Source organism: Strix aluco, chromosome W (assembly GCF_031877795.1).
Source record: "Strix aluco isolate bStrAlu1 chromosome W, bStrAlu1.hap1, whole genome shotgun sequence".
In the NCBI taxonomy this organism is placed as follows: domain Eukaryota; kingdom Metazoa; phylum Chordata; class Aves; order Strigiformes; family Strigidae; genus Strix; species Strix aluco.
In genome coordinates, this window is record NC_133970.1 from 13057563 (window position 1) to 13345920 (window position 288358).

The 288358-nt window shown below is 43.5% G+C and overlaps 2 protein-coding genes, 1 long non-coding RNA gene and 1 pseudogene across 3 annotated transcripts; 3 read left to right on the top strand and 1 right to left on the bottom strand.

Annotated features, from left to right (window-relative positions):
• The first annotated feature begins 32459 nt into the window (after positions 1 to 32459).
• On the top strand, positions 32460 to 37144 carry LOC141917727 (uncharacterized). Its single transcript, XM_074811137.1, has 2 exons — positions 32460 to 35126; positions 35668 to 37144. The coding sequence occupies exon 1, from the start codon at positions 33022 to 33024 to the stop codon at positions 34831 to 34833; it is 1812 nt and encodes a 603-aa protein (XP_074667238.1). The 5' UTR covers positions 32460 to 33021; the 3' UTR covers positions 34834 to 35126; positions 35668 to 37144.
• A 2330-nt stretch (positions 37145 to 39474) lies between these two features.
• On the top strand, positions 39475 to 164332 carry LOC141917651 (uncharacterized). The gene is made up of 2 exons (XR_012621389.1): positions 39475 to 39791; positions 162688 to 164332. It is a non-coding gene; the product is annotated as an uncharacterized LOC141917651 (long non-coding RNA).
• On the top strand, positions 40448 to 61809 carry LOC141917830 (protein hinderin-like; annotated as a pseudogene).
• A 38572-nt stretch (positions 164333 to 202904) lies between the features above and the next one.
• LOC141917662 (syncytin-2-like) lies at positions 202905 to 207788 on the bottom strand. Its single transcript, XM_074811036.1, has 2 exons — positions 207251 to 207788; positions 202905 to 204451 (listed from the first exon to the last, which is right to left on the bottom strand). The coding sequence occupies exons 1-2, from the start codon at positions 207290 to 207292 to the stop codon at positions 203141 to 203143; spliced, it is 1353 nt and encodes a 450-aa protein (XP_074667137.1). The 5' UTR covers positions 207293 to 207788; the 3' UTR covers positions 202905 to 203140.
• Positions 207789 to 288358: the final 80570 nt, after the last annotated feature.

Consider the following 288358-nt stretch of genomic DNA (forward strand, 5'->3'; position numbering starts at 1 on the left):
AGGCAGTGGTTCGGCAGCCACTCTCCCAGGTCACAGCAGATGGTCCACATAGCCTTTTGAATGTTTCAATCACACGTTGCATAGTAAAACAGAGACAAATATAAGTCTATGCTGTGATTCCCACCCTGCAGGGAGCTTTCTGCTAAGCTATTGGTTTTGCTCGGCTGTGCCACTGGGAGTGGTGGTGGGCTCCCTGCACTTGCCAGCCCCCTGCCCAGTGTTGGTTCACATGTCACATTCCCAGGCTGTGTTATTCTTAAGTACTGTAAATCTCTCACTGTTATTCTCCCACTTGATATAGTGAATTGTGACATTTTGAAAGGAAACACATAACAGTATATTAAAGAAATCATGGATGTTATAAGTAGATTTCTCAAATTGATGTGAGTCAGAGCCAATCAAAATTTCAATTGTTTATTTAGCAAGCGGCAATAAGCAAAACAGCGCTGGGCGGCCGGGGAGTCCTTGCTCCACCAACGGCGCGCGCTCACTTCCCGAGGGTCCGTCTTTTTTATATCCTCCGCCTTCCGGTATCGGGTCTCTCTGAGGGGCGTACTCTGCGTCTGCGCACTTTGCAGCTAGGGGGTCGCTCCATCCGGGTCTTCCTCGCGTCACCAACTCCTTGTATTTCCTGCTTTCCTGAGAGTGGCTCACAAAGCTTTTGTTTATATCTTACAGAATATAGACACTACCCCCTTTTTTCTTCTTCTTCTCCCCTTTATCTTTCTCCCCTTTGTCCTTCTTCCCTTTCTCCCTCTTTTCAGTCTTTTGCATAGTAGGAGTCCTTGCTTCAGCATTTCAACTTAGATAAGCACTTGCAGTCAGTTAGTCGTTACACAGTGTAATAGTTAAGATTAAGCTTAGACCTACATAGTTTATGGAATAACATGTCACGAGCTCCCAGTATCTTTAATGGAATTTGATGAACAAACAGTTTACTGTCTATCACAATCCCCCCTTTTTCTTTTTATCATTTTGTTCATCAAATCGTTGTAATTCTTGTTGATTTAACAGGAGAGTTTTTTTTCAATTTAAAGTCATTATTTAATTGGTCGTTTTTGGTTTTAATGAGTATTGGACGGGTGACAGATATCAGATATGTTACCCATTGCATCATTCTCCAAGTTATGACATATAATATTATTGACAAAGTCAAACTGATTAAGATTAATATCAAGAGAACCACAATGGGGTGACACAACTTGTTCAAGATGCCTGTAGCAGTAGGTGACCATCCAAAAAGGGTGTCCCACCAGTTATGTTCTGCATTCTTTTTTTGTTCTTTCCAAGACTCGGTGTATTTCTTCCACATTGTGCTGAACAGTTATTAGAGTTTTCTGTCCGTTTTCTTTAACTTTCTCTAAAATTCTAACTAAGTCTTTGTGTTGAAGTAACTGTCTAACCAAAGTGAGATTCATTCCAATGGGTGTAGGTTGTAGATTATGTATTAATGTATAATTGGATTGCAGGAGTTGGTAAGACATGACCGGGGTTAAATAGGAAAAGTCACATCCGATTATCTTTGTGAAATTGTAAACACAGAGATTTGAATAATTTTTTTGTCTCTACTATGACCTTGTTTACAGTTAAGAATTCACAAACCATCCTTAAACATACACAACTTTTGTCAATATATAAGTATTGTTTTAGGATTTTCATTGGGATGGACCTCAAAGTGACAAATATTTTGTTTGGTATCTAAACAAATATCTTGTGTCTCAATTGCATTGTCTTCACAAATGAATCCTTGGTGTTCTCGTACAATGTAAGATTCTAGATTGACAGTTTGCCATTTTTCGTTTACTTTTCGGGCCCATACTCTATGCTCAGAAGGATAGAGTATGGTCCCGTTGTGATTCAGCCCTAATGTAATGACAGGATAAATTTGGTATATGGCGGTATTGTAAATAGTGAGTATAAAGGTAGTAGTTGTGTTTGTGATGGGGTCATAGGTAAAGTTTACCAGGTTCCACCAGGATTGGAGTTTCTTTTCAAAATTAGTAGCACTGTCCCAAATTATTCTCCGAATTTCAGTAGGAAGAATACCTTCTTCACCTTCTCTTATAATTGAGGTAGCTATCGACTGCATCCATATTTGAGTCTAGATGCAGCTGAGAGTTAAAGAGAGGTTATTTTGGAGTACACTGAGTGTATCTGTAATCAATTCATGATCTTTTATATTTACCTTTTCCCTTTTTGGTAATATATTTGACAACAGTCACTGGTTAGTTCCCAAAGTCAATAAGGAAGATCGCAAAGGTTGTTGTATATTAGTTAAATCACTAATTGAGGTAGTCAATTTGTTCATTATCACCTCCGAATCAATACTATTTAAAACTCCCAATCCTGTTCCCAAAGCACCGGTTAAGTCTCTCTGCATTCTTTTTGTGTGAGGAGTTTGTTTTTGCAGCCAGGTTGTTCATCCCTCGTAAGAAGTCTTTAGGAAAGGTGAACAGGTTGTCTGAATATTTGAAACATTATTTTGCATCAGCAATTCAACTTGAGAGACCACGCCGGGTTAAACAGCATTTGTTGTTGACCTGTATTTCTAATTGCATATGGTCTAATTTCAAAAATTCTTGGGTTAAGCACGACTGTTGGTTGTGTTGGAATAGTATGAGTAGTCTGAGTAGTCTCTTTGGGAGTGTGGGTTGTGGTTGTTGTAGTTTCCTCCTGTATGTTCAATGGAAATCAGAAAGATATAGTTTGATCTCCTGACCTGGTTCCTCTCAAACAAACTATGGACACTGGTTGGGTTGCAGTAAATGCATACCAACAGGCCTCTGATTCACAATGGGTTTGAGTTATTTTAGATTCTGTTTTGTCTTTGATAATGATTTGAGTAAAAGGGGGTTGACGGACGGTTTGAATTAAAGGGTGTCGACTTATTATCACATTTACATTGAATACTCTGCAGCCTATCTGTATCTCATCTCCTTTTTTAGCTGTCCAGGTATGGGATGAATTCTCCCATTTATATGTTTGGAGTGTTAGGTTATTGCTTAGCATGGTAGTTGTTAATTTTGTTCCATACAAATCTGTATCCATACTTCCTGTATGTCCATAATAAGCATCTGTTCAAGGCCATATCATTTGGTTAGTTAGGGTATGTTCAAAAGGTTGGTGGGATTGGTTAGTCGTTCTAGCTCATTCTGGTAGTGTATTCATTGTAGTTAATACACTTAGCCAGACTATCCAATAGCTCCAATAGAAGGTTGGCGGGATTCTATAGATTTGTATATTTTTTTTTTATTTTTTTTTTTTTTTTAGTCTCTTTTGTATCAGGGCGTCTGGCACTCTCGTCTGGTCCTTCTCCCTCAGAGGCCCTTTTTTCTTCAGAGTAGGGCAGTAGAGTTTTCCCCACTTTGGTACGTCTCTGCCTCCTCTGCCTACTCTGTTGCTTAGAGCAGCAGGGTGTTCCATCTTCTCGGCAGCAGCCGTATTCTTCAGGGGTACGTTTGTCTCTACTCTGGGACACATAGGTCTCCCAGTTTTTATCTTTGACCTCGGGTTCACGACAGGGGACCCAGGGGATGTGCTTTCTACAGATCACCCTTAGGATCTGAGGGTGTTATTCAGTAGGTCAATTAGAGTGAGTGCACTCTCTTTCGGGATTTATCCCTTTAGTAAATATTTCCCATCAAGTTTTAGAATCTTCAATTATTTTCCTGTTTTTACTCCAATTTTTAGGGCCTGATTAGTTAATCTCCATTCTTGTTAATAACACTGATTAAAACTAGACCGGAGATTTATTCCATGTGCATTATGAATCCCCCAGCCTTCTTTACATATATTACACTTTATGTATATAAAAGGAAAACAAATACAAGTTTCAATTGGACAAAATATTAGCGTCTCACTCATCGAGTCCTTCGTAGGTTCTTATCTCACAATGTGTAGAGAGTTCTTTCAGGTTTTCCGAAGGGTGACTTGTAGATCCCCAGGAGGGCTGGTCATTTTCCAGGTCGGATCCTGTATAGGTCCCTTTACTCGGCTTGCGTGTGTCCACCCCTTCTCAGCAGTCCGAACAGCAGTTTCTGTAGTGATAAGAGCAACATAGGGTCCTTCCCAACGGGGGGTCAAAGAAGATTCTTTCCATGATTTGGTTAGTACTTTATCTCCTGGTTGGATTTGATGCATGGTCACATCCAATGGAGGCCTTTGTACTACCATCCCCCAGGCCTGTAGTTGTTTTCTCCTTGTCATTAGCTGTATTAGATAGGATTTTATCTTTAATTCTTCAAGTTGGGGGTGATCTGGTGGTATTTCTAAATCATAGGGCATCCCATATAACATTTCGAAGGGAGAAATACTTACATCAGTTCGGGGTTGAGTTTTGATATTTAACAATGCTAAAGGAAGATACTTTATCCATGACATTTTAGTTTCTAACATCAATTTGGTAAGTTGGTTTGTTTTTTTTTTTTTTTTTTTATTCATACGTTCAACTTTTCCTGAGCTCTGCAGGTGCCACGGGGTATGGTATTGCCACTGTGTACCCAGGGCAGTCAAAGTCTCTTTGGTTACTCTGGATACAAAATGTGGACTCCTATCTGAGTCTATTGTTTCTATTGTTCCATACCGAGGTATAATTTCTTCAAGTAATATCCTTGTTACTGTGTGAGCTGTGGCTCAGGCTGTGGGAAAGGTTTCTACAAATTGGGTTAAATGATCTATAATTACTAATAGGTATTTATACCTCCCCACCTTTGGTAATTCGGCAAAGTCTATTTGTATTTTTGCAAAAGGTCTATGAGTCAATTCTCGCCCCCCATATACTCATTCTCTTATTTGATGTTTATTTACTTTTTGACAAACGAGACATTCTCCTATCACTCGTTTGGCTATATCATATATCCCAATGCACATGTATTTAGTTGTAAATTGATCCACTAATGCCTGAGTTCCCCAATGAGTGTTTTTATGGAATTGCTGTATTATCTTGCTAGTTATGGGTTTTGGGAGAACTTCTCGGCCATCCGGGAGTTCTCATTTTCCATTAGCTTTCTGTTTAATCCCCATTTGATTTAATTTTGTTTCTTCTTGAATAGTAAAGTTTAAAGTTTCATAGGATTTTCCATGGAAAAAGCACCACTTAAACCCTGGTCTTTCACATACACATTCTATGCCGTCTACCCTGAAATCGTCCCAGCAAGCATAACAGGGGAGGTAATTATCTCCACAATTAACACACCGCTTTCTGGTCTCTATCGGATCATCCAAGTGCAGTGCTAATAGCGCTGCTCTCTTTACCTCTTGATCAGTAAGGTTATTCCCCCGTACTAAAGGATTGAGCCCCCTCTAGTGTCCCTTTAAGTGTACTACCGCAATTTCGCTGGGCCCTCGTATAGCTTGCAAAATTTGTGATATTAACTCCTGATGTACTAGGTCCTTCCCCCGAGAATTGATTAAGCCTCACTCTTCCCATATTTTTCAAAGGTATGTACTACTCCAAAGGTATATCTAGAATCGGTATATATAGTTCCCACTTTTTCTTTTAGTAATTGTAAAGCCTTTAATACTGCATATCATTCGTATGCCTGTGCATATTCACTTTCTTCCAAACTAAAGGGTTCCTTTGAATTGACATAAATGTTTAAGGCTTGACAGACCCACTCTTCAAAGGACCCAAAAAAAAAAAACCCAGGCCAATAGAGATGGTCGCCCCTGATTTGTTTCCCTCCCCGAACCTCCATATAATAATAAATCATTTCTACTTTGTCCTTACCCCGCCTAAAGGGGTAATCTTCCCAATGGTTTAACATCAAGCCTAAAGGGCTATCTGGTGGTATTTGGGGGTACCTCACCTTGGGTCCCACACCACCCATGGGATCAGAAGGCTTGCTCTTCTTCTGTCCCATCTTCCGGAGCGCCTTCACACACTCACACAATTCGCTTCCCCCTTTTCGTGACCCAGTCCCTCGCGGGATATGGGAACTGCACTACCGAGGGGTCCGCACTCGCTTCGCCCTGCTGGGCGTCTCACACACCACGCTCCGGGAAACCCAAGCCCAACCGAACGGTAACCGGCCTATACTCACGCAACCCTGCGTCTTCGTCCGGGGCTTCGTGCACAAAGATTACGGGGTTACCGGTATTTTTTTGCTTGTTGCCGAGTTTTGGAGTTCGTCGGTAGAGGGTGTGATGTGATAGCACTCAGCCGGGGCCGCTGAACTCAGCAGGGCGCGCCTCCCCGTATGGGGCTTCCCACCAGATTGCCTCTATCCGAGTCACGGCACCAATTTTGTTATAAGTAGATTTCTCAAATTGATGTGAGTCAGAGCCAATCAAAATTTCAATTGTTTATTTAGCAAGCGGCAATAAGCAAAACAGCGCTGGGCGGCCGGGGAGTCCTTGCTCCACCAACGGCGCGCGCTCACTTCCCGAGGGTCCGTCTTTTTTATATCCTCCGCCTTCCGGTATCGGGTCTCTCTGAGGGGCGTACTCTGCGTCTGCGCACTTTGCAGCTAGGGGGTCGCTCCATCCGGGTCTTCCTCGCGTCACCAACTCCTTGTATTTCCTGCTTTCCTGAGAGTGGCTCACAAAGCTTTTGTTTATATCTTACAGAATATAGACACTACCCCCTTTTTTCTTCTTCTTCTCCCCTTTGTCTTTCTCCCCTTTGTCCTTCTTCCCTTTGTCCCTCTTTTCAGTCTTTTGCACAATAGGAGTCCTTGCTTCAGCATTTCAACTTAGATAAGCACTTGCAGTCAGTTAGTCGTTACACAGTGTAATAGTTAAGATTAAGCTTAGGCCTACATAGTTTATGGAATAACATGTCACGAGCTCCCAGTATCTTTAATGGAATTTGATGAACAAACAGTTTACTGTCTATCACAATGGATCTCCTCATTCATGTTTAAAACAAATTTATTGCAATGTATGAAACCCTGAATAGCATGAATTTATTATAATGATTTAAGGTTCCTGGCACTTCAGTTAAAAATGTCTCAATAAATATTTTTCCCTTGAAAACACAGAAAATTAATATAGTTTACCATTTCCAAAGTTATATAAATCCAAGAGGCTTAAATCAGCAGTATGATGGATAAGATTACTGTTGCTCAGCCAGAGCCTGGTATTGCAGCTCAGAAGGATGGAAAAAGTAGTAAAAAAATGGATGATGGATGGCTTTTTTTTTTGGTCACCTTTTTTTTCCTTTCCACCAACCTAGGCTATGTCTGTTCTGTGAAAGTCAGACTAATGTGAAATGGATGAAAGCAGCTATGGCCTTTGGACACAGGTATGTAATGGTTTAGACCCTGCCGGGGTCTGAGACCACGCGGCCGCTGCCCCTCCCCCACAAAGGGAGTGAAATACTGTGGTGGTGCAATTCTTACACACACCCCCCTGCCCCTCTTTGTTGGGCTGCTTGGTGCTAGGTACGATTCCACCCACATCCCCCCAGCTATACACTAATCTGTGGAGATAAGGACTGACAATGTTAACGAGCCTGGCTCCTGCCCCTCCCGATTGCTCGGAAATGGTTAAAATGGCCCATCAACTCCTAAGGGCCTGGCACACCTGTGCCTGGGATGTGGTCAAATGGGAACAAGAACAGAGTCGCACATTAATCAAATTCTTTTGTAACTGCTGGAAGGCACCAGAAGGTATTTGACAAAAGTCAATTATCTTGGACCCTATAAATGGCGACCACCAGGGAGACCCTTTGAGCTCTCCTGGATCGCAGCGGGCCTGTGACCAGCACCTCCCCTGAGCTGGGATGCCTCTCAGGTACCAAACCCTTAAGGTGTCATCTGCTCCAGATGGAAGGCCAGGGCAAAGTCCACCCGCTCGAGTCTCAATTATCGCCCGTTGAGGAATGCCAAGGCATTGTGAGTATTTGCTCTAAACTCGAGAGGGAAATTTTCTTTGAGCTAGCTTCTCTTTACTGGGGTGTGGGGGGGTGTGTGTGTGGGTACGTACCCTTGTTTCTGTGTGTGTATGTCCGTTTTGTGTATGTGCATATATATATATATAAATTAAGGTACTGTTAAGTAAGTTAGTGTGAATCTTGTCATTTTAGAATCTGTGAATAAGTCGCTTTTCTTTCTTTCAGTATTTCTGAATTATTTTGTAATAATAAATTGCTGTTAGTTATTAATAAACCTAGATTTCTTACTAAATATTACCGTGTCAATACTTTCATCCGTGACAAATTGGCGTAGTCGGCAGGATGACAAGCAAAATCACCGAATACTTACAAAAACACGGTATCCAACCAAATCCCACCTTCCCAGAGGATTGGGCTTATAATAATTGGCACAACTGGGAAGAGGTAGAAAAACAGTTAACTATTGCTAGAGGTGCAACTAAATTTGGAAAAAATAAAGGTATGATTTGTAAAATGTTGGGAGTGTGCCTGGAAGCTGCCTGTCATGAACGAGAGAAGGTTAATCATAAAATACAAAATTTACAAGATGAGATTACAGGGCACAAATCCACCAATCTGCTGTTATCGATTAAAATAGAGCAGCTGCAACAGCAACTTAAGGAATCCCAAATGAAACAACAAAAACTGGGGGAACGTGTTGAAATGATGCTAATGCAGTCTCTGAAGCCCCCTGATATCGTTCAAATCAGAAAATTAATTGTGTCCCCTGAAGACTGGGATGGTAACATTTGGAGCGATACATATAATGACGACTCAGAGGAAAATAATTATTTGCAGTTGCCTGAGTCTCCCCCTCTTGCAGTCAGACCAATTATTAAAACAGAAGAAACAACAGGACCTCGGGGTGGTGTGAGAAGTCGCATCAGCAAAACAACCCCTTTTGATCCAATTCAAATAGCCCATTTACAAGATCGTTACTGCTGTAAGCCTGGAGAAACTGAAACTGAATACCTATGGAGAGTGTCTCTAAACAGGGGAGATAGAATTTTACTAGATGGCAATGAAGCCAGTGGATATTGGGGTCCCGGTGTCTTTTTGGATGCTGGTCCCAACCCCCCGAATGACCCCCACTCACTAACAAGCCGAGTGGCATATTGGGCTGGTGGCATTGATGCCTTAGAGAGAGGAGAACCTCTGTTAATACCTATCAAATCTCTAAATGACCTCTCTGCAGCTTTTACAAAAGCTGCCTGTATTCAAGCCATGCATCAGCGTAAGCCTACTGATGTTCCTCTTTCGGCAACTGTAGCTCCTGCTATACTTAAAGTACTGATAAAAGGAGCCCCTGCCATGCTCAAACCTTTTCTCATTGCAAAACGGGATGAGATCCAGAGAGACTTAAATTATAATGAATTGGTAAATCTAACACAAACTGTTGGAAATAGTGGGGAAGAAGAATTAGAACCAAGAGTATTACCCACTTGGGCAACTTTAGTGCATGAAACTATAAATCATGCCCGAGAAATGGGATGGGATGAAATTCCCAATAAAACAAAAAATATAGGTCGCACTGTTAGGCAAATTAAACAATTGCATCAAAATAATTCTCAGGAACAAAACCCCTCTGACCGACAATCTAGGGGTCAGGAGTGGAGAAAAGAACTGTGGAAGCAAGCATTGTCACTAGGAATTCCTAGAGCCGAGATTCAGAGACAGCCTACCGGCGTCATTCTGAGTCTAATTCAGGCATTTCAAAAAGGTATCCCTTCAAATTCTCCAACCCCTCCCCTCCCCCAGTTGCCAGCTCCCAGAGAAAAAAAAGATAACCCTTTCCTCCCTCAAGAGGATCAGTTGCAAAGCACAGGATCAAAAAACTGATAAGGTCCGGAGGGCAACTGGGCCTGCCAGTCTGGCAAGTAGAAGCTTATCAGTGAATAAATGAGAACGGCCCTTACATTTTAATTCCAGTTGGTCCTCAAAATCAATTAATAAAATTTTTGATTGATACTGGTGCACAAATTTCAATAATTACACAGCGAGATGCCAATAAGCTAGGCATACGACCTGGCCGGCGAAAGGTTAAAATTACCGGAGTTACAGGAACTAGCACTGTGTGCCAGACAGCAAAAGTTAATTTACTGCTCCCTGGCGAAAAACGTGTAACATCTCTTCGCTTTGCAATCAAGGAGCATTATGAAAATATCCTGGGTTTTGATGCACTGAACAGCCGGACCTGGCGTTTGCCAGACGGCAGTCTGTGGTCTTTTGGTTCAATTGCCAACCCCAGCCATAATAAAAATCAACAAACTGCCACAGTGCGTGTACTCCGTGCAGCTCCAGCACTTCCCGAATCAAAAATTACTAATGTCCCACAGTATCCAATTTCTGCTACAGCACGAACTGGAATTTCTGAAGTAATTGCGGACTTAGAAAAACGACAGATTATTTCCCGAACTCACTCCCCATAAAATTCTCCTGTCTGGCCAGTCTTCAAACCAGATGGGAGGTGGCGTTTAACAGTCGATTATCGGCGTTTAAATGCCAGTACAGCCCCATTGACAGCGGCAGTCCCCAACATTGCAGCTTTAACTGCTACACTGCAAGTCCCTGCACATCCTTGGATGGCAGTGCTAGATGTAAAAGACATGTTTTTCATGGTCCCTTTAAGGGAAAAAGATAGAGAAAAATTCACATTTACATGGGAAGGTATCCAATATACCTTTAACAGACTCCCACAGGGATATAAACACTCACCCACAATTGCTCATGCTGCACTTGCTGAACTTTTACAGACAGTTTCACTCCCTGCAGAGGTAAAACTATATCAGTATATAGATGATATTCTAATTGGAGGACCCTCTCCTGACAAGGTGGGAGAAGTGGCAGCAACAGTTTGGCAAACATTGCATGAAGCAAAAATTGAAATTCCACCTGAAAAATGTCAGGGACCAAGTAAAGAAGTGAAATTCCTGAGCACTTGGTGGATTGCTGGAAGTGCAGCAATCCCACCAGATACTCTAAATAAAATAGAACAATCAGAAATGCCCCAATCTAGAAAAGAATTACAGCAGCTAATGGGAACTTTAGGATATTGGAGAAAACATGTACCTGGATTCTCCATCATTGCCCGCCCACTTTATTCACTTTTGCGAAAAGGAAAATCGTGGAGATGGGATTCAGAACATGAAGAAGCAATTAAAACTCTAATACTGGAATTAAAAACATATCAATCCCTAGGACCTGTCCATCCTCGTGACCCTATTATAGCAGAATGGGGTTTTGCAGAACATGGTACTTATTGTAACTTATTTCAAATCAGCCCTGATGGGCCAAAGAGACCTTTACTGTTTAGCTCAACTGCATTTAAAGAGACTGAACAAAGATATTCAGAGTGGGAAAAGGGTCTTTTGTCTCTAGTCCGTGCAATTAAACAAGTTGAGAAAATACGTCAAGAACAAGCTGTTCAGACCAGAGGTCCCTTTAATTTATTAGACACAATCCTAAAAGGGACTGCTCCCCCAGAGGGAATTGCACAAAAACCTACAATTAGGAAGTGGTATGCCTATCTAGTGGGTGTGGCAGATGAAATGCAATTAAGTGAAGGACACACAAAAGTTTCTAAATTGCAAATGCCTATTAATACTGACCCCCTAGCATTACAACAACCATTCAAACCTTCACCAATTTTAGATGCACCCCCCCTTCACTGAAGATTCACCAACCGAGGGTGTCTGGTTTTCTGATGCCTCGGCAAAAAGAGTGGATGGTAAATGGCAATATAAAGCTGTTGCATTAGAAATTAAAACAGGGAAACAAGTTATTGAAGAGGGTGAAGGCAGTGCTCAAGTAGGAGAGTTAAGAGCAGTTGTTTTGGCAGCACAAAATGAAGCAAAAGCCATTTATGTAGACTCTTATGCTGTCTGGGCAGGTGCCACACAGTGACTTTGTCAATGGGAATCCCTAAACTGGGAGATAAATAAATCACCAATCTGGAGAACTGAAGACTGGCAATTACTATTAACCATAGCCAGAAAAACACCATTCCAAATAGGATGGGTAAAAGCTCATGCTAGTGACAATAAACCAGCTACAAATTGGAAACAAAGGGTGGATGAATTGACAAAAATTAGGAAAATAGACATTGAAGATTCCTCAAACCCCACATGGTATCGACTAGGAGAATGGTTACATCAAAACTTAGGCCACACAGGTCGAGAAGCACTTTACTTTTCAGCCCAAAGCCGGGGATGGCCCCTCAGTAGGAAAACATGTGAAACCATCCTCACTGAGTGCCCCCAGTGTAAATTAAAATTGCAGATGGACCATCCTGCCAAAGCACCACCTTTACACATTAAAGAGGGAAAACTTTGTGGTCTACTTGGCAAATTGATTACATTGGTCCTTTAAAATCCTCTGCTGGGTACAAATATATTTTAACAGGTGTAGAAATAATATCTGGACTCCTTACAGCTACCAAGTGCCAAAAGGCTAATGCACAGAATACTATCCGAGGCCTTTCCTCATGGTTCTCAATTTTACCTGTCCCTGATTCTATCCAGAGTGACAATGGCTCACACTGTACTAGTAAAGAAATACAGGAATGGGCAAAGCAAAAAGAAATAAAGTGGGTATTTCACACACCTTATTACCCACAATCTAATGGTATAGTTGAACGAGCCAATGGACTGCTGAAAAAATATCTTAAACCACATGAAGGACAATGGGACAGACGTCTTTCTGAAATTTTACAGCAGTTAAATAATCGGTATGGTCCCTGTGGAAGTCCAATTACTCAAGCCTTCTTAACACTTTCTTCAGAAACAAACCTAAACAATGAGCACACCTGGTCCTCAATGAAAGCAGGACAGCCCGTGATGGCAAAAATACCATCTGTAGGAACAATACCAGTAACCCTGGTCAAGCCACGAGGATTTCTAGCATGGGATGCTATTGATAATAATGGAATAAAACATAAAATCAGTACTAGATGGATTTATCCAGCATCCTAAGGGGTAACCTGTTCAGCCTCCCCCCCCCCCCCCCTCCAAGACCGTTCTCTTTTCTTTCCTTTTCAGAAATAACTGACTCCACCAATGACACCGTGGAAGCAGACACCATACCCAGCAAGTCCACCAGTAGCACTGTGGGAACAACCCTTATCTTCAATATGAGACTCTCTGCAGCATTATGCCTACCCTTTCTCTCACCATCATACCTCGATTGCTACAACAACGGTGTCTATACGCCTCTTCTTCTCTCTTCCTCTCATGAGACTAAAGGCACTTACAATGACTCACACATCAAATCCTTGGGAACTTGCATTACTGAGATACACTGGAAGCATCAAAACACTACAAGAAAAGGCAGGTCTAATTGGTCAACTTTCCTCACTACACAGAAGGTGATAGGATTATTGCATTTGTCCTCACCATACGCAATGCCTCAGTGTACAGCATACACCCAATCCTTGCATTAGGACTAAATCACAATGGAAACATACTCTGTCCCTCAGAACATAAAGTATGGGCCCACCAGAAGGAGGGGAAATGGCAAACAATTGATGTAAATGCATGTACTGTGCGAGAACAACGAGGCTTCATTTGTGAAGGAAATACTCTTGAGGCTCAAGACATTTGTCTTGACACTGAACAAAACATTTGTCACTTTGAGATCCACCCAAATGAAACCCCTGAAAGCGTAGTCATATATGTTGGAAAAGGATGTGTTTGCATGCGAACATGATGTGATTCCTTATTAATAAATGGTACTGTCCATACGACTCCTCCAACATCCTGACTTAATCGACCTCCTGCAACAAGCACAGAAAACTGGACAAAAGACTCTTATCACGGTCCAACATGATATAGAAGAAATACATCAAGTGTTAACAAGAGTCAAAAGGGATGGAGAATATCAGTGGTGGGAAAGCTTATCTGGATGGTCACCCACCGCAACAAGACTGTTTAATTCCATGTTCCACCTGGTCATGATTTTCTTAATTCTAATTTTAATATGTTTACTGCTCATAATTGTATTGTGTATTAAGGTTTGGAGGATGGTTAAACAGATTACTCAGTTACAAAAGTATACCTGTGTGTACACTATCCCAAAACTTTTTTTTGAAGCTAATCAAACACAAAATTTCCTTCAATTGTAATTGGATTATGGCATCCTCTGTTTATAGGCATAGAGGCAAGAGGCAACCACACTGCCACTCTATGGACAAGATAAATTGACTTTAGTCACGGGGTGGATTGTGGTGGTGCAATTCTTACCCCCCCCCCCCCCCCCGCCCCTCTTTGTTGGGCTGCTTGGTGCTAGGTACGATTCCACCCACATCCCCCCAGCTATACACCAATCTGTGGAGATAAGGACTGACAATGTTAACGAGCCTGGCTCCTGCCCCTCCCGATTGCTCGGAAATGGTTAAAATGGCCCATCAACTCCTAAGGGCCTGGCACACCTGTGCCTGGGATGTGGTCAAATGGGAACAAGAACAGAGTCGCACATTAATCAAATTCTTTTGTAACTGCTGGAAGGCACCAGAAGGTATTTGACAAAAGTCAATTATCTTGGACCCTATAAATGGCGACCACCAGGGAGACCCTTTGAGCTCTCCTGGATCGCAGCGGGCCTGTGACCAGCACCTCCCCTGAGCTGGGATGCCTCTCAGGTACCAAACCCTTAAGGTGTCATCTGCTCCAGATGGAAGGCCAGGGCAAAGTCCACCCGCTCGAGTCTCAATTATCGCCCGTTGAGGAATGCCAAGGCATTGTGAGTATTTGCTCTAAACTCGAGAGGGAAATTTTCTTTGAGCTAGCTTCTCTTTACTGGGGTGTGGGGGGGTGTGTGTGTGGGTACGTACCCTTGTTTCTGTGTGTGTATGTCCGTTCTGTGTTCATTCTACTGAATCCAAACACCTTTGTTTCTGTATGTTTGTCTGTTCTGTTTTGTGCATGCATGTATATATATAGGTACCGTTAAGTAAGTTAGTGTGAATCTTGTCATTTTAGAATCTGAATAAGTCGCTTTTCTTTCTTTTAGCATTTCTGAATTATTTTGTAATAATAAATTGCTGTTAGTTATTAATAAACCTAGATTTCTTACTAAATATTACCGTGTCAATACTTTCATCCGCGACAAATACAAAGCCCTGGGCTGAGATAAGGACAGGTTTAATACAACAGTGCAATAGCAACACAACAAACAACAACAATAGCAATAAGAATAACAGTAACAACAATGAACAGAGCAAAATATCTACCAATACAGCAGTGAGAGAAAACCCGGCTGCGCCAATCCCACGCGATCACCGATTCTTCCCGCGCTCTGGCGCCAGGATGTGATGTCCGCATGGTATCTGAATAACCCAGCTAGAGCTCCCCCCCACTGCTGGGGAAACTTAACCCTATCCTGGTTAAACCAGGACATTATCCACCCCTTTATTCTATACCATGTGCGTCACATCCAGCTGCCATTTAGCAATTAGCATTAACAAAGGAAGATTGACAAAAGCACGGTATAACTCACGGTGTGTTTTCACCCACAATCAAGTCCCCTTGTGGTACGCATCGGACCTCTCCATCCTTTTGCATCACCCACCAGGTGCACCCAGGTCCTTGAGCAAAAACAATCCCGTGGATGGGTTTGCCTTTGCCCGGCGCAGGACTAACCCAGACCATTTTTCCCAGCAGATCCCTCATGCGCACCGCAGGGACTCTATCCCCGTCCACAACACGTGGAAGTTTTGACTGAGCCGGGCCAGCTCGATTGGCAGATCCTCTTGTGTTGACTAACCAAGTGGCCTTTGTCAGATGTGTGTCCTAGTGTTTGAAGGTTCCACCCCCCATTGCTCTCAATGTAGTTTTTAACAGTCCATTGTAGCGCTCGATCTTCCCAGAGGCTGGTGCGTGGTAGGGGATGTGGTAGACCCACTCGATGCCGTGTTCTTCTGCCCAGGCATCTATGAGGTTATTTCGGAAGTGAGTCCCATTCTCTGACTCAATCCTCTCTGGGGTGCCGTGTCCCCACAGGACTCGGTCTTCAAGGCCCAGGATGGTGTTCCGGGCGGTGGCGTGGGACACTGGATAAGTTTCGAGCCACCCAGTGGTTGCTTCCACCATTGTGAGCACGTGGCGCTTGCCTCGGCGGGTCTGTGGCAGTGTGATGTAGTCGATCTGCCAGGCCTCTCCATACTTATATTTCATCCATCGTTCTCCATTCCGCTGGGGCTTCACCCGTTTGGCTTGTTTGATTGCAGCACACGTCTCACATTCGTGGATGATCTCTGCGATGGTGTCAATGGTGAGGTCCACCCCTCGATCTCGAGCCCACCTGTATGTTGCATGTCTGCCTTGGTGGCCCGAGGTCTCATGGGCCCACCGGGCTAATAACAGTTCACCTTTACGCTGCCACTCCAAGTCCACCTGAGCCACTTCGATCTTAGCAGCCTGGTCTGCCTGCTGGTTATGTTGATGTTCATCAGTGGCCCAACTCTTGGGTATATGGGCGTCCACATGGTGCACCTTCACAATGAGGTTCTCCACCCGGGCTGCAATGTCCTGCCATACTTCAGCGGCCCAGATGGGTCTGCCCTTGCGTTGCCACTTGTTCTGTTTCCATTGCTGCAACCACATCCACAGGGCACTTGCCATCACCCACGAGTCAGTGTAGATATAGAGCCTCGGCCACTTTTCTCGCTCAGCAATCTCCAAAGCCAATTGGATGGCTTTCACCTCTGCGAACTGGCTCGATTCACCTTGTCCCTCAACAGCTTCAGTGGTTTCTCGTGTGGGATGCCACACCGCAGCCTTCCATCGTCGATGTTTTCCCACAATGCGACAAGACCCATCAGTGAACAGGGCATATTGTTTTTCTTCCTCTCGCAGCTCGTTATATGGTGGGGCCTCCTCAGCACGTTTCACCTCTTGTTCTGGTGACATCCCAGCATCTTTGCTCCCTGGCCAGTTCATGATCATTTCCACTAATCCTGGGGGGGTCGCGGTTCCCTATTCGAGCCCGTTGTGTTATCAACGCAACCCATTTACTCCACGTGGCATCTGTTGCATGATGTGTGGAGGGAGCCTTTCCTTTGAACATCCATCCCAACACCGGCAGTCGAGGTGCCAGGAGGAGCTGTGTCTCAGTGCCGACCACTTCTGAGGCAGCTCGAATTCCTTCATACGCTGCCAGTATCTCCTTCTCAGTCAGGGTATAGTTAGCTTCAGAGCCTTTGTATCCCCGGCTCCAGAAGCCTAGAGGTCGGCCTCGGGATTCCCCATCTGCTCTCTGCCAAAGGCTCCAGGAAGGGCCATTCTCCCCGGCTGCGGTGTAGAGCACGTTCTTAATCTCCTGCCCTGTCCGGACTGGCCCGAGAGCCACTGCCTGGGTAATCTCCTGCTTAATTTGTTCAAAGGCTTGTTGTTGCTCTGGGCCCCATTTAAAATCGTTCTTCTTGCGGGTTACGTGGTAGAGAGGGCTCACAATCAGGCTGTAGTTTGGGATGTGCATCCTCCAGAACCCCACAGTGCTCAGGAAAGACTGAGTCTCCTTTTTAGTGGTTGGTGGGGCCATGGCTGTTATCTTGTTTATCACCTCCATTGGGATGTGGCGACGCCCATCTTGCCATTTTATTCCTAGGAACTGAATCTCCCTTCCAGGCCCCTTAACTTTCTGTCACTTGATGGCAAAACCAGCCTTCAGGAGGATTTCAATTACCTTCTTTCCTTTCTCAAAGACTTCCTCAGCTGTGTCCCCCCATACAATGATATCATCAATGAACTGCAGGTGTTCTGGAGCCCCACCTTTCTCCAGTGCAGTATGGACCAGTCTATGGCAAATGGTGGAGCTGTGTTTCCACCCCTGGGGCAATTGATTCCAGGTGTACTGGATACCCCCTCCAAGTGAACACAAACTGTGGCCTGCACTCTGGTGCTATTGGAATGGAGAAAAACATGTTAGCGATGTCAATCGTGGCGTACCACTTGGCTGCCTTCGACTCCAGCTCATACTGGAGCTCTAGCATGTCCGGCACTGCAGCACTCATCGCTGGTGTAACTTCATTCAGGCCACGGTAGTCCACAGTTAGTCTCCATTCGCCATTAGGTTTTCTCACTGGCCATATAGGGCTGTTGAAAGGTGAATGAGTCTTGCTGATCACCTTCTGGCTTTCTAGTCGACGGATCAGCTGATGGATGGGGACCAGGGAATCTCGGTTAGTACGGTACTGCCGCCGGTGCACCGTCTTGGTAGCAATTGGCACTCGCTGCTCTTCAACCTTAAGCGACCCCACCACCGAGGGGTCCTCTGAGAGGCCGGGTAAGGTGGACAATTGTTCAACCTCCTCCAGGGCAGCTATACCAAAGGCCCAGCGGTACCCTTTTGGGTCTTTAAAGTACCCTCTCCTGAGGTAGTCTATACCTAGGATGCACGGGGCATCTGGGCCAGTCACAATGGGGTGCTTATGCCAGTCCTTCCCAGTTAAGCTCACTTCAGCTTCTAATAGGGTCAGCTGTTGGGACCCCCCTGTCACTCCGGAGATGCAGATGGATTCGACCCCACTGTAGCTTGATGGCATCAGGGTGCACTGTGCGCCAGTGTCTACCAAGGCCTTATATTCTTGTGGTTCTGATGTGCCAGGCCATCGGATCCACACCTTCCAGTAAATCCGATTATCCCTTTCCTCCACCTGGCTGGAGGCAGGGCCCCTCTAATCCTGCTCACCATCACTCACTTGATCTAAGAGTGACTCCTGCAGGAATGACTTCCTGGTCCCCTCAAGAGGGTCAAGCATACTGTTGGCCATTCTATTCTGTCTGGGGGATTTCCGACTGGACACTGGAGCTGCATCTCTCTTGGAAGACTCCCCTTTCATGGTGGTCCTCCCTTTCAGCTGCTGTACTCGTGCAGCTAGGGCGGAAGTGGGCTGTCCATGCCACCTTCTCATGTTTTCCCCATGGTCGCGGAGGAAGAACCACAGGGTGCCCCGTGGTGTGTGTCTTCCGCTGCCCTTCTCTTGGGTGGGGAAGCGCCTGCTTCTAATAGCTGAGACATCGGCCCGTGCAGGTGGAACATAGGACATGTCCTGTTCTACTTTCTGGAGCCTCTGAGACAGTTCCTCTATGGCTGAAACTAAAGCATGTTGGGAGGAAGGGAGACTTCCCTCATATTGCCGGAGCTGGATAGTCACTTCGTCCACTGTCTGAGTCTGGGTGTCTCGCCACCAGGACGCTACTGCTAATGCTTTGGAATGTCCCTCTGGTCCACTTTGCAGGAACTTCCACCACATCAACTGTGTGCAAGGGGCCTGATCTGGATCCATTGGTGACTGCTCATCATTCAGATCACCATAGATCATGTCAAACACAGCCATTTCCCTGAGGTTTTGAATGCCCTTCTCCATGTCGGTCCACTTGCCTAACCGACATAGAGCGTCATCCTTGTAGGGGTACCTCTCCCTCACACCGAGCAGGAGTCGCTTCCAAAGGCTGAGGGTTTGAGCCTGTTTCCCTATTGCCTTGTCAATACCAGCCTGCTTGGCTAAAGGTCCCAGCTGCTTGGCCTCTCTCCCCTCCAATTCCAAACCAGCAGCTCCATTATCCCAGCACCGGAGCAGCCAGGTGCAAATTTGCTCGCCTGCAATGCGTCCAAAATCCTTCCGCATATCTCACAACTCACTGAGGGATAGAGATCGGATGGTTACCTCCGGCTCTTCCTCCTGCTCTCGTGATGGGCCTGGTTCATTATCACCCTGTGCATTGCGAGGGGATTTTTTGGTATATTTGGTTTTCCGTATCGGGGCAATTGATATTGGTACTGCTTGTCCCTCTGGCCCAGCTGCTGTGCTGGTGGAGGCGACTGGTACTGGCACTGCCTGTCCCCCTGGCCCAGCTGCTGTACCAGCAGGTTCACTTTCAGACCCTGCAGCCCTTTCTCCCCCTTGAGGGCAGTGATCAGTGTTAAGGGCAATGCGGTAAGCATGGGCAAGCCCCCAGCACATCGCAGCAAGTTGCATCTCCCGGGGTTTGTCAGATTGGCAGCACACCTTTTCCAAACACTCCACCAGTTTATCAGGACTCTGCACTTGTTCGGGAGTGAAATCCCAGAACGTTGGGGGTGACCACTCACTCAGGTACTTGCCCATCTTCTCCCACATACCTAGCCATTTATAGCTATCTGCCCTCGGGGCAGGTTTCCGGGTGGTGCTATTGTTGGAGAAGTACCGCATGGCCCAAAACAAGATCTGGCAGGCATTTAGAAAGCATTGTACCGCGAACACAGTGGCCAGGAGGCTCCAGGGATAGCTGAAACTCTCAAAAACCGAGAGGATTTCTTCCCCTGGCTCACCCACAGAGGGGGTGAGACCCTTAACAAAAGCCCAGGCAGCAAACAGGTACCGGTTCACCCCCACAAGCAGCGAAATGAGCCCATTATAAGCAGACAGTAACCAGTATAGCAAAATAAAACCCTTGACACATTTTCCACCGACAATAAATGCCAGTACTAGGAGCACGGAGTGGACATGAGGATTAATCTAGCCCCACCACGCAAGCAAATTGCCCAGCATTGCAAACATTTCTTATCAAACAATGCAAGTAAAAACAGAAAAAAATTACACCTAACAGATTGCTCTAACACACCTTCTCCTTCTGTCCTTATTCCAGTCTTCTCCAGCCTCACGTTGGAGCGCCAAAGTTGTAATGGTTTAGCCCCTGCTGGGGTCTGAGACCACGCGGCCTCTGCCCCTCCCCCACAAAGGGAGTGAAATACAAAGCCCCGGTCTGAGATAAGGACAGGTTTAATACAGCAGTGCAATAGCAACACAACAAACAACAACAATAACAATAAGAATAACAGTAATAACAATGAACAGAGCAAAATATCTACCAATAGAGCAGTGAGAGAAAACCCGGCTGCACCAACCCCATGCGATCACCGATTCTTCCTGCGCTTTGGCGCCTGGACGTGATGTCAGCATGGCGTATGAATAACCCGGCTAGAGCTTCCCCCCCCACTGCTGGGGAAACTTAACCCTATCCTGGCTAAACCAGGACAAGGTATCGTTAAAACAGAGTGGCTACTCTGCCACCAAACTCAACAAATGCTGCTCTGATATTTCCCCAAAGTGCCTTTAACACGCACAGCCTTGTTGCTTTCGGTAGCAGCATTTTAATTTGACTGCAAACCCAGGAACCAAGATGTCTCCAGTTTGGCTCCCTCCAACTCTGCTGTGGTCCAGAGCAAACCTGAGGCTTTCTCCTCTGCAGCACTGGGGAGCATGCGAGACGGCCATGGTTTCAGTCAAGGTTTTATTTAAAACCCTCACTGTAAGGCTGCTGTGTAATTATTCAGATGGGCCAGCATGACACCTTCCCTCTTCTCAGGGGTCGCCAACTCAGGAAAAACAGAATGCAATGGCTGCTTGTGTTTGGTAGGGTATGTGTAAAAAAATTATTTAGTGGGTGTGGTGGTTTGACCTTGGCTAAATGCCAGGTACCCACCAAGTCGCTCTATCACTTCCCCCCCCTTCCCCTTTTTTCTCCACAGGGCAAAAAGGGGAAAGAAAATAACCAACCCTTGTGGGTAAAACAAAAGCAGTTTTAATATAAGCAAAGCGAAGCAAAGGTCCGCGTGTGGAAGCAAAAAAAAAAAAAGAAAACAGATTTATTCTCTACTTCCCATTAACAGGCCATGTCGGGCCTTCTCAGGAAGCAGGGCTCCAATACGCGTAGTGGTTGCCTTGGAGGACCAAGGGTGACCCCACCCCCTTCCTCCTTTCTCCCAGCTTTATACTGAGCAGACGTCATATGGTATGGAATATCCCTTTGGTCAGTTCAGGTCAGCTGTCCTGGTTGTGTCCCCTCCCAAGATCTTACCCACCCCGTCCCACTGTGGGGGGGGAAAATGTCGGAAAGAGCCTTGGTGCTGTGTAAGCACTACTCAGCAGTAGCCACAACAGCAGTATGCTATCAACACCCTGCCAGCTCCCAACATAAAACACAGCACCATGAGGGCTGCTACAGGGGAAAACCAATTCTGGCTCAGCCAGACCCGGTACAGTCTCCACCCCTTATTCCATACCATTTACGTCATGCCCAGGTCCCACATAACACTCATTTATTCATTCCGTAAGCTTTCTTCACTCCTCCAGATGTTCAGTGACTTGGCTCCCATCTGTCAAGATGGGTGTTCAGGACAGGAGCAGTATGTTTGACTGTTGGACTCCAGCACCGGCTAGGTTTGGGTCATCATCGCACGTATCTGGTTCACTCTTCGTCGTTCCTACTTCCTCCATCACTTCCTGCAACATACAACTCAGCCCACAGATTATTTCCCCCCCAAGGTTAAATCTCCTTGAGGCACACACTGAGTAGCCCCATCCTCCCGCATTACCCACCAAGTACATCCAGGTCCCTGAGCAAAAACAATCCCATGAGTGGGCTTGCCTTTTCCCAAGGGAGGAGCAATCCACACTGCCTTCCCCAGCCATTTCCCTGTGTGTACTACAGGGACCTTATCTCCTCCCACAGTATGAAGGGGTTTGGTTTGGGCAGGACCAGGACGGTTAACAGATCCTCTGGTGTTAATTAGCCAAGTGGCTTCTGCTAAATTTATATCCCAGTGCTTCCATCCCCCATTGTCCAATGCTCTCAACATAGTCTTCAACAGGCCATTGTATCTTTCAATCTTTCCAGACGCTTGTGGGTAATAAGGGATGTGATACACCCACTCAATGCCGTGTTTCTTTGCCCAGGAGTTTATGAGATTATTTTAAAAATGGGTCCCATTGTCTGATTCGATTCTTTCAGGAGTACCATGTCACCATAAAATTTGCCTTTCAAGACCTAAGATGGTATTTCGGGCAGTGGCATGATTTACAGGGTACGTTTCAAGCCAACCAGTAGTTGCTTCCACCATGGTGAGTATGTAGCGTTTGCCTTGGCGTGTTCGTGGAATGGTCCGCTATAGTCAATTTGCCAGGCCTCACCATATCGAAAACTCAGCCATCGCCCTCTGTTCCAGGGACACTTTACCCGTGTGGCTCGCTTGATTGCAGCACATGTTTCACATTCACGAGTGACCTGTGAGATGGCCTCCATGGTCAGGTCCACCCCTCGATCACGAGCCCATCTGTATGTTGCATCTCTCCCGAGATGCCCGGATGTTTCATGGGCCCATCGAGCTACAAATAGCTCACCCTTGCGCTCCCAGTCCAGGTCCAGCCGAGCTACTTCAATTTTGGCAGCCTTGTCTACTTGCTCATTGTTTTGATGTTCTTCGGTGGCATGGCTTTTGGGCACGTGGGCATCTACATGACGTACCTTTAGAGCCACGTTTTCCACTCGGGCAGCGATGTCCTGCCACAGTGCAGCAGCCCAGATGGGTTTACCTCTGCGCTGCGAATTGGTCTTCTTCCACTCCTGTAGCCACCCCCACAGGGCATTAGCCACCATCCAGGAGTCAGTGTAGAGATACAGTACTGGCCACTTTTCTCCTTCAGCAATCTTTAGGGCTAGTTGGATCGCTTTTACTTCTGCAAACTGACTTGACTCGCCCTCTCCTTCAGTGGCCTCAATGACTTGTCTTGTGGGACTCCACACTGCAGCTTTCCACTTCCGATGGTTTCCTACCACACGACAGGATCCATCAGTAAACAGAGCATACCGCCTTTCATCTTCTGGTAACTCGTTATATGGTGGTGCTTCTTGGGCACGAGCCACCTCCTCAGGCAGTGCTCCAAAATCTCTACTTTGTGGCCAGTCCATGATCTCTTCCAGGATTCCTGGACGGTTGGGTTTTCCCAGTGGAGCTCGTTGCGTGATTAACGCTGTTACCGAAAAACTCGGAATAAAACTTATCAACACCACTTTGATGTAGATAAGCAGACACTTCTTTATTGACGGCCGGGTGCGCGGGTGAATCCTTTCACCAACGACGCACACCATGCACCAAAATCATACATCTTATATAGAACTCATTCATACATATTCATTATGTATTCATGCATAAACATAACAATTCCTGGAAATCATTATCATACTCTCCTCCTATTTCCGATTCTGCGCAGTAGAGTCCAGAAACACCTGGAAATGGGTCTGGGGTGTAATGTGAGTCGGTGGTTAATGAGTCGGTGGTCGCGATCTCCCCCTGTCGGAATTACCTATTGCTTGAGGACACTGTTTCTTGGCTTAAACTTATATGTTGCTTCAGCCGATTTCCCCATTTTCCCATTAATTTGGATTCTGACATCTCTCTGCATTCTTTCAGGTTATTAAATACCTTATAAGTAAATGATATATATATAAATCATCTTGAATCTTAAGCCTGTTATCTAGTTCTAAATGTTCCTACTAGGTGATGCTGACCAATTCTTTCGCCCTTGGTACAGGGCTGTACAAGGGAGTTCGTAGTAGCCTTGGTTCCTGTATAGAGTGCAAATGCAGCATATGATTTTTACTAAATATCTTCTATATTCCTATTAAAACTAAACAAATTAATACTAATCTATATTAAATCAATAACATATCAAATCAGTAACAATGCTACCCATTTACTCCAGGTAGCACTGGTTGCATGGTGTGTAGAAGGGATGTTTCCTTTGAAAATCCAATGTAATACCGTTTTGCTGATTAGGGATATTAATTAAACTCAGACACCAGAGTGAAAAGAGCAGGCGTATTTTACTAGAAATAACTAAATAATATAACAGAATAATACAGAAAACATACAGTAAGAAAAGACAGAATAGTGCACTTAAACAAATAGGAAAATACAGGGTAATGCATCAAATCATTACTACATGAGAGAGAGAATAGTGATTAAGAAAGATCCATCACCACTTGCACACGTTACCATCATCCAGACCCGCAGTCGCTGGGGAGCCCCGGTTACAGCGAGGATTTGGAGAGCCTTTCCCTGCAAGTGGGAAATCCTACGCGGTGCGTCCACCCGTAGGTGAGGCTTCCAAAGTCGCTGTGAGCGGGCCCAGCCTTACATACCTGAAATCAGTAAGCCAGAATAGCTGGCACCTTTTGTTTTAAGTGGAAATATCTGGAGTCAGTCTCACGTTAGATTTTCCCAGAGCCTGGCCAGGGCTCAGGGAAAAAACTAAGAGAGTTTTCCCAGCTTATCTAGGTGATTTATGAGCAAGGTCACACACCAGGTCACAGGGCCAGACAACTGTCTCTGGCCCTGTTATTGTGGCCTTGTTATCTTGTTTACACACACAAAGAAGGATACATGTTTTATGATGTTTAAGTTACATTTTCTATATATATTTCACTAATGACTACATACGGAGTTAGCCATTTCGGTTCAAAACCTATTGTTCAGGTTTCAATATTCCCACCTGTTACATCTGGACAGGTGGTTTGTTATAATTTTAGTACAATACCTCTTGATACAATGCTTGTCAATTATAAAACATACAGGATTCATCTATAGGTCAACTCTGTCTTGGGCTTATTGTCCAAGCCTTAGCACTTCAGACTGGTTATTGAATGCTATGAGTGAATTAAGTGTTCACATACTTAGAATGACTTCTGAATTAAGGAAACTATGAATTTATGGATCTTGCTGCAGCTTGTGGATTAGTTTGTCTGCTGGGACCATCTGGGCATCTCTCATCTCACGTATGTCAGGGCCTCTCCTGTCAGTGACACCGGAGTCTCTCTAATTTAGTTTCCCAATGCCTGAAATGACCCCTTCAAGCCTCAAAATATATGAAGTCTGACAGCTTTGGCTTCTGTTAGATGGGAATGACTGGCAAATATGCCTCTGCTCTAACAGCTTACAGTTCACAGACAAATAGTTGGTGGATATGTCCAGCAGCTTCACAGTCCCTCAGAGATGTGGTAGCAAACACACTTCACCAGCAGAACCTAACGCATGCTGCAGAGGGAGGAAAAGTGGCTTCCCCAGAGCTGGAAATCAAAGCCAGTTCCCCCACATCCTCGTCCTCTTCCTGCAGTTGGGATGCAGTAGCATCCCCTGTGAACAACTTCTGGAGCTGTCAGGCACCAACAGTGACAAGACCAAGTTAGGTTTCTTGATCTTTTTTAGCTGAGTTCTGCTTCCAAACACCCTCCCCAAGGGCCATAGTGAAATCTCTGCTACAACCATGCCCAAGGTGCTCAAGGTAGCCTGTTGTCTCACAGATACATGGAGCCACAATATAGTAAAATGTCTATTGTCATTGTGAGCAGATAAGACTTCAGGAGATACAGGGAGCAGCTATGGATTGGTAGAGGCATTTTCCAGAGGAGAGCCACCCAGTCAGAGCAGACTTCTCTGATTCTGCCAGTTTAAATCACCTCATTCAATATTCTGTGTTGTCTTATGCAGCATGCAGCTATGTAAATTTATAAATCACACAGTAATTAGCACACAATTTCATAAATTTAGTGACAGTGAAAAAGGAAGTTTCTAACTAACCAGGCTGTGCTCTTGAAGTGCTAAGGCTTGGACAACAGGCCCAAGCCTGAGCTGACCTATAGATGAATCCTGTATATTTTATAACTGATAACCATTGTGCTAGTAGGTATTGTACTAAGTTATAACAACCCACTTATGCTGGTGTAAAAAGTGCTAAAGCATTGAAATACTGCAGCCTGAACAACAGGCCCCAAGCTGAAGCTGCTAACTTAACATGTAGTCATTAATAAAATATGTAAACTCGCTAGTGAAAGACAAAATATAATCAGTAGAGGGGAGAGAATGTATCCAACTTTCCTTTCACAGCCTTGTTCAAGGCCGAGAACCCAAGTATTTGGCCTTGTTAGAAACTCCCTTGGTTCCCCCCCTGAGCCCTGGCCAAGCTTTGGGTGGAATCCAACAGGAGAATGAAACCAGAAATTTTCCGCTCAAAACAAAGGTGCCAGCTATTCTGGCTTGTCGATCTCTGGTATATAAGGCTGGGCCCGTTTGCAGCGACTTTGGATGCCTCACCTATGGGTGGACGCACCGCGTAGGATTTCCCACTTGCCGGGACAGGCTCTGCAAATCCTCGCTGTAACCGGGGCTGCCCAGCGCCTGCGGGTCTGGATGATGATGATAATATGTGCAAGTGGTGATGTATTTCTCTTAATTACTATTCTCTCTCTCTCTCGTGTAGTAATGATTTGATGCATTACCCTGTATTTCCTTGTTTGTTGGTTTAAGTGCACTATTCTGCCTTTTCTTACTGCATGTTTTCTGATATATTACTTGGTTATCACTAGTAAAGTACGCCTACTCTTTTCACTCTGGTGTCCAAGTTTAATTGGTATCCTTAATCAGCAAAACACCTCTCTCCCCCTCAGATTCAAACACTGCCTGGAGATTGTATTTCAGAAAATCTCTGCTGCAAATTTTAGAGTTTAACCCCGGGCTCATGTGCACTTTCAGGGGATATATTTTAGATATCTCAGACTCAATCTCTCTCAAGCATAGCTAAGCCCTTTCCTTCCTTAACACAAAACCTCCACAACTCATTGAATTATTGGAAATTTTGTTTTTCTTGTTTCAACCTTATTCAGATTCTTGCTATATCCAGTCTCACATTCTTCGGTCAACTAAGTCCATAACACCATCCTTTGATAACAATTAAATTCAGTCCACACCTGCGTTATACCCGGGTTCCACCCTATTACCCTCCTTGTGCTTTGGCCTCCCTGTCTAGCTACTCTAAAGGGGAGCACCTGAAGTTAGGTCATTTCCTTCTTTCCCTCGTTTACCAAAGTATCCTTTGGATAGTAGCTCCCCAAATGCAGGAACATTATCTGGAAAAAGAGTGAGGAATCATAAGCCTCTTCTGGGAACTGGTGCTTGAAGACATTTCTCACTCTAGGATATAAGCACACAGTTGTCCTTCATCAACTTACTATATTTTAACTGTGATAGACAGTAAACTGTTTGTTCATCAAATTCCATTAAAGATACTGGGAGCTCGTGACATGTTATTCCATAAACTATGTAGGCCTAAGCTTAATCTTAACTATTACATTGTGTAACGACTAACTGACTGCAAGTGCTTATCTAAGTTGAAATGCTGAAGCAAGGACTCCTATTGTGCAAAAGACTGAAAAGAGGGAGAAAGGGAAGAAGGACAAAGGGGAGAAAGACAAAGGGGAGAAGAAAAAAGGGGTAGTGTCTATACTCTGTAAGATATAAACAAAAGCTTTGTGAGCCACTCTCAGGAAAGCAGGAAATACGAGGAGTTGGTGACGTGAGGAAGACCCGGATGGAGCGACCCCCTAGCTGCAAAGTGCGCAGACGCAGGGTACACCTCTCAGAGAGACCCGATACCGGAAGGCGGAGGATATAAAAAAGACGGACCCTCAGGAAGTGAGTGCGCGCCATTGGTGGAGCAGGGACTCCCCGGCCGCCCAGCACTGTTTTGCTTATTGCCGCTTGCTGAAATAAATAGTTGAAATTTAATTTGTCCTAACTTTCATCATTTTGGCAAGATAGTCTATAACAAAATTGGTGCCGTGACTCGGATAGAGGCAATCTGGTGGGAAGCCCCATACGGGGAGGCGCGCCCCGCTGAGTTCTATCACATCACACCCTCTACCGACGAACTCCAAAACTCGGCAACAAGCAAAAAAATACCGGTAACCCCGTAATCTTTGTGCACGAAGCCCCAGACGAAGACGCAGGGTTGCGTGAGTATAGGCCGGTTATCCATTCGGTTGGGGTTGGGTTTCCCGGAGCGTGGTGTGTGAGACGCCCAGCAGGGCGAAGCGAGTGCGGACCCCTCGGTAGTGCAGTTCCCATATCCCGCGAGGGACTGGGTCACGAAAAGGGGGAAGCGAATTGTGTGAGTGTGTGAAGGCGCTCCGGAAGATGGGACAGAAGAAGAGCAAGCCTTCTGATCCCATGGGTGGTGTGGGACCCAAGGTGAGGTACCCCCAAATACCACCAGATAGCCCTTTAGGCTTGATGTTAAACCATTGGGAAGATTACCCCTCTAGGCGTGGTAAGGACAAAGCAAAAATGATTTATTATTGTATGGAAGTTTGGGGAGGGAAACAAATCAGAGGCAACCATCTCTATTGGCCTGTTTTTCGGTCCTTTGAAGAATGGGTCTGCCAAGCCCTAAACATTTATGTCAACTCAAGGGAACCCTTTAATTTGGAGGAGAGTGAATATGCACAGGTATGGATAGCATCAGATACCCGAATAAATCTATATCCTCTAAAAGAAAAAGTTAAGAAAAAGAAGGTACGTGATGAGGATGAACCTCCCACCTCTCCTCCTCCTTACATACCTCCACCCCCACCTCCGGCGCCTTCACCTCCTCCGACTGCGCCGGAGGACCCAGAGAATTCACACTCCCCACCTGAATCCCCGAAAGAACCAAGACGAATAACCCGTAGTCAAACTAGAATGGGGTGGGGTGACAGCAGCTTGTACCCCCTAAGGGAGGTTGCGATGGGAGGACCCCAGCCTGTCATGGGATATGTGACTGTCCCTCTTAATTCAGGGGACATCAGAGAATTTAAAAAAGAGATGGGGAGTCTATTGGAGGATCCTCTGGGTGTGGCAGAGCGGGTGGATCAGTTTTTAGGACCAAACATCTATACCTGGGATGAAATACAAGCCATAATGGCTATACTATTCACTGTCGAAGAAAGGGATATGATCAGGAGAGCAGGAATGAGAATTTGGGACCAACAGCATCAGCAAGGTCCGGCAGCAGACGTAAAATGGCCTCTAAATCGACCTAATTGGAATAATCAAAATGAAATTGATAGAGGTCATATGCAAGACCTGAGGACGATTGTAATCCAGGGTATAAGAGAATCAGTCCCTAGAGGACAAAATATAAACAAAGCCTTTAGTGAACATCAGAAAAAGGATGAACCCCCTTACCGAGTGGTTAGAGAGACTGAGAAAAAATCTTCAGCTTTACTCAGGACTGGACCCTAATACCCCAGTGGGACAGGCATTGTTAAAGACACAATTTGTGGCAAAAGCATGGACAGATATTAGAAAGAAGCTAGAAAAAATAGAAGATTGGCAGGATCGGGGATTGGATGAATTACTGAGGGAAGCACAGAAAGTCTATGTCCGAAGGGAGGACGAGACTCAAAAAAGACATACCAGAATGATGGTAGCTGCGATAAGGGAAGGACAGAGAGCGAACGGTGCTGGGAGAAAACAGGAAGGTCAAAGAACAGGCTATAGATCAAAGGAACTGGAGAGGGAGAGAGAGAAAGGGAGTATTGTCTGCTTTTATTGTGGAAGAAAAGGTCACACAAAGAAGAGCTGCAGAAGGAGAATGATGGATGAGAGAATGTTTAAAGATTGGATAGCATCAGATGGATAGCATCAGATACCCGAATAAATCTATATCCTCTAAAAGAAAAAGTTAAGAAAAAGAAGGTACGTGATGAGGATGAACCTCCCACCTCTCCTCCTCCTTACATACCTCCACCCCCACCTCCGGCGCCTTCACCTCCTCCGACTGCGCCGGAGGACCCAGAGAATTCACACTCCCCACCTGAATCCCCGAAAGAACCAAGACGAATAACCCGTAGTCAAACTAGAATGGGGTGGGGTGACAGCAGCTTGTACCCCCTAAGGGAGGTGTCAGGGGCTCTATTTGCTGGGGACCCGAGAACGAACTGAGCCCTTGATAAAGTTAAAAGTAGGTCCTCGGCAACAGGAGGTAGAATTTTTAGTAGATTCAGGAGCGGAGAGATCTACCGTTCAATCATTGCCCCAAGGATGTAAGATTTCATCAGAAAAAGTACAAGTAGTTGGGGCGAAAGGTGAACCATTCGGAGTACCGGTAATTAAAGATGTACTCCTTGAAACAGATTCTAAAGTGGGGATGGGATCCTTGTTGTTAGTACCTGAGGCAGATTATAACCTACTGGGGAGAGATCTAATGATTGAATTAGGAATTAGTTTGGAAGTAACAGAACACAAACTTGAAATCAAACTATGCCCCCTACGGGTTGAAGATGAGACTAAAATCAACCCTGAAGTATGGTACACTCCAGATACGGTGGGAAAATTGAATGTTGAACCTTTTATGGTAACCATCCGGGATCCTGAAGTACCGGTGAGGATTAAGCAATATCCCATACCTCTGGAGGGAAGGCAAGGATTGAAACCAGAAATTCAGAGATTAATAAAGCAGGGATTATTGGAGCCCTGCATGTCCCCTTTTAATACTCCCATTTTACCCGTCAAGAAGGTAGATGGGGCGTATAGATTAGTCCATGACCTAAGGGAAATTAACAAAAGGACTGTAACTAGATTCCCTGTAGTAGCTAACCCACACACTCTCTTAAGTCAATTAGGCCCGAACGACCGGTGGTATAGTGTAATAGACTTGAAGGACGCTTTCTGGGCATGCCCCCTAAAAGAGGAATACAGAAACTATCTTGCTTTTGAGTGGGAGGACCCAGATACCCACAGGAAAACTCAACTCCGGTGGACGGTCCTACCCCAAGGTTTCACCGAATCCCCAAACCTGTTTGGGCAAGCTTTAGAACAAATTTTACAGGATTACCAGATAGGAGATACCCTTACCCTAGTTCAGTATGTAGATGATCTTTTAATAGCAGGGGAGGATGAGGAAAGGGTTCGGGAAGAAAGTATCAAATTGTTAAATTTCCTGAGCTTAAAGGGACTGAAGGTGTCAAAATCCAAATTGCAATTTGTCGAAAAGGAAGTTAAATACCTAGGGCATCGATTAAGTCAAGGAACTAAGAAATTGGATCCGGAAAGAGTTAAAGGGATACTTTCCCTACCAAGTCCAAAAACCAAGAAACAAGTCCGGCAGCTATTAGGGCTATTTGGATATTGTAGGCAGTGGATTGAAGGGTACAGTGGAAAGGTAAAGTTTTTATACACCAAAATAACTAAAAATGGATTATTAAAATGGACTCAGGAAGATAATCAATGGTTAAAAGAACTAAAAAATGAATTAGTAAATGCTCCTGTTCTGAGCTTGCCCAACCTAAAAAGACCATTTTTCTTATTTGTCAACATAGAGGAAGGAACTGCATTTGGAGTATTAGCCCAGGAATGGGCAGGAAAAAAGAAACCAGTAGCATACATTTCAAAATTACTGGACCCTGTAAGTCGGGGATGGCCTACGTGCCTACAAGTTGTGGTGGCAGCTGCTTTGTTAATTGAGGAAGCGCATAAAATAACTTTTGGTAGTGAGTTAAAGGTACTATCACCCCATAATATTAGAGGTGTGTTACAGCAAAAAGCAGAAAAATGGATAACCGATGCTAGACTGGTAAAATATGAGGCAATCCTCATTACATCTCCCCACCTGACCCTTGAAACAACATCGTTACAAAATCCAGCCCAATTTTTGTATGGAGAACCTAGTCAAAATCTTTTTCATGATTGCCTCCGTAACATCGAGGAGCAGACTAAGATAAGACCAGATTTGGAAGAAGAGGAATTAGGGAAAGGAGAAAAATTATTTGTAGATGGATCCTCTCGAGTGGTAGAAGGAAAAAGAAAATCAGGGTATGCCATAATTGATGGAAAAACTTTTAAGGTGATAGAATCAGGACCCTTGAATCCCAGCTGGTCAGCACAGGCATGTGAATTATATGCAGTATTAAAGGCTTTACAATTACTAAATGGAAAAGTGGGAACTATATATGTGGGGACTCAGAAGGAGTCCCTGCAAGAAAATGGACGTGTGAGCAATCCTGTGTATGAGCGAGGATGTGACGAGGGACTGACCCTGGAAGAATGAGGAAGAACCCAGGAAGGTAAACAGCTTCAGGGTGAGGGCCTGGGCCGAGAAGAAGTTTGTACAATGTCGATGTGGCAGTTTTCATCCAACCAGAAGAGAGCCTAAGGAGCATGTGCAAAGCTACCTGTCAAATCAGAAAGAATTGTACCATGTGATTGTATCTCGTGATTCTCACCTTCAGGATAAAAGGCTTGTCCACCATATTAAAGAGGCATTGCATTGCTTAATCACTGTGTGATGGTTTGCATGCGTTTAACTCCCGCATCAATCTTCTGCATCTGGCGCCCGAACAGGGACCAAAATCAAATTAGCACAAGTCCAAAGGGGACTTGGTGAAGTATTATCGTGGGAAAGCCGGTCGAAATTCAGCCAGACGCTGCCCCGGTGTCTGAAGGTGAGAATCAGCGCGCTGTACCCTTAAGGAGCCGCGAGAGGCGGCTAACGATCCGCGAGAGGCGGTGGCCGGGGAGGAATGGGGTCTACGCTTACTAGAGACGAGCAAGCAGTAGTAAAACTCCTCCAACTTATCCTCTCTGTGAGAGGGATAAAATATGAGAAGTCCGCGTTAGAAGGCTTGTTAAAGTGGAGCCGAGAGAAGGGACTTATCCCCAGTGCAGGGTGTGTATTTGAAGCCGCTACCTGGGAAGCCATAGGGAAACAGCTATGGGACTCGGTCAGTGATGGAGGAAAGTCGGCAAGAGAAGTTAACAATTACACTGTGCTATGGAAATTAATCCGAGAGGCGTTACAGGAGATGAGTAGTGAGCGTACGGCTGCGGCGTATGTCGTTGCAGCGCTCGGACCGGCCCCTAATCTTAATATATCAGCCACGGCGCCGCTGCCGCCGCTACCGCCCTGCCCCGACCATGGCCGGAAGGACGGACCGGCCCCTTCCCCCCCCTCAGCCCCCTCGCCCCGGGGCGATGAGGGAGGGGGGGACTCGACGCCGCTTGCAGCGCCCGCCGCGCTGGGTGAGCCGAAAAATCCGTTTGATTTAACGATTGTGCCGCCGGGGCCGCGGCGAGCGGCGGGATCTAAATTCAAAACTGCGTCATCAGGGGCGGGAAGCACCGGAAGGGTGTCTGATGCCAACCGGAAAGCGACTGAGGAGAAACCGAAAGAGACCAAAGACGCCAGTAGTGGGCGGGACCCAGGCGAGGGCGGGGGTACAGAGGATTTGTGCCCGCCCCTCCCACCCTCACAGAACAACCCCTCGGGAGAAGAGAGCCCCGCCTCACAAGCCGGCTCTGCAGACATTAAAACTTTACTCCTGCACATTGTAGACAAGCTTGTTAACTTAACTTTATCACAGGCAGAGAAGAGGGAGCAGAAATCATATACCTTTTCGTCAAATACGAGACCGCAGCCATCTGCTCCTCCTGATCCATCGCTCGAGTATGCAGTTCCTGTGCCTGCTACTGTGCCCTCATCATCTCACCCTGCAGCTTCGTATCTTTTTTCTTCACAGGCGCAGAGTGCCTCTGCAGCTACACGCCGATGGAAAGGAGTTCTTAAAGATGCTATAATAGAAGGGTCTTTTATCCCAGAAACCGTACAAGCATTTCCAGTTTCCTTTAATACTGTTACTGGCGCCAATGAGTGGGATCCCTTAGATTGGAAATTGCTTGAAAAGGCTAGGGCTTCAGTAATCCAAAATGGTCTTCATCACCAATTGACCAAACAAATCATTCACTATATATTCTCATCATCGCTGTTAATTCCAAAAGATATTGATCAAATAGCGGCAGTTATTTTAACTCCATCTCAGAAAATGTTATTTGAAAGCGCATGGTCGAAGTTAGCTAATGAAGAACAGGTTCGTCCGCGCCCACAGGGTGATCCCCTTCATCTTGTCCAAGCACAAATGCTATTGGGTACAGGGCCCTTCACCGCAGTAGATCTACAGGTCAATCTCTCTAATGAAGTGCTACGGCTATCACAGTCAATAGCCTGTCAGGCCCTACTGTCTGTACCTGACACAGAAGGCAAGAAACAGGACAAGTTTGTAACAGTAAAACAGGGACTAAATGAACCTTTTTCAAAATATGTAGACCGTCTTTATCACTCCCTAGAACAACAATCTGACATGACCTTAGAGATGAAAGAAAAGATGTTCAAGTTAATGGCCTTTGAAAACGCTAACCCATCTACCCAGCACCTGCTAGCGACCCTCCCACATGGAGCATCTGTAGCTGATATGATTGAGTTAACCAACCGAGGAATGCAACAGTCTAATATTGCAGCCTATGCCGGTGCAGTGCATGAAGTGGTTGCACCATGGTGAACGCTATAAAACAAGGGGGAATTTTCTGGACGCACCACATAATCAACTAGCAATGACTTTATATATTCTTAATGGTGTTTTGATCTCTGTAGTGTTTGTGATTTTATGTTGTGTGAGTGATAAGTGTAAGAGGCCTCTTTGTATGATTGTTCTGCATGTGTGAGACGCAGCCCAGCTGCAGCCGTAGACACTCAGGAACCAGCCGCAGGTGCTGTGGACGCTCCTATACCAACAGTTTGTGATTTCTTCAATTGATCAATTAAGCAAAATGAAGGATGAAATGCTATAAGAATGTATGTATTCAGCTTTCTTTGTTTAGCAATATTAAGAATTAAGAACTCAAGTGTTTAACCTTATTAGAAACTCCCTTGGTTTTCCCCCTTGAGTGCTGGCCAGACTCTGGGTGGAACCCAACAGGAGGATGAAATCAGATGTTTCCGCTCAAAGAAAATTGCCAGTTATTTTGGCCTACTGATTTAGATATATGAGGCTGGACCTGTTTGCAGCGATGTTGGATGCCTCACCTACGGATGGACGCATCGCGTAGGATTTCCGGTTTGCTAGGAAGGGCACTCTAAATTCTCGCTGCATCCAGGGTTCCCCAGCAATTGCGGATCTGAATGTTAGTACCCCATTAAGTAAGTGTGCTATTCCGTATTTTCTTTACTGTTTATTTTTGTGGTATTTCATCATATCTCGTAGTTGTGGGTACTGCAATTACCTTACTCTGGTAACTGTAACTGCTGTTTTGTTTCTACCATTCTGTGAAACCTTTTTAAGTATGCTGTGTTTTGGAGTTTGCCTAACCCTTAATTGATGAAGTCTCGAAATAAGTCTTGCAGATGCAGCTTTACACAGCCTCTGAGCAATAGCTAAGAAGAACAGGCCTTGGAAGATAGATAAGAAACTGCTGAGTTGTGCCAAGGTAGTGGGCAAAAACAGCGGACAGCTGCAACACTGAACTACGAAAAAGCACTAAGCTGTGAGAAGTTACCATCGCGGTAGAGCGGAATGCGCCAGAAAATATGGAAGATTAGTTCAACTGACCCGTGAAACTTATGATGGACCAGCCTATACCTCTCAAAAATTTGGGTCTTCCTTTTATTTTTTTTTGTTGTTTGTCAACTCTGGGGTATACATCACATCACAGGTATACCACATTCCCCTACGGGGCAAACCATAGTGGAGAGAGCACACCAAAACTTTAAAGGTGCTTTTGCAAAAATAAAAAGGGGGAGAGAGCTTGGCTGTTGCAGAATGACGTGCAAAAGCGGTGTATGTGTTAAGTTACTTATGGCTCACAGGTGATAGGGAGGAACCACCAGTAGTAATACATAAGTATGGGTCTGAAATCCAGTATAAACCAGTGTGGAGATAGTGCTTTTGCTCAGTACAAAGATATTGCTAAGGGAGAGTAGAAAGGACCTGTGGAACTAACAATGACGGGTCGAGGCTATGCCTGCGTTATTACCGATACCGGCACTAGATGGGATCCATCTTGCTGGGTGCGATCTTGGAAAAGAGATCAAGGTTGTGATTCTAAGCCTTGTGATGGTTCCGACAGTGATTAATGCTCATCCAGCAAAAGTAGTGTTTCCCTGACCAGACATATGGGTAACTATAGCTAAAGAGACAGGTCAAGAATCCTTCTGCCTTTCGATGGCTACTCCGTCGGACCCATTCAGAACATGCTTATTGAGATTCCCTCACTTTGACCCACAAGAATTCATTAGGTTTGTGTCAGACGATAGTTGGGAAAAATGAAATTTTCACAGGCCAATGACATTGCTCAAATTACCCAGGCAGGCACCAACACCACAACCTTTTGGCAAGGTCAACTTATTACGAGCAAAGAATTGCTAAAAGGAGTAATCATTGTAATTATTGTGATTATTGTGCTTGCTATTATTTTGCCATGTTTAATTTCTTGTGTTAGACAATCGCTGCAAAAAAGCTTACAAGGGGTTTGGATTGCTCAAAAACAAAAAGAGGGATATGTGGGGACTCAGAAGGAGTCCCTGCAAGAAAATGGACGTGTGAGCAATCCTGTGTATGAGCGAGGATGTGACGAGGGACTGACCCTGGAAGAATGAGGAAGAACCCAGGAAGGTAAACAGCTTCAGGGTGAGGGCCTGGGCCGAGAAGAAGTTTGTACAATGTCGATGTGGCAGTTTTCATCCAACCAGAAGAGAGCCTAAGGAGCATGTGCAAAGCTACCTGTCAAATCAGAAAGAATTGTACCATGTGATTGTATCTCGTGATTCTCACCTTCAGGATAAAAGGCTTGTCCACCATATTAAAGAGGCATTGCATTGCTTAATCACTGTGTGATGGTTTGCATGCGTTTAACTCCCGCATCAATCTTCTGCATCTATACACCGATTCTAGATATGCCTTCGGAGTAGTACATACCTTTGGGAACATATGGGAAGAGAGAGGCCTAATCAATTCTCGGGGGAAGGACCTAGTACATCAGGAGTTAATATCACAAATTTTACAAGCTATACGAGGGCCCAGCGAAATTGCGGTAGTACACTTAAAGGGACACTAGAGGGGGCTCAATCCTTTAGTACGGGGGAATAACCTTACTGATCAAGAGGTAAAGAGAGCAGCGCTATTAGCACTGCACTTGGATGATCCGATAGAGACCAGAAAGCGGTGTGTTAATTGTGGAGATAATTACCTCCCCTGTTATGCTTGCTGGGACGATTTCGGGGTAGACGGCATAGAATGTGTATGTGAAAGACCAGGGTTTAAGTGGTGCTTTTTCCATGGAAAATCCTATGAAATTTTAAGTTTTACTGTTCAAGAACAAGCAAAATTAAATCAAATGGGGATTAAACAGAAAGCTAATGAAAAATGGGAACTCCCGGATGGCCGAGAAGTTCTCCCAAAACCCATAGCTACCAAGATAATACAGCAATTCCATAAAAACACTCATTGGGGAACTCAGGCATTAGTGGATCAATTTGCAACTAAATACATGTGCATTGGGATATATGATATAGCCAAACGAGTGATAGGAGAATGTCTCGTTTGTCAAAAAGTAAATAAACATCAAATAAGAGAATGAGTATATGGGGGGCGAGAATTGACTCATAGACCTTTTGCAAGAATACAAATAGACTTTACTGAATTACCAAAGGTGGAGAGGTATAAATACTTATTAGTAATTATAGATCATTTAACCCAATTTGTAGAAGCCTTTCCCACAGCTCGAGCCACAGCTCACACAGTAACAAGGATATTACTTGAAGAAATTATACCTCGGTATGGAGCAATAGAAGCAATAGACTCAGATAGGGGTCCACACTTTGTATCCAGAGTAGCCAAAGAGACTTTGGCTGCGCTGGGTACACAGTGGCAGTACCACACTCCGTGGCACCTGCAGAGCTCAGGGAAAGTTGAACGTATGAACAGAGAAATAAAAAAACAACTTACCAAATTAATGTTAGAAACCAAAATGTCATGGGTAAATTGTCTCCCTTTAGCATTGTTAAATATCAAAACTCAGCCCCGAACCGATGTAAGTATTTCTCCCTTTGAAATGCTATATGGGATGCCCTATGATTTAGAAATGCCACCGGATCACCCCCAACTTGAAGAATTAAAGATAAAATCCTACCTGATACAGCTAATGGCAAGGAGAAAACAACTGCAGGCCTGGGGGATGGTAGTACAAAGGCCTCCATTGGATGTGACCATGCATCAAATCCAACCAGGAGATAAAGTACTAACCAAATCATGGAAAGAATCTTCTTTGACCCCCGTTGGGAAGGACCCTATGTTGCTCTTATCACTACAGAAACTGCTGTTCGGACTGCTGAGAAGGGGTGGACACACGCAAGCCGAGTAAAGGGACCTATACAGGATCCGACCTGGAAAATGACCAGCCCTCCTGGGGATCTACAAGTCACCCTTCGGAAAACCTGAAAGAACTCTCTACACATTGTGAGATAAGAACCTATGAAGGACTCGATGAGTGAGACCCTGATATTTTGTCCAATTGAAACTTGTATTTGTTTTCCCTTTATATGCATAAAGTGTAATGTATGTAAAGAAGGCTGGGGGATTCATAATGCACATGGAATAAATCTCCGGTCTAGTTGTGATCAGTGTTATCAACGAGAATGGAGATTAACTAATCAGGCCCTAAAAATTGGAGTAAAAACGGGAAAAATAATTGAAGATTCTAAAACTTGGTGGAAAATATTTACTAAAGGGATAAATCCCGAAAGAGAGTGCACTCACTCTAATTGACCTACTGAATAACACCCTCAGATCCTAAGGGTGATCTGTAGAAAGCACATCCCCTGGGTCCCCTGTCGTGGACCCGAGGTCAAAGCTAAAAAAACTGGGAGACCTGTGTGTCCCGGAGTAGAGACAAACGTACCCCTGAAGAATACGGCTGCTGCCGAGAAGATGGAACACCCTGCTGCTCTAAGCAACAGAGTAGGCAGAGGAGGCAGAGACGTACCAAAGTGGGGAAAACTTTACTGCCCTACTTGTGATAGACAGTAAACTGTTTGTTCATCAAATTCCATTAAAGATACTGGGAGCTCGTGACATGTTATTCCATAAACTATGTAGGCCTAAGCTTAATCTTAACTATTACATTGTGTAGCGACTAACTGACTGCAAGTGCTTATCTAAGTTGAAATGCTGAAGCAAGGACTCCTATTGTGCAAAAGACTGAAAAGAGGGAGAAAGGGAAGAAGGACAAAGGGGAGAAAGACAAAGGGGAGAAGAAAAAAGGGGTAGTGTCTATACTCTGTAAGATATAAACAAAAGCTTTGTGAGCCACTCTCAGGAAAGCAGGAAATACGAGGAGTTGGTGACGTGAGGAAGACCCGGATGGAGCGACCCCCTAGCTGCAAAGTGCGCAGACGCAGGGTACACCTCTCAGAGAGACCCGATACCGGAAGGCGGAGGATATAAAAAAGACGGACCCTCGGGAAGTGAGTGCGCGCCGTTGGTGGAGCAAGGACTCCCCGGCCGCCCAGCACTGTTTTGCTTATTGCCGCTTGCTGAAATAAATAGTTGAAATTTAATTTGTCCTAACTCGCATCATTTTGGCAAGATAGTCTATAACATTAACAACTCGTCCCTACCTTCTGTCTCAGTTCCACTCAACCTATACCTTCTGTCATCCTTTGGTACAGTTCTCTGCCTCACATCTTTGTCCTTTCTTGCCTTTACTTCTGTCCTTTCTTCCTTACTCTTTAATTCCACCTTTTTGTCCCAAAGCATGGTGATGACTCTCCCCTTCTGTTCTCTTGTATTCCGAGACCTCTGTCCCACTTCGTGCTTCAAAAGAGGTCTTGCTCCTTCTCACAGCAAAGCCCATGTCCTGGAGAGGAAGAGAAGGCTTAAAATGAATTCCTCATCTATTTAGCAAACTGGAGATTCAGAATATATATGACGTGATGATGTGGAAAGTGGAACATATTGTCAATGGCAGAACTGACATCTGAGCTGGACAAAACAAACCAGGAGATAAGTCAAATAAACAGAAGTTTGGAAGATTAAACACCACCCCCCCACCCCCCCCCCCCACCCCCCCAATAATTTATTAGATTAAGACCTCACATACATATATAAATATATGCTCAAGATGGGATTCAAGAACGAGACTGAAGAGGCTAGAAGTGGAAAGGGTGTGATTGCTACAGGTCCATGGAGTGAAAGGTGCACAAAAGCAATGACTACACAATCACTCAGCAAGTGCATGTGTACGAGCCATTCGGGAAGAACACAAAGTGAAGGCATGGGTGGGAGCCTTAGCAGAAGTCATGTTACTCCACAAAGCCTCATGTAAAACACAGCGCGATGTGTAGCCGAAGCATATTAACTGGGAACACTCTGGACAAACAATCTATGGCTGGACTAACTCCCCAGAGGCAGATGCTTAATATAAGAGCTTAAACTTAAAAGGACACTCTCAAGTGATTGCTTTTGCTAGTTTAATTTTTGCATTTCCTCTACTGTTTTAGCAGATGGAAATCAATTCTCCTCCCAGTCCCAACTACTGATTTTGTCCTTTCGTATTTGACAATAATTGTTTTCTTTTTCTAAGGCTATAAATGTTTTAATAACTTCAACGTTGTATTGCCTCCTGGAAAAATATCTTTGCTTGCACTGACTGCTAAACACTATTCCTAATGTACTGCTTATAACTAGAGCAAGAGCCAGCATTATAAAAAATGATATTTCACAGGGTCTACCAAATTAATAGCTTTTGTTTCTTCATCCACATCTCACAGACAGTTAAAACATGTCACCCATCAGACATTTCAACCATCTTAATTCTAGAAATCTTTGCTTCATAAAGGTATGCCTCCCATGGAGCTCTGACTGATGGGCAGCACCTTGAGCGTAGAGCCCACAACCCTGATAATGTCATTTTAAAAAGAGCTACTACCAAAATACAGATTCAAGTCAAAAGTTACCCTCAGAATTCTAACTGTGTCACAAACTGTTGTAAACAAGAAACTGTTCATAAAGAGGATGTCTCAAACCACTTGAGTGGGATGCCCTTTGTGGGGGAAGCGGAGCAAGCTCTGTGGAGGTGGGGCGGTGGGCCGTTTATCTCCCCCTCCCTCCTGTTGTCGCCCAGAGACAGAACTTGCCTAACTGCACAGGTACAAGCCAGAGAAAATGAGAACCTTCTGGAACAACCTATTGCACACGCATAAGAAAGACTATATAAAGGCAACGCACGATGTGAGTCTTTGTCAACCCACCACCTACGGACCAAGCTGGCTACTCTGAGACAACACAGGATCCAAGTGTGGTGATTTCCCCTTTTCCTATCTCTTCCTCCTCTCTTTTCTCATTCCTCTCTTTGTTCTCTCTCTCTCTCTTTCTTACATATATTAATGTATATAAGTTTTGTATGAATTGAACCGCATCTGTTGATCATTGACAGGTTATTAGGAAAATAGTCTCATTGTCAAAGTGCCTTCATTGGTTTCCCAGAGGGTTATCAGTCGATTGGTGCCAAATTGTCTCCATTCACTCACTAAAGTGGTCAGTTAATGAAGTCACCAGCACAATTGTTCCTCTGAGTCATTGTGGTGACTCATCCCGCCCTGTGGCTCTTCCACCAGCACACAGGCTCTCAGGGAATTCAAAAGATTCACCCCCCCCTTGTAACCCACCGTGTGGGATGAGACAAACTGTTAATGGACAAAATGGATCACAAGGAATCCCAAAGAAGTTCAATACTGGCACTCACAAAGAACCAAAGAACAGAATGCTTCTGCACAGTGTTCTCTACTGGGTACACAAAGGCACCTTTCAAGAGATATGCATGTAATTTTTGCTGTTTCAAAAGGTCAGTTAGCACTTATTAGAAAAGGCAATTAAAGTTTCAGTCAAACTGGAAAAGAGAAGCAATTGGACTGAAATCAGAAAGTGTTTCTTTGCAAATGCCAAACCTTAACAAACAGAAACCCAACAAAACTAAAAGACACCAAAAAACAACCCAAAACCGTAAGATCTATGTGATGGTCATTTCTTTATAGTTTTCCAGTTTTCCTGCTGCTTCTTGTACATTTTTCTCTTCCTTCCCTTCCCTTTCTCTGGCCTCTTAAAGAAACAGATAATTAAGGTAGCAGAATGAGAAAACCTGCTACAGTTGGGTCAGGGCACTGAATACATCTTTGGGGCTTTAAGCATAAACCTGGGCCTTTTCAGGCTCAGGGAGTAGAACAAGAGGGACATTCAACAGCAGATGGATATATTAGAAAGAACTATAATACTTCACTGACAGCAGGACAGACCAAGCAGGGCCTTTCCACAGTAGTCATTTTCTGGTCCAGCAATGCTGCTTCCCTCATTTAAATTCCTCCAAGCAGCTTTTAAAATTTAGATGGGATGCAAGAAAAGGATATTCTCTAATTTGTGATTAAGACTAGGCCTGAATGAAGCAGCTCAGAGTAACCTGAAGTTCATCTTCCCCTTCATTCACCTCTGTTTCATTGCTATAAGAGCAAGGTGCTGCCAGGGGTGTGTGCTAGATATCCTGCACTGATGTTCTCATCAGAGACGCACCACAGGCCTCATTGCAGAGCCTTGCTAGCTCGTAAAGTGCTTGTACCTTTACAGTATGACAGGTTTTAAACAGACTTGTTTAATTAGAAAATAATCTACTTTGGACATGGTGGTTGTTGAATGTTAGGTAGTTCTTGCAAACTGCTTTAGAGCTAAAAATCGATAATGAAATATACTTCCGATATGAGGCTGGCAAAACTATGACTTCAATCTATTAGAAAATCATACAATCATAGAATGGTTTGGGTTGGAAGGGACCTTAAAGATCATCTAGTTCCAACTCCCCTGCCATGGGCAGGGATACCTTCCACCAGATCAGGTTCCTCAAAGCCCCATCCAACCTGGCCTTGAACACTTCCAAGGAGGGGACACTGTCGTGGTACAATTCTCACCCCTCCCCACCCCTCCTTGTTGGGCTGCTAGGTGCTAGGTGTGATTCCACCCACATCCCCTGAGCTATACACCAATCTGTGGAGATAAGGACTGCTAACGTTAAGGCGCCCCCTTAACGAGCCTGGCTCCTGCCCCTCCTGATTGCTCGGAAACGGTTATAACAGCCCATCATCTCCTAAGGGCCTGGCACACCTGTGCCTGGGATGGGGTCAAATGGGAACAAGAACAGAGTTGCACATTCATCAAGTTCTTGTGCAACTGCTGGAAGGCACCAGAAGGTATCTTACAAAAGTCAATTATCTTGGACCCTATAAATGGCGACCACAAGGGACACCCTTTGAGCTCTCCTGGATTGCAGCGGGCCTGTGACCAGCATCTCCCCTGAGCTGGGATGCCTCTCAGGTATCAAAACCCTTAAGGTGTCATCTGTTGCCAGAGGTGATGGAAGGCCAGGGTGAAGTCCACCCCCTCGAGTCTCAGTTATCACCTGTTGAGGAATGCCAAGGCATTGTGAGTATTTACTCTAAACTCGAGAAGAGGGAAATTTTTCTTTGATCTAGCTTCTCTTTCACCTGTTATTTCTCTGCTTATTGGTGTGTGGGTACGTACTTCATTCTACTGGATCCAAATACTTTTGTCTCTGTGTGTGTGTTTGTACGTTTTGTGTATGCGCATGTATATATGTATAAATTAAGGTACCGTTAAGTAAGTTAGTGTGAATCTTGTCATTTTAGAATCTGTGAATAAGTCGCTTTTCTTTCTTTCAACATTTCTGCATTATTTTGTAATGATCAATTGCTGTTAGTTATTAATAAATCTAGATTTCCTGCTAAATCATTACCGTGTTAATACTTTCATCCGCGACAGACAGCCACAACTTCTCTGGGCAACCTCTTCCAGTGTCTCACCACCCTCACAGGAAAGAATTTCTTCCTCATATCTAAAATGAAACTACCCTCTTTCAGTTTAAAACTGTTACCCCTCATCCTATCGCTACACTCCCTGATAAAGAGTCCCTCGCCATTGTTCCTGTAGGCCCCCTTTAAGTACTGGAAGGCTGATATAAGGTCTCCCCAGAGCCTTCTCTTCTCCAGGCTGAACAACCCCAACTCTCTCAGCCTGTCCTCATAAGGGAGGTGCTCCAGCCTCCTGATCATCTTTGTGGCCTTCCTCTGGACCCGCTTGAACAGGTCCATGTCCTTCTTATGTTGGGGCCTCCAGAGCTGGACACAGTACTCCAGGTGGGGTCTCATGAGAGTGGAGTAGGGGGGGAGAATCACCTCCATCGACCTGAAGGCAGGTTGCTGCAAGTATACTTGAAATTACAAGACCTCCTGACCTTATTATTGTATAGAAATCAGTAACGTTATTTTTATTTTTGTATTTTACTGCAATGTATATAACTTCATTTATATTCTTTTCCTAGCTACCCCTTGTAGTCTTACCCATTTGTAAAATATCTTGAAACCTGTAACTCCTTGCCTAGTGGAGATAAACCAGGTCTTGGACAGTCTGGTAAACTCCCTGAATACATCCCTGATAACAGGAACCTAAGAATGCAAGATAAGTGACTGGTAGCCAGTTTAAACTAACCACCTTGAAACAAACAGGAGCTGAAGGACGGATGAAGTAACTCCATGACCATATGTGGACACGGGAAGCCCAAAGTTCAACTAGCGGACAGTGTGAGGAAGACTATGTGGACCACCACGGGAGGGAGGACACCCTCACTCTGTTTTTACTACGCATGCTCAGACTATGTAAATGAATTCTGAGAACCCATTAGCATAAGACTGCCTTTTCCAGGAAATCTGATGAATATGTATGCTTTTTGTGTATATTAGAGAGTTTTGTTAGTAGTTGGAGCACTCATGGTGGAGTGATCCCCAGTGCTGCCTAGTGCTGCAATAAAGAATACCTACTTAACAGTTATATTGGATTCTGACTGTTGAGTTAACCTCTTTGTTTCAGACCTGCTGTCCACATTTCTCTTGATGCAGCCCAAGATATGGTTGGCTTTCTGGGCTGCAAGCGCACATTGCTGACTCATAGTCAGTTTTCCATCCACTACTACTCCCAAGTCTTTCTCTGCAGGGATGCTCTCAATCCACTCATTGCCCAGCCTGTATTTGTGCTTGGGATTCCCCTGACCCATATGCAGGACCTTGCACTTGGCCTTGTTGAACTTCATGAGGTTTGCACAGGCCCACCTCTCAAGCCTGTCAAGGTCCTTCTGAATGCATCTGGATGGACATGCATCCCTTCCCTCCAGCATCTCGACTGTACCACACAGCCTGGTGTCATCGGCAAACTTGCTGAGGGTGCACTCAATCCCACTGTCCATATCGCCAACAAAGATGTTAAACAGCCCTGGTCCCAATACTGACCCCCGAGGAACGCCACTTGTCACTGCTCTCCACTTGGACATCGAGCCGTTGACTGCAACTCTTTGAGTGCAACCATCCAGCCAATTCCTTATCCACCAAGTGGTCCATCCATCAAATCCATGTCTCTCCAATTTAGAGACAAGGATGTCGTGCAGGACTGTGTCAAAATGTTGTAGATGATTAAAAAAAAAAAATCTAGTTTAGAATGATTACTTGGCACATGAAAAGTTTAGAAAAAAAGGTAATGATTTCTGATTAGTCTATCCCAACAACATTCTTGCACCATGATTACTAAATCCAAAATGAAACTGGATGCTAATTAGCTATGTTTTAGAAGAGAGAAGACAAGCAGTTGTCACTCAAATAAGTTTAAAATGGTACTTTAACACAAAAAAAATCAGCAATAAAAATGTCCTAAAAATTCTACAGATGGGCTGTGGACCAATGAGGTGTGTCAAATGAAGAAAATCTCCTCGAGGAGCTAGCTCTCCTCTAGCTCATCTGCTCTGCTTCTGGAGCTGTGAGGGGTCCGGTACCAAGATGATGACCTGTGGCTCGCACAATGAGGAGTGTGCATTTTATTCCTGTTGTAAGATTCTCTGCAGAGGTGTCCCGGGGCAGATATTGGGCTCATAGCTTCAACCATGTCAAGAAGACAGGCTTCATACCTACAGAAACACACCAAGAAAGTGGAGGTGCATTAAGCATCACAGCATAATACTGGAATTGAATCCAGTCTTATGGGACCCACCAGCACAGAATGAATTTTGCTGTATAGGTTCCTATGAGGAATACCAACACAGAGGTAGTGAAAAAGAGGTGAGAAAAGCATGGCTGCTGAGGTTATTTTAAGCTGTTTTTTTACTGATTTGATATGTTATTGATTTAATATAGATTAGTATTAATTTGTTTAGTTTTAATAGGAATATAGAAGATATTTAGTAAAATCATATGCTGCATTTGCACTCTATACAGGAACCAAGGCTACTACGAACTCCCTTGTACAGCCCTGTACCAAGGGCGAAAGAATTGGTCAGCATCACCTAGTAGGAACATTTAGAACTATAGATAACAGACTTAAGATTCAAGATGATTTATATATATATCATTTACTTATAAGGTATTTAATAACCTGAAAGAATGCAGAGAGATGTCAGAATCCAAATTAATGGGAAAATGGGGAAATCGGCTGAAGCAACATATAAGTTTAAGCCAAGAAACAGTGTCCTCAAGCAATAGGTAATTCCGACAGGGGGAGATCGCGACCACCGACTCATTAACCACCGACTCACATTACACCCCAGACCCATTTCCAGGTGTTTCTGGACTCTACTGCGCAGAATCGGAAATAGGAGGAGAGTATGATAATGATTTCCAGGAATTGTTATGTTTATGCATGAATACATAATGAATATGTATGAATGAGTTCTATATAAGATGTATGATTTTGGTGCATGGTGTGCGTCGTTGGTGAAAGGATTCACCCGCGCACCCGGCCGTCAATAAAGAAGTGTCTGCTTATCTACATCAAAGTGGTGTTGATAAGTTTTATTCCGAGTTTTTCGGTAACAGTTTCATCAGCTTTTCCATTTGAGGTGTGTAATGTCTTAGTCACGCTCCGGACACTGAGGACAGACCTCAGAGACATGACAGTTGAATACACCAAATGGGTACAAGGCAGACACACATAGATAATGGTCAAGTGATTTATACACATGGTGCACTTATTTGAATAGACCTCTACATTTGATTTAGTTTCCCAGGGATTTGAAAACATCAGGAGACTTTATTATTATTGCCACAAACTACACATGCTTCCTGTAAATCTTTGTGCACTATATGGTCTGTCTGGTGGAAGTGCTGAAGGAATATAATCTAAGCAAGGCAATACAAAATCAACACCTGAGGCACCAAGAGAAAAGGCAAAAGTGCTAAACATTACTCAGGCTGTCCTTTAAGTGTGAGTACAGATGTGGGGGAAGGTTGCAAGCCAGTGTTAGCTGGTAACGCACACTACATAATGGCAGTTACTTCAGACAGAGACTTCCTATTAATATTCACAGAGGACAAGACCTGGTCTAAATACCAACACAGGGCTGATCATTACAATATATTTTCTCCTGTCCAATTTTAAATGTCTTAATACTGTTTCTACTGCTTCCCCAGGGAAGCTGTTCTTCAGTCAAGAGATATCACTCAAGAGTTTTACCCAAAAGTCCCCTTTGTTCCATCCTGTTGTTAGCACCAACCTGCCTGATGTTCCCAATGCTGAAATAATTCACACATTCAATATGGTCCTTCTCTTGTAAGCAGAAAGAGTTCATCCATAGCGTGAGGAAACATCTCAAGCTGTTTTCTGCTTTGAGTCCTGGTGGAAAAACCTCTGTTTTTCCATTCAGGACAGTGGGAGCCTAGGAAGACTAAGCAACTAAGTCAGACAACTGGGATAGGTTCCTCAACTCAGATGGGATGAAAAATTCTTAAGCACAAATATTCACAACAGTTTATTGATCTGAAAGATTAGCAGCAGCCAATGTATCTCCCAGAGGCAGACTACCACTTGTACTGTTCAATAGCATCATGCAGCAGCAGCAACAGCAGGTAAAGCAACATCCTTCCCTAATCTAGCAATGCCATGCAAAATATCCTTCATTAGTTCCAGTGGTGAGTGATATGTCCCAATCATCATCAGAAAACTAACCACGACAAGGTAACTCATAGTTATGTCTGAGTACTGAAATACTTCCTCAGCTCAAAGGAGTTAATTATGGTACTGATGGGTTAATACTAATGTTAATGACAACCATTAGAGTTATGCTTTTTATTAGAGTTATTGCTTGGAAAAGTCAGCTCTTTCATTTCCTTCAATTTTTATTGTTTCTTCCAATCTGATGGTTGTCATCATTTCTACACAGTCTGACTTGACGTTACTGCCTCACAATGCTGTCTCCTGTATTTGACTTCCTATAGATTGTTTTATTTTCCTTCAGATGTACTAGCTTGCATTTCACCCAATCAGAAAATTTTGCAAATTTTTTTTTTCACATTTTAAGCTTGTATATGTGTCTTTCTATTATCTGTCTGTTCAAATCACCCCTAATCACAAAAAATGAGCAACTCAAAACAAAAAAATACAGCTTTAGGTTTTTTTTAATTGCACTGTGGAAGTGGCTAACCCTACTCAAATGTGATGCCTTGCAGTTACCCTAACCAAGAATTTCAGAAGGACATAGGGGGTTTGGGTAGCCAAGCAAGACCATTTTAGAGAGGTCTGTTGCTTGTATTAGCATTGAGAAAGTACCCTCTAAAAACTGAGGCTCCTTAAAGATATTGACTTGCGGAAACACGACTCCACAACCTATAAGGTTATAAAGTAGGTATGTTTATTCAGCGCTGAGACGCACGGGGGATTGCTCCACCACAAACGTGCACACCTCTCGTGGCACCTTGTCTTGGCTTTATGCTACAAAGCATCACATATTCATAATACGCCTATACATATGCATGACCTATCCCCGCTTCGTATTATAATGAGCCTGAAAGTCTTTTTCATATGTTCCACCCCAGTCTCCTCCTAGTCACGCCTGCACAGTGTGTCCAGGTGGTCGTGGGCTGGGGTCGCAGAGATGAAGTAGCTCCTCTTCCTCACTGTTGAACTTTTTACCTCCGTTCCTTGCGCAGTCTCTGTAGCCTCCTGGACTCAGGCCAGACCATAGGGTTGGTTTTGACCAGTTTTTAGGGTTGTCTTCCTATTCCATCAGGAAGCGTTCCCTCACAGCTTCTATTAGTCAAGGCTTCTATATTGTTCTGCTCTCTGGCCCATCAACTATGATCTATTATCCTATTCAATCTTAGTTATCTTTTAACTAATGGGCCTCTAGCCCCTAGCCTGATCTCTAAGTCTTCCATCTTTATCTCTAAACTAAGTTATACCTTCATTTCTTAAGTGCCTAATTTCTATATCCTATTTTAATTTCCTAGTTCCCCATCTCAATATCTCCAATGTAAGCCGCAGTGATAGTGAGAACTAGCGCATACCTATATTAGACTTTTCACATAGAGAAAGTTTTGGACTAGACTCTGTATAGATATACACAGATGATTTGAACCCCAAAGAAACCCAGTTAAAACATACACTGGTTTCATTAGCCACACCTAAAACTTCTTTTTAGATTAATCTAGTCTAGCATACAAATGCTTATCTCCTCTGACTGTAGTGCTATCATAAAATTTCAATTTCTCCAGCAGCCACATTCAATTGCAGATTAGGTATGGGGAAACCAAACCAGCCAGTGTATTTCTAGGAAATGTGCAGGCCCTAGATTTCAGCAGTACCTTCGAGTTAATTTCTTCTGCAAGTTTATCTAAGTTTTACAGCATTTCTGCTATCAGGAAGGCTAAATGATTTGGCACTTACAAGCACAGCAAATAGCAAAGATTATGTAAAAGACCAGGTGTTGTAAATTAGTGTATTTGACACTACATTTATATATGCAATAAAGTGAACGAACTCTGCTAACAGAGCACTATCTGATAAAGACAATGCTCCTTGCAGGTATTTAGTGTTTAATCCCATGATAATGGTTTGACCTGATTTGTCTAGGCAACACCAGACAGCATCTGGCTGGAGGCAACAGAGTAGACCTAGAATGGTTTGAAGCTTGCAAAGACAATTTTCTCACCATTTATTTCTATCTGAATATTTAAAGAGACACAGTCAGAATGCTCAAATACTGAAATGCAACTTTCCCTAAACCCAGCATATGTATTCCTTGCACAATCTGAATAATACATAAGTAAAATCAGGCTTCATTATTATTAATATGACACTTAATGGCTTCAGTGAAGTCAAAGCTGCAGGATCAGGCACGCAAGAGTCAGAACATTTCAAACAGGAAAACTGATCTGGCAAACTTGGCTTGTGAATACTGAATGCTTTTTAAATGCAAATTAACAACCAAGATTGTCCTCATATTGTTCATGCTTCCCAAGGAGAAAAAATCCCAAACATTCCGCATAAGTACCAGCACTGTACATTAAGCTACATACATGTATAGATGTTCAACCAAGCAACCAAATGTCCCATCAGTGCTTGATGCTTACACACATTTCCTTTGATGGGTTTTGCCCTCTCAACAGAAGGAAAATGAGGTGGGCAACTGTCCCTTTAAGGATGGTGATAATTCAGTCTGGTTTTACATTTTTGGTACATTTGCCAGTGTGCTGGAAAGTCAATGAACACCTCCACAACAGACTGGAAAACAATCTCTTTTCTAAGCCTGGTTTTGACACTCCCCCCATGTATATTTTTTCATCTAACTTTCATGAGCTTAAAAGTCTGCATGTTTCATCACAGGAGAAGAAAATTTGTAAAGTCTACTCTACAAGTTTGGATTAGAAGTCTAACTATTTGGAAAGCTAAAGTTTGGTGAAAGTAATCTTATTGTTACCCGAAAAGCAGATTTGTGCCCGGCGTTCAATAAACCAGTCTTAATACGCTCAGGAGAGATATTGTATTTATTCAGGCCTGGGTGCTTGGTGGACTTTTCCACAAATCAAGTACAACAACAGCAGGTTTTCATGCTCCTTTTATACACAAAAATCGTACTTTTCCATAACATGCCTATTAGATACTGATTAGCTAGTGATTAACATGTAATTATAATATGGCTTACATAATGCTTCTAATACAACTCATGTTCAGGGGAAGGGTCTTAACCTGGGCAGGGGTCTTTTTGACCTGTGGGTGTGGTTTTTAGTATTATAATGAAGGTAGTTCACTTTCAGGACACTCAGAAGTTAGTTTCATTGCCAAGTTAAGTAAGCGAATAGTCACTTTGCCAAGTTGTCAAATAAATCATCCTCAAAACAATCCCAGACATTGTCTTTATGGTCCAGGACATTCTACCTATTTTCTAGGGTTTGGAGATCGAAGCTTGTTCTTCTTGCTTGACCGAGCGATTTTTCCCATATGGTAACTATAGCTACCAGCATAATCATTAACCATGGCTACTAGAAAATGTGAAGTATACTATATCATCATAAAGTCTCCAAAAATTCCATCAGAGAGGGAACACAAAGAATTAGTGTACAAAGCATGAGGAAGGCAGGGCCACACACAAGAGGACAGAAATGGGAGGAGAGAGAACAAACCAAGGTAAATTTTGAAGCTCTTCTTTCAATAATGAAATTTGACCTTTGCTTTTAATGTAGAAGGTAAAACTCAAAATATGGCTCAGAGAGCAGCATGGAGATGCCCAAACTATTCGAGAGGTAGGTACCACCAGGATCAAGCCAGTATAGCTCGGTCAATGCAGAACTGTGACCCGAGTGGCTAAATCTATCCTGATCAGACATTGCACAGTGTTGTGACAGTATTCCCTTAATCTCCTCTGTACAATTAACACATGGTGCTGGAAATGTGACTCCTCAGCCACTAAAGTGCTATTGGAAATTTTATTAGAAACTTTCAGCATTGGCTCCTAATTAAATAAGTATCTAGTAGAGTTTGTAAACTCTTAATGTAAAAGAGTTTTGTAGGTAACAGGAAACATCATAAAGCATTATGATTCAGAACAGCTCATTAAATGTTCACATTTTAATGAGGAAAACAGTACAAAAATAAACTCAGGTTGGCACAGAGCCAAATCCTTCCTTCCACAGTATTTGTTTCACTACCCGAGCAGCAGGAATACCACTCTGAACATCTACAGGTGCATATTACTTTGTACTGTGTTTCCAAATTGAGTGGAAAGGAAGGTTCTCACATTTTTATGACAAACATGCAAATGTGGCTGTTGCTCTGGGAACCATAAAACCACTTATTCCCAGGATGGTTGCTGAGAAATCACATGAAACCACTTGGTATTCTGTCTAATAAAACCTGCTGGGTAATCAGAGTTCAGACAGTACCCACAATGTACAGTACCTAAAATATGGTCACATTATGCAAAAGTGATGCACAGAACTCATTACTGTGCAGAATATTAGTGAGAATGGTGCTCTTGAAGGTAACCACAGAGCATCCTTGCATCAATTGGCTGAACAGTGATGTTTCTTCATTTATTTAGACATTTGGGATATGTCATTGAATTTTTAATGTTTGTCTATTTCCCATTGCTGGTAAAATATTTTTCTTACATGCTGTTCACTTTTTAAACTACACTACTGTATTTTCATATTGTGCAACTTACCTTGGTTGTATTCCATCTCGTCCCATAGTCTTGTGTGTGTCTATGTGGTGTAGCAGGTCACTGACTCTCTCCGGAATTGCGAGGGGGTCGTTCTCCCAGTCTCTATCATCTGGCTGAGGGGGCTGGATTTCCTCAATACAACTAGTCTTGTTATTAAAACTGAGGCAAAGAAGGCATTAAGTACCTCAGCCTTCCCCTCATCACTTGTTACCAAGTTTCCTTCAGCATCTAGCAGAGGATGGAGACTCTCCCTGGTCTTTCTTTTGCTATTGACATACTTATAGAAACATTTCTTGTTATCTTTGATTGCTGAAGCCAGATTAATTTCCAGGTGGGCTTTGGACCTCCTGATTTCTGCCCTGCATAGCCTCACAGCCTCTTTGTAATCACTGTGAGTGGCTAGCCCCTTCCTCCAAAGGCTGTAAACTCTCCTTTTCTCCTTGAGTTGCAGCCAAAGCTCCCTGTTCAGCCAGGGTGGTCTTCTCTGCCGCCTGCTCCTCTTAGAGCACCTGGGGACTGCCTGCTCCTGAACCATTTACACTTCCTTCTTAAGGAGCGCCCAGCCTTTCTGGACCCCTATACCCTTCAGGACCATCTCCCAAGGGATCCTGTCAAGCAGGTGCCTAAACAAGACAAAATCAGCTCTTTGGAAGTCCAGGATGTCAGTCCTGCTTAGCCCTTTCCTGGCCTCCCTAAGAATAGAGAACTCTATTATTTCATGATCGCTGTGCCCTAGTTGTCCTCCAACCGCCACATCATCCACCAGTCCATCTCTGTTCACAAGGAGGAGATCTAGCAGGGCACCTTCTCTGGTTGGTTCTCTTACCAGCTGTGTTAGGAAGTTGTCCCCTACACATTCCAGGAATCTTTGGGACTGGTCCCGCTCTGCTGTGTTATGCCCTCGTTAGCATATTGAGGGGTGTTAACTTTAATATACATTTCGTGGATAATGAAACAAAGGTCATTCACCCATGAGTGGGTTCTACTTGGTCTGTCTGTCCAGACTGCAGTGTCTCAGAGTGAAGGCGATTGCCTCACAAGGTCACTGCTGCCCTGGAGTAGTGGAAGGCCTTTCAATTTATGCTTGCTCACCCTCTTTTAACTTATTATTCTCCTTCACAGGAGCTGGTAGTGATGGATGTCCATTCAGATAACCTAATGGCCTATGGTAACTATAGAAGAGCCTTTATATCAATATTCTACAGCTGAGATCCATCAGGATGGACTGTCAAACTGCTCTACATCACATCTAAGACCATTTTATGCAAATAATAGCTGTGACACCATTGCTATACTTTATGGTGTCAAGCAAGACTGTAAAAGATCATTTCTCTGCGTCAAGAGGAAGTTGATCTTTGTAGCTTGATATATCAGAGGTAATTTCCCGCTGTCAGCTGTTGCTACCTTCAGCAGTACTAAACCTACTGCAAAATGACCTCAGCTCTTATGGAATCTCAGCCATAGATGGAAGGTCTGCTGGTGTATATGTGAGAGGGGCTATTTTTGGCTATACTGTAGGAGAGCCTGAAGGTAATGAGTTGTGCATAGTAAATCTTGTTTACTCCATAATTTCCACTGCATTTCAAGTTGAGGCCCTAAATTAGGGTTAGCATCAGACTTGCTCTTTCGCTATGTCCTAATTTTGTTTTAAAAGCACATAACTAAGGACTTTAATATGTTTTAGATTCAGTGCTTGTAAGTTGTACTAAAATCCCTAAGGGAGCCAAAATAACGTATTAAAACCTTGCAAATGTTTTTGACTGCTGCATTCTATTATTTTCTATTCCAGTGGTAGCATACAGCCTCTGCTGCTGATGGGCGGAGGAACGTAAACGTCCAGGGCCCATTAGACTTAACTTGTTTACTGCATTGATATCTATATGTTAAATGACAAGAGAGTTCAAGTTATTGAATAATTTAAAATTCAGCTCTAATTGGTGTCATATGACCTGGAAAAGGCCATGGAGCATGTTGTGGAATTCTTATAAATAATTCATAAATTAGGTCATTCATTTGCCTGGATGTCTTGTTAAATTCAGAAGTTTGTAAGTAATAACTGATGATATAACACCTCTAAGTATTTACTTCATATGCTGGAAGGTAATCTACCTTGATCTTCTAGTAAAATCTGCCAGAATATGAGTTAATTGTACTAGGGAGAATGGGATGGGCTTTGGCAACACGTACTGCACAGATGTTGCATTACGCATTCTCTATCAGCTAGACAACTGTTCCGTGTATGCCCATGTTAAAAATGCAGCTCATCACTCTTCTGCCCTTATTTCACAGGAACTCCAAATGCACTGGGAAATGGTAGTGACCTGCTCTGCTCACAAACTGTATAGTTTTTGAAATATTTATCTAGGTCTTGAACTACTGATTCTTCAGTAAAATAAAGAGCAGGAGTAAAAAATTGAAGTCAGAAGATTGTGATTTTTAGTTTTTATGATGTTGACAGCACATTGAATGTTAATAGTTAGACCTGGTGCTATCAAGATTAGTATAGTGGCATTTTTCTATAGTGCAAACAGGTCCAATATAGTTGGGGTTTTTTTTGAAACCAAACATGTTTGCTTAATTTTAGTGGTTAGGTATTGCATTGCCATATGTAGGTACTGTTTGGGCTTAATGGGCATTCTGTTCACAGTGACTTCCAAGACTCAATGTACAGACACCTCACTTCAGTTTTCTTGGAGCGCTGTATTATTAATAACTGCCTTATCAGCCAGCATAAAACCAGTTTGCTGATCTGAAATGGAGGCATTTGTGAGAGATTATCTACAATATTTGTGTAGCTGGAGAAGAAGGGTGGCATGTTTATAAATGCAAAATATATACTTAGAGCTGAGTGTCAGCAAATGCTCACATGCCACTTTGAATGCAGGTTTTTTGTGCACCTAGCATCCCAGTTCAAATCCTCTTAACAAAGAGGAAAAAAAAAACCCCGAAGGTAACACAAATATAGGAGGTGTTCATTTGCCGTCAGCTAGCAGCTATAGATTCACTTTTTTGTGATGTGATCCTATTAGGTTTTTTTTGCTACAGTTGTTCAGTATACTGAGTTCAGTAGATTTTTACAGGAAAAATACAGGCTTGTGACTCATTCATATATTGTTTCTTTGATTTGAGACCACTTGTTTTATTCAGTGGAATATGGCAATCATAGCTATACATAATTACTACAGAAAATGGTGCTTTATTTCTTGCTTACATTCTCAGTTATCTACTATATTTACCTTAGGTACTGATAGAGACAGTTGCTGATCTGGGCACTTTGTAATGACTGATGTTAGGTTACTTATGGTAGAGATTTTAATAAAGGATTATATGATTTAAAGAAAAAAAAAGATAGACTTCAGTAGATTCTACTTATTTACTTTAAAATCTTTACCTTTTACATTCTCCTTGATAATTTTTTACAGACTCTTGGAAAGAATAGTTTCTTAATCACAAGTAATGCACTTCAAATAGTCCTATCATTTGAAATAATTGTTCTTAAAATGGCATTCCTGTTGCCCCGATATCCTACCCACGCTTACTTATAATATATTCTCCTCATTCTAGGGACAAGAGCAAGTGCTTATATGGTTGATAGACCTGCAAACCTAAACCCAAGCTTTATTCAGATGAGACCTGTACATCAACAATGCATTGTGGTAACTGAGTTCCAGGTTTAGGATTTATACCTTGGTGAGTGTGTCAGCTAGGTCATTAACATGTGCACTTGATGCTCTTTAAGGTGTCCCTGTGTATGGTAGCCTCTCATTTGTCCATTCAGAAATTTTCACTTCATCTTTAAATACCTTGAAATCTCTGTATTTCTCCTCTGGTTGCTGCTTCTGTTTGTTGTTCTCAGCTTCCTCCAGGGTCCATGCTCAGATCAGCACAATGGACTAGTTCTGAAACTGCATGTTCCTCCCTCTGTTTCTACCCTGCCAAAAGAAACCCCAGAGCTGAAAATCCAGGTTAGTGAAATGTTCTCAAGATACAACTGAGAAAAATTTTAGTTCATTGTCTCTTTTTCTGTATTCAAATACATTCAGCTACAAACTACAAAGCCAGGTGCTATGGGTTAAACTCTGACCCTGTTAGGATCTATAGGAATTTTGCTGTTCACCATAACAGTACTGTATTTTGCCCAGTGTATGCAAGGACCCTCATCATGCAAGACTTATTGAGGCAATGATTTTGGGCTGTTTCTTAAACAGGTTTTGTACATGCAGAGCTACCAGTGAAATCTGTCAAGACCTCGCCTGTGTTTTAAGATCTGATCTGTTACTAGTTCATCCCTTGCAGTACAAAGCCCTGTGTGCTGGAGTCAGTCTGTAAATGTGTCCCCTCTGCTAGCACTGCAAATTAACACTGCAGAGCACACAAGTTGCATTTAAGAAGAATTTGCAGAGATCATAATGCTGCATGCATAAAACTGGTGCACTATTTGTAGGAAGTTTTAAGGACTGGATGTTTGTTTAAACTCTGGTCTGAATCCCTGAGCAAAAATTACTGGGATTGCAGTAAAAATTTCATAGAGCTCCCCACATGTCTTCCTGTTTAAATCCTTCTAAAGATTATTTGAACTATTTTTTAATATCTCCTTGTTTCCATGCAAGAGTTTCACATCTGATCAAGTCTTATTAACTCCATATGTTGCAAGGAGCAGTCTGAGTTTGTTTGTTTAAACCTCAGCTAAAGGAAGTTGCTAAAAAAGTTGTTGACTAGCTTCGGACTCCGACACTTAATTTTTCTTTGGGGTTAGACCCTGCAAAGTATTGAGTAGCTGTCAAAGGCATGTGAAATTGGAACTCAGTCTTCTGCCTAACATGACCTCCTCCTTCTAAAGGAATTAAAAAACCCCACTTGCGTTCAATGATATTAATGAGAATTTCCCCCCCTGCAAACATATTGTAACTGTGAAATAACATTAAAGTTTCTCTGTCTTGTTATGAAGTCTTTAAATGTTAGTGCCATTTCTGAGACAATCAGGGCAGATTTAATGGCAGCCAAGGTCAACAAATGCTAACTGGTACCTCTCTTTTAGGGCCTCTTAATAGAGTCTCAGCCATTAAGTTAATTTGCGATATGGACCTTTATTCTTAAACATGCTCCTGATGATTATTTTGTACCATCTTAATTCATTGTAGTGGTTTGGCCCCTGCCGGGGTCTGAGACCACGCGGCCGCTGCCCCTCCCCCACAAAGGGAGTGAAATACAAAGCCCCAAGACTGAAATAAGGAAAGGTTTAATACAACAGTGCAATAGCAACACAACAAACAGCAACAATAACAATAACAGTAATAGTGATAGCAATGAACAGAGCAAAATAGCTACCAAATACAGCAGTTTGAAGCACGATGTACAAAACCACGAGTGCACCGAGCTCCCGCCAGGAAAATGTGACCTGCCAGGATGTGACCTCCGCATGGTATCTGAATAACCCGGCTAGAGCTCCCCCCCACTGCTGGGGAAACTTAACCCTATCCTGGTTAAACCAGGACATTCATGTGCTTAGATTTCTTAACATTCTCTTGTCTCTTCAGTCAATAAAACAAACTGCTAAAATAAAGAAATTCTCAGTCGTTCCATCTTTAGAGTCTTCTTTTTTTGTTCCTTTTTCCTTCTGTTTATGAGCTGCAGAAGGGTAGGTGTATGCTTTCTGTAGACCACCCTAAGCTGCCAGCTCTGATAGGATCCTCTAAGAGTACCTTCAGGTCTGACACTTTCTGCTGTCCTAGGGGGCTGGGAAACTGGCCACCTTGAAAGCCTTTTTCTGTTGGTGCTCTAAAGGCTTTATTAGCAGAAGCAGGTGATGTGGGAAATGAGAGACAGAGTATAACCACAGGATTCTCTTACTTACCCTTTTCTGTAATATTTCTTCCTGTTGCTGGTCATCTCTTTATGTATTGTCTAATTTAGATTAAAAGGGCTTTGTAGCCTTTATTTGTCTAGAAAATATTGCGGACAAGGATGGCACGCCACAAATAATAAACAACAAAACTCTGTCTTTTTGGCAGCATGTTGCATTTCTGCTCAGTTGTCCTACCAGCCCCTCTGACTTTAAAATATTTTCATGTCCTGCACTTTTCACCCAGTCCAAGCACCAGACTTTCCTCAGACATTTAGCACTGACATTAATGCAAATGTATCCAACTCGTTGGGCCCTTTGGGGCAAGACATGACATTCTCAGCTTTCAATCACATGTCAGAGAGGATACATTTGTTTCCAGAAAACTAAAAATAATAAAATATCAGTATTCAGGTGCTAATCCATGTTAATTTACATTCTGTGAAGTTTACAAGAACCTTGTAATTGGTTGTCTTGAAGGGCAGCAGAGTATATTTGGTATTTTGTATATTTATAAAAAAGAATTTAAATTATACATATAAACACTGCATAGATTTGGATTATATCTCTCTTCTAATCATTGCTGGATGCTTGCTTGCATTCCTAAATGCTAGTGTTTTGGGGCTTGCTGACTGTCTTCCACTCTATGTGGATGATACCTATCTATTGTAAGCATTGCTAGAGTGCAAATACTTTTCTTTCCATCAGTGGATACCAAATTTCCCTGCTAAACCACTTTCACTGCAGTTACCATTAAGAAACCTGGCTTCTGTAATTAAAAAAATTAGATCTTTGTGAAAGGTCCCAAAGACTGGAGGAGTTCAAATTCAGTATGTTATTGAAATTAATGAACAGGTCTAGCAAAAGAAATGCGAGTGCCTGGTTCACTGCTGTACTGATGTGCATAAAACCACAAATACTTTACTGCCTAGATGAACCATAGTGCAAAGATACTCCAGGATGTAAGTAGGATTTTGTCATCTATTACATAATATCCATGAGTATAACAAAACCACTAGAATTTGCTTGCACTGGGTTGACAAATGTGAATTACAGTTGCTTGCTTTCTTAAGAGTTTTATCAAAGTATAATCACTTGCCCAGCTTAATTGAAAAATCACTTATGTTTAGAGCTGAATTTCAACATGTTTTGCATTTAAACCATTTTTTTACAGAAAGTAGTTGGCTTTTATCTGTGTTTCTGTAAAGATATTTCAAAAACTCTCATCAAATTTCCAGTGGTAAGTTATATCCCATTCAGTGCAAGGTGAAATGTTTTACATCAAATCTCCTGCTGTGTAATGGCCAATCAAGGGGTATTTATAGTGGCTGAATGGATCTTTTGGCTCAGTATTCAAAATTAAACATTTCCAAACATTAACATTTGACGGGTTTTGATTTTATGTAACCCTAGATGCTCACAACTATTTGATATTCTGAAGCGACTCATTTTATGCTGAGGATCCTGCAGGCAGTAGTTTTACATTTATTACACTTGTGTAGATGGAATGAAATGTAGATTTGATAGCAGATTCATGTCTGTCTTCTGATAAACATTTTCTCAAGTTTGGCTGTATGTCCATCATCATGATACAGCAAGTTTCTTTCTGAGTGAGCAAAGATAAATTTTGGTAATTCACAGGAAATGTTTTCTCTTATTGCATGTATCCAGTAAGAAGAGCTCATGCCAACAACCATCTCTGGAGCTAGATGGTTCCTACTTATGTCACCAAATGGGATAAAAGAACTTATCGACACCAATGTGATGTAGATAAGCAGACACTCCTTTATTAATGGCCGGGTGCGTAGGGGAGTCATCTCACCAACAACACACACCTAACTCGTGTAGCGTGCTGATTATATAGGATATAATGATGCATAGTAAACAGATTCTCATACATAGTTATATCAATTCTCATAATTCATTTTCTTAATCCCACCCATTTCCAGTCATGCACATTTTATCTTTAAATTGAGTCGAAGGGCTGCTTTTACTACCACCACGGAGTACTGACCTAAAAGAAAGACACCTCAATATCCTTATCTCAAGGACTTTGGCTCACGTTACAATTTTAACATGCTTCAAGGTCCCTTCACAATGTATCCTTTAGAACATCCTGGTTGACAGGGCAATAAATCGTCCTTACCGAACAGCCTAACAATAGTACCTGGTCATGAATCTTATTCTTTGAATAGAAATCTGTTTAATGATTGTTACCAGCCTACGCGGCCTTAGCCTGGGACTTTACGAAGGACTTTGCAGCAGCATGACTGGTTGTATAGTTACTCTAAACTAAATACAATATTTCTATGGCTACTTAAAACATTACACTACTAATTTTTTTTCTAACTATTATAAAACCAATACTCCTGTAAAATTTCATTTAATTGATTAGGCCTAATCATTCCTTATTTCAATCAAAATCGTAAAAAAATCATTAAAATCAGCTCAAATTAATAACAAATCCGTAACACTTAGGTATTGGAGGACCACAAAATTTTTATATGAACAGTAGGACATCAAAGGCTGGAAGCCCAGCTCATGTTGCATTGTCTCAGTCATGTAGGAATAATCACAATTACGGGACTGAAATCCATTACAACCATCAGGAGTGTCTGAAGGAATGTCCGGTGGAAAATGGCTTGCACAGAAAGTGTAACTATATGATTTCTGCAGACAGGCACAGGAGCCCTCACTGTGTAAAACCAGCTCAGAAGATGGACCAGAAAGCAAATGAATTTCAGAGCACACGCCCTGAGCAAATGAGTCACAGTTGTACCTGCAGGCATATAGGGAGCTCAGGAAATATGCAAGAGAGCCACCATGTCAGCCAGGTACTTAGAAGACACTGAGCCAGTTCACAAAACCTGTGATTATTCTAGGCATTCCTGAGTTTCTGAGCTGAATGACAACGTGGACTCAGGGTCTAAAGAAACAAAGCAGGCTAAAAAGGTTATACGAAGAAAGAAGGCAGAAGCTGCTTCTGCAGAAAATGCAGCTGGAAATTGAAAAGGAACGACTCCGGTATTTGTTGGCTAAGCAAGAAGCAAAACTGCTCCTAAAACAACAGCAACTGCACCAATCCCATATGGATTATAAGAGGTGATTTTGAGACTTAGAGTGTAAAAAAAGTTTCTAAAACTTCTAATGAAGACATAGGCAATAGTTAAAGTGGGAGAATGGAACTGATAAAATAAGATAGGCAATACCTGTGGTACAAATTCTCTCTAACAGTGGTTTAGAGGAAACTTTTTAGTATATTAGCATATACTGTTGGGAAACAGCATGACAGCTGTGGAAAGCAGCAGAGGAAAACAGTATGTGGTAGAAAGAAAGGCATGAGAAAAACAGAGTGCTAAAAGACTAGGTAGGAAAAGAGGAGTAGTAGAAAAAAATGAGAGGTTGATCTTAGTGCAGGCACTTGAAGGAATACAGACATTTGGTGAGAGAGCAGCATGACCATGGGTGACATAGATGTGGCATTCCCCCTTCTTTCCTTGGAGAGGTCAGTTTTGAAGTATTGCACCTTCCTAGGTAGGGACTGGAAAACATGTATTTTACAGAAAAGATGGAGATAATTTTCACAGAATCATCTAGGTTGGAAAAGACCTTGAAGATCACCTAGTCTAACCGTTAACCTAGCACTGACAGATCCCAACTACACCATATCCCTAAGCGCTATGTCGACCCTACTCTTAAACACCTCCAGGGATGGGGACTCCACCACCTCCCTGGGCAGCCCATTCCAATGCCTAACAACCCATTCTGTAAATAAATATAAGTATATATATATATATATGGAAGGGATCCCTGTGTAGGAAGGACATTTTCTTTCCAGTGATATTTGTGGAAAGGAGAATGCCAAGACTGAGGAATACACTATGTTTAAAAACTAGAAGAAGGGAAAGGCAATAAACATAGAAATATGGGATGTGGTTTGGAAGGCCCATGAGCTTGTGGCAGAAGGTGAGGTAACACCTTCCTGACAATGTAAATAGAGACTCTGGGAAACAGGGAGAAACTGGTTTATTGGTATCACGTTACTAGAGCAGAGATGAATAGTAAAAGTGAGTGGGTTGAAGCAAGTTGAATTAGTCAGTGTAACTCAGTTGAGTGCTAGCATTTCACCATTACGCAGTGAAAGCATTGGGGAAAATCTATCAGTCTTTTAGAAGAAGCAATAGGAGGGTTTCACAAGCATGCTTATTTCAATACTGTTTTAATATGGCAACTGCTGACAGCATCCCATGAGAGTCTGCATTACATGACCCACTTCCTACATTCACGTATTATTACCACCATGGAGGAATATATCACTTTCTCTTCTTGATCCCAGCCCCCCGGTTACTTTTCAAACTCTAAAAAAGAATACTGTAATTTAGGTGGTCTTCTGTTTGTCATCTTGGATTGCATTTTATATTGAAAATAATGTGTTTATATGGCTTTAAAAATGCCTTTCATATCAGAGGCAATCACAATTGTGTGTGTGTTGAAAATGACTGAGGTCACAAAGGATTATGACTTCAGGTGAGAATTAAGTAGAAACAGATAGATTCTTAATCATCAAATACCTTAATTCTATGCATGCATTCCTCTAATGAAAAACAAGTAGACTATGAAGGACATACAGACTGAGTGTTTTGGTGGTTTTGTTCCAAATAGATATTTTTCAGACTTCTTTGAGGCATCATAAGCCTAGAAATAAATGGACCTTAAATATATCTATAATGAAGTGCTTGTTAATGCCAATATGCCTATCTTAGCCATTTTTTTTCTGGAAAAAAAATAATTTATGGTTTACAGAGCTCGTTACCTAAAAGAGATCTATGAAAGAAAACCATATATGATCAATCTGAAGACTCAAAGTATTTTTGTGATCTCTTTTCAGAGGTGTAGGTGAAAGCACATTTGCCATATTCTCTCTAAGAAAAGCAACTAGAATATATCGTGCTTGCCCTTAAAAATATTCACAGAATCACAGAATCACAGAATCATCTAAGTTGGAAAAGACCTTGAAGATCATCTAGTCCAACCATTAACCTAACACTGACAGTTCCCAACTACACCATATCCCTAAGTGCTATGTCGACCCTACTCTTAAACACCTCCAGGGATGGGGACTCCACCACCTCCCTGGGCAGCCCATTCCAACACCTAACAACCCATTCTGTAAAGAAATACTTCCTAATATCTAGTCTAAACCTTCCCTGGCGCAACTTGAGGCCATTACCTCTTGTCCTATCACTTATTACTTGGTTAAAGAGGCTCATCCCCAGCTCTCTGTAACCTCCTTTCAGGTAGCTATAGAGGGCGATGAGGTCTCCCCTCAGCCTCCTCTTCTCCAGACTAAACAACCCCAGTTCCCTCAGCCGCTCCTCGTACGACATGTGCTCCAGACCCTTCACCAGCTTCGTTGCCCTTCTTTGGACACGTTCGAGTCATTCAATGTCCTTTTTGTAGTGAGGGGCCCAAAACTGAACACAGTCATCGAGGTGCAGCCTCACCAGTGCCAAGTACAGGGGCAAGATCACTTCCCCGTCCCTGCTGGCCACGCTATTTCTGACACAAGCCAGGATGCCATTGGCCTTCTTGGCCACCTGGGCACACTGCTGGCTCATGTTCAGCCGGCTGTCAATCAACACCCCCAGGTCCCTCTCTGACTGGCAGCTCTCCAGCCACTCCTCCCCAAGCCTGTAGCGCTGCTGGGGGTTGTTGTGGCCCAAGTGCAGCACCCGGCATTTGGCCTTATTGAAACTCATACAGTTGGCCTTAGCCCATTGCTTCAGCCTGTCCAGGTCTCTCTGCAGAGCCTCCCTACCCTCAAGCAGATCAACACTCCCACCCAACTTGGTGTCATCTGCAAATTTACTGAGGGGGCACTTGATCCCCTGTCCCAATCCAATGTCAGGGGAGGTTTCGATATGATCCCAAGAGTGAGATTAAGACACAAACAAGGTCAAATGCCGTATACCCAAAACAGGTTTTTATTACTAAAAAAAGTGAAGAGGGGTAGTGATAGGACAGAATGGAAGGAAAAGACAGAAATAAAGCAAGGATGCAGGATAGGACTGCAAGAATAGTCACCACCATGAATCCAGCAGCATCCCGTTGGTCCTCAGTCTTCAGTTCTTCCGTGGTGGGTGCGCACAGATCTAGCTTCGATGGTAGATGCACACAGAGCAAAGTTTCTGTTGCCTTTTTAAGTTCATCATATCCGCTGATTAGCATATCTGCCCAACTTTAGTTTTTTTTTTCCTCTGGTCCCACAGGTTTTGTTGCATCTGGCTTCTGGGCAGAAACATTTGCCTCTTATCAGTTTGCTAGCAATGCATGCATGGGGCCTGGCGTACACAATAGGGCCACAAATGGCTACATGATGGGGCCAGGTCAATACAGTTGTGCCCCTTTGAGGCTTATCTAAGGAGTCCCACAATGCAACCACAAAGAAGTGGGGGGGGTGCATCCTTCAATACACTCCCGCTTCCCTGGGTGACATTCCCCAGACCAATTCACAGGCCACAGCAGCTTGTCTTGGAGGTTTGCACAGACACAAGTAAGCTTTGAGACAGTCATTTGACATTTCAGTCTCTCACACCACCCCGTGGCTCAAAGATTGCTTCAGGACCCATGGTGGTTTTAAGAAAGGAGAGCTGTTTAGAAAAGGCCAGAAAAGAGTATTTTATAATTCATAATCAATTATATAAAATATGAATCCATCCAATGAAATAGTAATCAATTGTAGAAAATATGAAACAATATATAGCAAGAAGAAGCAGCATTAACATGACAAAATCACATAGCAAAATAAAACAGGGAGAAAACATCTGTCCATACAATTTTCACAACTGAAGGTTTTGGCTGGTACACCACATGGACATATTTAATATTATCCAGATAAGACGGCTATAAATTGCATATTGGTCACAACGTGTTGAATTAATTGAATAAAGCAGAGAATAATACATGGCAAAAACAGTAATAAGGCCAAACCATGCAACAAATAAAACAATATTAACACTAACAATGGTTAACAAAATTCTCACCAAGCATATAATAAAGGTAACAATAACAGTATCAATTAACAATATTTTAACCTAACATGTTTAACCAAAATGTGTCCCAGGCTGGGCCTAAGGACATGCTCCCAGCCCTTTCAGATTGGGGGGAGAAGGTGGTTGTCCACGAAAACAAGTACAACTATGAAACGGGTTACATGGACACTTACAAGACCAACACATACATATCACAAGGGAAAGCATAACAAGAGCTACCAGAGTAACCGCCACAGAATTAAGTATCAAAAGGTTATACATTCTGGTTGTTGTTGTCAGTTGTGGAGCTGAAGATGGTGGTCTGGCTCGCTGGAGCTGGGGTCTGCCTATGCAGCAGGAAAATATATTTCCACGCCCCCAGCCCAGAGCGCATGTGTAGTTTAGACCTGGGTACTTTCGTTTCCCCTTCATGGGTAGCTCGCCGCTATGCTTATTCCCAATAAGGCAGTGAGTGGGCTGTTATACCACCCCGTGACTGGAATGGTGGCCATTGTAAGTGAGAAAGAACACATGCATTTATACAACCTGTATGATAGATGGTGCCTTTTTACGTATGGGACAAATCTGTTTAATGCCATCAGGCGATGCGGTAGAGACAAATTGCATGTTTGATACAACGCTTTGAATCAATTGTATAAAACATGGAATCAAACAAGGTACAAACACCACCATAGCCAAGCCACATAACACATAAAACAAGATAGGCTTAACCCATGGAGCACCTGGAGGCCATGAGAAATGATATAATTCTCAACCTTTCCAGGTCTGAACAGGGACATGGGCTAGTTTCCTAATCCCAGAAGTTATTTGTTTGACCACCTGACCATTGTCATCAATTTTTAAACAACAGTTTGAATAATTTAATTTACCACAAACACCCCCTTCTTCAGCTAACAGGTAATCGAGAACCATATGATGTTGGAATATCGCAGTTCACATTTGCATGGCCTGGTCTGCTAATAGATCTATGGCACGAGTGGTTCCATTGGTGATAATTTCTAAAACAGCTTGTAATCGAATAATGCGATTCAAATTATAAATAGGTTCTCAAGCACCACTAATCACTTCATTGGGGGTCCAGGTGACAGGCCCATAATGTTAGATGATCCATTGAGGGGTCCATTTATCTTTTCCCCAATTTTGGGCACTACCACCTGTCAGGGTGGTGTCAATAGATCGCTTATTTCAAATTAGGTCATCATATACTTTAATTCCTAACCCATCGCCCTGGGTTTCTGGTAATAAGAAAAACAATGGTCTAATATACCCTATGTAACATATTCGTGTCCAATTTATAGGCAGCCTCCGGTAGGCATGTTGTCCACAAATCCAGTAATGACCTTTTAAAGCCCAGATCCCATTGGCAAAAGGACCTTCCCATGATTCAGTGTCTATTGGTTGTTCAAATATAAATGGTTTTCAGGTCCTAGAGGTCCTCCCACCACAGTCATTTCCCCTTCAAAGTCACAATAACTACATTCCCAGGCTCCTGCATTGGGTCGCCATTTACAGTTCACCCCCAATCGCCCTTACCCATTTGGTTGGTTGCAGACCAAAATTTGTCAAAATAAGTTTGGGTTCCATTTTGGAGTTGCCATGCCCATTGATACACCCACACTATAAGGTTTTTATCTGTACTATTGGCTTGTAGACAATTTCCAAACAGCACATCAAAGAACCGGTCTCGCATTACTGCTTTACAACCTTCCCCTGTAGGTTCTTGGTATGAACATTTTACCCAACTATTGTTAGTGAGTTTTACATGTCTTTGATTCCATCTCCCTTGGTATTTAGAACAATCATAGGGTCTGAAATAGGGGTTATAACAATCAAAGCCTGGGGATAAAGACCATTTACAAACACTCCCCCCAACTCATACTCCTCTCTCTTTTGTCCAGTAAAGGCAATAAATACCTTTTCCAGGAAAATGGAGTCTCCAGGGTTCAGCATCCTCAGTCCAGAATCTCGTCCCGTTATGGACTATACTCAAATTGCTGACCCACCATTCTTGTTTAGCACTTAGAGAGCCAAAGCCTCCCCAGGAACTGAGGGAGGGGAGAACGGTCACCCAAAGCAGTTCCTGCAATGATAGAAAATACATCCTAAAAAAATTAATAAGACAATGAACATCAGTACTATACAAAAATTAAAATACACATAAGGATCCCCCGTCTTGGCTCAGGATATTGTTCTCCATGGGGTTTTACCTGCAAGAAGAAAGAAAAGCGTTCTTGGTTCATTTTGAGAACCGGAAGTGGGTTATAGTTAGAAAGATGGAATAATTCACCTTTTATTAATTTTGCACTCCTTTCCATGGGTATCTTTAGATCTAATAGCCGAAATCTGAGCTCCGTTATCTACTAAAAATGTAATTGGGACTTGTTTTGGTCCCACAACCCCTGTGATCTATAAATCACCCTGGCCTTTTTCGGTGAGCTATCTAATGTAAATCCAGCCTTCGCCCCCCCACTCACCATCAGAGGGCGAAGTACCTTCCCACAGAGTCTCAGTAAGCATTTTTCCCTGATGATTCAATCCCTGAGGGTGCACTGGAAGTAACATTCATCTGCAGACAAGCTGCCTTCTGCACACTCTCCAGCAATTGATTAACAGTCCCCATAATTGCAAGGGGATCCCCCCTTTCCAAAAGGTTCAGTCCTCTGGCCCAATACGCGGCCTTCTGAGTTAATGACCATGGGGCCTGGTGATTACTGGTAGTTAGAAGCACACCCAGACCCCAATATCCTTCCGCTTCCTTCTCTGACAACAAAATTCCTTTACCCCCTGACAGAGACACCCTCCACACATACTCTGTCTCAGATTCCTTCAGAGTTCTTGCAAAGTCTTTTCCCAACTTTGCTAATTCAGTTGCTGTAAATGGGACTTCTTTGGTGACAACCTGAGGATGGTTGCTATCATCCTCATACACATACTCAGGTTTAACCAGCAGGTACGTATGGGGGGGGGGATTTCTACAGTTTCTTTTGCCTTCTGCCGTATCTCCATCTCTGAAAGCTTCACCTCTACCTCTGCCTGTGTATCTGCCTCCCTCAAAAGTTGATTCCTCAATTCCTCCTTTAATATTACATTTTGGTTCCTTTCCTCCTCCAGCAACTGTTTATTTTCTTTCAACTGTTCCTTCAGGGTCTTTATTACCATTTGCAGGGAGTCAATTACAGTATCAGCCTGACAAAGCCTCTGCTTTCTATCTTCCACCGCCACTGCCAGACTCGCTCCCAATACTACACAAATAATAGTTTTTCCTTTCCCCGATCCAAGCTTAGCTTCCTTCTGCAACACCCTTATACTCTCCATTACACTCTGCGGTTGAAACCAGTGTGTTTTCACCCAATCTTGTCCCTGGAGTGAGGGGTGAGATTGGTGGACCTCCAAAAAGTCATATAAGTTATCTATCCCTTCGATCGGCAAGGGGACATAATCACAAGCATTGGTTGCCTTCTGAGCGGCCATTCTTTTTTCCTTCTCTTTTTCCTAACACAAAGGGGTTATCATCCTGAGAGGGCCACACATTAATATCCAAATTTCCCCTTTTCTCTCTCAGGAGGCCACACCTTAAATAACGCAAAAAAAGAAATAATATTACTATCCACTCTTCCCCCTATTCACTCTTAGGAGGTCACACCTTAATTAGATGCTTTCTGTTCCCCAAGAACCCTGTTCATGTATAAAACAGGGAAGTGGTCCTCTCAGGGAGGCAGCACGTAAGTTCCAAACACAATACGAACCCGCCCCCTTATGTTTCTGAGAGGTCCCACTTAATACAGCGAGGCAATACAGAACTCTCTTCTCTAGGTATCCTGTCCGTGACGCCAATTTAATGTCCCGATCCAATGTCAGGGGAGGTTTTGATATGATCCCAAGAGTGAGATTAAGACACAAACAAGGTCAAATGCCGTATACCCAAAACAAGTTTTTATTACTAAAAAAGTGAAGATGGGTAGCGATAGGACAGAATGGAAGGAAAAGACAGAAATAAAGCAAGGATGCAGGATAGGACCGCAAGAATAGTCACCACCATGGATCCAGCGGCGTCCCGTTTGTCCTCAGTCTTCAGTGGTGGGTGCACACAGATCTAGCTTTGATGGTAGATGCACACAGAGCAAAGTTTCTGTTGCCTTTCTAAGTTCATCGTATCTGCTGGTTAGCATATCTGCAAGCTTTGAGACAGACATATGACATTTCAGTCTCTCACAGTTGCCATGCCAGCTGGTTCCAAATTTGGCAGCAAAACACATAGAAGATTTTCTTACTGTATGCCATTGTACTGGGTCTGGCTGAGCCGGAATTGGTTTTGCCCTGTAGCAGCCCTCATGGTACTGTGTTTTATGTTGGGAGCTGGCAGGGTGTTGATAGCACACTGGTGGTGTGGCTACTGCTGAGTAGTGCTTACACAGCACCAAGGCTCTTTCCGACATTTCCCTCCCGCACAGTGGGACGGGGTGGGCAAGATCTTGGGAGGGGACACAACCAGGACAGCTGACCCGAACTGACCAAAGGGATATTCCAGACCATATGACGTCTGTTCAGTATAAATCTTGGAGAAAGGGGGTGGGGTCACCCTTGGTCCTCCGAGGCAACCACTACGCATATTGGAGCCCTGCTTCCTGAGAAGGCCCGACATCGCCTGTTAATGGGAAGTAGAGAATAAATCTGTTTTCTTTTTTTGCTTACGCGTGCGGACCTTTGCTTCGCTTTGCTTACATTAAAACTGCTTTTGTTTTACCCACAAGGGTTGGGGTTTTTTTCCTATCTTATTTTCTTTCCCCTCTTTGCCCTGTTGAGAAAAAAGGGGAAGGGGGGATAGTGATAGAGCAACTTGGTGGGTACCTGGCATTTAGCCAAGGTCAAACCACCACAGCCATCTTCAGTTTCACAAAGGTTATCAGATGAACGGTCCCTAAATAATTTACTCTAAGGCTGAAAAAGACTATAGAAGACAAGTCCATTTGTCTCTGTTGTGGTTTGAACTCAGCCAGTAGCAAATCACCACGTGGCCATTTGTTTACTCCCCCCCCCCCCCCCCCCCCCCCGGTGAAATAGGGGAGGGATAAAAAAAAAAAAGAAGAAATTTGTAGGTTAAATTAAAAAGAAAAATTACTAGCAAAACCTACAGTAATGATAGTAGTCCTAAACGTGTAAAATGCAGTAGTGGCTCACCGAATGGCAACCAGTACAGAGCCCTTCCCCAGCAGCAATCTCAACCACACCAGAGAAACTCCGCCCAGCCAATCTGGAAACCAAAACCAAAACAAACAACACCCCTTGAGAGAGCATGTGCCCACCTATATGCTGAGCTTTGACATCACATGACATGGAATCCTCCAATGATCGATCAGGACCCAGCCCTTCAGGTGTGCTCCCTCTCAGCCCACAGAAAGTTAACTCTATCCTGGCCAAAACCAGGATATCCTCTTTTATGCATTTGAATATGTAAGTGATGTTTTCTTCAGTGTTGAGAGAGAGTGTGCAAGTGTGTGGCTAGAGCTTAGAAAGTATGAAGAGCTGGTAGGAATACATCCTTTTTTTAAACAGTCTCTTTTTTGGTGGGTTTTTTTGCTTTGTTTTTTTGTTTGGGTTTTTTTTCTTTGTTTTTTGCTTGACCTGCCAAATGGTTCTTGTTACAGCAAATACTATCAGAACCCTAATGGAAAACCAGATCTCTCTGACTTCCAGTCATATATGAGAGCTCCTCTAGCAAACTTCACATCATGAAACTTGATTTCAGTCTTCAAATAAGCAAAACTTAGCTTAAAAATATCCTGGTATTTTAAAGGAAATGGTGAAAGTCCTTTAAAAAACTAAACTTGCTGAAGTGAGATATTGGACTTTAGAAGTAAAATAAATAATATAATCAAGAACTGAAAAATATAGAGTTTTTTATAATTAACAGCTCATTTTGAGTTAATTATCTACAATTACAAAAATCTAATTGCAGTTCTCTACTATCTGTGGGAAGAATCGTAGGCAAGGGAATGTGCATCACTGCCAGGCATAAATTCTATAGGATGGGTAAAAATAATAGAGGAGTCCTTAATGAAAAACAAAAATCAAATAGGAGTGTGAAGCTATGCCAGGCTATTGAAAGGTAATTGTAATCAGAAATGAGACATGTACTTTAAAAGGTATCTTGTCATCTCCTGTAGGGATTAATTTTTTTCCCTCCTTGAAAAAGGAAAAAAAAAAAAAATTCCACGAGCAAATGCAGTAGCTTGATTTCTGATACAGATTTTGGTCATAGTTTGTCCGTCTGTGAAAAGGAAAACTTTTATCTCGAGGACTACTACAAACGATAGCCAATTTTTCTAATGAATGCCTGTTTCATTTTCTCTTCTAAATGTGCCATTATGTTTTTTTCATTATCAAAGTCAGCAAGTGTTGTCCATTTCAGCCTCTTTGGACAGTCCCAGTATGAATTTGCAGTGTTGAATTTGTCTCTTCCTTGCTGGGTATGTTGAGGAGCTGTTGGGAAAAATGTGTCTGTCCCTTTTTCTGCATGCAGCTGGGCTGGCGTGTGAGACCTGAAGAGTCTTTAGATGCAGGATCTCCAGTTCTCTAAGGTGCAGCAGTCAGAGCAGGTTTTATTGAGGATGGTTTTCAGTAGCTTGGAGTGCTCATAAATGAGCCCACGACCAATATTCAGCTATGGAGATAGTAACTTGTACAATTAATGGCAAGTTGTTGTCTGTATAATTTCTTTTCAAGTCTTCCCCAGTGTGCAATCTGCTTTAAAATATTCAAAATAAAAGCATAACCTGATGCATTTGTTCAGCATAAAACAGCCTTTTACAAAGCGCTCTCCATCTCCCAGACACAGATACTTGGTACATGCTCAAGTACCCGCTCCGTGCCTGTTCAGTAGGATCAGTACACCCGGCACCTGCTTTTGTATGTGCTCCTGATGTCTGCATCTGGGAGAGGAATTTTAAAACAATCCACTCTTTTCTCCTTTATTTAATCTTAACTTTGGATCTGAATGTCATGGAAATAAGACCTGTCTAATAGCACCAATTAGAGAAGATATGGTTTGCTACATTGCAAGTACACCTCCCCAGAGTTGTGCTGTGTGCCTAAATCTTAACGTACAAGGTACCCTGCTTTACTTATTCTTAGGTTTCCTATATGGCTCTTCCCATACGACTTTTTACTGCCTTCTCTCTAAGGTGCATATTTTCCTCAGCTTTCACACAATACTGCCACTGCACCTCTACGTGGACCTGTGCAAAACATTATAAATAGGAAATGTTGGATAGAGAAGCTATTGGATGGGTTTACAGTTATCTGCAGGCACTCTTTCAATGTATGCTACCTGGTTAAAGGATTTATTTTCTGGAGTATTAAAGATTTGCAAGTGGAATTTGCCACCTTTAATTTCATTGAAGGCTTTTTATGTTTGTGTTCTTCCTTCTATATCACCCGTATGTATTTCTTCCAGATTGTATTTTTAGTTATTTGAACATATCAAGCACAGAATTCAGCAGTACTTTCCCCCTAATTGAATGCTCATTGATATGGTGATAGTCCCAGGAGGGAATACTGTCAGAGTTCTTTTAAAAGATTTTTATGTTTATGGTGTAACTATTTTTATTATCTTGTGAGAGAAGGTGACGATTATGTCTTGCTCCTTGTTTAATGTTTTGTTATGAACTCGATTGTTTTTTGCAGCTTGTTAGACATGCAGGCATCTTTCTATGGTGATTTGCAAGCATACTTCTGTGGTTTTGTCCAAATAGACGAGCAGAGGAGTGTAGACTCGCAGCTCCCCCTGCTGTTTCAGGTATATCCAGATTTGTTCACACAACCCCCCCCTCCAACTAATTTAAAAATAAAATAAAAATCACTCGCAGTCATACAGCTCTGCCACCTCTTGTTGTCCCAAAAACGGGGGTTATTCACCCGGTGTGCAAAGAGCCAATTAACACACGGAGTCAAGATATTTGTATTTATTACGTGGATGTGCATGCACAGGTGCCTGTCCCAAAACAGCACACTGTGGTCCCAAAAAATGCAATTATTTATACACACAATTTATACATATTCAATACACTGATACATATCTACTAAGTGATTGGTTATAATCTCTATGCTTAGCGTGTAAATTAGCACGCATGCCTAGTTTGCCTTCTCTGCCACCTTCTTCTGAGTCTGGGGTGTAATTAGTCAGTGGTCAATGGGTCGGTGATCGCGGTCTACCCCCACCTGAATTAACTTTCACCTGGTTTCCTCATAATCTGGCAGACACAGGCAGTTCGTTGCAGTTTGCTATCTCTACTTCCCATTAATCCTACCTAGGCTTCTACTTTTTGTCAGGTATACACAGTAACGGATTGTTTCAAGGTTTCTACCGTTGTTCTAACAGCTAATCATTTGGTTACATAGTGTGATCCTGGTTACAGAAGAAAACTTAGATTCTGAGCTGCAGATCGTATGAGAAACATTATTTATTTGTCATTTGGTAAATTTTTTGCTCTTTTATCCTTTTACAACACTCTGACCTGACTTGCACTGGCCCTGTTAATCCCATTTTTGAAGGGAACTGATATTTAAAAATGGTGGCAACGGTGGCACCCATTTTGTTTCCTATTTGGAGTTTTATTATAAGTTCTTTGTGTCAGCATGTGTCACCTCCTGTTACTCTCATCCTGAGCCTCTGGAGGAGAAACCATCACCGGTGCCACAACGGGATTGTTGTCCAAGACCTCCCAGGTTTCAGTTCATCTATGAGTTGCTCTTGGTCTCTTGAGGTGCATCTATAGAGTACTTGGCCAACTTTTAGGAATGTAATGAATACAGATTTTTTTTTTTTAATCTCTGCTGTTTTGGCAGACTGGCACATTAAATCGGGCTGAAATCAACTGTGCTTGCAAATGGTCCATAAAATCTGTGTATCTTGAAGCTGTTTACCCACTCGTTAGTGCTTCTTTTAACACCTAAGTTACTTTCTTGTTCCAGATTATTTTACGTTGAAGTTTGTATAATTTTTAGATAGAATATTTGTGGAGTGAACACTTGTTTGGCTGGTAAAAAAAAAATGCTTGCAGATCTGCCAATAGTGCAAATGCTGAATTAGGTGCAGATATGCGTTTTCCTTTCTCTTGTGGCATTGTTTGGCTATATATAGTCACAGCATCCCTCCAGCAGATGGCTGTTGGAGTATGTGATGTAACAGGAGAGTATAGTTGGAGTTAGATGTACATTTTTGCTTCATTAGTGCCACATGCAGATTCTAAATGTAGTAGGTTTTCTTGCGAAGGGTGAAGGCTTTTGTTCTGGTGTGGTTACTAAAAGCTTATTGCTGAACGGAGGGGGTGGCAATTTTTTTACATGTGCGTGATTTTTTTTTTTAAGGTAGGCAGTGATCCTTATTGGACTGGGAAGCGAGGAGTTCATTTCCGCTGACCTGGTTGCTTCACTAATCTCATTTTCATGTTTACTTTCAACTGCAACAGGGTTTTGAAGCTGCCTGTCTTACATTTACCTGAATTATGCTGATCCTGTTCTCATGATCATGCATGCTGCACACAGCAGTATTACATCATTTCCATTACAGTCCAAAGTAACTTTGAGCAGGAAGCCTACTGATAGACTTGAGGTATAAGATGTAAGTAGAAGATACCATAAATAGTTTCTGTAGGCAGCTGGAGCCAACCTGTAGGTGAGGTCTTCAAAAATCACAGGAACTCTGGTGTTAGAAATACTGCTAAGCATAGGATGGCAATCAGTGAAAACAGGCTTGCTAAAACTTGAGTACTTTGATATTTTCACAAAATTTGCATTTCCTGCCAGTCTTCTGCATGGGTATGGTTCTTTAATATCACATATCAGAACTGAAAATGCTCAGAGACTATTTTTTTCTTTGAGTTGAAATATTTAAAATTCATGCATCTCCTGAATGAGTTTGTTCCTTGCCAGAACTTGCAGACAGTGAGAGACATCTTTGCAAGTCGTTTGCAGATGCCTCCTTTACAGGAAAATGTAGACACTGTTAGCTTACTGCCTGAATTGAATTTTGAAAACCTGAATTCTATTTTTATAAGTTGAGACATATAATTTTGTTACTTTTTATTTTTATACACAACCTTGGATGAAGAGAAAATTATGTTTAATCTAGATATTCATATGTCCCAGAAATTTGTGAGTTGGAAAAGTTAAGAAAAATCTTATAAACCAAAAAGTTCTGGAACGTAGTTTTAAATTAGATTTTAAACCCACCCACACAACTTTGATGCCATTTAAAAGCTTATATCAGAACTGATGGGGCATGACTAAGAACAAAAGCTATTGGTATTACAAAGTTAAGCAAGAAATCCTCTGTACCCTGCTGTTCTGGCCATGATCACAGCTGCACTAAGCTGAACCCACTCCCCCACCCCTCTTATGACCTTGCTGTGCTTCAGCACACAGAGAATTGAAGCAAAAGACAAACTCCGGTAAATATTAGATTCTGCCACTTGCAGATATACAGACTACATATAATGGCGTGCATGCTCTCACTTGCTCTTCAGCTCTTACTTTCTCTGAAGTGAACTTTTGTGTATTTGCCAATAAATTATTCTGACATAAAACTTTCCAGACTGTACTGGTGTGTTGAGCTGAACTCTGTGGCTTTGCATGGGTGCTGAGGCTTTGCAGAACCACTCATTATATTTATAACAGTGCTAATTTTTGAGAGCCACCCAGAGAAAATTTTAGATTCAGCCCAGCTGGTTTGTTCTTCACACTGCTCCTGCGATGAAGAGGATTGATTTTTGTGTTTCTTTTGATATTTGGCTTCCTTTCCTCTGGTACTCAAGGCTTCAGACCTTAATCCTTTAACTTTGAATATGAACATCAAGGCTTCAGGAGGGATCAGGCCTTTTGATGGAGAGAGAACGTCTTTTGTTGTACCAAAGGGCTGACAGTGGTATAAAGCAAGACAGCTCTCCAGACAGTATATATTTCTCTGTTGTGTTAAAAGACAATAAACAGAAGGTGGGTTTAGTGGGGATTATAAATAATCTAGAGGAAGGTGGGGTATTAGAAATGGGAAAGAGTTAATGACTTTTTCTTTAATATTTCACCAATAATCAGTCTATCATGACAGATGTGTACTGGTTTGCTAAATGCTATAGTCTGATTTGGGTAACTGTTCAAAGTTCAAAGCGTGTCATGGAAATGGCAGTGTGGTCCCTGATTGAGCAGGGGAAATAAAGCATTTCAACTTCTCAAAGGGCAGTATTTGTGGAAGCAGATGCTTGCTTGCCCTACCCAGCATAAAGAACAGTTCTACGGGAAGCCACTCATCACTGCTCTCCACTGGGACATTGAACCATTGACCGCAATTCTTTGAGTGCGACCATCCAGCCAATTCCTTATCCACCGAGTGGTCCATCTGTCAAATCCATCTCTCTCCAATTTAGAGAGAAGGATGTCATGCCGGACAGTGTCAAATGCTTTGCACAAGTCCAGGTAGATGACGACAGTTGCTCTTCCCTTATCCACCAGCACTCTAAGCCTGTTGTAGAAGGCCACCAAGTTTGTCAGGAGCGATTTGCCCTTAGTGAAGTCATGTTGGCTGTCACCAATCACATTATTTTCCATGTGCCCTAGCATATTTTCCAGGAGGAAAATATATTGAGGACTATATATATTATATTTCCAGGAGTAAAATATATAATGAGGACTGCTCAATATTCATTCCCCTCCTTCAAAATAAGTTTTCCAAATGGGTATCTTGGCTGCTTATTCATATCTTGTCACCATTACTTCTCTGAAACTCTCCTTCAAAGGCCGGTTTTCCACAGTATTAGTCTTTAGATTTTTAGATTAGGCTTTTAGATTAGGCTTTAGATTTTTAACCATGTTTTTAAGGTGGTTGATCTGCTGACACGAATGGATTGGGTTTGTGGCAAGGAATGCAAAGGTGATGGTGTTCGGGTATGAGAGATTGCCCTGAAGTTCATGCTGTGCTTCTCACCTGCAACACTCTTGCCTCCCAGCTCTACTCAGCCATCCTGTGATGTTGCACACCCTACACAAAGCAAGAGTGAGTGGACCAATCTGCCTCCTCTTTCCCATGTGCTGCTCTGCTGGCTTGTACATCTTGACGTGTTTCTCCCCAGCTCTGCTGGAAAGAAGGGGCAGGCTGTGTCCCCTGAGAAGAGGACTCCAGGTTACAGATGGAGATGTGCTAAGGAGGGCCATAAGATCCACCTCTGTTGTCAGGGTTTTCCTCATGATTAGCTCTAAGCAGACACACATGGTGTATGCACTAATTTCAGGTGTCTCCTTTTCTTAGTGAGTTGAGTGTTTGGGAGTTGGTTCCAGTTCTCTTCTACCTCTGCTAACCTGCTTGCTGTCCAGGGGCCCAGCTTCTTTACTGCATCAGTTTCTTACCTTTGCTTTGTGGATAAGAGTAATCACACTGCCCTACCTGACATGCTGTTGGGAAAAAAAATATTTGAAAAACCCGAGGCACCTGGTAATTCTGGAAGTAGGGGCTTACATCGAGTAGAGTAACACAGTACACTTGAGAGGACTGAAAAAGTTGTGGTTGTTCAGTAGACCACTGTCATTGGTTTTTAGATTCACTCATCCAATGTCTATGGTACTTCTTTTCTCCCTGTGAATATTTTTTATTTGCCATGCAGACAACCAACTTCCCAAACAGTCCCGCTTTGGAACTGGTGGTTTTCCAAGATGTGGTTTGATAACTTGATTTAAACTGATCTAAATTTGGACCCCTGCTGAAAACAAGGTCCCGTCATGTACTGACACCTTCATCTTTGTCCCAGCACTTGTGATACTGCTGCTTTATGCTGAGCTGACTCTGGCAACTGATCTGGCTGAAAACTCTTCCAGCCAAAGTGGAGGGGGGGGAAGCAATTTTCAGCCTGTTTGTCAAACTGCATCTGAAGTGACAATACAGGTTCCAGCTGCAAAACCATATTGCTTGGGTTGTCTACTTATCACCAGTTTTGCATCATTAAGTGTTATACATTCTTGGCCTGATATAATTGCAGCAAATTGCACACATGAACTGTTAATAATTTTATTTTCTAAACAGAAATTGTGGAACAGGAAAATAACATTCCAACATGTTTGCTTTTGGAACTAACCTACCATGGGAATCTGTTAGTTTGATAATGGTTAAACTTGCAAGACTTTGCCTCAACAGGGTGCAGTAGGGTACCATTAAGGCAGCCATCTGTTGAACATATATACTGGAGGTATGACTTGCCTCCTGTTTTGGGTTTCTAACTAGTTATAATGTAATCATTTTCTCTGGATGCCACTGATTTGCACTGAAAAATGCATGGAAAGATCAGAGTTCAGTGAAAGGTGAGTATCCAAATTGGGGATCGATGACTGTGAACCTGTTAGATGAGTGCTAGATATAGAACAGGGAAGAGATGAAACCTTGTGGGCGTACACATGCTGACAATAAAATGCTACTCTGTTGCAAGAGTCTTAGCTGCTTGAGTTGCTTAGCGATCCAATAGACCTGTAAAACTCCATTTGCAGACCAAGGCTACCATTATGTTGGATTGATTCATCAGGATGAGCAGCTAAAGTTAAATCCTATCAGAGTTTTCCTGCATTAATTTAAAAATTAATTTAGTTGGCTCTACATGGACATTTGTTTTAGTATCTTGAAGAACTGACTTTCCTCTATTAAAGCAGAATATCATACCTATATGGTGCCCTAACTTGAACAGTACATAAAGATTAGTAAATAAGATCCCATTAAAAATACTTATAATGTAAGTAACATGGGTCCCAATAGCCTTTCTAATGTCCATTAATGCTTATTCTGAGGATCAGAGCTCATTTTACTGAGCCATTTAGTCAAACTGTGTGATTATTTAGAAAGTTAATTCATGCGTACTAAAATCTAGCTTAAGTAATGCAGAGGGTAGGAAGTAAAACTCTATGGAGACGATAGTCCTTTTTGTTATTTAATGATCAGCCATAATTAACTTGCAAATTTGAAATAATTAGAACAAATTAAAGGTATTTAACTTTGCCTCCCTAAAGAAAAATTCAAATTGCACCAAATGCAGCTTTAATTTATTCAAGTCTCCAGAGGTCTGTTCTGTTTGTTTTTTTTTTTTTACAATGCCTTTTCTAGGATGAGAATACTAATCTGCTTTTTGTCAGAAAGCATCCTATCAAGTAATTGTTCTTTCTGTCTAATAAATGACATCTACTCTTCTTTGTAAAAGTATTTCAGTCTCTGAAGACTACATCAGCATTTCCATGGCATTTTAATTCAATAAAACAAAAGGTTAATGTTTTTCTACTTTTTAAGGAATGGAAATACTAGCAGTATTCAATGGGTCCTGAATGACATTTAAAATTTGCCAGTCATGCTCAGCAGGGATGTCGCAATATGAGGTGCAGACAAAATGGAAAAACGTTCAAGGTGTGTTTTCCTTTGTTGGTGATGTACTTCGATATTCATAAGGAGGCAGCAGTGCTGAGACTCGCTTCTTTTCTGGCAATGCTACTCTACAACTCCTGCCTTAGTATGTAGGTTAGGTAGGTTAACAAGGTCTTTATTTAGACAGTTTTCTCTGTTGTGTAGTTTCAGGGAATAGCATTGAAATTCATTGGATATCATGGTGCCCTGCAGGAAGTCCTACTAACCACGCTGCATTTAAGTGATATGATGGATTGCTGGATTTGAAAATAGAGAACGACCTGTTTTGTTGATTAATCTGTTTACCTATACATAACTGATCCCTTTGGACCATATGTTAGTTTTAAATTTTCCAGGTTGCAATAGTCACTTCATTCATTTTATTAATTATTCCATACGTGAATGAGTAAATTTGTTCTGAAACAGACTTTTTTTCCTTACATTTTCTTTGTTCAATTTTGGTACATTGTTAATTATTGAATTTTTGCATCTCTGCGTTATCCCCTTTTCCTCCTTGGTGTGCACACCTCAGATTAAGTGTTTGTCATTTTAAGATTTGACTCTCTATCCTCACTTGAGCAAAACTTTAGACTGAGATTTCTTTTATTAAATACTGGTCATTTGAACCAGAACTTGGTATTCTAGAGATAACTGCACCATGTAAAAGGTATCATGGTGAACCAGTGGAGTAATTGCCTCATCTGCAAGCCAAAGGTCATTGTCTTCACAGAAGATCTGTAGGTTGTAATTAAATCTACTTTAAAAGATCAGAAAGCATCCAAATAATGACAACCTCAATGTTTTTAAATGCTGTTAATCATCCAAGTACAAGAACATGGAATATCAAGTCCTGTATTATCAGAGAAATCTGGTCAAGTATTATACCTTTAAGCCTCTTGAAACATTTATTAGGGTTGAAACCCACCTCTTGCTGTACTCTGGGTTACAGGAATTAGTAGGTTAATAATTTCATATAAGATACTAATTTAGTTCACCATAAATTTTAATAACACTTTGCAATATTATTAGTGGCCATGCAGTTTGAAGCCCTAAACTAAACTGAGGTTATTCAGAGAAGTTTTATCCAACCCTTCAGTCAGTTATTTTAGGTCATGAGCCGTTATATAGTGTTCTGCATTAATAATACAGGAGTAATACTAATTGTCCAACAGGTGCAGTGGGCCCTATTAAACAATGGCTTATACAGCACATTGATTTGAAACTTTTAATTTAGCTATCAGTTTCTGATGGGAACATCAGATATCTGCGTTTTCCTCAGATGTACAGTAACTTCAGTAGTGTAAGCTTTTTAGGTAAAAGATTCTTGTGAATCAACCTCTACAAATCTGTATCCCAAATAATACAAGCTCAGTGGCAGTCTTTGGGTAGCCCATGTAAAATTGGTGCTTAAACAGGAAAAAGATTTGTATAATCTGTTGATTTAGGAAAACTGTATGTCATTCCTATGCTTGCAAGTAGAGCAGTATAATCTCAGGATGGATTGTATTCCTTCATGTGGATAATCCAAATTTTTTTTTATATACTTTTAATTGCTTTTTATAACGGTGATGGAGCTAATGACTTATACATCTTTGGAATCCTCATTTAAAGCAGTAGTCATTTCCCAGAGAGCAATATTTGAAAGAGGTAGGTTGTTTTTACTGAGAGAAAGATGGGTCTTCATAGTCTCCTGTCAGCCCAAAATGTTTTGTGATTGCCTGTGTCTGCAGAGACTGAAGTCATGCTTGCTCCACATATAACCACATTTGCATCCTGGCTCCATCACTGCAGTATTTATGATCTTGTGCAGAAGTTCATCTTGAACCATACTGATTCTGGTTACCTTTCTCTTTTCTTACTCTACCCAAGCTGCTGCACTTGCTGCACCAGATACTCTCCCACCAGTTTGCTCATACATTCTCTATATTGTGTTTACAAGTTATTCTGTTCATTCATCTCACCTCTTTTTGTCTCATCTCCTCTCATCCCTTTTCTTCTTGAATCAATGTATCATATCCTTTTGTTTTGCAAACAATGACTCCAGTTTTCTCTTCACACATTCTTCTCCGTTTCCCCTTTTTCATAGAAGAGCAAGCATTTTTTTTTTTTTTTTAATTATTCTTTCTTCCAACCTTGCTCCACTGTGCTGGACAAAATACTTTCTATATCTTCATCCCACTTGTCCTGTCCTTAACCACTCAGGAAATACAGGACCTAATGCTTTAGGGAATGTGCCAAATATCACAAAACTCCAAATATAATTGTCAGTGCTGCTAGCTGCTGATAACCAAAGAGCGCTGCTAAAGTAGGTTGGTAACTCTTCGATCCTTAGGCATCCTGCTTTCAGACACTGTAAATGGATTCAGCAAGAGCTCAACCAGCAGCATGACAGTTATGCTTCTGAAGAGTGAAAGTGGGGGAGAGGGCTGGGTGCAGTGTTAAAAGGGCTGAATGCATCATGTAGTAGTGTGACCTTTCTTTCCTCCCAGTATACCAGTGTTGAAAGATGAAGATTATTTTCTGAGGGCACCATCAGTGAGTAAAATCTCCAGAACGCCAGGGAGCAGCGGTGGAAGTCGTTAAGGGAAGAAAATGGTTGGTTTTGATGAAAACATGGAAGATGGGTGAACCCTTCTGATGCAAACCAAGAGGGAAGGCACCAAGTCAAGGAAAGGTAAGGGGAAGTATACTATATTGCAGGGCCATGAGTGTGCTGATGGCATTTAGAAGTTGTATATGTGTTCAAGAGTGTAAAATGCACAATTAGAGGGACAGGATTGCAAGTTGCTTAAAACAACCCAAGCCACGTCTAAAATAAAAAAAGCATAGAAAGTCTTGTAAATAACAAGTGATCTTTTTGAGTGGTGTTCCTGATGGAAGTGAAAAAAATAGCCCTTTAATCTCAAAAAGTTAATTCAACAATTCTTTTTCCTTTCCCAGCAAACGGAGAATAAGTGCAGTGGGGCTAGCTCTTGAAATGTAATCTTCTTCATGTTCTTTTTCTCCCTAAGTAATGGCTCCACCATCACAACCTGATATCATCAGCAACTGACGTCATCTACCTGGACTTGTGCAAAGCATTTGACACTGTCCGGCATGACATCCTTCTCTCTAAATTGGAGAGAGATGGATTTGACAGATGGACCACTCGGTGGATAAGGAATTGGCTGGATGGTCGCACTCAAAGAATTGCGGTCAATGGTTCAATGTCCCAGTGGAGAGCAGTGATGAGTGGTGTTCCTCAGGGGTCAGTATTGGGAGCAGTGTTGGGAGCAGTGTTGGAGGACATGGACAGTGGGATTGAATGCATCCTCAGCAGGTTTGCCGATGACACCAAGCTGTGTGGTGCAGTCGACACGCTGGAGGGAAGGGATGCCATCCAGAGGGACCTGCACAGGCTTAAGAGGTGGGCCTGTGCAAACCCCATGAAGTTCAACAAGGCCAAGTGCAACGTCCTGCATGTGGGTCGGGTCAATCCCATGCACAAATACAGGCTGGGCAATGAGTGGATTGAGAGCAGCCCTGCAGAGAAGGACTTGGGGATATTAGCGGATGGAAAACTGACTATGAGCGTGCACAGCCCAGAAAGCCAATCATATCTTCAGCTGCATCAAGAGAAGTGTGGCCAGCAAGTCGAGGGAAGGGATTCTCCCCCTCTACTCTGCTTTTGTGGGACCCCACCTGGAGTACTGTGTGCAGCTCTGGGGCCCCCAACATAAGAAGAACATAGACCTGCTCGAGCGGGTCCAGAGGAGGCCACGAAGATGATCAGGGGGCTGGAGCATCTCACCTATGAGGACAGGCTGAGCAAGTTGGTGTTGTTCAGCCTGGAGAAGAGAAGGCTCTGGGGAGACCTTATAGCAGCCTTCCAGTACTTAAAGGGGGCTACAGGAAAGGTGGGGAGGGACTCTTTATCAGGGACTGTAGTGATAGGATGAGGGGTAACAGTTTTAAACTGAAAGAGGGTAGATTTAGATGAGATGTAAGGAAGAAATTCTTTCCTGTGAGGGTGGTGAGACACTGGAAGAGGTTGCCCAGAGAAGTTGTGGCTGTCCCCTCCTTGGAAGTGTTCGAGGCCAGGTTGGATGAGGCTTTGAGAACCTGATCTGGTGGAAGGTGTCTGCTCATGGCAGTGGGGTTGTAACTAGATGATCTTTAAGGTCCTTTCCAACCCAAATCATTCTATGATTCTATGATATTTTGCTACACAGGGATGTCTGTACAGCTAGAATCTATCCTACTCTTAGCTTAGTACCTCCACTTAAGGAGCAGAGAAGCAGTCTTTCTTAGGAAGAGAAAGTGTTGGGAACAAAAGCAGCTTGGATGTTTCACTGCCAAGCCTTGAACATAATTCTTGGTTCAATTATGAGCTAGCTTTTTTTTAAAATTATAACTTGTCAGCCAGTTTGCCCTATATGTCAGCATAAAAATAAAGAAAATGGCAAAATGAGAAGAAATGTGGTGCAGTTCTCAAAGGAACAAATAACTTGTGTTATTGGTTAAGACCGTACCAACATTAAAAAGCAGTCCCTGTGAAGAAACTTTCAAAAGGGTACCATCAGCCTGGACCCAAACAGTGGCTAAGGTTAATCTCTTCCAAGGCACAGCTGCAAAATTTGGAAGCCTGTACAGGGCTTCGTCCAAAAAAAACCCAATTTCTAATTTGAAACAAAATAATTTTTGACTATCAGGGTTTCAGGACCCATTACTTTTGCTGTATAGTCTGCTGACATTTCACACTTTGTTGTGCACAATGAATCCTAATAGTAATTTGATAACATTACTACAGCAATCAATTTAAGCAAGAGAAATCCGTTACAATTCTACAGAATTTCAGGGGCAATTTTCACTGATGGTTTTCTTCTATGTTCTTTGCAGCTATCATTATTTTTTTCTCTTCCTCTTCCTTCTCCCTCTTCCTTTTCAATACTGTAGTGATGAAATTGAGATTTTTCACAGTTGGGTGATGGGTTTTGTTCCCTGGATAGGGATTGTCCCTAAAAAGCAATTTATTTTCCATAGATTTTGGGGAAAAAAATCCAACCTGGCCTCTCCTTCATTCATTCATTTCATTTTGTAGTACTTAAGAGAAGTTGCAAGCTGCACCTAGCTATTGCACATAGCAACTGGGTTGCACCTATGCTGGTTTAGTGATCGTAGTGGTCAGCATAATGTCTGAAAATGGTGCGTATGTTTTGTAAACACTTACTGGGATTGCTAGCTTTGAAGATGTAGAGCTATGTGGCAAAATTTAACTTATAAATGTTGGCACTTGCTGTGATACTAGATAAAGTTCAGAGAAATGCTTCCAAGCTGTGGAACAACCTCAGGTCTCTTATTGATTTGAATGGCTTGTTTATTACAAGGCAAATTACCTAGCACTAATCACTGAAGTTGAAGTCTTCTGTATTTAGTACCTTTTTAATTGGCTTCTCTCTGTTATATATTTGGACTCCTTTAACAAGCATACACACATACTTGTAAAGTGTTTTTTCCATCTTTGGGGATCACCAGGGCACAATGTCAAGTTTCTTAATTCTAGTTAGCTCTGGACCTAGATGTCTCTGTCCTTTCTTCTGCTGGATCTTCCCATCTGTTGCTGAACTGGGATTCCTGCTTTAGAATTTATTCTTTTATAGGAAGCAATTATGTTGCATCTCGCAAAAATTAAATGAGGGATGCTAGCACTGTTTTCTGGGGTGAATTCTATAAAAATATGGTATTTGCTTTATTGCATCAGAATGCTGAGCTGGCAAGCCTGGAGGTCTGTCTTGGACAGTAGTCAGTACCTGTTGTGTCATCCCTTTACTGCAGCACATTTAACTTAGATTTAGCTAAGCCATGCTATGTGGGGAAGGGGAATGAAGTCAACACAATGGCATCTTGAGACATGAAATGATGTTATTTAGCCACATACCTTAAGGTGGCCTTTTGGTCAGAAGACAGCAGTGCCGGATACTGTATACAGAAACATGTCCAATGAAAACTTCTTGCTGGTCAGATATCACAGAATCACAGAATCATCAAGGTTGGAAAAGACCTTGAAGAACATCTAGTCCAACCTATTAAACTATTGCTACAGAGGTTTATTTTTCTCATGCCTTGATCTGTCTTTTCTGTTTAAATTGTAAATTCTTCAGGATGGGGATTGTCTCCAAGCACACCTTAGTGCAGTTCCAGTGCTGATGTGGGCCTTTGGACTCACTATATAATTTTCCCATACCACTGGGAATGGTGAGTGTATGTGGGCAACCGTGCAAATCATGACAGTGTCCCTCCACAGAAACATAAGCAGCTGTACCAAGTTTTGGTGTTCTCTTGTTCAACTAACTTTGTTGTCTTAGATATATTTTTTTTGTTATAAGGTAAAATGATTAATTAGGAAACCATTGCCATGCTAGAATGGTGGAAGGCTTTACTGCCCACAGGACTACTCACTTATTGTGAGTGCAGTGAGTTTGGAAAGGGTGATTTCCTAATAAACCTACTTTTCCTTTCTACCTGCAGTTGTTTAGTAATGGGGAGAAGAGCATTGTTAACCTGGTCCCATCACCTCATGGAGTGAAAGGGGGGAACTTCTGCTCTCTTTTCAGGGTAGAAGCTTACTGGATCATTTTAGGCAATCAGCATTTATTACAGAATCACAGAATCATTCAGGTTGGAAAAGACCCTTGGTATCATCGAGTCCAACCATCAGCCCTACTCTACAAAGTTCTCCCCTACACCATATCCCCCAACATCTCATCCAAATGACCCTTAAACACATCCAGGGATGGTGACTCCACCACCTCCCTGGGCAGCCTATTCCAATGTCTAACCACTCTTTCTGTGAAAATTTTTTTCCTAATGTCCAGTCTAAACCTCCCCTGTTGCAGTTTAAAGCCATTCCCCCTTGCTCTGTCACTAATCACCTGTGAGAAGAGACCAGCACCAACCTCTCTACAATGTCCTTTCAGGTAGTTGTAGAGAGTGATGAGGTCTCCCCTCAGCCTTCTCTTCCTCAAGCTAAACAGTCCCAGCTCCTTCAATCGCTCCTCATAGGATTTGTTGTCCAGGCCCTCCACCAGCTTCGTTGCCCTCCTCTGCACTCGTTCCAGCACCTCGATATCTCTTTCGTATTGAGGTGCCCAAAACTGGACACAATACTCAAGGTGTGGCCTCACCAGTGCAGAGTACAGGGGGACTATCACCTCCCTGCTTCTGCTGGTCACACTATTTCTAATACAAGCCAGGATGCCGTTGGCTTTCTTGGCCACCTGGGCACACTGCTGGCTCATGTTCAGCTGCTTGTCAATTAGAACCTCCAGATCCTTCTCTTCCACACAGCTCTCCAGCCACACCTCCCCAAGCCTGTAGCGATGCATGGGGTTGTTGTGGCCCAAGTGCAGGACCTGGCACTTGGCCTTGTTGAAGTTCATTCATATTCTTTCACTGTTGCTTTTTGTCTCCTACTTCTGCTTCCTCCTTAATTTTTATTCCTGTGCTTTAGCAGGTGTTTGTGTCTTGTAGCCAAACTTTTTTAGTTTTACTAGCTAAACTTTAAGCAGACGAAGCAATCCTCAAGTCTTAGATGTGCAATCAATCCTTTATATCAGGATTTCAAAGTTTAGCATGCTATTAGTCACTTACCAAGAATCTGTTGCGGCAAGGACTCTCTCAACCTCAAGGAGTAATCTTGAGAGGTGTCCCTACTCAAGGGGAGATCCTAGTGTGCAGCCCGCTGCCATGCAGGAGAGCTCAACGGACCCTGGGATGTCCACTATTTATGGAGTAAAATGATTGACTTCCAGTCATATTTGCATATCAGCTGTATTTTGGTTGGCACATGCTCAAATTAGCCTTTGGCTATTGTGCTGTTATCTGTCTTCCCCTGAATCCACTTTGAGCTGGATGCAGCCATCATGACCAGACGCATCTAGTACGACTGCCATTGGTAGTTATCACTTGAGCAGGGTTGTGGGAAATACAGGTCGGGTTGGACAGGGGGAGCACACTGTCACAGAAAATAATTAGATTCTATCCATTGCATTCTGTAATATTGGGCACTTCTCTACATTTGTGTTTAAAGTCTTCCTCTCTACCCCCTTCCTGAAATATCTCTGCATTGAAACAAAGAAAGAACTATTTTTCCCTTTGTATCTCTTTGGGGAACATACCATCTGCATGATATTGTATAGCATGTATTCCTTTCCTTTCCATATGTAAAAGAAAAACCTAGAGAAGGAAAATTATTTTAGCTCATAGGATCTGTACTTTTCCAGGGGGTGATATTTCTGTATAGTGTTTGTTTTTCAGTAGGTTTTCTAATATAGCTTCTTAGGGATTCAGGATCTGGAACCTCTTCCCTTGAGGGAAGACTCTTCCCTACAATCGAATAGAGCAATTAGTTAATATTAGTGAAGTGCTCTGAAGATATGAAGTACTATAAAAATGTTAAGTATTACAAATATTAGTATTATTCAATTCATAAAGATTCCTTTCATGATTATCAATCTAGATTTCCCTTTGCTTACTTTCATCCCATTACTGCTTGAACCAGCCTCAACTGTATTTCTTCATTCTTACTGTTTACACTTTCAAAAGAGGTTGCTGTATTTCCTCACTTTCTTCACTTTGTAGTTGTCTGTGTCTCAAGCAGAAATATACTGCTATTTGAATTTTCTCAAATGAGTCTTTAATCTACTTTAAATCATTCTTATACCAAGTTAACCAAATTGAAAATAGTATTCTTAACATTACCATTTAGAAGACATCTATAATTGCTTTGGGGGTAGCTTGCCTTGCAAGCTTACATCTAGTTTGGTTTTTGCTATTCTTTGCTACTCCAGGTTCTCTCCATTGGTGTCAGAATTTAGATTATCACACCATATATGATCTGGTTTTTATTTAAGGGTGAATGTATCTATTCTTTTTCCATGTTTCTTGCTTCTCTAGATCATGTGCAAGGTCTCCAGTCTCATACTGTCTTCCAACACCTGCAAATCTAATTAATTTGCTGTCATTTGTATCACCCCAGTTCTCTATGACTTTTCATAAATAATTACCTGTCACTTCATAAATGCATTAATTACTTCCCTTTAGCCCTGAAATATATATCCTTCAGACTAAATCATTTGTATCTTCTTTTTTTTCCCCTGATAATTTTTTTCATCAGCTTTATATAGACAGGTATTATACATCAACATGGTCTTCATTATCTCCTACTTGCTTAATATTCCTCTTCTTTATTTTTTCTCATAGTTTATTTTAAAATTATTAGTACCTTGGCCATTTTAGGATCATTATTGATTTAATCTTCTTCATATATTCATAGACCTGCTTGCTCTTTGGTGTTTCTTTTCCCTCAATCTACTTGCATGCCTTTTTCAAGATGTATTTTTAAACATTTTTTTTGTTTATATATTCACTTATTCAGGATTTCTTGCTACCCCCTGTTCTATGTCTGTTCAGCCTAACAGCCTCAGAATATTCCTACTTAGTTTCCTTTCTTGTTTTCCATTTCTAGCCCTGGTAATATTTTCAAACCTGGGTCTTTGAACAGTCCCCTTGAGCCTGTATTTGCCACTTCCAAGTCCATATATTTTCTTTTTCAAAGAAATACATCTACTTTGCTATGAATATAGTATGTTGACAGTATGCCAGCCTTTTTTCGTATTTGTAATTGAATATATTCTTCCATGCTCACCAGGTTTTTATTACTTTGGTATTATTTTCTTAAAATCCAGCTGCCTCATTCTGCTATCACCTGAAATGATTTTTAAATATCTGGTATTACATCATAAAGCCAAAAGTCTAAGCAAGAGGCTTCCAGTCTTTACATGCATACGCACTCTTCTCATCATGGATTAGCACACTATGAAGTTATCAGGGACACAATTAACATATATCCCCATAATATTTCTAAGAGTTTCTTCACTGATAATTAACTATTTGTTAGGCAAGATTTTTTCACTGCATGGTACTGAAGCACAATGCATTATAGCAGGGAAATAAGAACCTTTTTTTTTTTTTTGTTAGCCTCCCTAGAATACACTTTACTAGATTGTATATATTTTCATACATCTTAAATCAATGCAATGTTAAATAATCTTAATCCCTTGGACATCTGCAAATTTTGTGCTGAAGCTGGAATTACAACCTTGTTCTTTCATATTTCAGCATGGATGGTAGATAATGTTGCTGTTCACAGAGCTGAGAAATATTTAGGCATAACAGAATTACTTTGAAGGGCTAAATACTGGTTTGACTTTAGTTTTTGTTGAGACTTGTAGTTTTCCCTATATTTACTGTTTAGTGAAGTGATGTTGGTTGGACAGAGCTAATTAGGCTAGATTAAAAAAGCCCAAACCCACAGGCTTTTGTGTAGTAGATCAGATTACTCCTAACTTGCCTATTCCACTTACCTCTGACTACCTGTATGCAAGCTGTCTAACTAAATCCTATCTATAAAACCCAGTTCTTAGGTGAGTGGGTAAAAGGTGGAAGATGGATGGAAAGCAGGCTGGACTTCCAGCCTCAAAGAGTTGTCATCAGTCCAGCTAGTGAAGTCCCTGCTGTTTAACATTAATATCCTGTCCCAACAGTGGGACAGGATGCACCTTCAGTAAGTTTGCAGACAACACCAAGCAGGGAAGTGGTTATGTCCTGGTTTCAGCCAGGACAGAGTTAACTTTCCTTGGGCTGAGAAGGAGCACAGCTAGAGGGCTGGGTCCCGATCAATCATTGGAGTATTCCATATCATGTGACGTCATGCTCAGTATATAGGCAGACATGTGCTCTCTCACACCCTGTTTTGGTTTCCGGGTCAGCATGGAGGGATTTTCTGGTGCAGTCGGATCGCTGCTGTGGGGGGGCAGGCTGCGTACCTGTCGCCACGCTCAGTAAGCCACTGCTGCATTTTTACCTTTTTGGACCTAATATTGTTACTGTTATTTTTGTTACTATTACTAATTTTTTTTTTATTCAACCTACGAATTTCTTCTTTTGTCCCTCCCCTATTTCACTGGGCGGGGGGGGGGGGAGGGGGGGAGGTAAACAACTGGCCATGTGGCGATTGGCTACCGGCTGAGTTCAAACCACAACAGGTTAATATGCTGGAGAGTAGGGCTCAGTATTCAAGGGACCTTAATAGGCTGGGAAAATGTTTTGACAGAAACCTGTTGAGATTCAACAAGGGGAAATGCCAGTTCCTTTAACTGGGTTGGACTGATCTCATGTAACAGGACCAACTGGGTGCTGACAACCTAGAGAGCAGTTTTGCTAGAAAAGAACTGGCTGTCCTGCTGAACAGCAAGTTGAACACCAGTGTGCCTGTGTGATAAAATAATCAAACCTCATACTGGGCCATAATAGCAAAATTGTGATCAACAGTTTGACGAAGTGACCCTTACCCTCTGATCAACTCTTGTGATAATGTATCTGTAGAGTACTATGTCCAGTTTGGGGCTCCACAGGGCAAGGAGAACATTGACAAACTGTAGGAAGTCAAACAGAGGCAACCAGGACAGTCAGGGGGCTGGAGCATATGACCTACTGGGAGAGGCTGAGAAAGCTGGGTGCGTTCAATCTTAAGAAGAGACGATTCAGCACAGATCTTCCTACTTTCTTCAGCTACCTAAGGAGAGGGTGTAGAGAAGAGGGAATAAGATTGTTCTTGGAAGTCATCAGCAACAGAGCAAGAGACAACAGAAAAAAGTTATAACTCAGGAAATTCTGATAGAAAACATTTTTTACTGTGAGGGTGGTCGAACATTGGAACCAGAGAGGTTGCTCAGAGAGGTTGGATCACCATCAGTGGAGATATTCAAAACCTAACCGGATGTGGCCCTCAAAAACCTGATCTTGTTTGCCCTCCTTTGAGTGGAGGATTGGACTACATGACCTCCAGACTTCACCTTTCAACCTGAATTATTTTATAATTCAAGGATTATTGTGGGGAAAAGAAGGACTGGACTAACAGTTCTATTTTATTGAAAGCAAAATACTATTATAGTGATATTTACAGTTGGAAAACTAACATCTTGTAGCATTTCATGAGAACTGCATCTGTGATTCAGGCTGGATCCTCTGGACCACTATAATAAATGATAACTGTGCAAGTCTGTCTAATTTTGGACAGTAAGATGAAGGCTGTAGTGTGTGGCTTATTCTACAGATCTGATTCTACGTGATCCTGAAATGCATGCTATGCGCAGTACTGTCAACTGATAATGAGTTCTTTGATTGCCATTTCACTGCATATATGACACTCCAGAAATGTTGCAACTTTTAGTCCTAGTGTTCTGTAATAATGCAGAATCACGAAACATCTGTCCAAAACTTACTAGCCTCTGATGTTTAGCTTGTCTTCACTTCATTCCACAGGGACAACTTCAGGACCTAGGAAGGATGCAGCCACATCTCCTGTGCTGATAAGCAGCAGCAGCAAAGAGCTTGCAACTACAGCCACATCACCACTCCAGCATGACACTTCATGGGAAACCAGTAATCTCTGGTTTAAGATTCTGCAAACACAACCATCAAATTCTCCTAGATGCAGGGAAGTGGCTGAATTTCTACAATATTTCATGTTAGCATGAGATGGATAACATAAACTAAAAACTGCCATATTCTTTTGACATTTATAGTAAGCCTTAAATTGCTTGTTAGAATAAGAAAAGCAGGAATATGCCAAGTTCTAACATTTTAATTTTACTCAGATTTTGAACAGAAAGTATTTTATGTTCCAAGTCCTGACACATTAAATACATTTGTAAATAATTTGAATGGATGGCGTTAACTTCTGTTAGATTTTAAATCCACTTGAAGATTTTAATCCCCCTGTATTCCCCTCCCCCCCCCATTTTACCAAATGGTATTTTTTTTAAATGTTTTTGTACCAGCGTTATTTTATGTTTAATGACAAGCAACAAAATCACATTAAGTCAGCAATTCCTGATTATACTATATATCTGCACTAAATGCACTGGAAAAGCGGCATTATCACTTCTGCTCCAATGAAGAAACAGAAAGCAGCATTTTTGTTACACTTACAAGTCTAAAAACAAGAGCTTAACCACAACAGTTGGCACGGGCCTGAAACTTGCAGCACAAAGCCCTAGCCTAAGAGCAAATTTATTCATTCGGCAGTATGTGTAAACCTAATTACTTTTGACTATTTAAATTTACAGGACTAGATTCAACTTGTGTTTGTGCCAGCTTTAACTAGCACAAACCCTGGCACCCGGCAGTAGCAGCAATGGAAAGCCTGCCAGGGAGAAGGTGTTGGAAAGCGACAGAAGCTCCCTGCCAGCGCGAGGCATCAGGATGCTAGCACAGCTTTTGGGGAGAGCTGGCTGGATAAGCAGGCATGGCAGGTAGAAGATGCATTGGGTTGATAGCCTGTCTTGGCAGTGCTCAGCTGGAGGCTTCAGTGTTACAACTACCTACCGCTTAAGGAAGAATCACTGCAGTCCTACTTTCTTCTCTCTCTCTGAATTAATCACATCTGGAACAAGAAATAAGTATCCCTAGAAGGTAAGGGTGTGTGCTTTGAGAGCCTTAGTACTAGACCTGTAGACTTGCAGAATGAATGTGCACAGGGTAGTTTCAGTGATATCTCTGAAAGAAAAATAGTATTTCTTTATGTGGCATCTTGAGTTGGGCTAATAGTGGATTTGTTTGCTCATCATGCTTCTATGCATGCCTGTCACTGCTTTTCATAACACAGCCAAGCACTGCATGTTTGGTTATCCAGTGTTCTTAAGCCAAGTGTCTACACCTACATAAGCCCCTTGAAATTATGTTCACAGCAGGTCTCGAAAGCTTTTCTACTCCATGTGCTTATTTATCTAGACCAAAGCCAATATATTTGGAAAAAAAAATCATAGGCAAGGTTGGGCCTGGGCAAATTTGGAAGAGTAAATTTGTTCCTTACCCCTAAAGCATAGTGCCTCTGAATATCTTAAACATTACCTTTTTGGTGACCAGGGACATCTGTTTCATAACTTTTGTTTGCCTAGAAGAAAGATTCTGGTGTTTGGCTGTGAGCTGGAAGGCAGCTTGAAAGGGGAGGTAGTGGAATTTGTATGCTTTCATTTAGTACTGAAGTTTTTACATAAACTAGATTTTACCTTAGATATAAGCAGGTACTGATTTCAGCAAAACAAGTGTTTTGTTGCAAAACAGAAATGAAACTGCTTTAAATCAAAGTATTAAGCTATTCTTTTTCATTTTAAAAAAGTTGCAAATTGTGCCTTGTTGTACTGGGTCTGGCTGAGCCGGAATTGGTTTTCCCCTGTAGCAGCCCTCATGGTGCTGTGTTTTATGTCGGGAGCTGGCAGGGTGTTGATAGCACACTGGTGGTGTGGCTACTGCTGAGTAGTGCTTACACAGCACCAAGGCTCTTTCCGACATTTCCCTCCCGCACAGTGGGACGGGGTGGGCAAGATCTTGGGAGGGGACACAACCAGGACAGCTGACCCGAACTGACCAAAGGGATATTCCAGACCATATGACGTCTGCTCAGTATAAAGCTGGGAAAAAGGAGGAAGGGGGCGGGGTCACCCTTGGTCCTCCAAGGCAACCACTATGTGTATTGGAGCCCTGCTTCCTGAGAAGGCCCGACATCGCCTGTTCATGGGAAGTAGAGAATAAATCTGTTTTCTTTTTGCTTCCGCGTGCAAAACTTTGCTTTGCTTTGCTTACATTAAAATTGCTTTTGTTTTACCCACAAGGGTTGGGGTTTTTTTCCTATCTTATTTTCTTTCCCCTTTTTGCCCTGTTGAGAAAAAAGGGGAAGGGGGGGGAAGTGATAGAGCGACTTGGTGGATACCTGGCATTTAGCCAAGGTCAAACCACCACAATATAATACTCCAATTTTACTGGTTATGAAATGTTTGTGTGAATATAGGTTAGTGCAAGATTTAAGAGCAGTGAATCAGATAGTTAAGGACATTTATCCTGTAGTGGCAAATCCATATACATTGTTGACAGCATTAAAAGAGACCCATCAGTGGTTTACAGTGCTTGATTTAAAGGATGCTTTCTTTTGCATACCTCTGGAGAAGGGAAGCAGAAAATTGTTTGCCTTTGAGTGGAAAAATCCACAAACAGGACGAAAAATGCAATTGACATGGACAAGACTACCTCAAGGATTTAAAAAATAGCCCGACCATTTTTGGAAATCAGCTGGCGAAGGAACTTGAAGTATGGAAACAGGATGATTCATGGCCAAAGCCTGGACATTTACTCTTGCAATATGTGGACAACATACTGATTGCTACAGAAGAAAGATCCACCTGCATAAAGGTAACAGTAGAACTTTTAAATTTTTTTTGGACTAAATGGATACAAGGTATCCAGAAATAAAGCCCAAATAGCCAAGCCATTGTATGAAGCTCAAAAGAACTTTCCCTTTGTATGGGGCCCACATCAGCAAAAGGCCTTTAAAGATTTAAAACGAGCTGTAATATCTGATACTGTGACTAAAGGATAGCCTACTTGCCTTCAAGCAGTTGCTGCTACAGTAATGCTTATTCAAGAGGCCCGGAAATTGACTTTGGGAAGAACAATAAGAGTATATGTCCCACATATGGTGATAACTGTTTTAGAACAAAAGGGGGGACATTGGTTGTCCTCAAGCAGAATGATGAAGTACCAGGTGGTCCTGACTGAACAAGATGATGTGGTCTTAAAAACAACTAACCTGATAAACCCTGCAGTTTTTCCAAGTTCTACACAGGAAGAAGGGCAGCTGGAGCATGACTGCCTGACTACCATTGAACATGCGTACTCCAGTCGAGAGGACTTGAAGGACACACCGCTGGAAGATCCCGACTGGGAGCAGCTTTGTGGAACATGGAGTTCGATACTCTGGATATGCGGTAACAACTGAAAACTCGATCATAGAGTCTGGCACAGAGTCATGCATTGTCTGGCACCGCTTCAGCTCAAAAGGCAGAACTCATTGCTTTAACTAGAGCTCTTGAATTAAGTGAAAAGAAGAAAGTAAATATCTGGACTGACTCAAAGTATGTTTTTGGGGTAGTACATGTCCATGGAGTCTTGTGGAAAGAACAAGGATTATTGTCCTCCCGGGGATCAAATATCAGGATGAAATTTTGCAATTATTGCAAGCAGTTCAGAAACCAGCTCAGGTGGCAATCATGCACTGTAAACCACATCAGGTTGGGAATACAAAAGAAATTGGAGGAAATAACTTAGCAGATAGGGCTGCCAGAAAAGCAGCGAAAGAAATAACATTACAAATGGCATTGATTCCAACCAAAACAGTAGTTCTCCCAAGGGAGAAACCTAAATATTCAGAAGAAGATGATAAATTGGGGCAATTATTGAATGCTAGGAAAAATTTAGCTGCATGGTGGATGATGTCTAATGAACAAGTAAGAGTGCCACCTCTTCTAATGAGAGAAATAATTCAGGTAAAACATCAGGAATGTCACTGGTGCATAGAGGCTTTGGTAACCCTTTTCAAAAGAAAAGTAGTATCAGTTAAGATGCTAGGAACTGACAAAATGATAACTGCAAAATGCGATGTGTGATTGAAAGATAATTCAGTAGTAAAGAAAAGGGTCCAAATGTGTAAACTCAAATGTGGAACTGAACCAGGAGACTATTGGCAAGTAGACTTTTCAGAGTTGCCTAGACAAAATGGGTATCGGTACATTCTGGTGGGGGTTGATACTTTTACAGGATGGCCAGAAACCTTTCCTTGTCCTACCACTGAGGCAAAAGAAGTGGTAAAATGGCTACTACAAGAAATAATCCTGAGATTTGGAGTCCCTATTGGGATCTCTTCAGATAGAGGCCCACATTTTGTTGTTGAAGTAGTACAAAGCGTCTGTAAAACTCTGGGAATTACTTGGGATTTACATACACCATGGAGGCCACAGTCCAGTGGAAAGGTAGAAAGAATGAATCAGACCCTAAAATGGCAAATTAGCAAAATATGTCAAGAAACTAAAGTGGCCTCAGGCACTTCCATTGGCATTGTTGCGAATCAGGGTACAACCAAAAAGTGGCACATCAGTTAGTCCTTATGAATTACTATATGGGAAACCATATGAATCTCCAGAACCAAATCCAAATATGCATGTAAAAGGAAACCAAGATGTATATAATTATTTATTCTGCTTCAGAAAAACCCTGACTGCAATCCGTAATGCAGTACTGTGGAACAGACCTCTATCCCTGGAAAATCCAGTACATGACTTTCAACCTGGAGACTACATCTACGTGAAGACATGGACTTCTGAACCCTTGCAAGAACGCTGGAAAGGACCCTTTCAGATACTGCTGATTACCTTTACAGCCATCAAAATCGCAGAATCAGATGCATGGATACACTATACTGGGGTGAAGAAGGCGCCCCCTTCCTGAAAGGTCATCAATAGTGATCCAGAAACTTCAAAACTGACTCTAAAATATGTCTAACTTTATCTTTGATTGGAAATTGTTTTAGATTTAATTTTAATCTGGAAACTGATGCTAGTAGGATCCTGGTTTGAGGTAACAATCAGAAGACACAATGCAACTGAGAATTATGAGGATATATTAGACCTGAAGGTGAAGAATAGAGGCAGGTAGAAATAGAACAGCTAATATACCTCCCAAGGAAAATACCAGAAGAAAATGTGATGTTAGGATTAATTAAGGAATTTGCCAATTTGCAGAACGTAACACAGATTACTGATTGTTTACCAATACGAAGAGCAGTAGGTGAATCTGTTCCATGGGGAATTTTAACAATGAATTTGACCAATTTAAGACACAAAAATGAGACTACTCATTGCGAACAAAAAACCTGTTGTTGAGTGGTATGAACAAGTGAAAATTATCAGGAAACAATGGAAGTCCCCAGGGAATAAAGCATAGTGTGAAAACATAATTTAACATTTTTTCACAAAAATAGGAAGATATCGAACTGTTGGGTGGTGTTCTTATGATGAACAAATTAGAAACAATATAAGTAGAAACATCATGGAATGGAAGTGTGACAAAACCAATCAGACTACACAAGAGGAGGAGGTGCAATGGGATTCTTTATGGTCCATGTCTATATTTTCTCAGATTCAGTATATGGCTAGAACTCCTTGGTGCTTTACTTGGGATGGGACAATTTTTGCAGCCTTTCCATCAGTAAATGATAAAGGAAGCACACTGAGAGAAAAGGAATATTTAGTGTCTTGGTGTAAATGTGAGGAGGTATGTAACTGCAGCAATGTAGACCTAATAATCCAGAGAATTCCTCCTTTGGCTGCTGCCTTAAGACATGGGTGTCTTTGCCAAGGACTTAAAAATGGTCTTAATTTAACCAAAACCTATACACCCAAAGAAAGAACAATATTTAGTTGTAGAAAATCTACAATTCAGAGTCCAGGACGTTTAGTTTGGGCAATGAGTGATGGAACCTGGACAACGCATCTGCCCTTGGATGGAAAAGTAAAACAGATTACTCCATGTATGCCAACGTTGTGCCCAATTTGGAAGGAATCTCCTTTTAAAGGATCCTTAGAAAAATTAAAATTAAAGCGGGTTAAAAGATCAGAGACAGATGAAACATGGAATGAACCCTCGACAGGAGTAAAAATTAACTGGGCTCTAGAATCCCTTTTGAATCCCATAGCATCATATAGAAACAGGGAATGGCTGTATTGACTGACTGGACAAATAGAAAGACTGGCAAATGTCACAAGGAATGGATTTAAGGAATTAAATTTACAATTACAGGCAACCTCAAGAATGACTTTGCAAAACTGTTTTCAGTCTCATGATCATAAAAGCAGTTTTAAGACAGCAAGATGAAAGAACAGAAATCCCAAGACTCCCACTAGCATACAGTGAAACAGAAATGCAATAAACTTTCAGAGGGGGGAAATGCTACTGATTTGTTATTAATTTGAGCTGATTTTAATGATTTTTTACGATTTTGATTGAAATAAGGAATGATTAGGCCTAATCAATTAAATGAAATTTTACAGGAGTATCAGTTTTATAATAGTTAGAAAAAAAATAGTAGTGTAATGTTTTAAGTAGCCATAGAAATATTGTATTTAGTTTAGAATAACCATACAACCAGTCATGCTGCTGCAAAGTCCTTTGTAAAGTCCCAGGCTAAGGCCACGTAGGCTGGTAATAATCATTAACCAGATTTTTATTCAAAGAATAAGATTCATGACCAGGTACTATTGTTAGGCTGTTCGGTAGGGATGATTTACTGCCCTGTCGACCAGGATGTTCTAAAGGATACATTGTGAAGGGACCTTGAAGCATGTTAAAATTGTAACGTGAGCCAAAGTCCTTGAGATAAGGATATTGAGGTGTCTTTCTTTTGAGTCGGTGGTCCGTGGTGGTAGTAAAAGCAGCCCTTTGACTCAATTTAAAGACAAAATGCGCATGACCAGAAACGGGTGAGATTAAGAAAATGAATTATGAGAATTGATATAACTATGTATGAGAATCTGTTTACTATGCATCATTATATCCTATATAATCAGCACGCTACACGAGTTAGGTGTGTGTTGTTGGTGAGATGACTCCCCTACGCACCCGGCCATTAATAAAGGAGTGTCTGCTTATCTACATCACATTGGTGTCGATAAGTTCTTTTATCCCATTTGGTGACACTATGGTGGATAAAATCCCAGGAGTAGACTCCTCATAAACTTCAACTGGCAAACCCTACATCAGAGAAACTTTAAGAAGTTTGAACTTTTTTGCAGCTCAAAATGAAAGACTTAAGATAAATCTTAGGGTATTCAGAACTAATTCAAAGAGATATTTCTGCAGGCAATCATACTGGTACAGACAGATAACAAATTCCCACCTTCTTAGCCGAAAGAAAATTACAGCCCTGGCTCTCATGAAAAATCTTTTTGCCAAAGACCAAAATATAGTACCCTGAACTGATAATCACCTGGCTTTCATTAAATAAAGACACTTCTAATTAGACAACCTGATCAACACACAAAAATGTGTGCTTTGAAGGCAAGAGATGGTAAGCAATTTATCTTTCAATACAATAATCACTAATATCACAGATGCTCTCTGGAATTTAAACTGATGAATAAGGGTATTTAGGTTATGAAGTCTTAAATTATTCTACAGCCTCTGTTCATTTCAATAGCAAGAAACAGCAACTCTAATCATTTCCACTTTAAGAAATAAGGGTCCAGATGTTGGACTATTGCTACTGGCCCAGAAGCATTTTCACTTTTTACCAAAACAGGTTCTCATAGGATGATCTCTCTCTTGAATAGGGTTGGTGAAGAGAGAATACAGAAGAGTCACAGGAAAGTTCAGGTTGGAAGGGAACTCTGATAGTTATCTGGTCCAAACCTCACCAAAACAAGGCCACCTTCAAAGTTACATTAGGTTGCTTGTTCAGTTAGGCTTTGAAAGTTTCCAGCACTGGTTTTCAATAAATCAGGAACTTCAGGAATATAATCTTGATCACAACATACAGGACCTACCACACTTGGAGGAATATGAGAAGTCTGTTACCAGGAACTGGTGAATTAAGGAGGTTGGAAGTACATGAGAAACTGATTTTCTAGAGTTTCAACTTTTTCAAAAGGCCAAAGACAGCAGAACCAAAGGGCATATGCATAGGTCAAATGGATTATACAACCAAAAGTGCCAGCATATGGTTAGGCAGCTGGAATGTTTACCTGACAGCCATTAGGAGTGCAAACAGGTAACTCCACAAAGCAAAGGGTAGAACAGAAATTTTCTTCCTCAAGGCCTGTAGCGTAATACAAAATCTTTGACTGTAAGTGAAGCCTTGCATTTACTGAGAAAGCCTTACTCTCACTTCAAAGGGAGATTGAGAGGATGTTGATGAGTATGGTCATAATGCTCTCTCCCAAGAGCCACTACGAGAGTTATACTGAAGAAACTGCAATATCTGATCTAAGAGTTTGTAAACTGCTCCTCAAGGACAGGCAGTCCTGCTACAAATTTCTCAAATTCTCATAAAAATCCAGAGATATCATTTCACAATAGTAACAATATCATCAGAAGTCTACAAGGCCAAGAGAATGTTTTGCTGGAAAGGAAGGCACTGTCTTCTTTCCAGATTTATCCCCCAACAGAAAAATACATACCAGAGATGAGTGTCCACCTAAGGAAAAGATTTCCACAGGAGGGACAGTTTTTAAAGCCAAGTGGATGAAACCAAAAGAGGAATCTTCAAAGAAAAAGAAAATCAAAAGACCCTAAAGAGTCTAGAGACAAGGCTGATTAAAGAAAATAGAACAAAGAGACGGTGAACTGGCACAGATCTCGGTTAAGCAGTGAACTGTTCAGACCTCACTTAAGCAGTAAGCTGAGAGTGAAGTGCTTATCACCACGAATACAGCATCATTCACAGCATGCAGGTGGGGCTTTTATGTGAGCCAACCCTTCTACTATGGCACACATTTCCATGGGATTGAGTGCAGGTGGAGTTCTGTTGTGAATGCTAGCAATATGCAGATATTTTAGTACTGATGTTTCCTTTTTGTTTAAATATTTATGTCCATCTGCATTGCTGTCTGATGTTAGCATTTTTTAGAAAAGACAGGTAAATTAACTATGACTTAGTAACCTAAAGGTGAATGGAAAAAAAATGATTTTACTTCATCCTATTACAAGGTAGTCTACTCCAGACTACCTTAAGTTTGAAATATCATTGCTAATCACTTTGAACACACATGAAGCACCACCCAAAACCTGACATTCTCAGTAGAAAACAGAAAGAATGAGGACAAAACATTATCTCCCTTTTATAGATGAGAGGCACAGAGAGAGATCAGAGGATTTGCCAAAAGTAACACAGGTAAGGCAAGGCTATTCCCGATATATTACTCATGCTAAAACTCTGTCTCTGTCTGGCCTCATAAAATTATCCCAATACCCTTGGGTCCACAGTCAAATTAGTTCATTTATTATCCAACTTCTCAAGTATCTTTCAGATGGGCTCATCCATTGTTCCTGTACAGCTGGGTAAACAAAGTCAATTCTGTCATACAGGTTTACCTTATAGCATTCACAACCCTTTGCATATGTGGGATTTTTTTTTTTTCTTTAAGCAAGCTAAGTATGTATTTAAAGTTGGCCTGTGTTGAAAAAAAGAGGAATGGGAAAGTTTCATGACAATCAGAAAGGAAGGGCTACTGAAGATTGACTTGTTTCAATATCCTTTTCAAAGTAAAAAAATAATAAATCAAATAACCAATGTTTGAAGCTTTAGTATGTAATCACTCTTATTAAGGTAAAAAATGAAAATAATATTGATGAAAAAAAGTTAATAACTAATCTGTACCTTTAAGACTCTGAGCCATTTGCCCACCTAGCTGCAGAGAACTGATAAAAACAGCAGGTCCTCGAAGATAAGCCTGCCTGAAAGACAATGGGATTATAGAGACTGGTTCTGACCACCCGAAGCACACAGCTCAGCAGAAACTAGCAAAAGGTGAGAAGTTTACCAGCGAGGAAGACTTCGAGCCTTCATCAAATGACCACCAGAGAACACCCAACAACCACCACCACATTTTACAGAGTGTGCGTGGTTGGGGCGGGAACTATGTAAACGATTTCTGGGGAATACTCTGGCCTTCTCTTGGAAAACTCATGCATATGTATGTATACTATCTATATAGCCTGAGGGCTTTTTAACTCTTGTGTGTGCGCCTTAGGAGGAGAGATTCCACACACACCCGGCGCCGTAATAATGGCATACCTGCTTAATAACTCCGCTTACTGAATTTTCACTACATCAATATGGACAAGAATTTTAGCCACTGACACGAAAAGAAAGCAAGGCTTTCTAGTCCTTGCAGGAAAAAGCTTCCTTTGGACTTTACTGTGAAATGACACCACAATTGTGTCAACAGTTTTTAAGATGAACAAGTGATTCAAGAGAAATAGTGACATTTAAAAAAAAGTAAAAAAAAAAAAAATTAGCCTCCCCCCAAAGTTAATAATTTTAAGATTTTATAATCTTCTCAAAGCAGACCATGTCTTTCAGTATGCTTGCACAGTGCTTAGTATACAACAGTACCTTGTTCCTGATGAGGGCCTCTGGCATTACTGAAATATAAACACCAAACAGGAGGCAGATGACGTAATATACAAAAAAGGGGGAGAGCAGATATCCCATAGAAAATAAATTCTTGATATTCCTTTCTGTCTACAATCCCACTGCATATCTGTGTCATTTCTACAGAGGGGGGAAGAACCGAAGCTTAAAATGCATACACAAGAAGAATCTATGTAAATCAAGGGAATTAGCAGCTGTGTTGATAATCTTCCACAAATAAACAAAGCTGCCAGCTGTATTTGTAAATTCAAAGATTAACATTAATATGCAATACTGAGACTACAGGTATTAACTTTCTTTTAGGTGAAGCAGCTCAGGAATCCCAGTCCTGCAGAAACTCAGCCACCTGTCCAACTTACGTGACTCAAGTACTACCCTATGCTGCAGAACATCTACAGATTCATCAGCCAGAAACTTGCAAAAGTAAACTGGAATATTGCCACTGTTTGAGATGGCAGTAAAGTAGTTACTATAAAACTAGTTCAGACCTAGAACAAGAACAATTTTCTTTACATCTCTGTGTAAAGCTTCTGAAAATGGCAAAGACTGAACATTGTGGAACTGCAGAAAGAACATCCAAAAATCATTTTTGATAAAAGAGTTTTAACTACATTTTAATATTGCTGTGGTTTAAACCCGGCCAGCAACCAAGCACCACGCAGTCACTCACACACCCTCTCCCACCCAGGGGATGGGGGAGAGAACTGGGGGGGTAAAGGTAAGGAGACTCGTAAAATGAGATAAAAACAGTTTAATAGTTGAAATAAAATAAAATAATAATATTAATAATAGAAAATGCAAACGGGTAATGCACAATGCGATTCCTCACCACCTGCCAACTGATGCCCAGCCTGTTCCTGGCTAGTGATCCAAGAGAAGAAAAGATCCTGAAACTGCAATTCCGGAAGCAAGAGCTCTCCCTTCCCAGCCGACACTCCTCTATATACTGAGCATGACACTACATGATATGGGATATTTCATTGGCCAATTTGGGTACGTTGCTCTGGCTATGCTCTCTCCCAGCTTCTTGTACACCTGCACACAGGCAGGATATGGGGAGTTTCTTAGCAACAACTGAAAACATCAGTGTATTATCAACATTCTTCTCATACCAAATCCTATAATGAATCCAAAGCACAGCACTATTCTAGCTACTAAGAAGAAAAATTAGCTCTATCCCAGCCGAAACCAGGGCAGTATCCACTCCTTATTCCATACCATTTACGATATGCTCAGGTTCCATTTTTTCCAATATATTCTCATTAATCACCATTCCATTTCCTATTTCTCGATGCATACACATAGATATCATTCCCTTTTAGTCTATGAGCTATCCCCCCAAAATGTATAGTGAGTTCATTTAGTCCATAACTTCGGGTTCCATCTGTCATGAAAGACTTGTAAGGTACATTTGGAGCTTGTAGCTGATGTATCTGACATGGTCCATGCTCATGGTCTGCAGGTTGAAGATGTTGATCTTGATGAAGTTGCCTGGCACCAATTGCTGAAATTAGTCCTGACTTCATCAAAGTTCATTCTTCATTAATCTGTGTGATATTTAATATGATGCCAGTATATAATATATATCAACCATAGAAATGACAATATGCAATACTAGGGTTATTTAGCAATTAATGTCATAGAACTTAATTCATCAGGCTATTTTCCCCCCAAATCAAATCCCCTTAAGGTACACATCAGACTTCCCCATCCTTCTGCATTACCCACCAAGTGCACCCAGGCACTGGGGCAAAAGTAATCCCATGAATGGGTATAAATTTACCTGATGCAGGAATAACCCAGACAGTCTCCCCCAGTGTAGGAGTCTGGGCGGCGCTGGAGGGAAGTTAGTGCAGGCAGAAGAATGCAAGGACGAAGACAAGGCCAGCAAAATAAGGCTGGCAAAAACACACAAGATAGCAGATAAGTGAGAAACACCTGTGGTCAGCAAAAGCACACAAGTCTGAGCAAAACAGGGTATGAGACAAGGGAGTTTTTGGCAAGTTTTGGACTTTACGTGCTAATTGCAATTAACCAATGCAAATGCTTGTAGAGGAGCATGAACAGCGCGTGCAGATAACCTGTAGCCTATTAGAAGATAGATGAGTGCGTGTACGGAACTTAGTAGAATATAAATGTAACCAGGATTGGGAAATAAAGGGACGATCTGATCATCATATTGGTGTTGTGTCGTTCCTGTTCCCGCACGGAGAAGTAAGGACCCCGGCAAATGGTGACCCCGACGTGATACCGACGTGACCTGCTACCGACGTGATTTGCGACCGACGTGATCAGGTGAACTGTCTGTTTGGACCCGATGTGATTTACTACTGACGTGATTTACGACGTGATAGAATCGCCGCTGATTCTGATAGAATCGTCTGAACAGAAGCCGGAGGAAGGCAGGGGCTGTCCGCCGGCGTTACTGGAGGTAAGCCGGGCTGCCCGAGAGAGGCAGGAGCGGATCCGCGCTAAGCCGGGAAAGTAGGGGCTTAGATACCGACAGCATGGGGCTCGCTGCATCAGCGACAGAAAAGGCTGCAGTTCGAAGTTTGATGCAGCTCGCAGAGGAGACAGAGGTGGATCTCAAGGAAGGGGATTTAGCTACGCTGCTTCTCTGGTGTAGACGTAGGACATTAATCACTAATACTGATCAGTTGTATGATGAAGAAGTTTGGAAATCTATTGGGACTGATTTGTGGGAATCGATTCAAGCAGGGAACAAGGAAGCGAGAAAATTAGCACCTACTTATCGAAGTGTTCGATTGATAGTGGACGCAATGAAAGGTCGGGCTTGTGTTGCTGCTGCTGCTGCTCGCACGATTGCTGCCGCTGAGTGGAAGGAGAGTGACAAGGAGGAGAAAGAGAAGGAGGAAAAGAACTTGTTATTTGATGGTGTGCCATGTGTCCTCTAAAGTTGTGTGTCCCGTGTCAGAAAGGGAATTTTGGGCAGGTCCTAGGATGGAGATCGAACCCTGGGTGCCGCCAACAATGCCCTCTGCCCCACCTTTGCCTGGTTCATCTCCTCCTGGTACTTTGTCAAATTCCATAGACCCAGTTAAAGTGCCGCTCCCTATGGATGTGGATGATGAGTCGTCTCGAGCAGTCTATCCTAAACCTCATTCTGAACACCTTGCTAGTCTGTTAAAAGAACAAGAGAAAGCAATGTCTGACCTTTTGGATGAAATGCAATGGCTAGACCGTGGGTCAGCCAAACAGGCTATTCGTGAGGCGTATAAAAAGGCTCATCAAGCCATAAGGGATGGTTTGAAAGCGGTTGAAGAGAGCGTCTGTGGGCCAGAAGCTAGGGGTGTGCCTGGTGGGCAAAATAATTCTGAGAGACCCCCACAAGAGACTCAGATTACTGAGGAGAAATTGAGAGAGAAGGAAAAAAGAGCCAGAGCTTGGGTAATGCAGCCGTTAGAGGACGGAGAGATGACTCCAGAAGAGGCGGATCATTATCTGAGAGGTAAATTTGGAAATGGGCTTGCATCAAAGGAACGGAGAGCATACGCAAAATATAAAGAGTTAGAGAAGGGAGGAGGGGAAGTTAGTTCAACGACTCCATTAAAACGGGTTGCTGGATGGCTGCAGGGTAAAGACGAAAGAAAAGGACATGAAAACAATGCCGCTTCTTCGGCATCCGGTCCTCCCGCGCCTGATCCGCCCCCCCCGCAGGACCCTATTTATACTGTTGGGCAGAGATGGAGGGGGGTGATTGAACATGCAGTTATAGAAGGACAGATGCTGCCACGTAGTGTCATGGCAATGCCAGTTGTCGTGCAAGGGAACCAGCGGGTGTGGCATCCATTTGACTGGAAGACTGTGACTCAGTTACAAAGAACAGTCATGGACTTTGGGTATGATAATAAACAAGTTATGACCGCGATACAATCTTTTTTTCGCAATCAAGATTTAGTGCCGACTGATATCAGAGCACTTTTGGAGATTATTCTTCCCCCTACTGCTTTTATGATGTTTAAAGATAGATGGCAGGAAAAATGTGAGATTGCAATGGTAAACCACCTCCATCAGTTGAACGGACATGATCCTTTAAGATTTGCTACACTTGATCAATTTATGGGGTGTAATGGTTTAGCCCCTGCAGGGGTCTGAGACCACGCAGCCGCTACCCCTCTCCCACCAATGGAGTGAAATGCAAAGCCCCAAGACTGAAATAAGGAAAGGTTTAGTACAACAGTGCAATAGCAACACAACAAACAACCACAATAACAAAAACAGTAATAGTGATAGCAATGAACAGAGCAAAATAGCTACCAAATACAGCAGTGAGAAGCACGATGTACAAAACCACGAGTGCACCGCACTCCCGCGCCAGGAGAAATGTGTCCTGCCAGGATGTGACGTCCACATGGTATCTGAATAACCCGGCTAGAGCTCCCCCCCCCACTGCTGGGGAAACTTAACCCTATCCTGGTTAAACCAGGACATGGGGACAGGACAGTATTGTAATGGAGCAGCACAGGCAGCCTTGCACCCGCGTATAACACAACACTCTCAGGCACTGGCCTTAGAGGCGCTTCAAGAGCTGCCTCAAATTGGAAAACCGAGACTGCCTTATCATCAAGTGAAGCAAAAGCCAGATGAGCCATATATGCAATTTATTGATCCATTGAAAGCGGCACTGGATACTGCACCTAATCTTACACCTGATGCTAAAACAGCGGTGGGGAAAGATTTGGAATATCAAAATGCAAATCAAAGATGCCAACAAGTGATTGCCAGTCTCCCACGAGGTGCTAGCCTGACACAGATGGTTGAGGCATGTTCACGATTGCCACCATTATTGGAGGAGCAAGAAAAGGCTACTATCCACGCAAGACCTCTTGCTGCAGCTTTAAGACCTGTTACAAGTCAGGGAAAAGGAGATCCTGGACTTAAAAATGCAAGGAAAAAGGAAGGATGTTTTTCCTGTGGTAAACCTGGTCATTTTAAGTGACAATGTCCTCAGGCAAAGAAAGCTACCATAACAGAGCCATGTGCCGGTACCTGTAACCCATGTGATAAATTTGGGCATAAGGCCAGCGAGTGTCGATCAAAATTCAAGAAAGACGGGAGCCCCTTGCCGGGAAACTCCTCGCAGAGCGCCTTTCCGGGGGGCGCCAAGACACTCAAATTCCCCCAAGTGGCGGCTGCCTTGACGAGCTCTCAGCAGCCACCTGAGGAAGTGCAGGCCTCGATTTGGCCGTGGGAGTCGACATCACAATAGTAGATGATTCAGTGCATGTAGTTCCTTCCGCAGTTACAGGACCGTTAGGACATGGACTGAGTGCATTATTGATAGGACGATCCTCGGCATCGAAGCAAGGAATTATGATTATTCCTGGATTAATTGATTCTGATTATACTGGACAAATTGGGATAATGGTGAGAATTCTAAACCCTCCAGCCACATTGCATAAAGGTGACCGTATTGCTCAATTAATTCTGTTTCGAGCACATGTTATTAAGAGTCAAGATCACGAAAGAGGCGATCAAGGATTTGGGTCTACTGGACCAGTGACTGTTGCCTTTTCACAATTGATCACCAACAATAAGCCTATGAGAACAGTCACAATACTTGGGAATGATGGAGTTAAGATCCGCTCTGAACAAGTCATGCTTGACACTGGAGCTGATGTCACCATTATACCATATGCTGCATGGCCATCTTCTTGGCCTTTGATTATGGCATCCAACATGGTTGTAGGAATTGGAGGAGCATCCCCTACACAGCAAAGTGCACATTTTGTTACCATTATAGATGACAAAGAAGGTCTCAGAGCACAAGTGAAACCATATGTACTGCATACGACACTCTGGTTATTAGGGCGAGATGTCTTGTCTCAGTGGGGATGTGTATTACAAACGCCTTTTTAGAGGCGGCCATTGTAGCGAGCGACCCCCGTCCTGTTTTAAAACTGAGCTGGTTAACTGATACTCCTGTATGGGTGGAGCAATGGCCGCTACCAACTGAGAAGCTCGCTCATTTAAGGGATCTCGTGCAAGAACAACTGAATGCTGGACACCTTGTCCCTTCTACCAGTCCGTGGAATACACCTGTGTTTACCATCAAAAAGAAGTCTGGAAAATGGAGACTGTTACAAGATCTGCGAGCAGTTAATGCAGTTCTGCAGGACATGGGAGCACTTCAGCCAGGATTACCCAATCCATCCATGCTCCCTCAGGGCTGGGACATTGTGGTTATTGATTTGAAAGACTGTTTTTTTACAATACCTTTACATCCGGAGGATTATGAAAAATTTGCCTTCTCTGTCCCTTCTACAAATAGAGCAAAACCTTCTGAGAGATATCATTGGGTAGTGTTACCACAGGGCATGAAAAATTCTCCCACAATATGTCAATGGTATGTGGATTTAGCTCTACGACCCTTTTGAGAACATCATATCGACTGTATTTTGTATCACTATATGGATGATTTGTTGCTTTGCCAAAAAACACCCATCTCTGAAGTATTGATTCAAGAACTGATAGAAGCTCTAAATATAATGGGACTCGTTGTGGCCCCTGAAAAGGTACAACGGACTGAGCCATGGAAATACCTAGGGATGACTTTAACTGAATCTACTGTTAGGCCACAGAAGCTATCAATAGTACGGAAAGTGGAAACATTAAATGATCTACAGAAATTGGTGGGAGACATTCAGTGGATCCGCAGTATTTGTGGCATTACTAACACAGATTTGCAGCCTTTATTTAAGTTGTTGCAAGGAAATTGTAATCCTCAAGAACCTAGGTCTCTAACAGCGTCAGCTAAACACGCCCTGGATAATATTTCCCTGAAATTGAGTGTTAATTCTGCAGCTCGTATTGACCCTGTTCAAGCATTACAATTGTTTGTATATAATACAGAGTCAGAAGTATCAGCTTTTTTAGGACAATGGTGTGAACAACAGTCTAATCCCCTCAGAATTATTGAATGGTTATTTTTATCGGCCAGAGGACATAGAACAATAACATCATGTGTGGATGCGATAGCAAGTATTATTCGAAAAGGTGTTCAGCGAGCAATATCTATTGCTGGAAAGGAACCGGATCGAGTAGTTGTGCCGTATGCACTGGACCTAATTCAGGCTATGTGTGAATCATCTATGTCCTTCTCGCTGGCTGTGATGAACAAATCCTATCAAATTGACAGCCATTATCCAAAGCATCCACTATTTAAAACTGCTTTAACAATGACTGCTGTTCCTGTCATTAGTCGACAACCTTTATAGGCTTTAACAGTATTTACAGATGCCAGCAGCAAGACCAAAACGGCAGGATTTGTTTGGAAGGAGAATGGAATATGGCAATCAGAACGCTTTGTTTGCGATACATCTGTACAGATTTTGGAGCTTAAAGCGGTGATTGCTGTGCTTAACCGCTGGAACATTCAAGATTTAAACATTGTGACTGATTCTTTATATGTGGCAGGTGTAGTACAACGAATCGAAAGGGCCTTGTTAGGACATGTAAACAATCCCACCCTTTTTCAGGCTTTTGTCCACTTACGAAATACTGTTAATCATCGCACGCATCGGGTTTTTATCATGCATCTAAAGAGCCATACTAGGCTCCCTGGAGGTCTTGTAGAAGGCAACGCTCGAGCTGATCAGTTGGTTGCCGCTTTAGCAGACACGCATAACATTGTTCAAGAAGCCTATAAATCTCATGCCTTTTTTCACCAGTCTGCAACTGCATTATGCAAGCAATTTAACATCCCTAAGACCCAAGCACGGGCGATAGTGGCTGCTTGCCCAGACTGTGCCACTCTCACACCGCTACAGGACGGTGGTGCGAATCCTCGTGGCTTACAGCCACGGGAAGTTTGGCAAACTGATATCACTGTGTTTCCGCCTTTTGGGCGTCTTCGCTACTTACATGTGTCAGTGGATACCTGTTCCTCATTTATATGGGCCTCTGCTCATGCTTCTGCCTCGGCAGTAGCAGCTCGTCAACATTGGACGCGAGCGATTGCGGTTATGGGGTGTCCAAAGAAAATTAAAACTGATAATGGTCCCGCATATCGGGCAGCCTCCACCACTGCCTTTTTACAACACTGGGGAATTCAGCTTCTCCACGGAGTACCACACAACTCTACTGGGCAAGCAATCGTTGAGCGCGCCCATCGTATATTGAAACATCACCTTGTTATTTTGAAAAAACAGGGGGAGACAGGGGGTTCCCCTCACGAGATACTGGCAAAAACATTATTTGTTTTAAATTGGCTTAATATACGCGGAGGGCAAGATGAACCGCCTGCGCGAATACATATGCAAACAAACAAGCATGATTATTCTTTTCAAAGAATTCAAGTGCAATTGTATTCCCCTCAATCTGGGCAATGGGAGGGACCTATGCAGTTGTTAACTTGGGGAAGGGGTTATGCTTGTGTTTCTACAGGTAGTGATTCACCCAAGTGGGTCCCCGCAAAGTGGGTGAAACCATGGATCGCAAAGAATGACGACACCAACCCTGCGTCCCGAGGCACTCCAGAGACACCAACATCGATTGAACTTGGTCCTGACGCCGTTGTTAACGGCACTACATCCAGCGAACAGTGAAGTTCTGTGTCTTTTACCGAATCTGCAGTCATTTTATGCGGCTATTCGAACACAGCCGCTCACCAGAAAACAGCTTGAAGAACATGACGCAGCTTGTACGGAACATGGTCTAAACTGTCGACCTTGGGTTTTTATACATTGTGCATGGTGTGACAGGGGAACTTGGAGAGTCACGCGTGCGCATGATCGGGAAAGTGTGTATAAATGTCACTTGTGTGCTGACCGGATTATCTTTTACACCGAAGCAGATTGGTTGTCTGATTTTATAGGTAGGTCAGTATATCAGCGATTAGCTGTTGGTACAGAAGGACAGATTAGAGTTTTTGGAGAACAACAGCGGTTTTCTAGGGCTTTAAGCCTAATTGAAGATCTTGGGCAAAGAGTTTTAGCAGAAATTAGTTTTGAGCTTTGTAAACGCTTAGCTTTGCAATGTATTAGGCAAAATAATAAGGTAGTAGATAGGAACTGTGGTGTTGGAATAAACATTCCTCGAAGTTGGCGGGTGCACAAGGATAACTGGAAAAGAGAGGCAAAACGATGGCGATGTGTCAAACGTGAGCGATGTTTATTTTGATTTGTTTTATAGCAGGTAGTGAAGGGATTTTCGACATTACACCCAGAACAGATATTTGGGTAACGTGGACAAATACAGCTGGGATGTCAGATTTTTGTTTGAGTTTGCAACAGGTGGATAATCCTTTTCGAACCTGCTTGATTGGCATTCCGTTGCAGGAAAATGAAACTGACTTTGATGGGTACTGGAAACAACAGAGGGTGGTCCTGACTAGTAGCGAAAGTGAAACTTGTTTAAGTCCAAATGGCATCTATGTTTGGCCCACTATGCGTAGTGCGGCCTGGCAGAAGACAGTCATCGAAAACTTAAATCAATCAGCTCATTTACCTTTGCAGGAGCTGGACTTGCTAGCTAGCGTTGTGCCTGTCGAGTATGTTGATGTTACTGCAACTAATATGCAGGACTGTAATGATACAGTTCCTCAAATCAAGCCAGTGAATGGCACAGGGGTGGTTTGGTTCTATAGCCCATGGTGTGTTTGGTTGGCACGGAGTGGACAACAAGGCTTGTTTATAGGTTGTCAAAATGTAACAGGGCACTCTCCTTGGAATGATTTGAAAACAGGAGGGTTACCGTAAACACCAAAGGAGGTTTTACACTTCCACCCGGAGTGTTTCTGATTTGTGGAGATAGAGCATGGCCTGGTATTCCTGTACGACCTGCTGGTGGTCCATGTTGCCTTGGGCGGCTAACATTGTTTACTCCGCACATGAGAGAGTTACTGAATGCCAGAAGGAGACATGAGTCAAGATCACGCGGATCTGTTCGAACCTTTGACGACACCTGCAACGACAACGTACAGCTACCTTCATTAGCCACTGTTATAGCTACTTCTTTCCGCAAGGAATGGCTGCCAGAAATGCAAAAATACATACGTAGATTAGCATGTTGGAGTGAAAAGCAATTTAATCTAACTTCGCAAATGCTGAGTGCGCTGCTTACTGATGTTGATAGTGTTAGGCATGCTACTGCGCAAAATCGTGCCGCTGTAGATTTTTATTATTGGCACATGGGCATAGATGTGAAGATTTTGAAGGAATGTGTTGCTTTAATTTGTCTGACCATTCGCAGAGCATACACCAACGATTAGCGAAAATGCAAGATAACATGAAGCATATTACAGAGGGACATGGTCCTTTTTCAGATTGGCTCGTTGGTCTCGGACTGAGAGGTTGGTTACAAACCTTGGTCAAAGGAGCATTGATGGTATTGATAGTATTGCTGCTTTTGATGTTGATTCTTCCTTGCTTGTTCCAATGTTTGCAGCGGATGCTGCAAAGTTTGGTTGAGCAAATAAAATAAAAAAAAAAGGGGGAGATGTAGGAGTCTGGGCCGCGCTGAGGGAAAGTTAGTGCAGGCAGAAGAATGCAAGGACGAAGACAAGGCCAGCAAAATAAGGCTGGCAAAAACACACAAGATAGCAGATAAGTGAGAAACATCTGTGGTCAGCAAAAACACACAAGTCTGAGCAAAACAGGGTATGAGATAAGGGAGTTTTTGGCAAGTTTGGGGCTTTACGTACTAATTGCAATTAACCAATGCAAATACTTGTAAAGGCGCATGAACAGCGCATGTAGATAACCTGTAGCCTATTAGAAGATAGATGAGCGCATGTACAGAACTTAGTAGGATATAAATGTAACTAGGACTGGAAAAAATAAAGATGGATGATCTGATCATCACATTGGTGTTGTGTCGTTCCTGTTCCCGCACGGAGAAATAAGGACCCTGGCTAATGGTAACCCCGACACTTAAGTGTCCAAGAACATATCTGCAAGAGTCAGACTTTTTGCTTTAATCATTCCATTTTTTTTCCCTCTGTTAAGAGGTGTTATTTGTTGATTTATTGCACTATCCAACCTGGCCTTGAATATTTCGAGGGAGGGGGCATCCACAACTTCTGTGAGCAACCTCTTCCAGTGTCTCACCACCCTCACAGGAAAGAATTTCTTCCTTATGTCTAATCTAAACCTACCCTCTTTCAGTTTAAAACCATTACCCCTCGTCCTATCACTACACTCCCTGATAGAGTCCATCCCCATCTTTTCTGTAGGCCCCCTTTAAGTACTGGAAGGCTGCTATAAGGTCTCCCCAGAGCCTTCTCTTCTCCAGGCTGAACAATCCCAACTCTCTCAGCCTGTCCTCATAAGGAAGGTGCTCCAGCCTCTTGATCATCTTTGTGGCCCTCCTCTGGACCTGCTCGAGCAGGTCCATGTCCTTCTTATGTTGGGGTCTCCAGAGCTGAACACAGTACTGCAGGTGGGATCTCATGAGAGCGGAGTAGAGGGGGAGAATCCCTTCCCTTGACCTGCTGGGCACACTGCTCTTGATGCAGCCCAGAATACGGTTGGCTTTCTGGGCTGCGCACTCACATTGCTGGCTCATAGTCAGTTTTCCATCCACTAATACCCCTGAGTCCTTCTCCGCAGGGCTGCTCTCAGTTACCCAGCCTGTATTTGTGCATGGGATTTCCCTGACCCATGTGCAGCATCTTGCACTAGGCCTTGTTGAACTTCATGAGGTTTGCACGGCCCACCTCTCAAGCCTGTGCAGGTCCCTCTGGATAGCATCCCTTCCCTCCAGCATGTCAATCGCATCACACAGCTTGGTGATGTCATCAAACTTGCTGAGGGTGCATTCAATCCCACTGTCCATGTCGCCAACAAAGATGTTAAACACTACTATCATCTACACTGATTGAACAGGAATGCTGTGTTGTATGCTAGAGGCAGGATGTTTGTCACAAACTGTTCATAAACAAAAAACTGTTTGTAAAGAGGATGTCTCAAACAACTCGAGTGGGACGCCCTGTGGGGAAGAAGCGGAGCGAGCTCTGCGGAGGTGAGGCGGTGGGCTGTTTCTCTCCCCCTCCCTCCTGCTCTTGTCCAGAGACAGAACTTGCCTAACTGCACAGGTACAAGCCAGAGAAAATAAGAACCTTCTGGAACATCCTACTGCGCATGCGTAAGAAAGACTATATAAAGGCAACACCCCACACGTGTCTTTGGTCAACCCACGGACCATCCTAGCTACTCTGCGACAACGTGGGATCGAAGGGTGGTGATTTCCCCTTTTCCTATCCCCTCCTCCTCTCTTTTTCTCTTTCCTCTTTCTGCTCTCTCTCTTTCTTACATATATTCATGTGTATAAGTTTTGTCCTAATTGAATGGCAATTGGTTGATCATTGACAGGTTATTAGGATAATAGTCTCACACCAAAGTGCCTTTATTCGTGAGGTTATCAGTTGATTGTTGCCAAATTGTCTCCATTCACTTACTGAAGTGGTCAGTTAATAAAGTCACCAGCACAATTTTTCCTCTGAGTCATTGTGGTGACTCGGCAGCCCTGCAGCTCTGCAGAGCAGAGCGCGGCTCGTGGGACGAAACAATGTTCCATTCAAAGTAGATGCTTTTTTTGTTTTAAGTAGTCAGTGATGCTGAAAGCTTAGTTTTGAGGATAATACAGGAATATCTAAGGTATCTTGTGTTAGATGTTGAGAATAAGCACCATCTGTGGGGCATCTTACCCCTCTCTTAAAAAGACATTCCATACTTTATAACCTTGCCTTCCCTTTGCAGATGGCCATTAAGAAAGTAAGTGAAGGTAGGACATTTATTAAATGTTCCTCCTATAATTTTCAAGACAGTTCTTTATCAGTGAATGATCATTAGCATTCTTTGTCTCATAATGCAAGTTAAAGATGACAGTCATAATTTGGGACCTTCTCGTGAACTCCAGCCTGTCATACTTTCATGTGCATCCATCCCGGAGATTACTGGAATGTGTGGGAGACAACTTCCTGACACAACTGGTGAGAGAACCAACCAGAGAAGGTGCCCTGCTGGATCTCCTCTTTGTGAACAGAGAAGGACTGGTGGATGATGTGGTGGTCAGAGGATGACTAGGGCACAGCGATCATGAAATAATAGACTTCTCTATTCTTAGAGAGGCCAGGAGAGGGCTAAGCAGAACTGACATCCTGGACTTCAAAAGGGCTGACTTTGTCTTGTTTAGGCGCCTGCTTGAAAGGATACCTTGGGAGACTATCCTGAAGGGTATAGGGGTTCAGGAAGGCTGGGCACTCTTTAAGAAGGAAGTCTTAATGGCTCAGGAGCAGACTGTCCCCAGGTGCTCTAAGAGGAGCAGGCGACAGAGAAGACCACCCTGGCTGAACAGGGAGCTTTGGCTGGAACTCAGGGAGAAAAGGAAAGTTTACAGCCTTTGGAAGAAGGGACAAGCCACTCACAGTGATTACAAAGAGGCTGTGAGGCTATGCAGGGCAGAAATCAGGAGGTCTAAAGCCCAGCTGGAAATTACCCTGGCTTCAGCAATCAAGGACAACAAGAAATGTTTCTATAAGTATGTCAGTAGCAAAAGAAAGAACAGGGAGAGATTCCATCCCCTGCTAGATGCAAGAGGAAACATGGTAACAAGTGATGAGGAGAAGGCTGAGGTCCTTAATGCCTTCTTTCCCTCAGTCTTTAATAACAAGACTAGTTGTATTGAGGGAATCCAGCCTCCTCAGCCAGAAGACAGAGACTGGGGGAACGACCCCCCCTGCATTCCAGGAGGAGACAGTCAGTGACCTACTGCATCACATAGACACACACAAGTCTATGGGACCGGAGGGGATACACCCGAGGGTGCTGAAGGAGCTGGCTGGGGTGCTCGCCAAGCCGCTTTCCATCATTTACCAGCAGTCCTGGCTGACCGGGGAGGTCCTGACAGATTGGAAACTGGCCAATGTGACGCCCATCTATAAGAAGGATCGGAAGGATGATCCAGGAAATTACAGGCCTGGCAGCTTGACGTCGGTGCCCGGGAAGCTGATGGAGCAGCTCATCCTGAGTACCATCATACAACACATGCGGGACAACCAGATGATCAGGCCCAGTCAGCATGGGTTTATGAAAGGCAGGTCCTGCTTGACAAACCTGATCTCCTTCTACGACAGGGTCACCTACTTATTGGATGAGGGAAAGGCTGTGGATGTAGTTTACCTCGACTTCAGTAAGGCCTTTGACACCGTTTCCCACAGCATTCTCCTGGCAAAACTGGCTCCTTGAGGCATGGATGATCGCACGCTTTGCTGGGTAAAAAACTGGCTGGATGGCCGGGCCCAAAGAGTGGTGGTGAATGGAGTTAAATCCAGTTGGGGGCCAGTCACGAGTGGTGTCCCCCAGAGCTCGGTTTTGGGGCCACTCTTGTTTAACATCTTTATTGATGATCTAGACGAGGGGATCGAGTGCACCCTCAGTAAGTTTGCAGATGACACCAAGTTGGGTGGGAGTGTTGATCTGCTCGAGGGTAGGGAGGCTCTGCAGAGAGACCTGGACAGGCTGGAGCGATGGGCTGAGGCCAACTGTAGGAGTTTCAATAAGGCCAAATGCCGGGTGCTGCACTTGGGCCACAACAACCCCCAGCAGCGCTACAGGCTTGGGGACGAGTGGCTGGAGAGCTGCCAGTCAGAGAGGGACCTGGGGGTGTTGATTGACAGCTGGCTAAACATGAGCCAGCAGTGTTCCCAGGTGGCCAAGAAGGCCAATGGCATCCTGGCTTGTATCAGAAATAGCGTGGCCAGCAGGGACAGGGAAGTGATCTTGCCCCTGTACTCGGCACTGGTGAGGCCGCACCTCGATTACTGTGTTCAGTTTTGGGCCCCTCACTACAAAAAGGACATTGAATTACTCGAGCGTGTCCAGAGGAGGGCAACGAAGCTGCTGCAGGGTCTGGAGCACATGTCGTACGAGGAGCGGCTGAGGGAACTGGGGTTGTTTAGTCTGGAGAAGAGGAGGCTGAGGGGAGACCTCATCGCCCTCTACAACTACCTGAAAGGAGGTTGCAGAGAGCTGGGGATGAGTCTCTTTAACCAAGTAACAAGTGGTAGGACAAGAGGGAATGGCCTCAAGTTGAGCCAGGGAAGGTTTAGACTATGTATTAGGAAGCATTTCTTTACAGAACAGGTTGTTAGGCGTTGGAATGGGCTGCCCAGGGAGGTGGTGGAGTCCCCATCCCTGGAGGTTTTCAAGAGGCGGGTTGACATAGCGCTTAGGGATATGGTGTAGATGGGAACTGTCAGTGCTAGGTTAATGGTTGGACTAGATGATCTTTAAGGTCCCTTCCAACCTAGATGATTCTGTGATTCTGTGATTCTGTGAAAGATGCCCAGAAAGTAGCGTTGGGTCTCGAGTGTCCTGATGTTAGGTATAGGAGTTGCATAGCCTGCCACAGCTGTTAAATAGAAAATACATGTTGGGTTGAGTGTACATGTAAAGCTGATCCAATTACCTGGGTTTACTTGGGATTTTGTTTTACTTGTTTTTCTCTTATTTGTGAATGAAAGTAATGCTTATAAGAAGGTGGGACTAGAGATCCATTAAGAATGTGAAATACTTTGAAGCATTCCAGGCCATATTACAGTGTAGGTTAGCATGGAAAGGGATTTCTGCATGGAAAGGAATTTCTTTCTGTCTGTCTTTCTATTGATTTTGGTGGGACTTTTTGGCTTTTGGGTGTTTTGGGTTTTTTTCTTGTCTTTACAATGTTTGAAAAAGAATTTCTCCAGGAGACTAATGTGAGTGTTAATAATCCCTATACAAGCAGTTTCATGAAACTATTGGTTTCCTACTGTGTAAACAGCATCAGCTCTTGTGGGGTGAACAGAAGCTGAGCTGGAACCAAAGTGGAACTCTGAATTCCTGCTTGTTTTGCTGATTAAGGATACCAATTAAACTCGGACACCAGAGTGAAAAGAGCAGGCGTATTTTACTAGTGATACCTAAATCATGTAACAGAGTAATACAGAAAACATGCAGTAAGAAAAGACAGAACAATGCACCTAAAGCAACAAACAGGAAAATAAAGGGTAATGCATCAAATCATTACTACCTGAGAGAGAGAATAGTGATTAAGAAAGATCCATCACCACTTGCATACGTTACCATTATCCAGATCCCCAGTCGCTGGGGAGCCCCGGTTACAGCGAGGATTTGGAGAGCCTGTCCCGGCAAGTGGGAAATCCTACGTGATGAGTCCATCCGTAGGTGAGGCATCCAAAGTCGCTGTGAGAGGGTCCAGCCTTATATACTAGAGATCGACAAGCCCGAATAACTGGCACCTTTGTTTTGAGCGGAAAATTTCTTGTTTCATTCTCCTGTTGGATTCCACCCAAAGCTTGGCCAGGGCTCGGGGGGGGAGACCAAGGGAGTTTCTAACAAGGCCAAATACATGGGTTCTCAGCCTTGAACAAGGCTAAACAAGGGAAGTTGGATACATTCTCTCAGCATTTCATCCTCACTACTGATTATATTCTGTCTAAGCTGCATCTTTCACTAGTGAGCTTACATACTTTGTTAATGACTACATGCTAAGTTAGCAGCTTCAGCTCTGGGCCTGTTGTTCAGGCTGCAGTATTTCAATGCTTTAGCACTTTTTACATCAGCATAAGTGGGTTGTTATAACTTAGTACAATACCTACCAGCACAATGGTTATCAGTTATAAAATATACAGGATTCATCTATAGGTCAACTCTGGCTTGGGCCTGTTGTCCAAGCCTTAGCACTTCATTCGGTCCTTTGACCTATAGGTGAATCATGGCTCTCAAACCATCTCTATGGTTAGTGACATTAGTTTTCATCCATCAGTTGATGATGTCTCATGTCCCGATCCAATATCAGGGAGGGTCCTTGAATGATCCTACGAGTGAACTTAAGACACAAATGAGGTTAGATGCCATACAACCGTGTAAGCTCTATTTCCTGTAACAAGCAATAATAGCGATAGGACAGAGAGAAGAAGAAAAAGTCAGAATACCTAAGTGAGCAAATGGAAGAGATGCAGCAAGAACAGTTACCACCACCATGAATCCAGTGACATCCCGTTGTCTCGGTCTCGGTGCAGGTGATAAGGTTGCTCCATGCTCCAAGCTCCACCAAGAGAGAGATGATGTCGAAATCCCGAAATCCCAGCTCCGAGCCCCGAGAGAGGAGTACGCAGTCCTTTTATTGTCCCAGTCCCCACAATTCCTCCAAAGAGTCTGCCCATTTCCACAGAGCTCATTATCATATGTGCTGCCCTGTGTTCTTCCATGTGCACATGCCCAGGTGTTCACAGTGATCTCCACTTGGCTTGTGCGCAAGCACAGCTTGACAGGCACTGCCAAGGATGTCATTGTTCTGGCTTCAGGTGGATATGGTGGTTTCTTCGGGGACAGTTCATCTCCTTCAGAGCGTACTCCTCTGTGGCGACAGGATGTTGAGGCCAGGTAGTGGTAGTGATGCAGCAGCAATGTCGAGACAAGCACAGTCTAACACAGTCTTTTACACCATCCCGTGGCTCGACATCGCTGTCCTCGTGGTGGCACGAAGGATAGATATATAAAGAGAGAGAGAGAAAGGATAGAAATAGCACGCAACATGATCACTAATAACATTTTTGGCTAACATATAACTAATAACATTTTTAATGGATATATAAATTTTCCGTTAATAAACATGTAACTAATAATATCTTTAACAAATATGAATATCTTCAGTTAACAAGCATATATCTAACAAGATCTCTAACAAATATGTCATGCTCAAAATTAACTAACTCTACAAAACCAAAACATTCTATAAACCGATTTTAAGGTTGGGAGGAATTAGTAGAAGAACACAATGGCAATTTACATGGTGGACATTTATAAGGACAAGAAATAAGTATTAGAAGAGAAATTAAGATAGTAGATAACAAAGTTAAGGCTATATAGTAAATTGGAATCACCACTAATATGTGATCCATTATTTTTCCACGGTTCTGGCAATGTACCACTGAGTGTTTGCGGTCCTGGTTTCCTGAAGTTGGGGTCAGCATACGCAGAGGGAAAATTGGTTTCCACGCCCCCTTATCCCAAAGCACATGCGTCATCTGGGCCTAGAAACTTCTATCTCAGATTCAAACAAAGGTAAATTAGCAAAAACACTACAAATAACAAATAAACCAATATTAACACTAACAATGGTTAACAACATTTTAACCAAACATATAATAAAGGTAACAGTAACAATAACCATGTCAATTAATAATATTACAACTAAACATATTTAACCAAAATGTGTCTGAGGCTGGGCCTAAGGATGTGCTCCCGGTCCTTGGGAATTGGGGGAAGAAGGTGGTTGTCTGCATGAATAAGTACAATTGCAAGACAGTTTACATGGACACTGACAAGACAAACACATAGATACCACAAGAGAAAATATAGCAAGAGCTAACAGAGCAACCTCCACAAAATTAAGTATCAAAAGCGGATAAATCCTGGTTGTTGTTGTCAATTGTGGAGCTGAAGATGGTGGCCTGGCTCACTGGAGCTGGGGTCTGCCTACGCAGCAGGAAAAATGTATTTCCACGCCCCAGCCCAGAGCGCATGTATAGTTTAGGCCTTGGTATTTCCATCTCGCCTTCATGGGCTCAGTAATGACCTTTTAAAGCCCAGGCCCCATTAGCAAAGGGACCTTCCCCTGATTTGGTGTCTATTGTTTGCTCATAATACTGGCAACAGAATGACCTAAAACCACAAATTCACTTTCCTCCCATTCTTGGTTAACACTTAGGAAGCTGGAGCTTCCCCCGGAACCAAGGAAGAGGAGAATGGTCACCCAAAGCAATTTTCAAATGATAGACAATACATCCTAAAAACATTAATAAGACAACATCAACACTATACTGTAGGGGCCAAAATAACAAGTCAGAGTGTTCTCTTTTTTTTTCTGCAGGGCAGGGACCGTTTATTTTTCCAGTAGTACATACTTATGCTCTCGTTAAAGCTCTTACTTCATAATTAGCAAATGAGCAATTAGACAGCTATCAACCTTTTCTCCTATCAGCATAAGACCACTCTAACACGCGCTGTGCAGACCAGTCACCTTCTCGTTCACGCGCTGTTCACGCAGCGGTAACTTGTCACAGTTCAGTACTTTTCCACAGTTCAGTGTTGTAGCTGTCTGTTGTTTTTCCCTGCCACCTTGGCACAACTCAGCAGTTTCTTATCTTTCTCCCAAGGCCTGTTTTTCATCAAAGCCTAGCTGCGTCTCAGGGGCTGCGTAGAACTGACAGGCCAATGTCGACTTGCCTCTCTCCCACACTATACAAAAATTTAAATTTACATAAGGATCCCCCGTTGTGACTCAGGATATCTTTCTCCGGGGGGTTTTACTTACAAGAAAAAGGAAAGAAAAGCTTCTCGGTTCATTTTGAGAACCGGAAGTGGGTTATAATTAGAAAGATGGAATAATCTACCTTGTATTAATTTTGTGCTCCTTTCCATGAGCATCTTTGGCTTTCCAGGTGTACTTGTTTATTGGGGTATCCAATACCAATGGTACTGCTCCCACCATGGGGAGTTCGACTAAGACAGGTTGTCCTGGAAAAGGAGATGGATTTCTGGAGTGGTCAAGGCCATGTGGGGCTGGCATGATTGTTGGAGCCTTTGGACAGAATGCTGTGATCTTTGGGCATCCATTTAATGACACATTTAACTCCACTTCTCCTTTCTGCAGAGGCCATAAATCTAAAGCCTCTTGAATGGTTTCTTTAGCTAATTCAAAAGCAGCTTGCTGTTCATTTTCCCATTTAAATTCATATTTTTTCCTTGTCACCTTATATAAAGGGGTTAAAATTTATCCCAAATGGGGAATATGTTGCCTCCAGAAGCCGAATAGCCCAATAAATCTTTTTTTTTTTTTTTGTCTTGCGGTACATATGATCTTAATTTTAAATTTTAAGCTTTGTTGATGATGGTGAAGACATTCAGTTTAGTAATGTGATCCAATAGAGTGTCTGTTGTGTTGTACTCCGAGAATTTCTTTGGTTTTGATGTATGTTGTTGCATAATATGTAGTAACAGCAGATGTGATGCAGGTTCCAGAAGATGAAAGCTTTTGGAAATGGAGAGAACATTAAGATGACTTTGATAAGGGATGAAATAATGTACTACAGGTATAGATCTGAACTTCTTTTGTTCTGTTATATACTATTATAGACAAAATGGTTATAACAAAATCAAAATTACTGTGACAGGGAAGAGACAGACCCACTTTAGCCTATGTCTTCCTTCAGCATACAAATTATTGTGCATGTTCATTTTCGAATAGATAGATGTTTTTATTTACAGAAATGGATGTTTATGCTTTTGTAGGACTGAAAATGTTTGGTCAACAATCAATTATTAAGATATTTAGAAAATTATCCAATTTCTTTTTGGTCTCAGTAATAGCCATAGATTTCTTTTTGGTCCCAGTAATAAAGAAATTTGAAAATCCAACTTACATTGTTTCATTCCAATGGTTCATTTTTTCTGAATACTTTAATTTTATTCAGAAATGTCCAAAAGCATTAAAGTGCAGAACAAAAATGAAAATAAGCAGGTACATTTATCCAACTTGTATGGCTACTTATTTCTGTAGCATATACATTCCTGCCTGTGAAAAAGCATTCTACTCCCTAAGGGGAGAAGAAGCTTGTGTTGCAAACAGACCTACAAAATAGTGCTTTGTTGTAATTGAATAGAAGTACTGATAAGCAAAGGTCATAGCTTAACATTTTCCAGAGGTGATTTCTGAGGTTATTACTCTCTCTATCTTATCCAGAAATGGGAAATTAAGGTGCAAAGTTCTGAATGTAAGATGCCCAGTAGCAAAGTGAAAAAACAGTGAATTCAGGGTCCCTACTTTTTTTTTTTTATGTTTTAGTGCTACTTTAATAGTGAGCTATTTTTGAAGTTGCGTGCTCCAGATAACATACCTATACTGTCTACTGGAATGAGGCCAGTTGCATTTTTCAGTGCTTCTCTGTACCAAGCACTCCAGTCACTCTGCTCAGCTACCTATGACTGTGGCTTCTGCAAGAGTCTGGTTACTTCTTTTTCTATTTCTGTCCTTCTGTCCTTTACTTGGTAAATCTTTGGTTCCCAGGCAGAATAATCTCTCCCTTACTCCTTTGGAGGGTGGGGGGTGAGGAGGGATGGAGGACAGGATGGACTGGACAGGACAGGATGGGACAGGGGGAGTGTAGATAGAAGCCCAAGCCCCTCCTATCAGCTAATGATATCTCCTCATCATCATACCCACATCTGTCTTCTCAGCAGTTGGTTTCCATCTTCATCACCCTGACATATTTTATGGGACACTGGGCTGCACATCCTTGAAATGTGCCAGAGTTGTAGCCCTTGCCTCCCAGCTTTAGTCTAATTAATGATCCGTGTGCATGTGTGGTGTGCAAGGTTCTCAGCAGACTGAGGCAGGTCCCTGGTAGCTGGGGGAACCATACATTTTCTCTTTGAACCAGGTGAGGATTTGGCCCAGAATCTAGTTCAGGGAGCATTTGAACAGACAACAATGAATGTTTTCTTGGGTTTGTTGTTAAAATTGGAAAGGGGTATACAAGAGAGCAGCTGGTAGAAACTCCTGTTTTCTCAACTGTAAATTTAGACACAATAAACACATTCTTTGTTGTTTCTCTTGATGAAAAATTAACAGAGATTTTGAGTATTTCCCCCCTCTCTTCACTGTAGAGCTTGTCAAGCTGAAAGCACATGGATCTTGGCAACTGACTTTGAAAACAGGTTTGCACCTTTATGAGTAATATTTTTTTTCCAAGAATTGGTGTGGATATAAAGTTGGCTTTAATGTCTAAAGTCAACTTTGTGATCATCCTCTTTAAATTGTCATTTATTTAATTCTTATCTCTCCTCTTTTGCTGCTGTTTTCATTTAACAATGGGGAAAAAATACTTCTTTCTTTGGTCTAATCAGCCACTATCTACTTAGTTCCATTAGGGAATGAACAGAGCAGGGCTAAATTCAGCCACAAGCAAGCAGACAGCTGGGAGTAAAATGGACAAAACCCCCCTTGCCTACATTGCCTGTGCCAAAGCTCTGCAGAACCAGACTGGCTGCTGGTGCTTCTGAGGGGGTGGACAAGGTATAGCAGCTACTGTGAGCATGACAGAGGAGCCTTTGCAGCAGGAACAGTAAACTCAGCTTTTTCTGCAAAGGGGTTCCTTTGTCTTCCATTGAAGTTACTATCCTGCAGTGATCACCCCTTTTCTCAGTTTCCCTTGTCCAGGTTAAATCATAAAGCAATAAGTTCATCTTATGTAAGATAGTGTTGTTTTGTTTTGAAAGTTGTGATTCTTTGGAGGAATAAAATAAAATTTAAAAAAACCCCCAACAGACTGGAACACATCACGTACATAATTGCACACAGTTGTAGTGTTTTCCCCCCTCTTCTGTTCTCCTGCACAGTGGATAACATGACATATATAAGCCTCTTATACTGTGAGTCCCTCAGAGAACTGAATACTTGTAAATGTCAGTTCAGAGCCTGAATACAAGATCTGAGTAGGTCACTGCAACAAGGCAAAGTGACAGGAACTACATGGGCTTGTATCATGCACTAATGCTCATTATCATCACCAAAGCCAGTAGTGGGTTATATTTATAACTATCAGTCTTGGCTGCATTCCAAAAGGGAAGGAACTACAAAATATCCCTTTGCATTTTGAAATCCCTTGCCTGTTTTGAGTCACACAATCTCATTTAACTGCTCAGGTTGTACCTACCTATGGAAGGGAACGTTTCTCCTACAGTTAACATGCAGGACTTGAAGTGAGGTACCTACTGTCTCTCTTTAAATAACAGATCTGATGGTACAGTATTTTCCTGAAAAGAACTATCTAAGAGTAAAACAATCACAAAGCTGGTAAGAGCCCACAAATTTCAAACCACCTGTTCTGATGATAGAGGATGCCAATTAAACTCAGACACCAGAGTGGAAAGAGTAGGCTTATTTTACTGTTATTAATTAAAGGATATAACCAAGTAATACAGAAAATAAGCAATAAGGAAAATACAGAATGCTACACTTAATTATTACTACATACAGTTAATTATAGAAAATAAGAACAAGCAAGGTAATGCACCTAATCATTACTACACAATGGGGAGAATAGTGATTAAGAAAGATCATCACCACTTGCATACGTTACCATCATCCATTACCATCATCCAGATCCGCAGACGCTGGGGAGCCCCGGTTACAGCGAGGATTTGGAGAGCCTGTCCCGGCAAGTGGGAAATCCTACACAATGCGTCCATCCCTAGGTGAGGCTTCCAAAGTCGCGGCAAGAGGGTCCAGCCTTATATACGAAAAATCAGCAAGTCAGAATGACTTGCACTTTTCTTTGAGAGGAAACATCTGGTTTCATTCTCCTGTTGGATTCCACCCAAAGCCTGGCCAGGGCTCAGGGGGGAGAACCAAGGGAGTTTCTAACAAGGCCAAACACTTGGGTTCTCAGCCTTGAACAAGGCTAAACAAGGGAAGTTGGATACATTCTCACAGCATTTCATCCTCACTACTGATTACATTTTATCGAAGCTACATCTTTCACTAGTGAGCATACATATTTCATTAATGATCAAATACTAATTAATAAATGCTAATGGTAATACATAGTTTACTAATTAGCAGATACTAATAATGGATAACATTTGGTTGTGAGGTTCATCTAGAGATCAACTTTGTTTCAGGGCCTATCATTCAGGCCCTGGCACTACACCGCCTGACAAAATGCTTGAGTCAGTTTTGCCATGTTTATCCTTAATTTGCTTGCTGTTCAATGTGCCTGACATCATATGCAATGGAATAAAGGACATTCCTGTCCCACTGGGCTTAGAAGAAGTTAAATACACTAAGAGCTACACTAGCTAGGAGTTAGTCTCTGAAGTACTGTGATTGAATAACTTACTATGATTATGGAACAGTTAAAAAAATGTATCATGAAGGCCTCCATGATTTTTGTTTCTCATCGCTAAAAACATTTTCTCAGGAAATGATTTGAAGAGCAAAAAAATATCAACAAACTTTTGCTCATTGAGATGTTACATGAAATACAGGCAGATTCATGGTAGACTGCTCGGTAGCCAAGACCTGGCTATGCACCTATGGTTTACTTTTTGGAAATGGTTGCCTTTTTGGCAGTGGCTGTGGCTGAAACTAGAGGTGAGCATCAGGTATCTTGTTCTCTGTTGAAGGTGTTTATGCTTCGTATGAAAACCTCATTTGTTTTCCCTGACAGCTTATCATGCAGCTGTGCCTTCCCTTTGCTCATGGGGTGCAGAAGGACAGCAATGCACAAGGAAATTGGACTATAGCAGTGAAGAATGAAAAGGGCGTAGGTAGTAGGGACTATGGCAGCAAATCTGAAAAGGTGAAACCTGAACTGTGAAAATTCATTTTGTGAAGTGTTTGGCAGCAAATGTAAAGTTTGGCTCTTCCCTTGCTTAAATTGACTAGTAAGATCCATTCAGTATTTGTATTTCTGCAGCACTCTCGTGCCAGCACCTTCTTTTTGCTTAGGTTGCATGTGGTGTGAAACCGAACAACTTTGCAGAATAAGTGGTTTGGCTCAGACGCTTCTGTATTGCAGTTTTTGATACTCAAGCCAGAGGAATACATCACCTGTAATCTGTGCAAGATCAAATGTGACCAAACTGAAAAGAGTTGAGGGTTGTGTCAGTGGGTGCAATGTTACACTAGTTTGATGCTAGTATGTGATGTATTTCTGGGAGATATTTTGTGAAGCATAAAGAATTTGGGTAGAATAAATGGAAAATGCAACATTATCACAATGTGGACTCCAGCTCTCAGTGAATTAGGTTTCTGACAAAATTATGTTAATTTTGTCTCAGGTTAAATTTAGGCTGTACATTACACACCATTACAAAGTTGCTGTTTGCAAATACTGTAATAGCAATGTCCAGTTAGTTATAGGCTGTATTTTTCCTGCTCTTAGAATAAGAAGTCATTATTGGCTTTTGTTGACAGCGGTTTTTATGCATATACATAAAGTGTTCCTTTTTAATATAATGTGAAAGGAGTGTGCTGTCATAGTTTAAGCTTAGCACTATGTATTGGGTCTGGCTGGAATGGAGTTAACTTTTCCCATAGCAGCCCTCATAGTGATGTGCTTCTTATTTGTAGATAGAAAGGTGTTGATAACACACCAGTGTGTTAGCTGCTGCTAAGCAGTGCTCCCACAGCATCAAGGCTGTCTCTCCAACCCCCCTGCCCCAATGGCCAGTAGGCTGGGGGTGGGCAAGAGGATGGGAGAAGACAGAGCCATGACAGCTGACCCCAACTGACCAAAGGGATATTCCAGACCATATGATGTCATGCTCAGCAATAAAAGCTAATAGAAAGGAGGAGGAGGGGGGCATTCATTATTAAGGCATTTGTCTTCCAAAGGAACCTCTACATGTACTGAGACCCTACTTCCCAGGAAGTAGCTGGACATCGCCTGCTGATGGGAAGTAGAGAATAGATCTTTTTGTTTCCTTTGCTTCTGCATGTGGCCTTTGCTTTTCTTTATTAAACTGCCTTTATCTCAACCCACAAGTTTTTTTCATCTTTTCTCCCCCTGTCCTGCTGAGGAGGGGAGTGGTATAGCAGCTTGGTGGGCACTGGGTGGCCAGCCAAGGTCAACCCACCACAGTTCTTTTTGGTGCCCAACATGGGGATCAAGACAACGGCAGTTTTGAATTGAGTGTGCTATAGATATAGTCATTATTAAGTGGCAAGCTTCTGTGCAGGCCACAGAGTTTGCTGGCTGCACTACTTACCTCTTTATTTAGCTGAGCTTGGGAACATGTTAATACAAACAGTGGCTATGCACTTTGAGTTGGCATTGATTCCCTTAGTGTGCTGGAGGAGCTGTCCTGTGAATAGGATGAGGGAATACACCTGATTTTAATGATGGCATGTTTTGGTGGCTAAGAGATAGAGGTTTTCTAAAGGATCTGAAGGCATTTATTTATTTTTATAAATGAACCATCTAACTAGCTTGGAAGCAATTTATTCCCTAAAATCACATAATCTTACAGATAGCCCTGCTTAATGAAAGCCCGTGACATAAGTACTATTTGGTACCCAGAAGGTTCTAAACTTACTTCCAATATGCAGCTATTAGCTTTCTGCTATGAACTGATTTTCTGGCACTCTTTAGCAGGGGATCTTTCTTTCACTCTGCACAATGAACCAGTTACAAAGGTAATTTCAGCAATTATTAATTACAAACAGGCTTTCACAAACATTTCTTTTTTATTTTGAAAAATGAATCTAGTCAATAACTTGTGTACCAACTTTCAAGCAGGAGGAGAATCAGATGAAGTAATGATGGGCTTAGCTGGGCTAGTAAAATAGTAACAATCAAAACCGTACTTTACTTACATATGCCATTTTTTATAGCCTTTGTGTTAATCAGTTTTCAGAGAGATAAGTAAAGATTCTGACAGGAACTTAACCTTTATTGAGCTTTAATATAGCAAGTTTTAGCCTGACATACTTAGAAATTGTTGAGATTCAATAATCTCCCCAAAGCAAGAAATGTAGTGTTTTGTACAGTTCTTAATATCTCTATATCTGTTTTTCCATACCAGGAAAAGATATAATTAATGCAAGTGTTGATTTTAAATTAGACTTTATTGTGGTTGCATGGGGACAAAGAAAGCTGCTAGAGCGTATCTTATCAGAATCACTATAGCAACAGCTCACCCCATCATTCTCTATCTTTTCCTCGGCCTATGATACTCTCTATTCAGTCACGAGATTATTAATGGCATTTATATTCAAAACCAGTCGTTTCAACTGTAAAAGCCCAGAAGTATTTTTAAGAGAGAGAACTCTTATGAGCTTTTTCCTTTACAGTCAATAGTTTGGGGAAAAGTTGGGCTTTTTATTGTTGTTGTTATTATTATTATGACAGGAGTTTTCCTTTTCTTTTTGTTAACTGCTGCTCTTCAAGCAAATATCATCTTTATGGTGAAAGTAGTATGGATTCTTTGTATATGAGAAGAAAATCTGCTTTTCCTGCCCATCTTTTCCAAAAGGAGTGGGAGAGGTGGAGGGTGATGGGTAATGAGACACTGTATTATCCTAGGAGGAGGAGAAAAATAGGAACACTATATTAAAGCGACGGTTTATTTGGTTTCTTTCATTGGGGATATATCTCTAAGCAACAAGAAGTGAAGAAAATCTCCCATGCTATCTATCTCACCATTCTCTCTTGATCATAAAGGAGTAAAGACAAAAGGGGGTTGCTTTTTTCATAGTTTGCATGGTTCACATTTGAAATAAAACAGCCGGTATGGACTAGCTGATGAATGATAGCAAGTTTCTCTGGCAATTGTATAGCTTTTAACAGTTCAGTAATTTGAGGAGCATTTGATATTTTATTTCCACTAGAAGTATAAACCCATGCAAGCTTCCATAACTGCCCAGTAGTGTGGTATACTCCAAATGCATATCGAGAATCAGTATCCTGACAAAGAGGAAGTCAGATAAGAACACCAGGAGGCCTGCATGGATGAACAAGGAACTCCTGGACAAGCTCAAACACAAAAAGGAAGCCTACAGAGGGTGGAAACAAGGACAGGTATCCTGGGAGGGATACAGAGAAATTGTCCAAGCAGCCAGGGATCAGGATAGGAAGGCCAAAGCCCTGATGGAATTAAATCTGGCCAGGGACGTCAAGGGCAACAAGAAGAGCTTCTATAGGTACATCGGTGATAAAAGGAAGACTAAGGAAAATGTAGGCCCTCTCCGGAAGGAAACAGGAGACCTGGTTACCCAGGACATGGAGAAAGCTGAGGTACTCAACAACTTTTTTACCTCAGTCTTCACTGACAAGGGCTCCAGCCACACCACCCAAGTTGCAGAAGGAAAAGGTGGGAACTGGGAGAATGAAGAACCGCCCACTGTACAAGAAGATCATCTAAGGAACCTGAAGGTCCACAAGTCAATGGGACCTGATGAGATACATCCAAGGGTCCTGAGGGAACTGGCAGATGAAGTGGCTAAGCCACTATCCATCATATCCGAGAAGTCGTGGCAGTCCAGTAAAGTTCCCACTTGAAGAAGATCGCCAACAGGAACAGAGAACTTTTTTGACTGATGGACTGGTTTGATGGATGGAACCCTGGGTCATGGGTCACATCACTGGGATCCTCAGGACTCATGGGGTGGGGAAGATGGCTTGTAAATATTAGTATTGTGATATTATGCAAATTTTTGCTTTTAATAGTATGCCTTGCAGCAATTAGCTATATGCTCTCTCACCTTCTGTCTTCCTTTTCCCTATACCTTTTGGGATCACAACGGTCAAAGAAGAGCTTGGAGTGTTTGAGTCACGGGGTGGGATGTTGTGAGAGACGAGAAACCAGGCCTGTGAGAAACTAAGAAAAACAGCCTGAGAAAGCAAAAGTTGAGGCTGATCAAAGAAATGCCTCAAACACTCGCAAGACAAAACTATGAGTCACAGGGTGCATTCTGTGGAGGTCGAAGCTGATAAGGCTGCCTGAATAACACAAGATGGGGCTGGAGGAGGGAGCCCTGTGAAGACAGGACGGCTCTGCTCTGGTGCACCTGGCCAAAACTTCAAGGGCCATCTGTCCGGTGAATGACCTTTGCTTCATTATCCACGAAATGCATATTAAAGTTAACACCCCTCAATATGCTAACGAGGGCTAACATGATCCTGCTAATTACATCATCCCATGAAACACCTTACCCCTCCCCGTACATGGGATACGTAGGTATGTGGGTCGACCTAGGGGACGGACCCAAGGAAAGTGGGTATAAATCAAAGGTGGGGGGAAGAAAGGGGGGGGCCTGGGAGAGTGAAGTGATGTGGCATCGCTGGAGAACAACGGACATGTTGTGAGCGATCCAGACCGAGGGGCCTCACTGTAACAGCAAACTGCAGCTGTGTTCAAGGACATAAACAAGGCCGAGACGGCCTGAGAAACTACATTCCTGCCCAAGAGATAAAGATGTTGGAATGTCGAAAACAGGGGGTCTACCTGGGGGGAGAGCAGCGCGTGGACACCACACCGGGACCAATCATAGAGGGCAGAAGGGCACGTGAACAACTAGCTTTAGCCTATTAGCAATAAGATAGCGGCGCGTGAAGCTTGTGATAGAGTATAAATTGCTGTGTAGCCTTTAATAAAGTGGCATCAACTTGATCACATTGGTCGTCTAAGTTGTGTCCGAGACTTCTGCGTCGGCACAGTGAAGTAAAGAAGACGGATGCAAGTGAAAAAGACGGATGTCTCCTGTGCCTCCTGGAACCCTCGTCGGCAGGATCAGGGCAGAAACCCAGACCGGTGATCTGTATTTCCCCATTCCCTCTATCTCCCTCTTTTCCCTTTCCTATTAAGAAATGCAAGGCATATTATATTGCTTGCCACAACTTGCTATATACTTAGCCAACTATCGTGTGTTCAATTAGTACATTGTGGGTAGTTAATAAATGTTTAGACTTGGAGACTTGTTGTCCGCTCCATTGGGGATTTGCGAATCTGAGTCACTTTTCTCCTTCGTCTGAGCGGGATGTGACAACTGTATCACAACTTGAGAGACCAAACAAATCTGAAAGGCCTTTTAAAATAAATAAATAAAGAAGGGAAGCAACTCAGCTTTTCTGCAGTTTGGGAGGGCACCAATAGAAGTCAGTCAAGCTTGCTGTGATAGTAGAGCACTCCATAAAACACTCTCAGCATTTGATAAATTTTTCCATTGTTCAGTTTCTTTAACACAGCATGAGTACTTCATCACTGCTGTAAATAATCAGCAATAGGGCCTTGTGCAGGAAATTAGTAAACTAAAATTGTATTCTCACCCCAACACACTGGCCAGTTTATGAGCAAGAGACAGTGTGTGCTTGCTTGGCTAAAAATGTTCTGGTTGCCTTTTACTGAGGCTGTACACTCACTGTATCTCTTCCAAGGCATAATAATAATCGTTTTGCAAGTATGAAGTTTAATGAAAATCAAGTTTATGGAGTGGATCATTTGAACAATTTTCCAAAATAAGGGGTATTCTAGTACCATTTCACTGTGTTCTGTTAGATTCACAATGACCTTTATGTTTCAGGAACTCCTTATCTTACAGTTATTCCTCTTCTTGCTCCCTGTGGGGACAGATGTTCTCAGTTCAGTGGCTAGGAGGATCACGATATTGATTCTTTAGCCATCAACAGTAAAGTGTACCAACAGGCAGATCCCCTAATACTGTTATGGATGCTTCTTCTTGTCTTTTCTGAATGCATTATAAGAATTTGTGCTCCTCAGTTTTTTATTAGTTGTCAGAAAAATGAGTTTTGGCAGCAGACATCTGCAAGATAACCTCCTGGTCTTTCCATTAAACACACAGCAATTGCTAGAGGCTTCCTTTATTTAATTCACTCTGAATCCTCTGCTTTCTGTAGTTTTAGCTTCCTTCTGTCTTGTCATCTGTCCCTGAATATATTGCCTTGCTTAATTATATCCTGCATTGTGTTTTGTGGAGAAAGAGAAGGAAGATGTTAATGCTTGTCAAAATGATCAACAATCTCCTCCTTTCCCCAATTCCCTTTCAAATAAAAATGTCTGCCACAACATTTGGTTAGTTTGTCTAGGTTAGCTGGAAAAACAGATATTCTGTTGGCTTCTCTTCTCAGCTATTAGAACAGAGACAGAGCTCATCCCAGAATTTTATGGATCAGAATCAATTAATGATTGCAGTGTGCATGTTTACCCTTCACTTCCAATTCTCCTTCTACCATATCATGGATTAATGGAAGTTAGTGCTGAGGAGCCATGTACATGCACATGTATGTGGCAGGTGCATCCGCCCAATGAAAGCAGAGCTTCTTGGCTGCTGAAGTGCAGCAGCTCCTGGCTGCCTTTGTTCTCAGGGCTTCGCGGTAATTGGGGCCTTTGGCCAATGGGAGCCGCTATTGACTACAGGTCAGATTCGGCCTGGGTATAAATGGAGTCCCCTGGGGGAGCCATTTTGAGCTCGTCCCCTGAAGCAGCACGCTGCGGTTGAGGACTCTCCCCTTGGGTCGGGACGCTGCCCAAGGAAACTCCTCGAGGTGCCTTGGGTCGGGACGCTGCCCTGAGCAGGTCCTCGAGGTTGAGAGCCCTCACTTGTCAGGTGAGTGATAGAGCGTTTTGGGTTGTCGTTAAACCCTAGAAAGTTGTTCTGTTCTCCTCTCACAGACATTTGAACCTGTAATTTACAGAGAGCTAGTTAATTGTATTAATAATTAATTTTTTATTTTTGGTGGTTGGTTGCTCATTTGGGAGCCTCCGTAACAATGTATTGTATTCCTGTTGACATGGAGCCAGAGCAATTTTGGCACCAGTCCCCTCTATTCATTCCCATGCAACTGTTTTGTTAGAATTATTAGAATTAACTAGAAAATTCTTTGTCTGAGAAACTGTTTGCTTTTTTTTGTATAGTACCTAGCACAATGGAAACCTGGTCCAAGAGTAAGGATCCTAATAGTTACATACAGTAATTATATCTGATAGATCCCTTGATTGTCCATAACACACACACACAAATCAGTCCCAGCCCTACAAAGCTAATGCAGAGATTTTTTTAAAGAGTTTTTATAATATGCCTCTGAATTAATGAGGAGATTTCATGTGCCACTTAAGAAACAGTATATTTAGACTTTGTATAGTTGTTTAGCTCCGCTTTTGGCACTGATATCTTCTGCATTCTGAAGGCTCTATAGGCAGCAGTACTTTTCCAGGCTTGGTCATCTGTGTAGCCTTCAGCCGTGGGATACAATATGTAGAGATTCACTGTGGAGGAAAGAGTTGGTGGCTATGTTAATCTGATAAAAGTTCTGGAAAGCATGCTTGCTCAGATGGAAGAGCCAACCCTGCTTCTGAATGGTGCTGCAGCTTGGCTTGAGGCTGCAAGTATCTGTACGTGAGCCCAGCTCAGTCATCGGTGTTTTCTACAGGAAGTGTCAGCCACTTCTGTGCAGGGGACTGAGCCCATTTTTCATGTATACAATTTGAATTGAGAAAGGTTGCATGCATCTCTTCACACTGGGGTGTGAAATTCAGCCCAGGATCAAGGCAGCAGTTCCTACCACTGGACTCTTAATTGCTTTTTGAGTCTTGACAAAGGTAAAGCTCCATATGTTTTTCATCACTTCTTTTCCAAATACAGAGCAAAGCATATATGGCTGAATAAGGATGAAACGAAAGAGACTGAACTTCAAGTATTAATTTTACAAATCGGTTGAACATTGGAATAGGTTGCTTAGGAACACTGCTGAAGCTATGGCACGAGGTGTATCAGAACAGATTAAAAAAATGTCTGTCAGGACCAACACAGCTGGTGCAGGGGGGAAGGGGAGCTCTCTCCAGCAGAGTTTCCCAGTGTATGAGGCATGCCTCACTAATGAAGCATTTCTAAATGCCAATGAAGCATGCAGCACTCCAGGGATGGCCTGTGCTAAGGCAGAATAAATTCTTAAGTGGTTGAAGTGAGGCATGAGTTAGAGAGGTTAGGAGACACCAGATTACACAAGCGCCAAAGGTTCAGACCCAGCTGTATATTGATGTAATTCTGATACTTGTTGATGTCGTCAGTCATGGAGCAATATTGCTCTTTGAAGAGACAATACAATATTATACAATCAGAAAGACAAGGTTAAAAAGTACTACAGTGTTTATAGCTATCTCAGTTGGCCTTCATAAATATACCAAACTATTATTAGAGTGTATCAAAGTTTTGTTTCTTTTACTTGAAAGGGCTAGCTAGCGCTCTTTGGAGAGCAATGATTGACTGCAAAGTCAAATATAGACAGATTTATATTTGAGATCATGAAAGGCAGGGTTTCTGAAACCCACAGTTTATTGATTACAGAATTTGTTTCTATGATAGCAGAGAGTCATATTGTCACCTGGACCATTTATTATCCTTTAGATTTCAGCATAGTCCAAATTGCTGGTACTTGAGAGACTGGACCATCCACAGCTGGATCTGACAGCTTAAAATATGGTGCACAAGACAAAGCCTTATACACATTAAAAAACAAGGTAAGTTTTTACAAGGAAAAGCCATGACTATATTTGATCAGCTTTTTGGACAAGTGTGGCTTACTTGGAATTCCTATTGCAGCCAGGTCTTTAGAATGTGGTTTTAAGTTCAGATATTTCTTTGTCAAAACAAAAATTAAAGTTGGACTTAAATTTCAGCTAAAGATTCTTACAGTTTTTATTTCCTCTTCTTTCCCAGAAAGCTTTTTGTTTTTAAACAGTGCTGGTGTCCAAAACATGCTAGATGCAGGTGAGACATAAAAACCTGATAGGCAGCACCCCTCCTGGTCTAAAAGGCTCAGATAAAACATCAAAACAAATCCAGTACATCCAAAGTTAGAAGGCGTACATCACAGGAGCAATGCAAATAAGCTCCTTTTGTTGCTTGACTAACTGTCACATTGCAGCAGTGTGCAATGCCATGGTGTTAAGGTAATTTGCACCATCCAGGTGTCAGACTCAGGGAGTCACTTTAACACCACTCGAGACTTTTAATTCTAGGACCTAAGTCCCTTCGCAGAGTGTGGTTCCAGTGAACCAACGGGCACCCCAATTGACTCCTCGACACACACTCACGCACTCACACGTTCATTCAGATGGTATTATACCCACAGTTCAGACCCTAGATTTCTCACAGCAGAGTCTCAGGCACCAGATTCCATAAAAAAAAATAATTTAATTGAGTGGTACAGTAGTAGGAACAGCTCGAGCCGTGTGCCTTTGAAGAGGGAACCTGAACGAAGAAATCCCTGGGTAATTATACCCTTACAATCTATGCACTCACCCCTCACGCACTCTTCATGTGCCTTTCGTGTACCTGTGCTGGTTTTGGCTGGGATAGAGTTAATTTTCTCCACAGTAGCCTGTATGGGGCCATGTTTTGGATTTCTGCTGAAAAAAACATTGATAACACAGGGATGTTTTAGCTATTGCTGAGCAGTGCTTACACAGAGTCAAGGCCTTTTCTGCTCCTCATCCCACCCCACCAGCGAGGAGGCTGGGGGTGCACAAGAAGTTGGGAGGGGACACAGCCAGGACAGCTGACCCCAACTGACCAGAGGGATATCCCAGATCATATGACATCATGCTCAGCATATAAAAGCTGGGGGTAGAAGAAGGAAGCGGGAGGATGTTTGGAGTCCTGGTGTTTGTGTTCCCAAGTCACCATTATGTGTGATGGAGCCCTGCTTTCCTGGAGATGGCTGAACACCTGCCTGCCAATGGGAAGTGGTGAATAAATTCCTTGGTTTGCTTTACTTGTGTTTGCAGCTTTTGCTTTCCCTATTAAACTGTCTTTATCTCAACTCACGAGTTTTCTCACTTTTACCCTTCTAATTCTATCCCCCATCCCACCAGAGGGTAGTGAGTGAGTGGCTGTGTGGTACTTAGTTGCTGGCTGGGGTTAAACCATGACAGCACCTTTTGGTCCAATGATGATTTCTGGTCTGGGATCTTCTAATACATTATTGGATTCCTTCTCTGTCTCCAGGCAGGCCATTAACTGTTCTTATCTTGTCAAGTTGCAGCTTCTGCTGACAGTTGTAGCCTCCTTATCTTCTGCTTTGTGCTGGCTCTGGAGGGCCTCACCAAGCTGTGTGGTGCAGTTGACACACTGGAGGAAAGAGATGCCATCCAGAGGGACCTTGACAGGCTTCAGAGGTGGGCCTGTGCAAACCTCATGAAGTCCAACACAGCAAAGTGCAAGGTCCTGCACATGGGTCGGGGAAATCCCAAGCACAAATCCAGACTGGGCAATGAGTGGATTGAGAGCAGCCCTGCAGAGAGGGACTTGGGGGTATTGGTGGATGGAAAACTAACTATGAGCCAGCAATGTGTGCTTGCAGCCCAGAAAGACAACCATATTCTGCGCTGCATCAAGAGAAATGTAGCCAGCAGGTCAAGGGATGGGATTCTCCCCCTCTACTCTGCTCTTGTGAGACCCCACTTGGAGTACTGTGTCCAGCTCTGGAGCCCCCAACATAAGAAGGACATGGACCTGCTCGAGCAAGTCCAGAGGAGGCCATGAAGATGATCGGAGGACTGGAGCACCTCCCTTATGAGGACAGGCTGAGAGAGTTGGGATTGTTCAGTCTGGAGAAGAGAAGGCTCCAGGGAGACCTTATAGCAGCCTTCTAGTACTTAAAGGGGGCCTACAGGAACGATGGGGAGGGACTCTTTATCAGGAAGTGTAGTGATAGGATGAGGGGTAACAGTTTTAAACTGAAAGAGAGTAGATTTAGATTAGATACAAGGAAGAAATTCTTCCCTGTGAGGGTGGTGAGGCACTGGAATAGGTTGCCCAGGGAGGTTGTGGCTGCCCCCTCCCTGGAAGTGTTCAAGGCCAGGTTGTAGGGGGCTTTGAGCAACCTGGTCTAGTGGAAGGTGTACGTGCCCATGGCAGGGGGGTTGGAATTAGACGATCTTTAAGGTCCCTTCCAACCCAAACCATTCTATGATTCTATGAGAGTTCACAACTTACGGCCTAAGGCTTCAGCAAATCTAGCTAATCCAGCTAAGTAAGTAATGTTAAACAAACAGTATACCAAATTGAACAACATTATGCTTTCACTCCTGCGTCCTAATGCTAAATGATTGACTCTGAATTATTAATTCTATATAAAACTTACTTATTTAATCTAAATGACTGGTATTTCTTAACAATGATTCTGATCTTTCTGATACCTGCAGCACTATACTTGGGAAGATTTGAACAGCAGATTTTCACACTGATTCTTTACTTCTTCTCTTCAGGTTCAGTATGGAATTTTCCCAGATAATTTTACATTCAGTATTTTGTTGGATTTTTTTATAAAGCAGAAGAAACATGAGGTAAGAAACTATATACCAATTCTGCATCCTCAATTGTATGCTCTTAAATCTGCAGAGCCTTTCATTGAATTAAAAACTTTTAGCCATATTTTCTTTGAAGTCACCATAAAAACACACCTTCTTCTTCCTTCTTTAAACTACTTTTCTGCATGTTAATCATAAAATCATAGAATGGGTTGGGTTGGAAGGGACCTTTAAAGGTCATCTAGTCCAACCCCCCCCCGGCAATGAGCAGGGATGTCTTCAACTAGATCAGGTTGCTCAGAGCTCCGTCCAACCTGACCTTGAATGCCCCCAGGGATGGGGCATCTACCACCTCTCTGAGAAACCTGTGCCAGTGTTTCACCATCCTCATCGTAAAAAATTTCTTCCTTATGTCCAATATAAATCTACCCTCTTTTAGTTTAAAACTATTACCCCTTGTCCTATCGCAACAGGCCCTACTAAAAAGTCTGTCTGTTTATATCTCATTTCTGTTTGGATCTTATTCATCGTATAATTTTGAAACACATGCAATTCACAAAGTTTCTACCATGATTAATCCCATTCCAAATGTAAGCCATCTTCTTTCCAATTTTTACCAAGTCCAGATTGCTAACGATATCTCAGGAGTTATTAATGTCAATTAGAGTGTTATAAGAATTTAAATTAATGTTGTTAAGGTTCTTCTTACCTATATTTTTCTATTCAAAAAGTTAGACTTTCTGTCTGTCACTGGAGAGAGCCAGTTATGCTGAATTGTCATGTTGAGGTGCCTGTCTTTCACTATTGACTGTTTAAGTGTTGAGATGAAGAATACTCTCATGTCTGATGACAAATATTTAAGGTTTTCATTTCATTGCAGGTTTTCTGGTACCATAAACTTGCAGTGAGCTTTTCTTTGCATAAACCTCTTGCAAAACAAACAACTGAAAGGGACAACAGAATTGCAGAAGGACTTGTCTGTAGCTTTTATCATGAAGGTTTTGCTAAATAGCAAATTAGTATATATAATCATTTTCTTTTGAGAGCCCCCCTATCTGTGAATTCTCCCTTATTCCATCCATATTTCTTTTCTCTGACAGGCTCAAGGTTTTTTTTTTAACAAACTGTCCTTCCTGACAGGGAGTGTCATTGGAACTCCATGTGGAGCTCCTTAAGAGCCTGTTTGGTGAATACAGTGAGTACTGTGGATGATCTGTGACATTTCTGCTCCATTGTACTCTCCTGCCACCTAAAGGGCAGTGATTTTAAGCCAGTCTTCTCTTTATAATCTAAACACAAGAAAAATAAGTCATTTTTAGATATTTTTTGAAAAATGTTAATGATTGAAGGGCTAAGCAAAGAAGAGCCAATTGAAGAGTGTTAAGATGAGTTTAGAAAGCTACTTTGCTGTGGTCTCATGCTATTCAACTGTTGGGGAATTTTTTATGGTACCCCTCAAGGTAAATTAAAAAAACATTTGTGCTTCAATATAAAAGAAGATTTTAATGCACACTGCATTGGGCAGAGTCCTACTTCCATAAGCAGTTCTATAAGGAGTCTGCAGAGATGCATCATGAGCTGATGCCTTATATCCACTTGCACCAGCACCAATCCCATGAGTGGTTGCATGGGGCACCTCAGCCCAGCCAGTGGGCCATCCCCCGGCCCAGCTCTGCTGCCCAAAAGTGACCCCTGAGCTTGGGCCCCTGAGCGCTCCCATTCCAGGATGGCTACAAGACAATGCTTTGGCTCTTCCTTATTTCATCACCAAGGGAAACTTCACTCTTTTGCAGGGAGTCCTGCTGTCTCTGGCATCCCTGCTTCCAGCCAGTTTAACCCCTTCTGCAGTTGGGCCTTCTTGCGCTTCGTGCCAGATCATTCCTCGGTCACAAGCTACAAGCTACCACTGTTGAGCAGTTACAATTTGAATTTCCCCTTCACAACCCACTCTTCCTTCTCACAGTGTGTTAGAATAACCCAAGAGGGTAAAACACATTCTACACTACTAGTCATAAGAAATCTTTAAATTTTTCCCATATTACTTCAAAACATACTAGAGCAGTAAAGTATTAGTGAACATCAGTAGGTACAAAAGGAAGGAGCTGTGTAATTTGCATTTGCTGATTATGTGTTGCTTTCCTCCATAGATGCTATGTCAGTTATAACAGAGATCATGCTGCAAGAAAGTTGTAATGAATTCTCAACACAGCTTCTTTCTCTCTGTTTTATACCAGTACCTGCCAACCAACTCTGTATATACTATAAGCTGACCACACTCAAAATGATACACAGAGCCTCCGTTTCTAATTGTCGTGGTGCAGGCAAATGAGCATTTGCTCTTGAATATATCTTATTTCCCCTAATTTTACCTAAAGAAAATAAATACTCCAGGTTTTTCATTATTTTTACAACTGCATAAGAAAGGGAAAAAAGCAACACATTATGAAAGCCAGCAAATAATTTGACACCCCTTTTAGTTGCTTTTTTCTCTGATGTGGTGAGCTGACACTGTCTGGATACCAGGTGCCCACCAAAGCTGCTCTATCACTCCCCTCATCAGCTGGACAGGGGAGAGAAAACATAACTAAAGGCCTGTGGGTCGAGATAAGGACAGGGAGAGATCACTCAGCAATTACTGTCATGGGCAAAACAGACTTGACGTGGGGAAATTAATTTAAATTACTGCCAATCAAATCAGAGTAGGATAATGAGAAAATAAACTCAAATCTTAAAAACACCTTCCCCTCACCCCTCACTTCTTCCCAGGCTCAATTTTATTCCCGGATTCTCTACGTCCTCCCTCCAAGTGGCGCAGGGGGACGGGGAAATGGAGGTTGTGATCAGTTCATCACACATTATCTCTGGCGTTCCTTCCTCCTCAGGGGGAGGACTTCTCACACTCTTCCCCTGCTCCAGCGTGGGCTCCTCCCCACGGGGCCACAGGTCCTGCCACGAGCCTGCTCCAGCGTGGGCTCTCCACAGGGTCACAGCTTCCTTCAGGGCACATCCACCTGCTCCGGTGTGGGGTCCTCCACAGGCTGCAGGTGGATATCTGCTCCACCATGGACCTCCATGGGCTGCAGGGGGACAGCCTGCCTCACCATTGTCTTCACCACGGGCTGCAGGGGAATCTCTGCTCTAGTGCGTGGAGAGTACCTCCTCCCCCTCCTTCCCTGACCTTGTTGTCTGCAGAGTTGTTTCTCTCACATATACTCACTCCTCTCTCCCACTGCAGTTGCGCAGGTTGTGTGTCCCCCCCTTCTTAAACATGTTATCCCAGAGGCACTACTAGTGTCACTGATGGGTTTGGCCTTGGTCAGCTGCGAATCCGTCTTGGAGCTGTCTGGCACTGGCTCTGTTGGACATGGGGGGAAGCTTCTAGCAGCTTCTCATAGAAGCCACCCCTGTAGCCCCCCCGCTACCAAAACCTTGCCAGGCAAACCCAATACATCTGAAAGGGAAAGTGTGTCAGAATTTTCAGATGTGATGTATGTCCATTGGAAGGTTATAAAATGACATTTCAGTTCAGTTCAAAGAGGGGTCTATCAGTTAACACAAAAAACTGTGTCACCTATTATATAGGATACTGTTAAGGTGAGCATTGCTCACCATTAGAGCTTGGTAATGGTGATGTTGCAAAACTATGTGAGAAACGCTCAGTTGCCAGTTATCAGCGGCTCAGACAGGATGCGGTGTGAAGCACTCTTTATTACGTTCTTGCAAGACCGGGCGCCCCCATCAAGTGGACGCGCCTACCAGCCATCATGCAATGGTTTATATCCCTTTCTCCCAACCGCGAGTTCCCTCCCCTGATTCCTCATTGGCTGAGTACTACAGGGTGTACAGACTTCCCAAACCGCCTACCGATACGCCCCTTCATGTATGTGTTCATACGTCGCATGTTCATGGAAATGAACCTTGGCTTTCTCCAGGGCGGAGAAGTTAACATGCATGAGCTCATCACGCAAGCGTACTAAGATGGAAAAGTTCGAAATTCAGGTTCCCCAAGTCTTTCGGTATCTGCATCCATCTAAAGCCAGTTCCAAGTACTGGGTCATCACAGTTGACAAAAAGACCACTTGCCTTCTAGCCCTAGGCCAGGGATTTCAATGGTTGTGAATTGCTCTTGTTGATTGCTTTGGTGAATCACTCCTGCCCTTCCCATCAGGCTTATTATGCGAAAACAGCATTCTTTCCCTTACAACTATAAAGCATTTTCAGTAGGAAAATCCCCATTCCTTTTTCCCAAAGTGTGAGATAGGTCAGCCAGTGTTCTCTTGCAGACAGGCCCTTGGCCATAGTTTAGGGTTCAGCAGCCTGATGAAATGCTTTTTAACTTTGAGAACTGAATCTTGGGCAATCTGACTACGTTACTCCTTACTGTGTATAGCACTGGTGATAGAGAGTTTCCACTTTTCTGCTGCTGTAAACACTGATGAAAGCCTGACCGGTTTCAGCTCTCCCCAGAAAGTTTCCTCCCTGACGGCTGCAATCAATAAGTATAATTGCCACCTTCCACTGCAAAGGTATTAACATTAATTCCTTGCAGTTCCTCCACCTCTAGAAGCCAAATGGGCTAGCTCCCAAAAGAACCTAGACTGTTAAAAGCCCCGTTTTTCCAGTTGCATATGATTTTCCCATCATATTCAGCTGGAGTGCTAAATTCAGCAGGAAACAGCCCCATCCCCTTACATCCCTTTCCTAGGTGTCACGACCCGGACTGGAAGCCCAGAGAATCGCAACGGTTCTGTGATCCCCTCGGGTTAAATTAAGGTGAAACGACACCCCAGTCATCCCAGAAATGATCACCCCTTATCAGTTCTTGTTACCACTTCAATGGTGAAGGTACCATTAGTCACTAGCAAGTCATTAGGCAAGGCAAGCAGGGTGTCTGGCTTGCACAATAGGGTTTCCACTCAGTTTCCCCTGCAATCCAGGAGGAGATAGTCAGTGACCTACTACAGCACATAGACATACACAAGTCTATGGGATCGGACAGGATAGACCTGAGGGTGCTGAAGGAGCTGGCTGGGGTGCTCGCCAAGCCTCTTTCCATCATTTACCAGCAGTCCTGGCTGACCGGGGAGGTCCTGACAGATTGGAAATTGGCCAATGTGATGCCCATATATAAGAAGGGTCGGAGGGATGATCCAGGAAATTACAGGCCTGTCAGCTTGACATCGGTGCCCGGGAAGCTGATGGAGCAGATCATCCTGAGTATCATCATACAACACATGCGGGACAACCAGATGATCAGGCCCAGTCAGCATGGGTTTATGAAAGGCAGGTCCTGCTTGACAAACCTGATCTCCTTCTATGACAGGGCAACCTGCTTATTGGATGAGGGAAAGGCTGTGGATGTTGTCTACCTTGACTTTAGTAAGGCCTTTGACACCATTTCCCACAGCATTCTCCTGGCAAAACTGGCTGCTCATGGCTTGGGTTGGCACACGCTTTGCTGGGTGAAAAACTGGCTGGATGGCCGGGCCCAAAGAGTTGTGGTGAACGGAGTTAAATCCGGTTGGCGGCCGGTCATGAGTGGTGTCCCCCAGGGCTTGGTTTTGGGGCCACTCCTGTTTAACATCTTTGTTGATGATCTAGACGAGGGGATCGAGTGCACCCTCAGTAAGTTTGCAGACGACACCAAGTTGGGTGGGAGTGTTGATCTGCTCGAGGGTAGGGAGGCTCTGCAGAGAGACCTGGACAGGCTGGAGTGATGGGCTAAGGCCAACTGTATGAGTTTCAATAAGACCACATGCAGAGTTCTGCACTTCAGCCACAACAACCCCCAGCAGCGCTACAGGCTTGGGGAGGAGTGGCTGGAGAGCTGCCAGTCAGAGAGGGACCTAGGGGTGTTGATTGACAGCCGGCTGAATATGAGCCAGCAGTGTTCCCAGGTGGCCAAGAAGGCCAATGGCATCCTGGCTTGTATCAGAAATAGCGTGGCCAGCAGGGACGGGGAAGTGATCTTGCCCCTGTACTTGGCACTGGTGAGGCCGCACCTCGATTACTGTGTTCAGTTTTGGGCCCCTCACTGCAAAAAGGACATTGAATTACTCGAGCGTGTCCAAAGAAGGGCAACGAAGCTGGTGAAGGGTCTGGAGCACATGTCGTACGAGGAGCGGCTGAGGGAACTGGGGTTGTTTAGTCTGGAGAAGAGGAGGCTGAGGGGAGACCTCATCACCCTCTACAACTACCTGAAAGGAGGGTGCAGAGAGCTGGGGATGAGTCTCTTTAACGAAGTAACAAGCAATAGGACAAGAGGGAATGGCCTCAAGTTGTGCCAGGGAAGATTTAGACTGGATTTTAGGAAGCATTTCTTTACAGAATGGGTGGTTAGGCATTGGAATGGGCTGCCCAGGGAGGTGGTGGAGTCCCCATCCCTGGAGGTGTTTAAGAGTAGGGTTGACATAGCGCTTAAAGATTTGAGAAAGATCAGTGTTAGGTTAATGGTTGGACTAGATGATCTTCAAGGTCTTTTCCAACCTAGATGATTTGTGATTCTGTGATTCATGTCTCCCCCTTTGAGGCTTATCTAAGCAGTTTGTCAATGCAACTTCAAGGGAGTGGAGGGTGCATCCTTCAATACACTCCCGCTTCCTTGGGTGACATTCCTTAGACTAATCCAAAGGCCACAGCTTGTCCTTGAGGTTTTCTGTGTTGATGAATGTTTGAGGCATTACTTCCTTCAGTTCCTTACACTAGGTCAGGCACATACATTGCCTGGCTGCCAGGTGGTGGTATTTTGTGTTGGATAATATGCAAATTCATATAGCACCTGAATGGAGACACAAAGAAATGCCACACATTGAAAAGACATCACTGAATAATGCATTAAACCAGAATGTCAAATCCTTGTGTTTTTTAAGACTCAGTGTATATCAGGGAATTTTTCAGAAGGCTTCTTGTTTTCACCAGGGGTATTTGTTCCAGGTCATAAGGTAATAAACAAGACACTGAAGTACCCTGCAACAAAACCCATGTATTAGAGAGTCAGTCTTCTTCCAATTTATTGCCTTCTATATCTTCCTATTCCCCATTTTCTTAGCAATGGGAGTTGCTCAGCTCCTTTCACTTGCTGAGAAGAGACGTTTATCCTTGATGTCTGTGCTTCCCTGGTCTTGAAAAATGTGTTGTACTATCCCATAGCAAAACAAAATTCACACTACCCTTCTGGTTTTAATGTACTTAGTGATTGGGTCCCCTTCTTTAGCCATCACTGGTGGTCTGGCTCAGACAGGGGGTACTTCTCTCTAGCTGGAGAGAGAGCTGTACCCTTAATCCTAGAGCATTGCTAAATGGAAAGTATCTCACATGGTTATGATTTAATAGCAATTTAAGATTTATTTGTGGTGTGAGGTAGATCAAAGGTTAAATTTTATCAGCACTTAATGGTTGATCAATTTAAAGATTAACAAAGTGATTTAGTAAAATATGTTATGATTAAAATAGTGACTTGATTACAGATTCAAGAATGACAAGATTCATACTAACTTATTACAAGGTATTCTAAATGAAAATATATATGTGTAGATATGTATAAACACACAAAACATACACACACACACAGACAGCATGGAAATATTTGGATATCCAGTGAAATATATAGACATCCACACTTGTGAAGGCAAATGTGCATATTCAAGCCCATAGATAGGTAAAGAGGTGGATGGAAGAGGCTAGTCTATAGTTAAAATTTCCCTATTCTTGAGTTTGGAGCAAATACACACAATGAATTGGTATTTCTCATCAGGCAATAATTAAGATTCGAGAATAAGTCTGAATTCACCCTGGCCTTCAGTTGGCTTTGTGGGCAGACAATCTTCAAACTTTGGGAAGTCTGAGCCTGAGAGGAATCCCAGCTCAGGGGAGATGCTGGTCACAGCCCGCTGAGATCCAGGATAGCTCAAAGGGTCTCACTTAGAATAGCTGTTTATAGGGTCCAAGACGATTGACTTTCGTCAGGTACTTTTCCATTTCAGCCCTACTCGGTGTTTTGCTGTTTAGGGATATCAATTAAACTCAGACACCAGAGTGAAAAGAGCAGGCATATTTTACTAGAAATAACTAAATAATATAACAGAATAATACAGAAAACATACAGTAAGAAAAGACAGAACAGTGCACTTAAACAAATAGGAAAATACAGGGTAATGCATCAAATCATTACTACCTGAGAGAGAGAGAATAGTGATTAAGAAAGATCCATCACCACTTGCATACGTTACCATCATCCAGACCCGCAGTCGCTGGGCAGCCCCGGTTACAGCAAGGATTTGCAGAGCCTGTCCTGGCAAGTGGGAAATCCTACGCGGTGCGTCCACCCATAGGTGAGGCTTCCAAAGTCGCTGTGAGTGGGTCCAGCCTTATATGCTAAAAGTCAGCAAGCCAGAATAGCTGGCACCTTTGTTTTGAGCGGAAATATCTGGTTTAAATCTCACATTAGATACCCCCAGAGCCTGGCCAGGGCTCAAGGAAGAAACTAAGGGAATTTCTCTGCTTATCTGATCGGATTATGCACAAGGTCCCACATCAGGCCTCGAGGACAAGCACCTGTCTCCATGACTCTGTTATTCTATTCATATACAAAGGAAGGGAAAGATACATTCAAGATAGCTACATCCTCCATGCATATTTCATTAGGGATTACATACTGAGTTAACAGTTTCGGTTCAGGGCCTGTTGCTCAGGCTTCAGCACTTCCACCTTTTACACCAGAATAGGTGGTTTGTTATAACTTAGTATAATACCTATTAGCACAATGGTTATCAGTTATAAAATATACAGGATTCATCTATAGGGCAACTCTGGCTTGGGCCTATTGTCTAAACCTTAGCACTTCACTCGGATGACAGAATATTTTGGCACCTTTTACCAGTTGTGCAAGCCCAAAACTTGCTAGACCTTGGAGTTCTGGTATCGTCCCCTTTGGGTGACAACCCAAGTGCAGATGTACTAGGCTATCAGGAGGTACTGATAGTTCCTATTGTTCTTAAGCGGTAAGAGAGGAGGGCAGAAATCAAGTGGGCTAAGGGGGTGCCTTAACGCTCTGGTGCACTGCCTTTCTCAAGCCATTTGAGTTGGCATGTGGTCCATTCCCAAGCAACAGGGGAAGCAGGAGTTGGAAGCGTTAAGGGAGTGCCTTTATGATCTGGTTCCATACCTTTCCCTATTCATCTTGGGTTGGCATGTGACCTAAGGGGGGAAATTGCACTAAGCACCAAGCGACCCAAGGGTGGGGGGGGTTGCACCACCACAGTGGACATACAGGGGTCTTGGTGAGTTGCATGTTCTTTTCACAGTGCAGGTTTTGGAATCGGAGCAGCCACTAGCAGCATATTCTTCTCTCAGCATTTTCTTATTCTAGTGAATGACAGTGGAGCATGTATCTTAACACATACTTAAAAGAAAAGGCTGCTCTGGTACAGAAGCCACATAATTTTGTCTTCAGAAGCGTTAGCCTGAAGCAAGTGTTAAGACATACAGGACAGAGGCAGAGCTTGGCTAATGTAAATCAGTGTAGCCCTTTATTCTGAAGGAAACACACTGATTGACTTCCATGCAAAAAGATCTCAGCCACTCACATTTTATTGCCTTCTGGAAAGAGAGGTGTTCCTCAGTATAAGTATACTATTCCTCAGGATAGATATAGTGTAACTCTGAACACTACACATGCTTAATAATTCTTTACTTTATTACTATGACATCTTATGAAGGCCACGTGCTGTCTTCGGCTGCTGTCAATTTATGTTTGTGTTTGTCAAGTGTCGGGGTCACCATTAGCCAGGGTCCTTATTTCTCCGTGTGGGAACAGAAACGACGCAACACCAATGTGATGATCAGGTCGTCCATCTTTTTTTTATTATTCCTTTTCTGGATACATTTATATTCTACTAAGTTCTGTACACGCACTCATCTATCTTCTAATAGGCTACAGGTCATCTACACGCGCTGTTCACGCGCCTCTACAAGCATTTGCATTGGTTAATTGCAATTAGCACGTAAAGCCCAAAACTTGCCAAAACTCCCTTATCTCATACCCTGTTTTGCTCAGACTTGTGTGCTTTTGCTGACCACAGGTGTTTCTCACTTATCTGCTATCTTGTGTGTTTTTGCCAGCCTTATTTTGCTGGCCTTGTCTTCGTCCTTGCATTCTTCTGTCTGCACTAACTTTCTCCCAGCGCGGCCCAGACTCCTACAGTCAACGATAACTTAGTTTACATTATTTGCAGTGGGAAGAAGAGAGAAATCTTGGAGCATCTCTAGTGCTTGCAGGTCTAAAGCAAACAAGCACTGTGGGGTTTAGCTCCTAGCTATATGTCTATGCATGTAGAAGGAACAATTTCAGCATTGACTGAATCTGTTTTGTAAGGCTGGAGGTTAGTACTGATTTGAATGGTATGCCCTTTATCACACAGCTTCAGAACCTCCTTTTAGGACTCACTGCAGGTTTGGACTGGCAGCTGAAAGAAAGATGACATTCGTACAGAAGAGTAGGGTGGGTTTGTGTAAGGAACTGAAGGAAGAAATGCCTCAAACATTCATCAACACAGAAAACCTCAAGGACAAGCTGTGGCCTTTGGATTAGTCTAAGGAATGTCACCCAAGGAAGAAGAAGTGTATTGAAGGATGCACCCCTCACTCCCTTGCAGTTGCATTGACAAACTCCTTAAATAAGCCTCAAAGGGGGAGACATGGACTGAGTGGAAACTCTATTGTTCAAGCCAGACACCATGCTTGCCTTGCTAATGACTAATGGCATCTTCACCATTGAAGTGGTAACAAGAACTGATAACAGGTGATCATTTCTGGGATGACTGATAAGGTCTCTGGGAACAGAGCAAAAACCAAAGCTGGGAAAGGACCACCGACTCAACTGGAACCCATGCTCCACCTTTTTCCTCATCTCTCATGGAAATGAGTTCATGGAATACCTGCCCCTCCTCGTCTAGTATGCTAATCAGCTAATAAGATAAACTTAAAAGGGCAACAGAAACTTTGCTGTGTGTGCACCCACCACCCAGGATTGCCAGACCTGAGACAACGCTGGATCCAGGGGTGGTGATCTGGATTTCTTTGACTCTCTTTCTCTCCTTTCTTTTTCTTTCCTTTCCTTTCTTTTCTTTCTTATAGATTTATAAGAGACCACATTGCTTATTATCCTTTTCCAAGATTAAATTGTTTTCTACCGCAAGTAAAACATTTTAACTGGTTGTTTGGTGTCGTTTTGTTATATATTGAGAAACCGAGACCAAAAGTTTCCAACCCAATCAGAATTTATTATAATTTCAGCAAGCAAAGTTAGTGAGCAAAAATCAGCGCTGGGCAGCCGGGGAGTCTCCGCTCCATCAACGGCGGCCCTCTTCCCTTTTTACAGTCCCTTTTTATATACAGTCTTCTTCCCGGTTGACGTAGTTTCTTTCGATATGCTCTGCGCATGTTCGTTTTGCTACTAGGGGGTCGCAGGGATGGAGGTTCTCAATCTTCCTTATTCGATCCTCTCAATATCTGGGTGGAGACTTGACCTGTGGGGGCTGATTAAGCAAGCCTAACGGCGTCTGGGTGGAGACCAGACCTGTGGGGGCTGATTAAGCAGGCCTAATGGCATCTGGGTGGAGACCAGACCTGTGGGGGCTGATTAAGCAGGCCAAACGACATCTGGGTGGAGACCAGACCTGTGGGGGCTGATTAAGCAGGCCTAACGGTATCTGGGTCTCACCCACCAAGAGGCCCCCAGCATATCCTGCCAAGCAAACAAGCACTTTATCCTGCTGACATTTTAGTGAACAAACCCACCCAATCTATCACAATCCCCCCTTTTCTATTTCTTAATTTTGTTCACTAAACCTTTTTAATTCTTGTTGACTCAAATTCAAGCTTTCTTCCATTTCCATATCTCCTCGGAGTGGTTCGTATTTAGCTCTAACAAGCATTAAGTGTGCAGCTTCCAAGCGACTTTTTACAATTGTAATTAGTTTGTTAAAAATGCATGGTCCAAAAGTTAATCCCAAAATAAGCAACAGCAGAGGGCCAGCTATAGTCGAAAGCAAAGTTGTTAGCCAAGGGGAATAATTGAACCAGGATTCATACCAGCTCTGTTGAGCCTCTCTTTCCCGTTTTCGTTGTTCTAACCTCTTTCGTAACTCAGTCATTGTATCAATTGTTACCCCTGTATGGTCTGCATAAGTACAACATTCTTCCTTGAGTGCTACACATAATCCTCCTTGTTGTAGTAATAAGAGATCTAATCCCCTTCTATTTTGCATTACTACCTCAGATAAGGATCTTAATGACTTTACCAATCCATCAATCGCTAGCTCGATTTTACCGAGATCTTCGTCTACTGTTACTCGGAGTGCCTTCATTTCTTTTTGATTGCTTACTAAGGAGGCGATTCCTGTTCCTGCGCCTATACCACTGATGGTGAGAAGAGTAGCGATGGTAAGGACAGTGATTGGTTCTCGTTTTACTAAATGATGTTCAGGGGTTATATGCTGATCATAAATATATTCGCTAGGATGGTAAGTAATACGTGGTATTATTGATACCTGAATGCAGTATTCACTGCTTTCGTTAAATGCAATAAGAGATATACACGGGGTGATCCCAATGTTTGAACATATCCATTTCGTATTAGCGGCGGGAATCAGCCACTGTGCAGGTCTCTCGTTTTTTGATATTTTTGCTCCACAGAGATGCATTTTATGGGTGGGGACCTTTCCAATGCATCTCCCTTTACCTGTTACTTGGGACAAAGTGAGTCCCTGTGTCTGGTCCTTTCCTTTTTTCCATATGCACCGTGCAGGGTTAGTTCCATTTACTCTTTTAGCTTTAGCAGTCATTCCTACAGCCTCATAAAAAGGTGGTCTAATATTATAACATAACCAACAGTCTTTCGTTAACTCAGGTTTGGTTTTGTTTAATATCCCATAACTAGCTTGCATAATTTTCCATAGAGTACTATATCCATATATATTGATTTCAGAGGTCAAATTAGTGGGTTGGGTATACTTTCTCTGGTAATTAGTGGTATTGTTTTTAACATTAATAGTAGAAATTGCCAGATTTGGTCCAATGGGTTCTGGGGTTTCATTAGGTGCAATTTCTTTCTTAATTGTTATAAGATTTCCCCGATCTGCTCCAGGTTCCCAATGTCTAATTCCCCAGGTTCTTCCCAGGATCCACCCTGGGTCTTCTGGTTTTTTTATATTAATATATATATATGAACATGTTCCTTTAGAGAGCATTTCTCCTGAGGGACCTTTCCAAGGTGGTGTACACCCAGCTGGACCAAATCCTACTTTAAGATACTGATCTGGTCCTCCTCCTGGAGCCCAATCAGAAGCGATAGTTTCACAGCCCCAATAGGCACAAAAATAATGGCCAGGGTAATTACAATATGGCTTCCCTCGGTTGGAACTAGGACACATGTAAAATCCTGTTAAATTCAAAATTTTACCACAGTGGTCTATTCCCGTTAGATCACACAATCCCACAATGAAGCTTGGAGCCCCTGGTACAGTTGATGTACGTAAGATTTTACCATCTAATCTGGTTAGGGACCATTTAAAAGGTTGGTGTGTTTCCAGTTCTGCAGTACAATAACTTAATTTTAACCATAACAATATTACAATTATGATATGCAAGGTTTGAGATGATGTTCCCCTGTATACCAGATTCCCTCTGCGTTGATTCCTGTGAAATGCAGACAGGGTTAAAAGTATGTTATTCACCCATTTTTCTTTACCAATCCCGTGGTAATTCTGCCAGCATCTCAGCAACGCTCCAGTTGGACGGCTCCTTCCTCCACAGTCGTCTTTCCCTCTGCCTCGCTCGTCGACTCGGGTGCTTCGAGCCACGAGGTGTACCATCTTCTCGGCAGCAAGGATGCTCTTCAGGAGGAAACACTCGCCGTCTAAGATCCTGTCTCGTAAAATAGGATCTCCAATTTGTATGTTTAATTTCAGGAACATCACAACGGACTTTACTGATGAGCTTACGACAGAGGCTCTCAGTGATTTCCGCTACAAAAGGCTTTGGTTCATTCAGGTGATAACAATAAAAATTTGGTTCAATTCCTTTTGTAAATATATCCCACCATTCTTTTGAGCCTGAGGTTAATTCTCCTTTAGATATTTTGCAGGTTAATGTCCAATTAGTGATTTCCCTTTGCGATTTATAACAGGAAATGCAAACCCCTCGGGGAGGGTATCCTTTAACACAATGAGTCCACCACCTTTCCTTGCATACCTTACAGGTATAACATACAAAGGGATGACAATTACAGTACTTATTTCCACACCTTATTCTAACATCATCATTACTTATAAGTCCATCATCTAAGTAATAAGGGTTAGGTAAATACTCAATCCTGTAAGGGTCCAAGTCCATTAAGTCCTCTGGAATTTTAATTTCAAGTCTCCAACCGGGCTGGTGATTTTCCACGAAGAGTTAGTGATAGGTCCTTTTATTAAGCGGGCATGGGTCCAACCTCGTTCAGCAGTTCGGACAGCAGTCTCTGTGGTAAGCAATACAAGGTAAGGTCCGTCCCATTGAGGGGTTAATGATGATTCCTTCCATGATTTAATTAATACCCAGTCTCCTGGCTGGATTTTATGAATAGCCAAGTCCAGAGGAGGTCTTTGCACCACCATTCCCTTTTTCCATAATTCATTTCGATATTTCATTAAGTTTATAATATAGGAGTTTAATTTCTGGTCTCTTACTCTAGGATGGTCTTGGGGTTCCTCTAAATCATAAGGCATTCCGTATAGCATCTCAAAAGGTGAAATCCCAAGATCAGCCCTTGGTCTAGTTCTCAAATTAAGTAGTGCGAGTGGTAAACACTTCACCCAGGATAACCGGGTTTCCATCATTAGTTTGGTGAGCTGTTTCTTAATTTCTGCATTCATCCTCTCTACTTTCCCCGAACTTTGGGGATGCCATGGTGTATGATGTTCCCATTTTGTTCCCATTGCTACCAAAACCTCCTGTATTATTTTAGACACAAAGTGGGGACCTCGATCTGAGTCAATAACTTCACTCATTCCATATCTTGGTATTATGTTTTCCAACAGTATTTTTACTACTGTGTGAGCAGTTGCTCTAACAGTGGGGAAAGCCTCTACAAAATGAGTTAGATGGTCTACTATCACTAGCAAATATTTATATCTTCCCACTTTTGGTAGCTCAGTAAAATCTATCTGAATGTTAGCAAATGGTCTGTGGGCAAGCTGTCTGCCACCCAGTGGTCTTTCTCTAACTTGGGTTTTATTAACCCTTTTGCAAATTAGGCAGTCTTCTACTACTCGTTTTGCCAAATTATATATTCCAATGCTCATATATTTAGTAGCAAATTGGTCTACTAATGCTTGTACTCCCCAATGAGTCTGATCGTGAAACCTTTGCAAAGTTTCTAATGCAAGTGTTTTTGGTAGAATAGTTCTCCCATCGGGGAGATTCCAATGTCCCCCCTGGTTTTCTTTTACGCCCATCTCCTTTAATTTAGCTTTCTCCTGCAGGGTGAAGCTATACAATCTGTATTTCTTTACCTCTGAGGTATCGTGGCTAAGAGTATCAACTGGGGTCCAGTCTTTTAGGGCTGCTCTTTTTGCTTCTCGGTCAGCTACATTGTTTCCCCTATTTCGGATATCCACTCCTTTTTGATGTCCCTTTAGATGTACCACTGCAATTCCTTTTGGACCCCGTAGAGCTTTTAATATCTGCACTATTAATTCCTGATGGATTATGTCCTTTCCCTGTGAATTTATTAATCCTCTTTCTTCCCATATTTTCCCAAAGGTATGCACTACTCCATATGCATACTTAGAGTCGGTAAATATAGTTCCTACTTTATTTCTTAGATATTCCAAAGCTCTTAGCACTGCATATAATTCACACGCCTGGGCTGACCAGGAATGATTTAATGGTCCTGATTCCAATACTTTGAGATTTGGTCCTTTAATAATTGCATATCCTGATTTTCTTTTCCCATTCACTACTCGTGACGAGCCATCCACAAATAATTTTTCTCCTTCTCCTAGTTCTTCCTCTTCCAAATCTGGTCTAATTTTAGTTTGACTTTCTATGGTTATGAAACAATCATGTATCAACTGTGAGTCCCAGGGTTCTCCGTACAGGAACTGGGCTGGATTCTGGAGGGTTGTGACTTCCAGGGATAGTTTTGGGGAATCAATCAATATTCCTTCATATTTTAAAAGCCTGGAATCTGTGACCCATTTTTCTGCCTTTTGTTGCAAGATGCCCCGAATGTTATGAGGCGATAAAACCCTTAATTCTCCATTAAAAGTTATTTTATTTGCTTCTTCTACCAGGAGTGCAGCTGCTACTACTGCTTGTAGGCAGGTGGGCCAACCCTTGCTAACCGGGTCTAGTAACTTAGACAGATATCCTACTGGTTTCTTTTTCCCTGCCCAGTCCTGGGTAAGGACTCCATAGGCAGTTCCCTCATCAGTATTAACAAAGAGGGAAAAGGGTCTTTTTAGGTCAGGTAAGCTTAGTACTGGGGCAGTTATAAGATCTTTTCGCAGTTGTTCCAAATGTAGTTCATCTTCCATAGTCCATTTTAGCAGGTTATCCTGGCTCAATTTATTATACAAAAATTTTACTTTGCTGCTATAATTTTCAATCCATTGTCTGCAATACCCGACCAGACCCAATAATTGTCTTATCTGCTTTTTATTTGTAGGAGGGGGTATTGACAATATCCCTTTTATTCGTTCGGGATCTATTCTCTTTTCTCCTTTTGATAAATAATGCCCCAGATATTTAACTTCTTCTTCCACAAATTGTAGCTTGGATCGTGATACCTTCAATCCCTTTAGAGCCAGGAAGTTTAATAATTTAATGCTTTCTTGCCTTACTATTGCTTCCTCCTTTCCTGCAATTAAAAGATCATCCACATACTGGATCAAGATGGTATTTTCATTTACCACATATTCTTGGAGAATTTTCTCCAATGCTTGCCCGAATAAATTCGGTGACTCGGTAAATCCTTGAGGTAAGACCGTCCACCTTAATTGCTGTCGACGGTGGGTTTCAGGATCTTCCCATTCAAAGGCAAAATAATTTCGGCTTTCCTCACTCAGGGGGCAAGCCCAGAAGGCATCTTTTAAATCAATTACACTATACCAGTGATTTTCTGGCCCTATCCTACTAAGCAAGGTATAAGGATTAGCCACTATGGGGAATCGAGTTACGGTTCTTTTGTTAATTTCCCTTAAATCATGCACTAATCTATAAGACCCATCTGATTTCTTTACGGGTAGGATGGGAGTGTTAAAGGGGGACATACATGGTTCTAAAAGGCCTTTTTCAAGTAACCTTTCAATCTCAGGCTTTAACCCCCACTTTCCTTCTGGTGGAATTGGATATTGTTTGATTCGTATAGGTACCTCCGGATTAATAATGGTTACTGAAAATGGAGGTATCTGTAACTTACCAATCGTTTCTGGGGTATACCATACCTCTGGGTTAACTTCCTTTTCATCTTCCACTCGAAGGGGGCATAATCTAATCTTTAGTTCTTTATTTTTTACTTCCAAATTAATTCCTAATTCTATTATTAGATCTCTACCCAATAAATTGTAATCAGCCTCAGGGACTAATAATAATGATCCCATCCCAAATTTGGAATGTGTTTCAAATACTATATTTTTGATAATGGGTACTTCAAAGGGTTCTCCCTTGGCTCCTATAACTTGGGCCGTTTCTGACGATACTTTACAGCCCTGGGGCATTATCTGGATAGTGGATCTTTCAGCCCCTGAATCTACCAGGAACTCGAATTCCTGTTGCTGGGGACCTACCTTAACTTTTATCAAGGGCTCCTTATGTTTTTGGGTCCCCAGCAAATAGAGCCCCTGACACCCCTAATCTTCCTTGAACATTCTTTCGTCCCGCAGCCGCTTCCTGCATTCCCTTTTTATGTGTCCTCAGGCACCACAATAGAAACAGGTGCCCTGTTCTCTTCGTCTTATCATTCCTTCAGTTTTTTCTGTCCTGAATCTGGGGTTTTCTTTTAGGAAATCCCCATATTTTCCTAGTGTACGAGGAGGTGTCTGATTCCTTGGGCCTTTTTGTCCCTCCCGGACAGCTGCCACCATCATCCTGACTTGCTTCTTATGATTTTCGTCATCCCTCCGGACGTACACTTTCTGAGCCTCTCGCAATAACTCATCTAACCCCCGGTCCTGCCAGTTGTCCATCTTTTCTAATTTTTTTCTTATGTCATCCCAAGATTTGGCTACAAATTGAGTTTTCAGCAATGCCTGTCCCACTTGGGTGTCCGGATCCAATCCTGAATACATCTGGAGGCTTTTTCTCAGCCTCTCTAACCAATCGGTGGGGCTTTCCTCTTTTTTCTGCCTCTCATTAAAGGCTTTGTTTATATTTTGCCCCCTGGGCACAGATTCTCGGATGCCTTGAATAATAATAGTCCTTAGGTCCTGCATATGAGTTCTGTGGTTTGGGTTTTGGTGGTCCCAATTTGGTCGCTGTATGGGCCATTTTTCATCTGCAAAAGGACCTTGTACATGCTGGGCATCCCATATTCTCATTCCGGCCCTTCTGATCATATTTCTTTCTTCTGCAGTAAATAGTATACTCAAAATAGACTGCATTTCATCCCAGGTATAGGTGTTAGGACCTAGGAATTGATCAATCCTTTCAGCAACCCCCAAAGGATCTTCTATCAAGTTTCCCATTTCTTTTTTGAATTCCCTAACATCCCCTGAGTTAAGGGGTATAGATACAAATCCTATCCCTGGTTGTGGTCCCCCCATTGGTGTCTCCCGGAGTGGATATAATTTTTGTTGTTTTGCCTGACTTCTAGTTGCCCTTCTGGAACTTCTGGGGGTGTCTGAGGAAGTTCCAGAGTCGCTCTCAGTTTCCTCAGGGGCTGAGGGTGGTGGATTGGCAATAGGTGGTGGGGGTGGTATATAAGGTGGGGGTAATAAGGGAACCTCTTCTTTGTCTCGTTTTTTCTTACCGTTTTTCCTACCCCCCTTTTCTTTTAGGGCAAACAGATAGCTTTTGGCTCCTGATCCCATCCACATGTTAGCATAATCACTCTCCTCCGGATTAACCGGTTCCTTAGAATTGACATATGTGTTTAGGGCCTCACATACCCAATTTTCAAAAGACCCAAAGATTGGCCAGCAGACATGTTCTTCCTTAATATTCTGACCTCCCCAAATTTCCATACAGAAATGGATCATTTTTGCTTTATTCTTTCCTTTGCTTTTTGAAAAATCCCTCCAATTTTTCAACATTAATCCTAAGGGACTATCAGGCGGGATAGGGGGCAACCGCACAGGGGGCCCTCCACCCATGGGACCAGGGGGCTTGCTTTTCCCCTGTCCCATCTTCCGAAGCGCACTCTTTCTCACTCACACACGTTCCCCTGGTTCGTGGCCCACGCCCTCGCGGGCTATGGGAACCGCACTACTGAGGGTCCGCACTCGCTTGGTTCCACTGGAACCACTCACATGCAACGCTTCAGGATCACCAACCCCAACCGAATGGATTTCCAAATATACTTACACGTCCTGTGTCTTCGTCCGGACTTTTTGTGCACAAAGATTACAGGGTCGACCGGTTCCTTTTGCTCACTACTTTAGATTTTGGGTTCGTCAGTGGAAAGTGTGGAGACTTTGGGAACAGCTAGGACCACCAAAGGATGGTGGGGCGCCTTCCCTGCTGCCCAAGTCCAGCCACTATATTTCCATCCGAGTCACGGCACCAAATTGTTATATATTGAGAAACCGAGACCAAAAGTTTCCAACCCAATCAGAATTTATTATAATTTCAGCAAGCAAAGTTAGTGAGCAAAAATCAGCGCTGGGCAGCCGGGGAGTCTCCGCTCCATCAACGGCGGCCCTCTTCCCTTTTTACAGTCCCTTTTTATATACAGTCTTCTTCCCGGTTGACGTAGTTTCTTTCGATATGCTCTGCGCATGTTCGTTTTGCTACTAGGGGGTCGCAGGGATGGAGGTTCTCAATCTTCCTTATTCGATCCTCTCAATATCTGGGTGGAGACCAGACCTGTGGGGGCTGATTAAGCAGGCCTAACGGCATCTGGGTGGAGACCAGACCTGTGGGGGCTGATTAAGCAGGCCAAACGACATCTGGGTGGAGACCAGACCTGTGGGGGCTGATTAAGCAGGCCTAACGGTATCTGGGTCTCACCCACCAAGAGGCCCCCAGCATATCCTGCCAAGCAAACAAGCACTTTATCCTGCTGACATTTTAGTGAACAAACCCACCCAATCTATCACAGTTTCACCTTAATTTAACCCTTAATTTTAATTTAATTTAATGTAACAGAACTGTTGCGATTCTCTGGGCTTCCAGTCCGGGTCGTGACAGTTTGTTTGTGGACCAACAAATTTTCCAAAACCCAAAAGTACAGAGTTCCATAAATCAAGTTTAAGTTTATGGACAATAGATTCTTTTTCTGGTTAAAGTTTATGAGCTTCTTAAAATAATCCTTAAACTCCAAGAAGTTTGGAGACCAAAGCCTGAAAAACACTATGTTTAGAACATTTACTACTTGCTGTAAAATTAATGTTTCTGTTGTGAACAACAGATAGCAGTGCCTTTATCCTTGATCTGTTAAGGAGTCTTCACTGCTAATGGTATGCTATATTATTTGAAGAGCAGTTAGACAGAGTACATCCAGAATTGGAGGGAATAGGAATGGGGGATGGGGAAGAAAGGAGTAAGTAATTGTTGAATTTCCTCTAACCTTTAGAAGAATATAGTGCAGAGAGTTTTTGTCCTTCTCTGAAAAATTATTATTTACTTGAAAGTAATTAATAAATTTAGAATTTATCATTATGCAGTTGTTGCATTACTTCATTATATTTTATTCTAGAATTTATTCAGGGTAATAAAAAGTGGACTTGTTCTTAAAACATGGCCTCAAAACACAATGTGTAGTGGCAGAGTTAGTATGCTGATTCTGATTTGTCATGACTGTAAAACAAAAATCTCATTTCCAGTCAAAAAGTGGGATAAATGTGAAAATTAATTTGAAAGCAGGATTTTCCATAGAGCTGTAGCTTGTTATCCAGTAGAAAGGGAATTTGCTGTCCCGTTGGCATTCAGTTCAGGGTGTTTTTAAATGTCATATAGATTGGATGAGTAGTGGCTGTATTTCAGAAATTAATTTCAGTGTTTGTGAGCAATAGTACTTGTTCCATGACATTGACTTTCAGTAGATCAAAAGCTATTTACTGTTATGTCATGTATTCCACAGTCTTGCCAACAGTAATGGAACCGACCTCTGAAAGAGTGAAAGATGTCTACGAGCAGAAGGTGGCCTCAAGCACCTTAGCTATTTTAATTTAGCCATAGTCCATAAGCTTTCTCTGTGCACTTATTACCTTGCTTTTCCTAAACTGTTCTCTTCCATATAGAGTAAGGTGTGTTTCATAGTTTTGCGTTATTATAGCCAGAGTGCAAATTAGATTGAGAACTTGGGTACGATTCTTGTAAGCTACACTGGAGTGGTATTGTTACACTGACAATGACAAAATCAAGAGCTTAGAGTGACACTCATTGTAAATTAGTCCTCACCAACTGGAATGTGATGTACGTTTCCTCTATTATGTAGAACAGGAGTTTCATATTCTCTAGTATCACCGTCAGAAGAAAAGCCACATTGTCAATGGTGCTGTGCATCGCAGGTCCTGCTAAAGTCAGTGAAGACTTTGGTGCACAGAATGTCCTAAACTGAGAACCAAAATTTAATTTTGGCAGATCTCCCATATTTCCTCTCAGGAAGCTCCAGCAGAAATAGAGCTGTACGCTTAGCCAGAGCATTCAATAAACCTGCAGAAGTGACACCTGGAGGGGGCCCAGACCTGTCTCTAGAGAGGATGGAGTCTGCAGCCCCTAACTACCATGCCTGACTTCTCTCTGCTCCCTGCCCCTTGGCACTTAAATTTTTGGCTGCATAATGGCCCAGCTCCGGCCAAAGGAGAGCAGAGTTACCCTCACAGCCCAGGGCTCCAGTTAGGGCACTTCCTTAAGAAGCTAGAGATAGTGGTACAAAGCCCTCAGGAGGGAGGAGGGAAATGAATCGGTCTCCCACTTCATGGCTGTTATATTTTACACTGAATTTGATGCTGTTAGTGTATATTCTGCTTCATACACAGGACTGGGTCCCCATTTGGACATAGGTATACTGAGTTTCCAGACCCTGCTCAGGCTTTAGGTCTGACAAGATCAGATTGGCCAGGATGGTGACATCAGGAGCACATACAGTAGCAGAACTTTAAATGTACAAAGCCTAACTTGTGCCAGCAGACCAAGTGGAAATGCAATTTGATCCTGCCCTCACTACTTATTAGAATCAATGATGGGTTGGCAAACTCAGTTAATTACTCAATTAAACAATGGCAGTAATTAATCCTGAGTAACTGTCCTAATTATTTCCCTAGCATCATCCACATTGTACTGTAATTATTATGGAAAATCTGGGGTGTAGATGAGAACAAGATTTAGGATTTGGCTGTTATGAGGTGATGCCAATAAAACAAATTTCTTCCTTTTCTTAAGTGGATAAAGAGCTCTCATATCAGAGGCTGGAACCGTAGATCTGCCCCTGCCTTTATAAAGTATGTGGAGTCACTTTAATCACTGTTGATAGAAGTCTTATCACTCCATCTCCATTTCCTGTCTACTTCCATATCTGCCACGGCAAATTAAAATAGTGCATTTTTGCCAATGAAATAATTTTTCCTCTGGAATATTAAAAAATTGCACTAACACAGTTTTAGGATTTTTTTTTTTCTCACCATTCAGCTATTATAACAGACAGGGTGAACTGGAGAACAAATAAATAATATAAGAAGGGATCTGGTGGTAAAATAGTAATATTGAATTCCTTGAAAGAACACTTGGACAGAATCTTTCCACCTACAAAGCACTATAGAGTGAAGTGGAGAGAGAGGGGTTTTAGGCTGTGCAGTAGTATTATTTTAAAACAAATAACAGAGCTATGCAGAACACCTAGAATTAGAATGATCAAAAAAAGCATGCCCTTCCATGACCCTCATGCTGTCCTGCTTGGGGTGTTCCTTTCACTGACATTCATGACCTTTAAAAAGGAAATAGATTAGCTTTCCTTCCTACTGTAGTCCCAGTGTCTTTATCACCTCTATGGAGGCCATAGAGATGGTCTGGTCTCTGCCCACCTCTTTGTTATCTTAAAGGGTAGCTGAGGGGTGCCTTCAGCCTTGGTTTTTCAAGCCAGCCTACTGACATGTTCCCACACCATTAGCAGTTAATGTATGGGAAAACAATTGCACCTTCTGAGTGTTGCAGGTGTAAAGCAACAGGTAAGTACCAGGTAAAATGTGTGCATGTGCTTGGAGAAGGGTGCAGGAAAAGAGGCTTATATGGGAGAGTTTTCATATAAAGTCTCCAAAACAGATTATTTTTTTAATGAATATCTAGTTTTACTTAAACATGGGGAGTATTGTTAGTCTTCATCAGGACCAATATTTTGCTTTTTGTGTTTATTTTGCTTTCAATTCTTTGTTTCACACAGTTCAAAACTCATAGCGAAACTGAAGGTTGCTGAAGTGGTAGGTATCATGTGTGATACAAGGAAATGATCACCTGCTTTGCGACTTATTTACTTATAGCAACTTATAATGATTTCTGAATATTGCTTAATAATCCTGCCTGCCCTGACTGTTCTGTGGAAGCTTACCAAGGACTACTGTGTTCATCAAAACAAAGCAGTTTTCTGTGGAAACTTACCAAGAATTACTATGTTCGGCAAAAATAAGAGACATGTCCTTGGAAAGCAGATGGGTTCTAACAAGTTTAGTCTTTGTAGTGGATAGATAGCCATATATGGGCGGTAGAAACTGATATACTGGTGCTTTTAGATAAGATAGAGGTGGTAAACCAGCGGGAACCACTCTTGTTCAAGAAATTGGCTAAGAGAATCTGCGCATGCTCCGAGGAAAAGTACAAGGTGAGAAAGACTGTGAGCCTTCCTCCAAAGACCCCCGAAGACGCCCCCCAGGAGGCAATGCGCAGGCGCAAAGAGAACATAAACTGCTGGCACCAGCCTTTTGAACTAACCCAGCCTTACTCATGCATATGTATGTTTGTGTTATGTAATGCAATGAATATGTATATCCACACTATAAGTTTTTGGTAAAATGTGCTGGGGGTGTGCAAGCTTTGTGGAGAAATCCCCTTGCACCCCAGCGTTGGAGTAAACATACCTGCTTTATAACTCTCTCTGAGTTGTAGAGTCTGTTTCTGCGAATCATGTGTTCCAGTAAGACATGCTATATCCTATAAGAACTGAAAGAAGAGGATTTCATCCGGAAATTGACAGAAATAGGAAAAATGTATCTGCTACTGAACACTTCTCTTGCTGTCCAGTTCCTTAAAATTAATTACCAGATTGTTACTGATTGTTACTGATTTGTTATTAATTTGAGTTGATGATTTTTGGTGATTTTGATAAGGAATGATTAGGACTAATCAATTAAATGGAATCTCACAAAAATATCAGTTTTTATAAAAGATAGTGGTGTAATGTTTTAAGTAGTCATAGAGATGTTGTATTCATTTTAAAGTAACCATACAATCAGTTACGCTGCTAGACGAGGTACCATTGTTTGACTGTCTGGTGAGGATAATTTATTGCCCTCTAGACCAGGTGTTTTGAGAGTTGTATTGTGAAAGGGCCTCGAGGCATGTTAAAATTGCAATGTGAGCCAAAGTCCTTGAGTCAAGGACATTGGGAGGGGGGGGTGTCTTTCTTTTGAGTCAGTAGTCCGTGGTGGTCACAAAAGCAGCCCCCCGACTCATTTCAGGACTCGGCTGTGCGTGACCAGAAAGATGTGGGAATAAGAAAATGAGTTACAGGAATTATCATGTTTATGTATGAGAACTTGATTAATATGTATTACTGTATCTGTCCTGGTTTAGCCAGGATAGGGTTAAGTTTCCCCAGCAGTGGGGGGGAAGCTCTAGCCGGGTTATTCATATATCATGCTGACGTCACATCCTGGCACGAGCGCGGGAAGAATCGGTGATCGCGTGGGTTGGCACAGCCGGTTCTCTCTCTGCTGTATCAGTATATACTTTGCTCTGTTCATTGTTATCACTGTTATTCTTATTGTTTGCTGTGTTGCTGTTGCTCTGTTGTATTAAACCTTTCCTTATCTCAGCCCCGGGGCTTTGTATTTCACTCCCTTTGTGGGGGAGGGGCAGCGGCTGGGTGGTCTCAGACCCCGGCAGGGGCTAAACCATCACAGTATCCTTTATAATCAGCATGCTACACGAGTTAGGTGTGTGTTGTTGGTGAGATGACTCCTCTGTGCACCCGGCCGTTAATAAAGGAGTGTCTGCTTATCTACATCAAATTGGTGTTAAGTTCTTTTATCCCGTTTTGGTGACAAGATGATGCTTTCCTAGTCATTTCAGATGAATACATTTGGTTTCAGCTGAAGTTTGAGCTTCTTACTTCTTGAAGTTTGACTTCTTACTGAAAAAGCTGCTTGGCTGAAAAGACTAATTAATCCCTATTAACCTCTATTAGTCATTTGCAATTAAGGTATCTCAGTAGTGACTTAGTCATTTCCCTCTGAACAGAAGTTCAATAGGAAACACACCAAAAAAATTAGAGATGTCAGTGCTATTCCTAGGACACTACTGTGTTTATCCTGTTGATACCCAAATAAGAATAGAAAAAAATAAGAATCATGGGCAATGAGACAGAGTTAAAAAAGGTTCTTAAGGCAAATTACTGGGGCATTGGGAGAAAACTACTTTTGATAGATCTGCACCATGATTAGGGAGCTCTGCTTTCCAGACCGCCACAGCATAAAATATGTCTTAAAGCATTCAAACCATGCTGAACTAAAATATGTGTTTATTGTTCAGAAAAAAAGATCACCTTGACATACATCTTGCAGTTGCATTCAAATGAGGGTTCATTTTTAAAAATAAATTTATTTTATTTTGTTTAAAGAGAAATGTGCTTAGTTCTTCAGTTCCAGCATAAAATGGTATTTTTTGACTGATCATATGAAGTGCCTGCAAGGAAGTAATTTAAGGTAACTTCCTTTCTGGCTTTGTCCTTCACCTGTGATGCCAAACTTGAATCTTCTCATTGACTGAATAGCAAGAAGCAAATGCTTTCCCTCTCTGATCCCCAAAATGCACCCTCTATATAGCACTTAATTATTCTGTTAACTTCTAAAAAGTTTTAAAAATAAGCATTAGTTTGTTGCAACAACTTAAGGAAATCTGAAATGTAAAACAAATTTTATATTGCTTCTGTGATTTTGATCACTTGGAAAACAAACTTCTATGTAAATCCACTAACAGGGAGAAATTCTTGAGATTGATTATTTTAAACTGAAACAGATTTAAAAGTGCTAGTTTTACAGAATTCAATAACTAGCATACAGAGTGGGAATGGCAGATCAGACTTAGCCAAATGTCAGCACAGCAGATACTGGAATAGAGACTAGAGCTACAAACAAATAAGAAATTACTTTTTGAGCGCCTGCGCGCCGTGCCCCCCCCCCCCCCCCCCCCCCGAGAAGAAACTGAACATAGTTTGAAATCTGAAATTCTGACCATTTCTGAAACCACTCTAGTACTAATCCTTCACCATTAGTGATGCCAAAGGCTTGTTCTAGATACTAACTCAGTTTAGATTTTCATTGCAAGAAAAAGGAAACCAAAAAAACATCAAACCACTGTGACTCTACCCCATGTCTAAAAATGGCCAACCAGCAATATAAAATGAAGCTTTGTAACAAACACCTTACATATTAATATAACTTTTTCTCTCAATCCCCTCTCCCCCCAGTGAATAACTAACTAACTAAATAATTCAATTGAGAACTTTTTTCCTGGAAAAATGCCAAGTGCCACATACAAAAATTTAGAAGATTTGATAGAAATTATTGCTGTGTTTTGGGAGGAATGGCAGGTGAGACTGTGCTATGGGCAGGGGTACAATACCCAAGGATAAACTGTCATGTGAATTCTGTTCTGACTTACTGGCCTAACCACGTTCAGTGCCTTCCACTGGGTGCTTGTTCATAGATTTTTTTTTCTGCAACTAGTAGTGAACAAGCTAGTGAAAATCTTTGCTGCAGTCATTAGAGGGAATCCTGAGTCCTGACCATTTTCCTACAGAATTCAGTGACATCTGTTCAATCACATTTCCTTACCTGCGGCTTAGGGTGGGGTGTCCCTTTTTGTGGGATAGAAAAAAAGAAATTAATGTATTTGGGGTTAAAAGACTTTAATTAGTATTTTGATTTCTCTGTCAGAGAGAAGAGGAGATATGGAGGAGTCGGTCAGCACCATTTCTCTGATGCATGTGACTGCTTCTATAGTATCTTGACAAAATGCTACTTACAGACATATAAAATGGTTCTGGAAACCTTAGTGACTTCATATTGTGAGTGCAGTATTATGCTGAAAAACTGTTTGATATAACATTCATGCTGGTGTGATTCCTTGCTGTGGTGCTGCAGAAAAATTATTTTCCTGCACTGTTATAAAAGAATGGGTTTAGTTTCTGGTAAACCTATGAGCACCCTGTTGTCAACTTGCTCTTCCAGGAGGTTCTCTACAGTTTTCTGTAATTCCTATCACAGGACAATAGTTTTGGACTAATACAGGATGTGCTTCATGACTTCAGAAACCTGAACTAGAGAACCAACCCAGCGTGGGCTGGTGCCTACCAGATGGTTCAAACAAATTCTGTTGTTGCTTAGAAGCCGACTGAATCAATAAATAGAAGTCAGTCTAAATCAATAATACATTAATGTTTAGTATCTTCAAAAACAAAATCTGTACCTAAATGCTGCAACTGGCTCTTACCTACATGGTAAACGGAACTTCTGAAGTAATCAGATCAAAACTTCCAGGTGACTGCAATCAGACTAACACTGCAATTTGAGCAAAATACCACAAGTACAGAGCTTAAATATTTTTGAATGTTTAGGAGACTCCTCTACTTCTCACTTGAAGTAAAAAGTGTTTTTCCAGATGTTTGACACATAACTGTCAAAATAGCTGTCCAAATCATCTACTTAATTTGAATCAGTATTTAGTCATGTAAAACATAAACCCAGGTATCCCAAGCAAAATATGTGGCAAGTGGTTTTCATGGCAACATCTGGAATTTTCTTGCTATTAGCAGAGAATTCTTTGTGGGTTAAGTATCACCAAGTGAACCTGATAATTGGTACCAAACTAGACTGAGCTGCAACATTAAGCTATGGAGTTCAAGAAACAAGTTATTTCTACTTCCTTTGGCAGAACCCAGGTGCTTCTCTTAAAGTGAAGGGAATTTACAACTTACCCAGAAATCAAGCTGAATTTGAGGTAGATCACTCCTTCCTATGGAAAAACTTGCAGAACAGCACCAAATAGATGGAGAAGAAAATCCATTCTACTAGTTGGTTCAGCAAGGGGTGGGAGCAGAGGACTGTCCCAGGGCAGAAGCACAGCCCAGGTGCTCTGGTGGGAGTGGGAGTGGGAGTGGGAGCAGGAGTGGGAGAGGGGCATTTTGAGCTGCCTGCCAGCTCTCTGCAATGCCTGCCTGCCATTTGGAGCTGCTCTGTCCAGGCTCCAGGCATCCTGTAGAGGACCTTGCACTTCAGAGCGCCATGCATTGAAGAAATACTGGGTCAAAAGATGACCAAGGTCTCCTTCTGCAGAGAAATGATCACATGTCCTAATTCTTCCCCCCACCTCTACGTTCTGCTTTTATAAAAGCAGAGGGGTGGGAGGCTGATTTTTCTCTTCCAGTATTTGAAATATACTCTTATATTCAGTCACTCATTTTATGCACCACTTCTGATTGTTCTGATACGTTTATGCTCAACATGAAAAATAATGTAAATAATAAATAGGCAGACAACATTTGAGTCCATCCTATTACTGATGCTGGTGATCAACATTGGTGTTGTTACATACTATGCAACATGAACTTCTTTTTTTTTTTTTTCAAGTGAGAACCTGGAACTGTCTTAACATGTCTTAAACGTCAATATACCTAGACTCTATACACGGATGAGTAGAGATAAACACATGTAATCATGGACACAATACCGTTTGAAGGAAAAAAAACACACTAGTAATTTTTCTCCCACTACAGCACAGGTTGGTTGGTGCAGACTTCAGTAGTGGCAGATGATATATGAAATATATCAATTCGCATATGACACAGCTTCTCTCTTTATTTGAGCAATGGCCCAGTGAAGTTTGCTGAAACATTCACGATAAAGTTAGTGAGGCCCGTAACAAGATTCTGTTAGAAGCCCTATATGCAAAATTCACAGCAGATTATGTTAGGAATATTATCAGTCTCACTGGAAAACATTTTCTTGTCTGCATTGGTTAAACCACATGCTATGAGCACCAGTATCTAAAAGCAGTCTATAGATATCTATAGCATAAATGTACTGCTTGTCAATGCATATGGTTATTATCTTTTTATCAGTTAAATGTGTATCTGATAAATGCCTTTTCTTAATTAAAAAACATATATATTGCACTTCTAAATTGTTAATCATAAAAGCATTTTTACTTAACTTACCATTTATTGAAGCTGGAACAAGTCTTGCCTTAAGCTCTTTACCTGCTCTCATGTTCGTAATCAATCTTTCTCTCTCTCTCTCCCCTCCCCCCTGTGCAGAGATTGCAGTAAACTTAGAAAACTAGAAGGGACACTGTTTCAAATGACTTAAGAAAGAGAACAGGAACGATCATTTTGTTCTCTTTTTTCAGATGATTACGGTACCTTCAGAAAGAAGGAAGGAAGGGGGGGAGAGGAAGTCAACAAATCTTTGCTTGCCTGCAAAAAATAAGGAAACAGCAGATAGCAATCTCATTTTCTCTCAAACAAAATGTTTGGAAAAATAAGTATAACCAAACCAAAAGGAATTCCTCGAGTATTATATATGCATTATTAGTTTCATAAAACCTATTTGTTATGTGCAACTACATTAATGCAATTGAATTTTCCATGTACTGACTGGACATCCATATCTTATGCAGAACAGTTAGTCATGAGCTTGTACAGATAATGGACAAGGAGCATATACATGTATACACATATCTTGTTTCCACAGTGATATAGGTAAAAAAAAAACCCTTAAAATCCCTCTTGGGGGGGGGGGGGGGGGGGGGGGGGGCGGGGCGGCACTACAGGGGTGGCTTCTGTGAGAAGCTGCTAGAAGCTTCCCCTATGTCCGACAGAGCCAATACCAGCCAGCTCCAAGACAGACCCACCACTGGCCAAGGCTGAGCCCATCAGTGACAATGGTAGTGCCTCTGGGATAACATATTTAAGAAGGGGAAGGGAAAAACTGCGCAACACCAGTAGCAGCTGGGAGAGAGGAATGAGAATATGTGAAAGAAACAACCCTGCAGACACCAAGGTCAGGGAAGAAGGAGGGGGAGGAGGTGCTCCAGGCGCCAGAGCAGATTCCCCTGCAGCCTGTGGTGAAGACCATGGTGAGGCAGGCTGTCGCCCTGCAGCCCATGGAGGTCCACAGTGGAGTAGATATTCACCCGTGGAGTAGATAGTAGCCTGTGGAGGACCCCACACCAGAGCAGGTGGATGTGCTCTGAAGGAAGCTGTGACCCTGTGGAGAGCCTGTGCTGAAGCAGGTTCCTGTCAGGACCTGTGGCCCGGTGGAGAGAGAGGAGACCACACTGGAGCAGGTTTGCTGGCAGGACTTGTGACCCCGTGGGGGACCCACACTGGAGCAGTCTGTTCCTGAAGGACTGCACCCCGTGGAAAGAACCCAAGCTGGAGCAGTTCATGAAGAACTGCAGCCCATGGGAAGGACCCACATTGGAGAAGTTCATGGAGTACTGTCATGGAGGCAGGGCCCCTCTAATCCTGCTCACCACCACTCACTTGATCTAAGAGTGACTCCTGCAGGAATGACTTCCTGGTCCCCTCAAGAGGGTCAAGCATAATGTTGGCCATTCTATTCTGTCTGGGGGATTTCCGACTAGACACTGGAGCTGCATCTCTCTTGGAAGACTCCCCTTTCATGGTGGTCTTCCCTTTCAGTTGCTGTACTCATGCAGCTAGGGCGGGAGCGGGCTGTCCATGCCTCCTCCTCATGTTTTCCCCATGGTCGTGGAGGAAGAACCACAGGGTGCCTCGTGGTGTGTATCTTCCACTGCCCTTCTCTTGGGTGGGGAAGCGCCTGCTTCTAATAGCTGAGACATCGGCCCGTGCAGGTGGAATGTAGGACATGTCCTCTTCCATTTTCTGGAGCCTCTGAGACAGTTCCTCTACAGCTGAAACCAAAGCATGTTGGGAGGAAGGGAGATTTCCCTCATATTGCCGGAGCTGGATAATCACTTTGTCCACTGTCTGAGTCTGGGTGTCTCGCCACCAGGATGCTACTGCTAATGCTTTGGAATGTGCCTCTGGTCCACTTTGCAGGAACTTCCGCCACATCGACTGTGTGTAAGGGGCCTGATCTGGATCCATTGGTGACCGCTCATCATTCAGATCACCATAAACCATGTCAAACACAGCCAATTCCCTGAGGTTCTGAATGCCTTTCTCCATGTCGGTCCACTTGCCTAACCGACATAGAGCATCATCCTTGTAGGGGTACCTCTCCCTCACACCGAGCAGGAGTCGCCTCCAAACGCTGAGGGTTTGAGCCTGTTTCCCTATTGCCTTGTCAATACCAGCCTGCTTGGCTAAAGATCCCAGCTGCTTGGCCTCTCTCCCCTCCAATTCCAAACCAGCAGCTCCACTATCCCAGCATCGGAGCAGCCAGGTGCAAATTTGCTCGCCTGGAAGGCGGCTGAAATCCTTCCGCATATCTCGCAACTCACTCAGGGATAGAGATCGGATGGTTACCTCCGGCTCTTCCTCCTGCTCTCGTGATGGGCCCAGTTCATCATCACCTTGTACACTGTGAGGGGGTTTTTTGGTATATTTGGTTTTCCGTATCGGGGCGACTGATATTGGTACTGCTTGCCCTCTGGCCCAGCTGCTGTGCTGGTGGAGGCAACTGGTGCTGGCACTGCTTGTCCCTCTGGCCCAGCTGCTGGGCTGGTGGAGGCCACTGGTACTGGCACTGCCTGTCCCCCTGGCCCAGCTGCTGTACCAGTAAGTTCACTCTCAGATCCTGCAGCCCTTTCTCCCCCTTGAGGGCAGTGAACAGTGTTAAGGACGATGCGGTAAGCATGGGCAAGCCCCCAGCACATTGCATCGAGTTGTGTCTCCCGGGGTTTGTCAGATTGGCAACACACCTTTCCAAACACTCCACCAGTTTATCAGGACTCTGCACTTGTTCGGGAGTGAAATCCCAGAACGTTCGGGGTGACCACTGACTCAGGTACTTGCTCATCTCCCACACACCTTGCCATTTATAACTATCTGCCCTCAGGGCAGGTTTCCGGGTGGTGCTATTGTTGGAGAAGTACCGCATGGCCCAAAACAAGATCTGGCAGACATTCAGAAAGCACAGTGCCGCAAGCACACTGGCCTGGATGCTCCAGGGATAGCTAAAATTCTCAAAAACCAAGAGGATCTCCCCTGGCTCACCCATAGAGGGGGTGAGACCCCTAACAAAAGCCCAGGCAGCACACAGATACTGGTTCTCCCCCACAAGCAGTGATACAAGCATATTATAAGCAGTCTGCAGCCAGTAGAGCAAAACAAGACCCTTGACACATTTTCCACCGATAACAAACACCAGCACTGGGAGCACACAGGGGATATAAGGATTAATCCAGCCCCACCACGCAAACAAGTTGGCCAGCATTGCAAATGTTTCTTATCAAACAATACAAATAAAAACAGAAAAAATTACACCTAACAGATTGCTCTCACACACCTTCTCCTTTTGTCCTTATCTCAGCCCCCTCGAGCCCCACGTTGGGCGCCAAAAGTTGTGGTGGTTTAGTCCCTGCCGGGGTCTGAGACCACGCGGCCGCTGCCCCTCCCCCACAAAAGGAGTGAAATACAAAGCCCCGGGGTTGAGATAAGGAGAGGTTTAATACAACAGTGCAACAGCAACACATCAAACAACAACAACAACAATAACAGTAATAACAATGAACAGAGCAAGATATCTACCGATACAGCAGTGAGAGCAGAGCGATCTCAAAACACACGCACCGATTCTCCCGCGCTTGGGCGCCAGGACGTGAAGTCAGCATGGTATATGAATAACCCAGCTAGAGCTTCCCCCCACTGCTGGGGAAACTTAACCCTATCCTAGCTAAACCAGGACATTTAGTCTGGGAAAAAAAGGAAGCTGAGGGGACACCTTATCACTCTCTACAACTACCAGAAAGGAGGTTGTAGCAAAGTGGGTGTCAGTCTCTTATCCCAAGTAACAAGCCATAGTGATATAGTATACTTCACACCTGCTAGTAGCCATGGTTAATGATTATGCTAGTAACTATAGTTACCGCACATATGGAGAGCAGTAAGAAATTCATAAAGAATACGCTTTGATCTCCAAACCCTAGAAAATAGGTAGAACGTCCTGGACCGTGAAGACAATGTCTGGGATTGTGTTGAGGATGAGTTATTTGACAACCTGGAAAAGTGACTATTGAATTACTTAACTTGGCAATGAAACTAACTTTTTGAGTGTCCTGAAAGTGAACTACCTTTATTATAATACTAAAAACCACACCCACAGGTCAAAAAGACCCCTGCCCAGGTTAAGACCCTTCCCCTGAGCATGCATAGTAGTAGAAGCATTAGGTAAACCGTATTATAATTGCATGTTAATCATTAATCAATCAGTATCTAATAGGCGTGTTATGGAAAAGTAATAGCCTCTGATTTTTGTGTTAAAAAAAGCATGAAAACCTGCTGTTGGTATGCTTGATTTGTGGAAAAGTCCACCAAGCACTCAGGCCCGAATAAATTACAATATCTCTCCTGAGTGTGTTAAGACTGGTTTATTGCATGTCGGGCATGAATCCGCTTTTCAGATAACAATAGGACAAGATTAAATGGCCTCAAGTTGCACCAGGGGAGGTTTAGATTGTGTATTAGGAAAAATTTCATCACTGTGAAGACTGAGTTAAAGCCAGGAGCCCAACCAGTAAGGTGAAAGCAATATTCTACAAAATTGGAAACAAGGAGAGGACTGGAACCCATAACAGAAAATTTTATGAAATATGGACTAGTAAGAGAGTGTCAATCTGAATATAATACTCCCATTCTCCCTGTAAAGAAACCTCACTCTAAGGAGTATCAGCTAGTTCAAGTCTTAAGGGCTATTAATCAAATTGTTCAAGATGTGCATCTGGTAGTAGCCAATCCATATACCTTATTGACTACCATAAGGGACACTGATCAATGGTTTACTGCGTTGGACTTAAAGGATGCTTTTTTTAGTATCCTGCTAGAAGAAGAAAGTCAGAAACTATTTGCATTTGAGTGGGAAAGCCCTACTACTGGTCGGAAAACACAATTATGTTGGACTGTTCTGCCACAGAGGTTTAAAAATAGCCTGACTATTTTGGGGAATCAACTGGCAAGAGAATTATAAACCTGGCAGAGAGAAAATGAAGGACATGTCAATTTATTCCAATATGTAGATGACATTCTTTTAAGTTCCCAGACAAAAATGGACTGTGTGCAGTATATGATAGATCTTTTGAATTTTCTGGGATCGTCCGGATATTGAGTGTCACAGAAAAAGGCTCAAATAATGCAAACAACTGTTACTTATCTAGGTTTTACTATCACTCAAGGAGAACGAAGCCTGGGAGTAGAACAGAAGGAAGCAATTTGTCAAACACCCGAGCCAGCTTCTAAACAAGAATTAAGAGCATTCCTCAGAATGGCCGGATGGTGTCGCCTGTGGATAATTAATTTTCGACTGATAGCCAAACCTCTATATGAAGCTATAAAAGGACTTGGGAATCTCCTTGAATGGACTCCAGAATGTCAACAGTCATTCATTCAATTGAAGCATGCTTTAATGAAAGCCCCAGCTCTAGGACTAACCAATTTAGAAAAATCTTTCAAGCTGTTTGTTCATGAAAGACAACATATTGTGCTTGGAGTATTGACTCAAAAGACTGGATCCCGGAGGAGACCGGTAGGATATTTTTCTAAACAACTGGATCAAATAAGTAAAGGTTAGCCTTCTTGTTTACAGGCGGTCGCAGCTATAATAATGCTTATACAAGAAGCAAGAAAATTGACTTTGGGGCAGAAGTTAGTTGTTCAAGTACCACATGCAGTAACAACTGTACTGGAGCAAAAAGGGGGGCATTGGCTGTCTCCAAGCAGAATGATGAAATACCAGGCAATACTGTTAGAACAGGACGACATAGAGCTAAAGATAACCTCCGTACTAAACCCTGCCACATTGTTGCCTTTGCCAGGGGAAACAGAGCTGAAACATGACTGTTTGACAACAATTGAATGACTGTATTCTAGTAGAGCTGATTTGAAGGATATACCCCTGGAGCCAGTGGAAATTAATTTATTTGTGGACAGGAGTAGTTTTGTGGATCATGGAAAAAGAAAGGTGGGATATGCTGTGGTATCAGAAAATGAAACATTAGAAGCAGGTGCACTACCAGCTGGCACCTCTGCTCAAAAGACAGAATTAATAGCCTTAATGAGAGCTTTGGAAATTCTAGCAGGTAAAACTGTTAATATCTGGACTGATTCTAAATATGCATTTGGAGTGGTCCATGCACACGGGGCATTATGGAAAGAAAGAGGCCTTTTATCAGCACAAGGAACTCCTATAAAATATGAGAATCTGATAAGAAAATTACTGGAAGCTGTGAATTTACCAAAAGGAGTAGCAATCATGCACTGTAAGGACCACCATTTTGGAGATACTTTTGTAGCTGTGGGAAATCATAAAGCAGATATGGCTGCAAAACAAGCATCAGCAGCAGAAATACTCGGCTTGTGGCCTGAAAAGAATCAAAATTTGGGCCAGCCCCCACAGTACACAGAAAGAGATGAGCAACTGATTAAATTAACAAGTTCAGAAAAGAGCAAGGATGGTGTGTGGGTGACCGAAGACCAGCGTGTGATACTCCCCAAAAATCTAATGAGAGAACTGTTGGAAAAATCACATAAAGAAACTCACTGGGGAATGGAAGCATTAGTGAACAACATGAAGAACTATGCTCTAGGCATAGGAATGACTGGTATAGCAAAGAGCATCGTTAACAAGTGTGAAATACGTCAGAAAAACAATCTGCAAAATAAACCCAGACCTCCACTGTGGGAATTAAGAACTGGTAGTTAGCAAAATGTAAACTGACCTTGAGGTTAGAAGAATGATTGTGGATAACTGAGGCAACATTACAGAACACCGTGTTGCGAGCATCAGAAACAGCAGGTCGGAATACCACCAACCTGTTTTTTTGGCAGATCTCCCATATTTCCTCTCAGGAAGCTCCAGCAGAAATAGAGCTGTATGCTTAGCCAGAGCATGTGCTATAAGTTCTGTACAGTCTGGCCATGACACATGTGTGAGTAGACCCTAAAGGCCACAGAGGTGAGTCCAAACGCTGCAGGTTAAGGAGCCATTTGTCTGAGAGCTTCAGACATCCTGCTCAGAGCTGCTGTTACAACTACCAGACAACCAGAAAACCTGGCCACTTTTCCTCTTTACAAAACAAGGTCATAACAATTCTGTCAGAGCATCTTTGTAGAAGAATATTTTCTTTTTACCACAGAAGCCAAGACACTTACTGTCACTTCTAAAACAACAGAGCCAGCCCATATGGATTCCGTTAAGACTCAAGTGTTGAAGTACTAATCCTAAATTATTGTTTTATCACAGGAAAAGTGGAGTTGAATAAAGGGCTAAGAGCTGTATATAATTTAATGTCACTGATATGGACACCTGGATACTTGAATAGAGCCTTGCAAGTGATGGAGAATGTGACTTCATTGTCAGGACACAGCAAAATCTGCAAAGAACCTGTAAATATTAAGACTATAACCCACTCAACAGAGGGTATTTCATACAAGCCAAACTCCAGTAAAACATGTGAATTCTGTGCCTTGCTAATCAGAAGGTAACAGACCTTTACCAGCAATACTTCAAAGGTCTCAGTTGATGATCCAGTGATGATGTCTACTGGCACATCCTTGGGAATGAGTGTCTACTTTTGCCACAAATCATTTAAGTATGTTCCTAAGCTTCCTAGCTCTGTGTCACAGCAAGCACATGGCTATGGGGATGAGAAGACACCTTTATTTCCCAAGCCTCTGAACTCGCTCGGAGACATGCTATTTAGCAGTAAGGATGAAATGTCACATCTTGTTCTTCTCCCAGCTAATTCCATGTATTCTGTGCCCTCTGAGGTGATACGTCCTGAGTGTACTGGTCCAAAGATGGTGCAGAGTGATTTCTAGAAGAGTTGTAGTGCCCTCAGTTGGGGAGGACAGATAGATTGATTCGGTCCGTTTTCAAGGTCAGCACTGACTAAGGGAGTTAGGGCTTAGGAGTGCTGTGGGGCTTCAGGCTGATCCTGGAACAAGTCAGCTTAGGTGGAGTAATTTAGGAAACCACCACCATGTGGGCTGGTGCACAGAAACAACACTGAGGTCTCGCCTCCCCTTCTTGGTACTCTTTCCCAAAGGACTCTCTTGTGATAGGAGTCTCCCATTTGCTAGCATCACTACTAGGTTTGCAGTCTCTGCATTTTCCTTAACATACAAAGGCTAGGAAATGCACTGCTCAGCAGGTTCTTCTACTGCTCCATACTCAGAAGCAGCTCTGTGTAATACTGGATAATGCAAGGAAGGAAGTGTCAGATCTGAAACTCCTACCATTTTGAGTAATCTCTTTAGGTGCATGGTTCTGGGAATTTCTTCCTTACTCCAAGTCTGAAGAACTCAGCCTAATATGTTTGTGATTTTTTTGTTCTGCTTACAAACCCTAGACAAATTAAGGAACTCCTCAGCTTGCTCTGGGTTACAGACAAACATCCTAGTGCTGAAACTAGGTTGCATCTGTCTATGGTACATCAAGTCTAAGGAAGGTCCCATCCTTCTGTGTACTGATACTGTAAACATAGTAATCTCTAGTAACACCTAGCAGTGCTTTCTTTGCAAAGACACTTTTTACTTTGTTCAGAGAACAACTTAAGCTGTATAGGTTAATCACATCTGTCATTTAAGAACTTATAAAATAAGGTTGTTGCTGATTATTCACTATTGCTGCAATTGTCTCTGTACAAATTCAATAGTAGAGTCTGACTTGCGGAAAACAGACTCTACAATTCGAAATAGAGTTATAAAGCAGGTATGTTTACTCCGGCCGGGGTGCAAGGGGATTTCTCCACAAAGCTTGCACGCCCACCGCACATTCTACTAAAAACTTATCAAGTGTGAATATACATATGTGGTGGTGCAATCCTTACCCCCCCCCGCCCCTCTTTGTTGGGCTGCTTGGTGCTAGGTGCGATTCCACCCACATCCCCCTCCACCCACATCCCCCGAGCTATACACCAGTCTGTGGAGATAAGGACTGACAATGTTAACGAGCCTGGCTCCTGCCCCTCCCGATTGCTCGGAAATGGTTAAAATGGCCCATCAACTCCTCAGGGCCTGGCACACCTGTGCCTGGGATGTGGTCAAATGGGAACAATAACAGAGTCGCACATTAATCAAATTCTTTTGTAACTGCTGGAAGGCACCAGAAGGCATTTGACAAAAGTCAATTATCTTGGACCCTATAAATGGCGACCACCAGGGAGACCCTTTGAGCTCTCCTGGATCGCAGTGGGCCTGTGACCAGCATCTCCCCTGAGCTGGGACGCCTCTCAGGTACCAAACCCTTAAGGTGTCGTCTGCTCCAGACGGAAGGCCAGGGCGAAGTCCCCCGCTTGAGTCTCAATTATCGCCCGTTGAGGAATGCCAAGGCATTGTGAGTATTTGCTCTAAACTCAAGAGGGAAATTTTCTTTGAGCTAGCTTCTCTTTACTCTGTGTGTGTGTGTGTGTGTGTGTGTGGGTACGTACCCTTGTTTCTGTGTGTGTATGTCTGTTCTGTGTTCATTCCACTGAATCCAAACACCTTTGTTTCTGTATGTTTGTCCATTTTGTTATGTGCATGCATGTATATATGTATATATAGGTACCGTTAAGTAAGTTAGTGTGAATCTTGTCATTTTAGAATCTGAATAAGTCGCTTTTCTTTCTTTTAGTATTTCTGAATTATTTTATAATAACAAATTGCTGTTAGTTATTAATAAACCTAGATTTCTTACTAAATATTGCCGTGTCAATACTTTCATCCGCGACAACATATTCATTTGATTACATAACACAAACATACATATGCATGAGTAAGGCTGGGTTAGTTCTAGAGGCTGATGTCAGCAGTTTATGTTCTCTTTGCACCTGCGCATTGCCTCCTGGGGGGCATCTTCGGGGGGCTTTGGGAGGAAGGCTCATAGTCTTTCTCACCTTGTACTTTTCCCCGGAGCATGTGCAGATTCTCTTAGCCAATTTCTTGAATAACAAGAGTGTTTTTCAGCCAGTTTACTCATTCTATCTTATCTAAAAGTACCAGTGGAACTTCTACCGTCCATATATGGCTATCTTTATTCATTACCAAGACTAAACAGACTAAACTAGTTAGAGCACATCTGCCTTCCAAGGACAAGAAACATTTTTGCCGAACATAGTAATTTTTGGTAAGTTTCCACAGTAAACTGCTTTGTTTTGATGAACACAGTAGCAGTAGCCCTTGGTAAGCTTCCACAGAACAGTCAGGGCAAGCAGGATTATTAAGCAATATTCAGAAATCATTATAAGTTGCTATAAGTAAATAAATTGCAAAGCAGGTGATCATTTCCTTGTATCATGCGTAGGGAAGTTGTCTCACCAACAACACACACCTAACTCGTGTAGCATGCTGATTATATAGGATATAATGATGCATAGTAAACAGATTCTCATACATAATCATATCAATTCTCGTAGTTCATTTCTTTAATCCTGCCCCTTTCCAGTCATGCACACTTGAGTCCTGAAATGAGTCAGGGGGCTGCTTTTACGACCACCACAGACTACCGACTCAAAATAAAGACCCTCCAGTGTCCTTGTCTCAAGGACTTTGGCTCACATTACAATTTTAACATGCTTCAAGACCCTTTAACAATGTATCCTTTAGAACATCCTGGTCTACAGGGCAATAAATCGTCCGTACCAAACAGCCTAACAATAGTACCTGGTCATGAATCTTATTCTTTGAATAGAAATCTGATTAATGATTATTACCAGCCTACGTGGCCTTAGCCTCGGACTTTACAAAGGACTTCGTAGCAGCATGACTGGTTGTATGGTTACTCTAAACTAAATACAATATTTCTATGGCTTCTTAAAACATTACACAACTATCTTTTTCCAACTATTATAAAAACGATACTCCTATAAAATTCCATTTAATTGATTAGGCCTAATCATGCCTTATTTAAATCAAAATCACCAAAAAATCGTTAAAGTCAGCTCAAATTAATAACAAATCAGTAACAACGGGAGACAGTCCTCCACAAACTTTCTCCGTAGTGAGTCCTCCTCACGAGATTCATTCTTCTTGAGATGCTCCAGCATAGGTCACCTCCACGTGTTGCAGTCCTCCCAGTGCCAAACTACAACAGCGGGAGTTTCTTCTTCCCACAGAGTCCCAGGGGTCCTCCACAGGCTGCAGGCAAATCTCTGCTCCTCAGGTGATCTCCATGGGTGGCAGGGAGGGTGGCCCTACCATCTCACCATGGGATACAGGGGGGCTCTCTGATCCAGCTCACCTCCCCTCCTTCCTCCTCCTTCCTTCCACTGACCTCGGTGTTCATACAGGTGTCCTTCTCGTAAGTCATCCTCAAAGTCCCCCCTCCCCTCTCAGGTTTCCCTTCTTAAATACGTTATCGCCGGGGCCCAGCCACCATCGCTAATTGGCTCAGCCTTGGCCAGACTTGGAGCTGGGGGAGCTTTCAAGAAGCTTCTCACAGGGGGCCACCACTGTAGCCCCCTGCCCTGCTACCAAAAAAACCCACCACTCAAACCCATCACACATTCTTATAGAGATCACTGAGAATACGTGATTGTGTAGTCCTCTGTGATGGACTTCATTGTCACGGATGTCCTTTACTTTCTTCAGGTTTCACTTTCTTGGGGATTGCCAAACTAAGAAGCTGGCCACAAACATTCATGTGACAGCTTCACCAGGTTATAAGACTTTGATATTCTGATTGAAGAAGACTGTGAGAGGCCCCTACTTCAGCAAGAAGAGCAGGAGATGTAAGGTCTTTGCTAATCCCACCTCAGGTCCCTTTGTCAGCAGCCTTTCCACCACGCAAGTACTCAGGAGGTACATAGTTGCCCCATCCAAGGCCAGGTAGAGTAATCTTGCTTCCCATGGTTCAGCCACTGTAGTACGTGACTTACTCTTACTGATATAGTATACTTCACATTTACTAGTAGCCATGGTTAATGATTATGCTAGAAGCTATAGTTACCATATCGGCACAATTGCAAGGTCTTGAAGCTTGGTCGAGCAAGAAGAACAAGCTTCAGTCTCCAAACCCTAGAAAATAGATAGAATGTCCTGGACCATCAAGAGAATGCCTGGGATTGTGTTAAGAATGAGTTATTTGACAACCTGGAAAAGTGACTATTCGATTACTTAACTTGGCAATGAAACTAACTTTTGAGTGTCCAGAAAGTGAACTACCTTCATTATAATGCTAAAAAGCACAACACAGGTCAAAAAGACCTCTGTCCAGGTTAAGACCCTTCCCCTGAGCATGTGTAGTAGTAGAAGCATTAGGTAAGCTGTATTATAATTGTATGTTAATTACTAACCAATCAGTATCTAATAGGCATGTTCTGGAAAAGCACTAACTTCTGATTTTTGTGTATAAAAGGAGCATGAAAACCTGCTGTTGGTGTGCTTGATTTGTGGAAAAGTCCACTGAGCACCCAGGCCTGAATAAATACAATATCTCTCCTGAGCGTGTTAAGATTGGTTTATTGCACACCAGTGTCATGACCCAGACTGGAAGCCCAGAGAATCGCAAAGGTTCTGTGATCCACTTGGGTTAAATTAAGGTGAAATGACACCAAACGACCGGTTAAAATGTTTTACTTGCAGTAGAAAACAATTTAAACTTGGAAAAGGATAATAATCAATGTGGTCTCTTATAAATCTATAAGAAAGAAAAAAAAGGAAAGAAAAAGAAAGGAGAGAAAGAGAGTCAAAGAAATCCGGATCACTACCCCTGGATCCAGCGTTGTCTCAGGACCAGTAATCTTGGGTGGTGGGTGCACACACAGCAAAGTTTCTGTCACCTTTTAAGTTCATCTTATCAGCTGATTAGCATAGTAGACAAGGAGGGGCAGGTATTCTACAAACTCATTTCCATGAGAGACGAGGAAAAAGGTGGAGCATGGGTTCCAATTGAGTTGGTGGTCATACTTGCCCTGCCCACCTTTGGTTTTTCCTCTGTTCCCAGAGATTTTTGCTGACTTCATGCTTCTTATCGGTCATCCCAGAGGTGATCACCTCTTATCAGTTCTTGTTACCACTTCAATGTCAAAGGGACGAAGTCATTAGCAAGGCAAGCATGGAGTCTGGCTTGCACAACAGAGCCACAGAGTATTGGACTTAGCGGTACTTGTGCTTGAGGGGAAACACCTGGTTTCACTCAGTCCACTTTCCCCCCTTTGAGGCTTATCTAAGGAGTTTACCAATGCAACTGCAAGGTAGTGGGGTATGCATCCTTCAGTACATTCCCACATCCTTGGGTGACATTCCTTAGACTAATCCAGAGGCCACAGCTTGTCCTTGAGGTTTTCTGTGTCGATGAATGTTTGAGGTATTACTTCTTAGCGATAGGACAAGAGGTAATGGCCTCAAGTTGCGCCAGGAAAGGTTTAGACTGGATATTAGGAAGCATTTCTTTACAAAATGGGTTGTTAGGCATTGGAATGGGCTGCCCAGGGAGGTGGTGGAGTCCCCATCCCTGGAGGTGTTTAAGAGTAGGGTTGACATAGTGCTTAGGGATATGATGTAGTTGAGAATGGTCAGTGTTAGGTTAATGGTTGGACTAGATGATCTTCAAGGTCTTTTCCAACATGATGATTCTGTGATTCTGTGATTCTTTCAGTTCCTTACAGCCAGGCACAAATTCACTTTTCAGATAACATTAATTCTGCCTATTTCTCCCTACTGCTGCCAGAAAATCACAACCCAAGGAGGAAGAGGCACTGAAACTGTAATTTTCATGCCAGAAAATACTTTGCAAGGTCACCTTTGCAAGAACACCTAATTATTTTCCAAAAATCACTCTCTGCTTTGCTTTCCTGGCTTCTTTTCTGCATTGGATTATAAGCCAAAACATCTCGCTAATATTTTTTTTATCTTGCTTTTTCGTCTTGCTAAACATTTTTTTACTGAGAATAAATTAGGTCAGTGTCAATGTAGCTTCTGGTAGGTGCAGACACAGCTGAAGGTTGGTGCTTTCATGAAGCAGAAAGGGATTTGAGGATAAGACAATTGGGGCCTATTCTTGAAGATAATGTTACGGATTGTTACTGATTTGTTATTAATTTGAGTTGATGATTTTTGGAGATTTTGATAAGGAATGATTAGGACTAATCAATTAAGTGGAATCTCACAAAAATATCGGTTTTTGTAGAAGATAGTGGTGTAATGTTTTAAGTAGTCATAGAGATGCTGTTTAAAGTAACCATACAACCAGTTACGCTGCTAGACAAGGTACCATTGTTAGACTGTTTGGTAAGGATGATTTATAGCCCTGTAGACCAGGTGTTTTAAAAGCTGTATTGTGAAAGAGCCTCGAAGCATGTTAAAATTGCAATGTGAGCCAAAGTCCTTGAGTCAAGGACATTGAAGGATCTTTCTTTTAGGTCAGTAGTCCGTGGTGGTAGCAAAAGCAGCCCCCCGACTCATTTCATTGATATAGAAATACTGAGAAATTAAGCACATGACTAATAAGATGACTAACATTATTAGGCCTAAGAATTGTCTGTTATAAGCTAAAGAATGTTGAGCTCTGGAAACAAAGACACAGGCCCACGAAAACAGAGATAGAGGCCCCATACCAGAGGAGGTAAAACCATGGCAACAGAAGATAACGGGCATTTTATGACCCAAAAGAATGAGACCAGGCTCAAGGATGCGCAACAGACTTCAGATAAGGAGGATAACAGGCGATTTGACCAGAAGGGGACTGGTTTTGAGGTCTGGCGATGTTGACATTGGGGAAAAGGGGACGAGGATTGGCTGCAACTCAGGGAGAAAAGGAGAGTTTACAGCCTTTGGAAGAAGGGGCTAGCCACTCACAGTGATTACAAAGAGGCTGTGAGGCTATGCAGGGCAGAAATCAGGAGGTCTAAAGCCCAGCTGGAAATTACTCTGGCTTCAGCAATCAAGGACAACAAGAAATGTTTCTAGAAGTATGTCAGTAGCAAAAGAAAGACCAGGGAGAGTCTCCATCCCCTGCTAGATGCAGGAGGAAACATGGTAACAAGTGATGAGGGGAAGGCTGAGGTCCTTAATGCCTTCTTTCCCTCAGTTTTAATAACAAGACTAGTTGTATTGAGGGAATCCAGCCTCCTCAGCCAGAAGACAGAGACTGGGGGAACGACCCCCCCTGCATTCCAGGAGGAGATAGTCAGTGACCTACTGCATCACATAGACACACACAAGTCTATGGGACCGGAGGGGATACACCCGAGGGTGCTGAAGGAGCTGGCTGGGGTGCTCGCCAAGCTGCTTTCCATCATTTACCAGCAGTCCTGGCTGACTGGGGAGGTCCCAACAGATTGGAAATCGACCAATGTGACACCCATCTATAAGAAGGGTCGGAAGGATGATCCGGGAAATTACAGGCCTGTCAGCTTGACATTGGTGCCCGGGAAGCTGATGGAGCAGCTCATCCTGAGTACCATCATACAACACATGCGGGACAACCAGATGATCAGGCCCAGTCAGCATGGGTTTATGAAAGGCAGGTCCTGCTTGACAAACCTGATCTCCTTCTATGACAGGGCAACCTGCTTATTGGATGAGGGAAAGGCTGTGGATGTTGTTTACCTTTACTTCAGTAAGGCCTTTGACACCGTTTCCCACAGCATTCTCCTGGCGAAACTGGCTGCTCGTGTCCTGGATGAGTGCACGCTTCGCTGGGTAAAAAACTGGCTGGATGGCCAGGCCCAAAGAGTTGTGGTGAACGGAGTTAAATCCGGTTGGCGGCCGGTCACGAGTGGTGTCCCCCAGGGCTTGGTTTTGGGGCCACTCCTGTTTAACATCTTTATTGATGATCTAGACGAGGGGATCGAGTGCACCCTCAGTAAGTTTGCAGATGACACCAAGTTGGGTGGGAGTGTTGATCTGCTCGAGGGTAGGGAGGCTCTGCAGAGAGACCTGGACAGGCTGGAGCGATGGGCTAAGGCCAACTGGAGGAGTTTCAATAAGGCCAAATGCCGGGTGCTGCACTTGGGCCTCAACAACCCCCAGCAGCGCTACAGGCTTGGGGAGGAGTGGCTGGAGAGCTGCCAGTCAGAGAAGGACCTGGGGGTGTTGATTGATAGCCGGCTGAACATGAGCCAGCAGTGTGCCCAGGTGGCCAAGAAGGCCAATGGCATCCTGGCTTGTATCAGACATAGCGTGGCCAGCAGGGACGGGGAAGTGATCTTGCCCCTGTACTCGGCACTGGTGAGGCCGCACCTCGATTACTGTGTTCAGTTTTGGGCCCCTCACTACAAAAAGGACATTGAATGACTCGAGCGTGTCCAAAGAAGGGCAATGAAGCTGGTGCAGGGTCTGGAGCACATGTCGTACGAGGAGCGGCTGAGGGAACTGGGGTTGTTTAGTCTGGAGAAGAGGAGGCTGAGGGGAGACCTCATCGCCCTCTACAACTACCTGAAAGGAGGTTGCAGAGAGCTGGGGATGAGGCTCTTTAACGAAGTAATAAGAGATAGGACAAGAGGTAATGGCCTCAAGTTGCGCCAGGGAAGGTTTAGACTAGATATTGGGAAGTATTTCTTTACAGAACGTGTTGTTAGGCTTTGGAATGGGCTGCCCAGGGATGTGGTGGAGTCCCCATCCCTGGAGGTGTTTAAGAGTCGGGTTGACATAGCACTGAGGGATACGGTGTAGTTGGGAACTGTCAGTGTTAGGTTAATGGTTGGACTAGATGATCTTTAAGGTCCTTTCCAACCTAGATGATTCTGCAACGCCAATGCTGATGCCTTTAACAGTGACTGTTTTAATTCCTTGAAGGACTTCCTCCCATCCTCAGTCCATGTTAAACAAGAATCAGCAGAAGCTTTCAATAATTCATACAATGGTCTTACCATCAGTCCAAAATTATCAATCCATAAACGGCACCAACCAGTCATTCCAAGGAAAGTTCGCAGTTCCCGAAGGGTTCTGGGTTCCAGTAGTTGACAGATGGCTTCTTTCCTCTTGGCTGACAGCTGTCGGTGTCCTTTAAAAATTTCAAAACCCAAATACATTACAGTTTTTTGGGCAATTTTAGCTTTTTCCCGTGATACTCGGTAACCACTCATCCCTAAGAAATTCAGAAGGCTGGTTGTCAACTGCAAGCATTCTTCCTTGGTGTCTCCTGCTAATAGAATATCATCTACATATTGAAGAACAATACCCTCTCGATTTTCCAATCGCCAAATTTCAAGTTCTTTAGCGAGCTGGTTTCCAAAAATCGTCGGGCTGTTCTTAAATCCTTGTGGAAGTACAGTCCAGGTATACTGAGTCTTTCTCCCTGTTTCTGGATTTTCCCATTCAAAGGCAAACAAATCTTGGCTTTCTGGGGCCACAGGAATGCAGAAAAAGGCATCTTTGAGATCTAATACAGTAAACCATCCTTGTTTATCTGTCAATGCGGTTAGCAAATATAGGGATTTGCTACAACTGCATGAATATCCTGTACTATTTGATTGATGGCTCTTAAGTCCTAAACCATCCTATAAGTCTTTCCATCTGATTTCTTTACTGGCAGAATGGGGGTATTATATTTAGATTTGCATTCTCTTAATAAACCATATTTTAAGAATTTTTGTATGAGAGGTAGCAATCCCAACCTAGCCTCAATTTTTAAGGGATACTGTTTCAATCTTACTAGTGTCGAATCTAATTTTAAATCTATTTTCACAGGTTCAGCCTTCCGGGATCTCCCCGGTACCTCTCCAGCCCAAACAAGAGGAATTACTGCTTCTTCTATTTCTTTTGGAATTTCTTCTTTATCCAATTTGTCCTCCTGTAACAAAAATATTGAAGCCAGGACATATTTAGATTCTGGTATTAATACTTCTACATCTCCATCCTTAAATTTAATTTGGGCTTCTAATTTTTCTAATAGATCTCGACCTATTAGAGGTTTTAGAGCTCCTGGTAGGTAAAGGAATTAATGAGTTACCCATTGTTTTCCAATTTTAAATTTTAGTGGTTTAAAAAATGGTCTCTGTTCTGCCTTTCCTGTTGCACCAACAATTTTTATCATATTAGATCCTAATTCATGCCTCTTTGTATTTAAAACCGAAAAAGTTGCCCCTGTATCTACCAAGCATTCCATCTCCTCGTTTCCCAGCTTGATTGTAACCAGAGGCTCTGGTGGGGAAGAGTGCTCCGGTCCCCTTCAGTACTCTAGGGCCACAATGGGTGCCACCTCCCTGTTTCCTGCTAAAACTGGACACTCTCTTTTCCAATGTCCATCCTTTTTACAGTAAGCACACTGATTTTGACCCACAGTTGGATTTGGCAGTCCTTGTCTTTTTCCTTTACCCCGCATTCCACCTCTTGTATTTCCTCTAAAAACAAAATTTCCTCTGTCTTTTTGAATATCCTCTAAAACCACCACTAACTTAGCATTAGTCCTATTTTTCTCCTCTTCCCTGTTTCAATATGCCATCTAAGCAACATCCAGCATTTTTCCTAAATCTCTAGATTAGAAACTGCTCCCTGCAGTTTCTGTAACTTCCACCTGATGTCGTCCGATGCTTGCCCCATAAATAAAGAGGCTAGCTGTCCCATTCCTTCTTCTGATTCAATATCTAAAGTAGTGTATTTCCTAGCTGCTTCTTTTAGCTGATTTAAAAAGTCAGTTGGAGATTCATCTCTATCTTATTTGATTTCGTATAACTTAGACCAATTAACAGCTTTTGGAGTAGCATTTCATATTCCGAATAGGACTAACTTCTGGTAACGCCGGATCATCTCCCTGTGATCTGGATTGTTAGGGTTCCAATTTGGATCAACGGAGGGGAAGTGTTGTTCCACTCGCCCCTGCAATATGTCTGAGGCTATTTGAGCTTGCAGGTGCGTTCATAGCGCGCTCCGAATCATATCTCGCTCAGTGCTGTCAAACAATACTTGTAATATTGCTTCTATGTCCTGCCAATCTGGGTTCTGAGTTTTAATCATCATTTCAAATGCACTTGCAACCTTTTCCGGATCATCCCTGTAACTTCCAGCAGCTATTTTCCAATTATTCAGATCAGCAATTGAAAACGGGATTTTTATAAAAACTGGACCATCATTCCCGACTGCTTGCCGTAAGGGGGCTTGCAAACCCGGTTTTTGTCTACTCCAAGTTCTTTCCAAAATGGGCATAGAACTCCCCACCTCCACTTCCACTACTCCCGATTCTTCACTATCTCCTTCATCTTCTTCCTGCACCACTTCATCTCTCCTGCCTGTTATTCGCAATCCTGGCACAGTCAACAGCTCTAAATCTTCCTCTATTTCTTCCCGTGTCAATTTTAAACACTTCTGCCCTATACTACAAGCAGAGCAGCACCTCTTTAACACTGTCTTACCCTTTCAATCTTTTTCTAATGCCAAAACAAGAGGATCTGCCGGGGCAAGATTAATTCCACACTTTTTCTGCCATTCTGGATGTTGCCGCAGTGTGAAAAACATATCAGCATACATTACTTCATCCCATTTTCCTTACCGCCTCAGAAAAAGCATCAATTCCAACAGTGTATCATAATTCAAAGTCCCATTCACTGGCCACTTTTCCCCTTCGTCTAGCTTATATAAAGGCCACCACTGATTACAGTATTTTATCAAATCTTCCCTTTTAGGACACCCTCCAGGAGGGCCACCGATTTGTTTCCAATGTTGTAAAATACATCCTAAAGGTGATTTCTTTAATATTCCACTGGTGGAACTCCCAGCCCCCATTATATGTAAAGTATATAAAACAAAATAGCAACAAAAATATATGTGCACAAAATAGCAGCAGAAATATACTCGTAAAAGTACAATATTTACAGTAATTATTTATCAATCACTTCGTCCTTCTCTGGCTGTACCCCTCACGGGATAACAGAACCACGGATCCAGACTCTGCACTCACTTCATACTTAATCGTACGTCTCACACTCTCACACACACAGTTCACACAATCATACAGGTTGAGAACTCAAGGTAGTTGTTCCGCGGCAGCTGTTTGCTTTTGAGGCACACAGAGATATGTATTATACAAAGTTACCAAATACACCAGAGTATATGCTAGGGAGCCGTATCCCTCCTTTTCGTGGGTACTTTCCCACGTCTATCCTGCACAGCTATGCACCTGCTACTCACAAGTAGAAAACCAAAAATTTCCAAAATCAGAAAAAAAGAATGCCTTTACTTACAATTTGGAGTTCTTACTTCTGGCCCTTCAGTCCGGGGATCAGGGTCCCTCTCCGAGAAATCCCCGGTGCCGGCTGAGGTTCCGTGATCCCAGGATCTGTTGAGCTTCAGAAGCAGAGTCCCATCTGGGTCACCAAAACTGATACTGAAAAGCCGGTCGAGGAAAAACTCTCTAAGACTCAAAGTCAGAGTGTTAGAAAGCAGGCATTCTTTATTGCAGCGCTGGGTGCATGGGGGATTTCTCCACCTATCGTGCACACCCAAACCCCTTAGGTTACATCTTAAATGCAGGTACCTTATACATATTCATAAGGTTACACAAAACAAACATACATATGTACGACTAAGGTGTGGTTAGTTCAAAAGACATGTGTCAGCAGTTTTGAAACAGTTATGTCACTCTTGCGGCTGCGCATTGCCTCCTGGTGGTCGTCTTCGGGAGTCTTCAGGAGAAAGGCTGGTAGTCTTCCTCGTCACCTTTTCCCCAATTTTGACATTGCCAGGCCTCAAAACCAGTCCCCTTCTGGTCAAATCGCCTGTTATCCTCCTTATCTGAAGTCTGTTGCGCATCCTTGGGCCTGGTCTCATTCTTTTGGGTCATAAAATGCCCGTTATCTTCTGTTGCCATGGTTTCACCTCCTCTGGTATGGGGCCTCTATCTCTGTTTTCGTGGGCCTGCGTCTTTGTTTCCAGAGCTCAACATTCTTTAGCTTAAACAGACAATTCTTAGGCCTAATATTGTTAGTTATCTTATTAGTCATGTGCTTAATTTCTCAGTATTTCTATATCAGTGGTCATTCTGTATATGCATAATGCCGGAATATCCCTTCTAAGATGTTATTGCTCAGTAAACAGTGTTGAAAGGTTCCTGAATATTTCTGGAGAAATTGTGTGTGCATGTGTGCTTGTAGTGATTGATAACAGGTCTATTTTGTGGGGAAGTTTTAATTATTTTTTAAAGTCAGTTGAGATTTTTGACTGGCAATACTTGGTCTTAGACAACAGTCATTAAAAAGGAGGATGGAAGAACAAAATGGGGCTGAACTGAAGACTGCAGTTACAGAACAAGTATTATCTCTGGACCATTAAGACTGCATGATGTGTGTTGAATTTTCTGCTGTTTTTTTGTCTTCTGTCAACCACATAGACTTGAAATGCTGGACATTTTCTCCTGCTGCTTAAGGTAGAGTATTGGAAATGGACTACAGCTGGAAGTGACATTCAGAGTGACCCTCTGCATACTGTTTACTGCCTTTTGCTGTCTCCTGCCAAGAAGAAATCCTTCATGAAAGTTGCTGTTAGATCCTATTACTTTATGCAGTTCCAAGTCTTTGTGTTGGGTTTGTGTGTGGCAGGGTTTTAGTAGTGGGGGAGGGGCTACAGACGTGGTTCCTTTGAGAAGCTTCTTGAAGCTCCCACAGCTCCAAGTCGGACCCACCTCTGGCCAAGACCAAGCCAATTAGCAACGGTGGTTGTGCCTCTGTGATAACATAGTTAAGGAGGGGAACTGGAGAGGAGGGGGAGGAGTGAGGGAAATAGCTCTGCAAATACTGTCAGCTGAAGAGGTGGAGGGGGGGAGGTGTGCTGGAGCAGTGGCTCCACTGCAGCCCGTGGTGAGAGGGCAGGCTGTCCCCCTGCAGAGGTCCCCGGTGGAGCAGGTGGCTGCTCCTGAAGAAGGCCAGGACTCTGAGGGCAGCCTGCACTGGAGCAGTCTGTTGCTGGGAGGATTGCAGTGCATGGGAGGGATCCACACTGGAGAAGTTCATGAAGAGCTGCAGCCTGTGGTAAGGACTCACATGGGAGAAGTTCATGGAAGACTGTCTCCCGTGGGAGGGACCCCATGCTGGAGCAGGGGAAGAGTGTGAGGAGTCCTCCCCCTGAGGAGGAAGGAGCAGCAGAGACAACGGGTGATGAACTGACCGCAACCCCCATCCCCTGTCGCTCTGTGCCGCTGGAGGGGAGGAGGTAGAGAAAATTGGGAGCAAAGCTGAGCCCAGGAAGAAGGGGGGGGGTAGGGGAAGGTGTTTTTAAGATGTGGTTATACTTCTCATTGTCCTACTCTGATTGGAAAATTAAGTGGTGGTGGTGTTTAAATTAAATTGATATTCTTTTTCTTCCCCTTAGGAGTTTGTCTTTTGACCATAATGGGTGAGCCATCCCTCTCTGTCCTGGTCTCGATCCCTGAGCCTTTTGTTTTATTTTCTCCACCCCATCCCTGAGGGGGAAGGAATGAGCAAGCAGCTGTGCGGTACTCAGTTGCCCTCTGGGCTTAAACCACCACAGTCTTTTAACTTCATTGGACTGGCTACTTTATTGTGTAGAAATTTTTAATGCTTTCATCTGAATTCTGGTACTTCAAAGCTGCAGTTGGTGGAGGGCCACAGCAATAGTAAGAATTTGTGAAAAAAATGCTCTGTGTGTGTGTGTACAGGATTGTGTGTACACGTGAGTGTTCATGCGTGTGTGCAAGCAATCAGCGCTCCCTATAGCACAAGACTGCTGAGAGGTGGTTTGGAACTTGCTCCCACAGGTTTTGGCAGAGACGTGGGCCTGCTCCATCACAGCCTGGCAAATGCCACCATCACAGAATCACAGAATCATCTAGGTTGGAAAGGACCTTGAAGATCATCTAGTCCAACCGTTAACCTAGCACTGACAGTTCCCAACTACACCATATCCCTCAGCACTAAGTCGACCCTACTCTTAAACACCTCCAGGGATGGTGTGGCAGGTGCATCCGCCCAGTGAAAGCAGAGCTCCTTGGCTGCTGAAGTGTGGCAGTTTCTGGCTGTCTTTGTTCTCAAGGTCTCGCGGTAGTTGGGACCTTTGGCCAATGGGAGCCGCTATTGACTACAGGTCAGATTCGGCCTGGGTATAAATGGAGTGCCCTAGGGGAGCCATCTTGAGCTCGTCCCCTGAAGCAGCACGTTGCGGTTGAGGACTCTCCCCTTGGGTCAGGACGCTGCCCAAGGAAACTCCTCGAGGTGCCTTGGGTCGGGACGCTGCCCTGAGCAGGTCCTCGAGGTTGAGAGCCCTCACTTATCAGGTGAGTGATAAATTGTTTTGGGTTGCCGTTAAATGTGGAATGGCTGGAAAATAACGGACATATTATGAGCGATCCAAACCGAGGGGCCTCACTGTAACAGCAAGCTGCAGCTGTGTTCAAGGACAAAAACAAGGCCGAGACGGCCTGAGAAACTACATTCCTTCCCAAGAGATAAAGATGTTGGAATGTCGAAAACAGGGGGTCTACCTGGGGAGAGAGCAGCACGTGGACACCACACCGGGACCAATCATAGGGGGCAAAAGGGCGCGTGAACAAGTAGCTTTAGCCTATTAGCAATAAGATAGCGGCGCGTGAAGCTTGAGATAGAGTATAAATTGCTGTGTAGCCTTTAATACAGTGGCATCAACTTGATCACATTGGTCGTATAAGTTGTGTCCGAGACTTCCACGTCGGCAACTGGCGCCCAAACAGGGACCTGAGGTAGCCTCATCGAATACACGGGACTCAAGCCCTGGGGAATCGGGACCCTCCCGTCGGTGCTCTCCCGAGCAAGAGAAGACGGCCCAGAGGGGGCAGTATCAGCCGTAGCAGGCGCTGCCCCGGCGCCTGGGAAGACACGCGCGCAATCGTCGGGAATCTCGCCCTGATCAGGTGAGCGGCTGGGGAGGAGATGGGGTCCGCGCTGGGTAAAGAAGAAGGAGCAGTGTTTAAGCTCCTCTAACACATACTCTCTAAGAGAGGAGTTTCTTATGATGAGGGGAACCTGAGGAGGTTGCTGTTGTGGGCTCGGCAGCACGAACTAATTGCCTCAGAGACCGCAGCCTTCGAGTTAACTACTTGGGAAAAGATCGGCGCGGCACTGTGGGATGACATTAGTTCAGGTTCCAAAGACAGTAGGAAACTTTCCACCGTGTGGAGAGTGGTTCTAGACACTCTGAAAGAAATGAAAGCGGAACGGCAGACCCCCGCCTCCGCTTTCGCTGCCTTGTCAGCAGAGGCAGAAAGCGCTAGTGCCAAGGATTCCGCTACCGCTATGACGTTCGCAGGATCCTTGTTCCCTAAGGCGGCTCCTAAAAGGAGGGACGGGGACGCTGCACGTGCGGCACCCGTACGGCACGAGCAAAAATCAACCGATTTACTCCAGCTCGACTCCCCTCCCTCAAGCCCAAAAGATCAATCACCGGAGCGCACGGGCCGGCCCCGCTCTCGCCGGCCCCCGCCCGACCCCTCCGCCGCCGCCGCAGCCGCCGCCACCGCCGCTGCTTCCTCTTTAGAGGAAGGCGCCTACCCACCCCTGCCCCCGTCCTCGCCCCCGACACCTCGGTCGCCGCAAGAAGAATCTCGTTATGGTTTACACGATCAGCACTTGCAAGAATTAATGAGAAAGAGCAACTTGAAATCCGAATGCAGCAAGCGGCTCAGCCCACCCCCACAGCACCGCCGCCTCTTCCTTTTAACCCCTTCCTCCGCGACACGGGGAGGGGCGTTGGTCAGAGGGAAACGGTGGCTCTCAGGTCGCTACCACCATCGGCCCAAATGGGAGGGGGGGCACTGGCTCAAAGGGGAGGGGGTCACTGGGACGCGCGAGTGGTAATAATAATCCGGCAAGCCGTTGGCGGGGAGTTATTCGGGATGCTATAATAGAGGGGCAGTTTAACGAACTTGGCCCAATGACGTTCCCGGTAATAGTGACCCCACAGGGCAATGAGTGGGAAGCCTTAGATTGGAAAATGATTAAAGAAGCAAAATTAGCCGTAACACAATATGGGTTGAAATCACCATATACAAATTCGGTAATTCAGCATATCTTTACAGCACATTTATTGACTCCCTATGATGTGCACATGATTGTACAAACCTTACTAACAGCTTCACAACAATTGCAGTTTTTCCAACGCTGGCAAGTGGCCTGCGACGCTGCCGCAGCCACACCCCGTCAGCAAGGAGACCCTCTATATGGGGTGCAAGCTCAGATGCTGATGGGGGCAGGTCCTTTTGCTAGCCCAGATTGGCAAGTGGGATTTCAACCAGAAGTGTTACGGTTAACCCAGGAATTGGCTCTAAAAACCATTCTAGCCGTACATGATGAAAAAGCGGCGCCAGCATTTACAGGAGTGAGACAGGGGCCCACGGAGCCCTATCCTAAATTCATCGACAGATTGCATGCCGCTATTAATAGCAATCCTGATTTAAGTGATGAAATGAAAGTTAAATCCCTTGATATGCTTACTTATGACAATGCTAACGACAAAACTAAGAAAGCTTTAAGCCTTCTCCCACGACAATCTACTGCAGGTCAGCTGCTGGAGACAGCAGAGCAACGCTTGATCAGGAGAAAGCTGCCTTTATGGCTGCTGCGGTAGGAGCTGCAGTAACACCAATTGTCAGAGGCAAACACATCAAAGGCAAGCGAGATAAGAAGTGCTTTAACTGTGGGCAACTGGGTCATTTTAAAGCAGAATGTCGTGCTCGTGTGTCTCGTAAGAGGGGAAACGGGAGGCAGAGCGCACCCCGCCCTCGCGCGACGACACAAGTCCAGGGTGCTTGGACCACTGCTCCGCTGCCACCTCAGGAAGCGCAGGAGTGGACTTGGCAACAGCAGTAGCTATTACACTAACAGACACTACAATACATCTGGTTGATTCTAATCTGGTGGGACCTCTGGGACATGGTTTAAGTGCCTTATTAATTGGACATTCCTCAGCATCTAAAAAAGGTATTTTTGTCATCCCAGGACTTATTGATGCTGACTTTGAGGGAACAATTAAAATCATGGTATACACACTTACTCCTCCTTTGACTATCATGGAGGGGTCAAAAATTGCTCAGCTAATTGCATTTGAATCAAAAGTGCCTAATGCAGAACAAAAGAAGAGAGGTGAAAAAGGCTTTGGGTCCACCAGACAACCAGATGTTTTGTTAGCCCTGGACATTAGTCGGGGGAAGCCAGAGGAGCAGATGGAGATGAGACACCCTAATGGACAGACGAGTAAATTACGAATGCTCATTGACACTGGAGCAGATGTCACAATTGTACCACTTTATCTATGGCCTAGTCAGTGGCCTTTACTGCCTGCTAATACAGGAATTCTAGGGGTTGGAGGAACTCAAGTCACATCCATCAGCAGAGACACAATAGCATTTATGTTTCCGGATGGCAAGCTAGTAACCACACGTCCCTATGTGATGCACTCCCCTGTGGCACTGGTGGGCAGAGATCTGCTCAATCAAATGGGAGCTCGATTGATTACTTCGCCTTTTTAGGCGCGGCCACGATAGAGCAGCCAATCCTAAAATTAACTTGGAAAACTGATGATCCCATATGGATCGACCAGTGGCCGCTGAAACTGGACCAGCTGCAAATTATTAATGATTTGGTACAGGAACAGCTAGATGCCGGACATATCCTGCCTTCAACTAGCCCATGGAACACACCAATTTTTACAATTCAGAAAAAGTCTGGGAAATGGCGTCTGTTACATGATTTGAGAGCGATTAATGCTATTATCTGTGACATGGGCACCTTACAACCTGGTTTGCCTTCCCCAGTAATGTTACCTGAAGGCTGGGATCTGGTAGTTATTGATCTAAAAGACTGCTTCTTTACAATCCCCTTACATCCAGAGGATGCTGAAAGGTTTGCCTTTACAGTGCCATCGATTAATAAGGCCGAACCAGCAAAGAGGTACCATTGGGTGGTGCTACCACAAGGGATGAAAAATTCACCCACGATCTGTCAGTCTTTTGTCGCGTGGGCTCTGGAACCCATCCGAAAACAGTATCCTCATTTACTCATTTATCATTACATGGATGAGATCTTAGTGGCAGGAAAACAACTGGACTGCGAGACAATATTGGGCCAGCTAACATGCAGTCTCAGGGAGAGGGGATTAGAGATAGCGCCAGAGAAAATTCAGAAACAGGGTCCATGGCTGTATCTGGGCTGGATTATTACAGATGCAATGATTCGTCCTCAAAAGGTTAAAATGAACACAAAAATAGAAACATTGTCTGATGTGCAGAGATTAATTGGGGATATCCAGTGGGTTCGTAATATCTGTGGAATTACGAACGATGATCTGAAACCATTGATGCCACTCTTGGGGACGTCTGTAGTAGCTCAGGAGCGCCGTCAACTGGATGAGGATCAACAGCAAGCTTTACAAGTAATGACCAATAAAATCATGACAACTTATACTCACAGGCGACTGGATGATAAAGCTCTTTCTTTTATGTTAGTTAACTCTGGGGGTAAACGTGAACACCCATTAGGGTTTATTATTCAGTTGAGTGAAACAAAACCAAATTTACGAATTTTGGAATGGATTTTTCTCCCTTTCCAGCCCAGAAACACAGTTGTTACACGCCCTGAATTATTTTCACAGCTTGTCATAAAAGGGAGGCAGCGAATTTTAGATATCTCAGGCATCGAACCAGAAGTCATCTACATACCTGTATCTCAGTTATATTTAGATTGGTTATTATCTGCTTCAACTGTCTTTCAAATAGCAATTGCTGATTTCTTAGGTACTATCACCAATAGTTATCCATCGGATAAGCTTTTGTCATTATTATCCCATCAGCGGTTTGTACATTTACCCCTGCGATCAGAGGTTCCAGTAGAAGGGATAACTGTCTTCACTGATGCTGGACGGAAATCTCGAAGGGCTGCAGTCACCTGGAAGGAAGGGGACACCTGGGAACATCAAATACTCCCTGGAGTGCCTGGTGACTCTTTACAGACTTTAGAACTTCGAGCTGTTATTTGGACATTTCAACGCTGGTCTCAAGAACCTCTCAATGTAGTATCAGACTCATTGTATGTTGTGGGTACGGTACAACGTCTGGAGAACAGCATGGTAAAACCTGTACGAAATCCTGTATTACGTACTTTGTTGTTGCAATTGCTGACACTTTTGAACCAATGTCAGAATGAATATTTTATTATGCACATTCGCAGTCATCAGCGATGTGGAGGCCTTGCGTTGGGAAACGCCTGGGCCGATCAGCTTGTCGCTCCAGCCTGGACGGGTCCTGCTGTTAACACCTTTGAACAAGCCAGGTTGCTGCACGAGTTTTTTCACCAGTCGGCAAAAATGTTAGCCAGAAAATTTCACATTCCTGTGGCTGATGCTAGAGGAATTGTGCAATCCTGTCCTGATTGCCAGAAGGTAGGAGTAGGCCTCGGTTTGGGAGTGAACCCCCGAGGACTCCAACCTCTACAACTCTGGCAAATGGACGTGACCCATATCCCAGAATTTGGCAGGCTTAAATATGTGCATGTCTCTATTGATACCTTTTCTCTAGCACTCTGGGCAACAGCACAAACAGGAGAAACAGCACGGCATGTCATCAAACATATGCACGCTGCAATCATGGCACTGGGTGTGCCTGCAGAGAGCAAAACTGACAACGGTCCGGCCTACACTTCCCAGAAATTTACTCATTTTTGTCAACTCTGGGGTATACGTCACATCACAGGAATACCACATTCCCCCACGGGACAAGCCATCGTGGAGAGAGCGCATCAGACCTTGAAAGTGCTTTTGCAAAAACAAAAAGGGGGAGAAGTCTTGGCTGCTGCAGAGTGACTTGCAAAAGCGGTGTATGTGTTAAATTTTTTGCGGTTCACAGGTGATAGAAATGAACCACCAGTAATAATACATAGTTTGGGTTTGAAATCTGGTACAAACCAATGTGACAATAATGTTTTTGTTCAATACAGGGATGTCGTTACAGGAGAATGGAAAGGACCTGCAGAACTAAGAATGACCGGTCGGGGATATGCTTGTGTTGTCACAGATACCGGCGTCAGATGGGTACTGAGTCGATGGGTGCAGCCCTGGAAAGGGGAAGTCAGGAAGAACGACGCAGAGCACTAGGCTCACTCACAGGTCCTAGGCAGGGGTTTACGCTTGTGTCTCTACAGGTAACAATTCATCTACGTAGGCCCCTGCGAACTGGACGAAGGACCCTGTGTTTTGAGGCACTTCAGAGACATCAACATCGACTGAACCTGGTTCTGACCTCGTTGCTGACAGCACTACATCCAGCAAACAGAGAAGCCTTTTGTCTTTTCCTGGGCTTGCAGTCGTTTTGCACGGCTGTTCGAATACAGCCGCTTATCACAGTTCAGAAGTTTATACTGAAGCAAGTTGGTTGTCTGAATTTGCCAACGAGCCAACATATCAGCAATCCGCTTTTAGTTACAGAAAGGCAGGCTTAGTTTTTTAGAAAACAGCAGTAGTTTGTTAAAGTTATAGGCTTAATTGAAAACCTTAGATAAAGGATTTTAGCAGAAATTGATTTTGAAGCTTTGTAGACGCTTGGCTTTGCCGTGTGTTAATTAGAACAATAAGATAGTAGATAAGAGTTGTGGTGTTGGGAAAGAACGGCTCTCGAAGATGGCAGGTGTACCAGGACACCTGAGAAAGGAAAGTGAAATGATGACTATACGTCAAACGTGGACCACATTTGTTCTGGTTTGGCTCATATTAAGCAGTGAAGGGATTCTTGACATCGAACCCAGAGCAAACATTTGGGTAACCTGGGCCAACGCATCTGGGATAAAGGATTTCTGTTTGAGTCTACAACAAGCAGATGATCCTTTTAGAACCTGTTTAATTGGCATTCCGCTGCGGGAAAATGAAACTGATTTTGAAGGATATTGGAAACAACAGAGAGTGAACCTGATTGGCAGACCAGATGATGATAGTTGTTTCATTTTAAATTGGCCCTCCATGCGTAATGCAGCTTGGCAAAAGACAGTCATTGAGAATCTAAACCAGTTAACTTCTTTACCCTTGCAAGAATTGGATTTGTTGGCCAGTGTTACACCTGTTAAGTATGTTGATGTTACTGGGATGCCAAACTGCCATAATGTGGTTCCTCAGCTGCAGCCAGTGAATGGCACAGGAGTGGTTTGGTTTGGTGACCCATGGCATGTTTGGTTAGCTCAGAATGGTCGCCGAGATTTCTTTGTAGGTTATCAAAATGTGACAGGGCATTCTTCTTGGAATAATTTGAGAACAGGAGGGTTATCCGTAGAAACCACCGGGGGTTTCAAACTTCCACCTGGAGTGTTTCTGATTTGTGGGGATAGAGCTTGGCCTGGTATTCCTGTACGACCTGTCGGTGGTCCTTGTTATCTTGGACGACTAACATTGTTTGCGCCCCACGTGAGAGATTTGCTAAATCCTAGTCAGAGTCAGGAGCAAAGATCACGCAGATCTATTCGAAACTTTGTTGAAACATGCAATGATGAGGTGCAGCTACCATCGCTAGCCACAATTATACTCACATCCTTTTTCCTCCCAGGAGGAATGGCTGCCATAAATGCAAAAAATATACAGCGATTGGCTTGTTGGGGTGAAAAGCAATCTAATTTGACTTCGCAAATGATAAGCGCGTTACTCACTGATGTTGATAGTGTTAGACATGCTACTTTACAAAATCGAGCTGCTATAGATTTTTTATTATTAGCACACGGACACGGATGTAAAGACTTCGAAGGGATGTGTTGCTTTAATTTGTCTGACCATTCGCAGAGCATACACCAGCAATTAGCAAAACTGCGTGAGAATATGAAACATATTACTGAAGGACATGACCCCTTTTCCGATTGGCTCACTAGACTCGGGATGGGGAGCTGGTTGCAGACCTTGGTCAAAGGAGTATTGATAGTGCTAGTAGGTTTACTAATCTTGATGTTGCTTCTTCCCTGTCTGTTTCAGTGTTTGCGACGGATGTTGAATAGTCTGATTGAACAAATGTTTAAGAAAAGAGAAGTCTGGATCGCTCAAAAACAAAAAGGGGGATTTGTGGAATGGCTGGAAAATAACGGACATATTATGAGCGATCCAGACCGAGGGGCCTCACTGTAACAGCAAGCTGCAGCTGTGTTCAAGGACAAAAACAAGGCCGAGACGGTCTGAGAAACTACATTCCTTCCCAAGAGATAAAGATGTTGGAATGTCGAAAACAGGGGGTCTACCTGGGGGGAGAGCATCGCGTGGACACCACACCGGGACCAATCATAGGGGGCAAAAGGGCGCGTGAACAAGTAGCTTTAGCCTATTAGCAATAAGATAGCGGCGCGTGAAGCTTGAGATAGAGTATAAATTGCTGTGTAACCTTTAATAAAGTGGCATCAACTTGATCAAATTGGTCGTCTAAGTTGTGTCCGAGACTTCTGCGTCGGCACTCTTTTAACTAGTAACTGTAACTGCTGTATTGTTTCTAGCCTTCTGTGGAACTATTTTGAGTATGCTGCATTTTTTGAAGTTTCCCTAACCCTTAATTCATAAAGTCTTGAAATAAGTGTTGCAGGTGCTGCTGCAAAACAAAGAAAAGAGGATGTGGACTCAGACTAACAAATCTGTACAATGGTTAGAGGCCAAAGCAGTCCAAATGGCACTCCAGCAAGAGGCAGAGAATCCTGTTAATATTGTTACAGACTCTTTATATGTTTATACACTTGTACACAAAATGACAACAGTAGGATTTGTGCAGACGGACGTGTTGACCTTACTTTATGAAGCTCTACAACAGCGCATAGGGCAGGCCTTTATTACACATGTGAACAGTCACCAATCCCTACCAGGTCCGATTGTAGAAGGCAATCATAAGGCTGACCAAGCGGCACGGGGTGTGTCGTCATTGGACGCTGCAAAGAGTTTACATGCCTTTTTACACCTTGGAGCAAAAGCCTTAGCAAAAACATGTCATATTTCTCTGTCACAAGCAAAAAACATAGTGGCACTTTTTCCCTACTGTCAAAAAGGCCCACTGTGGGAGGCAGGTGTCAATCCACGGGGTCTCTCTTCCAATCAGATGTCGCAAACTGATGTAACAACATGTGAATTGTTAAAACCAAATAAGTATCTCATAGTAACCATTGACACCTTTAGCTCTACAATATTAGCCACAATGGCTCGTAAGCAAACAGCCAGACACATTATTGTTCATTGGGAGGGCGTTATCGCCTTGTTAGGGAAGCCACAAGAGGTCAAAACAGATAACGGCCCTTGTTTTGTTGCTAGACGCACAAAAGAATGGTGTGCATTGTGGGACATCAAATTAGTACACAGCAGTGGAAAAGGACGGCCTAATCAAATGGATACCCGCACGGTGTGTAAAACCTGATCTAACATAAGATGGAGTTTTGTGTTACAGCGTTGGTGGTGGATCACCCTCCTTGGTTGCGTGTTGCCAACTCACGCAGGATATTGGAGAGAGCGGGCACGAGCACATCACCGCGAAGACGTCTGTTTTCCTCTGGATACAGGGGCAGAATCTTGCTATGTCTTCATCACAGCCACCTTTGTAAAACCAGAATGGTTTGGGTGGCTTGACAACGTGTGGACTTAGATTACTAATTAGCTTAGTTGGGATTGGCTCATTTGGGGAATTATTGGAATATGTGGTGTGCTTCTTGCTACTTGTTTCGCCTTTACATGTATTAGTGCTGTAGTTTGTAGATTGTTTAAGAAGGTTAATGTTTCGTTCTTAGATTGACATATGGGTCTTGCTCATCGCCGCTTGGAACAGCGCAATAATGACAATCAATCAGGAATAATGATGTTATAAAGCATGGGGAGGGGGAAATGTAGGGAGTGGCGTTCGGAAGATCTCGCGATGTACGGAAGGAATAGCTGTAGCCCTCCCTTGTTACGAGGTAAGGTGATGGATAGGCTTGTAATGTTAAGGGCACACCCACGAAGGAGGTACTTGGTGAGTGTATATAGGTAAGATACACAGTTTAATAAACAGACATTTTGTATCCGTCATATTGGTGTTTGTACTGATGTCCCCGTGAAGGTCTTAACCTCCTGCAGCATTAGTCTGCGACCTGAGCGCCACTGACACGTGGAGAGGCAGGTTCAAAGAGGCAGAGCTAACTGCAACACTCCATCAGCTTCCCGGGCACCGATGTCAAGCTGACAGGCCTGTAATTTCCCGGATCATCCTTCCGACCCTTCTTATAGATGGGTGTCACATTGGTCGATTTCCAATCTGTTGGGACCTCCCCAGTCAGCCAGGACTGCTGGTAAATGATGGAAAGCAGCTTGGCGAGCACCCCAGCCAGCTCCTTCAGCACCCTCGGGTGTATCCCCTCCGGTCCCATAGACTTGTGTGTGTCTATGTGATGCAGTAGGTCACTGACTGTCTCCTCCTGGATTGTGGGGGGGGTCATTCTCCCAGTCTCTGTCTTCTGGCTGAGGAGGCTGGATTCCCTCAATACAACTAGTCTTGCTATTAAACACTGAGGCAAAGAAGGCATTAAGGACCTCAGCCTTCTCCTCATCACTTGTTACCATGTTTCCTCCTGCATCTAGCAGAGGATGGAGACTCTCCCTGGTCTTTCTTTTGCTACTGACATACTTATAGAAACATTTCTTGTTGTCCTTGATTGCTGAAGCCAGGGTAATTTCCAGCTGGGCTTTAGACCTCCTGATTTCTGCCCTGCATAGCCTCACAGCCTCTTTGTAATCACTGTGAGTGGCTAGCCCCTTCTTCAAAGGCTGTAAACTCTCCTTTTCTCCCTGAGTTGCAGCCAAAGCTCCCTGTTCAGCCAGGGTGGTCTTCTCTGTCGCTGGCTTCTCTTACAGCACCTGGGGACCGCCTGCTCCTGAGCCATTAAGACTTCGTTCTTAAAGAGCGCCCAGCCTTCCTGGACCCCTATACCCTTCAGGATCATCTCCCAAGGGATCCTTTCAAGCAGGTGCCTAAACAAGACAAAGTCAGCCCTTTTGAAGTCCAGGATGTCAGTTCTGCTTAGCCCTCTCCTGGCCTCTCTAAGAATAGAGAACACTATTATTTCGTGATCGCTGTTGTGGCAAGCAATACAATATGCCTTGCATTTCTTAATGGTAGTGAAGGGAAAAAGGGAAAAAAGGAAAAGAGGGAGATAGAGGGAACAGAGGAATAGAGGTCATGGGTCTGGGTTTCTGTGCTGATCCTGCCAGCGAGGGTTCCAGGAGGCATCCATCTTCTTCGCTTCACTGCAGTCTCCGGGCCCCCCCTGCTCTTTCCTCCCCTTGATTTATACATACTATCTGTCGCAGTTGAGACGGACACGACAAACATCAGATTGTGTGAAAGCGACCAAAATGGCTGCAAAAGCCCCTTTATTGTTCTCACAAGCTTTTTTATAACCTTCTTCAAAGTAGGTGTTCATACAGGATTGGTTTACTTTAGTAACTAACAGTTCACGATTGGGTGATAGTTTCTCGCCTGAATCGTCAGGACAGTTCTTCTTATCTTAGTTCTCTAATCTTGTTTCCATGGCACTTCTCGGGACTTTCTGGCCTCTCATGGATACACTGGAATGTCTTCAAGGTTAAATTCTTCTTCAGTTAGACTAGAGGCAGACCCGCTGCCTCCCCCGACAATTCCCCCTTTTTGTATTTGTGCTAGAAATACTGCAGAAACAGTCTTCTGCAGGGCCCTTTGCAGAAGACTGACAAGACATGGCAACATCAAAAGCACAGTCACAATTACCAAGATCATGACCCCCACAGTTTTGACCAGAGATATCAACCATCCAGAAAGTCCCCATCCTTTAAACATCCTTGTAAGCCAATCCAATCCGTCCTCTTCTGTTAGACGCCTCACACCATCCTTCAGCTGCTGTATACTTTTAAAAATAGATTCTGAGTGGTCAGACAAATTCATGCAACACATTCCTTCAAAATCTTCACATCCATGTCCTTGCGCTAAAAGCAAAAAGTCAATTGCAGCCCTGTTCTGTAAAGTAGCATGTCTAACACTATCAACATCAGTTAAAAGGCCACTTAAAGCTAAAGAAGTAGCGTTAGTCTGTTTGCTAAGCCAACATCCCAACTTATTCAAAGTCGTTAAGGCATTTGCAACACCAACTCCTGGTGCCAATATGGAGGCCGTTATGATCTGGCCTGGATTCCAGAATTCAACGTTATCTCGACAAGAACTTTCAAACCGATGAACGGTCCTTGGGACTCGCTTATGTTTTCGAGTCATATTCAGAATCATTGACACATTTGGTGTTAATAACGTGAGACGTCCGAGGCTACACGGGCCTCCATTCAGTTTAGATGGGACGCCTCCCCAGGCACGATCTCCACAGATTAGAAACACACCAGGAGGTAATGCAAGAGGAACAGCAAAAGATCGTGAGATGTTAGTCGAAGTATAATTGCACCAAGCAGTTGAATTATGATAAGCAGCATTAGTTGCATTCACATTTTGCCCTCTCCGTGTGGTGTTATAGGAGTAATTAAAAAACACACAAGCATCCATTATAACAGAGCCTAGCAACTCTAGCTCTTGGGGTTCTTGCGTAACCTGTGGAAGGTGACTATATACACCATCCCAATTATCTGTACAATTTTTTGAAGAGTTGCAAAGAGAGAAAGCCTGAAGGGTTTGTGGGATTGGCCATGTGTCTACTGGCACTCCCACCAAACAGGTGGAGAATGGATTTTCCGGGTTCGCAGTAGAAAGGCACAAGGTTTCTTGATGTGTCATATTTGCCAAAGTTACCCAGATATTCTGCTTGGGTTGTGGAACTACCCATCCTTCAGCCTGATGCAGGTTCCAGCACAGGCCGAACACACCGAGCAGGAACCCAGCGAGGGCCGGCATCTGTAGAGACACAAGCATAACCCCTGCCCCAGGTTAATAATTCACATGGTCCACTCCACTGGCCAGTAATTAGATCTCTAACATGCACTTTGATGTCTTTTTGCAAATCCTGTTTTGAAAAAAGAGAAGAGAAATGCTGAAAAAGAGGAGGTAAAGAAGAATTATCCCCGTAATGGAGAAAGTTAAGAACATAAACTGCTTTATCTAAACATGCCTGTGGTGGTTCCCCAATCATTCCCCCTTTTTGTTTCTGAAGCTGCCGCTTCAACGTACTATGTGCACGCTCAACAATTGCTTGTCCTGTTGGGGAATGGGGAATTCCTGTAACATGAGTAACACCCCACAAATTAAAAAATGTTTGAACCTTCTGTGAAATGTATGCTGGGCCATTGTCCGTTTTTATTTGGTGTGGTACCCCAAGCATAGAGAAAGCCTTTTGGAAGTGTCGAACTACATCTTTTCCTGTCTCCCCGTTATGTGCTGTTGCTACTAAGGCATGAGAATAAGTATCAATGGAAACATGAACATACTTCTGTCGGCCAAATTCATTTATGTGAGTAACATCACTTTGCCAAATCTGTAAAGCCTGCATACCTCTGGGGTTAGTACCAAAATATACTGGTGTGTGAGTTCCTTGGCAGTCAGGGCAGGCGGCTACAATAGACCGAGCTTCCGCATGAGACAAGCCGAACTGCCGTCGTAAAGCTCGATATCCTTGGTGAAAAAATTGATGTGATAATACAGCTTGTTGCTTTATGTTAGGAACAGTATTAAGAGCCATAGCGGAAACAAGAGCATCCGCTCTGGCATTACCTTCTGTATAAAATCCTGGTAAAGTGGTATGACTACGGATGTGCATGATAAAATAAGGTTCTGTCCGTAGTTGAATACTTTTCCAGAGTTCTAAAAGTACATCAAATAATAATTGATTGTCTGACGTGGTCAAAACCACTTTGTCTAGTCTAGAAACTAAGTTAGCTACATACGCTGAGTCAGTTACAATATTTACAGGAACAGAAAAAATAGAAAAAACAACAGCCATTGCACGTAGCTCTACTACTTGTGGAGAACCATTTTGATATACTACTTTGTTGTTCCAGTTGTTGTTTTCATACCATACTACTGCTGCTTTACCTGTTTTTCCTGAGCCATCTGTAAAAACAGTAGGGCCGTTCACTGGTTCTGGGCGGCTTAAATTTTTTTGACCAAATGGTATTTCTCGGGCAAATTTCAGTAGCGGGTGTGACGGCAGGTGATATGACACCTGTCCTTGAAAACCCGCCATGGCTGCCTGTAGTTCATAATTATTTGCCAAGCACCATTCAAAATACCAATTTTGAACAGGTAAAACAATCTTAGCTGGGTCACGCCCTGTTAGTTCTGTACATCGTTTTCTGGCTTTTATGATTACATCAGCAATAAGCTCAAACAGTCCAGGAGCAGTTTTTCGTGGTCGGAATGACAGAAACATCCATTCTAGAATGTGCAGTGGGTCATCCCACTCAGAATTCCACTGCACCAAAGCACCAAATGGTACAGTTTTGTCAATTAGTACAAAGAGTTGCACCAATTGAGACAGATCTATTCGAGAAACAAATTTCTCGTGTATAGATCGTTCCACCATGTGAATTACCTTTAATGCTTCCTCAGTTAATACTCTGGGTTCTGTTGGATCATTGGAATTTTTTAATAATTCCAATAAAGGTTGCAGTTGTGAATTGGTCAGTCCGAGATAGGGTCTAATCCAATTCAGAGATCCCATTAACTTCTGTACATCATTAAGGGTTTTAACTTCAAGGTTAAGTTTCACAGGTTGAGGCATTACCTGCCTAGCTGTGACTGTTAGTCCTAAATACTTCCAGGGTTCTACTTTCTGCACCTTTTCAGGGGCGATAACTAATCCATAGTGTTGTAATGAATTTCTAGTCACATTCTCCATGTCATTCAACTGCTCCTTGTTGTTTGATGCTAACAGGATGTCATCCATGTAATGGTAACAATAACTGGTAGGGAATCTTTCCCTTACAGGTGACAAAGCTTGTGCCACAAACCATTGACAAATTGTTGGTGAATTTTTCATGCCCTGCGGCAGAACTTTCCATTGATATCTTTTTGCAGGTTCTGCATGATTGACAGAAGGCACAGAGAATGCAAATTTTTCTCTGTCTTGACAAGCTAATGGTATTGTAAAAAAACAATCCTTGAGATCCATGACAATGATTTCCCAATCTTGAGGGATCATGGCCGGTGAAGGCATGCCTGGTTGTAGAGCCCCCATCGTGGCCATGACAGCATTGATCTGCCGCAGGTCATGCAAAAATCGCCATTTTCCTGATTTCTTTTTTATCACAAACACTGGAGTATTCCAGGGGCTCTGAGAGGGTTCAATGTGTCCAGCAGCTAGCTGTTCTGCCACCAATTCTTGCAGGGCCTTTAATTTCTCCATTGGTAGGGGCCACTGATCCACCCACACAGGGTTATTCGTTAACCAAGTTAAAACAAGCGTGGGTTGCCTAACACCCTGCAGCACAGTGGCCCCCGTTAAAAATCCATAGTAATCTTCACCCCCCACTGTGACAAGCAATCTCTCCCCCATAGATTGAGGGGAGCTGCTGTCACATATGGTTTAACGACTGCTTGTTGGCCCTCAGGATTGGTGATCAGAATTGCCGTAGCTGCTGTTCTTGCTCGTGCGGAGCCTCCCAGCCCCACATCCTCTGTTGGCCAGGTGGATGGCCACAGATAGTTAGAAATAATAGTCACATCGGCGCCCGTATCTAGGAGCCCCGCAAGCCTTACTGTAGTCGGTGAATGTCCATGATTTGACAGCGTGCACGTCATATGTGGTCGAGATGATGAGACAGTCTGAGACCAGCACACTTGAGGGGGTCCTGTAGAACCGAAGCCTCCATCGCCTCGCAGTCGCTGTTCTGCTTTTGGGACACAACTCAAAAAAGGAACAAGTTGAGCAAGACGAGTACCTTTTGGAATCGTAACAGGTGGATAAAGGGTCGAAACTAATGCACAAATTTGACCCGTAAAGTCAGCATCAATGACTCCCACATGCACGATTAATCCGTTTAAGGTGCTACTTGATCTTCCTATAAGTAACGCACTCAGTCCTCGTCCTATGGGACCCCTCGCCTCAAGAGGGACCTTAACAATGTCTTTTGTAACTATAGTTATTGTGTCGGCGGTGGATACATCCAACCCTGCTGAGCCAGTAGTTGCGGCTGATAGCTGCTCACAGAGGGGATTTGACCTGCTGTCTGGAGGGGATTTGATGTCCTCGCGCGCCCTCTCGCGCTCCTCTTGTGGTTTCCCTGTATCGGTTGCCCGTTAGCATGAAACTTGGAACGACATTGTTTCGCGAAATGTCCCGATTTCCCACATTTATTGCAATTAGTTCCTGGTGGGACAGTCATGGGCTGCTTGCCTGCCGACCTTCTGTTCGGGCAATTTACTTTCATATGACCGTCTTTACCACATCCAAAGCATTTTCCTGTATTTCGCATGTTCATGGCAGTAGCTAAAGCCGCCATTTTATGTTCCACTGTACCAACCTTTGAACATGCGGCCACCATGTCAGGAATAGAAGGATCTCCTGGTAAAGACTGTATTATCTTTTGGCAGTCCTCATTAGCATTATCCTTTGCTAGCTGTTTGCACAACATTTGTTTTAACGTTTCATCTTCTACCTGTTTCTCCAATGCAGCAGATATTTTTTCTACAAATTGCAAAAAGGGTTCTTTAGGACCTTGCCGGATAGCAATATACTTCTGTTTTGGAGCTGCCATTTCCATGGTTCGCTTTAATGCTGTAATCCCTATGTGTTGTGCCTGTTCAAGGACAATCGGAGGCCACGTAGCTTGCAGCTGAGGGTTACTAAATGGTCCCTCGCCAAGCAAGGCGTCTTCTCCGAGTCCTAACCTCGGATCGTCTTGTGGCAGTCGAGCATTATTTTGTGCAGCTGCTCGTGCCATCTGCCTCCAAGTAGATTGAAACACTTGTAATTGTACTGGCTGAAACAGCACTTGTGCGAGATGTGTAACATCATATGGACACAACAAATCTGTGCTGATTATTCGAATAAGTTGCATCACCTCAGGAGAATTGATTCCAAATTTCTGTGCTTTATTCTGCAAATCCTGCACCACCTTCCAACTGATTGGATTGTGCTCATCATGCTCATTTGTGCCTGCAACAGCTTTATAAACAGGGAATGCACCATAAGCCTCTGCTGCTATATCTACAGGCTTTGGACATGCCGGGGTTGGAGAGTATGGGCTGAGGCATTCAACCAGATCCCAGTTGCCAGCCTCAGCAGCATACTTTCTAACTCCCTCCCAAAATCGATCAGGGGACCTTGGAATTACAGTTACTGTGGATGGAGGGAGAGTCCATGGCTGGGCTTTCTTCACCATGGGTTTATCGGTGATATGTAGAGTTTGTAAAGCCATGGTTAAAGCTTCTTCTCCCTCACTTTCATTTTCGCTCTCGCTCTCTGGTTCTGTATTACCCGCCCTATTTTCCTCCTCGGGGGGGGCTGATGGAATCAGCCCTTCTGCTGCTGCGCCGCTAGGGGCCGCCGCTGCACCACTAGGTGGGGGGGGCTCCTCGTCGCCCCGCAAAATATTTAATGGTGGAGGAGGAGGAGGTGGGCGAGGGCGCGATCTGCTTTTGCCCGTGAGGGGTTTCCTGCCTGCTATTCCTGAGGCTGAGGTATCCACTGCCTTTGTCCCTTTGCCACAGTCCTCCCCGTCATTGTCTTCAGGTCGAATGTCTGTTAGTTTCCCATCAGAGGCCTCACGCTCTATATTCCATTCCTTTAAGGTTTCACTCAATAAGCGCCATGTGGTTGCCAACTCACATGCCTCTTTTTGTCCTTTAGAGACCTCATCCAATATTTTCAATCCTACTGCTTGCCATGCACTCACACTGAATGCAGTAACTGTTGTGGCTTCAAAGCCTTGCATCTTACTCCATAGCAAAATCTTTTTCAGGCTTTGTTCTGAGGTTTTAACCCCCTTTCTTTTTAATAGGGCTTTCCAGGTAGACAAAATTGTCTCCTCTTCCTTTGTTAATGACTGCCCCATAATTACAGTCCCGTTCCCGGTGGCTCACCTTTTTAGGTGTCGAAATTCAGGTCCGGACCAGGCAGATTCCCTCTGCTCTCAGCTACACCGGGCTCCGTCTCCGCGGCTCTTCCCGCCGCCGTTATACTTCTCCTTTAAATGACCACTTCGCTCTAATCACGTTGCTCTAATCAATCACGTCGCTCTAATTTATCACGTCGCTCTAATTTATCACACCGGGGTCACCATTTGTCGCAGTTGAGACGGACACGACAAACATCAGATTGTGTGAAAGCGACCAAAATGGCTGCAAAAGCCCCTTTATTGTTCTCACAAGCTTTTTTATAACCTTCTTCAAAGTAGGTGTTCATACAGGATTGGTTTACTTTAGTAACTAACAGTTCACGATTGGGTGATAGTTTCTCGCCTGAATCGTCAGGACAGTTCTTCTTATCTTAGTTCTCTAATCTTGTTTCCATGGCACTTCTCGGGACTTTCTGGCCTCTCATGGATACACTGGAATGTCTTCAAGGTTAAATTCTTCTTCAGTTAGACTAGAGGCAGACCCGCTGCCTCCCCCGACAACTATCCTTGCGTCCGTCCCCTAGGTCGACCCACATACCTACCTATCCCATGTATGGGGAGGGGTAAGGTGTTTCATGGGATGATGTAATTAGCATGATCATGTTGGTCTTCTTTAGCATATTGAGGGGTGTTAACTTTAATATGCATTTTGTGGATAATGAAGCAAAGGTCATTCACCGGACAGATGGCCCTTGAAATTTGACCAGGTGCACCAGAGCAGAACCATCCTGTCTCCACAGGGTTCCCTCCTCCAGCTGCATCCTGTGTTATTCGGGCAGCCTTATCAGCTTTGACCTCCACACTATCCACCCCGTGACTATAGTTTCATCTTGAGCGTGTTTGAGGCATTCCTTAGATCAGCCTCAACTTTTATCACTTTCTCAGGATGTTTTTCTTAGTCCGTGTTTCTCGCAGGCCTGGTTTTTTGTCTCTCACACATCATCATTACATTAGAATCAGAATCCAAAAGCATACTCTTTTTTCGAGTTTCATGATAATTTCTCAAAGTAAAGAATAAATCAACATAAGATACCTCATCCCATATGCCTTGTCACCAACAAAACAACATCAGTTGCAAAATAGTATTATATTTCAGTGACCCCTTCTCAGGCCATTTTTCCCCATCTTCCAACTTATACGGTGGCCACCATTTAGTACAATATTCAATTAGCTGTTGCCTTGTTAATAGATCTCCTCCAATTTTTCCCCAATATTTTATAATACACCCAAGAGGAGAACAAGAAGTCATTTTAGATGGCTGAGCTCCCATATTTTCACCCAAAAAGGTTTTGATCCACAACTTCATATACTCCAGTCATCATTGTGATACGTATATGAATGTCCCTATTTTACCAACAATCCCCCCTTAAGTGCATGCACAACCTTATACCAAACAATATCTCTTTTATTAAGTGTTGCACCACTGTGTTACTTACCCACTGTGGTCAGGGAGATTACTCACGGACTCCCCGATCAAAAGGTCGGTGCATGCTGGAGTCCAAAGAGTAGGGTCTCCCCTCCAAGAGTCAACAAGTTGATCCAGGCAAGGAATTACAGCTGTCCCATCTGGGTCACCAAAAACTGTAACCCGAAAAGTGGATTCGTGCCCGGTGTGCAATAACACAATTTTACCACACTCAGGAGAGATATTGTATTTTATTCAGGCCTGGGTGCTCAGTGGATTTTTCCACAAATCAAGCACACCAACAACAGGTTTTCATGCTCCTTTTATACACAAAAATCAGAAGTTAGTACTTTTCCAGAACATGCCTATTAGATACTGATTGGTTAGTGATTAACATACAATTATAATACAGCTTACCTAATGCTTCTAGTACTACGCATGCTCAGGGGAAGGGTCTTAACCTGGGCAGGGGTCTTTTTGACCTGTGGGTGTGTATTTTAGTATTATAATGAAGGTAGTTCACTTTCAGGACACTCGGAAGTTGATTTCATTGCCAACTGATTGATTAATCACTTTGTCATGTTGTCAAATAACTCATTCTCAACACAATTCTATACATTGTCTTTATGGTCCAGGACATTCTAGTTATTTTCTAAGGTATGGAGAACAAAGACTATTCTTTATAAATTTCAATGTCTCATCTGATCAATCTTATGATTATCTCCAGGTGTGCAGTAACTGTAGCTACTAGCATAATCATTAACTATGAAATTTAGTGAATACGAAGTATACTATACCAGCCCAGCTGAGGCAGTGGGGACTTCCTCACCTAAGCCCTTGGAGAACCTGAGAACTTCTGAGTATTCAAAGCCTGCAAATCAGAGTAACTCTTACTTCAGCAAAAGGGAGCATAATCGGACTCTTTCTAAAGAACATTATCATCATTTCTTGGGATCTGCTGGAAAGATTGCTACCAGTAAGGCAACCAAGTGCTGGCATTGAGCATATATTTCTGTAATATTCTGCACCTCCCTGCAGTTTAATTTCATTGCTTCATCAGGATCAAACATCACTCCATTTTCCCACCTGCTGGGGATAGCACAAGTCTTTTGGAGCCAGGTGTTTCTGATGACAGTAAGGAGTACCACTCATTTGTAACATCTCCTGCTGCAGCAACTCCAGTAATGACTGCAAAGGCAAGGCACCAGCTGCACATCAAAATCTTAAAACACAAGGTTGAAAATACTATAACTTACTTGGAAAGTTCTTTCTACTATGGCAAGAACACAATGTTCTATTCTGGGAGATGGCTGTTTCCCCGAAGTGTTCTTGTTTGTCTAATGCACTTGCTGAAGGATAGAACATTATCTGCCTATGCATAAAATGCAGGATCTCTCTTATTTCTCCTATTTGCATTATTCATCCAGAATGAGAATGCTTTTCTTGTCGACAGGAAACTTGTTGGGCTGGTTTGCTCTGCCTAGTATTTCATTTTAGTCATCTAAACATAGAACAATGCATTTTTATTGTTTAAAAGCCAGAGACAAATGAATAAACAAAAGTTAATTTTAGTAAAAAATATGCAGCAAGTTCTACATAGAGGCAAGTTCATTACAACACATTTTCACCTTGTGGTGGTGCAATTCCACGCACACCCCGACACACACACCCCCACCCCTGATGAGCTTGGCTCTGCCCTCCCTATCACTTGGGAACAGTTATAACAGCCCATCACCTCCTAACAGCCTGGTACGCTTGTACCTGGGATGTGGTCGAGGGAGAACAATAACAGAATTGCACACCCATCAAGTTCTTCTGCAACTGGTGGAAAACACCAGAATACTTTATTGTTTGAGCTGGGCTGGAGTGAAAAGTACCTGACAAAAGTCAGTTATCTTGGACCCTATAAACAGCGACCCCAAGTGAGACCCTTTGAGCTCTCCTGGACAGCAGCAGGCCTGTCCCAGCATCTCCCCTGAGCTGGGACACCTCTCAGGTACCAAAAACCTTGAGGTACTGTCCACTGATAGAGCCAACAGGAGGCCAGGGTGAAATTGACCTGCTCGAGTCTCAGTTGTTGCCCACTGAGAGATGCTGATGTATTGTGAATATTTACTCTAAACTCGAGAAGAGGGAAATATTAACTTTGAGCTAGCTTCTCTTTCACCCACTTGCTCTCTGCTTACCGATGTGTTTGGGTATACACAGTTATTTTCATGAGTGTGGGTACATACTTATTCCACTGGATCCAAATACTTTTGTGTGTTTGTGTGTTTGTATGTCTTGGGTTTGTGAATGCGCATGTATATATGTATAGATTTAAGGTACCGTATAGTAAGTTAGTGTGAATCTTGTCATTTTAGAATCTGTAAATAAGTCGCTTTTCTTTCTTTCAACATTTCTGAATTATTTTGTAATGATAAATTGCTGTTAGTTATTAATAAATCTAGATTTCCTGCTAAACCATCACTGTGTTAATACTTTCATCTGCGACACAGAGCCAGGCAATCAACTGCAGAATAGGCTCTCAATTATTCATTGTTACACCCCCTAATGTTGGAATCTAGCAGCAGCTGGTTCCCAGCAGGTCAATAGATCTTATAGGACTGTGAAATTTGGCACTGATGGACTTAAGATGCAAAATATTATTTCCACATTTTGCAGAAACAGAAATCGGTAATATCTCTCAGCCTGCCACAGAAACTAACTGCATAGAGATTAAATGCCTTTCTTTTTGGTGTGCTATATTTTATTACTATTTTACTATTCTGCTTCACTGTCACATCCTGATCAGACGAGGGAGACAAGCAACTCAGATTTGTAAATCCCCAGCAGAGTGGACAATGGTGAGACAAGTTTCAAAGTCCAAACATTTATTAACTTCCCAAAATGTATTAACTGGATACACGATAATTGGCTAAGTATATGAGTTGTGGCAAGCAATACAGTATGCCTTGCATTGCTTAATGGTAGTGAAGGAAAAGGGGAAAAAGGAAAGGAGGGAGATGGAGAGAACGGAGGAATAGAGATCACTGGTCTGGGTTCCTGCGTCGATCCCGCCAGTGAGGGTTCCAGGAGGCATCTGTCTTCTTCGCTTCACTTCACTCTCCGAACCCCTCCCTCTCCTTGCCCCGCCTCAATTTATACAGAGTTTCTTTGGGTCCGTCCCCTAGGTCGACCCACATACCTACATATCCCATGTATGGGGAGGGGTAAGGTGTTTCATGGGATGATGTAATTAGCATGATCTTGTTGGTCTTCGTTAGCATATTCAGGGATGTGAACTTTAATATGCATTTTGTGGATAATGAAGCAAAGGTCATTCAACGGACAGATGGCCCTTGAAATTTCAAAAGATGCACCAGAGCAGAGCCGTCCTGTCTCCACAGGGTTCCCCCCTCCAGCTGCATCCTGTGTTATTCGGGCAGCCTTATCAGCTTCGACCTCCACACTATCCACCCCATGACTATAGTTTCATTACTTGCAAGTGTTAGAGACGTTCCTTAGCTCAGAGGGCCTCCACTCCCCCTGCTATCCTTTATCTCTTTCTCAGGCTGTTTTTCTCAGTCCTTGTTTCTCGCAGGCCTGTTTCTTTCAGGGCCTATTTTTACAAGTCGTCTCTCACATCCCATCCCATGGCTCAAACACTCCAAGTTCTTCTTTGACCATTCTGATCCATATGTATCAAATAGGTACAGGGGAAAAAGAAGACAGAAGGTGAGAGAGCATACATCTAACTGCTGCAAGGCATACCATTAAAAGCAAGAATCCGCATAATATTGTAAGACCGATATTTACAAGCCATCTTCCCCACCCTGTGAGTTCCAGGGATCCCAGTGATGTGACCCATGACCCAGGGTTCCACCCATCAAACCAATCCGTTGGTTGCATTGCTTGAAAAAGTTGTATGGTCCTGTTGGCGATCTCCTTCATCGTGGCATGGGTCTCCTCTATAGAGGTGGTGGCATTGTGGATGGTGGTGCAGCATTCTCCCTCAGTTAGACTCGGCATACCACACACTCCGTGTTCCTTCAGCAATGCTAGCTGATTCTGCAACGCCGTCTTAGATGCTTGTTGGGTCTGCACCTTTAATTCCCTAAAGGCATACCTTGTTCAGTTACTTAGTACATACAATTGCTAAGTTAAATTTTCCAAAACTATTTGAGGTTATACAATCACATTAGCAGGTAGCATGGCAGCTTCTAAGCCCAGGGCCAACAGCTGTTCCCAGGTATAGTAATCTGGATGTAGTACCCCACTGATTACGTGCCTGGCATCACTAGGGCCGTTAGGCCCTCTTCATTTTTGGTGTGAGGTAATGGTGTAATTAAATGAACTCTTGAAGGGCATCTTGTTGGAAAACTGATAGAACATCTTAATCCAGCCATACTATAAGGATTTAAGTGGGAATACAATTTAATATTCAGGTACAATTCATTAACGCTTGATTTGTGGAATCAGACCACTCCAGCCAGTCTTTGATTACTTGGTCTTGTTGTTGGTGGGTGTGGTGTTGTAAGGACCACATACAGTTATATGAGCTAGCACTGTAACTGGTTAGATCCCCAAACCTGTTTGGCATTTGCAAACACCAATGTGCAGTCTATGCAATGGACTTACATCCTCAGTTCCCTTCCTTTTGAATCCACCCAGGCTTGTCCCTTCAATAGGTGTAAAAGGAACAGGCTTTTAGAAGACTCTTTTATTAGGATAGTATTAATAGCAGGAATAATTGATAAATAGATATTGTCTTATAGGTTTAATTAATAGGATACAGGTGCTCTAAGAACAATACTGACAGTTCAATGCAAATACTGCTCATTTGTCCCCTGTACAGCCCTCATCATGTCTGGTTTAAAACCCAATCAAGCTGAATTAACAAAAATCAATCTTAGGTACTAAGTTTTAAACATAACAAAAGATAAGAAATAAGTGATTAATTTGGAGTAAGCAATTTAGAAAGGCTAGGTAATTAAAAGTTAGACATAGACTAAGTATATGTTAAATAGAACATCCTGAGTTTTTCTCAGAAGTCTAAAGGTGAATTATGATGAAGATTGTTTAAGAACATAAGTAACCATGATGACCGAAGACTGCACCAATGAGCAGTGGCTTCAGAAGAAGAATTGGAATGGAACGATGAGAATCAGCTGAAGCTGTGGAATATAATGGACTTTTGAAATTGATGAAGAATTAAGAGCTGAGAGTTTGTGGGAAAACACCAAAGACTTTTGTATTGCATAATGTTATGTAGAATCATATATATAGAAGGCGCTTTTTGTTAGCCACCGCCACTCACTGAGGTGATGGCCCAACTCTGAGTTGTTAATAAAGCAAGCCTAGAGATACCCAGAGTCTGGTGAAATTCTTTAACAATAGGTCAAGTCCCAGGATATTTGTGGGGAAATTTCCCAGGATCATCATAGCCTCTGTTGCAGTTTCATTCCCAGGTAACCAGCATTTCACCCGAGCAGTCAGCTGTGGCTTAGAGTCCCCGAAAACATCTGTAACCCAAATCTGCTTTTTGTCAGCAATTATGCCATTCTGCTTGGTGACATCAGCTTGGAGCGCTGAGATCTGAGTGCCCGTATCTACTAGAAATGTAACTGGAGTTTTAAGGGGGCCAAGGGGAAAGGTAATCAACAAGTCTCCCTTACTATTTTCTGTGAGCCTCCTTAAGTGGACCCACCCACCATCCCCCAGCTCACTTACTGGTGATGGCGTGTCCGGTTTCCCGACCGGAAATCAATCAAGTTGTCTTCAGGGGCAGTTGGTGTTTGAGAGGCAATTACCACCATCTCATTAGGTTTCAGTTCTGTCCCTCCCCTCTCCCGAAAGGTCTGCTCAGTTGGGGGGGGGGCACCTTCCTTTTGTCTTTCCAGGCTCGAATGAGCTTTTCTAAAACTAAAGTAGGCATACTGTCTGTTAACTCTAGGGAAATCCCCTGTCCACCTAAAGCAGAATTCAGAGTTAGGTCTTGAAGGTATGGGAAGAAACCTTCCAAAACACAAAATGCAATTCTTCTCCAACATTATTTAACTGTGGTTTTGCTGGCAGTCAAGAGAGACCAGCAGGGCTTTTGTCCCTTCACTTGTATCCGTTCATGTAGTGCAACTTCCTCAGCACAGCTGCACCAGTCACATCTGTAGCACAAACTACATGAAGTGTAGGAAGAACAGGACTGTTTCTATCAGTGGTGACACTGACTTGTGCTGCTTTGGAGAGTTCATCGAACTCTAGCCTAAATCTCTCTCCTCCGGTTTCCCTTCTGTAGTGTTGAAAAAAGTTTTCTGTAAAAGTAGATGGAATTTTGAACAACAGAGAAGAGCCAGGGGCTGCTGATGCATTAGGAACCAACAGGGAAACACCTGTGAAATGTCTCAAAGGAATTACGGAGAGCTCCTCTAAAAAGGTGACAGCATCAATAGCCCAGCTGAAGTGCCTCTATACCAATGCATGCAGCATAGGTAACAAGTAGGAGGAGCTCCTAGCTACTGTGCAGCTGGAAAGCTATGATCTAATAGCTGTTGCTGAAACGTGGTGGGATAAATCACACACACTGCAATTGATGGCTACAAACTGTTCGGAAGGGATAGGCAAAGAAGAAGGGGCAGGGGGTTGCCCTCTATGTAAAAGAATGGATTGACCGCACAGAGTTGTCTTTGAAAACCAACGATGGGCAAGTTGAGACCTTATGGGTAAAAATTAGGGGCCATGCCAACAAAGGTAACCTCGTGGCTGGTGTTTGCTATGGTCCCCCCAACCAAGGGCAGCCTGTAGAGGAAGCGTTCTTACTTCAACTACAGGAAGCATCACGCTTGCAGTCTCTCATTCTGCTGGAAGGACTTCAATCGTCCTGACATGTGCTGGAAAGGCATCACAGCAAGCTGCAAGCAGTCCAGGAGACTCTTGGAGCGTGATGAGGATAACTTTTTAATCCAGGTGATAGACAGCCCAACCAGAAGAGAAGCATTACCGGACCTGTTACTCACCAGCAGGGAAGAGCTTATTAGGGATGTCAAGACTGGTGGCAGTTTGAGCTGCAGTGATCATGCTCTGGTGGAATTCAGAATCTTGCGGGATATGGGCCAATAGAGGCAGAATGCTGAATTTTGGGAGAGCAAACTTTCAGTTGTTTAAGGAATTAGTGGATGGGACCCCCTGGGAAACTGCCCTTGGGGACAAAGAATCTGAACAGAGCTGGCAGCTCTTTAAAGATGTTTCCTTAGAGCACAAGCGTTCTCGATTCTCACATGTAAGAAATCAGGCAAGGGAGGCAGGAGACCAGCATGGCTGAGTAAGGAAATCCTGGTCAGACTAAAGTGTAAGAAGGAAATGCATGGGCAGTGGAACCATGAATGTGTATCCTGGAAAGAATACAGGGATGCTGCCCAGATGTGTAGGGATGGGATTAGGAAAGCTAAGGCACAGCTGGAGCTGAATTTGAAAAGGGATGTGAAGAATAAAAAGAAGGGCTTCTATAGGTACATTGGCCAGAAAAGAAAGATTAAAGAAAATGTATCTGCCCTGACAAGTAACTGAACATGAGGCAGCAGTGTGCACAGGTGGCCAAGAAAGCCAACGGCATCCTGGCTTGTATTAGAAATAGTGTGACCAGCAGAAGTAGGGAGGTGATAGTCCCCCTGTACTCTGCATTGGTGAGGCCACACCTGGAGTATTGTGTCCAGTTTTGGGCACCACAATACAATAGAGATATCGAGATGCTGGAGCGAGTGCAGAGGAGGGCAACGAAGCTGGTGAAGTGCCTGGAGAACAAATCCTATGAGGAGCGATTGAAGGAGCTGGGACTGTTCAGTTTGAGGAAGAGAAGGCTAAGGGGAGACCTCATCACTCTCTACAACTACCTGAAAGGACATTGTAGAGAGGTTGGTGCTGGTCTCTTCTCACAGGTAACTAGTGACAGAACAAGGGGGAATGGCTTTAAACTGCAACAGGGGAGGTTCAGACTGGACATTAGGAAAAAAATTTTCACAGCAAGAGTGGTTAGACAGTGGAATAGGCTGCCCAGGGAGGTGGTGGAGTCACCATCCCTGGATGTGTTTAAGGGTCGTTTAGATGAGATGCTGGGGGATATGGTGTAGGGGAGAACTTTGTAGAGTAGGGCTGATGGTTGGACTCGATGATCCCAAGGGTCTTTTCCAACCTGAATGATTCTGTGATTCTATGATTCTATGATAAATAAGACAGGAGAGCTGGTGACAACCGATATGGAGAAGGCTGAGGTACTCAACAACTGTTTTGACTCAGTTTTCAATGTTAATCTCTATTCCCACATCTCTCGAGTCCCTGAACCTCAAGACAGGGACTGAAGGAACAAAGTCATTCCCATCATAGGAGAATATCAGGTCGAGACCATCTGAGGAATCTGAACATACACAAGTCCATGAGACCTGATGAGATGCATCCCAGGGTCCTGAGGGAATTGTCAGATGTAGTTGCCAAGCCACTCTAAATCATATTTGGAAAGTTGTGCCAGTCAGGCAGTCAGTCACATCCTGGGCTGCATCAAGAGAAGTGTGGCCAGCAGGTTGAGGGAGGTGATTCTCTCCCTCTACTCCTCTCTCATGAGACTCCACCTGGAGTAATGTGTTCAGCATAAGAAGGACATGGACCTGCTCAAGCAGGTCCAGAGGAGGCTGCAAAGATGATCAGGGGGCTGGAGCACCTCCCCTATGAGAATAGGCTGAGAGAGTTGGGGTTGTTCAGCCTGGAGAAGAGAAGGCTCTGGGGATACCTTACAGCAGCCTTCCAGTACCTAAAGGGGGCCTACAGGAATGATGGGGAGGGAGTCTTTATCAGGGAGTGTAGGGATAGGATGAGGGGTAATGGCTTTAAACTGAAAGAGGGTAGATTTAGATTAGATATAAGGAAGGAATTCTTCACTGTGAGGGTGGTGAGGCACTGGAACAGGTTGCCCAGAGAAGTTGTGGCTGTCCCCTCCCTGGAAATGTTCAAGGCCAGGTTGGATGGGGCTTTGAGCAACATGATCTAGTGGAAGATGTCCCTACCCATGGCAGGGGGGTTGGAACTAGATGATCTTGAAGGTCCCTTCTTGTCGTTGTTGAGATGGACACGACAAACACCGAATTGTGCAAAAATGGCTACTTTATTGTTCTAACAAACCTTTTTATAACTTTATTAAGAGTATGTGTCCATATATGATTGGTTTAATTAGAGACTAACAGTTCATGATTGGATGACCTCTTCTCTGTTGCAACCTCGATAACCTTCCTCTCCCTGCGGTCAGGCAGTTCCGGTCTGGCAGTTCCTTAATCTTGTTTACTCAGACCTTCTTGGGACTTTCAAGTCTCTTAAGGGTACACGGTTATCTGCTCAAGGTCAATATCAAACTTACATTCTGATCCCTCGGACCAGCCAAGGTCTCCCATACCTTCCAACCCAAACCATTCTATGATTCTATGATTACAGAGGACTACATTTTATTTATTTGGAAAATCTTGGAAATCTAGTAAGAGAAACAGCAAAATATGTGATGCATTTATAGAAATTCTGTAGAATATGACCAAATTAAGCAACGGCTTAGGTGGTGGGTTGACCTTGGCTGGATGGCAGGTGCCCACCAAAGCTACTCTATCACTCCCCTTCCTCAACTGGTGTAAGAGTCGGTCAGAAGATCAGCATTGTCTCAACATTGTCATCAGGGACATGGACAGTGAGGTACCCGACAACGGCCTGTTTGGAACACCGTTGCCGATCCCAAGAGTGGAATGCTGTTCAAAGGCTCCTGAATACAGAACTGTGTGGCACAGCAAGTGCTGTGCTGTTCTCCTGAGTACTGAATCATGTGGTGCAGGGAGTGCAGTGCTGTTCTTCAGTGTTTTAATTGCGGGACACTGGGTCATTTTAAAGCAGAATGTTGACAAAAATGGTGTGAGCACTGTCAAACAGATAGTCATAATGCTCGTGTGTGTGGAAAGAAGGGAAACGGGACGCGGAGTGCGCCCCGCCCTCACGCGATGACACAAGTCCAGGGTGCTTGGACCACTGCTACGCTGCCACCTCTGGAAGCGCGGGGGTGGACTTGGCAACAGCAGTAGCTGTTACTCTTACAGATACTACAATACATCTGGTTGATTCTAATCTGGTGGGGCCCCTGGGACATGGTTTAACTGCCTTGTTAATTGGACTTTCTTCGGCATCTACAAGAGGTATTTTTGTTGTCCCAGGACTTATTGATGCTGACTTTGAGGGAACAATTAAAATCATGGTATATACACTTACTCCCCCCTTGACTATCATGGAGGGGTCAAAAATTGCTCAGCTAATTCCATTTGAATCAAAAGTGCCTAATGCAGAACAAAGGAGGAGAGGTGAAAAAGGCTTTGGGTCCACCGGACAACCAGATGTTTTGTTAGCCATGGTGTGATGGTTTAGCCCCTGCCGGGGTCTGAGACCACGCGGCCGCTGCCCCTCCCCCACAAAGGGAGTGAAATACAAAGCCCCAAGACTGAAATAAGGAAAGGTTTAATACAACAATGCAATAGCAACACAACAAACAACAGCAATTAACAATAACAGTAATAGTGATAGCAATGAACAGAGCAAAATAGCTACCAAATACAGCAGTTTGAAGCACAATGTACAAAACCACGAGTGCACCGCACTCCCGCGCCAGGAAAATGTGACCTGCCAGGATGTGACGTCCGCATGGTATCTGAATAACCCGGCTAGAGCTCCCCCCCACTGCTGGGGAAACTTAACCCTATCCTGGTTAAACCAGGACACATGGACATTAGTCGGGGGAAGCCAGAGGAGCAGATGGAAATGAGACACCCTAATGGACAGACGAGTAAATTACGAATGCTCATTGATACTGGAGCAGACGTCACGATCGTACCCCTTTATCAGTGGCCTAGACAGTGGCCTTTAGTGCCAGCGAATACAGGAGTTGTAGGGATTGGAGGATCTCAAGTCACATCCATCAGCAGAGATATAATAGCATTTATGTTTCCGGATGGCAAGGTAGTAACCATGCGTCCCTGTGTGATGCACTCACCTGTGGCACTGGTGGGGAGAGATCCGCTCAGTCAGGTGGGAGCTCGATTGATCACTTCGCCTTTTTAGGCGCGGCCACGGTAGAGCAGCCAATCCTAAAATTAACTTGGAGAACTGATGATCCCATATGGATCGACCAGTGGCCGCTGAAACTGGACCGGCTGCAAATTATTAATGATTTGGTACAGGAACAGCTAGATGCCGGACATATCCTGCCTTCAGCTACCACTAGCCCATGGAACACTCCGATTTTTACAATTCAGAAAAAATCTGGGAAATGGCGTCTGTTACATGATTTAAGAGCAATTAATGCCGTTATGTGTGACATGGGCACCTTTACAACCCGGTTTACCTTCACCGGTAATGTTGCCGGAAGGCTGGGATCTGGTGGTTATTGATTTAAAAGACTGCTTCTTTACAATCCCCTTACATCCAGAGGATGCTGAAAGGTTTGCCTTTACAGTGCCATCGATTAATAAGGCCGAACCAGCAAAGAGGTACCATTGGGTGGTGCTACCACAAGGGATGAAAAATTCACCCACGATCTGTCAGTCTTTTGTCGCGTGGGCTCTGGAACCCATCCGAAAACAGTATCCTCATTTACTCATTTATCATTACATGGATGAGATCTTAGTGGCAGGAAAACAACTGGACTGCGAGACAATATTGGGCCAGCTAACATGCAGTCTCAGGGAGAGGGGATTAGAGATAGCGCCAGAGAAAATTCAGAAACAGGGTCCATGGCTGTATCTGGGCTGGATTATTACAGATGCAATGATTCGTCCTCAAAAGGTTAAAATGAACACAAAAATAGAAACATTGTCTGATGTGCAGAGATTAATTGGGGATATCCAGTGGGTTCGTAATATCTGTGGAATTACGAACGATGATCTGAAACCATTGATGCCACTCCTGGGGACGTCTGTAGTAGCTCAGGAGCGCCGTCAACTGGATGAGGATCAACAGCAAGCTTTACAAGTAATGACCAATAAAATCATGACAACTTATACTCACAGGCGACTGGATGATAAAGCTCTTTCTTTTATGTTAGTTAACTCTGGGGGTAAACGTGAACACCCATTAGGGTTTATTATTCAGTTGAGTGAAACAAAACCAAATTTACGAATTTTGGAATGGATTTTTCTCCCTTTCCAGCCCAGAAACACAGTTGTTACACGCCCTGAATTATTTTCACAGCTTGTCATAAAAGGGAGGCAGCGAATTTTAGATATCTCAGGCATCGAACCAGAAGTCATCTACATACCTGTATCTCAGTTATATTTAGATTGGTTATTATCTGCTTCAACTGTCTTTCAAATAGCAATTGCTGATTTCTTAGGTACTATCACCAATAGTTATCCATCGGATAAGCTTTTGTCATTATTATCCCATCAGCGGTTTGTACATTTACCCCTGCGATCAGAGGTTCCAGTAGAAGGGATAACTGTCTTCACTGATGCTGGACGGAAATCTCGAAGGGCTGCAGTCACCTGGAAGGAAGGGGACACCTGGGAACATCAAATACTCCCTGGAGTGCCTGGTGACTCTTTACAGACTTTAGAACTTCGAGCTGTTATTTGGACATTTCAACGCTGGTCTCAAGAACCTCTCAATGTAGTATCAGACTCATTGTATGTTGTGGGTACGGTACAACGTCTGGAGAACAGCATGGTAAAACCTGTACGAAATCCTGTATTACGTACTTTGTTGTTGCAATTGCTGACACTTTTGAACCAATGTCAGAATGAATATTTTATTATGCACATTCGCAGTCATCAGCGATGTGGAGGCCTTGCGTTGGGAAACGCCTGGGCCGATCAGCTTGTCGCTCCAGCCTGGACGGGTCCTGCTGTTAACACCTTTGAACAAGCCAGGTTGCTGCACGAGTTTTTTCACCAGTCGGCAAAAATGTTAGCCAGAAAATTTCACATTCCTGTGGCTGATGCTAGAGGAATCGTGCAATCCTGTCCCGACTGCCAGAAGGTAGGAGTAGGCCTCGGTTTGGGGGTGAACCCTCGAGGACTCCAACCTCTACAACTTTGGCAGATGGATGTGACCCATATCCCAGAATTTGGCAGGCTTAAATATGTGCACGTCTCTATTGATACCTTTTCTCTAGCACTCTGGGCAACAGCACAAACAGGAGAAACAGCACGGCATGTCATCAAACATATGCATGCTGCAATTATGGCACTGGGTGTACCTGCACAGATCAAAACTGATAATGGTCCAGCCTACACTTCTCAAAAATTTACTCATTTTTGCCAACTCTGGGGTATACATCACATCACAGGAATACCACATTCCCCCACGGGACAAGCCATCGTGGAAAGAGCGCATCAGACCTTGAAAGCGCTTTTGCAAAAACAAAAAGGGGAGAGGTCTTGGCTGCTGCAGAGTGACTTGCAAAAGCGGTGTATGTGTTAAATTTTTTGCGGTTCACAGGTGATAGAGATGAACCACCAGTAATAATACATAGTTCAAGCTTGAAATCTGGTATAAACCAATGTGACAGTAATGTTTTTGTTCAATACAGGGATGTCGTTACAGGAGAATGGAAAGGACCTGCAGAACTAAGAATGACCGGTCGGGGATATGCTTGTGTTGTTACAGATACCGGCGTCAGATGGGTACCGAGTCGATGGGTGCGGCCCTGGAAAGGGGAAGTCAGGAAGAACGACGCAGAGCACTAGGCTCACTCACAGGTCCTAGGCAGGGGTTTACGCTTGTGTCTCTACAGGTAACAATTCATCTACGTAGGCCCCTGCGAACTGGACGAAGGACCCTGTGTTTTGAGGCACTTCAGAGACACCAACATCGACTGAACCTGGTTCTGACCCCGTTGCTAACAGCATGGCATCCAGCAAACAGAGAAGCCTTTTGTCTTTTCCTGGGCTTGCAGTCATTTTGCACGGCTGTTCGAATACAACTGTTTATCACAGATCAGACAGAGGGATACGACATAGCTTGTAGAGGGCTTCGTTTGAATTGCCGACGCTCGGTTTTAATTAATTTTATACTGAAGCAAGTTGGTTGTCTGACTTTGTAGATGAGCCAACATATCAGCAATCTGCTTTTAATACCGAAAGGCAGGCTCAAGTCCTTAGAAAGCAGCAGTAGTTTTTTAGAGTTTTAGGCTTAATTGAAAACCTTGGACAAAGGGTTTTAGCAGAAATTAGCTCTGAAGCTTTGTAGATGCTTGGCTTTGCAGTGTGTTAATTAGAACAATAAGATAGTAGATAAGAGTTGTGGTGTAGGGAAAAACGGTCCTTGGAACAGGCAGGTGTATCAGGACAACTGAAAAAGGGAGGTGAAAAGATGACTACACGTCAAATGTGGATCACGTTTGTTTTGACTTGTTTCATATTAGGTAGTGAAGGGATTTTTAACATCGAACCCAGAGCAAACATTTGGGTAACCTGGGCGAACACATCTGGGATAAAGGATTTCTGTTTAAGTCTGCAACAAGCAGATGATCCCTTTCGAACCTGTTTAATTGGCATTCCATTGCGGGAGAATGAAGCTGATTTTGAAGGATATTGGAAACAACAGAGAGTGAACCTGATTGGCAGTCAAAATGATGATAGTTGCTTCATTTCAAATTGGCCTTCCATGCGTAACGCAGCTTGGCAAAAGACAGTCATTGAGAATCTAAATCGGTTAACTTCTTTACCCTTGCAAGAATTGGATTTGTTGGCCAGTGTTACACCTGTTAAGTATGTTGATGTTACTGGGATGCAGAACTGTCATAATGTGGTTCCCCAGCTGCAGCCAGTGAATGGCACAGGAGTGGTTTGGTTTGGTGACCCATGGCATATTTGGTTGGTGCAGAATGGACGCCAAGATTTGTTTGTAGGCTATCAAAATGTAACAGGGCATTCTTCTTGGAATAATTTGAGAACAGGAGGGTTATCCGTAGAAACCACCGGGGGTTTCAAACTTCCACCCGGAGTGTTTCTGATTTGTGGGGATAGAGCTTGGCCTGGTATTCCTATACGACCTATCGGTGGCCCTTGCTACCTTGGGTGACTAACATTGTTTGCTCCCCACATGAGAGAATTGCTAAATCCCAGTCAGAGTCGGGGGCGAAGATCGCGCAGTTCTATTCGAAACTTTGATGAAACATGCAACGATGAAGTACAGCTGCCATCGTTAGCCACTATTATAGTCACATCCTTTTTCCTCCCAGGGGGAATGGCTGCCATAAATGAAAAAAATATACAGCGATTGGCTTGTTGGGGTGAAAAACAATTTAATTTGACTTCGCAAATGATAAGCGCGTTACTCACTGATGTTGATAGTGTTAGACATGCTACTTTACAAAATCGAGCTGCTATAGATTTTTTATTATTAGCACACGGACACGGATGTAAAGACTTCGAAGGGATGTGTTGCTTTAATTTGTCTGACCATTCGCAGAGCATACACCAGCAATTAGCAAAACTGCGTGAGAATATGAAACATATTACTGAAGGACATGACCCCTTTTCCGATTGGCTCACTAGACTCGGGATGGGGGGGCTGGTTGCAGACCTTGGTCAAAGGAGCATTGATAGTGCTAGTAGGTTTACTAATCTTGATGTTGCTTCTTCCCTGTCTGTTTCAGTGTTTGCGACGGATGTTGAATAGTCTGATTGAACAAATGTTTAAGAAAAGAGAAGTCTGGATCGCTCAAAAACAAAAAGGGGGATTTGTGGAATGGCTGGAAAACAACGGACATATCATGAGCGATCCAGACCGAGGGGCCTCACTGTAACAGCAAGCTGCAGCTGTGTTCAAGGACGTAAGCAAGGCCGAGACGGCCTGAGAAACTACACTCCTTCCCAAGAGATAAAGAAGTTGGACTGTTGAAAACAGGATGCCTACCTGGTGGGGGAGCAGCGCATGGACACCACACCGGGACCAATCATAGAGGGCAGAGGGGTGTGTGAACAAGTAACTTTAGCCTATTAGCAATAAGATAGCGGCGCGTGAAGCTTGAGATAGAGTATAAATTGCTGTGTAGCCTTTAATAAAGTGGCATCAACTTGATCACATTGATCATCTAAGTTGTGTCCGGGACTTCCGTGTCAGCATACATTGGTCATTGCTTCTCTGTGAAAAGTGAGTAAAATAAACATGGGTACATCAGAAGTATTTATCACAAAGATGTACAGGTAAGCTTTTTCATCTCAGCAGAGGAAACACCTGTGTGTGGTCAGTTGCTGTGGCATCCTTGTGGAGTTGCCCACCTTCCAGCTGGTAATTCCAGGGGACCCAGAGCACAGTTACTTCAGGGAATCCTCTCTGCTCACCACAGGCAAGCCACCACAAAGGGACTGACAGACTCTTTTGAAACTGTTTTTTCTGATATGTCAGGGAAGATTTCTTCAGTGTCTCCATCCTAAAAATTCGACCATACTGTTTAGGATTTAGACACAGATTCACATTTCTGTATGAATCTTGAGTGAGTATTTTTCCTCATTGCCACCATCCTCACAACTCTATTTTCTATAGAAAAAGCCAAGTTTAATTAAAAAAAATTGAACTGTGTTTTTCAGACTCCAACTGCCACTTTAAAGTTGTGTCAAGATGTGCTAGTCCTGCATATTGTTTTATTTTTTTTTTATTAACTGCATATTAATACATCTGCCTGGACAACTGGCAGCCTAGCTACAACTACTACCTATAATGAATAAGACCTTAAACCCCAGACCTGGCTGAAGAGAAACAAAACACTGACCGTGAATCAAATGCTCTTCTTTCCCATCACTATGTCATTTGGCTATTGCTGGTCTTTTGCTTCCTTTTTCTATTTCATTAGCTTTGGCTGGCTCCTTTTGTCTGTCTGACTTCACTGCTGTCTTGCCCTTCATCCCGGAGCCTGTTTTGCAGGTGAGCTTTGTAGCTGCTTGACCTTCAACCTTGCATCTGACCACAGCTCCTGCACAAGTTCTTGGAAAGGTGCAAGTTTCTCTGCTTCCTTACTAGGACTCACCCTCATTTATCTTGTGGCTTCTGGAGATCTGTCTTGTCCTAGCATGGCCCTGGTCATTGGTGATGTCTGCCCATATATAAATAAATATTGTCCCACAACAGGAAGCGGGTTATGGTGTTACATCTGCCATGATGAAAATGTGGTAGTGAATTTTTTCACTTCTTCCTTTTTCTTATGTAAACTTCCAGCTCAAGGTAGCTAAAGGACTCGGCTGCTAGGGTACCTGATATGATGTGAAGTAAAATGTGAGTATTGACAGGCCAAGGAACTGTCTTAACAAACAGGTTTTCTAACACACCTCCGTACTCTTCAAGGCAGAGTGGGAGTTGAGATGCCTTTCATCAATATTAAAGTACTAAAATGGCAGTAGAAACAGACCCCTTTTTGCTGCAGCAGCTTTATTACCCTTCACTGGCTCATCTGTTCCTTCAGACATTTTTGGTGTTTAAGAGACTAACAGAGAAAAGAAATGAACAGAGGATGGTAATTCTGGCACTAACTGAACAAAGGCTTTCACTGTGCTATGAGCACAGAAATCTTTCACATGGTCTCTAGAACAGAATTAATTTCCAAGAGGTTTCTGAAGGCAACCTTGCATCTCAAGTGATCAGTCCTCTCATTTTACCTCCTTGCAGCTCTCCCTCACTCACTTTCACAGATATCCTTGTCCATTAAGTGATGGATTCTTAAAACAGAGGGTGGGCTGACATGATAAAGTACAGTGAAGATAACCTATTGCAGCATTTCATTACAGTGGGTGTACAGTGGTCTTCACTGAGTGCCCAAATCTCTCCTCAGAAGAGCACAGCAAGTCCATGCCAGAACAATTTCTGAGCTCAGAATAACACTTACCCATGAACTTGATTTGTTTGACTAATGAGATAAACAGCTAGAGGGTTAGGCTGAATTTTTCTTTCATCTTTGGAACAGATAAGAGTTAGGTGTCTTGTAAATGCTCAAGGCACATTGACAGATGGAAGGCTCATAATCCCAATCCTATGTTTTATTAACAGAGTCTTACCAAGGCAATTTAGTGATGAGAGTGGAGTGAAGGCTGAAAAGTAAAAGTCTTCCTTTTCTGCTCATCTTGTGTAATGCAAGCATATGTACATGAAGAGGAAGAAAAAATTCACACTGTCTGGCAATCTGATATATTATTGATGTGTCATTGTTTGTTGATATCCCCAGAGAAAGAATTTCACTAGCCTGGGTGTTTCAGTGATAAGGAAATAAAATTTGGATTTACTATTCTGGTTATTAGAAAGATAGTTCTTTACTATTAGAAGCATCCTCCCAAATACCCAGCACCTGAACTGGTGCCTCCTTTTCTTTCACAAACCAGAACTTTTTCCTGTTCTTCAGCACTCTTGTTTGTGATTTCTTTGGACATCACAGGGGGCAGAAACTTTGGGAACTCTTCAGGAGGATGGTTTCCCCAGCATTTTGTTGCTTTTGGGCTGGTTCAGAATTAGCATCTTGAAGTTTCAGAAGACAGGGAGAAGAAGCTAGGTATATGTGGAGGAGGTAGAAAGGGAATAGATAGGTATGGGACAAAAGAAATTAAACATATTTTTTTAGGTAATTAACTATACCTGTAGCATTAATCAGCCTCTGGTGGCTCATTGTCCTGGTAAAGTAAATATGTATCTTTTTCTTCTATTAAGTCTAGGTAATTATGTACTCCCACTTTACGGTCTGACTAATTTATTCCCAACCATGTCTTTTCAGATGGGACTTTCAGTAGTTGAATGGTTTATAACTTTAAAATTTTCACTCTGGTTCTATTCAAAACCTCATCAGCTCATGTTTGATTGCTCAAAAGCCTTACATTAATCCTTTAGCACAGGACAGTGCAAACTTTTTAAGCAAAGTACCTGAAAATAAAGTAAAAGTAATTTGTCTAAAACTGTTTTTACATTCTTATGGTCCAGAGAAACTTCCACAGATGATGCTACATTATCATTTTAATAATTAACCAGTCATTTTAGTACACAGACTTGCTTTGGTTGCCCTATTAATTATCAGTTAGCTATAAACTAGAAAAAAAATGCTCTTATCAGAATTTGGAATTTCAGCAAGCACTTTGTGATGTTATCAGCACTGCAATTTTCTACCCCAAAATTAATAACTGGAAATATATATCATCTTATGTCACAAAAGTATCCCAGAATTCAGGTAAACTGAATCCTGCTTTTTTATTATATTTTCCATAATATTAATTTCCCGAATATATCTGGACATTTACAGGCTAAATAAACATTGTTTTAAGTGTCTTGGGTATCTGTTGGAAGACTGTTTTTTAAAAAGTAGTTGAACTGTTCATCCAGGAAACAAACCACTGAAGCAATCAGTCAGATTTGATAAGATAACTTAAATATCACAACTAGCAGGAAAATAGCAAACCACTTAAAAAGATAAATTAGTTTTTTTATTGTATTCTCTTTATATTTTATCAATAAAATAATGCACATCTCTTATATTAACAAATTGGTGGTTTGTAGGAGTCTGGGCCGCGCTGGGAGAAAGTTAGTGCAGACAGAAGAATGCAAGGACGAAGACAAGGCCAGCAAAATAAGGCTGGCAAAAACACACAAGATAGCAGATAAGTGAGAAACACCTGTGGTCAGCAAAAGCACACAAGTCTGAGCAAAACAGGGTATGAGATAAGGGAGTTTTGGCAAGTTTTGGGCTTTACGTGCTAATTGCAATTAACCAATGCAAATGCTTGTAGAGGCGCGTGAACAGCGCGTGTAGATGACCTGTAGCCTATTAGAAGATAGATGAGTGCGTGTACGGAACTTAGTAGAGTATAAATGTAACCAGAAAAGGAATAGAATATAACAATAACTATAATAAAAAAGATGGACGACCTGATCATCATATTGGTGTTGCGTCGTTTCTGTTCCCGCACGGGGAAATAAGGACCCTGGCTAATGGTGACTCCGACAGTGGTTCTTCTCTTTCTTTACATTTTTTTGTTGATTATGTCTCTAAACACTAAAAAGTAGTTTTTAAAAGTAAATGTCAGCCATTCTATTATTAGGTATCCAGGCAATTAGGCTAATGTGTTTGCATGTGTTGAACTAAAATGGGTTAATTTTTAGAAAATTGAAGATATTTCTTATCCTATGGCCAAACATTCTCTTCACCCACTCAAAAACTAAAAGAACCAGTAAGTATGAAAAAAATATGCTGTATAAGTATGTCATTCTTCAACTGATGAAATGGGACAAGGAGCCCCATTATAAATAAAAGGCACCAATATTGTTATGTTGCTGTCATCTGGTCTTCCTGATGGGCTAATTTCAGCATTTATTTCATTAATTTATTATCAGTATAAATCTAATTTTTACAGTTATGAAGGGGAGCTGTGCCTTTTTGTTTATAGTAAAGACTGTTTTCTTAATCATGTAATTAAAAATAGTTTCATGAATGGACAGGAGTACAGAATATTACATAGTGCAATCTGGGTTAGAGTCATCAACAGATTATCTCCAGGTTATCACAGGATTATGTGATTACCCCTGTGAAATGTAGGTGTGTTTGTTACAAATTAAAAATTAATCAGATTTTACAAAAACTATTATTAAGTCAAGATAACAACTGTTGACCTACATGTATTTAAGTCATGATGCATTTTAGTGTGAACTTCATAATTAATACAGTGAAGCATGAAAACACTTGTAAAACTCAAATTCTTAAACTCCTTTAAAAATATCTTGCACTGACTCTACCAAGTAGTCTTGGTGTAAGGGTTTTGTTGTTACCCAGTCCACTCCCAAATGAATTTCAAATATGTATTTATCTTGACTACTTTCCCCTCCTCCAACAGCTTTAACAAAGTCAACTTCATTTTAACTTGGCAAGTTAGAGTCTTGTTCTTCCTAGGGTATAGTGCAGAAAAAAAGCCCATGTGTTTCCCCAGCTATACTAAATTCAGCACAAAGGGTCAAAGCTGTAGCAAAGGGAAAAGACTCCTCTGAATTTCCTCTCACAAACCAAAATGCCCCTTCTGCAAGATCTCATGCCCTGATCAGAGGAAGCAAGTCCATTCCACAGGATTATCAGAGAAAGTCTGGCACATAAAATAGCCCTACTCATCAGCAGGCAACTGCAAAAACCGCTGATCCCTCTGCATTTCTTGGGATAAATAACTTTAGGAAATTGTAGGGAAGAGATAGTGCAGATATCTTAAAGTCTATGCACACAGACGTTGAAAACCTTCCTATATCTGTCACACAACAGAAGCTACCCTTTGACTGGGGGACTGGAAAATAAATCAAAACACGCATTCAAAATTAAGTCTGAAATTTGCTTGCACTTTTCACTAGGAACACACTGCACATTATGATGGTATTGCTAGTATCTTTTAAAAGCATATGTACAGGAAAATGTAAGCACACAGATGGCCAGTGTTGCTCTGAATGCACACTGTGGGACCCTAGCCCACTATAGGAACTAAATTAAAATGTTGACTTAGAAATGAAGGGTCAATTTTAGTTCAGTCAAATTCACATTAAAACAAGTGTGAAATCAGTGGAACTAGTCAGAAAAGCAAAGAAAGTGGAATGAGATGCAAAGTATATGAAAATAATATCTTTCTGTTCTTAATCATTAAATATTCCATGTGAAGGCAACAGTATTTCTCCTGCCCAAATATTGGCCGCCCATAATCTGTAAATTTGCAAGGTTAATACAGAAACATATTAACGGATCATGATGGAGATGATTTGAAAGCTCTTCCGTGCATGCCTAATAAGTACTTGCTATTTGTAACTTACCTATGTGTGATTTAGGATTTCATTATTTGTAATGCAATCTAATTAATGTTTACATATCTGCCATTGAAGATTCTCTCTGTTATTTGTTTTAATTTGCATGCTACCTGTTTTTGGCAAAATAACTTTCATGTCCTCAGATGTGATCATTAAGAAATATTCAGTCAAAGACAACAGCTGTCAGAGCAACCTTGGAAGTCCTGGGAGAGACCAAGAGCATCACAGGTGCTTCAGGATAGATATGCTTCTGTAATAGCCTGATAACAGTGGTCATGATGGTAGCATAATAACAAAATTCTGAATTATTTGTCCATTACTATGCCCAGCCCTGAAAAGCATGTCCTCAACTCTTCCTGACTCATGGCCTTGCAAAGAGCAAGCTGCAACTTTATAGTTATTTAAACTTGGAAGTCTTCTGTGGATTTTAATGAGTTAGGAGCCTTCAATCTGCAGTGCCATAAACTGCCTTCAGATGTTCAAGTATATACAACCAGCTCTTAGATACTTCTATAGAATTTAAGAATGCCAGTATATTAGTGGATATATGCAGAATCTTTCAGGCTTGCCTCTTTGTACATAAAAACTCTAAGGGCCTGGCCTTTATTGGCATATTTTTTATGTTTCAGCTTTTATGGGGAGAAAGGTAGTCATATATTTCACCATTATGAAATATTAATAACTGGAAATAAAACATCATTGTTATATAAAATTTTCTATCATCTCTTACTTGGTTACTTTCTTGATTAGTTTTTTTATTAAAAGGAAAAATATTAGCGGATTTCCTCTGTGATAGTTTAATTGGGACTGTGGATAGGATTTCATGGCACCAGCATATATGTCTCCAGGTTTTATTACTCAGTTCATGTCTGCTCTTTTATGGATTTCATCCAAGAGATGCTTGAACACAGAGCTCTTGAAATGTCTCCCTTGTGGTGGTTTAACTGAGGTGCATCAGCAAATAGCATTGACACTCACAAAGGCAGCAACTGTTACATTCCAGCATAGTTTGATTTATTGTAGAATTTTTATAGATGTAGTCTGCTGTAATCCTTTTATATCCATTACTTAACACAAGCCAGATCTAAAAATCAGTTTCATGGAGTTTAAAAGACTCTGGAATTCCTCTGGAATTTTATCTTGCAAATATGAAAATTACCAGCACAGGTATGGTCCAACATGTAAAGAAAAATCCACACATGTAGTATTTTTTTTTTTAAGTCATGTTTAACCACTCATAGAACAATGGTAAACAAATTAATATTAACTATTGAAATATTTTTAAAGATACTTCAAAATATGTAAAATCAAAGATAATTTCTAGAAGGTGAGGTATAGGACCTGTACACAGCTGTGCATCTATGTCTGCATATTCAGTTTCAGTGATGAACTTCGGAAATCAAGTAAAATTTAGTAAGCCTGCTGTATGCACAAAGATACTTGTGAGTGAATATTTGGGCGTGGAATCATGGAAACATCATTAAATATTTGACTCTAAGCTTTACACATGTCAACATGCAGTGAATGAAAAGGAGGTAAGAGGAAGAGGTCAGTATACTGCTAGTTCACTAATCAGCCACTGACCCCTTACCAAAAACAGTACTCAAATCTCATTAAACTGCTCTTTATCTATGTGGGGAAAAAAATGTACATCAACTACCTTCATTGAAGTACAAATGGCATGCAGGTGTTATGGCTCTTACTGCTTTCAGCGATGAAACGGGAGAAAAAAATGTAAACACAAATTGCATCTGCAAGGTGATTGTTAAATAATAGACAACACAAACAAGAAAAGACAATGGCTGAACACTGGTGACAGATAAGAATGAGAAGTCCTCAATTTTTTGGTTATAAAGTACAGGTCTCAGAACCAATAGATTTAAGTGAGGTTGGTAGCTCTCCCAAAGACTTCCTGAGTGATGCTGCCAAGTCACCAAGGCATCCATTTTCAAAATTCTTCATTTAGACAAGCTTGAAACAAACGGGAGATAGTATCTTGCTCTAATCCACTCAAATAGGGCCCCCAAAACAGGTAGTCTCTAATGCATTAAAGGTTAATGGACATCAAGTAGAATCTCTATTACTTGAGGTTCCCCAACTGCAAAATGAATGCAGCTTCAGGTTAACAAACATGAGTCAACAAACATTACTGGGACTGTCTTCACCTTCTCTTACTGTAGCATTATTCTACTTGATCTGTATCATTTTACCTTCTATTGCCTGCCTGCCTGCCTTAGACACATATATTGAAAATCCAAACAGACAGGTTTTGGTGTTATCCTTACTTTGTAACCTCACCTCCCTTCTTGCAGCTTCACCGTAGAGGCTAATGAATGAAATGTGCAGAGAACTGATGCTCTTCTTGGTCCACTATGATCATGTAATCTCTTCACATTCTGTGCCAATTTCTAATCTGACTGCCACAGGCAGTCCTAATTGATAGAATTGCAACTAAAACAACTTGCATTTGTAAAACTCACCCACAGGAGTGAGAATATGCAAGACTGAGCCCTTAAAAATCCACTACCCATATGAACACACAAGAGCACGCTGTCACAGATGAAAGTATTAACACAGTAATGATTTAGCAGCAAATCAAGATTTATTAATGACTAGCAGCACTTAATCATTAACCAATCTAAATGTTTACAAAATAATTCAGTAAAACATGTTATGATTAAAATAGCAACTACAGATTCGAAGATGACAAGATTCACACTAACTTACTATACGGTACCTTAAATCAATACATATATACATGCGCATTCACAAACCCAAGACATACAAACACACAGACAGACAAAAGTATTTGGATCCAGTGGAATAAGTATGTACCCACACTCATGAAAATAACTGTGTATACCCAAACACATCGGTAAGCAGAGAGCAAGTAGGTGAAAGAGAAGCTAACTCACAATGCATCGGCATTCCTCAACAGGCAACTTTGCCCTGGCCTCCTGTTGGCTCTATCAGTGGACAGTACCTCAAGGTTTTTGGTACCTGAGAGGTGTCTCAGCTCAGAGGAGATACTGGTCACAGGCCTGCTGCAGTCCAGGAGAGCTCAAAGGGTCTCACTTCAGGTCGCTGTTTATAGGGTCCAAGATAATTGACTTTTGTCAGGTACTTTTCACTCCGGCCCAGCTCAAACAATGAAGTATTCTGGTGTCTTCTGCCAGTTGCACAAGAACTTGATGGGTGTGCAATTCTGTTATTGTTGTCCCTTGACCACATCCCAGGTACAGGTGTGCCAGGCTGTTAGGAGGTGATGGGCTGTTATAACTGTTCCCAAGTGATAGGGAGGGCAGAGCCAGGCTTGTCAAAGGGGTGCCTTAACTCTGTTTACTGCCATTAGCAGTACTTACCTCCCCAGGTTGGTATGTGACCCAGTAAGGGGGGAGGAATCACACTAATCACCAAGTGGCTCAAGAGGAGGGGGAAGAGGAATAGCACCACCACACACACTACTCCATGAGTTCCATTTCTGTTTTCTTCGACCCCCTTACATGGGTGATGTAACATGTTTTGCCATGGCACAAATTTCCAAAACACTGTATGAACATCAATGCAACATTACAATGTGCATGTCAATAATCATTCATTCATGTATTCTGTTCTGGGAAATTACTAGTTGTGCTGAACTACAAAACTGATGCACTAGAGGTGGGATGTTATTTGGAAATTATATTAAATTATATACTTCAGGTTAAGTAATGAAGTAAATCCTGTTATGGTTGATTTTAGAAAGGTAAGTATTTTAAAAAATTATTCCCATCACATTGTCACCAAAAAAATCACAGGAATAGCAAAAGGAATATCTTAAATATTGAAAAAAAGTTATTTTTCTACAAACAGGTCCATAATAAAAATAATGTAAGAAAATGATTTGTTATGTAGAGCCAGAAATATGCCCTTTCAGCAAAAAAGGCTAATGGTATCCTGGGCTGTATTAGGAGGAGTGTTGCCAGCAGGTCAAGAGATGTGATCCTTCCCCTCTACTCAGCACTGGCGAGGTCGCACCTGGAGTCCTGTGGCCAGTTCTGGGCTCATCAGTACAAGAGAGACATGGACATACTGGAGGGAGTCCAGTACAGGGCCATGTAGATGATGAAGGGACTGGAGTCTCTCTCCTATGAGGAAAGTCTGAGAGAGCTGGGACTGTTTAGCCTGGAGAAGAGAAGGCTCAGGGGGGATCTCATCCATGTGTATAAATACCTGAAGGGAGGGTGCAAAGAAGACAAAGCCAGGCTCTTTTCTGTGGTGCCTGGTGACAAGACCAGAGGCCATGGGCACAAACTGAAACACAGGAGGTTCCCTCTGAACACTGGGAAGCACTTTTTTTACTGTGAGGGTGACTGAGCACTGTCACAGGTTGCCCAGAGAGGTGGTAGAGTCTCCCATCCTTGGAGATCTTCAAAAGCTGTCTGAACGTGGTCCTGGGCAGCTGGCTCTAGGTGGTCCTGCTTTAGCAGGGGGGTTGGACCAGATGACCTTCAGAGGTCCCTTCCAACCTCAACTATTCTGTGTATGCTATATACTATGATTTGAATAAGATCTCCAAGTGAAAATAAAGCAATTTCTGAAGTTTATATGGAATTATATGCTATTATAGAAATTACTTTTCTTACCTAGAACTGCCATATGCTTCTTTCCTTGACAGCAAATGATCTGTCCATCAGTTCTACAATTAAGCATACCAAAGGAATGAACAAAACAAATATTAAATTGACTTACTCTACCTAAACACATTTTCTGGTTCATGCCAAATTATTTTTTTCTAATTTATATGTATTTTTTTTAATATTTCAGAAGGAATATAGCACAGTGACAAAAACAGTAAGTCAGTCTTGAAGAATTATATCTATAAAGAAATCAGTAGCATAGTGTGGGAGAGAGCAAGTTGACATCGGCCTGTCAGCCTTGCACAGCCCCTGAGAAGCAGCAAGGCTTTGATGAGAAACAGGCCTTGGGAGAAAGATAAGAAACTGCTGAGTTGTGCCAAGGTGGCAGGGAAAACCAACGGACAGCTGCAACACTGAACTGTGGAAAAGTACTGAACTGTGAGAAGTTACCGCCATGTGAACAGTGCGTGAACAAGAAGTTGATTGGTCTGCACAGTGCGTGTTAGAGTGGTCTTATGCTGATAGGAGAAAAGGTTGATAGCTGCCTAATTGTTGATTTGCTAATTATGAAGTAAGAGCTTTGGCGAGAGCATAAGTATGTACTGTTAGAAAAATAAATGGCTTTGCTGGATATAACTCTCATAGAGTTGTGCAAGTCCAATATCCTCCCGCAACAAATGGTGACCCTGACGTCCCAGGACAGAGCGCAGAAGACACTGCGGGAGGATCCCCGATTGGCGGTACTGTCTACAGCTGGACTGTGACAGGAAAGACAGAAAAAAGTCAATCGACGGAAAAGCACCCGGAGAGGTGAGCAGTTGGGGGCAGCATGGGGCAGAACATGTCCGCAGAAGAGACGGCCATTGTCAGACTCCTGCTGCATATATACTCTAAGAAACTTCCGTACGGAGGTTACTTAAGTGGTGCAGAAACCATGGCTATCCTGCCGATGCCGCCATAGCCTTTGAACCAGCAAAATGGGCTGAAATAGCTGACCAATTACCGGGACATCAGCCACGTTGGGAAGGACTGCATTTTTCTGTTATTAAAGAACTACAGAAAAGCATTAATGAGGACAGACTTAAAAACTCATTTACAACAGGTATACTGGAGGTAATCGCTCATGGCTGTACTCAGCATTCACACCCCCCCACCTGCAAGCGCGGGGTTGGCGGCGGCGGCCCCGGGCCTCCCCAAGCCTCCCCGCCCCCCCTCCCTGCGGAGCATCTGCACCACACTCCTGGCACGTGATCATCCGTCCCGCCTCCCCCGAACACCAAAAGCAGCAGTTTTTACAGAGGTCCTGACACTGTGATGTGGCGTCCCTTGTCCATTCTAAAAGGACTAACTTTAAACCTTTCTGATGATCAGTGCACTAAAGGTCTTGATTTGGAGACAAAGAGGGGGACATTTTCTGGGCACACCACATAATCAACTGGCAATGGCTTTATATTCTTAATGGTGTTTTGATGTTTGTAGTATTTGTCATTTGACGCTGTGTGAGTAATAAGTGTAAGGGGCCCCTTTGTGTGGTTGCATGATTGTTTTTCGTGTGTGAGACGCAGCCCAGCTGCAGCTGCGGAGTGCGGAGTTCTCTGACCCACAGTTCTGTTATCCCGTGAGGGAAGAGCCGCAGAGGAACGAAGCACAGGGCAGACTCTGTACCAGTGGGGGGGTAGTGCAGGACGAGGGAACATTCCTTAGTACAGAGCGCCCTAGTGCCCGCCCGCTGGGTCACTGGTGCTGCCTGTTTGTTCATGCTCAGTGTTTGAAGTGTCATAGGTGAGATATCTCCTCTAGCGGGAGGCAGTAATTCTGTGTTAATTGTTGTCTTGAATTTAGGTGCGTACTCTGTGGGGAGAGTGCACCCTTGTACCATCTGCCTGAGGGGGATATTGTCAGCTTAATCGGGTAGCGTTTTAAGGTAAAGTAGACGAGATGGGAAGCGGCCAGAGTGGGGGAATAGTCAAAAAGAGTCCCCTGGGCTGTATTTTTAAACACTGGAAGAAGACAGGGGGGACCTCCAGGCACAAGTGTGAACAAAAAGACACTAATAAAATATTGCAATCAGTGGTGGTTTATAATAATCGATCAGGCGTGGACCTGGCAACCTCCGAGTCTGTAACATTATTAGATACCACGGTATCCTTGATACCAACAGGAGTATATAGACTGTTGGGAAATGGAAAAAGTGCATTATTACTGGGAAGGTCATCTACAACCTTACAGAGGTTGTTCGTTTTACCAGGGGTCATAGATGCCAATTATGAAGGGGAAATCAGAATTATGGCCTGGACCCCTGGACTCCCGTGTTCAGTAACAAAAGGGTCAAAAATTGCTCAGCTTGTTAATCTTACTGCGGCTCCCCCTAATAGTATGCCGAGAAGCCGGGGTGACTCAGGATTTGGATCAGCAGGTACTCCTCAAATATTTTGGGCTCAGACAGTGACACAAGGTCGACCTCTGGTAAAATGTACACTCACCAAAGCAGAAGAATCTGTTGATCTGACAGGCATTTTAGATACTGGTGCAGATGTGACCATAATATCTGTGAGCAGATGGCCACAGTATTGGCCGTTAGCTCAGGTAACTCAAGCGCTTTTTGGGGTTGGTGGTCATGCTGTAACATTTCAAAGCAAAGATCTCATTCATGTAAGGGGCCCAGAAAACTGGGTAGCAAATATTCATCCATTTATATTGGAAACCCCTATTATATCATGGGGTCGTGACTGTATGGCTCGATGGGGAACTCAAATTGGATCAGATTTGTCTTAATCACCACTGCAGCACAACCCACCCCTAAACCCACCCTGAAACTAACCTGGAAAACAGAATCACCTGTGTGGGTGGGTCAGTGGCCCTCACCAATGGAACAGTTGTGCCACCTTAATGATTTAATTCAGGAACAATTAAGTGCAGGACATATCATACCTACCACCACTCCTTAGAACTCCCCAGTGTTTGTTATTTTAAAGAAAAGTGGTAAATGGCGACTTTTACATGATCTCCGACGCATTAATGATGCCATGGAGGATATGGGTACATTACAGCCAGGAATGCCCTCCCCAACAATGATTCCCCGAAACTGGCATCTTGTAATAATTGATCAAAAGGATTGGTTTTTTACAATTCCCTTGCATCCAGATGATGCACCTAAATTATACTTTTTCTGTTCCCAGTATTAATGTTAGTGAACCTGCAAGATGGTACCACTGGGTTGTTTTGCCATAAGGCATGAAAAATAGTCCCACGATGTGTCAGTGGTTTGTTGCAAAGGCTTTGAGCCCTGTTAGAATGCAGGTCCCCCAGGCTGTTATATATCATTATATGGATGACATCCTTATAGCAGCAGAAACACAGGAGATCATGGAAAAGGCTCTTGCTTTAAGCAAAGACTCAATATCTCAAATGGGGTGACAAATAGCACCTGAAAAGGTACAGAGATCATCACCATGGCAGTACCTGGGGTGGAGAATTTGTGAACAGACCATTGTCCCGCAACAGGTTAAACTTAAAACTGATGTTAAGACTTTAAATGATTTACAGAAACTGTTGGGAGCCATAAATTGGATACAGCTGTTGTTGGGCCTAACTAATGATGATCTGCATAGCTTGTTTGATATTTTGCAAGGAGATCCTTCCCTGACATCACCCAGAGTACTTACAGAGAAAGCAAAACAAGATCTCCACCATATAGCTAAAGCCATTGTTACGGAGGCTCTCAAATAAACAACCAACCACCAAAAAATAAAAAAATAAAAATTTATTATTAATAACACAGTTAACTAGCTCTCCGTAAATTACAGGTTCGAATGTCTGTGAGAGGAGAACAGAACAACTTTCTAGGGTTTAACGGCAACCCAAAACGCATAACAAAGAACTCTATGGGGTTTAACGGCAACCCAAAACGCTTCACAAAGCCTCACTCCCTAGGGTTTAACGACAACCCAAAACGCAGAAGAAAGCCTCACTCCCTAGGGTTTAACGGCAACCCAAAATGCTTTATCACTCACCTGATAAGTGAGGGCTCTCAACCTTGAGGACCTGCTCAGGGCAGCGTCCCAACCCAAGGCACCTCGAGGAGTTTCCTTGGGCAGCATCCTGACCCAAGGGGAGAGTCCTCGACCGCAACATGCTGCTTCAGGGGACGAGCTCAAAATGGCTCCCCCAGGGGACTCCATTTATACCCAGGTCAAATCTGACCTGTAGTCAATAGTGGCTCCCATTGGCCAAAGGTCCCAACTACCGCGAGACCTTGAGAACAAAGACAGCCAGAAGCTGCCACACTTCAGCAGCCAAGAAGCTCTGCTTTCATTAGGCGGATGCACCTGCCACAATTCACCCCATGACTACAGCCATGATTCGGCTGGTTTCCTTGAAGTGGTGGTGCAGTCACCTCTTGCCTCCAAGGTTGAAAGGGAGTGCGGTCCTGGTGAGTGTCCATACTCGTTGTGGGTTGTCATCCTTAGATGATTATATAATCAAATCTTAAACAACCAACCCTCTAACCATACAATATATTACAATCAAAATTGAAGGAAGCTAATTAACCATTCTAACAAGGAAAATTCAAACATATCCAATTAATCAATCAATGCCCAATATAGCAACAATTGCCTCAAGTCTCTTGCGACTTTCTTCATTTTTTTAACCTAAAGTGACATCAACACAATAGCACCAAGTCCAATCACATTCTTCTGAATGCTGCCAATTTCACAAGATTCATTCGCCACCACGTTGTCATCCAAGTCTTGATTGTCCATATGGAACCCCACGGCCAAGCAGGATGTCGAAGTCATCTGTTCCTCCAAGATCCTAACAAAAAAAAACAGAACTAGGCCTCGGATCAGAACCCGGGCATCAGGTTAAAAATCAGGGATTATCCAGCGGGCACTGATTCAGTGGGTTTTTCCACTTTTATCTAAGGCCTCCCAGGCATATAAACCCCTAGATTTTACCAGGGTCATAGGCACAATGCCAACTGAAGGCAACTTCACCATGACAGGTTGGCCTGCATATATTTTCAGGGGGAACTGGCCCTTATGATTGTCAAATATAGGAGCATCACCACCTGATAATCCCATGGGACAAAATGCTCGTATTTTTGGGCTCCCATAATGTCCCCAGCGTTTATTAACAATAAAAACCGCTTGTGCCAACCTTATGTCCCAGTTAGGTCATGAAACATTGGCATGTCTCTTGATCAAGCCATTAATTCGCTCAACCATGCCATTAGCTTGAGGGTAATATGGTGTATGAAACACCCACTTGATGCCTTGTATCCCCACTCCTGGACCACCCCGACAATAAAGTGGCTCCTGTCTGCCATGTGTGGCAATAATGATCTAAGTGCACACAGGGCTTCCTCGCAATGAGAAACTACCGGGCTCCCACAGGAGAAGAGGGGGAGTTTCCAAAGATCGTAACCCCTTCTCCAGACATGGTTTTAGCGAGCTTTTGAGCCAGTCCATAGCAAGCAATTGTCAGCGAAAGACATGCAAATGTAAATTGCCCGCCGTCCCAGGTGGGAGCAAAGCCATCTCTTGCTTCTGACAAAGGCACCACAAAGAGCCGGTCCCAGACCTGGCGGGCGGCTCCTGCAGGGCTGCGCCCAGCCCAGCTAGGCCCTGCAGCTGACAAAGGGCCTGGATGGGCATTCAGCCGCCCATAATCGACTGTTAATTGCCACCTGTTGTTTAGTTTGCTGACTGGGGAGAATTCTAAGGGGAATGTGTACGATCTATAATCTTTTACCGGTATCATCAATCACCTCAAAAATACCCTGCTTGGCAGCAGTTGGCAGTGGATATTGAGAGACACAGGTAACTTCCATCCCCCTGTAATAAAACATATATGGTATTTGTTATTCAAATCTCAAGGGGAAAAAGAAGTTGTAGTCAGGATGTTGTGGCCGAACAGTTTTGTAATTCTCTTATGTAAATAAGAAATAAGATATATGTATATAGTTTCTATTGTTAAAATCAGTTGTTAGAAGGGAGCTAAAATGGCCCCCATCTTCAAGCCACTACAAAAACCCCTGTGCTGAGTCATCCCCCCTTCTCTGATGGAAACCTGAGAAAAGCCCGCGAAAACCAGAGAAAAGCCCGCGAAACTTGTTTACAACTTGCAGAGACTCCCGGCACACCCAGCGCTGTTTTGCTCACTCGCCGCTTGCTAATAAAATTTTATTGATCACTAAAAATTGAGAAGTGGTTATTTCCCACTAAATTACAATTAATCAATAACACCCCTAACTCCAAAACTCCACACTGCCGTGTGGTAAACACCACTGTTTACCTGCCAAAACATCAATCCCTAATATTTTTCCTTTGTTCTCGAGTTCTGCCCTCCAGCAATCGCACCAACTTCGAGATGTTACCAGTAGATTGCCCATGTAACATTGCCTGGGGTACCCCCAGTGCCAACGCCTTCCACCAAAGATGATTCCTTCCTGAATCATAAAACCGACCTGACTTATCCCGGGGCGGTTTAAACTCTCTACGAGGAGGCTGCTCGGGGGGGAGTTTCCGACTGACTTGCCGAACCCTCCGGCTTCTGTCTTCACCCCCACCCGGGTCAGTCCAGCCCATTTCTCGCCCATAAGTAACCAGATCATGTAACATTTCTGCCCACGTTAACACGTGCACGTGAAGGGCGGGGGGGTTTCGCTGGTTGCATTCAATAGCCCTTTGCACCCTTTCTCTGAGGGACTGGACATGGATCTTTAAGGCATCTGGGAGCCCTCTAATGAGAGGTTTAAGGTGGCTGGGATTCACCGGCGCCAACATCGCCTGAATGCCAGCCGCCTTTTGTACTCCCTCTGCCAGCTCCGACAGTCCCTTTACTTTAATGGTAACAGGCTCCCCCCTCTCCTTTGGGTCCACACCCCCAGCCCAGTAAGCCACTCGAGATGTTATCGACTGATTACCTGCTGGTCCATCACTTAAAAACACTCCAGGACCCCAGAAACCTCCCGCCTCGTCATCACTCAACAAAATTCGATCCCCCCCCCCCATTAAAGAAACTCTCCACAAATAGTCAGTTTCAGTTGCACCCGGCTTACGCAAATATTTATCCTGAAGCTCACTAAGCTCTCGTCCCATCCAGGGGGTTGTGCAGACAGTGGTTCGGGGGTTCCCACCTTGTGGACCCGTATGCCTTTCTGTTTTAATGAGAGGTCGCACATGTCTTTCCTCCAATTCCTTTATTTCCTCCGAGCCACTTTCATCAGACTCTCCCCAAATATCTCCATCCCACTCCTCAAGATCTATACTTGTAATTAACTTTCGAATCTGAAAAGCACTAGGGGGCTTTTTTGCTCATGCCAGCATAACTTCATTTTTTTTTTCTAATACGCGCCTTCTCTCTCTTTCTCGTAATAATTCTGTCTTTAAATGATCGATTTCCAATCGCTCCTCTAAGGCATCTGAAGTGCTAAGGCTTGGACAATAGGCCCAAGCCAGAGTTGCCCTACAGATGAATCCTGTATATTTTATAACTGATAACCATTGTGCTAGTAGGTATTATACTAAGTTAGAGCAAACCACTTATTCTGATGTAAAAGGTGGAAGTATTGAAACCTGAGCAACAGGCCCTGAACCAAAACTGCTAACTCTGTATGTAGTCATTAGTGAAATATGCATAGAAGATGTAGCTTAAACGTCATAAAACATGTTTATCTTGAATGTATCCTTCTTTGTGTGTGTGAGCAAGATAACAGGGCCACAGAGACAGTTGTCTGGCCCTAGTGACCTGGTGTGTGACCTTGCTCATAAATCAACTAGATAAGCAGGGAAACTCCCTTAGCTTCTCCCTTAAGCCCTGGCCAGGCTCTGGGGGAACCTAATGTGAGATGGAAACCAGATATTTCCGCTTAAAACAAAGGTGCCAGCTATTCTGGCTTACTGATTTTTAGGTATATAAGGCTGGACCTGCTCACAGCGACTTTGGAAGCCTCACCTACGGGTGGACGCACTGTGTAGGATTTCCCACTTGCAGGGAAAGGCTCTCCAAATCCTCGCTGTAACCGGGGCTCCCCAGCGACTGCGGATCTGGATGATGGTAACGTGTGCAAGTGGTGATGGATCTTTCTTAATCACTATTCTCTCTCTCTCAGGTAGTAATGATTTGATGCATTACCCTGTATCTTCCTATTTGTTTAAGTGCACTGTTCTGTCTTTTCTTACTGTATATTTTCTGTATTATTCTGTTATATTATTTAGTTATTTCTAGTAAAATATGCCTGCTCTTTTCACTCTGGTGTCTGAGTTTAATTGATATCCCTAATCAGCAAAACATAAATTGGTGTCAGAAGTGGCATTCGACAAAAATGCCATTATTTAAAGTAATCATTGGATGTTTTAAATTGTATGAAAGGGTACCTATTGAAAAAGGAAAAGAAACTACAAAATCCAGTAAACAAGGGTGGATTTCATTAACTGCATGTAGAAAACAACACCAGAGTAAAGAGAGGCTGTTGTTAGAGCGCTCCCAGATGGAGCGACAGATATGAGATTTGCAGAGTCAAATAGCGATGTTGCAATGCCAGAATAAGTTGTTTACTGATAAGCTGGATACTTATCAGACAGTGGCGGAGAAAGCTGCAGTGCGAGTAGCACAATATAAGTATAGGAAAAGGAGAAACTGTAAGAAAGTGCATGCAGTGATTGCAGAAGCGGGTGTGCAGTGGGATCCTGATAGAGATCCTAATAGTGGGCAAGCTGTGAGGAAGGATATGATAGAGGATTATACACAGTATGAAGTAAATGATATAATTGAAAGATTTAAGCAGAGACCAGGGGAATCCTTGCTCTCTTGGATGGTGCATTTGCAGGATCAGGGAGTGGCAGGGGTAACCCTAGATGCAGGAGATGCTAAAAGGTTTTTGATTTTAAGTTCAGATTCTTTTGTGCAGGATGCATTTCAAAACAACACTCAGGATATTAATTTGTTAACACTGGCTGCTCTGGGATGTAAATCCAAATATCCTACAGAGAATGATTGGCTGGCATCTGACTGTCAGTGGTATGCTTTGTGAGATTGTATACAGCGAATGAAAGAGGAAGGGATGAAAGCAGCTATTTTTGTAGGAGACGCTGACTTTATGATGTGGCATCCTTTGTCGGTCACTATGAGAAACAGAGTGATTAAAACCGTTCCACCGGCATATAAAAATGTAATTATGCCCCTTTGCATTAATGAAATGGGGGATCCCCTCGATGAAGTAATAGAAAAAGTGCAACAGTTATGTGACCTTGAAGAGTGGAGCCCCCGAGGGAGTGCAGGGAATCGAGATACTCGAGACAGCCCTAAAGGCAGTGAAAACAGGATTTCTCGTAAGGAAATGTTTACGGCTTTGTTAAAAGACAGCATGTCTCATGAAAAAATTTATGGTGTTCCAACTAACGAGCCGTGGTGAATATATACACAGAGAGGGCTGAATAAACCTAGCAAGAGAGTGCAGAGTTCTAAAACTAAGGATCCAGGGACAACTCAGCCTACGGCACCCCTTCTCGAACCTCAACGGGACCCTCCATCTGCCCACGGAGGGCCCCCCGTGAGTGGATCACCGGTTCCGGGGGTGAAAGAGGATTGGGCAGCATTTTCTGACTTGTACCCTTTGCAGGAGGCAAGTGAGGTGAATCAATATTATAATCAGCACATATGAATTAATGGCCAAGCTCCAGGGCAGTGGGTGCAGAAGGACCGATGGCCCCATGTAGAGCTTAAAGTTTTGTTTTTTTTTTTCTTTTGTTGCTGTTGTTTGTTTGTTTTTTATTTAGAACAACCAGTCCCCACAAACTGTAAATGCCCTAACTGACACTGGATCGCAGGCCTCCTTAATATATGGGAATCCCAGGAAGTTTAAAGGACAACCTGTAATTATTACAGGTTTGGGAGGAAAATAAATTAATGCTGTACAAACATAAATAGAAATGAAAATAGGAAACCTCCCAAACCAATTATATTCAGTCATGATTGTCCCCATTCCTGAATATATAAAAGGTATAGACATTCTAAAAAGACTAACTTTAAATCTTTCCGATGGTCAGTATCAATTTGGAGTTAAACCCTGTATTAGTGCTGATGGTGTTAGAGACCTAAAAAAACATACTGCACCGCTTGCAGCAGCTGTGCCAGACACTGTCACTTTAATAAAAGAAGTTCAGAAACATCCAGGAACTCGGTACGCTGTAATAGATTTAGCTAGTGCGTTTTTTACTATCCCAATTGCAGAAGAGCATTGGGACCAATTGGCTTTCACAAGGGTGGCTGCATAGCCCCACTATCTGTCATAGAATTGTAGCTGAACACTTAGATAAAATACAGCTGCCTCCTCATACACAATTAAGCCACTATATAGATGATATTTTGATTCAAGGAAATGATGAGGAGGAAATACAACAAGTTCTTGAATTAGTGGTAGATCATATGAAACAGAAGGGTTGGGAAATTAACTCTGCAAAAATCCAAGGACCGTCTGAGACAGTGAAGTTTCTGGGAATTCAGTGGCATTGCGGGCATCAAGCCAGCTCCACATGGCCCTGACCACCCCAGAAATCCATCTCATTTCCCAGGACAACCTGTCTTAGTCGAACTCCCTACAGTGGGAGCAGAACCATTGGTATTGGATATCCAGTAAACAAGTACACCTGGAAAGCCAAAGATGCTCATGGAAAGGAGCACAAAATTAATACAAGGTGGATTATCCCATCTTTCTAATTATAACCCACTTCCGGTTCTCAAAATGAACCGAGAAGCTTTTCCTTCCTTTTTCTTGCAGATAAAACCCCCTGGAAGAAGGTTATCCTGAGTCACGACGGGGGATCCTTATGTAAATTTAAATTTTTGTATAGTGTTGATGTTCATTGTCTTATTAATATTTCTAGGCTGTATTGTCTATCATCGCAAAAATTGCTTTGGGTGACCGTTCTCCTCTCCTTTGGTTCTGGGGGAAGCTCCGGCTTTCTAAGTGTTAACGAAGAATGGGAGGAAAACGAATTTGTGGCTTTAGGTTATTCTGTTGCCAGTATTATGAGCAAACAATAGACACCAAATCAGGGGAAGGTCCCTTTGCTAATGGGGCCTGGGCTTTAAAAGGTCATTACTGAGCCCATGAAGGCAAGATGGAAATACCAAGGCCTAAACCACACATGCACTCTGGGCTGGGGGCATGGAAATCCTTTTTCCTGCTGCGTAGTCAGACCCCCAACTCCAGCGAGCCAGACCACCATCTTCAGCTCCACAATTGACAACAAAACCCAGAATATTTTCCCTTGTGATATGTATGTGTTGGTCTTGTAAGTGTCCATATAAACCGTCTTGTAATTGTACTTGTTCATGTAGACAACCACATTCTCACCCCAATCCCCAAGGACTGGGTGCACATCCTTAGGCCCAGCCTGGGACACATTTTGGTTAAATATGTTTGGTTAAAATATTGTTAATTGACATTGTTATTGTTACTGTTACCTTTATTATATGTTTGGTTAGGATGTTGTTGACCATTGTCAGTGTTAATATTGTTTAATTTGTTATTTGTAGTGTTATTGCTCATTTACCTTTGTTTAAATTTGGAATAGAAGTTTCTAGGCCCGGATGATGCATGTGCTTTAGGATAAAGGGGCGTGGAAAGCCATTTTCCTGCTGTGTATGCTGACCCCAACTTTGGCAGACCAGGGCAACAGACCGCGTGGACTGCCAGGGCCGCAAACACTCAGTGGTACATTGCCAGAACCACGGAAAAATAATGGATCACATGTTAGTGGTGATTCCAATTCACTTTATACCCTTAACTTTGTCAACTATTATCTTAATTGCTCTTCTAATATGTCTTTTTTGTCCTTGTAAATGTCCACCATGTAAACTGCTGTCATGTTCTTCTACTGATTCCTCACAACCTTAAAATCGGTTTGTAGAATGTTTTGGTTTTGTAGAGTTAGTTAATTTTAAGCATGACATGTTTGTTAGAGATGTTGTTAGCTATATGCTTGTTAACTGAAGATACTCATATTTGTTAAAGATATTGTTAGTTACATGTTTATTAACGGAAAATTTATATATCTGTTAAAGATGTTATTAGTTATATGTTAGCCAGAAATATTGTTAGTTATCATGTTGCACGCTATTTCTGTCCTTTCTTTCTCTCTCTCTTTATATCTCTATACTTCGCGCCACCACGAGGACAGCAATGTCGAGCCATGGGGTGGTGCGAGAGACTGTGTTATCTCAACATTGCTGCTGCACCACTACCACTACCTGGCCTCAACATCCTGTCGCCATGGAGGAGTACACCCAGAAGGAGACGAATTGTCCCCGAAGAAACCACTATATCCGCCTGAAGCCAGAACAACAACATCCTTGGCAGTGCCTGCCAAGCTGTGCTTATGCATGAGCCAGGTGGAGAAGAAATCAGGGTGAGGAAGGCGTGCGGAAGCTGAAGACACCTCAGGCTGACGCCCCCCTCCTCGAGCACAACCACCATGAACACCTGGGCATGCGCGCATGAAGGAACACGGGGCGGCACGTATGACAATGAGCTGGAAATGGGCAGACTCTTTGGAAAAATTGTGGGGACTGGGACAATAAAAGGACTGCATACTCCTCTCTCAGGGCTCGGAGCTGGGATTTCAGGAGAGACCGAGCCAACAGGATGTCGCTGGATTCATGGTGGTGGCACCTGATTTTGCTGCATCTCTTCTGTTTGCTTGCTTAGGTATTCTGACTTTTTCTTTCTTCTTCCCTCTATTCTATCGCTATTATCGCTTGTTACAGGAAATAGAGTTTACAAGGTTGCATGGTATCTAACTTCGTTTGTGTCTTAAGATCACTACTGAGATCGTTTAAGAACCCTCCCTGATATTGGATCGGGACATGCCTGACAAGACATCATCAAGTGATGAACGAAAAATAATGTCACTAACCATAGAGATGGTTTGAGAGCCATGATTCACCTATAGGTCAAAGGACCGACTGAAGTGCTAAGGCTTGGACAATAGGCCCAAGCCAGAGTTGACCTATAGATGAATCCTGTATATTTTATAACTGATAACCATTGTGCTAGTAGGTATTATACTAAGTTAGAGCAAACCACTTATTCTGATGTAAAAGGTGGAAGTATTGAAACCTGAGCAACAGACCCTGAACCAAAACTGCTAAATCAGTATGGAGTCATTAGTGAAATATACATAGAAGATGTAGCTTAAACGTCATAAAACATGTTTATCTTGAATGTATCCTTCTTTGTGTGTGTGAGCAAGATAACAGGGCCACAGAGACAGTTGTCTGGCCTTGTGACCTGGTGTGTGACCTTGCTCATAAATCAACTAGATAAGCAGGGAAACTCCCTTAGCTTCTCCCTTAAGCCCTGGCCAGGCTCTGGGGGAACCTAATGTGAGATGGAAACCAGATATTTCCGCTTAAAACAAAGGTGCCAGCTATTCTGGCTTACTGATTTTTAGGTATATAAGGCTGGACCTGCTCACAGCGACTTTGGAAGCCTCACCTACGGGTGGACGCACTGTGTAGGATTTCCCACTTGCAGGGAAAGGCTCTCCAAATCCTCGCTGTAACCGGGGCTCCCCAGCGACTGCGGATCTGGATGATGGTAACGTGTGCAAGTGGTGATGGATCTTTCTTAATCACTATTCTCTCTCTCTCAGGTAGTAATGATTTGATGCATTACCCTGTATTTTCTTATTTGTTTAAGTGCACTGTTCTGTCTTTTCTTACTGTATGTTTTCTGTATTATTCTGTTATATTATTTAGTTATTTCTAGTAAAATATGCCTGCTCTTTTCACTCTGGTGTCTGAGTTTAATTGATATCCCTAATCAGCAAAACATGACCCCGACGTGATCCCAACACCAAGGAAATAAATAACTGCGGCGAGAAGAGCCGCAGAGACGGAGCCCAGTCAAGCATAACAGCGGGGAGAGCTGCATAGTCCGGACAACCTTTTGAAATTTGACACCGTGCAGGTGAGTGGCTGGGGACAAAACGATGGGTGCTAGCCTCACTAAGGAGGAGGGTATGATTATAACAATATGTTATAATATGCATATGTTACTGCTGCTCCTCTAAATTTATGGGGAAGAGATGTCCTGGGAGCATGGGGTGTGAGGCTTACAACGGATTTTTAACAGGGGCCACTGTGCTTGAGGGCGTGCAACAACCTACCCTGGCTTTAACATGGCTGACTGATACACCTGTTTGGGTAAATCAGTGGCCCCTCAACCCAGAGAAGTTAAACACCCTCCAGAGCTTGGTAAAGGAACAACTACAAGCTGGTCACATTGAACCCTCTCACAGTCCCTGGAATACACCTGCGTTTGTAATAAAAAAGAAATCAGGAAAATAGCGATTGTTACATGATTTACGACAAATCAATGCCATTATGGCTAGTATGGGCACATTGCAACCAGGACTGCCGTCACCTACTATGATCCCAGCAGGGTGGAATATCTTAATTGTGGATCTGAAAGACTTTTTTTTTTAACCATTCCATTAGCAGAACAAGATAAAAACAAATTTGCTTTTTCAGTTCCTGTCATCAACCACGCAGAGCCCATGAAACGCTATCAGTGGAAAGTGTTACCACAAGGCATGAAAAATTCTCCCACAATTTGTCAATGGTTTGTAGCTCAGGCACTCTCAGGCCTGCGAGAACAATACCCTGATGCTTATTGTTATCACTATATGGATGATATTCTTTTTGCAGTATCAGACCCTACCCAGTTGGATGACATGGAACGATCAGCATTATGTCATCTTAAACAATATGGGTTGGTTGTGGCTCCAGAAAAGGTTCAACGTACAAGTCCTTGGTTATACCCAGGTGCAAAAATGTTGGATCAGACTGTAGCTCCACAGCCAGTAACGCTGAATAGGGAAGTAAAAAATCTCAATGACATCCAAAAGCTATTGGAAGCAGTTAATTGGGTTAGGCCCTATTTAGGATTGACATCTTCTCAATTGAGCCCCCTGATGGAATTATTGAAAAGGGATTCTGATATTTATGCACCAAGACGGTTAACCAAGGAAGCACATCAGGTACTCAATGAGGTAGAAAAAGCAATACAGAACAAATATGTTTATCGCCTGGAACTAACAGAAGTTGTGCAAGTTTTTGTTTTAACAGATCACACGATTCCGTATGCATTACTTTGTCAATGGAATGAAACCTGGGCGGATCCTTCACATGTGCTGGAAAGGACGTTTTTACCCTATCGATTCAAAAAGACAGCACCTGGTATTTTTGAATTGGTGGCTCACTTGATAATTAAAACACGGACCCCTTGTCTTGAACTTTTGGGACGGGATCCAGCAACCATTGTTATTCCAGTTCAAGCTGAATATTTTGAGTGGCTCCTAGCAAATAACATGGTACTGCAATCTGCATTGGCAGACTTTCAAGGACAAATAAAATACCACCTCCCCAGCCACCCAATGTTGAAACTGGTGTGCGAAATTTCAACTGGGAACAAACGGCTACATTCCACGAAGCCAGTGGAGGGGTTAACTGTGTTTACAGATGGATCAGGAAAAACAGGAAAAACATCTGTAAGGTGGTTTCTGAATGGTGAGTGGCACAATATTGTCACAGAACAGCAAGGGTCGCCGCAGATTGTAGAACTTAAAGTGGTAACCGAGGCCTTCCACAAATTTACAGAACCTTTTAATTTGGTTACAGATTCTGCTTATGTTGCAGGATTGGTTCAGCAGTTAGAAAAAGCAATCATCAAACAGGTGGACAATGAAAAATTGTTTAATTTGTTACAATTCTTGTGGGAACTGATCCAAAAACATGAGAATCCCTATTATGTGTTGCACATTCGTAGTCACAGTACCCTACCAGGATTTTTAGCAGAAGGCAATGCACGGGCTGACAGGCTTGTGTCTGTAGCCGTGGTGCCAAATACTCTGCAACAAGCCCAATCATCACATCAATTTTTTCATCAAGGTGCCAGAGCATTACAAAGACAGTTTCATCTTACAGCTACAGAGGCAAGAGTCATTGTAGCATCATGTCCTGATTGTCGGGGACAGCAAGTGCCATATTCTTATGGGGTGAACCCCAGGGGCTTACAGGCGTTGAAAATCTGGCAAACAGACATTACACACATTGCAGAATTTGGAAGGTTGAAGTATGTACATGTTTCCATTGATACTTTTTCACATGCAATGTTTGCTTCTGCACATGCAGGGGAAAAAGCCAGAGATGCCATTCGACACTGGCAAAAGGTGTTTTCTGTTTTGGGTGTCCCTGAAACAGTAAAAACCGACAACGGCCCTGCATGTGTTTCCAGACCGGTTTGGGAATTTCTACATGGATGAGGGATTCAACATATTACTGGCATCCCACATTCCCCTACAAGACGGGCAATTGTTGAACGTGCCCATGGTACCGTAAAACGCCTGCTTCAAAAACAAAAAGGGGGAATGGAAGGGGAGCCCCCAGAGGCCCGGTTGGCAAAGGCCATTTATGTACTAAACTTTTTAACCATGCCCGAGCAAGGGTTGGTCCCTCCCATTGGGAGACATTTTGCCTCTTTTTCTTCAACTCAGGAGGTACGGGGAACTGCCTTGGTGCATGTTAAGGATTTACAGACGGGGCAATGGTCTCAGCCTTATAACCTAATCACCTGGGGCAGGGGTTATGCTTGTGTTTCCACAGAACATGGGCCGCATTGGTACCCTGCCCGTTGTATTCGGCCTGTTATGGATGGTTCACGCAAGTGAAGAATGGATAGTCCGCCAACCGAAGCAGAACGTATGGGTGATTTTGGCGAATGTGACACATTAAGAAACTTTATGTCTTTCTTTCGCTAACCCTGAAAATCCTTTTTCTACCTGTTTGGTCGGGTTGCCTCTAGACACTTGGCCAAATCCATTCCCTAATTTTAATCTTTGCAAAAACTCACAATCCTGTGTTGATAGTTGGGACCCTGTATATGCACACTTGCCTCAGATAACGCAAGAGCCTCAAGAGTTAGAGTTGCTAGGGTCAGTTAGAATGGATGCCTGTGCGATGTTTAACTATACCTGCAACACTACTCAAAACGGTCAGAATGTAAATGCTACTTTGCCTATATATAGAAATGCCACAGCCTGGTGTAATTACACTTCCCCCAATATATCACGTTCCTTTTCTGTTCCAGTTGCCTTGCCCGTAGGGATGTTTTTAATTTGTGGGGATAGAGCATGGGGGGGGGGATTCCATCGAAACTTTATGGTGGGCCATGTAGCCTTGGGCAGCTTACATTACTAACACCCAAGCTTACTATGATTCACAATAAAAAACGAACTAAAAGATACATCCATCAATTTAAGGAGGACTGTAAGGACACAGTCACCTTTTGGGGACCTGGAGAAATTATAGCTGCCTCAGCATTGGCACCTGGGGTCGCTGCTACAGCGGCTTTGAAAAAGCTGACGAACTTGGGATGTTGGTTAAGTAAGCAAACCAATGCTACATCAAATGCGTTGAGTGGTTTGTTGACTGATGTTGATAGTGTTAGGCATGCTACATTACAAAATAGAGCCGCAATAGATTTTTCCTTATTAGCCCAAGGACATTGTTGTGAAGACTTTGACGGAATCTGTTGTATGAATTTGTCAGATCACTCGGAATCAAGTATCCAGCTTCTGAAAGAAGTGAAAGTTACAGGCAAATGATGGATGGGATTGGTTGAATAACTTGTTTAGATGGGGACTATCAGGGTGGTTGTTATCTTTGATAAAAACTGCGTTGTTGGTTTTGTTCGTCATTGTGGTTGTGTTATTAATGTTGCCATGTCTTGTGTCTCTGTTGCAAAGGGCCCTGCAGCGGACGGCACAGGCAATTTTTGTAGCACAAATAAAAAAAGGGGGAATTATGGGAGACTGGGCTGGTCTGAGGGATCAGAATCTAAGTTTGGTATTGACCTTGAGCAGATAACCGTGTACCCTTAAGAGGCTTGAAAGTCCCGAGAAGAGCTGAGTAAACAAGAGTAAGGAACTACCAGACCGGAACTGCCTGACCGCAAGGAAAGGAAGGTTATTGAGGTTGCAACAGAGAAGAGGTCATCCAATCATGAACTGTTAGTCTCTAATTAAACCAATCATATATGGACACATACTCTTAATAAAGTTATAAAAAGGCTTGTTAGAACAATAAAGTAGCCATTTTGCACAATTTAGTGTTTGTTGTGTCCGTCTAAACAGCAACACACTACAATCCAGGCCCTTATCTCCTGAGGCATGACAAACATTACAATCCAGGCCCTTGTCTCCTCAGGCCCGACAAACATTATAATACAGGCCCTTATATGCTCAGGCACGACAAACACTACAATCCAGGCCCTTAACTCCTGAGGCACGACAAACACTACAATCCAGGCCCTCGTGTCCTCAGGCATGACAAACACTACAATCCAGGCCCTTTTCTCCTCAGGCCCAACAAACACTACAATCCAGGCCCTTAGCTCCTCAGGCACAACAAATTCTACAATCCAGGCCCTTATCTCCTCAGCCACGACTAATACACCAATCCAGACCCTTACCTCCTCGGGAACGACAAATACACCAGTCCAGGCCCTTATCTCCTCGGGCACGACAAATACACCAATCCAGGCCATTATTTACTTGGGCACAACCAACGTGGCACCCTGGGCCCCTTCCCCCCTAAGTCCCGACCAACACGGCGCCCCAGGCCACTTGGCCGGCCAGCCCGACCAACATGGCACCCCGGGCCCCTTGGCTGCCTGCCCCGACCAATGCGGCGCCCGGGGCCCCTTGGCCGCCCGAGCCTGACCCACGCGGCGCCCCGGGCCCCTTGGCCGCCCGGGCCCAAACAACACGGCGCCCTGGGCCCCTTCCACCCTAAGTCCCGACCAACGTGGCACCCCGGGCCCCTTCCCTCCTAAGTCCCGACCAACGCGGCGCCCCGGGCCCCTTCCCTCCTAAGTCCCGACCAACGCAGCGCCCCGTGGCCCTTCACCCCTAAGTCCTGCCCAACGCGGCGCCCCGGGCCCCTTGGCCCGCCGGAGGCACCCACACGGCGCCCCGGGCCTCTTGGCCACCTGGGCCCGACCAACGCGGCGCCCCGGGCCCCTTGGCCACCCGGGCCGCCCAACGCGGTGCCCCGGGCCCCTTCCACCCTAAGTACTGACCAACGCGGCGCCCCGGGCCCCTTGGCCCCCCGGGCCCCACGGCCGCCCGGGCCCAACCCACGCGGCGCCCCGGGCCCCTTGGCCACCCGCCCCGACCAACGCGGCGCCCCGGGCCCCTTGGCCTGAACAACACGGCGCCCCAGGCCCCTTCCCCACTAAGTCCCGACCAAGGCGGCGTCCTGGGCCCCTTCCCCCCTAAGTCCCGACCAACGCGGCACCCCGGGCCCCACGGCCGCCCGAGCCTGACCCATGCGGCGCCCCAGGCCCCGCGGCCGCCCAGGTCCGATCCATGCGGTGCCACAGGCACCACGGCCACCCAGGCCCGACCGACACGGCGCCCCGGGCTCCCTCCCCACTAAGTCCCGACCAACGCGGTGCTCCGGGCCCCTTCCCCCCTATGTGCCTACCAACGCGGTGCACCGGGCCCCGTGGCCCCCCGGGACTGACCAACGCGGCGCCCCGGGCCCCTTCCCCCCTAAGTCCCGACCAAAGCGGCGCCCCATGGCCCTTCCACCCTAAGTCCCACCCAACACGGCGCCCCGGGCCCCTTAACCGCCCGGGCCCGACCAACGCGGCGCCCCAGGCCCCTTGGCTGCCTGGGCCCGACCAATGTGGCACCAGGGGCCCCTTCCCCCTAAGTCATGACCAACGCGGTGCCCTGGGCCCCTTGCACCCCTGGGCCTGCCCAACATGGCACCCCGGGCCCCTTCCCCCCTAAGTCCCGACCAACGCAGCGCCCCGGGCCCCTTGGCCGCCCAGCCCGACCAACGCGGCGCCCTGGGCCCCTTGGCCACCCAGGCCTGACCAACACTGCACCCCGGGCCCCTTGGCCGCTGGGGCCCGCCCCACGCGGCGTCCGGGGCCCCTTGGCCACCCGGGCCTGCCCCACATGGCGCCCCGGGCCCCTTGGCCCCCTGGGCCCCCTGGGCCCTCCCAACGCGGCGCCCCAGGCCCCTCGGCCCCCCAGGCCCGACCAATGCGTCACCCCGGGCCCCTTGGCTGCCTGGGCCCGACCAACGCGGCACCCCGGGCCCCTTCCCCGCTATGTCCCACCCAACGTGGCACCCTGGGCCCCTTGCCCCCCCGGGCCCGCCCAACGCGGCGCCTCGGGCACCTTCCCCCCTAAGTCCCGAACTGCGCGGCGCCCCGGGCCCTTTGGCCGCCCGGGCCCACCCAACACGGCCCCCCGGGCCCGACCCACGCGGTGCCCCTGGTCCCTTGGCCCCCAAGTCCCGACCCGCACGGCGTCCCAACCCACGCAGCGTGCCGGGCACCTTCCGCCGCCCGGGCCCGGCGAACCCAGCGGCCCGAAAGTAGTTTCGGGGCCAGGATTTGAGTTCCGAATCGAGTGTGGAGGTCTTCTAACCGCGGTTCCAAACTCTAGCGAGGGATTTGGCCGGTGAAGGACCGAAGCGGACCCTATAGTATTCGTGGGAGGAAGCACGGGTCCTAGGGGTACGTGGGTGGGTGAAGGGTTCAGCCCCCCCGCAAGACACTCTTACCGGCAACTAAGGGCGAGAGGAATTGCCGTAAAAAATTCCCAAGGGATAAGTGGGTGAGTGAGGGATTCAACTCCCTGGATCCAACCACCTACAAGGGCGGTAGGAGTTGCCACAAAAATTCCTAAAAATGGGCCAAAATAAGTCAAAATTTGAAAGGAGGGCAAAATCCAAATTAAAAAGGGTAAAAAGGGAGGGAAAAGAATTGCCAAATATTCCCCCAGACAGTCCCCTTGGGACAATGCTTAAGCACTGGGGTTCCTGGCCATCTCAGGAAGGGAAAACAAAGGAAAAAATGGTCCATTACTGTATGGAAGTATGGACACAAGAGGAAATTCGGCCTGATTATCTTTACTGGCCAATATTTGGATCCTTTGATGATTGGATCTGTCAGGCATTGAATCTGTATGTGAACAATAAAGAACCCTTTAGCTCAGAAGAGAGTGAATATGCTGCATTGTGGAAAGGGTCAGAAACAGGCAGATCAGTTTTGTTATTTCCTTTGAAAGCAAAGAAAGACAAGGATATAAAGGAAAAAGAAACTAAACCAAACACGTTGTCGTGGGAGCCGTTAGACAATTTACCCCCACCTTATTTAAGGTGGAACGCCAAAAGTCGTCAGGAGGAAGTATATCCCCAACTGCCTCCTGACCCCGCTCCGTCGGCTCCCACCCCCTCTCTTCCTTCTAGTCACACCAGGAGTAAAACTATACAGAGAGGGAGGAATGAAACACATGAAAAAGAAGAAGCAGTGACCCTCTTAGCCCCCCTTTGAGAAGTACCGATGGGGGGACATGTAGGGGGAATTGGATTTGTAGCTGTACCTTTAAATACAGGGGAGGTGAGACTCTTTAAAAAGGAAATGGGTCGTTTGCTAGACGATCCCCTGGGGGTCTCTGAACAATTAGACCAGTTCCTAGGTCTGAGTATTTACACCTGGGAGGAGATGCAGTCTATTTTAGGAATATTATTCACGGCCGAAGAGAGATCTATGATATGACAGGCGGGAATGTGGATGTGGGAGAGAAGACACCAACAAGGGCCCCCTGGAGAACAGAAATGGCCTAACCAGAACCCAAATTGGAATAATCAAAATGCTCAGGATAGACAAAATATGTCGGATTTAAGAGAATTGGTTATACAGGGAATTAGGGAAGCCGTTCCGAGGGGGCATAATATTAACAAGGCTTTCAGCGAACATCAGGGAAGGGATGAGTCCCCCACGGATTGGCTAGAGAGGCTGCGAAAAAACTTACAAATGTATTCGGGAGTAGACCCAGCCTCTCCAGTCGGAGAGGCTTTACTAAAAACCCAATTCGTAGCCAGATCATGGGGGGATATAAGAAGGAAGCTGGAAAAGTTGGATGATTGGCAGGATAGAGGGTTACAGGATTTGTTGAGGGAAGCTCAGAAAGTGTATGTACGGAGAGATGAGGAGAAACAAAAAGCAAAGGCAAAAATATTTGTAGCAGCGGTCCGGGAAACTCAGCAAAAGGAGAAACTGAGAACAATTCCTGCTCCCGACACAAGAGGGCAGTCAGTGACTACAAAGGAGAGGAGTAGAGATTCTTCCAGGGGAATACCCGAATGTTATTATTGTGGGCGAAAGGGGCATATCAAAAGGCATTGTCGGAAGCGAATGAAAGATGAAGAGATGTGTAAGATTGAAGAATAGGGGTGTCAGGGGCTACATATTTTGGGGACCAGAGCGATAACGGAGCCCTTGATAAATTTGAAAATAGGTCCCCAAGGGGAGGAGGTGACATTTCTAGTAGATACAGGGGCTGAAAGATCTACAGTCCGGCATATTCCTAGAGGTTGTCAAATTAGCAGGGATACGACCTTGGTTGTGGGTGCTAAAGGAGAACCTTTTAAGGTCCCCATTATTAAGAATGTAGAAATCGAATCAAGAACTTGAATGTGTGAAGGGGACTTTTTATTAGTTGAAGAAGCTGAACATAACCTTTTGGGACGAGATTTAATTATTAAATTGGGTATAAGGATAGAGGTAGAGAGACAAAATATCTCGATAAAATTATACCACTTAACTGGAGAGGATGAAAAACGGATAACCCAGAAGGTTTAGTATAATAAAGAAGAGATAGGAAAATTGGATATTCAACCACTGGAAATACAAATAGTAAACCCAAGAGAACCAATTAGAGTTAGACAATATCCCATCTCGTTAGAAGGAAGGAAAGGATTAAAGCCAATAATAGATGATTTAATTCAAAAGGGGACCCTGGAACCTTGCATGTCTCCACATAATACCCCCATCCTTCCAGTTAAAAAGACAGATGGTAGTTATCGGCTAGTCCAGGATTTGAGAGCTGTTAACCGAAGGACTGTCACTAGGTTCCCAGTAGTGGAAAATCCATACGCTCTCTTAAATCAAATATCCCCAGAATATACCTGGTACAGTGTAATAGATTTAAAGGACGCATTTTGGGCTTGCCCACTATCAGAATCCAGTAGGGATTATTTTGCCTTTGAGTGGGAAGATCCAGACACGGGCAGAAAACAGCAGCTAAGGTGGACAGTATTACCTCAAGGTTTTACTGAATCTCCAAATCTATTCGGGCAAGCATTAGAGAAATTACTCACGTCTTTTGAAACAAAAGGTGAAGTAAAACTCCTACAATATGTAGATGATTTGTTAATAGCCGGGAAGTTGGAGAAGGAGGTTCGGGAAAACACTATAGATTTATTGAATTTTCTTGGAGAAAGGGGACTCAAAGTGTCACAGACTAAATTGCAATTTACTGAACCAGAGATAAAATATTTAGGTCATTGGATCACTAAAGGGAGGAAGAAACTAGATCCGGACAGGATAGCCAGGATAATAGTCTTGCCAGCCCCAAAAACAAAAAGGGAAATTCGACAGTTATTAGGATTATTAGGATATTGTAAACAATGGATAGAGGGGTTCAGTGAGAAGGCGAAGTTTTTGTATGAAAAACTTACCTCAGATGTAGTAAAATGGTCGTTACAGGATGATGAAAAATTCCAACGTATTAAAGATGACCTGATAACGGCTCCTGTACTGAGCCTCCCAGATTTAAATAAACCATTTCAACTCTTTGTAAACACAGGCAATCATACCGCCTATGGGGTACTCACTCAAGATTGGGCTGGTAGTAAAAAGCCTGTGGGATACTTCTCAAAATTTTTAGATCCGGTAAGCAGAGGATGGCCAACGTGCTTACAAGCAGTGGTGGTTGTGGCCTTGTTGATTGAAGAAACCAGGAAAGTTACATTTGGGGGATCTTTGGTAGTATATGCCCCCCATGACATCAGAGGGATCCTCCAACAGAAAGTAGATAAATGGCTTACTGATAGTAGGTTATTAAAATATGAAGCAATTTTAATTCATTCTTCTGATCTAGACTTAAGGATGACTACTATACAGAACCCAGCACAGTTTCTGTTTGGGGAAGAAGGGGGAACTTTTGTACTAGAACATAACTGTATAGATCTAGTAGAGTTGCAAACAAAAGTTAGGACAGATCTAGAGGAGGAAGAGCTGGAGGAAGGGGAGAAATTATTTATAGATGGATCTTCACGAGTAATTGATGGGAAAAGAAAATCAGGATATGCCATCATAGATGGGAACACATTTGAAGTAATAGAATCTGGGCCATTGAGTGCTAGTTGGTCAGCGCAGGCATGTGAATTATATGCCCTTCTGAGAGCATTGAAAAGATTGCAAAATAAAAAGGGGACAATTTTTACAGATTCAAAATATGCTTTTGGAATAGTCCACACCTTTGGAAAAATATGGGAAGAAAGGGGTTTAATAAATACACGGGGAAAGGGATTAGTCCATGAGGAATTAATAAGACAAATATTGCAAGCTATACGAGAACCTGAGGCGATAGCCATAACTCATGTTAAAGGACACCAAAAAGGATTGCAATTTAGAATTAGAGGAAATAACTTAGCAGACGAAGAAGCCAAGCGAGCGGCTCTCAACTTTGACAACCACTCAGCAACCCCGACTAAGAGAGGAAAGCATAAATGAACAAAAAGCTTATTCCGAACATGACATATTGAAATATAAAAAGTTGGCAGCTGAACAGAAAGACAATAAATGGATTTTGTTAGATGGAAGGGAAATGTTACCAAAAGGTTATGCCAGGAGGATATTGCAAAGGTTACATCAACAAACACATTGGGGAGCTAAAGCTCTGGTGGATCAGTTCTTAAAATTTTATGGGTGCATAGGGATTTACGAGATTGCAAAACAAGAAGTGCAAGGCTGCTTAATTTGTCAGAAAGTTAATAAAAAACAAATGAGACAAACTCCGAAAGGAGGGAGGCCTCTGGCTTACCGACCTTTTGAGAGAATACAGGTAGATTTCACTGAACTACCAAAGGTGGGACGTTATAAGTATCTTTTGGTGATCAGTGACCAATTAACCCACTGGGTTGAGGCATCCCCTACCACAAGGGCCACTGCTCAAACAGTAACAAAACAATTACTTGAAAATATCATTCCCCGATATGGAATAATTAAGGTAATAGATTCAGATCAAGGATCTCATTTCACATCCAAAGTACTTAAAAATATCATATCAGTACTGGGAATTCGGTGGGACTATCACACCCCCTGGCATCCCCAGAGTTCCGGAAGAGTGGAGAGAGCAAATCAGACCCTAAAACATCAATTATCAAAGCTCATGATTGAGACAAGGATGTCATGGATAAAATGCCTTCCTTTGGCATTGTTAAATATTAGAACTATGCCGAATGCAGAAACTGGAATCTCACCTTTTGAAATGCTATATGGGATGCCTTATACCCAAGGGTTACCTATAGATCATCCTAAACTGGAGGATATGACTATTTAACATTACATCATAGAATTGAACAAAAATATGCAGGAACTCAGAGCTAAAGGGCTATTGGCCCAGAGCACCCCCATGGACTTTACAATACATAAAATTCAGCCAGGAGACAAAGTGCTAGTGAAAAGTTGGAAAGAGGACAGTCTTAACCCCCGATGGGAAGGTCCATTTCTTGTTCTTTTGACTACAGAAACGGCGATAAGGACAGCTGAAAAGGGATGGACACATGCATCAAGGGTGAAGGGACCTATAAAGGAATGGAGGGTTGTAACTGAACCTGGAAATACCAAACTCACCCTTAAAAGGACTTGGTGCGATGGCTGAAGGAAGTTCGTATCGACTTCTGCAAGAAGGTAAATTCTAATTGAGCAGCGTACAGAGATCAGACATTACCTTTCGATTAAAGGAACCTGCTTTACCCCACTCTTTCCGAGCCCCTGTTCGTGTTGGAAGTCCCAATTGAGCAAAATTATTCCTATCACCTACAAAGAGGAGGAAAAAGGCACACCCAGGTAAGAGCCGGAGAGGGCAAGACCGGAGGGAATCAGTGCTGCAGCTGATAAGGTCTGCCGAGGGCTGCAATCCCTGGGGCGGTGACTGCTGAGCATTATGATCCTGACCGGACCTCTCTTGGTATGGATCCTGATTGGAATCCTGTGGGAAGGTGTGGACTCCTCTTCCGACCATTGTAGAGAGTGCATTGCTGTAACAATGCAAGGTGATGTGGTTTCTCATACATTGATCTACCATACTCACTATGAATGTAAAGGGCAGATCATGGGAGACTGTATATATAATCAAACCAAATATAAACTCTGTAAAGATCTTTCAACCAACAAGATCATGTGTTATGATCCTGAAATACTTCCAACCCTGTATTGGATAGAATTAAAAGCAGAAATGTATAAATTAGGCGAATTAGAGACTTTGGCAGTAAGTAATCAGGTCTATGATCCTAAATCCCCAGTATCGGTTATTTTTGATGTCTGCCAAGCGGTGGACAGGGACTATTACACTAACTGTGGAGATATAAATCAGAGGAGACAATATGGAAAAACTGAGAAATACATGTGTATAGGTGCTTCTTATCTTGCATCAGGGGTCCCCGGGAATCATTTGTGTGGAATAACATGGGAACCTGTGTGTTGGGCAACCGCCAACTGGGGATATGAATCCAATTATAATTTGAAAGGTAAATTGGAAAAAATTAATGCGAGCCCGAATTGTGGACTCCATAACTGTACGCTGGTCAATTTAACAATTATAGACTTTTCGTCTTGGAGAAATTAAAAAAAAAAAATTGGAGAGGAATAACAGATTTTGGGATTAAGATATGGGCTTCCGGTTTTGATCCAGGAGCCATAGTCCATATATTTTATCATCAAGAAGTGAGACAGACTATACAACATCGTTTGTTATTCAACTCGTTCTACCATGAATTGGAAACAGGAGTCCGATATGAAATTCCCACAGTTGCTAAAAATCTGTTTGTAAATCTTGCTGAGAATATAGCAAAAGCGCTCAGAGTAACTAATTGTTATGTGTGTGGAGGGACCAATCAGGGAGAACACTGGCCTTGGGAAGCCTTAGAGAGCAATATAACCTACTCTAGGATCTGGAAAGTAAATAATCAAGATAGGAGGCAACAATGGATTTTACAAACTAACCTAATTGGGAGGAGCTGCTTTCAACATTTAGCCAAGGAAGGGGAACCAGTGGGGAATTTAGTTTGTGAAGGAGGTTACATACGGAATAAAACAAGAAAAGATTGGGATAAATGGGGAAATCCAATGGAAATAAATCCACAAGTGGCCAACTGGACAAATGGAAAACATATACCTAATGGTTGGCCTGCACCAAAGGGACACTATTGGATTTGTGGAAAACTGGCCTTCGCATTTTTACCGAAGAATTGGATCGGGTCCTGTATAGTAGGCACAATAAGACCTAGCTTCTTCTTGTTGCCAATATGTAGAGGAGAACGATTGGGGGTTCCTGTGTATATAGATACTGATAAGTTGAGGAGATACAAAAGAGATTTACAAATTGGGAATTGGAAAGATAATGAATGGCCCCCAGAAAGAATAATAGCCTATTATGATCCAGCAACATGGGCGGAGGATGGATCTTGGGGCTATCGAACTCCGATGTATATGTTAAACAGGATTATACGGCTGCAAGCAGTTGAAACAGTGGTGAACAAAACCGGAGATGCTTTAAACCTACTTGCAAAACAAAATACAAGAATGAGAACTGTCATATACCAAAATCGTTTAGCATTGGGCTACCTATTGGCACAAGAAGGGGGAGTTTGTGGAAAATTTAACCTCACTAATTGTTGTATACAAATAGATGACGAAGGAAAGGAAAGGCCATAGATGAACTAGTTAGAGAAATGAAGAAAGTAGCCCATGTCCCAGTGCAAACATGCATTGGGAATTGGGGATCATGGACGTCATTCTTTAATGGTGATTGGCTTACTAAAGTGGGTATTGTACTCCTAGGAATATTTGGAGGATTGTTAATTATCCCTTATATACTTCCATGTTTTATTCAATTAATACGATCGGTGGTACAGAGTATGCAATTGGAAATGAAAAGTGACAAAATGCCATTAATGATATTGGGAACTAAAGCAACCCCAAATTTGACTGCAGCATGGAAAGCTGTTATTGAATTGGAAACCAGGACATGAATCAATAAGATGGACAAAATCAGAGGGGGGAATTGTGGAAAACATAGGCATGATTCGTGTCAAAATAGAATATGGTGTGATAAATGTAATTGTTGTACTCTGTGTGGATCCGAGGCGAGTTGTGATCACTATGACATGTATAGTAATTGTAGTGAATGTTGGAATCAAATTGACAATGTGTAAGGATAAAAAAAAAAAACACACCAAACCACGATGTACCTTTACCTGGAAACCCCTCCCCCCCCCCCGCTGATGCAATAGCTGTTTAAAGAGAGAGAGCCCACCGAAAAATAAGACTCTGAGACTTTTAAAGGATCCAATGAGAAGAAAGCACAACAAGAGATGGAAACCACCAGACTTTCAAAAGATCCAATGGGAGGAGGACACGACTCCAACAATTCAAATGACCCAATAGAAGAGGAGCAGGACGACTACCTGGTGGAAAAGGACTGGTTGAAAAGAGTACAAAGGACGCTGCTTTTAGAACTTGGGTGTGCATGTGGCAGAGTCACGGCTCTCCGCACAACCAGCGCTGCTTTGCCTATTGCTTCCTACCCTAAATTGATTGAGCCCAAATAAAATTATATTTATTTTTATAAGAATTGGCTTTGTGTGATTATAACACCCTTCCCCCGCCCCCACCCGCTCGGTGCCCCAGGCCCCTTCCGCCGCCCCTGGGCCCAACCCGCGCGGCGCCCCCGGCCCCTTCCCCCCCCCAGGCCCGATGAATACAACTCCCCTGTTCCCTCTCGGCCCCGCCCTCCTCTCCCCTGTTCCCTATAGTTCATTAATAACAGAAAAATAAAGACCTTCCCAATGTGGCTGACATCCTAGTTCATACATTACAGTACAACTTTGGGGGCTGTCTCAACCACAACTATAGGATCTGTCCGAGACTCGGATCCACTAGGTGACCTGGCCTTAGCTACAGCTGTCGCAGCACTCCCATCACTTTTTTCTCTCTCTGACCCGTGCGGCAGTCCGATCACTTTTTAACTGTTTCAGGGAATCATTTATCAGTTGCCATGTAGTTAAAGATGATGCAGCAGGGACCCCACTCCTTTTGCACCAAATAAGCAAAGTACATATCACCTTCTCCTTGTATTTGAATCTCATTTTCTCCAGAGTTCTTATCAAAACATATAAAATAGACTTTTTCTCTGCAGAAATTTTTACCCCCATCTTCTTTAGTACTCAGCTGCTCACCTTCTATCCAGGTGCCTTCAGTTACTTGTCCGGACTAGTCAGTTCAACTCTGCTGATCTTGAAGTTCAGCCAGGCTCTTCTACCACCACTCAGCTCCACAGTCCTCACTCTATCCCAAATCAAGATGGGATTCACACATCACATGTTGGGGTCACCAGTTGTATTAAATGATAATAGTGTTACCGAAAATCTGGAATAAGAACTTATCAACACCAATTTGATGCAGATAAGCAGACACTTCTTTATTAACAGCCAGACGCGCAGGGGAGTGCTCTCACCAACAGCGCGCACCAAGCACTAAAATCACTCATCTTATATAGAACTTATTCATACATATTCATTAAGTGTTCATACATAAATATGCAATTTCCAAGAAATCATTAATATACTCTCCGCCTACTTCCAATTCTGCACAGTAAAGATTAGAAATGTCTAGAAATGAGTCTGGGGTGTAATGTGAGTAGGTGGTCCATGGGTCGGTGGTCGCAATCTTCCCCTGCCAGAATTACCCTTTGCTTAAGGACACAGTTTTCTTGGCAGGTACCTGTAAGCTGTTACGGTTGTTTCCCCCAGTTCCCATTAATCCTAGACTTTGACAACTACTTGCATTCTCCTGGTCCTGTATATGTATTATAAATCAACTTACAAATCAGTTTGTATTTGGTTACCTAGGTTCCAAACATTCCTACTAGATAATTATAACCAATCTCTTCGGCCTTGGTATGGAGCTGTACAGGGGATTTTAAAGTAGCAGTCGGTTGCTGGCATAAATTACAACAAATAAAATTTTTTACTAAATATTTCTTATGATTCTATATTTCTATTAAATCAAAACACAGTTACTTCTACTTATTGGTAAATCAATAACAATAGGATGCACTAAGTTGTTGCACTAAGCTGTTGCACCCAAAATAATACACACATCAGTAGTGTTCTTTCTTTCTGCAGGGCCTTGGCTGTTTATTTTTTTTAAATTCTTTTTTTCTTCTTACATTAATACATACTCATACAATAATACATACTTATACTCTCATTCAGGCTCTTACTTCATAATAAGCAAATCAGCAACTAGACCATCATCAACCCTCTCTCCCACAAACAGTTCCATCCACCTTAGCACAGCCTGGCAGTTACTTATCTCTCTTCCAAAGCCTGTTTCTCCTCAAAACATTTCTCCTTCTCCAGGCCTACACAGACCTGATTTATCTTTCTTCCAAGGCCTGTTTGTCCTCAAAGCCTTGGTGCTTCTCCAGGCTTGTGCAGAACATAGCTAACACTTCTCTCAGCCAGTGCAGAACTAACCAGCACGTCTCCAAGACTACACAAAACATAACCCCTGAGAACTCACCTCACCAAAGCTGACCAGCCCACGTGGATTTGGCTCTTAAGTACTGAATCTCCCACAGCTGCGCAGGGCTGACAGCCCAATGCCGACTTGCATCTTAATCATTTACCAGTAACACATTGAATCTCCCCCAGCTGCACAGAGCTGACACTCCCACACATGGGGCTATTTGGAAAGAAAGAGGACTTTTGACCTCCCAAGGAAGCAAAATCAAACATGCAAGCCAAATTCTGAAGCTACTGGAAGCCATCCAGCTACCCATGCAAGTGGCAGTTATGCATTGTAAAGCTCATCAGAAAGGAGATAACAATGCTGCCATGAGAGGAAATCAATTGGCTGACAAAGCAGCAAAAGATGCGGCCAAAGCAAAAATTCTAGCCTTGATTCCTGAAAAAGTACCAAGATATTGAACCAAACTCTGCATTATGAAGAACATGATAGAAAATTTATTAGCAATTTGGGGGCAAAGGAACAGAAAGATGGCTGGGCTGTAACCCCTCAAAGGCAAGTAATACTCACCCCTAGTCTAATGAGAGAGGTGGCTGCAAAAGACCACGAAGCCACTCACTGGGGAACAGAAACACTGATTAAACATTTAAGGAAAACCTTACTTAGCAGATATATGGCAGAGACTGTAAAATCAGTAGTTGAAAAATGTGAGATCTGTAAAACAAATAATCCTAACACAGGTAAGAGAGTAATTTTAGGGATAACAAAACCAGGAATAACCCCAGGGGAATATTGGCAAACAGACTTCACTGAATTACCAAGGACAGGAGGTTATAAATATCTCCTAGTCTTGGTGGACACGTTTAGTGGATGGCCAGAGGCCTACCTCTGTCACACCAATATGACATGTGAGGTAGTGAAACAAATGCTAAATCAAATATTACCCCGGTTTGGTGTACCAGCAGGTATGTCTTCAGATAGGGGTCCCCATTTTATTGCAGAAGTGGTTAAAAAGGTGGGACAATATCTGGGAGTTAAGTGAGATCTGCATATCCCTTACAGACCTCAAGCTAGTGGAAAGGTAGAACGCATGAATCAGACCTCAAATTGCAACTGAGGAACATATGTCAAGAAACTTCTTTAACATGGTTACAAGCTTTACCAATAGCTTTGTTAAGAATACTAATACAACCAGGAAGAAACTGTGTGAGTCCTAATGAATTAATGTATGGGCGACCTGTTGCCAGGGAGAGGGGCTCCGAAGAGAAGGACAGCGGCGGGGGACCCTCCTGAAAGCATCAAAAACCCGCGGCAAAACCGCAAGATGCGAAGGCAGAAGCCCAGGGAAGAGGGAGAGCCTCAAGTCACCTCCCCCCCGAGCGGGAAGAGTGAGCTGCTGCTAACGAGGACGGTGGTGACTCAGAGTGGGCGGAGACAGGAGTAATGACACCCCACGCCCCTCATGTACAAGAGCAGCCCCCAGGGAGCACGACTGACCAGGAGCGCAGCAAACAGGGTGGGCAAACAGGGCATGGCACGTCAGAAGGGTGAGGCGCGGCAGTTTGCACGGCAGTTCGCGCAGGCAGGGCGAGCGGACAGGGCACAGTCCCTCTCCAGGGTCTAGAACTCATCTGAGCTAGTTTAATCTTATCGTCCTCCACGAGTAGACTGAACCATGGTCTCCACTCACGTCAAAACCACCACCAGAAGGAACGTGGCGACCCAGATGGAGCTGTCACGCAAACATGCAGCGGTCCAGGTCCCCGGCTGCAGGGAGTGCCTGAGCCTGTCAGTCCTGTCGGAAGGCACCAGTGATAACACCTGTGTGCGCTGCGATCAACTGGATGACCTGCTCAGCCTGGTTGCGGAACTCAAAGAAGAGGTTGAGAGATTAAGAAGTATTAGGGAGTGTGAAAGGAAACTTGATTGGTGGAGTAACACCCTGGCACCCCTAAAGCAACAGGAGCAAATGGAGGCTCCAAACAAGATAGGTAATCCCTCATCCTCTTGCTACCAGGCAGAAGGAGGGGACCTAAGAGATGGGGGAGGCTGGAAACAGGTCCCCGCTCAGGGAGGCAGGAAAATCCTCTCCCGACCTCCCTCACCCTCCATGGTGTCCCTTCACAATAGATTTGGGGCCCTCGAACTTTTGAATGAAGAAGAGAAGGAGGAAGAAAATGAGACAAACAAGGAGGAAGACCAAGGTCCACCAAGGCCAGGTCATTCTAGACCAGGTATTAAAACCAGTTCTAAAAAGAACCCCAGAAGAGTCATTGTAGTGGGTGACTCCATTCTGAAGGGTATCGAAGGCCCCATATGCAGACCGGACCCGCTTCATAGGGAAGTCTGCTGCCTCCCTGGGGCCCGCGTCAAGGACCTCAAGGCAAAACTCCCTGCTCTAGTGAGACCCAAGGACTACTACCCTCTCCTGGTTTTTCAGGTAGGTAGTGATGACATTACCAGGAGAAGTCCTAAAGCAATGAAGAGAGATTTCAGGTCCTTGGGGAAACTGATTAAGGGGTCGGGGGCACAAATTGTGTTCTCCTCCATCCCGTCAGTTGTGGGGATGGATGAAGAAGAATACCAGAGAACTCAACAGATGAACTTGTGTATCCAAGACTGGTGTTACTGTCAGGGCTTTGGATTTTTCAATCATGGGTTGGTATACAGGGCACCAGACCTTTTGGCATCAGATGGGATGCACCTGTCCCAGAGGGGGAAGAGGATCTTGGGGCAGGAGTTAGCTGGGCTCATTGACAGAGCTTTAAACTAGATTTGAAGGGGGAAGGGAGCAAAACATCAGCCCATCTGAAGTGCATGTATACCAATGCACACAGCATGGGTAACAAACAGGAGGAGCTTGAAGCCATGATGAAACAGGAAAATTATGATGTAGTGGCTATTACAGAAACATGATGGGATGTCTCCCATGACTGGAGTGCGCCACTTGATGGCTACAAGCTCTTTAGGAGGGACAGACAAGGAAGGAGAGGTGGTGGGGTGGCGCTGTATGTTAGGGACTGTTATGATTGCTTTGAGTACAAGTGTAGTGAAGACAGGGTGGAGTGTCTTTGCGTTAGAAGCAGGGGGAAGGCCAACAGGGCAGATGTTGTAGTAGGAGTCTACTATAGGCCACCCACCCAGGACAGAGAGGTGGATGAAATATTCTGTAGGCATTTAGGAGAAATCTCACAATCGCTTGCCCTTGTTCTTGTGGGAGACTTTAACTTCCCAGACATCTGCTGGAAATACAACACAGCAGAGCGGGACCAGTCCTGGAGATTCCTGGAATGTGTGGGAGACAACTTCCTGACACAGCTGGTGAGAGAACCAACCAGAGAAGGTGCCCTGCTGGATCTCCTCTTTGTGAGCAGAGAAGGACTGGTGGATGATGTGGCGGCTGGAGGCCGACTAGGGCACAGTGATCATGAAATAATAAATAGAGTTCTCTATTCTTAGAGAGGCCAGGAGAGGGCTAAGCAGAACTGACATCCTGGACTTCAAAAGGGCTGACTTTGTCTTGTTTGGGCACCTGCTTGAAAGGATCCCTTGGGAGACGATCCTGAAGGGTATAGGGGTCCAGGAAGGCTGGACACTCTTTAAGAAGGAAGTCTTAATGGCTCAGGAGCAGGCAGTCCCCAGGTGCTGTAAGAGAAGCCGGCGCCAGAGAAGACCACCCTGGCTGAACAGGGAGCTTTGGCTGCAACTCAGGGAGAAAAGGAAAGTTTACAGCCTTTGGAAGAAGGGGCTAGCGACTCACAGTGATTACAAAGAGGCTGTGAGGCTATGCAGGGCAGAAATCAGGAGGTCTAAAGCCCAGCTGGAAATTACTCTGGCTTCAGCAATCAAGGGCAACAAGAAATGTTTCTATAAGTATGTCAGTAGCAAAAGAAAGACCAGGGAGAGTCTCCATACCCTGCTAGATGCTGTGTGGCAACTGAGGCACGGACTCCCGAAGAAATCCAGAGAGAAAGAGAGAGTTTGTTACAATGATACATACTTATGCTCTTGGATGCTGTCGGAAAAGCTCTTACTTCATAGTTAACAAATCAGCAATTAGACAGTATCAACCTTTTCTCCTATCAGCATAAGACCACTCTAACACGCGCTGTGCAGGCCAATCACCCTCTCGTTCACGTGCTGTTCTCGCAGTAGCATCTTCTCGCAGTTCAGTACTTTTCCACAGTTTAGTGTTGCAGCTGTCTGTTGTTTTTCCCTGCCACCTTGGCATAGCTCAACAGCCTCTTATCTTTCTTCCAAGGCCTCTTTTTCATCAAAGCCTAGCACTTTCTCACAGGCTGTGCAAGGCTGACAGGCCAATGTCTCCCACATCTCCCCTTTCTTTGTTTTGCAGCAGCACCTGCAACACTTATTTCAAGACTTTATGAATTAAGGGTTAGGGAAACTTCAAAAAATGCAGCATACTCAAAATAGTTCCACAGAAGGCTAGAAACAATACAGCAGTTACAGTTACTAGTTAAAAGAGTAGGCTAATTTCACCACTTTGAGGGATATGACTAAATACTACAAAAATAAACAATAAGGAAAATACGGAATAGCACACTTACTTAATGGGGTACTAACATTCAGATCCGCAATTGCTGGGGAACCCTGGATGCAGCGAGAATTTAGAGTGCCCTTCCTCGCAAACCGGAAATCCTACGCGATGCGTCCATCCGTAGGTGAGGCATCCAACATCGCTGCAAGCAGGTCCAGCCTCATACATCTAAATCAGCAGGTCAAAATAACTGGCAATTTTCTTTGAGTGGAAACATCTGATTTCATCCTCCTGTTGGGTTCCACCCAGAGCCTGGCCATCACTCAAGGGGGAAAACCAAGGGAGTTTCTAATAAGGTTAAACACTTGGGGTCCTGCTTCTTGATACTGCTAAACAAGGAACTTAAATACACACATTCTTATAGCATTCCATCCTTATTAATAACTACATTTTATCTAAGCTACATCTTTTACTAGTGACTAATAAGCTTATATATTTCATCAAGGAGTTACAATTACTGTTAGCATTTTCTCTTAAAAAGGTTGGCAGCCATTAAGGACAGAGATATTTTTTCCTATTGCAGTTGCAAGCATTACCCATACATTCTGCTTAAATGATCAGCTGAAGAGATTGTGAACTGTTGGCACAGGGGCATCCACAGCCGGCTCCTGGGTGTCCACCAAAAGCTACCTCTCAGGCCTCGGGTGTGGTCACACACAGCTTGCTGGTAACCACTGGGACTGTGACCTGTGAAAACACAAGCATAACCTCTTCCCCAGGTTATTAAAGGATATGGTCCTTCCCAATTACCACTTTCCAGGACTTGAACCCTGCCCTGGACTTCTTGTTGATCTGGTATCTGCGACGAGAAGTGACACAATATTGGTGGCACCTTTCATGACCAGTTTGGCAAACATTTCTGGATGAGTAGTGACCATCTTGTGCATTTGGTGTGACAAAGAAAAAATCCATTCAATAATAACAAGAGGGTCACTAAGTGTTTCATCCCATTGAAACAGCAGAGCATAGGGCTGCCCTGAAGGATTAAATAATATCAGTTGATACGGATGGCCGGGCACACATTGCGATGCTTGTCTTTCTGAGATGGCATTAGCTACCTGATGGAGATCTTGTTTTGCTTTCTCTGTAAGTACTCTGGGTGATGTCAGTGAAGGATCTCCTCACAAAATACCAAACAAGCTATGCAGATCATCATTAGTTAGGCCCAACAACAGCTGTATCCAATTTATATCTCATAACAGTTTCTGTAAATCATTTAAAGTCTTAACATCAGTTTTAAGTTTAACCTGTTGCAGGACAATTGTCTGTTCACAAATTCTCCACCACACGTATTGCCACGGTGATGATCGCTCTACCTTTTCAGGTGCTATTTGCAACCCCATTTGAGATACTGAGTCTTTGCTTAAAGCAAGAGACTTTTCCATGATCCCCTGTGTTTCTGCTGCTATAAGGATGTCATCCATATAATGATATATAACAGTCTGGGAGACCTGCATTGTGGGAGTATTCTTTATGCCTTATGGTAAAACAACCCAGTGGTACCGTGTTGCAGGTTCACTAATATTAATACTGGGAACAAAAAAGGGAAATTTAGATGCATCATCCGGATGCAAGGGAATGGAGAATAAATAAATCTTTCAGATCAATTACTAGAAAATGCCAGTTTCAGGGACTCATTGTTGGGGAGGGCATTCCTGGCTGTAATGTACCCATATCCTCCATGGCATCATTAATGTGTCGGAGATCATGTAAAAGTCACCATTTACCACTTTTGTTTCAAATAATTAACACCAGCGAGTTCCAAGGACTGGTGGTAGGTACGAGATGTCCTGCACTTAATTGTTCCTGAATTAAATCATTAAGGTGGCACAACTGTTCCATTGGTGAGGGCCACTGACCCACCCACACAGGTGATTCTGTTTTCCAGGTTAGTTTCAGGGTGGGTTTAGGGGTGGGTTGTGCTGCAGTGGCAATTAAGACAAATTTGATCCCATTTGAGTTCCCCATTGAGCCATATAGTCACAACCCCATGATGTAGCAGGGGTTTCCAATATAAATGCATGAATATTTACTACCCAGTTTACTGGGCTCCTTACATGAATGAGATCTTTGCTTTGAAATGTTACAGCATGACCACCAACCCTGAAAAGCACTCGAGTTACCGAAGCTCACAGATATTACAGTCACATCCGCACCAGTATGTAAAATGCCTGTCAGTTCAACAGATTCTTCTGCTTTAGTGAGGGCACATTTTATCAGAGGTCGACTTTGTCTCCCTGTCTGAGCTCAAAATGTTTGAGGGGTATGTGCTGGTCCAAATCCTGAGTCACCCCAGCTGTAGTAAAATAAAGAAGCTGAGTAAGTCTGACCTCTAGTAAAACGAACAACCCCTGTAAGGTTGTAGATAATTTTTATGACAATACCCTTCTCAGACAGATGGTACAAAAGTGCACTCTCCCCACAGAGTATGCACCTAAATTCAAGACAACAATCAATACAGAATTACTGCCTCCTGCTAGAGGAGATATTTCACCTATGACACTTCAACCACTTAGCCCAAACAAACAGGCAGCACCAGTGACCCAGCAGGCGGGCACTAAGGTGCTCTGTCAGAGAACTCCACACTCCGCAGCTGCAGCTGGGCTGCATCTCATGCACGCAAAACAATCACACAAGGAGGTCTCTTACACTTATTACTCACACAACATAAAATGATAAACGCTGCAAACATCAAAACACTGTTAAGAATATATAAAGCCATTGCTTATTGATTATGTGGTCTTGGCAGACAAGGGACGTCGCATTCCAGCGTCAGCACCTTCTGTAAAAACTGCTGCTCCTGGCATTGGAGGGGGGGGCTTGGGAAGGCCCGGGGCCGCCGCCGCCAACTCTGTGCTTGCAGGCCAATCACCCTCTTGATCACGCGCTGTTCTCGCGGTAGCATCTTCTCGCAGTTCAGTACTTTTCCACAGTTTAGTGTTGCAGCTGTCTGTTGTTTTTCCCTGCCACCTCGGCATAGCTCAACAGCCTCTTATCTTTCTTCCAAGGCCTGTTTTTCATCAAAGCCTAGCTATTTCTCAGAGGCTGTGCAAGGCTGACAGGCCAATGCCTCCCACATCTCCGCCCCCCAACGCTGCATGTCTGCCTTCCATTTTTCTGCTAGTTCTCCCCTACGCACCTCGGTTTCCCCCTCCCCATCGTCGGAGCTCGCTGAGTGCTCCTCCGGGGGTCCGCCCCATCATCGGAGCTCGCTGAGTGCTCCTCCGGGGTAGCTTTCATCATTGCATTTGCCTGCCCCCAAGCCATTAAATGCTCCGGCTTTCCTAATTTCGCTGTTCTGCTAACTCCGCCTCTATTTGTGGCCAGAGCTCTGGCTTCATACAGTCTATCAGCTCTGCTAAAACGCCGAGCCTTATCAATCTTTGTAGCATTGCTTTTAATGTTCTCGACTTCATAGAAGTCTTATTTTGTTTCAGTACCTTAACTGTGACATCTATGGCACGCCACGGAGTCTCCCGTCCTGCGTAGAGCTCCTCACCTCCTGCTGTGCACCGCCGACTGCCACAGCTTATCTCTTCCCAAAATCATGTCGTAAATCACGTCGGGGGTCACCATTTGTTGCAGTTAGGTCTGCCTCTTTAAACCTGCCTCTCCACGTGTCAGTGGCGCTCAGGTCGCAGAGACTAATACTGCAACACCGCAATTAGCCTGCCTCATTAAACCTGCCAATCCACGTGTCAGTGGCGCTCAGATCGCAGACTAATGCTGCAGGAGGTTAAGACCTTCACGGGGACATCAGTACAAACACCAATATGATGGATACAAAATGTCCGTTTATTAAACTGTGTATCTCACCTATATACGTTCACCAAGTACCTCCTTCGTGGGTGTGCCCTTAACATTACAAGCCTATCCATCACCTTACCTCGTAACAAGGGAGGGCTACAGCTATTCCTTCCGTACATCGCGAGATCTTCCGAACGCCACTCCCTACAGTTCTCCATGTCGGTAAGAGTTCTGCCACAACCTCATTCCCTCGGGTTGCACAGTCCCACAGTCTTACTCCTGCTGTATCCCATATCAGAACAGTGAATATAGTAACCGCGGCTGCTACCCAGTTTAAAATTCCCTTCAAGGCATGCAGGTTAATATGCACCTGTGGCATCGCTGGAGAACAACGGACATGTTGTGAGCGATCCAGACCGAGGGGCCTCACTGTAACAGCAAACTGCAGCTGTGTTCAAGTACAAAAACAAGGCCGAGACGGCCTGAGAAACTACATTCCTTCCCAAGAGATAAAGATGTTGGAATGTCGAAAACAGGGGGTCTACCTGGGGGGAGAGCAGCGCGTGGACACCACACTGGGACCAATCATAGAGGGCAGAAGGACACGTGAACAAGTAGCTTTAGCCTATTAGCAATAAGATAGCGGCGCGTGAAGCTTGAGATAGAGTATAAATTGCTGTGTAGCCTTTAATAAAGTGGCATCAACTTGATCACATTGGTCGTCTAAGTTGTGTCCGAGACTTCCGCGTCGGCAACTGGCCCCCGAACAGGGACCCGAGGGAGCCTCATCGAAGATACGCGGGATTCAAACCCTGGGGAATTGGGACCCTCCCGTCGGTGCCCTCCCGAGCAAGAGAAGACGGCCCAGAGGGGGCAGTATCAGCCGTAGCAGGCGCTGCCCCGGCGCCTGGGAAGACGCGCGCGCAATCGTCGGGAATCTCGCCCTGATCAGGTGAGCGGCTGGGGAGGAGATGGGGTCCGCGCTGGGTAAAGAAGAAGCGGCAGTGGTTAAGCTCCTCCAACATATACTCTCTGAGAGAGGATTATCTTATGATGAGGGGAACCTGAGGAGGGTGCTGTTGTGGGCTCGGCAGCACGGACTAATCCCCTCAGAGACCGCAGCCTTTGAACCTGCTACTTGGGAAAAGATCGGCGCGGCACTGTGGGACGGCATTAGTTCAGGTTCTAAAGACAGTGGGAAACTCTCCACTGTGTGGAGATTGGTCCTAGACACTCTGACAGAACTGAAAGCGGAACGGCAGACCCCCGCCTCCGCTTTCGCTGCCTGGTCAGCAGAGGCCGAACGCGCTGGCGCTCAGGATTCCGCCACTGCTGGGACGTTCGCGGGATCCCTGTTCCCCAAGGCGGCTCCTAAAAGGAGGGACGGGGACGCTGCACGCGCAGCACCCGTGCGGCAGGGAAGGCAAGAGCAAAAGTCAACAGGTTTACTACACCTCGACACCCCCCCCCCTCAAGCCCAAAAGATCAATCACCGGAGCGCACGGCCCCGCCCCGCTCCCGCCGACCCCCGCCAGACCCCCCCCGCCGCCGCCGGCGCCTCGCCAGAGGACGGCACCGACCCAGCCCTGCCCCCGTCCTCGCCCCCGACACCCCGGTCGGTGCAGGAACAATCTCGTTATGATTTACAAGATCCACACTTGCGAGACCTAACGAGAAAATTAGAGCAACTTGAAATCCGAATGCAGCAAGCGGCTCAACCCACCCCCACAGCACCACCGCCTCCCCCTCTTCCTTTTAACCCCTTCCTCCGCGACACGGGGGGGGGGGGTGGGGTGGTGGTGGTCAGAGGGAAACGGTGGCTCTCGGGTCGCTGCCATCGTCGGCCCAAATGGGAGGGGGGGCACTGGGACGCGCAAGTGGTAATGCTAATCCGGCAAGCCGATGGCGGGGAGTTATTCGGGATGCTATAATTGAGGGGCAGTTTAACGAGCTTATACCAATGACGTTTCCGGTAACAGTAACCTCACAAGGCAATGAGTGGGAAGCCTGAGATTGGAAAATGATGGGGATGTGCTGGGTTACAGAATTAGTATATGGTGAAAATGAGTTAAAATCACCATGTACTGGTTCAGTAATTCAACTTCCCAGCAGCCACACCCCGTCAGCAAGGAGATCCTCTATATGGGGTGCAAGCTCAAATGCTGATGGGCGCAGGCCCTTTTGCTAGCCCCGACTGCCAAGTTAGATTTCAACCAGAAGTGTTACGGTTAACCCAAGAATTGACCTTAAAAACGATTTTAGCATGATGAAAAAGCAGCACCAGCATTTACAGGAGTAAGACAGGGGCCCACAGAGCCCTATCCAAAATTTATTGCTAGACTACATGCCGCTATTGATGTTAATCCTGAGGCTTGGGGGGCTTGGGACTTTCTTAGTTTTCTCATTAACATTACTTATGATAGTGCTGATGGGTGGGCTGAGAAAGACTTCAGTCTCTTAACTGCCTGCGGCCGAGACCGGCACCGCGCTCTCGGCCCCCGCCCCCTCCCCCCCGCCAAAAGCAGCAGTTTTTACAGAAGCTGCTGACACACCACATAATCAATAAGTAATAGTTTAATAGTATTATATATTCTTAACAGTGTTTTGATGTTTGCACCGTTTATCATTTTATGTTGTGTGAGCAATAAGTGTAAGAGGCCTCTTTGTGTGACTGTTTTGCGTGTGCGAGACGTGCCAGCTGCAGACTGTGGACTTCTTTGACAGAGTGCCATAGTACCCGCTGGGTCATCGGTGCTGCCTGTTTGTTTGGGCTAAGTGGTTGAAGTGTCATAGGTGAAATATCTCCTCTAGCAGGAGGCAGTAATTCTGTATTAATTGTTGTCTTGAATTTCGGTGCATACTCTGTGGGGAGAGTGCACCTTTGTACCATCTATCTGAGAAGGGTATTGTCAGAAAAATCATCTACAACCTTACAGGGGTTGTTCGTTTTACCAGAGGTCAAACTTACTCAGCTTGTTTATTTTACTACAGCTGGGGTGACTCAGGATTTGGACCAGCACATACCCCTCAAACATTTTGAGCTCAGACAGGGAGACAAAGTCGACCTCTGATAAAATGTGCCCTCACTAAAGCAGAAGAATCTGTTGAACTGACAGGCATTTTACATACTGGTGTGGATGTGACTGTAATATCTGTGAGCAGATTTGCTGTTAGCTCGGGTAACGCGAGTGCTTTTCGGGGTTGGTGGTCATGCTGTAATGTTTCAAACCAAATAACTCATTCATGTAAGGGGCCCAGAAAACTGGGTAGCAAATATTCATCCATTTATATTGGAAACCCCTACTACATCATGGGGTCGTGACTGTATGGCTCAATGGGGAACTCAAATGGGATCAAATTTGTCTTAATCACCACTGCAGCACAACCCACCCTGAAACCCACCCTGAAACTAACTTGGAAAACAGAATCACCTGTGTGGGTGGGTCAGTGGCCCTTACCAATGGAAAAGTTGTTCCACCTGAATGATTTAATTCATGAACAGTTAACTGCAGGACATCTCGTACCTACCACCAGTTCTTGTTATTTTAAAGAAAAGTGGTAAATGGTGACTTTTACATGATCTCCAACACATTGATTCCCCTAAACTGGCATTTTCTAATAATTGATCTGAAAGATTTATTTTTTCTCCATTCCCTTGTACAACACAGTACCACTGGGTTGTTTTACCATAAGGCATAAAAAATACTCCCACAATGCAGGTCTCCTAGACTGTTATATATCATTATATGGATGACATCCTTATAGCAGCAGAAACACAGGAGATCATGGAAAAGCTTCTTGCTTTACCCAAAGACTTAGTATCTCAAATGGGGTGACAAATAGCACCTGAAAAGGTACAGCGATCATCACCATGGCAGTACCTGGGGTGGTGAATTTGTGAACAGACCATTGTCCCCCAACACCTTAAACTTAAAACTGATGTTAAGACTTTAAATGATTTACAGAAACTGTTACGAACCATAAATTGGATATAGCTGTTGTTGGGCCTAACTAATGATGATCTGCATAGCTTGCTTTATGTTTTGCGAAGAGATCCTTCACTGACATCACCCAGAGTACTTACAGAGAAAGCAAAAACAAGATCTCCACCATGCAGCTAATGTCATCTCAGAAATACAGCAAGCACAGCTTTCACATGCAATTTTTCCACCAAAATGCCAGGGCAATACAAAACCAGGTTTTTTAATCAAGGCCTCAGCCTAAAGACATCATTGCGACTTGCCCTGAATGCCAGAAGGACTCTCTCTCTTCAACAGCTAGTGGTGTCAACCCTCGGGGACTCACTCCTCAGAATTATGGCAATCTGACGTCACTCCGACGTCACTCCCTTTGCTGCATTTGGATTCTCATCACAGATCAATAAGAAGTCCAGGGCAAGACTCAAGTCCTGGAAAGTGTAACTGGGAAGGACCATATCCTTTAATAACCTGGGGAAGAGGTTATGCTTGTGTTTTCACAGGTCACAGTCCCGGTGGTTACCAGCAAGCTGTGTGCAATCACACCCAAGGCGTGAGAGGCAGCCTTTGGTGGACACTCAGGAGCCAGCTGTGGGTGCTATGCATGCCCCTGTGCCAACAGTTCGCCATCTCTTCAACTGATCATTTAAGCAGAATGGATGGGCAATGCTTGCTACTGCAATAGGACAAAATACACTGTCTCTGTCCTTAATCACACTACGGTTCCCAACTCTTTTAAGAGAAAATGCTAACAGTACTTGCAACTCCTTGATGAAAGATATAGGCTTATTAGTCACTAGTGAAAGATGTAGCTTAGACAAAATGTACTTATTAATAAGGATGAAATGCTATAAGAATGTGTGTATTCAATTTTTTTTCTTTAGCCATATTAAGAATTAAGAACTCAAGTGTTTAACCTTATTAGAAACTCCCCTGGTTTTCCCCCTTGAGTGGTGGCCAGGCTCTGGGTGGAACCCAACAGGAGGATGAAATCAGATGTTTCCGCTCAAAGAAAATTGCCAGTTATTTTGACCTGCTGATTTAGATGTATGAGGCTGGACCTGCTTGCAGCGATGTTGGATGCCTCACCTACGGATGGACGCATCGCGTAGGATTTCCGGTTTGCGAGGAAGGGCACTCTAAATTCTCGCTGCATCCAGGGTTCCCCAGCAATTGCGGATCTGAATGTTAGTAGCCCATTAAATAAGTGTGCTATTCCGTATTTTCCTGTTTATTTTTGTAGTATTTAGTCATATCCCTTAGTTATGGGTACTGAAATTAGCCTACTCTTTTTTACCTAATAACTGTAACTGCTGTATTGTTTCTAGCCTTCTGTAAAACTGTTTTAAGTATGCTGCATTTTTTCAAGTTTGCCTAACCCTTAATTCATAAAGTCTCGAAATAAGTGTTGCAGGTGCTGCTGCAAAACAAAGAAAGGGGAGATGTGGGAGGCATTGGCCTGTCAGCCTTACACAGCCTCTAAGCAATTGCAGGGGTTGATGAAGAACAGGCCTTGGAAGATAGATAAGAAACTGCTGAGCTGTGCCAAGGGGGCAGGGAAAAACAGCGGACAGCTGCAACACTGAACTGTGAAAAAGTACTAAGCTGTGAGAAGTTACCATCACGGTAGGGCGGAATGTGCCAGGGAATATGGGAAATTAGTTCAATTGGCCCGTGAAACTGATAATGGACCAGCCTATACCTCTCAAAAATTTGCTCTCTTTTGTCAACTCTGGGGTATATGTCACATCACAGGTATACCACATTCCCCCACGGGGCAAGCTATAGTGGAGAGAGCGCATCAAAACTTTAAAAGCGCTTTTGCAAAAACAAAAAGGGGGAGAGGTCTTGGCTGCTGCAGAACCACTTGCAAAAGCGGTGTATGTGTTAAATTGCTTACGGCTCACAGGTGATAGGGAGGAACCACCAGTAGTAATACATACTATGGATCTGAAATCTGATATAAGCCGGTGTGGAGATGGTGCTTTTGCTCAGTACAAAGATGTTGCTACAGGAGAGTGGAAAGGACCTGTGGAACTAACAATGACGGGTCGAGGCTATGCCTGCGTTATTACCGATACTGGCACTAGATGGGTTCCGAGTCAATGGGTGCGACCCTGGAAAAAGGAAGTTAAGAAAGATGAAATGGAAACCGAATGAGATATTAACTTAGAGCAAGGGTTATGTTTGTGTTTTCACAGATGCCGGCTCTCGCTGGGTTCCTGCTCGGTGTGTTCGGCCTCTATTGGAACCTGCCTCAAAGTGAAGGATGGGTGGTCTCACAACCAAGTACCACCGCAAGCCCTGAAAATCTGTTCTCTACATGCTTGGTAGAAATACCTGTGGATACATGGCCGAACCCACTGCAGTTTTGGCTTAGCAAACAAACTAATGCTACTTCTTTGGCTTTAAGTGGCCTTTTAACTGATGCTGATAGTGTCAGACATGCTACGTTACAGAATAGAGCTGCGATTGACTTTTGCTTCTAGCGCAAGGACATGGTTGTGCTGAATTTGGAGGAATGTGTTGTATGAATCTATCCGATCATTCAGAATCTATTTTTAAAAGCATTCAGCAACTGAAGGATGGAGTCAAACGCTTAACAGAAGATGATAGCTTGGACTGGCTGACAAGGATGTTTAAAGGTTGGGGACTATCTGGTTGGTTGATAACATTAGTCAAAACTGTCGGAATAGTCCTATTGATTATAGTGACTGTGCTCTCAACGTTGCCTAGCCTTATAAGCCTTCTGCAAAGGGCCCTGCAGAGGACTGTCGGTGCAATGTTTTTAGCACAGGACCACAGGGGGGTCTGGATCGCTCAAAAACAAAAAGGGGGATTTGTGGCATCGCTGGAGAACAACGGACATGTTGTGAGCGATCCAGACCAAGGGGCCTCACTGTAACAGCAAGCTGCAGCTGTGTTCAAGTACAAAAACAAGGCCGAGACGGTCTGAGAAACTACATTCCTTCCCAAGAGATAAAGATGTTGGAATGTCGAAAACAGGGGGTCTACCTGGGGGGAGAGCAGCGCGTGGACACCACACTGGGACCAATCATAGAGGGCAGAAGGACACGTGAACAAGTAGCTTTAGCCTATTAGCAATAAGATAGCGGCGCGTGAAGCTTGAGATAGAGTATAAATTGCTGTGTAGCCTTTAATAAAGTGGCATCAACTTGATCATATTGGTCGTCTAAGTTGTGTCCGAGACTTCCGCGTCGGCATGCACCTTATATTTAGCTAACAGTCTTTCCATCAGTACAAGCACTGACTTTTCTTCCGAGGGTATCGACCTACCCATTGCTTCCCCACAGCTCACCTTGCTCACTCTGCAACGGTGATTGATGCTGGCTCCTGCTTCCTTTCAGCAGCTCTTAAGTTCTGAGGAGTTTGACACCAGAGTGATCCAAGCTGGTCACGCTTATTTCCTGCACACACGGGGCACCATTTGTGGCAACTGAGGCACGAACTCCCGAAGAAATCCAGACAGAAAGAGAGAGTTTATTGTTACAACAGTACATACTTATGCTCTCGGATGCTGTCAGTAAAGCTCTTACTTCATAGTTAACAAATCAGCAATTAGACACTTATCAACCTTTTCTCCTATCAGCATAAGACCACTCTAACACGCGCTGTGGAGACCAATCACCCTCTCGTTCACGCGCTGTTCTCGCGGTAGCATCTTCTTGCAGTTCAGCACTTTTCCACAGTTTAGTGTTGCAGCTGTCCGTTGTTTTTCCCTGCCACCTTGGCACAGCTCAGCAGCCTCTTATCTTTCTTCCAAGGCCTGTTTTTCATCAAAGCCTAGCTATTTCTCAGAGGCTGTGCAAGGCTGACAGGCCAATGCCTCCCACAATGCGGCTGATGCGGAAGTCCCGGATACAACTTATATGACCAATGTGATCAAGTTGATGCCACTTTATTAAAGGATACACAGCAATTTATACACTATCACAAAGCTTCACGCGCTGCTATCTTATTGCTAATAGGCTAAAGCTACTTGTCCACGCGCCCCTTTGCCCTCTATGATTGGTCCCGGTGTGGTGTCCACGCGCTGCTCTCCTACTAGGTAGGCATCCTGTTTTCAACAGTCCAACTTCCTTATCTCTTGGCCATGAATGTAGTTTCTAAATGTATCTCAGCCTTGCATATGTCCTTGAACACAGCTGCAGCCTGTTGTTACAGTGAGGCCCCTTGGTCTGGATCGCTCACAACATGTTCGTTGTTCTCCAGCAATTCCACAAATCCCCCTTTTTGTTTTTGAGCGATCCAGACCCCCCCTTTGTTCTTTGCTGATGCGGAAGTCCCGGACACAACTTAGACGATCAATATGATCAAGTTGATGCCACTTTATTAAAGGCTACACAGCAATTTATACTCTATCACAAAGCCTCATGCACCACTATCTTATTGCTAATAGGCTAAAGCTACTTGTTCACACACCCCTCTGCCCTCTATGATTTGTCCCGGTGTGGTGTTCATGCACTGCTCCCCCACCAGGTAGACCCCCTGTTTTCGACAGTCCAACTTCTTTATCTCTTGGGAAGGAGTGTAGTTTCTCAGGCCGTCTCGGCCTTGCTTACGTCCTTGAACACAGCTGCAGCTTGCTGTTACAGTGAGGCCCCTCGGTCTGGATCGCTCATGATATGTCCGTTGTTTTCCAGCCATTCCACAAATCCCCCTTTTTGTTTTTGAGCCATCCAGACTTCTCTTTTCTTAAACATTTGTTCAATCAGACTATTCAACATCCGTCGCAAACACTGAAACAGACAGGGAAGAAGCAACATCAAGATTAGTAAACCTACTAGCACTATCAATGCTCCTTTGACCAAGGTCTGCAACCAGCCCCCCCATCCCGAGTCTAGTGAGCCAATCGGAAAAGGGGTCATGTCCTTCAGTAATATGTTTCATATTCTCACGCAGTTTTGCTAATTGCTGGTGTATGCTCTGCGAATGGTCAGACAAATTAAAGCAACACATCCCTTCGAAGTCTTTACATCCGTGTCCGTGTGCTAATAATAAAAAATCTATAGCAGCTCGATTTTGTAAAGTAGCATGTCTAACACTATCAACATCAGTGAGTAACGCGCTTATCATTTGCGAAGTCAAATTAAATTGTTTTTCACCCCAACAAGCCAATCGCTGTATATTTTTTTCATTTATGGCAGCCATTCCCCCTGGGAGGAAAAAGGATGTGACTATAATAGTGGCTAACGATGGCAGCTGTACTTCATCGTTGCATGTTTCATCAAAGTTTCGAATAGAACTGCGCGATCTTCGCCCCCGACTCTGACTGGGATTTAGCAATTCTCTCATGTGGGGAGCAAACAATGTTAGTCACCCAAGGTAGCAAGGGCCACCGATAGGTCGTATAGGAATACCAGGCCAAGCTCTATCCCCACAAATCAGAAACACTCCGGGTGGAAGTTTGAAACCCCCGGTGGTTTCTACGGATAACCCTCCTGTTCTCAAATTATTCCAAGAAGAATGCCCTGTTACATTTTGATAGCCTACAAACAAATCTTGGCGTCCATTCTGCACCAACCAAATATGCCATGGGTCACCAAACCAAACCACTCCTGTGCCATTCACTGGCTGCAGCTGGGGAACCACATTATGACAGTTCTGCATCCCAGTAACATCAACATACTTAACAGGTGTAACACTGGCCAACAAATCCAATTCTTGCAAGGGTAAAGAAGTTAACCGATTTAGATTCTCAATGACTGTCTTTTGCCAAGCTGCGTTACGCATGGAAGGCCAATTTGAAATGAAGCAACTATCATCATTTTGACTGCCAATCAGGTTCACTCTCTGTTGTTTCCAATATCCTTCAAAATCAGCTTCATTCTCCCGCAATGGAATGCCAATTAAACAGGTTCGAAAGGGATCATCTGCTTGTTGCAGACTTAAACAGAAATCCTTTATCCCAGATGTGTTCGCCCAGGTTACCCAAATGTTTGCTCTGGGTTCGATGTTAAAAATCCCTTCACTACCTAATATGAAACAAGTCAAAACAAACGTGATCCACATTTGACGTGTAGTCATCTTTTCACCTCCCTTTTTCAGTTGTCCTGATACACCTGCCTGTTCCAAGGACCGTTTTTCCCTACACCACAACTCTTATCTACTATCTTATTGTTCTAATTAACACACTGCAAAGCCAAGCATCTACAAAGCTTCAGAGCTAATTTCTGCTAAAACCCTTTGTCCAAGGTTTTCAATTAAGCCTAAAACTCTAAAAAACTACTGCTGCTTTCTAAGGACTTGAGCCTGCCTTTCGGTATTAAAAGCAGATTGCTGATATGTTGGCTCATCTACAAAGTCAGACAACCAACTTGCTTCAGTATAAAATTAATTAAAACCGAGCGTCGGCAATTCAAACGAAGCCCTCTACAAGCTATGTCGTATCCCTCTGTCTGATCTGTGATAAACAGTTGTATTCGAACAGCCGTGCAAAATGACTGCAAGCCCAGGAAAAGACAAAAGGCTTCTCTGTTTGCTGGATGCCATGCTGTTAGCAACGGGGTCAGAACCAGGTTCAGTCGATGTTGGTGTCTCTGAAGTGCCTCAAAACACAGGGTCCTTCGTCCAGTTCGCAGGGGCCTACGTAGATGAATTGTTACCTGTAGAGACACAAGCGTAAACCCCTGCCTAGGACCTGTGAGTGAGCCTAGTGCTCTGCGTCGTTCTTCCTGACTTCCCCTTTCCAGGGCTGCACCCATCGACTCGGTACCCATCTGACGCCGGTATCTGTAACAACACAAGCATATCCCCGACCGGTCATTCTTAGTTCTGCAGGTCCTTTCCATTCTCCTGTAACGACATCCCTGTATTGAACAAAAACATTACTGTCACATTGGTTTATACCAGATTTCAAGCTTGAACTATGTATTATTACTGGTGGTTCATCTCTATCACCTGTGAACCGCAAAAAATTTAACACATACACCGCTTTTGCAAGTCACTCTGCAGCAGCCAAGACCTCTCCCCTTTTTGTTTTTGCAAAAGCGCTTTCAAGGTCTGATGCGCTCTTTCCACGATGGCTTGTCCCGTGGGGGAATGTGGTATTCCTGTGATGTGATGTATACCCCAGAGTTGACAAAAATGAGTAAATTTTTGAGAAGTGTAGGCTGGACCATTATCAGTTTTGATCTGTGCAGGTACACCCAGTGCCATAATTGCAGCATGCATATGTTTGATGACATGCCGTGCTGTTTCTCCTGTTTGTGCTGTTGCCCAGAGTGCTAGAGAAAAGGTATCAATAGAGACGTGCACATACTTAAGCCTGCCAAATTCTGGGATATGAGTCACATCCATCTGCCAAAGTTGTAGAGGTTGGAGTCCTCGAGGGTTCACCCCCAAACCGAGGCCTACTCCTACCTTCTGGCAGTCGGGACAGGATTGCACGATTCCTCTAGCATCAGCCACAGGAATGTGAAATTTTCTGGCTAACATTTTTGCCGACTGGTGAAAAAACTCGTGCAGCAACCTGGCTTGTTCAAAGGTGTTAACAGCAGGACCCGTCCAGGCTGGAGCGACAAGCTGATCGGCCCAGGCGTTTCCCAACGCAAGGCCTCCACATCGCTGATGACTGCGAATGTGCATAATAAAATATTCATTCTGACATTGGTTCAAAAGTGTCAGCAATTGCAACAACAAAGTACGTAATACAGGATTTCGTACAGGTTTTACCATGCTGTTCTCCAGACGTTGTACCGTACCCACAACATACAATGAGTCTGATACTACATTGAGAGGTTCTTGAGACCAGCGTTGAAATGTCCAAATAACAGCTCGAAGTTCTAAAGTCTGTAAAGAGTCACCAGGCACTCCAGGGAGTATTTGATGTTCCCAGGTGTCCCCTTCCTTCCAGGTGACTGCAGCCCTTCGAGATTTCCGTCCAGCATCAGTGAAGACAGTTATCCCTTCTACTGGAACCTCTGATCGCAGGGGTAAATG

Bases quoted from the DNA above. Each gene is read 5' to 3' on its own strand.
- LOC141917727 (XM_074811137.1), top strand. From the start codon at position 33,022: ATGGGGTCTACGCTTACTAGAGACGAGCAAGCAGTAGTAAAACTCCTC.
- LOC141917662 (XM_074811036.1), bottom strand. From the start codon at position 207,292: ATGACGTGCACGCTGTCAAATCATGGACATTCACCGACTACA. The intron at 204,452-207,250 runs GTAAGGCTTGCG...GTGTCTCTACAG, and splicing joins ATGGACATTCACCGACTACA to ATGCCGGCCCTCGCTGGGTT.